The sequence below is a fragment of the Typopeltis vanoorti genome, chromosome 5 (genome assembly GCF_054136105.1).
Source record: "Typopeltis vanoorti isolate ZY-2024b chromosome 5, IOZ_Tvanoo_1.0, whole genome shotgun sequence".
Lineage (NCBI taxonomy): Eukaryota > Metazoa > Arthropoda > Arachnida > Uropygi > Thelyphonidae > Typopeltis > Typopeltis vanoorti.
This window is the reverse complement of record NC_143553.1, coordinates 81,975,379-82,192,467: the sequence shown is the minus strand read 5'-3', so window position 1 is coordinate 82,192,467 and position 217,089 is coordinate 81,975,379. Positions and strand designations below refer to the sequence as shown.

The 217,089-nt window shown below is 36.2% G+C and overlaps 1 protein-coding gene across 1 annotated transcript; it reads left to right on the top strand.

Moving 5' to 3' along the window:
- Positions 1-31,544: 31,544 nt before the first annotated feature.
- LOC150106599 (tyrosine-protein phosphatase non-receptor type 12-like) lies at positions 31,545-216,123 on the top strand. The gene is made up of 6 exons (XM_090393438.1): positions 31,545-31,649; positions 125,763-125,897; positions 169,965-170,170; positions 170,307-170,373; positions 212,348-212,429; positions 216,053-216,123. Exons 1-6 carry the CDS (start codon positions 31,545-31,547, stop codon positions 216,121-216,123), a joined length of 666 nt encoding a protein of 221 aa, XP_090249564.1.
- The last annotated feature ends 966 nt before the right edge of the window (positions 216,124-217,089 follow it).

Sequence of the window (217,089 nt, the reverse complement as noted above, 5' to 3'; positions counted from 1 at the left end):
CTAAACATGAATAAGTGAATTTATGATGGCATAATTTAAAAAAAAAAACTTATGAAGAGAGAGAGAGTATTGCAGGAATAAATATGGTTTGATGGAGCAGCAAATCATCTCGTAAAATTTGTTCCACATGTTATTATGTGTATTTCTCTGCTTTGTGTATATTTCGCTCCGTTTTCCAGGAATTTTATTTACTGAGACTCAGTATACATAACATCCAATCATTATCGGAATTATCCACACTTTCAGGAATCCTAAATTCATTAGGTTTTTTTTTTTTTTTTTTTAGTATCAGTGGTTGTACTGTCTTATCAATCTCACATATGCTGGTATTTTGTTGTAGATCCAAGTCTTATAAAACTATTCATTTTTATTCAGGAATAGATATTTCTTGCTGTCTGTTGTTTCCGAAGGCTAGAATAAAAATGTCTATATACCGTTAAAAAACTTTGCAACTTCAACAGATGCATAAGCAAATGAAAAAACAATTAGCATTTTCTCCTAACATCCACTTTCAAATTTTCAGTTCTAGAAAATATACATAACAACTGTTTGTAATATACATTGGATATGAAAAGCACTCAACTCGTGGCAAGTGACAACGTTCAGTTGGATTGGTTGTGTCAACCAATCACTGGTGCTGAGTGAGCTCAAAATTTTAACTCACCCAGCCCTGCCTTCTCAGCGGTCTAAAAAAAATTAGAAAGCTAAGAATTTGACCCATTGTGTCCTCTTTACATCTTTTTGAAGGGCTGAAAGGTGTATGCATTTCGAAAGCACACCTGGGCTATTAACGCGAATGTGATGCAATGTTTACACGGTGAAAAGTGCCCTCTTCATGAAGCACTAATGCTTTATTACCCTCCTGAAGAGGACATTTGCATTAGTACAGTATATTGTGTTCAGTTTTAAGTCTTCAAACAATTGGGAGAATCTTTAACGGGAATAAATGCAAAAATATAATATCGGTGATACTGATATTTTGTGGATGAGCACCGCACACCTGGAATATTCGCCCCTGATATACACACACACACACAGTTGACCCTTGAGCAATGCAGTGGTTATGAGCACTGTTTCCCACAGGCAAAAATCCGTATATAACTTGACTCCCCAAAAACTTAACTACCAAAAAATGTCGTTGTGATCGGACTTATTCCTTTAGACTGCCGAGAAGCTCGCATTGCACTGGAACTAACACAGTTTGAAACCTACTATCAAACTGTGTTAGTTCCAGTGCAATGCGAGTGAGAGTGTTAGTTCCAGGGAGATAGTAGGTCTCAAACTAACACAGTTTGAGACCTACTATCTCCCCATCTATGAAATATGCAGAGGTTTGATGGCCGGCAGGCTTATGTGAAGCCAGATAATGGACTCTCCTTACGACGAGCTCAACTTCAAGCAGCTATTGGCAATTTTTAAACATGTAGGAGGTCTGCTGCAAAGGAAATGGCCAGGAAAGGTAGCAATCCACCAAATAGAGGAGGTTGAAACAGGACTATCAATCCCCTCCCCAGCACTTTTCAAGATACCACCAGAGAGATTATATCGCCGGTTAACGACCAGTCCCTAGTGGACTCAGATAACTCCACAGACTATCAGCTTGTCAGCAGAAAGAAGCACAAGAAGGGGTCGCCAGCTGCAAAACCCGAAATAATACCCCAACCATTGGAAAGAACAACTCCAATGGATTTAACAGCACAACCTAATGAAAGATTAGAGACAGACTCCAGGGCACAACCTAAAGAGAGGATTCCACCAGTAATATTAAGAACAAAAGAAAAATGGTCTTTAACAACAGAAATGATGAAGAATGCAAACATCAAATTTACATCAGCCAAAATTACAGTTCAAGGAATCCGGATTCAACCAGAAAGAATTTCGGACTACCACGAGCTCACCAAACTTATGGATGAACTGAAAGCCCATATCACACATTTCAGCTTAGAAGTGAAAAAAACTTAAAAGTGATCATCAGAGGTCTGGCTGAAACCATAGCAGCTAAAGAAATAGCTACTGACCTCAGATCACAAAGCCTAGAGCCAATTAAGATATCACGCATGTACTGAGCTGACAAGCGTCCCATGCCTCTGGTCTTTGTCGAGATCAGTAAAGACCGTAGAGAAATTTACGATCTTACAACTGTCTGCAGCTTAATCATTCAGACCGAACCACCCAGCCAATTACAAGGGATTTTCACTCCACCCATCCAACCTTCAGAAAGCTAGAGAGAGAGATTACTCCCGCCCAATCAGAAGCGAACTACACCAGAATTCAGAACGCGGACTGTTACTCCCGAGAAATCATACGCATCTGCGGTCTCTACTAGTAACAAACTGGCATCTAGCACCAAACCTCTGCAGCAATCCGAGCTGCTACTTGAGGAGAGATGTTAACGGCCTTAGTAAAACAAATCCCAATCAGACAGACACCAATAAATTCCTCAAAAACACACAAGTCATCTTCTCCATGATTAATGGATAACACGGTCACCATAACCAACTCGATACAGATTGCTTATTGGAATACTAACGGACTAAACAACAACCTTCTAGAACTAAAAGAATTTGCTGAAAGATATAAGATAGATATCATTTTAGTCAACGAGACGCATCTTCGGCCTTGCGACAACCCCAAAATAAGATACTACACACTACTTAGGATAGATAGACTCAATGCCAGAGGGGGTGGAACGGCTATATTTGTTAAAAATAGCATAAGATACAATGAAATCAAGAAAACAACTATAAACCTGGAAGAAACTGGAATTGAAATACATACTAACAACACAGGTAATCTAAAATTATATTCAGTCTACAACCCTCCAGTTAAACCACTCCTAGCCTGAGACCTCTCCCAGCTCCTTGACACAAATGAAGCAACAATAGTGGCGGTAGACCTTAACGCAAAACATCCTGCATGGAACAGTAGAAACACCAATAATAATGGGAAGAGCTTACACAAATTCGCTGACAAGAAACATCACCATAGCAGGTCCTGTTGAACCAACACGCTACGGACCATTGGGCAAACCTGATGTACTAGATATAGCCATTTTCAGGAACACTCCACATCAGTTCCAGTTACAAGTTATTAATGATCTTAGCTCGGACCACAATCCAGTTCTGCTTAGCCTAGGTGGGGAAGCGGAAATCATCCCCGGACAATCCTATATAAATCTCAAGAAGCCCAACGCAACTCTCTGCAACATCACTGGCCATGTCCCAACCATCTCCTCACCCAAAGAAGTAGACGCAGCAATCAATAAACAGTAAAACACAATCCAAACTGGCCTTGTAACAGCCTCCACCGTTACTGCTCCAGCACAAACTAACCAAATCCCAGAAGAGATTCTAAAGCTTATCCGCAACAAAAACAGGATCAGACGTCGATACCATACAACACTATCACCACAGGATAAACAAGAGCTAAACAGGGAAACAAATCTAGCCCGATATACAATCAAAGGCCATAAGAATCAACTATGGGAGAGGAAACTAAGCTCCTCAAACACTGTAGATAACTCATTATGAAAACGACCAAAGCCCTTCGCAGCAATCACCCCAACATACAACAAATCCATGGAGAAAAAGGCATAGTCTACCGAGACGATGAAAAAGCAGAAGCCTTTGCAGACACTGGAGCTGCAATTTCAACCAAACTACACTCATGCGGACTTGTGCTTTATTGAAAAAATCCACAGGCAAGTATGCCATGCACTCCATCATACCACCAGCCGTGACAACACAAGCTATACTACGCTAAAGGAAATATACTAAATTATCAAGAACCTCAACAACAGAAAAGCACCAGGTCCTGATCAGATTTCAAACAAAATTATAAAAGCACTCCCTCACAAAATAATAATGCATCTAGTGGCTATCATCAATGTGATGCTAAGACTCAACTGCTGCCTCACTCGGTGGAAGCAGGCATATATAATCCTCATCCACAAACCTGGGAAAGCACCTCAGTTCCCCCAGAATTACAGACCTATCAGCCTCTTGTCAGGCCTTGGGAAAATTGCTGAAAAGTAATACTAAACCGCCTTCAAAACGAAACGGACAACCTAGACCTAATCTCAAAAGAGCAATTTGGTTTTCGAACCGGTCACTGCACAACTCAACAAATCCACAGACTTATAGAATACATAACTATAGGATTTAATTGGCGACAACATACAGGTGCAATTTTCTTGGATGTGGCAAAAGCCTTCGATAAAGTGTGGCACAAAGGCCTCATCCACAAACTAATAACTGAAATACTCAATAAACCTCATCCAAATCATAGATTCTTACCTGAAAGATCGAAAATTTCAAGTGAAACTCCATGGGCTCAGATCCACTACAAGACGTATAACAGCAGGTGTCCCACAAGGCTCCCTATTATCACTACTCTTCAACATTTTTATCTCTGATGTCCCAAGCACGCATCAACCACCATGGCTTTCTATGCAGATGATATGGCGATTCTGACCAGATCACTCAGACCATACTTAGCCACACAAAGACTTCAAAACGCAGCAACGAATCTTGAAGAATGGTTACGGAAATGGAGGATTGATGTCAACGCCGACAAGAGCACGGCCATACTCTTTACAAGAAGGAAAGCAACCCACCACGGATCAATCACGATGTTCGACAGTGATATTCCATGGCAAAAAGAAGTAAAATACCTGGGAATCAAACTAGATAATCATCTCAGCTTCAACTCCCACATCTCTCATGCCTGCAACAAAGCAAACTCAGCAATAGCTCAATTCTACCCTCTACTCAACCGTAGAAGCAAAGTCAGTCCAGAAAATAAACTAAGAATATACAAAGCAATCATCAGACCTATACTAACCTACAGTTCACCAGCGTGGAGCCACACCTCCTCTAGCAACATCAAAAGATTACAAATAATCCAAACCAAATGCCTCCGAATGATCTTCGATGTCCCCGTTGTTTGTGAGGAACACTATCCTCCACCAAGACGGATACCTGTCAGATATATACCCACGTTTCTACTCCAGATAGCAACCAAGTACTTTGCTCAAGCATCACTCCACCCCAACCTTCTCATTCATGAGTCATCAGATTACGAATGAGAAGGTTGGGGTGGGGTACAGATGGAAACATAAACGCCCAAAGACAGCCCTGATCACAGATTGAAATATTTCTACTCAGGCCTAATTCGGTCCAGCCAAGTGCTCAATACTTTCTTTCTGTAAACAATTAAAAAACAAAATACCGATTACGGGATAAAAACCCAAGGGGTTGATGTCCATCCAGCCATAGAAGTTAGAAGTTAGAACTTAACTACCAATAGCCTACTGTTGACCGGAATCATTAGCGATAAAATAAACAGGCGATTAATACATATTTTGTATGTTATATCTGTTATGTACTGTATTCTTACAATAAAGTAAGCTAGAGGAAAAGAAAATTTTATTAAGAAAATCATAAGGAAGAGAAAATAATTTACAGTACTGTACTGTACTGTATTTATCGATACCGTAAGTTTACATTGTCTGTATACAAGATGAATTCTGTCTGTCAGTACCTACATCAATATTGTTTTATATGATACGAAATACTGTACATGTTATACGTATTTACTAACACTAGATGTCAAATATTAAAAAATGACATGAAAAAAAATTCATATTTGTTTACAGGTATAACGATTCATCCATTGATAACGAAGAAGCAGCAATATGATTGCTTTATGGTAGCCTAGCCTATATACTAATGAATGAATTGTTATAAATTTTTTTATTTTATGCTAATTAAATTTAAGTAATTAATTAACAATTAATTTTATGCAGTTATGATTTAATACTGCATCTTTACGTTTGTCTATCCTTCCCTCGACTGCAAATCAAATGGCGCCATATACAGTCTGTAAGTGTTTGTGTGCATAAGTTTTGATGATAATAGATTTGTGTATATTTTATGGTAGTAAATGATAAAATAGAACTAGTATAGTTCTACATATATTTTAAGTATTCATGACATATCGGTTTCTTTTTTCTTTTTTTATTTTTTTTTTGATATTTCTAAGCTACGTAGTTCGTCTGCAAGTTTTTCCAAATTATTGCAAAGCTCTAAAACATTTTCCAATATATTTATTGAAAAAAAAAAAAAAACCATGTATAAGTGAACCCGTACTGTTCAAAACCCATGTTATTCAAGGGTAAACTGTGTGTGTGTGTGTGTGTGTGTGTGTGTGTGTGTGTGTGTGTGTGTGTGTGTGTGTGTGTGTGTGTGTGTGTGTGTGTGTGTGTGTATAGTCGGCGACTAGAGGAAATTTTTTTCGACCGGTTCCCGAGTTAGTCGATCTCTGGCACGGGCAAACAGGTTTTTCCTCCCGGAAACTCGGGTTTTTTCCTGTAAACTCAAGAAAATCGACCGTAGAACCCACATTATTTCAGACATTAAATATATTGTGTTAGGGTTAGGGACCACGAGATGGCTGCACATTTGAGCCGTCTCTCTTCACTGAGTACCGCTTAATTAGTGATAGCCTTGGGCCATCTATCTCTGATTGGTACCAGTGGAGATTGAACTGCCCACTCAGTCTCCAAAAGTTAGATAGGGCTAAATGGCCTCGCCTACTCCCCGTATACGGGAATAAAAAGGCGTAAGCTGATTGATATATATATATTATGACTATTCAGGAATTTAAGACTTATGATAGTGAAAAAAATTATACAAAAATATTATTTCTTTATTTATTGTCACTATTAATAAAGAAAACGAATATGGATAATTTAATTTTATTGAAATACAAAATGGAAATAAAAAAGTTTACTTATAGAGAAGGTATATAGGTGGACATTATTTTTTTTATTATTATTATTATTCCTGATACCTCCAAGGAGTCCGAAGACTCATCGCGGGAGGACACCTACAACTGTCTCTACACCTAACCTCTACTACGAATCATCTCCATCAACGCCATCTATCGCCCACCTCCAACACCACCACAACTAGTAATTTTTGTCTGTAAATTGCATGTGTTCTGAAGGGCCGATTTGTATGTATGTGGGATGAAAAACCCGAGTTTCCGGGAGAAAAAACCCTGCTACCGCCGTATGAGATCGGCTAACTCACCTTCGATTGAAATCGACCAGATAAAGATTCCTCCCGTCGCGACGAGAATCGAACTTAGGCCTATTCCAATCGAAGGGCGCAATGTACCGTCGTTCTTCCAATTGCGCTACGGAGGCGCTCATTATTTTCACTCTAAATTTTCACTCTCATTCATCTGAGAGTGAAAATTTTTGCTCCAAACTGGAAAGATTTGCTGAAGCGAAAAAAACTTTTGCTGCCCTGGATTAAATCCTCAAAGATAAATATTCTGTCGTAGAACCTAAATATCAGTTGTTTCAGAAGGAAAGAAATATATTATTCACACACACACACACACACACACACACACACACACACACACACACACACACACACACACACACACACACACACACACACACACACACACACACACACACACACACACACACACAATATATATTTTTTATTAACCAGAGGTTGAAATAAATATCCAAAAAATGAGTCATTTTGATTTTCAGACAGGTCTTCCATAGGAATGAACAACTGGTTTTGAAGGTAGGTAGTGTGAGTTAGAACATGAAAGAATTACCAAAATTAGCAAAATAGAAGAGTGAGAAAGTTAAGATAGTAAGTCTATAGCCATGGTATGACAGAGCTTAGTTGAGAACAGTGGCGGCCAGTGAAAATTTTAAGTGGGGGTGCTGCATATACAAATAAAAAAAAAAATTTTTTTTTCCTAATTAGTAACCAACTTATTAATAAATAATTTACATATTAAAAAATTGCTTTATTAAAATATTTTAATAAAAAAATTTTAAAATAACGAAACGCACCAATAATAAAAGCTTCGTATATCACAAATAACGCGCGCAAGCATGCAATTTATGTTGGCAGAACGTGATAATTCCGACACTGCCTTAGATCGCAGTGCATTTATTTCGTAATCTAAAGCGTTAATCGAACAATTCAATCATTAACTATTCAATCAATGTCGAAACATATGCTGTAACCTTAAACAACTATTGCATTTATATAATGTTGTAAGCATTGTAATTATTTATAAACACAAACAAAATTTAATTTTTTCATTTTTTGCTTAGAGTGCTGCAGTGTCACAGTGCTTATGTACGAGCCCACTGGTTGAGAAGGAGAACTGTAATTGCAAATGGGTCAATGCACAGATTGGTAAATCTGGGTAAATACACAGAAGAAATTATGTAAATGTGTGGAGAGTTCGATGGATGAAAGGACTTATACTGTATAAGGCAGGTAATTTGCACTTGAGTGGATTTGTGTTCAGAATCTGGAATTTGGCTACTGAATGAAGTGAGATTGGAGGTGCAAAATCAGCGAAACCAAAGCTATTAGAGGGGGCACTTGAAGAAGCACTGATGCCAATGAGGCAAGTTAGTTGCAAAAAAAGCCTATGATAGTACTGCTGGTAATAATGAGAATAGGATTGTTAATAACAAAGCATAAGGATAGCTATGGACCTAGAGGGCTATTGTGCTTTATATAGAATAATACCAGAAGTATTGCAACAAGAAGCAGGAGGTGGTTAGCATCAGTTACTTCATCTTGATTAACAGTTATTGGCAAAAGGGAGATGTCGCTGACAGATATTATAGTTAGTGGGATAGAACGCAAAGGGTACAGTATTTTCAGGAAGTAAAGAATGAAGCGGCAGGGATGAAAGGTATTGTTGATGAACTGCAGCTAAAAAAGAAAGGAGATCAGAGGAAATACTGTATTTGAAACATCTGGTGGGACACAAACAAAACAACAAACAGTTGGTTGCTGCTATAGATCAGGGAATGCAAAGGATAATGTGAATGTATGCCTCAGAAAATAAGTTCAGTGAATGGAGGCTGAGTTAATTATTACGGAGGACTTCAGTGATCTGAACAGGAAATGCGATACTTTATAAGAAGCAACATGGTTTTGTAAAGGGTAGGTGTTGCCTTAATAATTTGCTTATTTTTGTAATAAACTGACAATGGAGTCTGATAAGAGAATGGCTACTTTTGCTGGACTTTACAGAGGCATTTGGCCTGATTCCACATGGAAGTGCGTTGCATAAATTGAAGCAAATATAGATGGATGTGAATCTGGTGATTTAGAATAGATGATGACATATCAAAGAGTGATTTATAAATGAGTTGAGTCCAGGAAAAGGCAGCGGTGTACTACAGAGCTCAGTAATTGTCCTCTATTCTGTAATTTGTACAACATTGATATAGGAAATTATTTGATGGGAAATATTTAATTGTTTGCTGTTGATCTAAAACTGGGAAGAGCGATAATAAATGAAGGTGATGATCCTGCAGGATGTCTTAAATAGACTAGCAGTGTGGGCTGCTACCACGGATATGACTACCAGTTTAATACATACTAAGGCAAGTGATATGAAGTCAGTAGCCTCTATATACAAGTAGCTCAGATGCTAATATATTTCACGTGCAAAACATTGTTTTGCTTCCTTGAGGAAAAGTATTAAAACCAAGTATAAAATTTCTTGGTATCTTTAATGTATAATAAGCCCAAGGTAAAAAACTTTCTCCATAATTCGCATAATGTTCTTATGACTTATCATCAGTTTCAGATACCTAATGTAAATACTTTGGTTCTGTAATATTGCATAATTACATCACCCAGTTGGATAAATATGAAGAATGAAATCGTGCAAAATTTAGTCATCCCAGCTGGATAAAAATGAGAGTGGTGTGTTATGGGCTGAGCATGAGGCCATGCCTATTTCCCCACACTTCTGCAGGCCAAACAAATTGTTAATTTGGAAAATAGCTGTTTGTGACATTGCGTAAAGTCTTGAAAATTTTAGCTCAATTGGATTAAAGGGAAGAGTTGAAATGGTGATGACATCCTTCACACACACATTTTGTGTGTCTGTATTATTAAATTTTGGCACATGGAAATAGTTATCCCCTGCTCCTAAAAAGTACTTACACTCATATTTCAGGAGAGGTTGGAGAAATATAACTTGCTATTTCAGATAATAATATACCACGAAATTATATTCTTGGTTTAAGCAAACAAAGTTTGAACCCGAAGTATTCTCAGGACAGGATAACTCATATATGGAGGATAATGACTTCACATCACTTTCCTTACTATCCCATAATGCAAAGTGCATATTCTAATAGTAGATGACAAGTAGTAGAGTGTTAAAATAAATGAAAATGTATTTTTTAATTTCGTTTTTGGTTTGTTAAATAACAAAACTGAGCACAAAATTGTTAACTGCTTACATTTTCTCCCCATCTATTTAGAAATCATTAAGTTCACATGTTGCCATAACTTTTGTCTTTTTGAGGTTAAGTTTAAGACCATAATTAGCACTTTCTTCTTTAACTTTCATAATAAGTTCCTCCAAAACTTTGCATTCTGCTAGCAAGGTGGTATCATCTGCATCCTTCATATTATTAATATTTCTTCCACCAATTTTAATTCAAACTGAAGACTCCTCCAGCCCTGCCATTCTTAAAATGTATTCGCTATACAAGTTAAACAGGTACAAGAGATAAAATACATCCTTGTCCACCGATTTAACTATAGTGAAATATTCTGTTTCTCCAAGATCTGTTTGGACAGTAGCTGCTTGTTCATAATAAAGATTCCTCAGAAGGATAATGAAATGCTCTGGTACTCCCATTGTTCTTAGCACATTCCACAGTTTCACATGATCTACAGAGTCAAACGCCTTGCTATAGTCAAGGAAACGAAGGTACATATTCTTTTGAAATTCCTGTGCTCTTTCTATTATCCATCTCACATTAGCGATTTGATCTCTTGTTCCTTTGCCTTTTCGAAATCCTGCCTATTCATGTGGCATTTCTCTCTTAATGAATGGTTCCAGTCTTTTCTGAATGATCTTAAGTAAGACTTTACTTGCATGAGAAATCAGTGCTATAGTTCTGTAATTTTCACACTCTCTTGCATCGCCTTTCTTCAATAAAGGTATATAAACTCATTTTTTGCATTCTATAGGCCATGTTGTTGTGATCCAAATTCGCTGACAGCTGCTTTTAAAATTTTAACTGCCTCTTCTCCCAAGGCTTTGAGCAGCTCAATAGGTATTCCATCTCCGCCTCGATAGCTGTTGCAGTGTTCACCTTACTTCACTCTCCAGTGGTACTGGCTCCTGTGTATAATCCTGCTCTTCAAATTTCTCAGTAATTTTGGAGTCCTTTCAGTAAAAGGTTTCTCTATACTCTTTCCATCTATCTATGATGTCTGCAGCTTCTGTAAGATATCCTTTGTGTTTACTTTTCAATACTATCACCTTGGCACTAAACTTCTCTGTTAGTTCTCTGATCTTTTTGAAAAGATCTCGTTTTTCCATTCTTGTTTTCATGTATTCCTTATGGTACTCTATGGATGTGAAAGCTTGATCCTGAGAAAGAGTGAAAGAAGGAAGATAGATGCATTTGAATTATGGGTTTGGAGACACTTACTAATAATATCATGGACTGCAAAGCAAACCAATAAATTAGTGATAGACAGAATAAAGCCAGTCTGGAGAAGATGATGATGCTTGCTAAAGTTGATGGAAACAGAAGAAGAGGAAGACCAAGAATGAAATGGGTGGATGGAGTTAAAGAAACGACTGGAATGCGCTTGGAAATTCTGAAAGATATGGCCAGGACAGATCTGAATGAAGAATATATGTTCATAGAATCACCAGGAGTCGAAAACGATTCGATGGAACATAACAACAACAACAACAATGGTGTACAATATAAGGGCCACTACAGACCGATTTTCGACTGTAATGAGTTCTCATCATTGGGAGTCAGATCCAGAGGTGATACCAAGGTTGAAATAATCTGGGTAGTGGCCCTTTCCATAATGCATAGTATTATACATGTCTGCAAGGATATGCGCTTTGCATTATAAGATACTAAGGCAAGGGATGTGAAGCATTAGCCTTTATATACGAATTGCGCCAGTCCTGAAAATACTTCAGATGCAAACTTTGTTTGGTGGGAAGGGGAAGACCTGCTCTGGGCGACACCTTTTGGGGGGTTTTAACATAAGACACAATTTTATTTTTTGACGATTCTTTTATTTATGTAATTTTTTTACTTAATAATTAACTTTTAACAACTAAAATAAACAAAATATAAATATGTAGCAAAACCGATATATTTTCCTGTCATACTATAATTCAAATTCTTAAAAATAAAACATGGGAGGCCTGTGTAGCTTAGTGGAGGTGGTGCTTGTGCCCTCAGCGCTTGGTCGCTCGATGTCAGACTTAAGTTCAAGTCTAGTCGCCGACTGGAGGAGCTTTTCTACGCCTTTCTTCAACCGATTCCCGAGTTAGTAGATCTCTTGCACGGGAAAGCAGGTTTTTCGTCCCAGAAAGTCGGTTTTTTTTATCCCGTAAACTCAACAAAATCGACCATAGTACCCACATTATTTCAGATAGTAACATATCTTCTTAGGCTTAGGTATCAAGAGATGGCAGCACTTGTTATCCAGCATCTTCATCGGTGGCTACTATAATTAGTGATAGACATGAGCCAGCTATCGCTGATTGGCTACTGGTGGAGATTGAACTATCCACTCAGTCTCCAAAAGCTAGATAGGGTATAAAGGCCTCACCTACTTCCTATAAGGGAAGAAATGACGTTAGCTGATTTATTTATTTATTTATTTAAAAAACATTAAAACGCATGGCACGACGATTGCTTTATTGGTTTATTGCTTAAACGCTGGGGCTGCATCTCGGCAGCGGCACGACACTGCACATTCAGTACGCATCTGCAAAACGTTTTTCTTTTCTTCTAAGTTTGCGTATAAATAAGGCCATTGACAGGATGTTAGGGCCTCGGTAATAATAATATTTCTCTGTGCCCCTATTATATTAGGATTTTTGTTTAACCCTTTCAATGCGTTTATGCAGTGTATAAAAATTAATAAAAATGATTTCGTTTTACCGTAAAAAATGTCAAAATGCGTGATTCATCATTAGTTTTTTTAATCTGTTACACATTTATATTCATTGGGTTGTTATCGAAATTTTTACATGAAATTCGAATTGTTTTTGTTTCTCTTCGAAAGAGGATTTGGATTTCTAGAGTAGTGATTAACATTTAATAGTTCTTCAAAGTACTCTTTCCATCTTTGTTGACTTCTTGCTCTTGAGTGAGTAGCTGACCGTTTTTATCTTTAACCCCACATTCATTCATTCATTCTTCTGTTGGTCCCTCCGAGTTGCCTTATACATCTTTTTAGACAATTTTATACACCTCTCCAAGATTTCTGGTATCATTCATTCTCTAATCCTCTCAGCCAACAACTGATAGTTTAATAGTTTCTCTTGTTTTTTTCTGGTAAAGCGTTTTACTTATGTACTTTTTGGTATTGCTTCTAATATTCTCCAATCTTTGTTTAATAATCTTTCTGATTTGCAGTTGTTTAGTTTCTCTTTTATCTTCTTCCTTTCTTCAATTATTATTATTATATAAATATTATTATTATTAATATATAAAGAGGGCGCTTTAGCAGCAAGCAGTCGCAAGCATGCTATTTCGATTCTCCCATATTTTAAGTTGCAAAGTAGATCTTTTCTTGTGAATTAAAATTTAAAGTGCATCAGTGAACTCCGTTCTTCAAGACGAACATATAGATGTAAAAACGGTAAGTATCTGTTAAGTAATAAGTAAAATATATAAAAAAAAAAAAAAAATCAGCTAACGCCTTTTTATTCCCGTATGTACGGGAGTAGGCGAGGCCATTTAGCCCTATCTAACTTTTGGAGACTGAGTGGGCAGTTCAATCTCCACTGGTACCCAATCAGAGACAGATGGCCCAAGGCTATCACTAATTAAGCGGTACGCAGTGAAGAGAGACGGCTCAAATGTGCCGACATCTCGTGGTCTCTAACCCTAACACAATATATTTAATGTCTGAAATAATGTGGGTTCTACGGTCGATTTTCTTGAGTTTACAGGACGAAAAACCCGAGTTTCCGGGAGGAAAAACCTGCTTGCCCGTGCCAGAGATCGACTAACTCGGGAACCGGTCGAAAAAAGGCTTAGAAAAATTTCCTCTAGTCGCCGACTAGACTCGAAACCAAGACTTCCTTCGTGCGGCCTAGCGCGATGGTGTGCAAACGCCACATCCACTGAGCTACACAGGCTAGTAAGTAAAATATAAGTATTCAAATTTCGAAGTATACGTTGGTCAACTACGCGAGAAAAGGACAAAGGAAGACGCCATATTAGAAATTACAGCAAGATCGTCAAACAAGAAATATGAAGTACTACAAAAGCCAAGAAGACCTAACGGGGGAAGAAAACCACGTAACATATAGGAACTGCCAAAGAAACATGCATTTTTTATGTTCAGGATTGTCTCAGACTACTTGGCAGCGAAAATCAAACAAGAATCGTGACGAGTGGAAGTGGCCCCATTGCACAGACAACAAAGGAATGTGGCCTTCGACCCCAGGCGGAAAACAGCCAATGCAGAAAACAACCACAGGCAGTAAACAGCTATCAACAACAGAGGGAATTAAAAACAAAGAAAACAACAACGGAAACCCAGGTGAACCAACTTTAAAGGCATTACTTGAAAATAGATTACAAACCTTAAAAGTCTGTATAATCGATTTTGTTGGAGAACTATTTCAAAAACATACCGCACAAATTACAGAAAAATTCAACCAATATGAGGAATTTATTAAATTTAATAATAACTCTGTAGAAGGTATATTACAGACCGTTAGAGAAATTAAAAACTGCGTCAAAGAGCTAACTGAAAGACAGCATAATTTAATTAAAGAGACAACGGACCTACGGCAAGAACTAAACTCTTTAAAGCAACAGTACGAGTCCTCAAACCAACAGCAGCACAAAAATGACCTCCTCATAAATGGTCTCCCAGAAATAGCTACGGAACATCTAAGAGACACTGTAATACAACTAAGCCAAAAAATCGGCTCTCCCATTCAATCAAGAGACATCCAGTCAGTGCATCGGTTACCACAAAAAAGGAAAAGAGAAAATAATACGCGTCCTCCCGTCGTAGTGCGACTCACCAACAGCCTAACAAAAACTACACTTATAAAAGCTAGCAGGATTAAAAATCCAGTAGTAAAGGATCTGAAAGGAGACCACGACAATACCCCAATATACTTGTCTGAATACCTTACGCCATATTATCAGAAAATATTCTACCAAGCAAGGAAAGTAAAAACAGAAAACAATTACCAGTTTATATGGATAAGAGACAGCAAAATATTCCTTAGAAAGACACAAGACGCAAAACCAATCGAAATGAAATCCGTAGACGACCTCAACAGGCTACCACATTGAAAGGAATACTGACAACTCGTAAAGAACAGCACACCAACCAAAATGGAAGCAGAACATCAAGCAGACGTAATCACCCCGGAACATGATAATTGCCACATTCTGAAATCAATAACAGAATGGAAACAAGTGACAATCCCCAAAAAAGGACTATCTATTCTCCACATCAACATCAGAAGCATTCAAAAATACTGGCTGACCCTGCAAGCTTATCTGAAGGAAGATATAGACGAAATAGACATTTTAATACTGACTGAAGTATCTACGGCAAACGAAGAGGCATTCACCTACCAAATGCCACACTTCCAACAACCCAAACACTGCAGACAAACAAAACGAGGCGGTGGTATAATAATATTTACCAAACAACTAGAAGTAACAGAAATAAACTATAAATTAGAATACGCAGAAAACATATGCATCGAAATTAAAAACATCAAACAAGAAAACTCCTTGATATTAAACGCAATATACAGACCACCCAACTTAAGCACCACAAAATTCCTAGAAGAACTAAACAGATGGCTTTCAGCCACGAAAGTAGACACCTCAGAATACTTGATAATAATAGGAGACATTAATATAAACAACAACACAGAACAATACCTAGACCTATTATCGGCATATAACATAACCCCATCCATACAGTCGTATACACGAGAAGAGACAGTCGGAAACACAACAACCTCATCCTGCATTGATCATATAAATATAGGGGCCCCTCCAAACAGCCACACAGCAGCAGTCATAACGTAAACTGGCAGACCATTATTTCACAGCATTACAGTTACACACTGAACCAGAACCCATAAAAATCACTGAGACTACAAAACAGTATTATAGCATTCTAAACGAAACAATAGTAAACGATGAAATCAGAAAAACAGACTGGATGCAGATAGCATCTTTAGACTCTGCTGAATCTGTATATAATAATTTTAAGCTTGCATTTAACAAAATATATAACAAAGCATTAAAAAAATAAAAATACGCTCTCAAACGAAATAAAATCCGTGGATAACAGACAACATATTAATAGACATACAAAGAAAAGATGCCCTATGGAAACAACTTAAGAAGTCGCCAAACAATATCACTTTAAAAGCTGAATACAAAAGAAAACGGAATCTCCTAGCAACACAGATTAGATATTGTATATCTTTTCGGATTAATTTATTCACAAGCTTCCATTGTTTTCTGGGGTTTCCTTGGCATTTTTGAAATTTATTTGTGTAGTATTCGTTTGTAGCTTCTAATTTATAGTGTATCAGATCTCTTAAGTACTTGAAACTCTGTTCATAATATTGATTAATTTTTATGTCTCTAATTTTTATGTATTGTCTGATCTCCTGTGTAATCCAGGATTTAGTTTCTTTCATTTATTCTATTATTTTAACTTTAATTGAGTCTTGTATTTTATTGCTAGAGCCTGTTTTTTTTGTATTTTTTTGTTTAATATCTCAATAAATTCATGATGTATCACGCTTTGTTCCCGTCGTTGTCTCTTCCCAATATATAGTGCTTAAATTTCGCTTCAATACTCTGGAGTCGGTTGTTGTGTAGAGGATGTATTCGGTTGCACTGTCGCTGCACTATACTTTCAAATGCACTTTAATACCAGTTACAAAGTGATCCGTGAGAGGTTGGCGCAGAACTGCTGTTTAGATTTTGTTTCTACTTCAAGCTCTCTCGAATAGATGATTTAGGTCTATCTACCACCATTGAATTCTCTCGTGGGGACATTAATATATTGTTCGAGTCCATGCATGACAAGTAAATCTAGATAATCTTGAGAGGAGTCGCTATTCTTCAGCAAGTCAATATTCATATTCCCAATTATGAGAACACTGTCACTTCTGATCTCATCTAGACTACGCTCGAGTTATTGTATAAAGTTAGACTCAGTGTAGCAATGCGACCTATATACAGTGTTACACCTGATATCTTAGGAATATAGTATTCTCAGCTATCATGGTGTAACATGAAGAATAAATATCATAAATTAAAACCCTTGCATAAAAAAATGAATTATTTAATGGAAAATTTCTTGCATCCAGTAAAATGTATAAAACGTAAGGGTTGTTGTTAAAGTAGCTGATAAAGGAAGGAATTACAATATTAATACATATTAATGTTGTAATATGACTTAAAATAAGGAATTCTAACTAAATAAGTAGATAACAAAGGAAAGTATAGATTAATATTGTAATACGATTAAAAATGAGAGAGTTAAGTAAATAAGTAGAAAGGGGTGAGTCATAAAATACGTTATGTGAGAGATTAAGTTATTAAGTAGAATTCATAGAAAAAGTTTGAAAGTCAGGCTAGCACAAGAAAAGCAAAGCTATCGCTTAGGGCCGACCCCGGATTGTAACATTGAGATCGAGCTTGCCGATCAAATGACGTTTGGCGGGAAAACGCCACCCTAATTGGTCGATGATTAAGAAAAGGTGCCGTTAGGGAAGCAGCTATAAAAGGGTTTGTAACCCCACAAAAAAAAAAGAAGGACCTTTTTGGATAGTCGCTTTTGGCCTTGGAGTTTGGTTTTGGTTCCGTTGGAGTTCACGGGGTTTTCCTGAGTGGCGACAGAGGTGATATCTCCTCGTCACAACACGGAAACGAAAGTGAGCGGGATTTCGATTCCGGTTTTCCCGAGTAGGAAGCAAAGGAAAAGTTGCCATAGAGTCCTAGAGAAGGAGGGATCTTCTTCGTTTCGACGTCAGTGATAACTATGCAAAGCAGAAAGCTGTAAAGTGATCGATGTCCTCGTTGCTAATAGTAGAGCAAATATATGTGTTAAAGTATTCCAGAGTTACGAGAAGTTATACCAGAGGTTCGTTTGGAAAAGGATGAAGGCCCATACGAAAAGCTCAAGAAAGGTACTGTAAATCATAACCTATGCTAGCTAGAAATTTGTCTGTGAAAAGTATCGTGATTCCAATACAGAACTGTTGAAGTTATACTAGGACTTTAGTATAGGATAGAATGTGTTATGTGTAGATTGACTAGTGTTAAAGATTTGTGAATGATTAAGAGTCCTAAGGTATTTTTGCATGTCTATTATATTGCACAAGATATTTAAATGACATAACTGTGTGTTAGTGCAAATAACGGTATAACGGAATAGTGTGAATTAAGTAATTACGTATCCTAAGAATTGAATGCCTAATGTAATGTATAAAATAATTGAAATGTCACAAGTATGTGTTAGCAGTGAATGATTTGTTAATCCACTTCAGTATGAATAATCAGATAGTGTGAATTGATCTAATTTGTTCACAGCAGGTGAATTTATGAATTAATGTGTATGGCGGCATAATCACAAATATTGCTTGTAATAATTTAATGTTAGTCTATAAGTATTTTAGTTTAGTATTTGAATTGTACCATGTTTAGAAACTTAATAAACCTTTTGTTCAGTGATAAAAGAGTTCTCTGATGTTGCTAATCCAATGCACCGCTTAAAATCATCGTACCTAATCACGCAGGAAAATTTAATGTTGAGGAAAGAGATTAAGAGTCACGACTGCAATAATATTTAAATACTAAGAGATATATTCGAGATTGACTTTCTCCCTATTTATGACAACATAAATGGTGCTGTTGATAACCACTTGAAAATATTGTACTTAGTCACGCGGAAAATTTAAGTTGAGAATCGAGTTAAGTGTCACGACTGCAATAGTTACACTTTCAGATGTATTTGAGTTCTTTCTCCTTGTTTATGTATGTAATATCTTAAACTAAATATCCCAAAAGGCGCAGTATAAATACAAATATTATGGGTACTACGGGGAGCAATAACTTAGATATTGGTATAAGTTTTGGTAAAATCTCGGGCATAGAAGTTAGAAGAATATAGATAAATGGAATTTGTAAGATTAGAGTAGAAATCGTAAATTGGGACACAACAACAGCCATTATACACGTATATATATATATTATGATGATCTATATATAAATTGACATTTTCAGCTGTTTTCATATTTATGTTAGTAATGTTGTTAACAGATATGAAATTTCGAATAAAGATAATTACACCTCCAGATTTCTTATAATTTCTACACTGATAATTTTAAAATCCTCTTATATGTACAAATCAACTTCTTTGTCTTTAAACAAATTTTTTCTTAATATCAGAACATCTAGACTATAGTTTAAATTGTCTAGTAGTAATTCTATGTGTTCTTATTTATCCTGAATACTTTTTATATTTATATGCAAAATATTCACAGTACTTACAGTGTCTGTGGATAAAATTTCTTAATTCTAATGAATCATGACATATTACAAATTTATTAATAGTGACATGACAGCTGTTATAATCATCTGCGATTGTTGTTCTTCAGTCAAGTTTTACTCTCGCTTTCATTTAAGGAAATACAGGAAAAATTGCAATGCGATATCTCCAAAGAGTCTTCTTTATGAGAGGACACTATATACACGTATATTCAAGTTGATAAAAATTAAAATATCCCTCTTTAAGCACCCAGTGATCCAAACGTCGCGAAACTTTGCAGGAATATCTTGTACGTCATGCGAAAGCGATATATGAGAAACAAACAAACAAAGTAGTTTTAAAATTCACCACCGGGCGCTGTATGATATAAGTGAATGTAGATGTAGAAATTTTTTCTCCTTGTCTAAGGAGAAAAGCGACAGAAGCATAAATAACACATTTTTATTCACTTACGTTATGCATTCATGGGCTGTACTGTTCAATGTGCTGCCCCTTCCGGCAGCCATTGAACATCAATTGAATGCAAACTGCATCCTTTGCACAGTGTGTTGAACGATAGAACGCAGAACGCAGAACTACTTCATGCTATCTTTCAGAGTTGACAAGTTATCAGGATGATCCTGATAAACCTTATCTTTGAGAAATCCCCAAAGCCATGAGTCACTGCGAGTCAGATCAGGTGACCATGCAGTGGGAAATTCATGGCTGTTCAATCAGTCTTTCATTACTTATTCTCGAAGAACCTCATGTACAGATCGAACAATGTGTGGAGGAGTCCCATCCTGTATGAAAATGCCTGAATCCATGCACAGGCGCTGCTATAGCTGCTGCAAAACAAAACTGTTTATATTATCGCGATAAGATATACAGGTCACAATACACGACTGGCCTTATATCCTTAAAGAAGAATGGACCAATAATAAACGAAGCGGTATACAAACACAGACAGTAACTTTTGGTGGCTGCAAAAGAATTCGTTGAACTGCATGCAGTTTTGCATAACCCATACTGGGCAATTGTGGGTATTCACATCTCTGTTCATGTAAAAGCGAATCTCCTCTCTTTCATCTGCCCACAATATCATCTACAGCCACGTATTGTTCAACTCTACATGAGCAGGGGAATGTTAAAGAGAATGCCTGTCGACATTCAAATCTACTGTTGCAACTCCTGTGAGGATTATCTAGAATCTCCCTTAGAATTTTCTAGACAGTTGTGTAAGGCACATTCACCTGTTTTGAGGCAGCACGTGCACTGCAGGAACCAATGCTGTTATTCATGGCTTGTTACACAACAGCAACTGCAAATTCATTCACTTGTTGTGAATTGATTGGTCTGCGACCTCTGCCAGGTTAAACTCTTAATGACCTGTTGCTTCAAAACATCTAAACATTCGTCGCAGAGCACATGGCGATAGTGGACCTCGTTCATATTTCACGCAGTGAAATTCGCCGATAGCAGTAAGCGCATTGCAATTGTTTAAGTAAGTTTTAAAAGAGGTATACCGTGAGTAGACATATCGATACAAAATTAATAATGGAAAAAACTCACGTACAAAGATTATTTAATAGTATAATTTTCGCCTGTGTGTCACAGGCATCTTCAGTACATTATGCTCAAATTAAACAATAACTGAATTCCAAAAAGCGCCCCCGAAGTAGCTGGTGTAAGATAACTAAAAAGGTCAATAAATTTCCTAAAAAAAAAAAAAAAAAATCAATACGATAAAAAGTTAGGAAAGATTAGCTGATTTGTAAAGTACTATCTCCCATAAAGGGGATAGACGTAAGCCGTCGGATCTGTTTAAGTTAGGAGAATGAAGTAGAGTGTCACATGTTTCTTTATAAAGGCATTCCATGAGAAACTAAATTTTGTGAAGAAATCTTCTCTTTCTCCAATGAACTCTGTATCTAGTGAAGATGGCATGTTCTGCAAGTCCAGACTTTTCAGGTTTAAAGTATTCAATATAAGATTGGTGTTCTTCTAGCCGAATAGAGGCAGATCTTCCCTTTTGTCCGAAATAAGATAATTTACAAGAGCACGGAATCGGGTAGACACCTGGATGATTAAGATGTGGAAGCTTGTCCTTAGGATAAGTGAGAAAGGTGGAGATTTTTCTAAACGGTCGAAAGGCAACAAAAATATTCAGTGGTTTTAAAACTTTTGCTATACGTTCACTGATGCCTTGTACATAAGGGATGGTAATGTGCGTTATTTCTTCTGTGTTTGAAGAGGAAGACATATTAAAACTACTCAAAGTTCTTTTAATGAAGCAATTCTTATAACCATTAGATGGAATCAAGTTTACCCTAGAAGTAGAATCAAATAAGCAGTTAGCCTTTTTAGATCTTCTAATTCTTCACCAACCAGATGGTAACCTACATTTCTCAGTTTATAGAAAGAAGACTCATACTGGCAATTATATCCATGCGGAATCTCATCACAATCCCAGTCAAAAGGCAGGAACTATTAAAACACTGGTTCATCGGGCCCACTCCTTTTGTTCTTCAGACGATCTTTTACAGAAAGAACTACAATATATAACTTCTTCCTTTCTATCTAATGGTTATAAGAATTGCTTCATTAAAAGAACTTTGAGTAGTTTTGAGACAAGAAAGTCAAGTTTGCGCCTGCAAGTAGTGCACGTCTGGGTGACCCGCAGGTAGTGCAATTCTTAGGCAACTCGTGGTAAAGGTGAAATAAGCTCTGATCACTATTCTTAATATTTACCCTTAATGCAAGCACATCTCCTTGAGATGTATGATGCTATGCATTAAAGGTAAGGGGCCACTACCCATACCGGTTTCGACATTTATTGAGGTCTCATCGGTGGGAGCCAGGCTTAGAAATACCAAGGTTTAAGAAATACAGAGTTTATAAGTATTTTACCAAAACAAGTTACCATAAGGTGCTTTGACCTAAAAAAAAAAATCAGCTAACGCCTTTTTATTCACGTATGTACAGGGAGTAGGCCAGGCAGTTTTTAGCCCAATCTAACTTTTGGAGACTGAATGGGCAGTTCAATCTCCACTGGTACCCAATCAGAGATAGATAGCACAAGGCTATCACTAATTTAGCGCCACGTAGTGAAGAGAACAGGTGCCGCCATCTCGTGGTCCCAACCACTCGTATTTAATGTCTGAAATAATGTGGGGTCTACGGTCGATATTCTTGAGTTTACGGGATAAAAAACCCGAGTTTCCTGGAGAAAAACCCGCTTGCCCGTGCCAGAGATCGATTAACTCGGGAACCGGTCGCAAAAAAGCGTAGAAAAATTTCCTCTAGACACCAACTAGACTCGAAACCAAGTCTTCCTTCGTGCGGCCAAGCGCCGTGGTATGCAAACGCCACATCCACTGAGTTTATTTGTATCAACAACAGCAGCTGTGTACATTTAAAAATAAATATATATACAGCTATTTACAATTTGTACATAGGCTGCTAATTCTATTAGGCATTTTCATTTACTCGTTACAATATACTTATGACACATGTTTTACAATCACTGTTTAAATAAGATACATGTTACATGCTCAATTTCTATTTTCCTTATTGTCCTATTGAATTGTTTGAGCTGTTATTTTTTGGTATATGTTATTTCTTGGTATATGGTTACATAGTGATTTCAGTCTATTTATAAGTTCCATTATCAGATCAGTCTATTCACGTATATATATATATATATATTAGCATTGACATTTTCCATATGTACAATTCGTTATACATATATCTTTGTTCACATATTTTGGATGATTATTTTATTAACTTAATTTAAATGCACATCTTATTCTTAAAATACATACATTGTTTTTATTTACATTTATATATGCATATATTTTGGTAGTATCTCTATATCTCATGCAGATTTTTTTTTTTTTTGTAGGCACTCTTATTTTTACAAAAATGAATTCCGTATTGCTTTAACATTATATTGTTTGCTTTACTTTAGAGGTAAATCTGTAATTTCTTATATACAAAGGTTTTCTGAATGGCAGAATTAGTTATAGGTCTATAAATGGATAACATATCCTATTAGCATTTTGGGTTATTATCATGTTATGAACTTATGTTATCTGCATTTCTTACAATTGACATTTCTACCGTCCTTGTGTCTGTATATACAAGAACATATACATATTTCGGGTAATATATCTTAATCTACATATTTATTACTAGAATAGTATTGACTTATTTTAATGAGTAATTTGCTATTTACATTTCCATTTTTTTTCTTCCCCTTTACACAATTAGATATACATATATATAACATTCTTATCCCTTATATATAGGCGTACCTATATATTATTATTAATATTTTTATTATTATTTTTAAACTTTTATTTATTTATTTTTTTAAAATTATTATTATTTTATTATTATTTTATTTATTTATTTATTTTTAATTTTTAATTAATTAATTTATTTTTATTTTATTTTATTTATTTATTAGATTTGATATCTTGTTGTCATTATTCCTCTCATTGTGGCGAATGGACCTACGTTAACAGCACCTTTGTCTGGGATTATGCTTTTTGTTCAGATAGTGGGTTATCATTATTGTTTACCACTAACTACGTGGGTTCCATTATCGGTATAAGTTTTATTTTTCCTTCTTCTTCTTCTCCTTCTTCAATTAGGCAGAGTTTCCTCCATTGCTGTGTTGTTATGCTTTTGGTTTGTGTAGTGTTTATGATAATTTCCTTTAAATAATTGTTAATTTTTGCTAGTATGTCTGGTCTGGTGTTTCTTCCATGTATTTTGTCACATCTGTGGGACCATATTGCATACATTGTTATTATTATGATTATTAGTTCTGTTTTTTTCATTTTTTGGTCTTCCAACCAAAATAATGTGTTTTCAGAGAATAGTTGTGTCTTATGTAGGAGTTTCTGTATGGTGTTCCATACTGTGGACGTTTTGCTACAGAACATCATAATATGATATATTGTTTCTGGGTTGGGACAGAAATGACACTTCTCTGGGCCTTGTGATGAGATTTTTTTTGCTACACACCACATTTTTGTGGAGAGACAGGCATGATGTACTTTATAGAAGAATGTTTTGTATTTTGATGATATTGGAATTCGGAAAACTTTGCTAAGCACCGGACTTAGCCTAATTTCTCATTTTCTTATTTCCCCGTGTTGGGGGAAGGCGGGAATGTCACTTGACTTAATGTTTTATATAGTTTTCTTGGTTTGATTGTCAGTAAGGTTTCGGTATCTGAGTGTTTCATTATATATGTATACCCTTCGGCTTTGAACATTCTCGGGCTTGGTTTTTTTATATCTGGAAGTGAGCTTATAAACCTATGCGGCAAACACTTTTGTAAGAATGTTGCCGCAGAGGGATGATAGGTTTTTGTGTGCTCGGGCTGCTGTTATTGCCCTGCCGATGAGAGTTTTGAGAGGGATGTTTAGCAATGCTAAACCTCCAGCTTCAACTTCATGGAAGAGTGTTGATCTGCGCATAGGTTCATACTGAGAGCCCCAGATGTATGTAGCGCAGAGCCTGTGTATTTTTTCGGCCCACCTTCCGTGATATGGGGTGTTGTTTATCTTGTACCACAGGCGAGATGTTAGATAGATGTTGCAAACTCGGGCCCTTCTTCTGATGGACAGCTGTCTAGGGCGCATTGCATTAATTTTCTTCTTTATACTGTCATGGAGTTCTTTCCGCTGTTCTTCGTGTGATTCTGAGCTTCCGATGTTGATGCCCAGAACCGGTATGTAATTATTCACATGTATTCCTGAAGGAATCCTTGGTTGGTTTTCCCACTTTCCAATTATTTTGCAGTGGGATTTTGCCAGATTCACATTCAGTGCTGAGGCTTTGCTGAAGTCTTTTATTATTTTGAGTGTTGTGTCCAAGGATTTTTGTGTTCCTAGTGTTAAAGTGACGTCATCAGCATATGCCAAAATTTTGGCGTCACTTTCTCTGTGTATACGTGTTCCTTTGATTTTTGTTGTTTGTGTTAATGGCTATAATGAGTGGTTCTAGGGCTAGAACTAATAGAGCCATGAATAGTGGGGTCTCCTTGCCGGATAGAACATTTTATTGAGAAAGAGGCTGACAGATTTTTATTAATGATCAGCCAACTTTCCGCGTTTTTGTACAAAAGCTTAATCGTTTCTTTCCAGTTTAATCCAACTCCTATTGGTCTAGTGTTTCAAACAGGTATTGGTGGCTAACTGTGTCAAATGCCTTTTGAATATCTAGCCCCATTATAATACATGGATTTTCTGTGAGGCTGTAATAATCGCAAGTGCATTGGATGTGCATTATTGTGTCAAGAATATTTCTTCCTTTCACTGCACATGATTGTGCTGGTGAGATAAGTTTATGGAGGTGCTTTTGTATTCTGTTTGTAAGTATTTTAGATATTATGTTGTAATCAGTATTCAGTAGGGTTATACCTCTCTAGTTTTTTATATCTTGTAACTTCTGTTGATCACCAACCTTTGGTAAAAGTACAATGTGTCCTGTGTTGAATTTTGCTGGCGTTGTCTGTGTTGTAATCATCGTGTTGATCATTTTGATAAAAATATGTTCAAATTTTGGGAAGTATTCTTTATAGAATTCGCCTGTTAGTCCGTCTTCACCTGGTGATTTGTTATCCGGGAGCTGTTTCACTATAAGACGGCATTCTGCTAAGGTGATTAGTGCGTCGATCTCCTTAGCCTCCTTCTGGGTGATTTTGGGGAGGAGTGAAAGGAATCTTTCTCTTTCTTCCTGACTGCTGGGTTTTTCTTGAAATAGTGAAGAAAAATATTTTTGAACACCACGAATTATTTAGGAGTCTTTCTTTAGAGTTTGGCCTTCGTATGTTTTTCGTGGGTTTTATGGGTTTTATTCTCTGTTTTGCGTTCCGTTGTTTCTCAAACAGCCATGTGGTCGAGGTCTTCCCTTCATCATTTTCAATTATTTTGAGACCAGCACGTAGCCACGCTCCTTCAATTTCCTGAAACTGTTTCGCTCTGATGCGGTTTTTAATTTCTTCTATTTCTTTTCTGATGTTTTCATTATTTCTGTCATGGTGGTGATACAATTTTGATAATTTCTTCGTGTCGGCGTTCTGTTTGTTCCTTTGTTGCTGCTTTTTTATTCTACTAATTTTGATTGGTGTTTATTTTGTCATGTGTTTAAATTTCTCCCAGGCTGTTACAGCATTTTCAATGGATTATATTTCCTCAACTATTTTCTCTATGTTATTGTTGAATTCATCGTCATCTTTAAGGTGTTTATTAAATTTCAATAGGGGGAAATTTCTGTTTGTAAACTTATCAGTTGTTTCTGTTTGTTGGCATTGTAGTTCAGCCATCGCCATATGGTGATCGCTGAACATGACAGGTGTGTGTTGTACAATTTAGACCTTTATATTTCTGAATGTTTGGATGTATCTTCGGTCTATTCTAGAGGCCTTTCCGGGTGCAAAATAAGTGAATTCCTTCTTTTGGGGATGCAAGATTCTGAAGGCATCTGATAGGCCACAGTGGGTGAAAACTCTTGTGAATTTTTTCTGTGGAAGTAAGTTTGGGTGTTCTTGATCCTTCTGTGGTTGTTCTGTAAAGTTCATATCACCTGCTATTATTGGGTTATTTTTTTGTTCAATATAGTGTCGCACTTCCTCCCAGAAGGTGGTCTTATGATTATGTGTGGCTGGTCCATGTATGTTAATTATGTTGTGTATTTTTTTTCTGCCAAAGGAGCTTGACCTCCAGAACTCTATGCCTGATAACGACATTATGGGATAATATTTGGAGGTTACCCGATTTTTTTATTAGTGCAGTAACTCCACCTATTCCATTGGTCTGAGCCTCTTAACTTGTATTTGAATCTGTTTGATGAGTCAGTGTTGTTGTGTAGTCCAGTGTCTTGTATCATAAGTATATCGGGTCTGTGTTGAAAGATTAAATTAACTGTTAGTTGAATCGATGTTTTATTATTTAGCCCGTTTACATTTAGTGTAATGATTTTTAGATTGTGAGTCATAGTTAGAAAGTTGAAAGTTTTCTAGAGCCTTTTCTTTCCGGACTCTTAGTTAATTTTTTTTCTTTGGGTTTTGACTTCCAGCTTTTGGTGATGTTAGGCATAAACTTCATTTTTGCTCTCTTTACTGGGGTCTGTTTAGTATTCCATTCTGATTTCTCTACTTCGTTTCCTAAATCCGTTTTACTTTTTTCTGTAATTTGTGTTACCGAGATGGTTTGAATTATTATTTCAGTGTTTGGAGATTCTTCATCTTCAACCGGGCAATTATTATTTAATTCTTCATTTGTGTTATTCGAAGTGATTTTCTTTTTCTCTGTAGTTTCAGGTTTTGTTACTTTTTCTGAATCTGAAACTGACCTTTGGCTGTTAGTCTCCTCGCCCTCCCGGATAATCCCTTCCTTTGCCTTTACCAGAGAGTTATTTTCATTACATTCCTCGTGCCCGTAGGTGTTAAGCCCTGGGGTGCTGTTCTCATTAACCCGATTCTCTGCCTCATATTCAATATTTGAAGATATTTCCTAGAAGTCTTCTGCTTTTTCAAGCTTATCGCATGTGTTCGGTTGACTACCGGAAGGGCGTGCGGCCAACATGGAGGCATATGTCTGCCCTGGACATTGTTTAATATCGTGTCCGATTCTCTTGCATTGCTCACATTTCGATGCTGTGCATTCTCTTCTTAGATGACCTACTTGCCTGCATCTGAAGCACACAGGAGGTCTTCCTGGAATGATCACTAAGCCTGGTATTTTAGAAACTTTTATAATGTACGGAATATTTTCTAGTCTGGCATCGTCATTCAATGTAATATTCAATCTTTTTTTGTTAGATAATACATGCACCTATTCTTTATCTTTTATATTGAATATATTTTCAATACATTCTATTTTACCAAATGATTCAAAGTGCATGCCAACTACTCTATTAGATATTTTTTTTGGGGGGGGCAACCAATGAATTAAAATATCTAATTTTCTAGATCTCACAATGGACATAATTCCACAAGTATGGTTATTAACATTAAGTGATTTTAATTTAGCAAAATTTTCTTTCAAGGAAACATGTTTAAATGAAATTATGAAAATAAAACCGAACTTTAAGGAGCCAAGGTGCCATACATCAGATCCTCTTACCTTGCCTTTCAAACTTTTGATGATATCCAGTTCTTATATGGGGCGCCAGAAGGATCACACTTTAGGATGCAGGCCTTGCTCCAATCTAGCTCATCTGGGAGATTCAACGATGAGAGAACATCTGAATTGAAATCATTCGTTGTACTGGCAGCAGGTGACTGAGAGATGGTCGCTGATGCCTGTTCCATTGTGTTAAGTAGATTTGTTACTGTAGAGAGTGGGGATGTATCCTTCAGAGATCCAGTAGCCTTGGTACTTGAAGAGGTATTACCAGATGAAACATTTCCTTCTGGTAGTTGTTGAAAGCTAGTAGCCTTAATAGGTGAGCTTGTAATATTCTTATTCTTTTTATTCTTATTATCTAACACCTCTAGGGAGTCCAAAGATTCATCGAGGGAGAGTGTGCCAACAGCATCGAACGATTGGTTCTCTTCCAACTACTAACCGCGCTCAAACTTACTTAACTAAGCCATTAGTAGCAGAGGCTCTACCAATCGACCAACCTTTGCCAGCAGTTGAAGATTTTCCCGCGATCGACGACATGCTGTATGAAAGCAGACGGTACGTTAAGGGCTACGTGCCCGCACTGGTAAAGGCTTAAGCCGCACTAATCCTCTTACTCTCGAACTATCGCGAACCATAAGGAGCACACAAAAACACGTCTGCTCTGGTCAGAGTCCAACTTCTACACTGCCACATCTACTGAGCTACACGACCTTATTAACACTTTTATTGCCAAGCTGAAAATTGGAATTTCGTGTGGTGGCCAAATTTTTTTAATTTTTTTATTTAGTTAGCGACGTCCGCGTGATCGGCCGTTTGGTGAGAACTCGCATTGCGCGATATCGGGTGATTGGCAATGAACGTGTTAAATAAAAATCTCAGGATGAGAGATAGATGTAGAAAGTTTTTTACCTTGGGTATAATATACGCATGCGCAAACTTGACTTTCTGGTCTGTTTGCTTACTTGGCAATTGGATTAAAACCAGTTTTAAAATAGCTTGGTATCATAAAGTATATTATACCCAAGGTAAAAAACTTTCTACATCTATCTCTCATCCTGAGATTTTTATTTAATAAGGTCAAAGCACCTTATGGTAACTTGTTTTGGTAAAATACACATAAGCCCTGTATTACTTAAACCTTGGTATTTCTGAGCCTGGCTCCCACTGATGAGACCTCAATAAAGATCGAAACCGGTATGGGTAGTGGCCCCTTGCCTTTAATGCATAGCATCATACATCTCAAGGAGATGTGCTTGCATTAAGGGTAAATATTAAGAATAGTGATCAGAGCTTATTTCACCTTTACCATGAGTTGCCTAAAGCTTGTACTACGTGCGGGTTACCCAGACTTGCACTACTTGCAGGCGCAAACTTGATTTTCTTGTCTGTTTACTTACTTGGAAATTGGATTAAAACCTGGTTTAAAGTAGCTTGGTATCTTTAACACACACACACACACACACACACACACACACACACACACACACACACACACACACACACACACATGTAGAAGGTATTTTACCTTGGGTATAATAAATGTTAAAGATTCCAAGCTATTTTAAACCTGGTTTTACTCCATTTCCCAAGTAAGCAAACAGACAAACAAGTCAACCTGCAAGTGTTGCAAGTCTAGCTGATCCTAGAGGTAGTGCAAGACCAAGGCAACTCATGGTAAAAGTAGAATAAGCTCTGATCACTAATCTTAATATTTACCCTTAATGCAAAGCACATCTCCTAGAGGAGATGTATGATGTTTTGTATTAAAGGCAAGAAATTGGAAATTGGATTAAAACCTGGTTTAAAGTAGCTTGGTATCTTTAACACACACACACACACACACACAGCAACTCTTATTAATAATTGAAAGTATCAATGAGCGGCTATTCAGCAATGATACTAACAATCTTTTGTGTGCATAATACTAATAATTTGTAAAACATTTTCACGCTAAGAAAATGTTTTACAAATTATTTGTATTATGCACACGAAATATATATATATATATATATATATATATATATATATATATATATTTAACAGAAGCAGGCAAATAGCCATAAATATAATATATATATATATTATATTTAGTGGCCCCTTGCCTTTAATACAAAACATCATACATACATCTCCTCTAGGAGATGTGCTTTGCATTAAGGGTAAATATTAAGATTAATGATCAGAGCTTATTCTACTTTTACCATGAGTTGCCTTGATCTTGCACTACCTCTAGGATCAGCTAGACTTGCAACACTTGCAAGCGCAAACTTGACTTGTTTGTCTGTTTGCTTACTTGTGAAATTGAGTAAAACCATATATATATATATATATATATATATATATATATATATATATATATATATATATATATATATATATATATATATATATATATATATATATATATATATATATATATATGGTTACCCTTTCCTTCCAGGCATATTTCTAATCAGTCTGGAATTATCAATTAATAATTGATACTTTCAATTATTAATAAGAGTTGGTTTCATTGCTCGAGAGATGGCGACTGAATTACATAAATAGGTAATAACAATTTTGTAAGCAGAGGAGTTCCGGTTGGATGGGAATTTTACATGTAGTTGCCTAACCAAAGAGAAGGTAAAAAAAAAAAAAAAAAAATGAAAATGCCATGAGTGAGTAATGGTGAGTGGTTACGAAATCGTGACCTTCATTTCCAAGTAAAGCAGTTCTTTAGATGTGACGGTTTCCCTGAAGATAATTTATTCCGAATCATATATATCTAACATGACCTGAAGCCATGAAGACACCACTAAAAACTATCCTACGAAATTTTTTAAACCGTGTAGAGATTTTTGAAGTTAAACGTAGTTTAGGGGAAGACCCCTACGAAATTGAATTCCAGGTAAGCATTGACAAAAGCAGCGAAAAGCAGAAACTGTCGAAACTACATATAAAAAATGTTAACAGCGTCATTATTTCCCAAGTTAAACATGAGTATACTGTTGAATGTCACCACAATATATAATTCCGAATAGCCGTTAATGACTTCGGCAATTCGATTGTATCTTATCTTTATCGATATCGTGTGTAAACGTAGTTTTGACCAATCATTTTTATATCAGACACCAGAAGCATATCTTAAATTTTAATATTCCATAACTAAATAGTACAAAGAGTTCCCCACCCTTTCCTTCCAGACATATTTCTAATCAGAGGTATCTATACCTGTGCTATGCGCCTTTCTGTTGCTCGCCTACTTCCGTACGTAAAGGAAACATATGAGAAATGTCACACGGGATTGGTGTGATGATATGTTTCCTTTACCAAGAAAGACCACTTTGGTAAAGTATTTAGCTGTAAAATTAAATGCTATCTTCCTTGAGATGTATGCTAAAGAATGAAGTGTTAGAAAGCGAATGCCTTATCCACCTTTGTTTCGTAAATAATAATCGTCTCCGATTAGGATCCACTTCCTACATTCTGAAAGGAGCTTGTGTAATTACAAACATTGATTAAAAGACATTGTTAAAAAATTGCATACTTAGCTTTGTGGTCTACAGTTGAAGCCTATATGAACAAAATTAGTTCTTATACGTAACATCTGAACACCACACCTGGAATTGAAGGAAAACATCACAGTAATCAAGGCATGTAGGAAAGTTTCTCAAAATATAAACATGCCCCCCCTCCCCCTTTCATGATATATCAACAGGGGCAAATGTGAATTATAGTCACATTTGTAGGAATATTGGCATGCTAATGATGTAAAGAAAGTAAATCAACAACATTATTAGATATTGGGACTTCTTCATTATCATCATCATCAGTGGTCCTAACAGGCACTCGCAACCTTCCAACTATTCTTGGACTTTACTTTCAACTTCCAACTATTAACTCAAGGATAAGGAGGTTATCCCTATGCCTCCCAGTATGTGTGTTCTATGTCTGTAGATGTGTGTGTGTTTGTGTTCATGGGGCCGGTTTGCCTGTTCTGGTGGATGAAAAACCAGAGTTTCCAGATGGAAAAACCCCTTACCTTCGTATCAGACTGGCTAACTCACCTTTCTACAGTTTCTGTATATAATAACTTTCTTTTAAGTAAGTGAAGCATTTTATTATCTGACCTTTATTTATTTTTCCCTGGATTATATTTCATAATTTGCGTGTTTTTGCACAATAAAGTTCCACTTAATTAATTTTATGATTAAAATAGATGGCCTCCATTAACTAGATCCTGATCATTATTGTTCGACTTTTCTGAAATCAAGGTCAACTCTGAGAACAAGAGAGGTCTCTTCCAACCCTTTCAGTGGATGTTATACTTACTTTAAATTCATTGAATGTTTGGTGTATGTACTATCCGTTCTGACAGCATATTCTATTTGCAAACTATTTTCCATAAAAATAAATAAATAAATAAAAAAAAACCTACTATGCACTCCTTTATTCCTGACTCCTTTGCAAGTATCCCCATGTTACAGTTGAAAGAATGCCTATTGAAGATGAAGGTGTGTTAGGAGTTAGGTAGCCTTATATATGATAGGATCCTTTCTCCATGAAACTTAGGTTTTTACTCTGCAGAATAAACTAGCCAGAGAATACACAATAAATGATATACTCATCTCATATACACTTTTGTTCTAGTATAATCATGAATATTAATGTTTTCTTATAGTCATCCTTTTTTTCTTCACTTCCTTGTCACAAACAATCCAGATAAGCTCCTTTCAGTAACTTATAACTTGTAACCTTAGTACTTGCCCCTGGACTTACTAGTGTTTCCTCATTCTCTTATTCTCACACCAAGTGACCAAGTTTGTGAACTCAGGCACTGACAAATTATGATAAGCTTCATTATTGCAACCTATCAATATCATTCTGAAGCATTATTGAAATCTATTCATTAGGAACACTTTATCCATTCCCATTTTTCCTTCTGCCTGTAAATTAAGAATCATTGTCATTCCTTTCATCAGTATGTAATATACTGATATTGAATGTTTCTTCTTTTGTTGATGTGTCATATTAGCACACTGATCATTGTCATTCTTCTATACCTCTCTCTCTCTACTAGTCACATATATAAAAGAACTTTCTAGCATTTTTTGCTTGTTTTGCTGGTTCTTTTTCATATTCCAGTTTCTCTTTTTTTATTGTGCTTGTTAGTTTATACTCTCCACACAACTGCTGATTATGCATAGTACATTTGAAAGAATATACATTCCTTGATTGAGGTGCCTTGGGTTAGTTTCTGTAAAAATGCAAGAACATTTTTTAGAATTTTTCACTGTTGATGAAACCAGTCTCGCATGTAGGCGAAAGAGTTTATCCTCTTAAAAATCTGTTTCTGGAAGAATCTAAAGGTCTCCAGTCTTATATGGAGAATTCTGGCCTGGTTGGCTGAGTGGTTCTCCAGCTGTAAGGCTGCAGGTTTGAATCCCACTGTGGGCATGGATGTTTGTGATTGTCTGTGAAAATACTAGTATTGGTGGTGGGCAGGAGATGGCTTTGGTGTAGATGATGCATTCGCTGTAGTTGGTAGATTGAGTGGTGGAGACAGAGAGTTGTAGATTAGGTGCCCCCTCTCTTGATGAGTCTTTGGACTCCTTGGAGGTGTCGTGTAATAATACATACATACATACATACAATAAAGTAATATTCTACAGTTCTAATATTCTACATACAATACAGAGCAGCAACATACCTTATTGGTTGGGCTGGCTTGAAAGAAATTCTGAATAATCGAACATAAATTTTTATTCATTTATTTTGCTGCTTATAGCACTTTGAAAACATCTTTTGTAATTCCTGCCTATTATAATTTTACACCATTTATTCTAATCTTTGTCAAATGTAGTATAATTGCATGACGAAGAAATTATATTGTGTACCTTTTAAGGTATTCAAATTGTGTTGAATGGTAGAAAATGTTATTGATGCATTAATTTTTGTCAGTATTGTGCAGAAAAGTAATAACATCAGCAAATGAATCTTTAATAAGATATAAATAGAACAATATAATAGTATATTTAAATTGCTTACACTGTGTGAGTTTACTGTTGTAATAGTTCATCATCTCATTAATAGGCAGTGCTTATTTTTAGTCTTCCCCCCATCCCCCACAAGGTCTTATAGCGAATAGATGCTATTTGTGGGCTGGAAACAGATTATGTTTCTGGAGTCAAGAAACAGATTAGCAAAGAAATCTGTAGATATGATTGGGAGTAGTATGTTTGGTGAGTTAGCAGTTCAGCTGTAAAAGGATGTTGAATAGTTGTTACTTGTGTTATTAGCAAAAATGGAGGAGGGGGGGGCATGATTTATGTCAGTTCTGCAGAACAGTGGCTATTGAAATATCTGTAGAAGCGACACAGTGCAGAAACTTCAGCCACTATCTGAAATGGTGGCTTAGAGAATCTTTGAGCAAGTGGTTGTCAGTGAACTTAACTGTCCCCTTTTGAACAGCATCAAGAATATTTTTAGCTAAACAGGTTTCAAATTTTTTGGAAGTTAAGGATGTTATGGAAGTGATGTGATTTTCTGCAAAGCCAGGAGGTCAAGAGAAAATAGTCAGCGAGAGAAGATCTTGACTATTAAAGCATTATCAAACATAGGGGTAGAAATGCTAAGGTCTCTTTGCAAGGGGGAGGGAGAAAGACAAAACTGTGCTTTGGGATCATTGAAGGTTACTGGATTGCTATTACCCCATTGATGGATGTCATAGTGATCAGAGATGTTGTAGATGTCAGTACAGTAACGAGGGTATGAAGCGCCTGTGGAAGGTGTCTAACTTGTGCCCCTAACCCAAAAATGACAAAAATTTAGAAAAATTTAAATGTAACAAGTTAAATTTCACTGAATGTAATATGTTAAATACTTACTATTAACCACCCCATCAAAATGAATTGCAGTGTGTTGCAGAATTTGTGTGTCTAAAGTGGCATATTGCCGAAATTTAAAAATACAATATATAGAATAGCGGACTTTTATATCTATTTATTTATTTATATTTTTTACGTTTTGCGCCCCAAACCTAGTTGCACCTGTGGTGGGCACCTCTTTCGCCATGCCCTTGTTATGGCACTGGTAGATGTTGATACTTGAAATGTTTTAAGCACTGCAAAGTTTATTGTATGAGTAGAGAGTGACATGAGCAAAACTGTAGATTGGATTTGAGGACAGTGATGGAATGTTTTATGTATTACATGAGGAAGAAGATGGTAGCTAAAATAGCAGTCCTGAGGAATACTTGCATTAGTCAAAAAAATATGAAGAGAGAACATATTTACTTCCACCAATACACACAATGAATGACTCGAGAAAATTGGCAAACCAGTCACAAAGAGAAGGTAGACCATAAGATGTCAATTTTCTGAGCAGTTTTTAAATGCAAAACCCTATCAAATGCCTTGGAAATGTTGGGTGCAACAATACAGGTTTCTCTAAACCTTTCCATGGCATGTGTCCAGAAGTGGATGTTGCAGGCAAGGGGATCAGCTGTGGATCTTGATTGAGAGAATTCACATTGGTCACTGATTAGTTGATATTTCTCTGGATGTTGAAGAAGTTGACTGTTGATGATTTGTCTGATCCTTTAGACTGCACTGAGGTTGATAATTTTGATGGTAGACACCTATAATTTTCTTTTTGGAATTGGAATTGAATTTCTCCAAACTTTTCCATGGCCTGCCTCCAAAGATGGGTGAGGTTGGCTAGAAGATCATCTGTGGAACAGAATGGCAGAATCCATGTTGGTAATCACTACATAATTGTAGTGATTATAGTACAATCAGTATATCAGGAGTGGTGGTTAAGATTTTGGAGAAATTGATAAAAATTAGAATTCAGGACTGGCTGGACAGAAATATGATAATAATAATAATTATTATTATGATTCAGGCCTCCATGGAGTCAAAAGACAAATCATGGGAGGCTCATCTTAGATAACACAAAGTCTATCATACCACTCCTGAACTTATTGACTGTTCATGCTCTCACCACTTTATAAGGCAGTGCATTCCATGGTTCACCCACCTTCCAAGCAAAGAAACCACTCCTCACCCTCTTGCTCACGGCTTTGTTTTGTGATTTCTAGGGAGGAGCCCCCCCCCCCCCTTGTCCTTGCTCCTTCCTGTTCCACCAAATGAAAGAACTCGCCAGTGTCAACCCTGTAACTACCTCTCAACAGTTTAAAAGTCTCAATCATATCATCTCTTCTTCTTCTATTTACCAAACTCTGCAGTCCACATTCCCTCAGCCAATCTTCATAACTAACATTGTACAGTCCTGATACCATCTTTGTTATCTGACTTTGCAACCTTTCCACAGTTAATTTATCTCCTTCAAATCCTGGGGACCAAAATATGAAAACAATAGTCCTAGTGTGGCCTGATCAGGGTTTTACACAATGGAATGATAGCTCTTATCTCTGCAGGTCAGCATCCTTCTTAGTATAGCAGCAATCCTCTGGGTTACCTTTACCGCCTTTTGCAATGTGTTCTCTGAATTTCAGGTTGCTATCGCAGTATCAAAGCAGTGGAACCATATGGCATATCAACCTGTGTTAAAGTTGCAAATAAGTTATATTTTTGTTTAATCCTTTATGCAAGTGTAAGCAAACAAAGTTTGCACCTGCGATCTCTTCACAACTAGGCTACTTGTTTATAGAGACTGTTGACTTCACATCAGTTGCCTTAGTATCCCATAATGCAAAGCACACTTGGATCGGATAAGATTTAATCATATACTTTGAAAGATTGTGCTAGGGAATTAACATTCCTCTTGACTTGGTTTTATAATGATAAGGTAGTGCATTAGGGTGGTGGTGGTAAGAAAGCAGACTTGTCAAATTTCAGACTAGCTAGCCTCTCTGGAGTGGTAATTTAATTTCAGAGAATGTGAGTCCAAGATTAAGTAGATGAGATGTCAGAGAATAGATTGGTGGATTGGTTATGAGACTGGGAGAAAAGAGAGAGAGAGAGAGATGAATATCAGTTATGTCCAGAGAAGCAGTGTTCAGAACCAGAAGGATAATAAGTGAGATGCTACAGCTCTCTCTCTCTCTCTCTCTCTTGTCACCTGCTCCTCTATTTATCTGTAGATGATATTGTAAATAGCTTTGTGAGGAGCAAGTGGAAAGCAGTTCGGTTGTTTGCTGGCTGATCTCAAGTTGGAGAGAGAGTTATCAGAATTGTTGCTGATGTTGGGTGAGGTCCTCCTTTAGGAGGATTTGAATTGACTTGGAGTGTAGATAGATTTAATGGTATACAGCTCAGTATGTAAGGTTTTGTACCTTGGAATTCAGAGATGGCAACTTGCATACTGCATTGATTAATTATACTGCAAGATGTGGAAAGGGCAAAGGATCTTGCTGCAGTAGAGACAATATGGTTATTTCCTTATATAAGACTGATTGCATCACACCACACCACACACCACGCCTGGACTACTATATATAGATTTGGTTTCCTGGTTTTTGTGGTAATATAAGCATTCAAGAAAGGGTGCACCAACATGTAACCCAGGTAATTTTCAAGACTAGAGAATGTAAATGGCAGAACCTACAAAAAGAAGGGACGATATGATTTGGACAGTTTTTGAAGTTATTAAAGCTTATAAGATTCATATCGAGGAATTTTTCACAAAGTGAATGGATTAGAAACCAGAAGTCAGCAAAGGTTTGTTAAGTAAACATGTGAGAATAGGTTTTTTTTGCTTGCAAAATAGTTGGATGATTGAAATGCATTGCCAGGGCTTGTCATGAGTCCACAGACTGCATGAATTTAAAGTGTAATGTGACAGCCATCATGACATTTAGAGTAAGTCACCTCTTTTGAGTCTTTTTCTTTCTCTGGAAGCATGCTGTAATATTTTTCAAAAATTAAGTGTAGATCCATTAGCTTAAAAGCATTTATAGCTAGATCAACTTTAACGATGCCTTTGGTTGGAAAGATTTGTGTTCGAATTCCATCCTAGGATGCATGGAACCTTCATCAAGATTTTTCAAGTGAACATGAGTTATGTGGTTTCCATATGGAGGTGGTAGGGTTTTTTTCCTGGCAAACTGGCCAAGAGAATCAAATATTTACATACAGTATATACACTAGTTTCCATAAATTAAGGAACGAAAAGAAAAATCACGATAACTTGGGAATGCAGGGAAGAAACATATGAAAGTCAGATACATGATGTAAACATGATACTCAGTCTGGTTATTATATACAAATGAGTGGTGCTGTAAGCAGTATGTGGAAATGAGCCGTAGCCTAAGAGTGAGCATTTTAGAGTGTGCTTCCATTTTTTATGTCTTGAGTGAGAACAAGATATTTTATGATAGCAAAATTCTTGGATATGGCTACAAGATGTCATTTAAGTGATGAATTCAGGTGGGAAATCATTGTAAGACTGGAGGCCGGTCAGAGTCACGCAGAGGTAGCCAGTGTTTGCATGCGAGTTGTTCTGTGGTTTACAGACTGTGGAACTAATCCCAAGTCAAAAACAACATCCTGGAAATACAGTGAAGAAGACCACAGGTTGCAACTGCCGTGAGTGACTGACTGATGTCTCTGTTGATCTCCTGGACACCATTATAAACAGCATGAAACATCATTGTAAGCACTGTATTGCTGTGAGAAGTAACCATATTCCTTATTGAGGCACTTTGGCTCATTTGGACCTCTTGTTTTAGATGCATTGTCGTCATGTACCCATTTGTTACTGGATTAAACTATTTATTTACAATTTTTGTTACATCTCATATACTGATTTTCACTGAATTGCATAGTTAATGCAAGTGGTCCAGGAGGTTTGGTACCTTTGGATGCCTTGTTTGAGACATTAGTTTCATGTTACTTGTGCTTCATCTCTGGGGCTTCTTTTGTCTGAAGCACCAGCAATGTACCACAGGGTAACACTACTGGTGGTGGTGGGGGCACACGGGAAGGCTGTCTCAATCTCCCACCAGAAAGATCCGGGTCCATATTGGTGAGGCCCAGATTCCTTCACAACGGCCTCCCACAGTGTTCTGTGTTAGCCCCTTTACACTTTAACATCTACTTTTATGACTTACCACATACCAGCTCAAGCAAGTATATGTACACCGATGACTTAGCAATCCTACATCAATCTACCTCCTTTGCCAACCTGGAATCAACCTTGAACACAGATCCGAACATCCTGGAAGAGTACTTCAAGTAGTGGTACTTGAAGCCAAATCCAACAAAAACTGTGTCCACAGTATTTCACCTGAACAATGCAGAGGCAAATCGACACTCAATCAACCTTTCTTTCTGTGGAACACAAGCCTCACCCGAAATACCTTGGCGTGAGCCTGGACAGAAGCCTAACCTATAAAAGGCACATCACCAACCTGTCGAACAAAATTAAAATGAGATACAATATTATTTCCAGGCTTGCTGGAACAACCTGAGGTTGTGGTGCAGAAGTCCTAAAGTCATCTGCACTAGCCCTTGCATTCTCTGTAGCAGAATACTGTGCTCCTGTCTGGGAAAGAAGTGTGCACATTAACATTATAGACACTCAGCTAAATTCTACCATGTGCACAATTAGTGGGACAGTGAGAAGCATCCCTCTCTCCTGGCTGCCTGTCCTATCTAACATTGCTCCACCAAACATACACGGAGAAGACAAATGTCGATTAAAGAATTTAATAAAGTGATGAACAACCCACTCCTGCCCCTGCACCAGACTCTCATAAATCCACCTAGTCTTCGCTTAAAATCTAGAAAGCCTTTCTGGTCCATGGACGAACTCTCTTCAGCTGCCCTACCATCAACACCTGACATGTGGAGAGAATACTGATCCAACAATCTTCCAACAAACGGCTTCCTGGTAGAAGATCCCTGTGCTCCGTAGCCTGGTTTTACTCTTCCTAGGAAGTTTTGGTCGTCTATCAACAGGATCAGAACTAACCAGGGCAGATGTGGCTACATACTACATAAATGGAGGCTGTTAGACCACCCTTATTGTGATTGTTCTCCCATGGCCCAGATGATTACTCATATTGTGAACGACTGCCCAAGACACCAATTTCATGGTGGTGGCCTTCAAGACATTCATAAGGTGACTGATCAGGTTCTGGATTGGCTTTCCAGATTGGACATTCACCTGTAGATGTTTGTATTCCTTTTGCCATAAGAATAAATAAATCTGAATTGCATAAAAATTCATCATACAGTTTTTGCAATATTGTGATTTTTCTCTTTTTTTCCTTAATTTATTGAAACTAGTGTACTTATAGGCATAGTACTAATCAGCTTGTCCTGGAAGTATACAAACAAAACCCAACAATACTTTGGATGGTTATAAGCATGTAAGGGATCTGACTCATAGAGTGCTCCATGTAATCACATTAGTTCTGTTGTGTTAAATTGCTTTTCTCAATTATGTAGATTAATGCCGTGTGCCTGTCACAGTTATAATTGTGCTCTGATGATGCTGGTTAGAAAACCAATAAAATATTAATAAGTGAGTTTAATAAATATATATATTTTCCTCTCTTAGTGTTGTTTATACCATTAAACATCATTATGAATGGATGTTTCCAGTTATGTATTGCCATCTGTTTCTGCAGTTATGGTTAAGTTATTGGAGAAATTGGTTAGGACTTGAGTTTGTAGTAGTAGTTAACAGGATTCCCTGTGATGTCAGCAGAGATTTATAAAAAGAACATTGTACTTGAATTTTTAGAAAAAAGTGGTGAATGTGCTGGTCAAGGTAGACATCACATATGAGCCTACCTTGTTCAGCACATTCACCACTTTTTTCTAAACTGTATTTTCATAAGGGTTTGTAAAGATATTGCTGCATTAAAAGTTGCTGTGCAAGTTGAAGCAGATAATAGAGATAGAAATATCATTAACAAATAAGTTCAACTACTGTTTAACTTATTTGTTAATGATATTTCATGTAGATTTATGGAGTATGTTTAGTTGTTTGCTTATGATGCAGAGTTGGAGAGAGCTATACAGAGTGATGACATGTTAAGATCAGAAAGAATGAGTTGCATTTAATGTTGATAAGTGCAATATTTTGGAAACTTGACAGAAATGGACCTACTGACAAGTAGAGATAAGGAGATGGTTGTATTTATATGTGAGGCCTTGATTTGCAGAGCTTAGGGTGATAGGTGGATAAGAGGCAATATGATAACAACCATTGTTGAGGGGTTTTATCAAATTAAAGTGTAGGAAATAATACACAGAATGGAGACAAGAGAGTTGGAGGAAAGAACAAGAGGCAGAAATAAGTTGAAGGTATGACATGACAGATGTTGCTGGTTGAGACCACTTGATGGGTATTGATTTCCTTGTTGGTCTGTTGATAATAATAATGATTTCTTTCATTTCAATGCAAAACTTGTTCTTGGAGAATTTAAAATGCAAATTTTTATATTATTTATTTATTTTATTTAACTTATGAAACCAAGCAATGAACATGTTTATTATTTGGTTTTATTATCTTAGAACTGATGAAGAATGATTTTTCTAAGAGATAGTTTAGTATATTAGTGGTGACATCTTGAGGCCTCGCCTAAAATGATACCTTCAACCTTCATACCCAACATTTTGAATCAAAGACAAACTGTATGAATTTGTAGTATGAAAACTGAAGTTGTTCACTTTAGTATAATCTTTTGTATGACCATCATGATATTATCTACAGCTTTTCATTGTATAGAGCTACAGAGAATCTTATTATCATTTCATATTATTATCATATTATCTCCATGGAGATAATATGATTGTAATCTCATATTATCTCCATGGACTCATTGCAGAAAGTCCTCACTGTCACATGCACAGCTTGTTGAACTTTGCCTTAAAATATATATACCCCCTCCTCTTTGTGGCCCACCATTAGTGACTTTCTTCTTCTATGATGCCTCTCATCCCTTTCACACAAACTTGTGATTGTTCACTAATCCATTAGCTAATTCTAATACAGGAACTGATAGATGAAAATGGGATACTGTATGGCGGACAGCATGGTTTTGTGAAGGGTAGATCTTGCCTCAGTAACTTGCTCATGTTTTATAACACGATGACGGCTGAACTGGATAAGGGTAATGGGTTTACAGTTATTCTGCTGGACCTTGCTAAGACCTTTGACAGGATACCACATGGAATTCTAATCAGTAAACTGCAGCATATGGGGATGGATATAGGGTTGGTGAGATGGATAGGAGGGAGGCAGTTGATGGAGAGATAGCAGAGAGTAGTTTATTAAGGAGTAGAGTCCAAAATACGGCCTGCAACTAGTGGTGTGCCGCAGGGTTCTATTCTTCTTGGACCATTACTATTTAATTTGTTCATTAACGATATAGGAAAGGATCTGAGAGGAACTGTTCATTTGTTTGCTGATGATGCAAAGTTGGGTAGAGCAATAGTGAATGCACATGATGTCAAAATTTTGCAGGATGATTTGGATAGATTGGAGGACTGGGCTAAGGAGAATGGATGTCAATTTAATGTGGCAAAATGTATGGTTATGCATTTTGGGGTGAAAAGATTAACAGCAGTATACCACATAGGTGGAACTGTACTCCAGGAGATTGACAAGGCCAGGAATTTGCGAGTGTTAGTGAATAGGGAGTTGAAGTTTAGGGTGCATTGCAAAAGTGGCTAAATCAGCTCATCAAATCACTCTTGGTTACTGAAGAATACTTTGACGAGCAGAGACAAGCAAGTTATTGTTCATCTGTATCGAGCCTTGATAAGACCCCATCTTGACTACTGTGCCCAGATTTGGGTGCCAGGATTTCTTCTTGATGGGGAGGAGGTGGAGAGGCGAGTGACCAAGATGATATCAGGTCTATGGAATGAATCTTATGAGAACAGGTTGAAGATTTGTGGGTTGCAGAAATTGGTTGATAGGTGGAAAAGGGGTGATATGATTGAGACATTCAAATTATGCAAGGGTTTCTATAAGATTAACTCAGAGGATATTTTGACTGGTGGTGGGAGGACTAGGGGCCATCCATGGAAACTGAGCAAGAGTGTGGTTAGCAAGGGTGTTAGAACTAGGTTTTTTACTTGGAGAGTGGTAAATGAGTGGAATAAGCTGCCAGAGTCTGTTGTGGGTGTCATGACTTGAATGAGTTCAAGGCAAAGTATGATAGATACTGTGTGAATGTTGAATAGTTGTTCTTGACATGATGTTTAGGGCCTCCCTCGATGAGTCTAAGGGCTCCTTGGAGTTGCCCGTAATAATAATTCTATCTGTTCTACTTTAGTTACCAGCTTATAATGTGGTATTCTCTTTCTCTCACCATTTGCAAAACCGAAATATACCATATGAACTTGAACTTGCCTCCGCTGCATTTGTCATTTCATTGCAGTATTAAATAGATATTGTTAGAACATGCCTGGGTCAATACCCAGAAAAGTGACCTTTTCCATAATGCATAGCAACATACACATCCATATGAAAGTATGATTTGCATTATGGGATGTTAAGGCAGTTGATATTATTATTATTATTATTATTATTCAGGCCTCCAAGGAGTCAAAAGACTCATCGAGGGAGGTCCTTCCTAAGACATAAAGTCTGGCAAGACTCATCGAGGGCAGGTCCCCCCCTGAGAAACACAAAGTCTATCATACCACTCTTTAAACTCGCTCCCACCACTCCATCAGGTAATGCATTCCACGGCTCAACCACCCTCCACACAAAGAAACCACTCCTTACCCTCTTGCTTACAGTTTCCTTTCGTAACTTCCAGGGATGGCCTCTTGTCATCACTCCTTCCCGCTGTTCAACTAAGCGAAAGAACTCCCCAGTGTCAACCCTGTAACCACCTCTCAACAGTTTAAAAGTCTCAATCATATCACCTCTCCTTCTTCTATCCACCAAACTCTGCAGTCCACATTCTCTCAGCCGCTCCTCATAACTATCCTTGTACAGTCCTGAAACCATCTTTGTCATCCGTCTTTGTATCCTTTCCACAGTTAATTTATCCCCTTCAAATCTTGGGGACCAAATCTGAGAACAATAGTCCAAGTGTGGTCTGATCAGAGACTTATACAATGGAATGATAACCCTCTTATCTCTGCAGGTCAGTGTCCTTCTCATAATAGCAGCAATCCTCTGTGTTACCTTCACCACCTTTGCAATATGTCCCCTAAACTTCAGGTTTCTATCAATCATCAACCCCAGATCTCTTGTCTCCCCTACTTCCTCCAGTATAACTCCTCCCATAGAGTATGCAGCATCCCATCGATGTTTCCCAAACCTCAAGACCTTACATTTCGCTGCATTAAACTGACACCCCCATTCATTTGCCCATCTATCTAGCTTATTTAAATCCTCTTGCAGGGCTACCACATCTGCACTATTACTAATAATCCTTCCCAGCTTCGCATCATCCGCAAACAACTGAATATCCCCCTGCAATCCACTGGCTATGTCATTGATATAACAGTTAAACAATATAGGTCCTAGTACTGAGCCCTGTGGGACCCCCCACTTGTAACCCTCTGTCTCCTGGAAACTGCTCCACCATACACAACTCTCTGATACCTATCAGACAGCCAATCCTGAATCCAGTTGACCACTCTGACATCCAGACCCATGTGCTGCAACTTAAATATCAGCTTATCATGTGGCACCCTGTCAAATGCCTTCGCCAAGTCTAAGAAAATTGCAGTATATGCCTTTCCCTCATCTAATGTTTTTGTAATTTTATTATAAAAGGCTAGCATATTGCTAAAACAAGAGCGTCCTTTCACAAATCCATGTTGATTCTCACAGATAACATTACCCTCATCTGCCCAATGCTGTATACGGTCCCTCACTACTTTCTCCAAGATCTTAACAACTACTGATGACACACAGACTGGCCTATAATTAGACACTTCCAGTCTGTTACCACCCTTATGCAATGGCACTATCTTACCTTCCTTCCATTCCCTGGGCACCTTTGCCAAAGCCAGACTTTCATTGAAAAGCCACGTTAAAGGCACTGTCAATTCCCTAGCACATTCTCTCAAAACTCATGGTGAAATACCATCCAGTCCCACAGCTTTACTGACATCCAGAGTACTCAGTATCTGAAACACACTCTCCTCCTGTACCTCCAGACATCGAACCAGTCCTATCCCTCTAGCATTAAAACTGACTCCTCTAGGATGAAATACTCCAATAAAGTGTTCATTGAACAATTCCACTATGTCCTCTGCATCAGTCACTCTATTCCCATTTTTATCCCACAATATCATTCTTCCACAGTCATTTCTCCTCCTACTGGCCACATAGCTAAAAAATTCCCTAGGATTTTCTTTGGATCTTAGGGCCAATCTCCTCTCATATTCCAGTTTCACTTTCCTTACCACACTAGTCACTCTTCTGGCCTGTGTCTTATATTCCTCATGCATCTCTTCACCTGTCTCCTTATATCTCTTCCATAGCCTCTTTTTCGCATGCAATTCCTGTTTACTATTGTTTGTCATCCACTTTACTCCAAATTGCGTCCTCTTCTTCACTCGTGGTATACAACTTACCATTGCTGATAACAAATATTCTTTCACAATTTCCCACGCACTAGTGATATCCCGGCCTTCCAATTCCTCCCTCCATGAAACTTCCTGAAGTTGACGTCAGTGGCTTCTATAATATACAAGTAACCTAGTTATGAAGATACTTCATGCACTGACTTGGTTTTCTTTCACTTGATAAAGATTAAACAAGAATATTATTTTTGGCAAGTATAATTTACTTTGTAAGCAAGTGAAAAAACTGTCTGCAACTGTCTTGAGAACAGAACTCCTGTATTAGAATAAAATGTTGATGAATGCAAGAATATGATTTCTTGTTTATATGTGTTCATATATATATATATATATATGTATATAAATCTGGAAATTCCACTCAAGTGGTCTAACATGGAATTTTTTTTTCCAATTCACTTTAGACCTCTGATAAAAAAAAAGATGGTGATCTCACATCAGGCAATGAAATTCACCTAACAAATAAACACATTCACAAAATATTCATGCCCACAGTGTGATTTTTATGTTGAGCCCATACATGAGCGGTTGGTTGATCAACCTGTAGTACATTAGTACCATGTATGGGTTGTGGGTTGAGAAACTTGTTTACATTTGATTTAAAAGCCTATAAACACATCAGGGGGAAGAATGTTCCACAATATAGCAGTAGCAGATTTGATTCCATAAACCTGTTGGTTGAAGAGCAGATACACTGAATACTTAACCTACCAGGCCAGGAAATATATGAGTAAAATATGAATGTTTTATACAAACATAAGTCATTTATGTTGTCTTATACTTTTTTTGACTGACATGATTTTATTACTTCTCTGAGCATTCATAAGTTGGCATAAATTTTCATTCTTATGTATTGTCTTGGTTAACTATAGTTCACCCACAAATTAGAGACCTTTCGACACTTCTGCACATGTCACAAAAAAGGAGAATCCATTCCGATAATAGGGTAATCAATCTGTATTGTTGGATGAGTTGTTTATTATTACACATCAGAAAATTAACTTCTGTTTTATGATTATTGTAGTTAACTATGTTGCTTGTATAACAGTTGGAAAATTTTACATATAAAGCACGTGATTTCGCATGTTGGGGACCAATTTGTATGTCCATTTCTTTCTTCCCTTCAGCATGAATCGACTATTCTTGGCAAGTTTCCAAATGGAGATCTCTAAAGCATGGGCATACTATACAACTAACTTTTTTTTTATTGATAATTACCAGGTTTTTAACTTGTAGACAATTATTTTATTTATATTAGGTGTATGTCCTCTACATGTTTAACTGTCTATATGGCTAAAAGCATCATTGGGAAGTTGCTTAACATAAATAAAAAATGACAAAAATTTAACTTATTCCAACAGCAGTTAACATCTATAAGTTGATAAGACTGGAATAATAATTTAATCATGATTATCATTAGGCATGTTATCTCTCCATTGTTGTGTAAACTCTGTATGTGATTGGTGGCATAGGACAGATCTTAAATTTTACACATGTTAATAAATGACTTCCAGTGTCATGAAGGATCATTCTTTGATTTCTATTTGGTGTGCCTTTTGAGCGAATGACCTCGGAGGACTCCTTGAACAACCTGTCAAAGTAATTCTCTTCTAAGTAGGGCATGGAGGACGTGTGCTATGAGTCTGCTTTTTTTTCTTCCCTTTTATTTTCAATATCACTTATATGTCCATTGCTGCCGATTTCAAAACTTCTCCCAGTCTGACCTATATACATCCTTCCAAAGAACATGGAATCTTGTATGCACTAGGATGTTCATAAAGTGGAACTTTGTCTTTAGGCAAGAGTGGAAAGCTTTGTAAAGTGTATAAACTGGTTTGAAGGCTGTTCTGATGTTGACTGCCTTTAATATTTTGGCTATTTTTCTTGATGCTTTGCCAACATATGGTATGGATACCGTGCTTTTGTATTTAATGTCTGGGATATCATGGGATGGTTTGTCAGAAAATAAAAGTTTCTTTAGTACTTTTTTTTTTGAATATCCATTCTGGAGGGAATTAAGTAGGATTTGAAGTTCTTGTTTTTGTTTGATTTCATCATTTTTTAGTATGTTTAAAGCTCTGTTTTTCAAGGTTTTGATTATACTAGATTTTTGTTGAGAGTGATGGAATGAGGTTGCTTGTAGGTACCTGCCTGTGTGAGTTTCTTTCCTATAGACTTCTACTGATCAAATATAAAATATTTTAAAAATAAAAAAATATACAAATATAAAATATAAATATTTTATACAAATATAAGTTAGTTATGTTGTCTTATAATTTTTTCACTGACACTAATTTTATTACTTCTCTAAGTGGTCATGACTTGACATAATACTGGATCTAATATCCACTTAGTTTTTATATTTATATTTTTTTGTCTTGGTTATCTATGACTAATTTTCTTAATTGGACCAATTTGAACACCCTGCTTTAGTTTTAGACCATATATATATATAAACTTAAGAAATTAATAAAAATATTCTCAAAATAGTAAAGTAAAAATAGTAATATAATAATAATATATTAAATTTGCTCGTATTTTTTATTTTTATTATTATTATTTTTTTTTATTGTGGTTCTAAATTAATCATCAAATTTATCATAAGAAAATAAGAGGAGATACAAGGTTCTAGAATGACCTCTCTCTTTCTCTTCTTTTGTAGTACTTCTATTTTTAAGTGTAAAATATCTATTCCTAGTTCTCCATCTGCTACGCCATTGTTATTGTTAGGAAGTTTTTATTGTAGTTTAATAATGTTAAAGAATGTAGACTGTTGTTACTAGCTGGGAAATTTCTGTGATAACATTCTCTCTCACTCTTTCTCTCCCTGTTCTATCTGTGTCAGGGATACTGAAAGAACAGCATTTTATTATGCTAGTGCATTACACTTGTGCCAGTTCCTCTGACATCAGTACTGTTGCTTGCTGTTAGTTTTCTTAAAAAAAAAAGTTTCCATTAAATTCTTTTCATGATTGCTGGAAAAGACCAGTTGTCATTAAGACTATTTTCCTCATGTAAAATTGGAAAATGTATTTTTATAAAATGTAAAAAATGTATCAGAAAAATTATGATTTTTAGATTGGTTTTATCTAAATTCAATAATTAACTATTTTATATGTTTTAAACATGCATCTGCAATACAGCACTAACGATTTTGTTCCCTCTGTAACCAATAAATATTTGAGATTTTATGTTTCACAAAAGCTATTGAAATGAAAACTTTTTTAATTGTAAAGAATTGTAATTATATAATTGCAATACATGTAATTACATTTCAGCATATCTGAGTTAACTCTGATCTATTTACATGGTAACATTGTATGTACACTCAGATATAGTAAATTTTGAAGTAGAAGAAACATTGTATTTCAAATAATAAAGATCATATGTTGAGTTTAACATTTTTTCCCTCTGTAACTAAATTCTGTCTTTTTCTGCATGCATTCATGCTTTCACATTTTAATTTCATTCCATAGTATTAATTAAATGTAATTAAAAATACTGTATTCTGCAATGGTTGGATATAATCTGATTATCCTTAACTGCATTTCATCAGGAGATTAGATCTATGAGATTGTGTTAACTTATATTTGTATTAGTTTATAGATTTAAAAAACAACAACAAATGAACCTTAGGTATATATTTTAGCCTTTTTTTGTTTGTTTGTTTGTTATTGTTACTCAGTTTTACTTATTGTTACTCATTGATACTCATTTTTTTTTGTTTTTAAACCTGGACAAGCAATATTTTACAACAATATTACTGAATTGCAGTGCAACATTTTTTTCTTTTTTGTAGTGCCTGTATACAAGTGTTTATAAACATTGCAGTTGTCATATTTATGAGTAGTTACTATCTTATGTTTTCATTCAGTGAGACTTGTTAATGGTTATTACCACTTCAGGCATCTAAATATTGCAAGGGATGATTAACCCCATTCAAGTAAATTTCAACCAGAAACTGTATACCAATCCAGAAGCATACAGAGAATTTTCATTCATGAATATCTTTACTGTTTACCACATCAAGTGCTTCCTTGTTGTGTATGCAGGATATTGAGTAAATTTATGTTATATATATATATATATATATATATATATATATATATATATATATATATATATATATATATATATATATATATATATATATATATATATATATATATATATAAGTTTATAAATATATATATATATATATATAAGTTTATAAATATATATATATATATATATATAAGTTTATAAATATGTACTTGGAAAAAAAAAAGAATATTTAGAAAAAAATGTATTATGTCCTTTTTAAATAAAAAATTTAAAATAGTAATTTTGATGAGTTTTACTGCCTTTTGTGTGTTTATAATGTACCCTAACTATCCACTCCATGCTATGCTGCACCACACCACAGCCTCTCATAGTCAACAAACTTGGCATCATAGTAACTTAATGCTGTGATAGGGCAGTTAATTTTGTCTTCATAATCTGCTCTGTCTGTTAATTGTGTTCTTTCTTGTTGGTTTGTCATTTGTGGGATGAGAAAAATGTTGGCACCTCTTTGAGACTGGCTAACTCACCACTGAAAGGTTTTAATAAAGCTTCTTTTCATCCTGGGATGATTTGAATGTAGGTCTTTCCAACCAGTAGCATTGTAGTTACTGAATGAGCTGTGGAAGCTCTCCTTGCCATTCTAAGGTTAAATAAAATAACCTTATGTTCATCTGGTGACTTTTGCAGGTAGATCTCTTTTGATTTAATTTGTAATGAGTTTCCCTGCTGAATGGAAAAGTGCAGAAATTGCTTTTGAGAATTTTTGACCTTTATAAGTACAGTATTAATTTCAGAGTGTATTTCAAGGAAGAGTGGTTTTATGGGGAAATCACATATGAATATCATTAATAACTCATTGGAGGAAGTTTACTGAACTGGGCAATTCACAGTACCTTTCTATAATGTATTTCACTTAATTAAGAAAAAAAGGAAACCTGCTCCTCATTTCTTCTTAACTGAGTGAAATACATTATAGAAAGGTATACATTATAGAAAGTATATTTAGATGCACCTGTGATCTTTAGTTGTCTGTTGACCATCATTCCTTGATCAAGAATCTCATCCCCTTCTAGGGCAAAGTACAGTATATTCCCACTTCTCTGTATTCCAGAGTGTAAAACTTTGCACTTATCAATATTAACCACCCCCCTCCTCTATTCATCCATCTAAGCTAAAATTTTTTTTTTCTTCCCAAATTTTCCTGAACACTTGATATGAGCATCACTCCTTACAATTCTTGTCAACTTTCATCAGCAAATAACTGACTATCCCCTATCACTCTGCATGAACTATCATTCTACATGAAATATCATAAATACATTAAGTTGAATACTTGGCTTCAGTAATGGTCTAACTAAAGTTTCACTTGGTTTGGTCATTCCTGTTTGAATTCCACTGCTGCATGGATGTTTATGAAGGTCTTGAGATGATAGATAATTTCAAAAATGATTTCAGTTTATAATGAAGGTTTATTTTCTTGATCCTGAGAATTAGTAATAATATTTTTGGTTTACAGATCAAGTGTTGATCGATTTTATTAACTTAACCAACTAGTTTCGCCAAACTTTAACTGTTGGCGTCTTCAGGGCACTTACATATAGGTTGAAACAATCTCACAATTATGTGTAACTATAAAACTGATAAGAATAACATGAGTTATTCTTGTCAGTTTTATAGTTATTTATACTTATATTTATACCAAAAATATTATTACTAATGATTTCATTTTTTTGTGGTTATGTAAGGATTTTTCACAAACCAGGAAAATATGTGTATTATAAAGTTTTTATTTATTTATTTTTTCTTGAAGTTATTTATTTTAATCTAATGACCATATAATCATTATTTTATAAAAGTATGAATAAAATTGATTGCAAATAAGAAATTGAAAGTATATATATATATATATATATAAAAACAATTTTTATTTCAAATCCTTAATAATTTTTAAAGATATGATTGTTATCTTTAAATGACTGTTTCATGTCTTTTTCTTATGCGATACCCCAATTTAAAACAGGATGGTAATCTGTTATTTAGCTGATGTTCTAGAGTCCATGGTATTTTATTTTATTGCCTCTTTAAAATCCTAGTAAAATCTTTCACTCTGCACATTGCATCAGTATGAAATACTGAAATACTGAATGAAATACCGTAAAAAAGGATGCAAAACTTAAACTTTCATGCTCACATTACTGTCTGTTTTTTCAAATTTCATCAGCATGAAATATGCTCAAGAAATTTTCTTTGGAAATCAGGAACTTTGTTCGCCTTCATACAGTTCATGTATAGTTAATACCTATTTGGCATCACAAAAATATCATCTTTAAGCTTGGCATTTGAAAGATTCGGAAATTTTTATAGTAGATATGTAAAATATTTATCATTCTGATCCAGTGCTCCAGCAAATTGCTTCATTAACTCCAATTTTATATGAAGCTGGTCAGAGAGCTATATTTAGATGCGCTAAACTTTTACGAAGAGTATTTTTTGAACTTGATATGAAGATTATTATTATTATTACGGGTATTTCCATGGAGTCAGTAGACTCATCGTGTGAGACCCAAACTAGCAAAACAATATCTGTCATATCTCTTCTTGAATTCATTTACAGACGAAGAGCTCACAACTAAGTCAGGCAATGAATTCCACTCGTTCACCACCCTCCAGGCAAAAAACCTTGTTCTGACACCTTTTGTTAACCACACTCTTCTTTAATTTCCAGAGATGACCTCTTGTTCTTCCATCATTATCACACAGCTGAAACATTTCCCCTGCATCAATCCTATAAAAACCTTTCAGTAATTTAAATGTTTCTATCATATCCCCTCTTCTTCGCCTATCAACCAATCTCTGCAATCCACAAGCTCTCAATCTATCAATGTAGGGGGCATTTTTTATATCACTCACCAACTTGGTCACTCTTCTCTGAACCCTCTCCACAGCCTCCTCATCTCCAAGGAATCCAGGTGACCAGACCTGAGCACAGTAATCCAAATGTGGAAGTATCAATGCTTTATAAAGGGGAATAATAACCTCTTTATCTCTGGATGTCAGTGTGTTCCTCAACAACCAAGTAATCCTATGTGCAATCACACCTTAGCAATGTGTCCTCTGAACTTCATCTCCCTATCTACCAACATCCCTAAGTCCCTAGCGTCATCAATCTCTTGGAGTACCTTTCCATCGATGTAGTACACAGCTGGTAATCTTTTAATCCCAAAATGCATGACTTTACACTTTTCCACATTGAACTGACATCCATTATCTTTTGCCCATTTTACCAGCTTATTTAAATCATCCTGCAAACTTTCAACATCAGCTTGATTTTTTATTGCGCTACACAACTTTGCATCATCAGCAAACAACTGAATATCTCCCTTTAAGCTATTTCCTATATCATTTATATACAAATTAAACAACATTGGCCGAAGCATAGAGCCCTGAGTCACACCACTGGTCACCTGCCTCATTCTGGACTCCATACACCACCTTATGGTATCTCTCCCTGAGCCATTCTCCTATCCATATCACCAATTTAATATCCATTCCCATCTGCTCCAATTTTCGTAACAGTGTTCTATGGGGTCTCCTGTCAAAAGCCTTAGCAAAATCCAGAAGTACCACTGTGTAGCCTGCTCCGTTGTCCAACTCCGATGTTATTCTATTATGAATAGTTAATAGATTGCTAAGGCAGGATCTACCTTTAACAAAACCATGTTGGCCTCTATAGAGTATCATATCCTGATCCACCCATTCTTGTATTTTGTCTTTAACCAACTTTTCCAATACTTTTACCACTACTCCTGAGATGGTGATTGCTCTGTAATTAACTACCGCAGCTTTAGAGCCACCCTTATGCAAAGGAACCACTTTGCCTAACTTCCACTCCCTAGGGACCATACCAGAGTTCAAACTTAAATTAAATATCCAAGTAAGAGGGGTTGACAATTCATTTGCACATTCACGCAACACCCGAGCTGATATTCCATCTAAGCCTACAGCAGTGTTTGCATTTAAATTTTGCAATATATTTAATACCACTGATTCTTTAGCTTCAATTCTCACATTAGGTATTGCTACAGGTATAGAGATATCCTCGCTTGGGTGATAGACTTTTGAAAAGTGATCACTCAGTAACTCGATTATTACATCTGATTTTGTCACCTCAATACCATCAGCACCCACTAAAGTTATCCTTCCGAAGTCATTCTTCCTCTTACTTGTCACATAGCGGAAGAACTCTTTGGGATTACCCTTGATCTCTTTGGTTCTTTTCATAATCTGATTTAGCTTTTCTTACTATGCTGGTAATCTTCCTAGCTTGAGCCTTGTACTGCTCATGGGTGTACTGATCGCATTTCTCCTTGTAAATTCTCCATAACCTTTTCTTTTTTTGCAGTTCAAGCTTGATACTACTGCTCATCCATTTAACGCCTGCCTTGTTTGACCTCCTGACCATGGGGACACAATCTGATATTGCTTTCCTCAGATACCCGCTGATTTTATCCCATGCACTGCTAACATCTTTCCCTTGCAATATGTTCTGCCATGGGATGGCTGCAAGCTCACTCCGAAGCTTGTTATAATTGCCTAACCTGTAGTTCCATATACACCCCCCTTCTTAACAGAAAAATCCACAGATTTTGCAACCTCCCAAGTCAATACCACATGATCGCTTTCACCAATTGGAGGTAACGAGGACACCTTACTAATGCATATAACCTCTGAACCAATAACCAGGTCCAACACTCTCACACCATGTATCCCTTCAGTTATGTGCTGTTTCAAGTAATTATCTTGTAGAAGATGTATGAACTCGTTTTCCTTTTTGCTACGTGATATTTCCTCCTTCCAATTGATATTACCGTAATTAAAATCCCCCATAATAATCACTAAGCCTTCACTCATTGCACTAATTTGCTGATGCATGAATTCAATATCTCCCCCTGTACTTCCTGGCCTATAGCAGCATCCAGCTGTATATTTGGTTGCATTGGTCACTATTTTGCACCAGACTGCCTCAAATGAACTCTCATTCACATGTCTATCATCTTGATATACTACTTTCTTTGGCTGCAACATATCAGCTATCATCAACAGTACTCCTCCCCCTGTTCTATCTTCTCTATCCTCCCTTAAAATACTGTACCCATCACATTCAATTCCAGTGACCACATCTTCTGCTGACAGCCAAGTTTCACTAATGCCTACAACTTTTGGTGAGATTGCACTGACTAATGCCAAAAATTCTTCTCTCTTATTTCGAATGCTTCTAGCATTGGTATACAAAAATTGCAGATTCCCTCTAGATCTTGTACCGGCTTTAGAACTGATATATAAGTCAGTAACTTCCGTAGTCCCATGCAGATTTTTATCCCCTCTCTTCTGCAATTTATTCTGCATATAAGGATCAATAAATATACAATCAGTACTAAAGTTTCTCTCTCTTACACTCAACCTTTTCAATATTAATTTCCCTGCCCAATAACTTCAACTTGTTCAGAAAACAATAACTTCTTCAATCGCTTATGTCCTTCCATGTTAAGATGCAGTCCATCTCTAGCATACAACTGGCTTTTTCCTTCAAATACACTCCAAACATCAACAAATTCCAGACCTCTTTTTTTTCACATTTTTGCAATCATATCATTCATTATCATTGCTCGTCTACTTAACTCGTAATTGTCAAAACGAGGCAGCACACACACTATCCTCCCATTGACACTTTTCCTCTTCACAATATCTAATAATGTTCTTAAATCTTTTCCTACCCGATTTATACTACCTCTCAGGTCATTCGTACCCACCATAACTATCATCTTGTCTGCTTCATGCCCTCTCTTTATTGCTAAAGCAACTCTTTCTATTTTCCCACCAGCCAAGCACTGCTCATGCATAACACTCTCCATACCCTTAATCATAGAATCACCATATATCTTACAACTCTTAACTTCATTCAAGTCCACACTCATGGACGCATTCTCTACGCTATTCAGCATGACTCTCCCAGCTTCATTCCTCAACGCTCTATCCCCCCCCCCACTCTCATGACATCTCGTTTCTTCTAGGCCACTTGTGGCTTTATTTTGTTGACTCCCAATCACTCCCATACTATTTATTACTGCATCATTCACCAAAGACTCACTCATATGTAATCCTGTTCTAGTTACTTCAGCTAATGTAACCTCTATAGTCCTAATTTCTCTGTTTAACACATTAAACTCAGTTTTAACTTCCAATATCTCCTTACCGAGCACTTCCAATTCCTCATGAAGAAGATGAAGGTCATTTTTCATTTTCATAAACTCCCGCCGAAGTTCTTCCGCTACGGTCACAATGTCAGCTTCCATTCCTAAACGCTCCAGCCTATCCTGACACTTCTCACATACGTCGATATTTTCGTTCTTCTAATTTAGCCAGACCGACCACAGATCCTTCACATTCTTCGGCGCATACATGTAGCAGTTTCCGCAACGCATCCATTGCGAAAAATCTAACGCTGAGCCAGCCTTTCGTGTAGAAGTAGTTTCTTCTTGGATGCCATCTTTACACGTTGAAATAGTGAAACAAACGGCAGTGAAAACACAATATATACAACACAATTCCAAACAATAACACCACTGAACGACACTTGTATCTAACTGATGCACAACTGCATGATTTTTCTTTGGCTACAGCTTGTTTTACCATTGATGATTAATGAGTTCTGCTGCCCCATGCATCATGTTAATTCTACCCCTCCCCCCACCCATTTAAAATTCCACCCAGTATCTTAGCCATAATTTCCAAGAAAGTGTGCTAAGGCATTCCAAGGGGTGGGGAGAGGGATCATAAATGACTTGAGATAAAAGCTCCAACTTCATACACAGCTTTCTACTCTGAAACCCACATCATTTGTACAGTCATCATTAATTAACAGGACTAATTAAGTTTGTCTTTGAAAGGGATAAATGTAGAAAACCTGCTATTTGTTTCACTGGCAGTCATGCCTTCTGGTCCATTGCAGAAGCTTCTTGTTTTGATGGTAATCCCACTAATTATGCTGAAGAGCACAATTGGTGTGATTACCATCTCTTTAATTAACGCTAATTCTTTATCATCTCTGTACTATATTCTACTCAGCTGGCATCTATCCTACAGTATGGAAGCAAGCTCATCACCAGTTCCAAAACAAAAAAAGTGATTACCATCAAAACATTAACACATATTTCCCTCACCGTAGTACATTCTAAAGTAGTGAAGGTCATCAACAATCAACTTCTTTGACACTCAGAGAAATGTCAACTAATCAGGCATCACCAATTTGGATTCCACTAATCCACAGTAGATCTGATCTACAACACCTATCTCTGAATGCAAGCATGGCAAGATTTAAGAGAAATGTGTGCTGTGCTATTGCACTCAACATTTCAAGGCATATAGAAAGGCTTAGGTGTTAGCAACTATTCATAATAGTGCTTCATGGCATAAGCACCAAGAGAAAAAATATATAATTTGAGCATACTAATGTTTTGCTGTTGTACTGTATACTTGCCACAGTTGTAATTGTGTTTTGATGATGCAGGGTAGAAAACCAGCCAAATATTAGTGTATTCAATAAATTAATTATATATATTTTATTTTTTGGTGTTGTTTATACAGTGAAGCATTATGAATTTCCAAGGCATTTGATATGGTTTGTGTATAAGACTTATCAAAAAATTGACATCTTATAGTCTACCTTCTTCCCTTTGTAATTGGATTACCAGTTTTTTCTGAGGTTTTCACTGTGTGTAATGATGGAGGGAGTCTCCGTACCTCAGTCGGTATAGACTGAGCTCTTGGTGTTCAGAAAGATCTAGGTTTGTTTCCCGTTCATGATGTGAGGAACCTTTATCTGGTCTCTTTTGACTGAAGATGAGTTAGCTGATCTCATATGGATGTAGAGAGTTTTTTCATCCAAAAACTTCCTTTTTTTTTTTTTTTTTTTTTTTTTTTTTTTTTTTTTTTTGTGTCCCTAAGAACAGGCAAACTGACCCTGTCAACACACACACATGGATCGACAGCCATGAATACTGACAAACAAAGTGGAAGAGATAGGGTCCTTATGCATGTAGTCAGCCATGAGTCACATCATGGTAGTCAACCTCCTAGTTGACTCTCTTCATATTTTTCAACTAATTCAGGTATTTTTCAGGGTTCATCTTATTTCACCCACACTCTGCCTCATGTATATATGTAAAGAATCTTCTGTCACTGACCTCAAACCCCCATCTGTGGTTTTGTAGATTATAGCATACTCTCCAACTCATTCTGCTCATATGACAAACAAACCTTGTAGCACCCAAATATCTCAAGCATGAAGATTATATCATATACAATGGCCCTAAATTCCTTCAATGGCTTGGTAACAATCTAGTTGCCTATTGTTGTAGAGGATTGAATAAGCTATGCAGGAGGATGAATGACAGTTGTTTTTTACTGCATGCACTTTGGCCAGTGATGCCAAAGAGGGATGAGATTCTGGGGTGATAGTGGATAGGGAGATGAAGTTTGGTGCATCTATTGCAGAAGTTTTGAAATTTACTACTTAGAATATTTATTCAGTAAAGACCCACATAATGTTTTGTAACTCCATGGAAATCTGGAGTAATAAGAGTAATACTCATTGGTTTGCTTTTTTCCCCATTCCTTCTCACATCACAGTTCATCCTATTATTCATCCTTAGCCCAATGTGTACTTCTCATTTTCATGCCTGGTCCATGTGCTCCTCATGTCATTAGCAGTCGCTACAATTTCATACTTTCACTCAGATTCTGTCTATATCAAGCAGACAACTTGAACCTTTTCTCATAAGTTCATATGGCAAGATTTCTCTTCTTATGTCCTCTGTCTCCTAGCTATCATGTTATTTATAAATATTCTTTTTTTTTTCCTAATTTCTCCACTATTTTATCTTATAGCACATTTTAACATTCCCAAATCTTGAACTATGCCATTTAATCTCTTTTGTAGATCATCTCATTTGCATATCCTCATTGCAAACATGTTTTCAATCTCTCTCTCTCTCTATCCCTCCTTAATTATCTCATGTGACTTCTTTATCTTGTTTCATTCTGTGCACCTTATTTCATTCCTCAGTATCTTTTAGCATCCCCTCTTGTTATGTTAGTTTTTCTATTATAGCTTCTCTGTCACCACTGATTCACTATTCTTTACTCTGTTCACATTGCTTTCTTGTTATTTACATTCTGACTTAAAATCTTTTATATTATGTACTGTAATCATACCATATTCATTTTTACACTCTTGTCCCTTCTCTCTTACAAATGCATTTTTTCTTGCTTTATGTTATCGCTTTTTGTTCTACTCTTGCTTGATTCTTTTGCAAACAAAGTCATTTGCTTTCTGTTCATTCCTTTCTTCTTCTATTTTTTTTTTTTTTAATCCTCTTTGTACTGTTTTATATGCTTAAGCTCTGGTAAATTCCAGGAAGATGGCATGTTTCATTTCACTTATCCAATTCATTTGTCACTTTCTTCCAAATTCATCACTTTAAAATTAAAAATTTGAAACTTAAAGGATTCATGGAAGGAGAGTGAAACTGGACAATGATTTTGTATTAAGTGTTTCGACTGCGAGTGCCAGTTAGGTGGCAAGAACGAAGCAAATGATGGTAGAATGGAAAGTGTTAATATCAGAATTAATATTGAACGTGCTGCAGTGGAAATATAGGATAACGAAATAGGCCTACTAAATAAGGAAATAGCTTGATTGCATGTTTTTCTTCACAGGACAAAGTATGAAATTGAGACGTTGCAGAAGCAGGTGGTCCGAGTTAAATATCAAGATCATGTGAACAAATGAGAAAAACAAGGTAAGGAAGAATATTATGTACAGAGGCTCTGTGATCAGAGGAGTACTTAACAAAAGTTTAATAAAATCATGTTTTCCTGGTGCAGAAATTTATATTAGTTATGCCATCCAGATGCAAAATGGTAAGTAGAAAGATCTAGTTGTCATGGTTGGCACAAATGATCTGAGAGGTGAGAAGTATTCTATGAGGAAAGATGTGAAGGAGTTGTTGAAAAGAAGTAAAAATGAAGAGCAAGAAGGTGAAGATTGTATGTCTCCTGCCACATTATGATGAGGCAAATTGAGGAGGAGGACATTGATAGCAAACGAATCAATATGTGAAGGTTGTACTGAATGAATGATGTAGAATTTGTGGACCTAAGGTCTGAGTTTGAGAGAAAGAAGGATTTGTATAATGCTGATGGAGTGCACCTAAATGGTTTGGGTGTTAGGTGTCTATAGAGAGTTTTGTTCAATTAGTATGCTGAAGTGCAAATTCACTTAAGCATTTAGAGTGGATGCAAATGAATGTATGTGAAGACTCCCATGAGATGAGTGAATATGAAATTATGTATCATTTGCAACAAGTACAGAATCTATTCTCTCAAGCAAAAATATTGAATAGAATAATCAATCCAGGCAGTAAAGGTGGTTGGGAGCATAAAGGTATGCTGCAGTGTCTATACAACTGATGCCAAGTATCAGGAACGAGAGGAAGGAGTTTTAGTCATTGGTTAGTGATAGGCAAATATCACTAATCAATAGAAATTAAGGGGATAAAAATCCCTTGTTGTTTTATAGCCAGCAAGCGCTTACTGGCTATAAAACAACAAGGGATTTTTATCCCCTTAATTTCTATTAAGGTTGCCAGAAAACTAGCCGTTTGGCTTTTTATCTTAACAATCACTAATCAATGATAGGCATTAAGTGAGACTTGGCTAACAGCAGATGATGTAGTTACAGGAATTATTATTATAACATGACACCTCCAGGGAGGCCAAAGACTCATCGAGGAAGGGCACCTACCTCTACAACTCTATCTCCACCAACTACAACTACACCAACTCCATCTATTGCCCACCACCACTAGCATTTCCACAGACAATCACAAACATCCATGCCCACGGTGGGATTCAAACTATAGCCTTTTGGCTGGAGAGCAGATATGCTAACCACTCGGCAACCAGACCGGGATGAAATGTGAAATTTTAGTATTTTCAGGGAAGATAAGATGGAGGGAGGGGGGGGGGGGGTACTGCTGATGACAGCAGTTGAATTACAATAAAAAGAACAGGAGATAGATGGGAGGGTAGTTGTTCATTTGAGACAGTCTGGTGTGAGATGAAGGCCAATAAGAAAAATTATACAGTTAGTTGCTGCTATCAGCTAGAGGGTTCCAGGGATTATCTGGAAGATGTTCATCAGCAAATTAGTACAATGGCAGGTTGGATTATTATGGAGATATAGATTGCAAAGAAGAGAGCGGATATGGAAATAGAAATTATACAACTACTGAGAGAGAATTATTTGAAGCAGCATGTGATAGAGGGGACTTGGGATGTAAGAGTATTGGACCTGATCATAGGATCTGAAGAGCCATCTGTAACTCTGTAACTAAGGTGGCTACATTGCCTCTGATTGGGGAAAGTGACCATGCAGTCTTGACTTGGGAAAATCATGGGAATTTTTTGTCAAGAGGGATATATGTGGAACTACAAGGCAGGTGATCCTTACCTGCAAAGGAAGGATGTTAGTAGAGCATGGGAGATAATTAAGGGGCATCCAGAGGATTCAGTATTAAATTGTATACCTAAAGTAAAGAGGGTTAATCAGGTAGGAGCTAAATGAATGAGTAATGGTAGTAAGCATGAGATTCAGTAAATAATAAGCTGTGGAGTTATATAAGGAGAAAGGTGACCGGCAAGCTCATGAACTGTATAAGAGTGAAGCAAAAAAAAAAAGGGATCAGTATTGTAAAGAAGGCAAAATCAGATTATGTGAAGAAATTAGCTGAGCAGGCCAAAGGAAATCCTAGAGTTCTTTTGTTATGTGGCAAGTAAGAGGAAGAATGACTATGGAAGAATAACCTTAATGAGTACTGCTGATCACAAGGTGATAGAAGCAGATAAAATAGTTGAGTTACTACTTTGCAACAGTATATTATCTATATTATCCAAGTGAAGTTATTGAATTTCCAGGAATGGTCATTTCCCCCCCCCCCTCTTTCCTGCATATTACATTCTAAAAGGCCTCTTTATCTATCTGAGATCCTTTTATCACCTTATATACAGTGTATGTAATCGTCCTTTTCTTTTTTAACTGTATTTACCCAGGGTAGAAAAAAGAAATGTTCAACTATCAGAAAATATTGGGGGAAATGTAATTTTAGAAATTACATTCACTCAGTCATAACTGATGTTTCATAAGTCTGATATTATTTTGGTTATTGGTTGCCTCTGTGTTTTCTTCTTCACTCTTGAAATACAGGCAGCCAGATCATATGTATAGTACAGGTATAACTAACACATATGAAAACACGTGGAAATAATGTAAACTTTAAACAGATTTTTGAACATAGTTTTATAATGATGACTATATCTTATTTTTAGTCATTTGCAAATGAGATCATCCAGAATATTTTAAGTCTTACTAATACAATTGATATAATTTCAGAAAATTTATGTCAGAAATACAAAGCTATCTTTATATTTTAATGTGATTAGTTTGCATAACTATCAGCTCTGGAAATTAATGATAGCTAGCCTGAATGTAATCATTAATGATTAAAGTATTAACTTTCTCATTTGTTGAACATATATATATTGTCATATTTTGATGATGCGCATTTGATAACATACAGGGTTCACATGAGGCTATTTAAAGTAAGCAAATAAAGAAGATAATGCCAGAATTATGTTGGCTGCTAACCAATTTGGAAGTTAAAGAATGAGAATCAGAATAGAAAAGAAATTATTTTGTGCTTATATTGTTGCCTGCAACGCATTGTATTTTTTATTTTATAATCATTATTAAATTTGCATCAACATACTCATATAATTTTGAGATATGCATATTGGTAGTAGTACCGTTAAAGGTGTTTTTAAAAATAGGTTCACTATATATTCTGAAGAAAAAAGATAGTAGGCTTCTCAAATATTGCTAGTGTCCTTGGTGAATGTGGCGGTCGTGTTTAGTTAGTCTAGAAAACGTGTTTTTAAATTTAAATATAGTGTGGCTTTTTGTCTTAAATTGTGCTGCAGTTGTGCATCGGTTAGGTACAGGTGTCCTTCAGTGGTGTTATTGTTTGGAACTGTGTTGTATATATTGTGTTTTCACTGCCATTTGTTTCACTACTTCAACGTGTAAAGATGGCGTTCAACAAGAAACGTACGTCAGCGGCACGCAGGACTTCTACACGAAAGGCTGGCTCAGCGTTAGCTTTTTTGCAATGGATGCGTTGCGGAAACTGCTACATGTATGTGCCGAAGAATGTGAAGGATCCGTGGTCGGTCTGGCTAAATGAGAAGAACGAAAATGTCGACGTATGTGAGAAGTGTCGGGATAGGCTGGAGTATTTAGGAATGGAAGCTGACATTGGGACTGTAGCGGAAGAACTTTGGCGGGAGTTCATGAAAATAAAAAATGACCTTCATCTTCTGCATGAGGAATTGGAAGTGCTCAGTAAGGAGATACTGGAAGTTAAAACTGAGTTTAATGTGTTAAACAGAGAAATTAAGACTATAGAGATTACTTTAACTGAAGTAACTAGAACAGGATTACGTATGGATGAGTCTTTGGTGAATGATGCAGTAATAAATAGTATGGGAGTGATTGGGAGTCAACAAAATAAAACCACAAGTGGCCTAGAAGAAACGAGATGTTGTGAGAGTGGGGGGGGGTAAGTAATAGAGCGTTGAGTAATGATACTGGGAGAGTCATGCTGCATAGCATAAAAAATGAGTCCACGAGTGATGCTTGTGTGGACTTGAATGAAGTTAAGAGTGGTAAGATATATGGTGATTCTATGATGAAGGGTATGGAGAGTGTTATGCATGAGGAGTGCTTGGCTGGTGGGAAAATAGAAAGAGTGGCTTTAGCAATAAAGAGAGGGCATAAAGTAGACAAGATGATAGCTATGGTGGGTACAAATGACCTGAGTGGTGGTATAAATCAGGTAGGAAAAGATTTAAGAACATTGTTAGATATTGTGAAGAGGAAAAGTGTCAATGGGAGGATAGTGTGTGTGTGTGTGCTGCCTCGTTTTGACAATTACGAGTTAAGTAGACGAGCGATGATAATGAATGATATGATTGCAATAATGTGCCAATAAAGAGGTCTGGAATTTGTTGATGTTTGGAGTGTGTTTGAAGGAAAAAGACAGTTGTATGCTAGAGATGGACTGCATCTGAACATGGAAGGACATAAGTGATTGAAGACGTTACTGTTTTCTGAACAAGTTGAAGTAATTCCTACATTTGAAGTAATGCTTCCTACAGTGATAGATTGAGAGCTTGTGGATTGCAGAGGGGTAAGTGGTTGATAGGCAGAAAAGAGGGGATATGATAGAAACATTTAAATTACTGAAAGGTTGTTATAAGATTGATGCAGGGGAAATATTTTAGCTGCGTGATAGTGATGGAAGAACAAGAGGTCATCCCTGGAAATTAAGGAAAAGTGTGGTTAACAAGCATGTGAGAACTAGATTTTTTGCCTGGAGGGTGGTGAATGAGTGGAATTCATTGCCTGACTTAGTTGTGAGCTCTTCGTCTGTAAATGAATTCAAGAAGAGATACGACAGATATTGTTTTGCTAGTTTGGGTCTCCTGCAATGAGTCTACTGACTCCATGGAGGTACCCTAATAATAATAATAAAATATTTGAAATGAATGAATGAATCAGTATGCATTATTATGATTATATAGATTTAATACTTAAACGAATAAAAGTTGAGCAGCTCTCAGATGCGAAGTGTAGACTAAAATACACAAAGATTATTGAAGAAAAAATGAAAGAGTTTGAGAAGAAGAACCAAACCTTGGAGATTCAGTGGCAAGCAAGCCTGGAAGAAAACCCTGATTGATTCAGCCAGAGAGACATGTGGTAAGGTTATCTGCAAGGATAGAAAAATCAGAACTCCATGGTGAACACAGGAAGTTAAAGAGGCAGTGAAAGAAAAGAAGAAAGCATATCAAAAGTTCCTGGCAAATAAGTCAGCTTGTGCTCTTAGATAATACAGAGACAAATGTAAGAAAGCGAATAACTGTGTAAAACTAGCTAAACAAAAGCCATGGGAGGACTTTGGCAAGAACATAGAAAATAAATATCAAGAAGGTGGTAAGATATTCTGGAGGTTGTTGAAGAAGCTTAGAAATGGAGGAAAGAGTGCTGTAAAAGGAATTAGAGATGATAAAGGTGACATGAAAACTGGAGAAAAAGATATCCTTGAAGTATGGAGTAATTGCTTCGAAAAATTGCTAAATAAAACAAGCAGTGATAGCACAGTGGTAAAAAAAACATTCAACAGGCATATAGTCGGGAATCCATATCCATACTTGAAGTAGAAAAAGTCATCAAAGGCAAGGCTTGAAATGTGGAAAGGCAGCAGGAGTATATGATATTCGACCAGAAATGCTGAAGTATGGTGGTATAAAAGTGTTACAGTGGCTGCACTGCATCGTTCAGAAAGCCTGGACAGAGGGGCGAATTCCCGATGATTGGAGTAGAGCTCTAATAGTACCCATATATAAAAAGGGAAATAAAATTGAATGTGAGAATTACAGAAGTATTTCCCTACTGAGTGTTCCTGGCAAGATCTATGCAAGTATACTTGAGAAACGGTTGAGAAGAATTGTGGAAGAAAAGCTTGGTGAAGAACAAACTGGATTCAGGCCAAATAAAGGCTGTCAGGATCAGATCTTCACTTTACGACAAATAGTTGAGAAAGCATGGGAGTATAACAAAGATCTGTATTTAAGTTTTGTCGATCTGGAAAAGGCATATGACAAGGTGCCAAGAGAGAAGCTATTCAATACGCACAGTTATATGGTGTCCATGGGAGGACATTATATCAAGCAATACTTAGTCTTTATTTGAGCTGTAAGTCAGCAGTTAGAATTGAAGGACGTATATGAAGATGGTTTAATGTTAAATCTATTGTGAGACAAGGATGTACATTATCCCCTTTGTTATTCATTATCTATATGGATCATGTTATGAAGGAAAGTGGTATTAAACATGATATCAGAATTGGAGATGTTAATGTCAGCTCTTTGCTTTATGCAGATGATGTTATACTTCTAAATAAATCCACTACAAGTCAGCAAGATTCCCTGACTAAATTGAATAACTGTTGTAATAGATTTGGTATGAAGGTCAGCATTAAAAAGACAAAGACAATGGAAATAGGTAGAATTGTTGAAAATGTCAACGGGGAACTTGTGGAGCAAGTAAAACATTTCAGCTACTTAAGCACGATTTTTACTGAAGATGTTAAATTAAATATGGAAATAGACAACAGAATCAACAAAGCTGGTATGGTAGGAAGTCAATTGAATAAATTCATATGGAATAAGAGAGAAATTAGTTGGAACACTAAATTAGCTGTATACAAGACAGTGTTCAAACCAGTTTTAACTTATGGATCTGAGAGCTGGGTCAGAAGTAAAACACTTGACCAACGACTAGAGACTGCAGATATGAGAGTCCTGAGAAAGATTAGAGGTGTGAACAGATGGCATCAATGGCAATGTCATATTAAAAACAAGGATATTAGGAAAGAACTAGACATTGTCAGCATCCAGGAATTTCGTTAGCAGAGCTAATCTCAGGTGGTATGGTCACTTAAACCCAATCGGCGAGTAAAGATTAGCAAAACAAGTGTTCTCTGCCAGGTTGGCAGGAAAACGACTCAGAGGAAGACCAAGATATAGGTGGATTGATATGGTACAGTGTGACTTGGACAATAGAAATATAAGATCTGATAATGATAATATTGGAGTCTTGACAAGTAACAGACCGATTTGGAGGAAAATTATAGATAGGAAGTTAGTAATGATGTAAATTTTTCATGTAGTACTATCATATCCTGTACACCCCCCTTGAGGGTACACGTCAGGAATTTGATGATGATGATGATGAATACTCAAGTTTCTGAAATGGAAGGGCTATCTTTTTCTTCTTTGGAATAAAGAATACAATATATTTTTTTCTCTTCCTGTTACAGTTTGAATACAAGTTACATACAGTATATTAGAACTTCTAATATACTGTATGTAAATTTTCCATTTCTATAACAGGATCATAAAGTGCTGGAGACAATGGAAAAGTTTGAATATATTAAGTGTTACAATCTGCTAATGTTCATATTATAGACAATATTGAATCTTCCATCGAATTATATCCTTAAGCATTCAGATATCTTATTCAAATTCAGAAATCAACTGTTATGAATCAAAAGGTTTACAGGAATCCACAGTTAACAAAATAGCTAACATGGTGCAAGAAATCAACTTAGAAGTTTGTTTGGATAGTTATAAAGTCATTACCAGAAGTGATAATGGAAGCTTATGTTAAATGGGTTGAAAACAGCACAGCACTTCAAAAGAATTAAACTAATGTTCACTGCTCCCAATATTTTGTTTCTAGTTAAATATGCCAAGAAATTATATTGTTTAATCCTTTATCCAAGTGTAAACAAAGATACTTTATGTGCAAAATGTTTGCACGTAAAGTATCTTCACTACTAGGCTATTTGTATATAGAAGCTATATACATGAATTGCCTTAGTATCTTATAATGCAAAGCACATATCCTTTCAGGTGTATATAATGCTATGTATTATGAGAGGTGCCCTCTAGATTGTAAGACACATACACATAAGCAACAGAAAATAAAGTGAAAGTACATAGTCTGGGTCAAAACTGTATTACTGGGAGGAGACCTCCATGTAGCCTTTTAATGAATGCAGAGAACTGACTGGAGCTTCTGACTTAATGCCCAATCCTCACCTTCTTGTGGTACACCCTGTTATATATCTACCTGGATATTGAATGAATGAAGATGGGTTGACAATTTGGGATTTAGCTGACCAAATTGTTTTCTTAAACTATGATGCAAAATGAGGGTACAACATAACAATTTCATGCTGGCTGGGGTATCATCCAATTAAACAAAGCCCTTATTGTTTCTGTCAAGGCAAACAGCACAAAGTCAGTGACTGGAATAAATTGACTGGAATATTCAACACAAAATACTAGGATAATCTTCTTGAATGTTGGTATATTTAGGCAATATCAATTACAGTGATGTGGGCAAATATCAGAATGGGGAACTGGACAATGAGATTTATTTGTGCCTGTGGACCTGTAGAAGGTTCTACTATGGGAAAAAATGGAGGAAATTTTTTGAGGCATTAGAGAAGGCAGCTGAAACAATGAAAAAGTCCTTATTGAAGGTTAAACAGCAGAGTAGGAAATTATTACCAGACATATAGAAACTATTTAGTTTTGAGCAGGATAAAATTGAATTGCATATTGAAAAGAAGAGTGTGTAAAAAAAGCTTTAAAATGAATCAAAGTTGAGCAACTTTGAGAGGTGAATTGCATACTCAAATATACCAACATTATTTAAGAAAAAATGAAAGAGGTTGAACTCAAAAACCAAACTTTGGAAATTCACTGAATTTCCAAGGTTTGGTTGGAAAACCCTGAATAAAACATTGATTGATTCAGCTGGAGAAGCATGTGGTGAGGTTGTTTGTAAGGATAGAAAAATCTAGACTCCATTAGTGACCTCAGAAAGTTAAAGAGACAGTCAAGAAAAAGAAGAAAGCATATTGAAAGTTCCTGGCAAGTAACTAATCAGCTTGTCCTTTTAGAGAATACACAGAAAAATGTAAGAACACAAAGCACTGTGAAAACTAGCTAAACAAAATCATGGGAAAAACTGGTAAGAACATAGAAAATAAATATCAGGAAAGGGACAAAGTATTCTTTGTCCCTTTCCTGATATTTAGATGGTGGTAGAAAACTCAACAGAAATGTAATTAGGAACACATCGATACTTGAAGTGGAGAAAGCTATCAAAAACTTGAAATATGGAACAGCAGCTAGAGTAGATTAAATTTGATTAAAAATGCTCATATATGGAAGTATAAAAGTTTTGCAATGGCTGCATTGCATAATTCAGATCTGGTCAGAAAGTCGAATTCCAAATGATTGGAGCAGAGCTCTCATAGTACCAATCTATACCAGTCTATAAAAAAGAAATTAAAACTGAATGTGAGAATTACAGAGGAATTTCCCCTATTGAGTGTTTCTGGTAAGGAAACACTCAATAGGGGAAATTCCTCTATTGAGTGTTTGTAGAATGAAAGCTTGGTGAAGAACACACTGGATTCGGGTCAAATGAAGGTTGTCATTTTAAGGGCAAACAGTTGAGAAATCTTGGGAATATAACAAGAAATTGTATTTAAGTTTTGTAGATCTGGAAAAGACGTGACAAAGTGCCAAGAGAAAATGTTGTTTATTATTTTAACGGTATAATAGAACACAGAAACTAAGTAAATAATTAATTTATTAACTTGATGCTGATATTTCGCTGGTGTTATAACCAGCATCTTCAGAGCACAAAAACACTGTTTGTCACAATACGCGAGACTAAAACAACATGGTGTACTTAAACAAAATTGTAGCAGCAACACAAAGACTAGAGTCCTGATTTTGGCGCCCTCTATCTGGGAAAAAAAAAAAAAAAAAGCTTTCATATATTACTAGAGTCCTAGAAAAGAGCTATTTTTTTCTTAATATGACTGTCTCCCAGATCTTCGGCAAGTTAATACAGTCATATTTGTTGAGATTTGGAGTGTGTTTTAGGGCTTCTGTCGCCTCTAAGAACAATCTCTCTGATTTATACGGGTTTCTGTGTAGTACTTTTGTGTTTTTCCAGTTGATCCTGTGTGCAGGGGTGTCCAGAGCATGGTCTGCCAGGCCCGACTTCCCATAATGATAATTCCGGACGTATCTTTTATGATCCTTATGTTCACAGTTCTTCCTGTTTGACCGTAGTAGGCTTGATTGCATGAGCAGGGTACTTGGTAGACTCCTGGATGTGATAAAGGAGGAATGCTGACCTTGGGTGAGTGGATGAGGGTGGCTAATTTGCTACATGGTCTGAATGTAGTGCATAGTTTATGTTTATTGAGAATTCTTGAGATCTTTTCGGATGTGCCTTTAATGTAAGGGATGGTGACTGTTTTGTTGTAGTTCTCTGTGGTGGATGATGGGAGGGTTTTTTTAGGAGTGTTTAGTATTTTGTTTATTTTATGTGGATTGTAGCCGTTGGCCAAGAAGGTGTGGCGTAAGTGAGTCAGTTCAGCAGTAAGAGCCTTGTCATTGGAACAGATTGCTCTCGCTCTGTGGGTTAGCGTTTTTAATATGCCATATTGTTGAGAAGGATGATGGTGTGATTGTTTGTGTAAGTATCTGCCTGTATGTGTGGGTTTTCTAAAAACTGAAAATGATAAGGAACCATCTGGGAGACGTGTGATGAGTGTATCCAGGAAGGGCAGACAGTTGTTGGTTTCCAGTTCCATCGTAAAGTGGATTTTTGGATGTTGGCTATTTAAATGTGCTAAGAATGTTTTCAATGTCTCAGGGCCATGTGGCCAAATAGCAAGCACATCATCAACATAGCGTAGCCAAAGTGTTGGTTTTAGAGTGGTTGTATTGATTGCTTGTTTTTCCAGGTGTTCTATGTAAAAGTTGGCTAGGGGGGGAAAGGGGGGAGCCCATGGCTGTCCCATCAATTTGTTTGTATATTTTCCCTTTCCATATGAAATATTCTGCATGTATTGTGAATTTTAATAGTTCAAATATATCAGGGGGGAAGTGTGACTTCAGTAGATTGAGGGTTTCTGTTAGTGGTACATTTGTGAATAGTGAAGTGATGTCAAAGCTTACTATTAAGTCTGAGCTTTTTAGGGTAAGGTGTTGTAAGATGCTTTATAGGTGTGCTGAATTTTTGACAAAGGAGGGAGAATTGTTTGTGAGAGTGGCTAGTAGCTTAGCTAAATGTCTAGCCAGTTTGTATGTGGGACTATTTATACTGTCCACAGTTGGGCGTAGGGGTGTGCCTTGTTTGTGAATTTTTGGTGCTCCATAGATCCTCGGTGTTTTAACATGGAAGGGAAGTCTGTCCACACGTGCCAAGAGAAAAGCTTTTCAAAACGCTACAGTTATATTGCTGGCCTGGTTGGCCGAGTGGTTAGCAAATTTGCTCTCTATCCAAAAGGCTGTGGATTTGAATCCTGCCATGGGCATGGATATCTGTGAAAATACTAGTATTTTCACAGATGGCATTAGTGTAGATCAGTGGTTCCCAACCTTTTTTCACTTGCTTACCCCTTTTAAACCCATTTCTGTAAATTGTACCCCTTGTTTTTAAAATAGCTGTTTTTAAATACTGACACTTTTCTTCAGTGCCTATCTTAATGTAAAATAGTTTACTTGTTTTTCCTCAATTACTGATTATTTTTCATGTACCCCTGAACAGCCCAGCATGTACTCCCGGTTGGGAACCAGTGGTGTAGATAATGATGGTAGTTGCAGTTCGTTGTATAGTTGATGGATTGAGTGGTAGAGACAGAAAGTTGTAGAGTAGGTTCCCTCCCTCGATGAGTCTTTGGACTCCCTGGAGGTGCCACGTAATAATAATAAAATAATAATATATGGTGTAAATGGGACATTATATTGAGCATCTCTATTTGAGTTGTAATTCACCTGTTAGAATTGAAGGAGTTACAGGAAGTTGGTTTGATATTAAATCAGGTGTGCAACAAGGGTGCATATTATCTCCACTATTTTTCATTATCTACATGGATCACATTATGAGGGCAAGTGATATTAAACCTGATATCAAAATTGGTGATATTAATCCCGGTTCTCTACTCTATGCAGATGATGTTATACTTCTAAATAAATTTTGTACAGGTCTGCAAGATTCCCTTGGCTAAATTAATTAACTGTTATAAATTTAGTAAGAAACTCAGCAATAAAAAGACACACATTGAAAACATCAACTGTATCCTGAATGGTGAACCTATAGACCAAGTAAAACATTTCAGCTATTTAGGCACAAATTTTAGTGAAGATGTCAAATTAAATATGGAAATAGACAACAGAATTAGTAACACTGGTATGGTAGGAGCTTTACATATTCTGTAATGCTCCTACCAATTCTGTTACTATTTCAGTTGTCTATTCCCATATTTAATTTGCCTATTTAATCAGCTGAATAAATTTATATGGAATAAGAAAGAAATTAGTTAAAACACTAAATTAGCTGTATGCAACCCCATGTTCAAACCATTCTTACTTTTGGATCTGAGAGATGGACTAGAAATAAAGCACTTAATCAAAGACTGGATGCCACAGATATGAAAGTTCTGAGAAAGATTAGATGAGCAAACATATGGCATCAATGGCAGTATTTTATTTAAAATGAGGATATTAGGAAAGAACTTGCCATTATTAGCATTTAAGAATGTTAGCAGAGGTGGTATGGTGACTTAAACAGAATGGCTGAGGAAAGATTAGCAAAACAAGTGTTCTTTGCCAGAATGATTGGAAAAAGATCCAAAAGAAGACCAAGATTTTGGAGAACTGATACAATAAAAAGTGCCATAGAAAAGAGAGATATGAGATCTGATAATATCAGTCTTGACATATAGCAGATTAATTTAGATGAAAATTGTTGATCAGAAGTTAAGTTAGTAATGGTGTAAGTTATTCATGTAGTACTATCTCAATATTCTGTAACCCCCCCCCCCACGTGGGTATATATATATATATCAGGAATTTGATGATGACAACTATCTAGTTTACCAGGAAGGCACTGTATGAGTGCTAGTTGGAAGCCTAATTTGTAACAGTTGGTGTCCCTAAGAATTAATGTTTCCCATATTTTGTAAAACACGTTTATTTATTTAAATTTGATTGGTTTTTAACAGCAGCAGCAGATTCTATAAAAGTCTTTTCTGAACTTACCTCTGTAGAGTTTTTTTTTTTAAAGATGATTCTGTGTGTGGTGTCCTTGGCATGGTCCACTAGACCTGACTGACCATAGTCATGATTACAAATTATTTTCTATGTTATTCCATGTGGATAGTGGTTGATCTTCCAGTCTGTCCACAGTAGACCAACTTTCATAAACAAGGAACTTGATATCTGCCAGAAACTGAGAGGAATTGGTCCATAGGGGACTGCCAGTTTTGAGGTGGACTTGAAGGCAGTGCATAGATTATAGATATATATTATTTAGGAGTGTCAGAAATAAAAGGGTAGAGTTTGTTGCCTTGGTCTGTATGTTGGGGATCTCAGATTGTAGGCATTAGTGAGACCTGGCTATCAGAATCAGATATAGAGTGTAAAGGAGACAGTATTTTTTAGGAAGAATAAACAGACTAGGAGAGGAGAGAGCACATACTGTTAATGATATCGGATGACTAGAATCCAGTTGGTGTTGAGACCCATGATTGTAATACTAGTAAGTTTTTTATATGGCAGTGAGTTTGAAGCCATTTAATGTGAGGTGAATCTAACATGATCAAATACATAGTGCGGGTTTTGTTACAGACCTGGTGGATTGGTTGCTAGTGAAGAAGAAATGCATCACCAAATAAAGACAATGGGTGCAAAAAGAGTAATCATAATGGGGACTTTAATTATCTAAACATTGATTTGGGTAGCAGTAAAATCTCATATGAAGAATGAAACTGTCAATAAATTCAGAAGGAACTCGAGGTCAAAGAGTGTTAGATTTGATTATAGTGTCAGAGGATGTTTCAGTTAAAGACATAACTATTCTGCCTCTGGTTGATTAGAATGATCATGCATTACTCACTTGGGAAGTGGCTAAGTTTATGTATTTCTATTCAGAAAAGGTTACATGCTGAACTACTAAAATTAGGTCCAACTGAGGAGTATATGAGTTCAACACAATGGTATCAGTTGCTGAATAGGAAGAATATCAACAGTGTATGGGAAACATTTAAAAAAATACTTGAGTTATTCTATATCAGAATGTGTCCTGAGAGTTCTAAGAATAAATGGGTAGGAGTCAAATAAATGTGTAATCTTATCAAGCAAGAGATTCATAAGAAAAGGATGATGTGGAAGGAATACTGTGTACATAAGGATGATGTCCTTTATGAAAATTATAAGCAGCAGGCCAGAAGAGTCGCATATATTGTACGGAAAGCTGTCTGAGTATGAAAAGAAACCGGCTCTTCAAACTAAACACCACTCGAAAGAATTCTATCGGTAGCAAGTAAAAGAAAGAATGAATGTGGAAGAATATCTGTTGCATGCAGATGGTGTTGAGGGTGACAGATGCAGAAGAGGTTGTTCAACTAATGAATGAATACCTATTTTGTTAAAAGCTATCATCCTGGTGTATGCAACACTGAGCTCACTGCGACCTCTTCACTGGATGAAGAAACTCAGGTGTATGAGGAACTGAATAAGAATTCAGCAATAGAGACTGATAGGATATCAGCATGGATGTTAAAAGAGGGTTCAGCTGAACTGGCTATTCCTTTGACTAGGCTATATATATAATTTGCATCTCAGAACAGTGAAGATTCTGCAGGAGTGGAAATAATGTATGGTAATTCCATTGCACAAGGGTGGTACAAAGACCAGTGTATCCAACTATCAGCCAATCGGTATCTCAGGAGTGAAGATTTTGGAAAAGTTTGTTAGGGGCTTGCATTCAGAAATGGGTTGGCAGAGAATGTCTATTTTGCGATGAACAGAATGGATTTACTAAGGGATGGTCATGTTTTAGCAGATTGCTCATATTCTATAATCATGTTACCATTAAGCTAGACAAGGGGGGGTTGGATAAATCATGATACTTTTGGATTTTGCTTGCATGGCTTTTGACAGAATACAGCATGGAAAACTGTTGCATGAATTGGAGAATATGAGATTTGATTATAAAATATTGATGTGGATAAAAGGATGGATGGCTGACTGACAGACATCAAAAAGTGGTATATGGCAGATGTTAAGTCTGCAAGATTTAAAACTAGTGGCATACCACAAGGATCAGTCGTTAGTCCACTGTTATTCAATCTGTATATTAATGGCATTGGAAAAGATTTGATAGCCCACATACAGCTATTTACTGATGATGCAAAGATAGGTAGGGTAATCAGAAATGCAGCTGATATGCAGTAGTTGCAGAATGATTTGAATAGGCTGGAGTTGTGGGCACAGGAAAATGGATGTCAGTTCAATGTCAGTAAATGTAAAGGCATGCATTTTGGTATAATAAGATTCCAGTGTTGTATTATATTGGTGGGATTATTATTATTATTATCTGAGACCTCCAGAGAGTCAAGGACTCATCAAGGGAGGCTCTAAATCACCCAAATCAGCTGTCAAACCTTCCCTTAAATTCATTCACAGTAGATGCACTCACTACCCCTAAAGGCAAACTGTTCCACTCAATGCTCTGTGCGAGGAAAAACCTAGCTCTTACCCCTTTCTTGACTGCAAACACACTTAACTTCCATGGATGCCTCAGTATTCTCTCCCATCTTCCATATAATAAAAAATTTCATCAGACAATATTCTATAACACCCATTCAAACGTTTATTGACCTCTATCATATCACACTTTTCTCTTGTTAACCAGAATCTGTATTCCACATACAATCTGCCTCATAATCTAAATCCCATGATTTGGATAAAATCTTTGTAAATCTTCTTTGCACCGTTTCCACAGCTTCTTCTTTATCGATACCCTTGGAATCCGGGAAACCAAATCTGCACACAGTAATCCAGGTGTGATCTTATCAAAGCCTTATAAAGAGGCAAAATGACTTCCTTATCCTTACATGTCAAGGTGGTTTGTTTCAACATTGCAATCATCCTCTGAGTTACATTTGCTACTTTGCTATGAGACCTTTGAACTTCAAATTCCTATCCACCAATATGCCAAGACTCCTTGTCGCCTCAGTTTCTTGTAGCATAACCCTGCTAATGTAATATGCTGCTAGAAATCTAATCTTGCCAAAGTGCACAACTTTACACTTACTAACATTAAACTGACAGCCATTTTCATTTGCCCAAATTTCTAGCCTATTCAAATAATTTTGTAAGTGCTGAATATCAATAGTATCCCTGATTGACCTGCGTATCTTCACATCATTGGCAAACAGTTGCACATCTGATGTTATTAGTGTATAAATTGAACAATAATGGCCCTAGGACTTGAACCCTGAGGAACATCACTGGTCACCTTAAATCTGGCAGATTCACACCTACTGTATACCACTTTATGATATCTGTCTGTCAACCATCCCTTTGGTATCTATTTATATAATTACTATGATAGATTCACACCCACTGTATACCACTTTTTGATTTGATATCTGTCTGTCAACCCATACAATATTCTCCAGTTTATGCAACACCTTGTTGTGTGGTATCCTATCAGTGCCTTAGGAAAATCCAACATTATCATAGTGTATCCATTCCCTTTATCCAACTTGGCTGTAATATTTTTATAAAATATGAGCAAATTGTTAAAACAATACCTTCCTTTAGTAAACCCATGCTGCTCCTTAAAGAGTATAGCTTATTTGTCTACCCACTTCTGTATGTGAGTTCTTACCAACTTCTCTAAAATCTTCACTACCACACCAGAGATACTAATAGGTCGGTAGTTAGACATATCAGTTTTTTGCATTTTTTGCACCACCCTTATACAATGAAACTATCATACATTCCTTCCATTTCTGTGGTATATATAATTCCTGAGCTGAGACTCGAGTTATACAAACATTTGAAAGGCCTAGCCATTTCAGCTGAACATTCCTTTAGCAAACTGGCTGATATTCCATCTGTTCCTGTTGATAAATTCATTCTTATCTAGGTTTTGCAACTGCCCTTGAACCTCATTTTCATTAACCTCTAAGAACCCAATGTAGCAGTAGCACTGTGCACCATGTTACATACACCTGGTTGATATATCTTAGCAAAGTGAGTGCTCATTAATTGAACAATCTCATTAGCATTTGACACTAGAGTACTGTCAGTTCAATGTCAGTAAATGTAAAGTTGTGCACTTGGTATAATTAGATTCCAATGTTGTATTATATTGGTAGGATTATGCTAGAAGAAACTCATCAGGCTAGGGATCTTGAAGTGTTAGTAGATAGGAAATTAAAGTTCAAGGACCATATAGCAAAAATTGCAAATACATTTCATATGATAGTTTCAATCCTGAAACAGACATTGGCATATAAAGATAAGGATGTCATTTTGCTTCTTTACAAGGCCTTGATAGGACCTCACTTGAACTAATATGTGCAGGTCTGGTCTTCTGATTTCCATGGTGATTCTGAGAGAGTGCAAAGGAGAATATTAAAAATAATATTAGGATTGTGGAATACTGATTATGAAGACAGATTGAATATTTGGAGATTGTAGACACTAGTAAACAGGAAAAAGAGGGGTGGTGTTGGTGGATAGGCAGATGAAGTTTAGGGGGCACATTGTGAAAGTAGCTAAATCAGCTCATCAACTCACTTGGTTGTTGAAAAATACCTTAACGAGCAGAGACAAGCAAGTTATTGTACCTCTGTACTGAGCCTTAATAGGACCTCATCTTGACTACTGTGCCCAGATTTGGTCACCTCGGTTCCTTCTTGAAGGGGAGGAGGTGGAGAGGATCCAGAGGCGAGTGACTAAGATGATAGCAGGTCTATGGAATGAACCATATGAGAACAGGTTGAAGATTTGTGGGTTGCAGAAACTGGTTGACAGGTGGAAAAGGGGAGATATGATTGAGACATTCAAATTGCTAAAAGGATTCTATAAGATTAATTCAGAGGATATTTTTGAAATCAGGACTGTTGGTGGGAGAACTAGGGGACACCTATGGAAGCTGGGCAAGAGTGTGGTTAGCAGTGGTGTTAGAGCTGGGTTCTTTACTTGGAGAGTGGTAAATGAGTGGAATAAGCTGCCAGAGTCTGTTGTGGGTGCTATGACAGTGAGCGAGTTCAAGGCAAGGTATGATAGATACTGTGAGGATGTCGTATAGTTGTGTGGACATGATGTTTAGGGCCTCCCCTCGATGAGTCTAAGGACTCCCTGGAGTAGCCCGAAAATAATAATAATAATGTCATTGAGACTTACAAAACTTCTGAAAGAGTCGCACGGGATTTCAGTTGATGAAATTTTTCATTTTATGGAGGGTGGAGAAAGGACAAGAGGGTATCCTTGGAAGCTGCCAAGAAGGGGATGATGAGATCTAGATTTTTCTCTTAGAGTGGTGCATGATTGGAATGTATTGCCATTGGTTGTTGTGTGTGCAAGCAGTGTGAATGAATTCAAAAACAAGTAGTATGTAGTATATGGCCTCACTCGATGAGTCCCTGCCTCCCTGGAGGGGAGTCAGGGACTCATTGTTAATTATATATAATATATAATAATAATTTAAAATTCTTGCAATTTTTCTGATATACCCTGAATATAAGGAATTCTAATGGCATTAGTATAGTCTTTCTGAAGATAAGGTTGAGGATTAAGTGAAGGATTTAGTATTTTGTTGATTCTGTTGGAATTGTGGGCATTAGATAGGAAGGTGTGGGATGTATTGTTAAGTTCAGTAGTAAGGGAAGCTTCACTGGAATAAAGATTATTGACTCTGTTGGGTAAATTTTTTATAATACTATACTGTTGGGGGAGGGGATGAGGGGAAAGTTTGGAAATATGTCTGCCTGTGCAAATAGATTTTCTATATACTGCAAAAGTCAAGTTAACATTAGGGAAGCATGTAACTAAGGTGTTTAGAAAGGTGAGACGTTAGTTTCTTTTTCTGTAGTAAAGCAGATTTCTTGAAGGAGGAATGACTTGAAATGAAGGCAGAATTGAGTCTAATCTATCTAGCTCATGAAACCAAATAGAGAATACATGTCTGTGTATTCTTAGGGATCCCACGTTACTACAGTCCTAATTATAATTTAATAATGACCTCTTAGAACAAAAGGTTATATGGGTAGAATATGTCATCCATATTCTTGAGATTTTTAGACTATCATTTGAAATTAAGTGGTTGATTAGAATTTCACAGGCCTTAAATTTGTGCCAATACCAAATTTTGGTGTAATGTAATAAATAGGTGCCTTTTCAGTCAATTCTGTGTAGAGTATCCAAGGTATGTTTATTTTATCTGATATCCCTTTGATGTATGCAGCTAAAGTTTTATTGTAATCTAGTTCATTTTGATTATTAGGTGAGTCTTGTAAAGAATTTTGTTTATAGTATTTTTTCCCTATACAGTAAAAATACTATGAACAAATTATGCTGTGCAAGGGATAATAATCTCCCCACCTATGAAGGAAAATAAAGTGTTAGCATATCAGATGATGGATGGCACTTTGAAGAATAATGATTCAATGTGCATCTTTTTTGTATTTTGAAAAAATTCAGCAAAGTCAGTGGACTAACTTTCAATGATGACAAGACAAAATTAAAAGTTTTTGGGAGATAGGATCTCAGAAGCATTCCCTTTAGACTAGTCCTAAGAGAGAGAGAGAGAGAGAATCTTTCAATATACTTCAACTTCCCTTCTTCTGTCCACTACTACCAGTTCAAGAACTTATACACAAAAGCTGAACCTCAGATGACTGGAAAATTTGGGCACCTTCCTTTTCTTTTAAAGCCATAGTTTAAAACCATAATCTTCCCTGCTCAGCTGTATATAATAAATATTACAGACATAACAGAAGCTGAAGAAAAACATATATTAAATCTATGCAATTTTTTTGATTCAGCCAATATCAGAAAGTTAAAAAAATTTCTTCAACATGGAATCTTTGGATGTTCAGTATTAAAATTCTGCGATTTAAGCAATATAGCCTCAAAAATCCATGAAATATTACAAACCAATTACACGTGTGGAAACCTTCTCTGGTACTACATGGGTTTTCCCTTCCCTCTGTTTGGAATACATGATTACAATGACCAAGAGCTGAGATTTTTCTTGAATACTACAGAATTTTGTGTTTAACTCTAAAAACTGCTACATCATTCTGGCATTGATATTCTTTCCATTAATAGCAGCAGAACTTGGTATAAGGAAATATTTAATGTCTTTCATGACAAATAATATCCACAGTTGGGTACTAACAATGACATTGTTTAACAAATTATTGAAGTTCAAGGATATCCTAATGGGGTGAATCTTATTTTTGAAATTATGGATTCTACAACCGTCGGGATAATAAAAAGAGTTATTTTAACTCTTTTTATTATCCCGATGTTTCGATCCTCATATCAAGATCATCATATGGAGCATACATAAATGTACAAGACAAGCTGCGTTACATTTCAAACCGTAAGCTAGAGAAACAATGATTTGATCACATGCTACTCACTGGCATGACCTCTAGTGAAAAAAAAAAAAAAAAAAAACATCAAGCTAGATTTAATTTATGATTACATTCATTTTTGAAATCACGGATTCTACAACCATGTTAAAATAACTCTTTATTATCCCAATTTCAATCTTCATATCAAGATCATCATCTGGAGCCTGCATAAATATATTTTTGTAATCATAATTGTAATCATAAATTAAATCTAGGTTGATGTATTTTATTTTATTTTATTTTATTTTATTTTATTTTATTTTATTTTATTTTATTTTATTTTTTTTTTCACTAGAGGTCATGCCAGTGAGTAGCATGTGATCAAATCATTGTTTCTCTAGCTTATGGTTTGAAATGTAACGCAGCTTGTCTTGTATATTTATGTATGCTCCAGATGATGATCTTGATATGAAGATCAAAACGTTGGGATAATAAAAAGAGTTATTTTAACACAGTTCTAGAATCCATAATTTCAAAAATGAATGCTGATCACCGTGTAACACTAAAAGAAAGGGTGAATCTTGCTTGGAAAATTGCATATTGTTCACCTTCCAGTAAATACCATCAAATGGAGATATTCTAACATTGGAGATCTAATCTTTATGTTGCAGATTGGAAACAGTAAATATGTATTCTTTTGTATGCTATCCACTACGAGTAGATTTGCTTCAATAATAGATAATTTATGCTAGGTGTATTTCATCAAGGGAATGTCTATACAGCTAACATCATCTTTAGGAGGTTACTTAACATAAGTAAAAAAAAAAAATTGGCAAAAAATAAACTTTTTCCAATAGTGGCTAATATTTATAATTAAAAAGACTGGAATGATATTTCAGTCATGAGTATCATTAAGCATGCTGCATGCAGTCTCCACATTGTTGTATAAACTCTGTATATGATTGCTGACATAAGACAGGTCTTCAATGCTACACATAGTATCTATTGATTTCCAAATGTCGTGAAGGATTAATTTTGGTTGTCACATGTAAAAACTAATGATTTGATCTCCAATACTTTTAAATTTACAGAAGACCTTAAAAAAACACCTCCTCAAGCCTCATATTGGCCATACTAACTCCTACTTGAAAAACTTGATGCATTTAATAGATAAACTTTCAAACATTCAAATTTTCCCATCATATGTATTAGCTAGTTTAGATGTAGTTTTGTTATTTGCTTACATTTCTGTTGAAGAATCAATAGATATTCTTGAAAAACCTATTTCTTCCAGACATCATGCATCTCCAACATTGCCTAAAATCTTCATTCTTCAATTGGAAAGGAAAATTTTACTATGAAATATATATGGTCTTGCTGTGGGCTCACCTCTAACATTTCTGATCACCAACTTATACAAGGAAAAATTTAAAGAATTCGCTATATCTTAAGCAACATGAAAACCACATCTGGTGGAGATATGACGATGACATTATCATCTGGAAACATACCCACAAAAACCTTGAAGAATTTGTATATATATTTTCTTTTTATTTATTTATGTATTTTGTATGATGATACAATGACGGTGAGCTCCTTTTATAGGGAGGTATGGCACTATCTCAATCCCCCCAAATATTTATCTGGGCCTGGGACCGGCATAGCTGATGAATCAGGCCTATGGCTGGGTCTTAAGTATTCCTGTCTGTAATCCATGTGTGTTCATGGGGGACAAAAAAAAAAAAAAAAAAAAACTTCCAGGTTAAAAAAAAAAAAAAAACCTACCTCCATATGAGACTAGCTAATTCACTAAAAAAAGACCAGATAAAGGTTTCTTGCATCATGGATGGGAATCGAACCCAGCTCTTTCCGAACAAAGGGCTTTGTCTATACTGACTGAGCTATAGAGGCTCAGTGTATGTTTTCCGAATAATCGACATCCAAAAATAAATACTATGTAATATTATCATTCCTAGACATTTTTGTCAACAAAAACATTGCTCGAGGATTAGCATCAGAAGTCTAAAAGAAATCTACACAGGCAGGTATCTACAAGCAAGCTAATTCCATCACCCTCAACAAAAATTAGGTATAATCAAATCCTTGAAAAATAGAGCTTTAACAGACTAAAAAATAATGAAAATTAATGAAAACAAGAACTTCAAATCCTACTTAATCAGTTCCTCCAAAATGGCTACTCGAAAAAAAAAAAAAAAGAAAAAAGTACTGAAGAAACTTTTATTTTCTGACAAACCACCCCATGATAAACCCATATATTAATTACAAAGTCACTGTATCCATACCATACGTTGGCAATGTATCAAGAAAAATAGCTAATATATTAAAGGTAGTCTACATCAGAACAGCCTTTAAACCAGTTTTACACACAGTACGAAGCTGTCTACTCTCACCTAAAGACAAATTTCTATTTTATGAACATCCTGGTGTATACGAGATTCCTTGTTCTTGTGGATAGGTCAAACTGGGAGAAGTTTTGAAGTTAGCAACAAAGAACATATAGATGATATTGAAAACAAAAGGGAAGAAAAAAGCAGACTTGTTGCACTTGGCAAAAATAATGTGGCAAAAACTTGAAACTGAAGAAGCAGATTATCGGTAAGCTCAATATGTTTATGTAATAAAACTTTTTTATCGTCTTACTTTTTCATGAATACAGAATATTACGTAACCCCCATCCCATTTTTGCCATCCCAATGTCCCGTTTTCGTCTCAAGGAAATATGGTCAGCCTACCACTACTCAATCCACCAACTACACTGCACCACATCATCAACACCAATACCATCTACTGCCCACCACCACTAGTTTTTTCACAGACAATCACAAACATCCATGCCCACAGCAGGATTCGAACCCACAACCTTTTAGCTAGAAAGTAGATGCTCTAACCAGACCAGCATATACAAGTTAAAACCTAGTTATCTATTATTAAAACATGCATTCTACAGTTGGCCTCTTGTCATGTGTAATGTAATTCATTACTTACAGCAGAACAGGTTTTCTTGCAACACCGTCCACCTGTCAGTAATGGGAAGAGAATTTTTATATTTATAATTAATGAATTATTATTATTATTATTTATGAGCACTTCCATGAAGTCTGAAGACTCATCGTGAGAGACCCAAACTATCCACATAATCTATCATACCTCACCCTGAACCCATTAACAGATAATGCACTCCCAACTGACTCTGGTAATCCATTCCATTCCTGTAAATCAATCAATATCGTTCAGCATCAATGGCCTTGGCAAAGTACCAGATGTGCACAGCAATTTGTTTAGGATGTAGGTTTGTGCATTTGGTCCTTACAAAGTTAATTTAAATTAGTTGATGTATTTTTACAGCTGTTCAGAGCAGTGTATACTGAGAGTGAAGTTGCAATCATATCACAATCAATTTAGCTCAAACTGATTGTAATATGATTTTGTTTGAACTGTCATAACATACTCTTGTTTGAAACCAAGGATTGGTGGTGGAGATTTTGAATGAGTTTCTGTTTCAAGAACGTCTTCATTTCAGGAATTGTTTTAGTAATTAAATCAGATGCTAGTATTTGGATCAAGAGAAGGAGGAGGGGAACAGTAATATCATTGAAACAGAAAGGTAGAAATTATATAGGTTATCCCATACTTGGCAGTATTATAGTGCCAAGAGATATGAAGCATATAGGAAAGAAAACTTAAATGAGGTTATGGTCTTGAGTATTATTATTCCAACACCCCCATGGAGTCAGACTCATCACAGGAGGTCCCTTTGTCATACACACAGCCCATCATACTGTGCCTTAAATACATTCAAATTTTCTGAAGACCCACACTTTCAGGCAATGCATTACAATCCTTCATGTCTCATGCAAAAAAAACTGTTTCTTACTCCCTTTATCACATCTTCCTTTTACAGCTTCCAGGGATGACCTTTGGTTCTCCCCTTATTTCCCACAATTTTATGAAACACCTCTTCAACGTTAATCCTATAATAATTCCTTACTAACTTGTCTCTATCATATCATCCCTCTTCCTCCACTAGACTGCAAATTGTATCTTCTCAACCTTTCTTCGTACTCAATGTTCCAGAGACCAGAAACAGCCAATGAATGTGACATAATGATGTAAGAATTTTGAACCAGGGAAGTTTGAAAAGCAGAGATTTTTTTACTTATGGCATTCTCTTGTATGAGAGTTGTGTTATAAATCATTATTTATACAGGGTGGCCCATAAGTCATGGAACATGTAGAAGTCATGTTCCATGACTTATTGCTCTAGATCTAGACAAGGTATTGACTATTTCAAGCATCTGATATCCAAGACAGTGCCAATTTCACTATACAGTGAAGATCATCTACCACCAAAATGTTTAGTTGGCATTTCCTTAGATAAAATATGCATTTATATAAGGCAGCAGCAGCAGCAGTGCATGTCAGGGGTACCAAAGCTTGTTTGCAAAAGTAAGCTGCACTACCAAGTCAGTTTCTAGATTGACAGGTGGCAGTAGAATTGAGGCATTAAACTAAATCAGTTTATATTTCTTCTATAGTTAGATTATATTAGATTTTGGAGAAATTGTTGAGCACCTTGCATACAAAATTGGACAAATGAGGGTAGTATTATCTAAGATGGTCAGCATGAATTTGTTAAGGGATACTCTTGTTTCAGTAATTCATTTGCATTTTATAATAAAGTGATAAGATAGAGGGAAATGCATATATATATATATATATATATATATATACACATACACACACACAGTATATACATTACCATTTTTTATTTTTATTTTTTTTTACAAATAGATATTAGAGATATCTATAGATATCAGATTGGTGAATTAAATTGGAAATTGGCTGTCTGATAGATATCAGAGAGGAAGCAGTATCAAGGAAAAGGAAGACCACAAGTGAGGCTCCACAGGGTCAGTACTGGGACTTTTGTTTTTTTAACCTTCATGTCACTGAGTTGTAGGGAGATATTCAGTTATTTGCTGATAATGTGAAACTTGGAAAAGTTATTAGTAATGGTGCTTATGCGATAACACTTGGGGAAAATTTGAATAAGTGGATAGATGGTCAGATGAATAAGGATGTAATTTTAGTGTAATTAAATGTAAGGTCTCGAAATTTGGGATCCACTAATGCAGAGCTTCATACTCTGTTGTTGGATCTATAATAGCAGCAGTGGAGAAGGAAAGGGAGCTTAGGATGGTAGTTGATAAAAATTTGAAGTTTAGGAACATATTATGAAGGTAACCCAGAGTATCGCTGCAATACTAAGGACTTTGACCAGTAGAGTTAGAGTAGTGATTCCATCATAAAGCCTTGATCAGACTACATCTGGATTATTGTGGTCAGATCTGGTCACTGAGATTTGAAGTAGATTAAATTAACCTTGTAGAGGGTACAGAGGCAGATGACAAAATTGATATCAGGACTGCAAGATGTTAGCTATGGGGATAGACTGAAGGCAGGCAAGCTGTGAGTTTGGCAGATAGAAAACAATGGAGTGATGTGATTGAGATAATATTTGAACTGCTGAGAAGTACTTACAGGATTGACACTGAGGAGATTTTTCATATAGTAGAACAAGGACAAAGGTGAGAAGCGGCTTTTTTTTTTTTTTTTGAATGGAGGGTGTTTGGTCCATGGAATTCATTGCCTAATAGAGTGCTGAAATTGCATATGGTGAATAGGTTTAAGGAGCATTATGATAGACTTTGCATTAAAATGGACCTCCTGCAATGAGTCTTGTGAATCCATGGAAGTTCCAAATAGTAATAATTATTATTAGGAACCAACTTACTTCTTACTCCCCCCCCCATGCTATTAGAGCAATTTGATGGCAAAGGGGGGGGTTGACTGTTTCCTCTCAAACTATATTTTCCACTACCTACTAAGTAAGGCAAGCATAGTTGCCTCAAGGTGGCAGTGCTACCATTAGGGACACCTTGTGCTTTGGCAAGTAAATAATTCACAAGTATTCTAATTACTTTCAAGTCTCAAAGGAAGAATTCCAGGACCACTCAAAATGGAAATGACCCTAGACCAGCTAAGGTACCTATCAGAAAAAGTTTATCACTCATTTTGTTACCTGGAATATAAGACGTTTATCTCACAAAGAAAGCCAAATAGATGAAATTCTATATCAAAAGAAAATGAAAATTGAGTACTGAAACAAAGAAAAATCAGAGAACCAAAGAAACCAATAACTTACATATCTATAGTGGAGTACAAGAGGATCAGAGAGCAAGAGCTGGAGTATGTCACGATTCACAAATCCCTTAAAGACAACATCAATAACTATAAATACTGGAATGAAAGAATATTACAACTCAGGCTGAGACTTAATAGAGGATATCTCACAGTTCTCGTATTATATGTTCCAGAGGAGGGGAAAGAAGAAGAAAATTTGGACTTCTGTAACCAACTCTAAAATATAACAGAGAAAAAAGGATTCTTCAAAAAAGGAAATATTAATTAATGTCAAAATAGCCTTTTAAACACCGGATATAAAATATATTCAATTCTCTTAAAGACAGAATTAACCAAATATGAAAATATTTTTGGAGAGGAACAAAATGGTTTCTGTAAAGGCAGATCCTGTACTAACGCCTTTTTCACTCTCAAGCTCCTGATAGAAAAAAAGAGAATTCAATTTATAGATCCATTCATTGGTTATAAAAAGCTTTTGATAAAGTCAATCGTAATAAGCTACTGGAAATTTTAAGAGATGACAACATTCCTAACCAGTTAAAGCAATTTTCAGTATATATATTTATAATGAGATAAACTGAACAACTTCAAACCTTCATATATGAGGTGGAGCGCCGCATAGTCGAGTCTAAGGAAATTGTTATGGATCCTCATCATATAAATAATAACCTTAGTTATAATCTACTGGACTCTTTCAGCTCTGCTATCCGATATTGGCACACTCATGAAATCAGATGCACACAGATGCCCAACAATAGAACTTCAACACGGACTGTAGCTACACTTCAATGCTAACTGAATTTTATAATATTCGTTTTTATAGTGATACGATGTTTCTTATAGTGTTTTTTATTTGCTTTCTATGTTCCCATGCCTGAAGAAGTCGGACAATCCCATGAAACATGTTGCATTTTGAATAAATTTAATTGTTATTTCTAGTTCTCAGTCCTAAGTCAGTACAGTAAAACCCCAAAGTTACGCAGTAGGTGGGACCAACAAAAAATGCGTAAGTCCAATTTGCATAACTCGCGGTATAATTTTGCATGTAATTTATATATACAAACATACAATTGGGACCAAAGGTTTACAAAAACACCTATATTTTTTAAAAAATATAATCATAATTGTAGTTTTTCGTACATAAAAAAAAGAAAGTTATTTCGATGTCGATGGTTTCATAAAATCTAATAGATTTGTCTGACAGCATAATGTCTTTTTCTTGTCACGCAAAATTTCTTCATAGCAAGCTAATGATTTTTTTATTCCTTGCCTTGTGGCTACAATTTGTTCCTCATTAGAATCTATGTCCTCCAAAATCTGTAAACCTTTCATTTATGATTGTTCTTACTGTGGATTTCTGTAGATCGAACTTCTTTGCTAGCTCACAAATTTTCATTCTGCCTTCAAAATACTTAATAATTGAGTTTTGTTTCCAAAGTCAATGTTTTTCTTTTCTTGCTAGCTGTAGAAGAATTGGACTTGCTTCTTTTGGATGACATTATTATTTATTATCTGATAAAATTTTTTATCAAGAACATAACATTAAACAATCGCAAGGTTTGTAGACTATAAAAATCGTGTATGAATGGAGACCGTGCGAAACATGTCAGTGCTTGTTCACAGTATGTGCGACACTGGCAAATGCAGCTTGCGCCTGAAAGATACGACTAGTGGTGAGGCGTGAAGCGGGACGGGAATACATACATATAAGAAACCGCGTAACTCCGGATTTGCGTAAGTCGGGGTATGGCTGTATATATAACAATAACTAAATTAAAATAAATATAGCCACATGAAAATCTTAATCACAAAACCTAAATGCAGATGTCCCACAAGGATGTAGTCTATCGCCACTCCTGTTTAATATCTATATTAATAATAGAAGGGAGTGGAGGGAAACAACCAGTTTTGGCATTTACATAAAGGATTACATCAACATCAATACAATTTTTTGCTGACAATCAGGGTTCTAATTGAAGATAATGAAGATTCACTACTACAGCAACCGGCTTTTCATTAACTAAAATAGCAAAAACATACAATATGGAAATCTTCACTTCCAAAACCAAAATAATGGCATTCAAAGACTGAGACCAAATTATAAAACATTTTAAAATTCAAAATATATTAAAAGACTAAAAATCCAGAGCTTAAAAACTGTGAAGGGTGAAAAAGGATTAATGTAAAGGCCTTAGAAGTAAAAATATGTGGTGAAAGATGAAATTCATTAATGGGGTGAAGTAAGGTTGTTTTGGGAAAGCTGTCATCAGAATAAAACACCTATATTTTGTCAGAATTTTGTAGTGTGCGTTATGTTGCAAGCTGTGTCAGTGCTGTAAATGCTTTCATTTTTCTGAAAGTTAAAAATGGTCATATTTTGTCTTTGTGGAATGTGATTGTATTCAATTGAATGCTGCTATTTCTGTGGTTGTAGCTTTCTGTTTAGTCTTTTTTTGATAATGTTTGTACAAGCTGGAATGAAATAAACTGATCATAGACCCAATATTGAAGTCAATACATTGCAATTTAGTTGATATGGAAGTGAAAAACAACATTGCAACACTGTATTACACTTTATATTTGTATGGAAGCTGAATATATCTATAAACTTGGGCTGCAAAAAATAAAATTATGGTTTGCATAAAATTATAAATTATAAAGTGGAATTTCTTGGATTGCTGAGATTTGAGAAGCACTGCTTTTTTGCTTATTCACCTGAATATGGTATTTGAAGATTTTTGTTAATTTGTCTTTGGAATCATATTTTTTAAAAATTTTATTTTATTATTATTTTTTTTATATATATATCTGATCCACACAAGAAAGGCCACATGCACTATAGCACATTAGTGCCATGTGTGGGCAAGAGGAATAGAAGAGAGGAGGGGAGTCTGTTCACATTTTGCTTGAACTGCTGAGCAATGTAATCTTTGGGGAAGACAGTTCCAAAAAAAATAGGCAGTGAAGTTGGTTCAGTATATAATGAGATACTGCAAAAACATTTACTTTTTTTAACAATATTATTTTTAACATTGCTTTCTAATATATATATAGACACAAATTTGCTTCTCTCTCTCTCTCTCCAGAAATTGAAGCAGTTAACAGAATGGCTGAAACTTGAACCTCAGTATTCTTGTTCTCATGGTCAGATAGAAGTTAATCGTCCAAAGAATCGCTATAAGGATATCCTTCCATGTAAGTATGTTTTTAGTATAATATACTTTTGAATAATCAAGGGGCAGAGAATATTTAAATGCAAGTACTTATTTGTTCTGTAATTATAATAACAAACCAAGATAACTGCTATTGTTTGGTTATATGTTCTGACACTGCTGTGGTTTGCAAGTTATGATGTTGGAAGTTTTTTCCACTTGGTTAGACTATAATAAATTTAGTTTAATCCTTTATCCAAGTGTAATCAAACAAGGTTTGTGCCTGAAGTATCTTCAGGACTGAGGCAACTCAAGGCTATGCTTTGCTATACGGTAGCTCTGGGTAGTGTCCCTTCCTTTAATGCATAGTATTATACATGTCTGCAAGGAGATGTGCTTTGCATTATGGGAGATACTAGGACAAGTGATGAAAGCTTGGTCCACCTTTACCACAAGTTGCCTCAGTCCTGAAGATACTTCAGGTGCAAACATTGTTTAATAATACAGTTTAATAATAATAATTTAATAATACAGTAAGACACTTTTTGGCTACTTGTGTAGGTAAATATGACTTCTCCATTATTTCCATCTTAGTATCACCACCTCTGGGTCTGGCTCCCACTGACCTCAGTAAATTTCGAAACCGGTCTGAGTAGTGGCCCTTCCTTTAATGCATAGCATTATTATTATTATTATTTTTATTATTATTATTAAACAAGACCTGATGGAGTCAAAGACTCATCTAGGAGGTCCTTTTATCTCACACACATCTCATCATACCGTGTCTTAAACACATTCAAACTCCTTGCAGACACCACACTCTCAGGCAAGGCATTCCAATCACTCACAACTCTCCACGAAAAAAATCTGCCTCTCACTCTCCCTACTCACACCCTCTTTATACGGTTTCCAGGGATGACCTCTGGTTCTCCCCTGATCTCCCACTATTCTCTGTAGAACTTCTCCACCATTGATCTTATAACAACCCCTTACCAACTTGTAGGTCTCTATCATATCTCCCCTCTTCCTTCTCTCCACTAGACTCTGCAAATTACATCTTTTCAATCTTTCCTCATACTCGACATTCCAGAGGTCAGAAACTACCTTAGTCATTCACCTTTGGACCCTTTCCAACATCTTTTCATCCTTCTGAAAACCAGGTGACCAAATCTGGGCACAATAGTCCATGTGTGGCCTAATCAAAGCCTTATACAATGGAACAAGAATCTCCCTACTTCTACACGTCAGTGTCCTCCGCATCATTCCCAGAAGTCTTTGTGTTGTCTTCACAATTTTGGCAATGTGTCCCCTAAATTTTAGATCCTTATCCACTATCACCCCCAGATCTCTTATTTCCTCTACTTCCAACAATATATTCTCACCAAACATAAATTCTGCATCCCATCTTTGTTTTCCAAATTTTAAAACCTTACATTTTGCAACATTGAACTCACATCCCCATTTGCTTGCCCAATCACTCAATTTATTCAAGTCTTCTTGCAAGGCCACATCTTCACTACTCTTTATGGTTTGTCCCAACTTTGCATCATCTGCAAACAACTGAATATCTCCATCCAAATCTTCGCCAATATCATTAATATACAAGTTAAATAGTAATGGCCCTGAAACAGACCCCTGAGGCACTCCACTAGTGACTTTCCTTTTCCTGGATATTGCACCCCCATACACAACTTGTTGATACCTATCAGATAGCCAGTCTCCAATCCAATGCACTAATCTAATATCCAACCCCATCTGCTCTAGTTTGACTATCAACTTATCATGAGGTACTCTATCAAAAGCTTTTGTGAAATCCAAGTATATTACTGTGTATCCTTCTCCTCTGTCCAAGGAAGCAGTCACTTTATTGTAATAAGTAAGTAGATTACTAAAACATGACCTCCCTTTAGCAACATGCTGTCCATCAAAGATTATACCATTGTTGTCAACCCAACTCTGGATCCTAGTTCTCACAAGCTTCTCCAACAACTTAACCACAACACCTGACACACAGATAGGCCTATAGTTTGATGCTTGAGTTCGATCACCTCCTTTATGAAGTGGCACAATCTTGCCCTCCTTCCACTCTTTAGGGACTTGACCAAGTGCAAGACTCGTATTAAAAAAATATGTCAAGGCAGGTGTCAACTCTCTGGCACATTCCTTCAGAATACACGGTGATATATTATCAAGTCCCACAGCCTTATTTACATCTAGTTTACTCAACTCCCCAAACACCTCTTGCTCACTTACAGTCAGTCTCTCCTCCCCATCATCAACTGCCCTTAATCTCTCCATGAAGTCACATTCACAAGATTGAAAGATCTTTATGAACTGCTCATTAAGTATCTCCACCACACATTCTGCAACAGCTGTCTTTATACCATTTCCTCCAATCAATGTCATCCTTCCATAATCATTCTTTCTTTTGCTGGCTACATATCAAAATAACTCCCTAGGATTCTTTTTGGCTTCATTAGCTAACTGCTGTTCATACCTCTCTTTAGCTACTCTCACCAACCAAGTCACCCTCCTTGCCTGGTCTTTGTAGACCTCATGAAATTGGTTACTTCCACTTCTCTTATGCTGCCTTCACAATGCCCTTTTTCTCTGTATTGCATGCTTAATCTCTTTATTCATCCATCTCACACCTACCTTATTTAACCTTCTCACCCATGGTATACATTTAGACATTGCATCTACTAAGTAGTATTTGAAAATCCCCCAAGCTGCATCGATCTGTTTTCCAGCTAACTCCTCATTCCATGCTACACCTGCAAGCTGTCTCCTGAGCTCTTCATAATCACCCCCCTTGTAGTTCCACATATACCCTTTTTTCACAGGAGTCCTTGCACTTCTGGCAACCATCCAGGTAATCACCTCATGGTCACTTTCACCAACTGGTGGATGATTTGACACCTCATTGATAATTACATCCTCCGATGAGATGACCAAATCCAAGACCCTTAATCCTCGTGTGCCCTCTGTTACATACTGTCTGAGGTAGTTATCCCTCAAAAACTCAAGAAACTCATTTTCTTTACTTCTAGTTGCTATCTCTTCATTCCAGTCTATATTGCCATAATTAAAATCACCCATAATGATCACCCTTTTCTTATTTGCTTGGCTTATTTGACTATACATTTCACTATCACCACCATCCACATTACCAGGTCTATAACAACATCCCACCAAGTATTTGATTCTATTCACCTCTATCTCACACCATACTGCCTCAAAACCACTGGCCCTATTTCCCTCTTGCATCTCTACCTTGTATGGAAATAACTCTTTCTCTATCATCAACAGCACTCCCCCTCCCTTTTTACCCCTTCTATCCTCCCGAAACACATCATACCTTTCCATCTCTATTCCTGTCAGGATGTCGTCCTCATCTAACCATGTCTCACTTATTCCAACCATCTCTGGGTGCACAGACGCAATTAGTGCAACCATTTCATCCGCCTTGTTTCTTATACTTCTAGCATTGGTATACAAACACAACAACTCATTTCTGGATCTACAGCTAGTTCCACTGATACCACTCACTCGATGTGATCTCTCCATGCTGGACTGGGGCCGTTTCCCTTTCTGCTTCTTCATTTTAGAACCCTTTGCAATTCCATCTGTTTCCTCTTAATCCCTGATCATCCCATTACTTTCCTGCCTACACATGCTCTCACCTCCTCTTGGAGCATCCACCTTTCTCACGCTGTGTACCCCTGTCCACCCTGAGCCTCCCCGTTTCCCTGCTCCTCTTGCACACCCATTCTCTCATTTTCTATACTCATACCACTCACTTCCCCATTCATTTCCACTTCTTCAATCTCTCCTGTCTTACTCTCCTGCTCTTCCACATCACTCCCCTCTCGATCTGATTCATTCTCTCTATTCACTTCTCTACTTTCCAGCAGCAGTCTCTCCAAGCAACTCACACCATAACCACTCAAATGTAGTCCATCACTCCCATACAGCTCACTTTGTCCCTCAAACTCATTCCACACATTAACAAACTGTACTCCCATCTCCTCACACATTTCAGCCAGAATATCATTCATAATCCTTGCTCTCCGCCTCATTTCACCACAGTCATACCATTGGCTAGTGGGCCAAGCGGTACGGATGCGATTTGATGAGCTCCTGATTCAGATAAGTTTTACTAGGAATAATTAAGTATAAATGCGTAATTGTTTAAGTAAGAGCGGCTGTAAACGTTGTACGCTACTGATATTATTAGTGTGGGGGTTTTTTTCTTGCCTAAACTAAATACAAAATCATTATTATTAGACCTAGTAACCTGCAGAGAAAAAAAAAAAAAAAAAATATGACGATGGCATTGTCATTCCATGATTTTTATTTAGATTTCAGTTGTTTCGTTAAGTGTGAGGTCTGTTATATGTATTCCTTCGATTACATAAATGATTTGTGGATGTTTAGTGCGGATGGAAGAAGGGTGTGTGTGTGCGAAGTGTGACCTGAACGAGGAATTGATGAATGCGAATATGAAATTGATGACAGAAAGTTCTAGTACCGATTGTGTCGCGAGTGCACGTTTGAAAAAGGATGGTGAGAAAGAGAGACGAAAAAATGTTAAAAAATCAGGAAAAAAGAAAGAGCGATTTGACAACCGTAACGGATGTTAAAAGGGACGAAAGTGAGGCGGAAAGAAACGAAATTGAGAGAACGAATGAAAGTAGAAATGGCGTGATGCAGAAATCGCAAGTAAAAAAAATTGAAAGAATGAATGATAGCGAAAAAAGAATGAATGATGGCGAAAGTTGGACGCATGTTGGAACGAAAGTACTGAACCAAAGAAAGATGAATGACAGTAAAAGTGAGAAGAATGATAGCGAAAGTTGGACGCATGTTAGTTCGAAAGTACGGAAACAAAGAAAGATAAATGAGAGTGAAAGTGAGAAGAATGATAGTGAAAGTTGGACGTATGTTGGACCGAAAGTACGGAAACAAAGAAGGATGAATGAGAGGGAAAGTGAGAAGAGGGGATTGAGAGTTAGAAAGATTTAATGATAGAGAGAATGTGTCGCGAAGTTCGGAAGGTGAATTGGATTGGATGAAGCAAGAAATGAAATGGATGCGGAATGAAATTAAGAGAATTCAGGTCAAAACTATTAAAATAAATCATGATGGCATGAAAGAGTTAACGAAAGATGAGCGAGTGGCGTTGTATGGCGACTCCATTATTAAAGGTGTGCTAGAGGATAAAATGCACAAGGTATGTTTTCCAGGCGGTAAAATGAGTAGAGTGATTGAGGCATTGAATATGAGGCGGGAGCGAGCAAAAGAGTTAATTGTATTAATTGGTACAAATGATTTGAGAGAGAACAAAGAGCATGTCAAAATGAATGTCAGGAGACTGCTTGGAAAGATAAAAGAGAATAGTGTGACAGGAAGGGTAGTCAGTGTGTTGCCTATACATTGCCATTATACATGTCTGCAAGGAGATATGCTTTGCATTATGGAAGATACTACTAAGACAAGTGATAGCTTGGTCCACCTTTACCACGAGTTGCTCCAGTCCTGAAGATACTTCAGGTGCAAACTTTGTTTGCTTACACTTGGATAAAGGATTAAACTAAATTTATTATATTGCAAGTTATGATATTTCTAGATTTCCATTTGTAGTTAGTACTTAGGATATATAAGTCCAAAGACAAGTTTAACATTGGTTTCTAACATGCATATACAGGGTGTTCGGGATAAATTTGACAGTTTCGTAAGGAAAAAGAAAATCTTCTTTGTATCTATTAAATTTAATGAATTGACAAAAAAACATTACAGGCAGAGTTAATTACAATACTATCAACAAGATTTACTCAAAATAACCACCATTAGCATCGATCACAGCTTCAATTCTGCTTCGGAACCTCGAACAAGCTGATGCTACAGTCTCCCTGGGAAGGGCTGCAAAAACTGTTTTAATTTTATCCATTAACTGGGCTTTTGTATTACTGGAAGTGCGATTGGTGTCTTTTTCAACTGCGCCCCATACAAAATAATCCATGGGGTTAAGGTCTGGGGAGTTTGGAGGCCAAACATTTGGACTGGTGAAGTCGTAGAAATTTTCAGACAACCATTTTTGACTTTTCCCAGAGGTGTGGCAAGGGGCCGAATCCTGCTGCCATACATACGGCCTACCATTGGCTACCCTTGTTATCCAGGGCTTGACTACAGTTAGCAACTCCACGAACAAAGCCCGAATTCCAATGCCAGGGTTCTTCAACACCTGTTCCTGCAGATTTGCGAGGAATTCTGCTGTACGAACGCAATCAGATCGTCTGCTAGGGATCTTTCTTCTTGCTACATCCTCGTAGTCACCATTGCAAGTCTCTAGTTCATGCCTGATTGTTTTTACTGTATTCAGGGAGCATTGGGCAGCAGTCGTAATATCCTTATTTTGATGGCGGGCACGAATCATCATGATACAAGTTATTCTCTTCCATGATTCAGGTGGGTTCCAGCTATCCATCCTTTCTGACATCTTGTATATGAATGAAGAAGGGTCCAAACTTTTAAATGAAGAGAAGTGTGTGTTAATACATGTAACTTACGGAAAAATATAATTAATTATAAATATGTCAAATTTATCCCGAACACCCTGTATATGTATATATATACACACACATATACACATACAAATTTGCTTCTCTCTCTCGCTCACACACACACACACACACACACACATACACACACACACAAAATTTATGGTGATCATACTTCTGTTTAAACTCATTCACCAATGATATTCACTGCCTCTGGCAACCTGTTCTGCTGATTTACCAATCTCCAAGCAAAAAAAACTAGTCCTTATAGCATCTTCCAGGGACAACCCCCCCCCCTTGTTTCTCCAATGGGGAAAAAAAATCTAATCCTTACACCCTTGCTAACCACATTCGTACACAACTTTCAGGAGTGACCTATTGTTCTCTCTGATCATTAAGAAATTACTTTATCATCTATTCAATAAAATCCCATTAGTAACTTATACAATAGGCATTTCCCATCAAAACGCTAGGGACTAAAGACATATTTTTTGATATAGTACAATGTTCATACAGTAATGTTACACTATAAACAAAATTTTGAGAAATAATGGAAATGGGAAATTAGTGAATTAATCTAGGAAAAAAATACTGACTCCCTCACTCCATTCCCATGAAACAAAGGAAATTGTGAGAAACTGAACAGAATAAATTGCTGGGGAACCCAAAAAAAGAGATCTTGGGGAAACAACATATGAAATTTCAGGAAAAATATACAAATGAAATCTTGTGAAAGAACACTGGAAATTGTCCACTGATAACAGAGCACAAAGGATTAGAGAATTATCTTTAAAACACACAAAATGACAACATGGAAAAGTACAAATGCAAACAGTAATGAGAAATACAAGAAAGAACTAAAAGAATGTGAAATTATAAAAATGAAAATCAGAATTAACATTTAAATTTTGTAATGTTACTAACCTGAAATTTTCATAGTAAATTAAATATGTGCAGTCTGTATACCATTAAAATCAAAAATTATTCAAAAACTTCAGCAGTCAGTCAGTTTTATAATTGGTTACTTCCATTACAAAAAGGAAGGAGACACAAATGATGGATAGCAGTCTGTACAAGTCATTTTACATTAGGCAGCAGTCTGAGCAGCAAAAAAAGTGATTGACATAGGTGATGTAAACATCAGCTTCCTATAGGAGAAACCCAATGATTTACTATATTACACTATATTTACTTATATATTTATGTACATATTTACTATTTGTACACTATATTACAGAGCCAGTTGGAGCATGAGGGGGGGGGGGAGTAATAATGGCTATAAGAATACTGGCAATGCACTGGTTTTTCTGATGCTAGAAACATTCAAATGCTAAGAGGATTAGGAATAAAGGGAATGAGTTTGTGGCATTGATCAACTCAGACTCTCCAAAGGTTGTTGGCATCAGTGAAATTTGGTCAACTGAGGAGGATGTTCTAACAGGGATAGAAATTGAAGGGTATAGCATTTTTTGGCAGGATGGGAAGGTAAGTGTGGTGATGGAGTGTTACTCGTGATAAGAAATGAATCGTGCACTCTCAGGGTGGAGTCTCAGTGGAAATAGCACTAATGACCCATTTTTGAAGCAGATGATTACGGGAGATGAAAAATGGGTCGTGTACAATAACGTGGTATGTAAAAGATCATGGGGGCACAAGAGCGAACCGTCGCAAACAACCTCGAAAGTGGGATTGCACCCAAAGAAGATCATGCTCTCTATGTGGTGGGATTATAAAGATCTTGTCCACTACGAGGTGTTACCCTCAGGCAGAATGATCGATTCAACTGTCTATTGAAAGTTTATTTTTCACTAGGTTAGAATATAATAAATTTAGTTTAATCCTTTATCCCAGTGAGAGCAAGCAAAGTTTGTGCCTGAAAATATCTTCAGGACTGAATATAGCGTTGTACTATCTTACCTGGGTAAGTAGTACAATACCAGGCAACTCATAGCAAAGGTGGAGCAAGCTACCAACACTCCTAACCCAGTATCTCCCAAAATGCAAAACACATCTCCTTGCGGATATGTATACTGTTATGCATTAAGGGATTGGCCACTACCCAGAAAACTAGTCTGAGTGTTGGTAGCTTGCTCCACCTTTGCTATGAGTTGCCTGGTGTTGTACTACTTACCCAGGTAAGATAGTACAACACTATATTCAGTCCTGAAGATATTTTCAGGTGCAAACTTCGTTTGCTCTCACCTGGAATAAAGGATTAAACTAAATTTATTATATTCTAACCTAGTGAAAAATAAACTTTTAACATCTTTCTCTAAATCCAGAGTAATTTAATAAAAAAAAAGGTGGCAAACCTTTTGCCAACTCCTATAGGTAAAGATGACCTTGCTACTGCTTCTGCTTGGTATCTCCAACTGTGGGGCCTGGCTCCCACTGAAGAGACCTCAATAAAGATCGAAACTAGTCTGGGTAGTGGCCAATTCCTTAATGTATAACCGTATACATATCTGCAAGGAGATGTGTTTTGCATTTTGGGAGATACTAGGTTAGGAGTGTTGGTAGCTTGCTCCACCTTTGCTACGAGTTGCCTGGTGTTGTACTACTTACCCAGGTAAGATAGTACAACACTATATTCAGTCCTGAAGATATTTTCAGGCGCAAACTTCGTTTGCTCTCACCTGGAATAAAGGATTAAACTAAATTTATTATATTCTAACCTAGTGAAAAATAAACTTTTAACATCTTTCTCTAAATCCAGAGTAATTTAATAAAAAAAAAGGTGGCAAACCTTTTGCCAACTCCTATAGGTAAAGATGACCTTGCTACTGCTTCTGCTTGGTATCTCCAACTGTGGGGCCTGGCTCCCACTGAAGAGACCTCAATAAAGATCGAAACTAGTCTGGGTAGTGGCCAATTCCTTAATGTATAACCGTATACATATCTGCAAGGAGATGTGTTTTGCATTTTGGGAGATACTAGGTTAGGAGTGTTGGTAGCTTGCTCCACCTTTGCTACAAGTTGCCTGGTGTTGTACTACTTACCCAGGTAAGATAGTACAACACTATATTCAGTCCTGAAGATATTTTCAGGCGCAAACTTTGTTTGCTCTCACTGGGATAAAGGATTAAACTAAATTTATTATCAACTGTCTATTGCTCACAGTTAATGCAACTGGCCTGTGCAGTTAGCACAAAATGTCCTGAATTGGCAAATCGGAAAGGAGTTGTCTTTCACCACGACAACGCCAGACCCCACACATCGTTAACAACCTGGAGTAAATTGTTACGTCTTGGCTGGGATGTTTTGTCACATCCTCCGTATTCACCAGATCTGGCACCTTCCGATACCACTTATTCCGATCATTGCAGAATTCTCTGAACAGGAAAACTTCCGCTAATGAGGAGGCTGTCAAAAGACACCTGGATCAGTTTTTCCCCAGTAAACCTCAGGAGTTTTATGAATGCGGCATAATGAAGTTGGTGGACAGATGGCAAGAGGTCATTGATAAAGAGGGTCAATATATAACTGACTAGTATGTATTATATATATTAAATAAAATGTGTTTCATTCCACTCTGAAAAAACCGAACGAACTTATTTGCCAACCCAATACTTTGTGTCGACCTCCCACTACGAGTCTTGGGACTCCATGAAGGTCAGGAAAATAATAATAATAATTTAGAACTGGCTCAAGTTGGTACAATCCTCTTAGAACTGTAACTTCAATAAAAATTGTAAAATTTGCAGTATTTCTTTAATTCAAAGTTTCAGTAAAAAGTTGTGAAATTTTTGGGTAACAGCTTATTTTGTCTTTGAAAGATTCTTTATCGATAAGGTAAAAAATTCTAACATCGTAGTTTAGAATTTTTGATTTTTGATCTAAATTAAACTAACGTGACTTTTCAAAATGTAAATGTTAATCTCAATTTTCATAATCTTCTAGCTCTATTTTATGTCTCCCATTACTGTTTGCATTTGTACTCTTTTTTTTGTGTGTGTTGTTTTGTGTTCTTTGTTTGATTTATTATTGTTATTATTATTATTAAGAGTGACCTCCAGGGAGTCAGAGACTCATTGAGGGAGGCCACACATTACACATACCAGCTATCATACTTATTATTGAATTCATTCACGCTGTTTGCACTCACAACATCCAATGGCAATCCATTCCAATCACGCATCACCCTCTGAGAGAAAAATCTAGCCCTCGCACCCTTCTTGGCGGCCTTCATTCTCAGCTTCCAAGGATGCCCTCTCATCCTTCCCCACCCTCCATAAATTGAAAAATTCCATCAATTGAAATCCTGTATGAATGACCCTTTCAGAAGTTTGTAAGTCTCAATCATATCACCCCTCTTTCTCCTGTTTGCTAGTGTCTGCAGTCTACAAATTCTCAATCTGTCTTCATAATCAGTATTCCACAATCCTGATATCATTTTTAACACTCTCCTTTGTAGTACTCTTTCCAATATATCAGAATCACAATGGAAACGAGGAGACCAGACCTGCGCACAATAGTCCAAGTGAGGTCTCATCAAGGCCTTGTAAAGAGGCAAAATAACATCCTTATCTTTACATGCGAATGTTCGTTTCAGCATTGCAGAGGTCGTATCTTTTGATTTCTATTTGCAATCTTTGCCACATGGCCCCTGAACTTCAACTGTCTATCTATTAACACTCCAAGATCCCTAGTCTCATCAGTTTTTTTCTAGCCTGATCCCACTATAATATGACATTGGATATCTAATCATGCTGAAGTGAATGACTTTACATTTACTGACACCTGTTTTCCCATGCCCACAATTCCAGCATATTCAAATCATTCTGCAAAGACTACATATTAACAGCATTCCTGATTACCCTGCCTTTTTATGCAGTCCTTTTCATCTGCTTTGTTTTGTTTCAAACAATTTCTTGTGTTTATATATGGTTCCTGACATTCATAAACATTGCTTTATGCTGTCATTTGTACATATGATTTCCCACCATTTCCTTTGTTTAGTAATTATGATATAATTTATTGAGAAATTCTGTTTACATTCATGCAGGTTTTGAGTTTTTGCTGTTTGTAACAGTGACCTTAAAATAGCAATAGTTCTATGGGACTTAGGGTTTTCTGTAGTTTGTTATGGTGGCACTTTCAGTATGGTGAACATCTACTGTATAACCATTTTCTTCAAAACGATCTGGTCTTGCAGAATATGGAGTTTCTAGCCATAGGATCCTTTGAAAGAATGAAAAAATCCATTGCGCAAGGTCTTTTAAATTTGAGAGGCTGTTCATAGAAAGTTATCATTCTCTCTCTTGAATAAACCTAATTTGAATCACGATTGCTAAAACTTTTGAAATATTGGAAAATGGTGATTTTTAACTGCTGCTAATAATCTGGTACATAAGTGTTTTTTTCATGTAAATGTATATTTTTTATGCATATAGTATTTATATATGTATACAAATCTGACTCACTGGTTAGCAAATATCTCCCTTGCCGCCTAGGTGTAGTCTACCATGTTCGTCTAAGTAAATAATTTTTACTATGGTACATGTGTAATTTATAGTTAGGCTGATTTTAACCCTGGATAACTACCAGTTTTGAAGCAAATATGTTAAATACTTAGTATATTTATCAGTCTGTGAATAAAAAAATTCATGCATTGTGTGTGATACTAGGCCATTTATTATTTCTTTTCTTTATTGATAATACCATTTTTTGCTAAGTTTTCACTTTGAATGCTTATGTCTTGAATTGCTTTTATGGAATAAAAGAAAACAAGTTTGTTCTTTGCCATTATAACAGACATTGAAACATTCAGTATTATAAAAACTCTCAATGAAATAAACCCCTTAGGTCTACACATATAAAACTACATTTGCGTATTTCTGTATCTGATTGGCTCTGAAACATTGTCAGATGGATAGGGCCAGTGCTCTTATACAAGTTGACAGCAACTCAAAAAGCAATGTACAGTAATGAAATATTTGGAGAAAATAAATACTTCTTTCTCGACCTTTCCAGGTTTTGATATCCACTATTAGCAGTTCATATTCTGTACATTTTATCAGTTTGTAAGAAATAAGTTAATTACTTCTAGCTGCTGCTTATATATTTTAGGTTACTGTGTTGTGATTAGCTGATTACCCCATGGTATGACTGAGTGCTCTCAAGATAAAATGATACATACACATCCTATCCCTTCATTGATCGTATTCTCTTATGATGAAATCAGTAATAATTAGGGTGACCAACTGTCCTGGATTCTAATGCATTGTACCACATTAGTAACCTTTCCCAGAAAAAAAACATTCCAGATTTTAAAAATAGTTATGTTTTTAAGATGCTAGTTATGTTTTTTTTTTTTTTTTTTTCCCCATACAAAAATTGCAACACTGTTTGTATGCTTGTCATTTCTAGGTTGTCATGACTTATTATAGGCAGCAATATTACTTCAAAAAAGGTGAATAGTGTTACGACAGTATTACATATAATGTTTTTCTTATATCCATGTTGTTAATAGAACAGTTAATCAGCTAAGCAATGATCTGATCAAATTTAAGCATAAGGAAAGAATTTCTTGTGAATTTGTTCCATCAACCTTAAATTCTTTACTAAATCAAATTGTATACAATAGCAATATTCAAAAGGAATGATTTGTTCAATTTTGAATGTATACTATATTTGAAACTCTGGAGAAAGTAGTTTCATGAGTTGAAGTACTTCAAATGGGTTATATTTAAAGATTTGGGTGACTGGAAAGATGTAGAGATGTTAATTTTTGCAAGAAAATATTTTGATGAGAGAGAGAGAGAGAGAGAGAGTGTATTGTTAGACAATGAGTTATTTGATGAAATTTCATATTCGAAAAGATATCAGTCATTCCCAAAAAGTGATGTCATTTTTAGCATTAAGTTTTAAAAGAATATAAAAGATAAATCACTTGCTAATTTAATCAATTATATATTCTCCATTTGAATCAGTAAAGCTCTTCCAACATTGTGAAAGCTTCATAATGCCATTTCTATACAATTAAGGAGGTTTGGAAGCAAAAAGTTGCATATGCTCAATTTCAGTGCCTCTAATGTATTATATTGTTTTTCATTAATGAAAGTGCAAACTTTGAAATAAGTGGTAATCTGAAGATGCAAGATCAGGAGAATACAGAGGATGTGGAAGCTTTTCCCACCAAGTTCCTCAATCTTGGTGATTCTTGCACTATGAAAGCATCATGGTGAAAAACAATACCCTTTCGATTGACCAGAGAACATCTCATTTCTTTCAGTTTTTCATTCGGCCAGTCGAGTTATTCACAGTATGCTTCAACTGTAATTGTTTGCTTTTGCGGCAAGAGTTCAAAGTGTATAATACCAGCCATATCCCACCAAACACTAAACAAAACCTTCTAAGGGTGAAGGTCTCTTGTTTTGGCTAAGTTTAGCCTGTTCCCCTGAATGAACTCACTGCCTTTGATGCTTAACATTCTTGTAAAGTATCCACTTTTCATCACCGATGACTATACAACTCAAAAACGGAGATTGAACCTCTTGAGAATGAAGGGCACTTCAGATGTTGACATGCTCTCTTTGATTGTTATTTGTCAGTTCATGAGGAACCCACTTGCTGAGCTTACACTATTCCAAGTTCTTGCAAATGGTGATAGATGTTGATGACAATGAATTAAGATCTTTTTCTAAATCTTCAACAGTTGCATTGGCATTTCATACAGTAGTGGCTTCCAGCATATCATTATCGAGAGAGACAGGGCACTCAAGCTAAAAATTTTGTCAAAATTTTTGGAGCCATTGCTGGCACTTTTGCACACTCAAAACATTATCCCCATACACTTCTTGCACATTTTTTACAGTATTAGTAACATTTTGCCTTTATTGAACTCATAAAGCATGATGTGCTTAATGTACTCTTCAGTGACCTCCATAGTAATAAAAGGTTATTTAAACAATAACCTATGTGTGACGTTCTTGTAAGGTGGAATTCCTTAGATTAGAACAGTGGTTCTCAACCTTTTATGCCCCCCCCCCTTTTCTGGAAATGTGTAAGTAACTAGTCTATCCCTTATTTAGATAGATAAAACTATAGTTATAGTATAACAATGGGAATAAAATAAAACATATATATATATATATATATATATATATATACACACACACACACACACACACATTAAATTTTGTATTCATAAATTACATATATTGATAAACACAATGAGTAACATAAACAATTTAAATCTTATAAAATGATAAACATTTTACTGGGTAATCAGTGGGATGGTTGCACTTGTTTATGCTTGCACAGTTCATCAATGGTTGGGGTCATCTTGCTAAGGTAGTCACATGATCTTCAACATCCAGCCTGTTCCTATATTTATTTTTTAAAGCAGTTAAAGATGAAAAACCAGTTTCACATAAACAAGTTGTTGTGAAAGGTAACAAGTGTTTGGCTGAAATTTTTGACAAAGTTGGATATTCCTTCTCCATTCCAATCCGAAAACTAATCAATGGCATTTTGATGAATGCTTTTTAAACTATTGTCACAAAATATCCCAATAAACTCTACTTTATGCTTACATTTTTCCAAATTAAATGTGAAGGAGTCTCGAATCCATTCTTGTGTTTCATCAGGGAGTTGAAAATACGACCTTATAAGAGCATTTATTTTTTAAATGGTCATGCTTTGTTTCAAAGTGTCGCCATAAAAGAGACGGTTTCGTAGAATTTTGTTACAGGACTTCAGAGCAAACAACGCACTGTGGATTTGTTTCTACTAAATCTGCCCATATAAAGCCAGATTGTAAATATGATTCATGATATTTATATTTTTAAATTTTTTTATCACTTGATTGTTTAACATTTAATGTTCTTTTAGTTACTACTGAATCCATCTCTTTGCTCACATGGAATGATGATGTAGTTGTAGATGTAGAAGCAATTGGCTCCAGCACCACATTATTTTTCTTCTTAATTATCCATGTTTCACTTTAGAAACACATTCATTTAACTTCACCTAAACTGAAGCTAAACATAACTTTAAATACAGCAAGTGAAATAAATCACAAGTACATAGAGCAGTAAGAAGGCAGATTCACTCTCACTTAGAATGGATTTTTTGACTGGGCGATCAGCTGTTCTGGTAGGTTTGGCTCTCAGGGAAGGGGAGGGAGGATTGACAAACGTGTATTGACATGAGCTACAGCACCATGCTTCGTCACTCAGTTCTCAGAAATTAATCAGTATCAGTGTTGCCAACTTAGCAGTTTTGTTACCAGATCTAGCGACTTTTGGGCTCTCATGGCATACCCCGCCCCAAAGGGGACGTGTACCACAGGTTGAGGCTGCCTCAGCTTAACACCACTTATAAAGCTTTAAAAATTTTGCAATGATCTGATATGTGTCAGGTGAAAAAATTTGGGATTAAATGAAAACAAAATGGAATTGACATGAAATGGGTTGAATTTTTTTTTTTTTTTTTTTTTGGCAGAAATTTGTGTCTTGGATTGGTGCAAGTAAAAAATTGTCATCCTAGTGATAATTGACAATATTATTTGTAATGACTAGCATTTGTAATGCAATAGGTAACAAGCGTACAAAAAAAATTTACAAAATAGAACATGAAACAGAGTCAGCATTATGTAAATAAAACTATTAAACCAATAGTCTTCTGATTTATTTTTATTTTATTTTTTTTTCAACTAAAAATTCTCATTCATTACAGACGAGCACATTTTTCAAGCCATATCTATGTGTAAATACAGGGCATGAAAAATGATGCAAAAATGATATCCCAATAAATCAGTAGGAGTTCCATAAAGTGGTATCTAGTATCGTTGTTAGGAGAACATTTTCATTGTGTGAGAAATATTCTAAGTTAGTAATAATGTGAATAGGAAGAACAGACTGTTTTTTTTTTTTTTGATCACATAATTTGTTACATTAATTTTTTTTTTTTTTTATGAGAATGGCCCTTTAGATTATGCATATTATTCTGTGTTTTCTTAAAGTTAAAAAATACAAATACAAAATTAATGACGGAAAATCTCATGTAAAAAGATTTTTTTAATAGTATAATTTTCGCCTGTGTGTCACAGGCATCTTCAGTACAAGTTAAGCTGAAATTAAATAATAACTGACAATTCCAAAAAGCACCACATAAGTAGCTAGTGTAAGATAACTGAAAAGGTCAATAAAATTTCCTAACAAAAAAAAAACAAAAAAAAAAAACTATATATATATATATATATACAATAAAAAGTTAGGAAAGATTAGCTGATTTGTACTATCTTCTATAAAAGGGATATACATAAACCATCAAATCTGTTTAAGTTAGGAGAGTGGAGTAAAGTTTCACATGTTTCTTTATAAAGCTGTTCTATGAGGAACCGACTTTTGTGAAGGACTCTTGTCTTTTTCCAATGAACACTATGTCTGGTTAAGATGGCATGTTCTGCAATTCCAGACTGTTCAGGTTTAAGGTACTGAATATAAGACTGGTGTTCTTCTAGTCGAATAGAGGCAGATCTTCCTGTTTGTCCGAAATAAGACAATCATACAAGAGCAAGGAATCTGGTAGACACTTGGATAATTAAGATGTGGAAGCTTGTCCTTAGGAGAAGTAAGAAAGTTGGAGATCTTTCTCACTGGTCGAAAGGCAACAAAAATATTCAGTGGTTTTAAAACTTTTGCTATATGTTCACTAATGCCGTGTACATAAGGGATAGGAATGCGTGTTATTTCTTCTGTATTTGAAGAGGAAGACATATTAAAACTACTCAAAGCTCTTTTGATGAAGGAATTTTTGTATCCATTAGATAGAAAGGAAGAAGTAATTTATTGCAATTCTTTCTGTAAGAGATCGTCTGAAGAACAAAAGGAGTTGGCCCAATGAACCAGTGTTTTAATAGTTCCTGCCTTTTGACTGGGATGGTGATGAGATTCAACATGGATATAATTGCCACTATGAGTCTTCTTTCTATAGACTGAGAAATGTTGGTTACCATCTGGTTGGCGAAGAATTAGAAGATTTAAAAAGGCTAACTGCTTATTTGATTCTATTTCAAGGGTATACTGGATTCTTGGATGAAGTGCATTTAACTTAGTGAGAAACTGTTGAAGTTCATCAGAAGAGCCATTCCAAATAGCAAAAATGTCATCGACATATCTGAACCAATGAGTAGGTCTGGGAGAAATGTCAAAGATATGGTTTTTGAAATTCCATAAAGAAGTTGGAGATAGCAGGAGAAAGAGGATTGCCTATTACTATTCCTCCAGTTTGTTGATACAACTTATTTTTAAAGGAAAAATAGCCAGAATCTATTACAAAATCAAATATTTTTACAATGTCTGAAGGAAATTCCTGTTGCAGTAATTCAATACTTTCAGATAAAGGAACATTTGTAAATAAAGAAACAACATCTAAACTGATCATGATATCAGAAACGTCCAAATGAAGATCTGAAAATTTATTTTTGAAATCTAAAGTATTTTTTTATATAAGTATCAGTTCTTCTAGTTGAGGAAGTGAGTAAATTTGATAAAAATTTTGAAATAAGTGGAACAACCTATACAATCTACAACTGGCCTCAATGGAATGCCTGGTTTATGAACTTTCGGAAGACCATACAATCTAGGTGGACAACCGAAGAAGGTTCTAAGTTTTTTCTTTTGATCTTCATTCCAAGTCGATACATTATCTATAAGAGAATTAAGTCTATTCAATTGACTCCCAGTAGGATCCGATGTAAGAGGCCTATAAGTTGAATAGTCGCAGAGTAATAGGGACATTTTTCTCTCATATTCCTTCCTATCTTCAATAACTACAGCCTTCGCTTTATCAGATTTCATAATAATTAAATTATTGTTATTCTTCAGTGTGAATAACACTGAAGAATAACAATATCAATGAAAAAAATTTCAATGCTTTAAATTCAGAGTAAGAAAGATTAGGACGAGGAGGCGTGGCATTAAAGAGAATTTTCGCACATTCAAAACGTAACCTGTTGGCTGTTTTTTGGGATAAGGATTGAATACCTCTGTCTATGTTGCGAAAAAAATCCATAAGGGGAACCTTATTAGGAGCAATGGCGAAATCATAACCTTTTGATAAAACAAAATGTTAATTTTATATTTATATGTCTACTCATGGTATTCCCTTACTAAGAGTTAAAAAAATACATTGTTTAGAAAGTCGTTTATGAAGTTAAAAACTATTCTATTTTGTTTAGTCTGCAGCTACTTGCCTCTGGCGAGTAGAAGCAGTAAATGAAGGGATTTTTTTATATGTTTATTTTGCATATATATATATATATATGAATCCAATGAATCTCATGCTTCACATTCAGAGTGGTAGAGCGAATTTATTTTGTAATGTATATTATTCCTTGTCATTCTTGTTTTATATTATGGTCCATTTATTGTGTATGTTCACTCTGTGATATGATGGGGTATCCATTACAAAATGTGCTTTGTATTACTTATTTTATATTTGTTTTTACCTATAGTTATTACAGTAGGGTAAATAACTCCCATTGATGTGGTGTCTAAAGATTGAAAGCTGCTTAGAAGTAATTATCATTCGTGGCATAATACGTCTTGAGAAAGGAGTGTGCTATGCATTATGGAACACCAGATAATTTGATGTGAAGTTAACTATTCTCTGTATACAAGAAACTTTGTTACAAAGATACTTCTTGTTGAAATTTTTGTTTGCTCATCAGTTTCCTCAAGGAGTGTTCAGGCTACTATGACAGTACTACATGATTAAGTTTACATTATTATTAATCTTGTTTCAACAGTTATCCTCCAAATTAGTCTATTACTTGTCAGCACTCCATTATTGTCATTTTGTTCTTCTAAATCACTTCTGGCTGAATCAATCCATTTAGATCTTAGTCTTCCTCTAGGTCTTTTGACCTGCCATCTAGGCATCAAACACCTGTTTTGCTACTCTTCCTTCTTCCATTCTCATAATAATGCTTATGAGAATGGGAGAAGAGGAAAAAGACATGTTTGTTAAACTCACTAATATTTTGCTGGCTTTCTACCCAGCTTCATCAAAGCATAATGATTACTGTCACAGGCACACAGCACTAAACCAAGTAATTGTAGTAATGAACACCACCTACATCTTTTTTTTTTTACATTTTCTTTTATTCTGTTTAAGTAAGAAATACCACATTAGTTTAGCTCTGCTCACAAATTCTGCTCACAAATGCAAATAATGTCAAGTTCCTTCCAAATTATTTTTTTCAAATTTCTTTTTCAAATTATTTTTTTGTAAAAAAACAATTAGAAAAAATGAAAGAGTTTGAGAATAGGAACCAAACCTTGGAGCTTCACTGGCAAGCCCCGAAGAAAACATTCATTGATTCAGCCAGCGAGGCATGTGGTGAGGTTGTCTGCAAGGATAAAAAAAAATATCAGAATTCCATGATGGATACAAGAAGTTAAAGAAGCAGTGAAGGAAAAGAAGAAAGCATATTGAAAGTTCCTGGCAAATTAGTCAGCTTGTGCTCTTAGAGAATGCAGAGAAATGTAAGAAAGCTAAACACTGTTTAAAACTGGCTAAACAAAAGTCATGGGAAGACTTTAGTAAGAACATAGAAAATAAATATCAAGAAGGTGACAAAATATTCTGGAGGTTGTTGAAGAAGTTCGGAAATGGAGGAAAGAGTGCTGTAAAAGGAATTAGATGATAAAAGTGACATGAAAACTGGAGAAAAAGACATCCTTGAAGTATGAAGTAATTATGCAAAAATGAAGAAAACATAATTTTTTTTGGCACAAACATTTTTTATTTTTCAACATATTCTCCTTTAAGGTCTATACACTTTGTCCAATGATGCTTGAGTTTTTTGATCCCATCCATATAGTATGATTTGTCTAACTCTTCAAAATAAGTTGTTTCGGCAATCACCTCCACCTCATCGTTTGACGAAAATCTCTTTCCTGTCAGCCATTTTTTCATGTTTGGAAACAGTTCGTAGTCCGAGAGAGCCAAATCTGGAGAGTAAGGGGGGATGTGAAAGGACTTTGTAGCATAAATCAAACAATTTTGCACAGCTCACATGTTGATCCTTTTGATTCCAGTGTGAGCAAACGCAGCACCCATCTTGCGGATAGTTTTCTCATATGTAAATGTTCATATAAAATATTATGTACGCAGTCATTTGAGATTCCCACAGCCTTAGGAACGTTCAGCGTCACTTGTGCTCATATGGCTGCTTCGAAAGTTACTAAACCACTTATAAACTGTTCTAATCAAGGGTGCAGACTCACCATAATGTTAATCAAGCTTAGCTTTGGTTTCCTGAGCCATTTTGCCTTTTAAAAACTAATGTTTAATCACTACACAAGATTCTTTCTCATCTATTTTTCACAAATCACAGTACTCGATTGATTCAGATGAATGCCAAACACAGAATAATAGATCTATCTGACTGAAACTGAGTGTGTGATCCTCCAACAGTTGCCAGCAACTAAAAATAACTTCGATACGTACTGGTGGCACCAGTATGTATCTCTTAGACTTTGCATGGACTTATCAAACAGTTCTCATACTTCAAAAAATTGTTAAATAAAATGATCAGTGATATCACAGTAGTAAAAAATCACTGACCAAGCAATCAGGAATATATATCCATACTTGAAGTAGAAAAAGCCATCAAAAGCCTGAAATGTGGAAAGACAGCCGGAGTAGGTATTTGACCAGAAATGCTCCAGTATGGAGGTATAAAACTCTTACAGTGGCTGCACTGCATAGTTCAGAAGGCCTTGACAGATGGATGAATTCCAGATGATTGATGGAGAGTTCTCATAGTACTCATATATAAAAAGGAAATAAAACTGAATGAAGTACCTCTGAGAATTACAGAGGTATTTCTCTACTGAGTGTTCCTGGTAAGATATATGCAAGTATACTTGAGAAACGGTCGAGAAGGATTGTGGAAGAGAAGCTTGGTGAAGAACGAGCTGGATTCAGGCCAAATAGAGGCTGTCAGAATCAGATTTTCACTTTACGACAAATAGTTGAGAAATCATGGGAATATAACAAAGATTTGTATTTAAGCTTTGTTGATCTGGAAAAGGCATATGGCAAGGTGCCAAGAGAGATGCTATTCAAAAGCTACAGTTATATGGTGTCAATGGGAGAACATTATATCAAGCAATACTTAGTCTTTATTTGAGCTGTAAGTCAGCAGTTAGAATTGAAGGAAGTACAGGAAGATGGTTTAATGTTAAATCTGGTGTCAGACAAGGATGTACATCATTCCCTCTGTTATTCATTATCTATATGGATCACAATATGAAGGAAAGTGGTATTAAACCTCATTGGAGATGTTATGCAGATGATGTTATTCTTTTAAATAAATTTGCTACAAGTCTGCAAGATTCTCTGACTAAATTGAATAACTATTGTAATAGATATGGTATGAAGGTCAGCAATAACAAGACAAAGACAATGAAAATAGGCAGAAGCATTGAAAATATCAACTGCATTGTGAATGGTGATAAAAGGCGATTTTTAGTGAAGATGGTAAATTAAATATGGAAATAAACAACAGAATCAACAAAGCTGGTATGGTAGGAAGTCAACTAAATAAATTTATATGGAATAAGAGAGAAATTAGTCAAAACAGTAAATTAACTGTATAAAAGATAGTGTTCAAACCAATTTTAACTTATGGATCTGAGAAATAAAACACTACACCAAAGACTAGAGACTGCAGATATGAGAGTCCTGAGAAAGATTATAAGTGTGAACAGATGGCAATATCATATTAAAAATGAGGATATTAGGAAAGAACTTGACATTCTTAGCATCCAGGAGGAATTTGTTAGTAGAGCTAATGTCAGGTTGTATGGTCACTTAAACAGAATGGGAGAGGAAAGATTAGCAAAAGGAATGTTCATAATCAATTGGCAGGAAAAAGACCCAGTGGAAGACCAAGATATAGGTGGATTGATACAGTAAAAAGTGCCTTAGAAGATAGAAATATAAGATCTGATAATGTTGGAGTATTAACAGGTAACATTGATTTGCAGGAAAATTGTAGAAAAGAAGTTACTAATGATGTAAATTTTTCATGTAGTACTATCATATCCTGTACACCCCTTGAGGGAGGGTACGTGTCAAGAATTTGATGATGATAAATATAATATCACAACCAAATAACTTCCAAACTTCACCAAAGAAAAGCGCCAAAAAATATAATCTGGTAAAATAAAATAAAAAAATGCATAACAGTTCCTTTTATTTCACAAGGTGGTGCATTATGGCTTTTAATCTTCCACTTGGTGGCATGTAGGTCTGTACAATGACATCGCATCTGATAATGTTCAGTCGTACTGCCCAACTAGGTTACATGACTTTGCTTACATAATGAGCATTGGAGAGAGGGCTATTGTCATATAGTCAGACTTCACATTAATTCCTAATAACTAATTTTAATATATTCACATGTAAGCAAGAATTCGGTAACTAAAGACAAATGCAATATGTCAAAACACCTTGCTCGCAACATTAAAAAGTAAACAATCATTTAACTAACAACAAGTACTACATTACTGATTTCTTAACTTTAATTAATTTTTATTTTTTAACTTCTGGGATATCTGAATTTTAATACACCTATCCTGTAAGATAAGGTGAAAAACTGTAGATGGTAGTTTGGCAAGGAAGCCTGATTGCCAGACTCATTCAGTTGCCTTGGAAATATCAAGGGCCAACATCTGAATGTTATCCAGATAGTATGACAGTTTGTATAGGTGATAAAGGATGGATGTTAATTTTGAAGCACAAGTTTTTTTAATACAATTGAAGTGATGCTGTCTAAACCATTACTCTTGAGAGTATTGAGGTGAGGATAATGGGATGATCGATTGATGGCCCATCAAACTATCATCCCTTTTTTGGGATAGGCTAGATACAAGCTTGCTATTCATATTTTTGGATAGTTGTCATATAGTATGACGGTTTGTATAGGTTATAAAGGATGGGCATTAATCTTGAAGCACAAGTTTTTTTAACATAGTTGAAGTGATACTGTCTGAACCAGAGATTCTTGTTAATCTTTTGAGACTGTCTTATAAGACACAGCATTATAAGTTGGGATCTTTTTGATGCCTTTCTAGCAAAAGATCAGAGGAGGCATACTTTGAGCAGTTGTGATATTAGTGGGAGAACATTTATATTGGTTATCTATACAGAAGTTGCCAAGAGGTCTACTCTTGGCAACTTTATCTTTTGGTGATATTACCATAGTACCCCATCAGGTTTGTGAAAGGTGGAAATGAGGAAGACTAGAAGTTATACTCAACAGCCTAAGCAAGAGACCAGAAAGACGTCAGTTTTGCATTTGACCTTTATAAAGTCACTTTGTCTGATTTGGAAAGTTAAGTTTCCAGGAGGGACAAAATTCTGCCAGTCTCATCTGCATGAGACTGACTAACTCATCTTCAGTTGAAACTATCTTATAAAGGTTCATCTATCACAGGTGGGATTTGAACCTACGTCTTTTCTGCTCAAAGAGCATTATTGTTATTAGTGCTTTTTTATGACTAGTTAATTAAAGGGTAATAGATAATTCTAGTGATTATTATGTATTCTCCATAATCAATCCTTTATCTCTAACTCTAAACTATAAAACTATAGAGATTATCGAAATTTATAATCTTCAACTCTTGACTCTTTCTAAAATTAAATATCATTAGGTGCGATGATCAATGGACCCTCGACACCGCAAGGTAAAAGAGGGTATAAGGAAGATGACATGATGACAGAGGTTTGCATCTCCTATTAGATGAATATTAGCATATCATCTGGAAGCATGAATAGTTTGCATTGACCTTATAATGCTTAAATTGATGTGCACATTTCTCTTTCAGCTGTAACCATGAATAGTTTGCTATGTGACCTTATAACAATTAAATGGATCTGCACATTTCTCTTTAATGTGTAATTATTTCCATACTGTTATGCATTATTTCTGTTTTGCTTTGATGTCTTTAATAATAAAGATGAAATATCAGCATACCTAGCCCTAATAACTAACTAATATTTTCTGTTGAATACAGTCTTTTCCATTTTAATTCAAAATGAATAATTATTTTATAAACTACATATACTTAAATATGATCATGAAATTTAACCATATGGTTTAAATCTGGAAAATTTAGTATATTGATTGAATTGTTTTAGCTTTTTAAGTATAAACGAAATCATATTACTTATATATCCTTTTTTATTAAAACCCAGATGATTACTCAAGAGTAGTGCTTTCAGAGTACCCAGAGATTAATGGATCTGATTATATCAATGCTAACTGTATTAAAGTAAGTAATGTATTAATGTCATATAGTGATTTGATTACATAAAAGGATTCTTTATAAAATAAGAATATAAAGTGCAAAAGGAATACAGCATCTAAAATGAACTTTTGTTGATGTTATTACATTTAACTTCACTTCTATAGTTTTTTTCATGTATTATCCTGTCATTTATTGTAACATGATATTAGGTTTCTCATTTTAGTGAGATAATAATGAAAACACTAATTCTTTAGCCATAGCCATGAATAAAATACTAGCCACCTGAAAGTTTTTTAGAAGGCCCAATCATAATGATTATCACTACATTGAATCATAAGTTGGATGTTGTTGAGCTTCATAATTTCCAGGAGCATATGTACTAGGCACATAAAGATATTATGGCAGCTTGAAAAAATTAAATTCATTTCCATTTTTTTCAATGCTTGCTTTCAAATTGTTCATTCCTGTTTTGTTTTGATAGTATTCCTAAGCATGATGAAAATTGGTTGTACACCAGCACCATTGATACTTAATCTGCTCTGAGTATACTTAATAGGAAGTATTCCTCCTTCCCCTGTCCAAGGCATTCTTCCAGTTGTTCTAGGAGACATTAACACCTTCTTAGTGCAATTGGAAGAACAAATTACCTTTTGATAGGAAAAGACATGAGTTCAATTCTTGTTATAACAAGAGTAACCTAACCTTTTTTAATTGAATGTGAGTTAGCCAATATCATACAGAAATAGCAGGGTTTTTATCCTGAAAACTTGGAGTTTTTAGTTCTGAACACAGGCAAATCAGTCAGGAACACATGCAATTAACAGACAAGATACAATTAGTGAGTAGTAGGTATGTTGGTGTAGATTGAAGATTAAGTAGTGGAGTGAATGGATTGCCCTCTAGCAATGAGTCCCTGCACGTTTTGAAGGTAACATGTAATAAGAATAATCTAAAGCTTGAAAAAACTTTAGAGTATTGAAAAGTTTTAGATTGATTTTTGATCTTTAGATTGATTGATTTAGATTGAAAAAGCTTGATACTAAGGCAGTTGATGTGAAATCATTAGCCTTTATATACAGCAACTCAGCTGTGAAGATACTTCATGTGCAAACTTTGTTTGCTTACACTTGGATAAAGGATTAAACCAATAATATAACTTTTTGGTATGTTAATTTATAATAATCTTAAGCATTATTCTCTTTGGGGGATTATCCTGGAACCTTGCTTTCTTTTAGTGATCCCGTTTGATATTTTTTCTTGTGACCTTTGATTACTCATTCTGTTAAACTATATTTACAGTTTCTGCCTTATATCTCTCTTTTTTTTTTTTGATTGGTACTTTCATAGGCATTGCTCCATTGAACTAGCTGCCACCATTCTTCTCCTTTCCTCTAATCATGTAAGAATATGAACAGTTCATTGGTCAACATCCATATATATAGGTCAAATCCAAACATATTGAACCAGCTTCTTATCTTCATTCCATCTGCCTCTGTTCTTTGGAGCAGCCTCCGTCATACTATATTTACCAATCAGTATAATCCTGAGCTCTTCAAGAAGGGCATTAACTGATTCCTTCCTTCTTCCTAACTACCTGACCACTCATGACATTGTTTTATTATAAATTTTATGGCCTCTTGTGTATGTGGAATTCATATGAGTGAAAAAAAAAAACAATACAGGTATCCCTTGCTTAATGCGGTTTTGCTTAACACGGAATTTGATTAACGCAGTGAAATTAATTGCTGCAATCCCTTGATATACGCAGCAAGAGTTTTGATTAACGCGCCTTTAACCCTGCGGAGCTCGCAGCTGATCTGACAGATACATGCAAAATGTTTAATATAAATATTCTTATACAATTCAGTGTATAGCTTGGAGGTCATGAATAGCTGTGCATTCATATGTTACGAGTGATATTCCGCACTGTTTTTTGCTGTCAGCTTGGTTTAACACGTCATGTAAAGGTTTGTGATATTTGACAGTAAATTGTATCTGAGGGATACCGCGACCTCCGATGTCAGTATAGTATGGTTTAGGGTTTTTTTTTTTTATTCTTTGTTCAATAATTTCTAGATTGTAACTGAAAATAAATAAACCATCATGTATTACTGAAATAGAGACCAAAGGCTTATTTATCGTACGTCCTCTAGGAGATGTGCTTTACATTATGGAAAATACTAAGGAAAGCGATCTGGAGCTTACTACGAGTTGCCCATAAGGTTGCTTATGCTTGCATCCTCCGAAACTTTTAGTTTCTATATATTCGGCATGAAACTCTTGTAGTTTCTATATTTGGCTATGAAATAACGTTGGATTCAAGTTTCTACTCTATATTTTGTCTTTATCCTTATTCTTTATATTTATTTCTATATCTTATATATCTCTCTATCTCTTTCTTATACCTTATATCTTTATCTTCTTATATCTTATCGTTACTACCCACTTCTTATATGTTAATTCACTTTCTTTAATCTTTGCCTCTGTTCTTTTATACAATTCTTTTAACTTTATTCTTATATCCTCCTATTCCTTATCTTTACCTCCAGTATTCCTATTTCTACTATACCAAGGATCTCTAGATATTTATTTGAATTAGTGACTATGCCTCCGGAAATCCTTTTATGGCATTAAATATTACTACTTTCAGTAGATATCATTCCTTACTCTTATATACAGTCGTGGCTATCCCTTTATGTAATTCTCGTATTAATTAACTATCCTCCCCGCTCACAAGTTCAGTTGTTTTTTTTAGAACAGTGCATCAAAGAATTAAATTATCAGGCAACACTCTATTAATATTTAAACAACAAAAATTTAATTCACATAAGACACATTTTTACACAGCATTTTCAATAATAAAAGGAAACATCACAATTTAAAATCTGCATAAATAGACTAATTAAGTTCCTGCATTATCTCACGCACACTCATGTCACACACATAACTAATTTTCTTAATGCAACATAAGTCATTTATACTGAGCAATGGTACTTGTTACTAAATTATTAAATCTTACTCATTGAACACATAAACAATATTTTTTACACTCAATTACTCTTTCCTTTCTATGCAGGGAATATTCTATAGGCAAGTTTCAGCATACAGTTACACTAAGACTTATTTCAAACTAAAAATTCCTGACACTTAATTGCTTTATAATCTTTAACTGTTAAATATGCCTATTTAGATCAGCTTCTATTTACAGTCCACTAATAAGAGTTCTCATAAAAGCTCAAGGAAATTTAACAAACGGGTCAACTCATTTTATAAGCTGCTACCCACTATGTACTTGGCTGGACTTCTTTTCCCTCTTTCTTCCGTGTCAGGTTTTTCAATTCTTCTTTATGGCGGCATTAGGTCTACTGATGTTCCTAGGATACTCTGTCCTGCCGCACTTCGGGTGAAGATTATCGGCTTGTGGAATGCTTGCATGCGCATTGGATCAACGGAGCAATTTCTTCCTTCTGACAACAGCTCCCGGCGAAGACTCGTCAATTCGTCTCAACTATCAGTTTTGCCTGGCGGATCGGTTCCTCTCATCTTTCTTTCAGATCACTGGCATGATTTCTCCGGACGTTGCGTACTCGATGGCCTACATCTGCCGGACAACCTTCGGCAACTTTTTCAGTCACGACCTCTGGATCTCTGACGAAATTTTCTCGAACCGATGTCGTGTCCTCAACGGCTTACATCAGTCGGACAACCGTTGGCGACTTCTCGATCCTGACCTCTGGACCCTCTGAAGAAAATTTCTCGAACCGATGATGCGATCCTTTCACCTACGCCTTTTATTTGGTCACTTCCGAATCCTTGTGCGGAGATATGTGAACCCCGAACATTTCGGCAAAATGCCTTGATTCTTTTCTTTGACTGACTCTTCCTTTGTTTTTCTCCTACACTCCCTAAATCCTATTAGTTCTGCAGCGGACATTCGTTTGAAGCTTTTGTCGGTCCACCTAGCACTGACCTTGAGCTTCCCATGTAGAACACGCACAAAGTTTGACATCTTTACAACAATCTAAAAATATACTGCTTTACTATTGGCAAGGTATTGCCTTAATACTATACCTTCTAGAATATTCCCTCATCTGGCATAGAGCACATACAAATTCCCATTGGGATTACTTACATATAACATACAACTATTTACAAGTTACAGGTCTTACTGGGCTCGACCTTGGTAAACCTTATGTAAAAATATTTAGACTTGTTATAGCTACATAAATATTTTTACAGTGCTTTACATTATGGAAAATACTAAGGAAAGTGATCTGGAGCTTACTCCACCTTTACTACGAGTTGCCCATAAGGTTGCTTATGCTTACATCCCCCGAAACTTTTAGTTTTTATATATTCGGCACGAAACTCTTGTAGTTTCTATATTTGACTATGAAATAATGTTGGATTCAATATCCACTTAATTTGTACCATCATGTATTATATTTGCAGTGTTTTTTCTTTGTTTTATTGCTTGTTTGCCGAGGTCTGGAGAGTCATTTTGCTTGTTATCGTAGAATTTATGCCGATAAGAAAAAAACGAAAACTGTTCAAACAACTCTTCATAACTTCTTTTGATAAAAAAATTGCAGTAAATAATGTAGATACAAGTATTTATTAAACATTTATTTTGCATTCATTTTTTTATCTTTCCTAAAAATACCATATAAAACAAATTGTTAATAAGTAATCGATCATGGACGAATTGTAATTTTTACCATTGATTATTAGATTTGATTAACGCGATTTTGATATATATGGTAACATTGAGGGATTAATAAACCGCGTTAATCGAGGGATATAAACACACACGTGCGAGTGGGGGTTGCAGTTTTAATATTAATAAATAGGCTTCCATACATCCTGGTTTGACCAGGACTGTCCCTGTTTGAAGGTATGGTCCTGGCCAGTTTGTTATTTTGTCCCGGTTATTTGGTAAAAATTTAAAAATGCAGAATATACTACACGCAGTACAAAACGTGCAGCCTCGGAAAATGGTGATTAGGCAACACGAATACCCCACTTTACCTCTGGCCTGTACGCTACGTCACAAGTCATTGTTGAGCATGCGCAATCTTAGTTGAGTTTGGATCGAGTCAGTGTTTCTTTTCGGCATGTTGTTTGTGATTTTTTTTTACTTCATTAAATTAATTTAACCCCAAAATGCCAAAAAGAAACTGTGTTTACAGATGAATTAAAAAAGGATTATCCGTTTTTGAAAAACGTTTGTGGTCATATTGACAAAGTAAAATGTGAACGGTGCTCTTCAGAATTTTCTGTGGTGGGCGTTCGGACATAAAAAATCACTTGACATGTGCGAAACATAAGGCTAGTCTAGCAGCGGCAGGAACTTCCTCAAAGATATTGTCATATTTTAAAGGTGCCGATCCAAGTGACGAAGAATTTCTAATAGCTGCTAAAGAAGCAACTTTTGCATTTCATGTTGCTATTCACAATCTCAGCTTTAAGTCTACTGATTGTTCATCTAAATTGATATCAAAGCTTTTTGAAACAAAGTTTAGACTGGGTAGAACAAAATGTGAAGCTGTCATTGTTAATGTGACTGAGCGACTGTTGTTTCAGCAACTTTGTGAAGATTTAAACAAAACAAATTTTGTGAAGATATCAATTGATTCTTCCAACAGGAAAGAAATTAAGACTGTGCCATGTGTTGTGCAGTATTTTGCACCAGATTGTGGAGTAAAAGTTCAACTTTTAGACTTTCAATCAGTTCCCGGTGAAACTGCAGAAATACTGACAAACCATTTAATGTCAGTTATGAAAACTCGTCATATAACAAAAAAAATTATTGGATTTTGTGGAGTGCAATACCAATTTTGGGGGTGTAAAACAGAGAGGAAGAAAACAATATTTACAGTCGATTGAAGAAGGAACTAGGAAGAAATAGTGTGGGCATTGGTTGCGGTGCTCACATCGTTCACAACTCTCTTCAAACTGCAGTTGATGTTCTACCTATTGAAATAGAAGCTTTAGTAGTCAAAATTTATAAATATATCCACATTTATAATGTTCGAGTCACTCAACTAAAAGCGTTCTGTGAATTTGTAGATGTAGAGTATAAGAAGGTTCTTCAACATGGCAACACCTGTTTTCTTTCGCTACTTCCAGCTATTGACGGAATACTTGAAATCTATGAGGGACTGAAATCATATTTTATTTCACAAGAACACTTTCCGGTGATGATAAAACAGTTCTTTGATAATGATTGTGGTGCAATGTATTTGTGGTTTGTGCACGGGCAACTCAAATTATTTAACAAATCTATCTTGATTATGGAAAATACAAAAGCGAGTGCAACAGATATTGTCATTGAACTTAGAAAATTAAAAACAAATCTTGAGGAAAGGCGTGATAATAAATTTATACCTCAAGAAGCAAAAAAGCTTTTTAGAATACTGGAAAATAATATGGGAGTATTCATACAATACTACAAGAATTTACAAAATTTTATGACTGATGTCTTTCTTACATTGAGCTTTGGGAAAACAGTTTTGGTGGAGCAGAATCTTTTACTTGGATAAACAACAATGAATTAACTTGGTCGGAAATTGAAACTTCAGGTGAAAAAATTAATGAAACTCTTGCAAATAATGCAATAAACATGGATGAACTGTTCGATGAAGTGGTGATTGCAAAAGCTTTTTGGTCAGCAAACTATGAAGTTTTGAAAAATACAAGTTGCGAAGAAAAATGGATACAACTATTCAATCATTTCAAAGAAAAGAACATTTCATTGCCTAATCTTGTCCAAATTATAGAATACATTTTCAGCCTGCCAGGCACATCTTCACCTGTTGAAAGGATATTCTCAATAATGAATAACATGTGGTCTGAAGAAAGAGGTAGAATGGCTGAATCAACAGTAAAAGCTGTATTGCGCTGCAAGCTTAATAGTGAACTAAATTCTAGTGAATTTTTCAATGCGATTAAAAATAACAAAGAATTTTTAAAGAAGGTTCATGCTAGTGATAAATATTAATAACTTTTTAATAAGTTATGTTCAGTTAAGAGTAATTAAAAATTATTACTACGAAATGTTGTTTTTTGTTAACCACTCCGCTATTTAGCCTTTTGAATCATAAGTACATAACGTAGAAGGCGTTACTTTCTGTTTTGAGGAAACTCTCAAAAATGTCCCGGTTTGATAAAAAAAAATTTTATAGTAAGTCTATTAATAAATGAAAGGTGTTACACTTTAGGATACGGCGATATAAGGCTACGCACTGTATTGGTGGAGTTGTACTTCAGGAAGTGGATGAGATTTGGGATTGTGGAGTGACGGTAGACAGTGGACTGAAGTTCTGAGGGCACATCGCAAGTGTTGCAAATACTGCACATCGTATAGCTGCTATAATAAAAAGTACATTAACATGTAGAGATAAGGAGATGGTGGTGCCTCTATATAAGGTATTGGTCAGACCACATATGGATTGTTGTGCTCATATTTGGTCTCCTAGTTTTCATTGTGATGTGGAAGCACAAGAGAGGGTTCAAAGATTAATGACCAAAGTGATATCAAGATTCTGGAGTGTTTGTTATGAAGAGTATTTGAGGGAATGTGGATTACAGAAGTTGGTGGATAGGAAGAAAAGAAGAAATATGATAGAGACCTTGAAATTAGTTAAGAGATTTTATGAGTAACACAGACATGGTTATGTCTAATGTTCTTAAAATATTTCTAATTGTTGAGCACATTGTGCATGTTTACGTATTTGTGTACATGCATTTGACTAATGATGGCTAGAATGTATTCAGACAAGTTGATAATTAGGCTTTTATTTAGATGTTTTGGAATCCAATGCCATTTCTAAGAATTCCCAAATTCTTCTCTTATAGCAGCAGTGTAATAGTTCAGATTTGTCCCATAATACTTGATGTCTCATTGCTGAAGTGTCTTGTGGGTTCAGCTGAAGAGATATATGTGATGATATAGCTCACACCCCCACTTCTTTGGTATTCAGTATCCTGGATGTGGTCTTGAATGAGTTGCTTGATAGATTTTCTGATGTCATCTTGATAAAGGGAGTGAATACTGTTTTGATTTTATGTTCTCAGTTTTATGGAAATAGAGCTAATATGTATGAAATAGTGATGAAGCCTCTGATTTCCTCACCAGTAGAAATATCTCTAATCTTGTGTTAAATAGTCTAGAGATATTGAGGTCATTATAGCTATTTTGATTGGAGTTCATTATAGCCATAAATATTAGAGTTCTTTAGCTAGTTCATCCTTGTCAGTAATGAGCTGGTGGGCTCTTGCTCCTAGTGTAGAAATAATACCTAATTTTTGAGGTCTATAATGATGCAAAGAGGCATGTAGATATCTGTAACTGTGTGTAGGCTTTTGAAATATACGCACTTTTAATTTAGCAGATTTCTTAGTTAGTTGAAGAACCAGAAATGGAAGTGAACCATTAGATTCTAATTCATAGGTGAATTTTATATATGTGGATAATATATGCTGCTGGAATTATTAAGGGATATTTATTTGCATTGCATAGTGGCATGCCCTTTGAACTGAGTTTTGAATCTGTAAACAAATTGTTCATCAGGATCATGTTTCCCCCAAGTGTTTATTAATATCTTAATCTCCTAATCTCATTATTACAAAACACACAGTCAACATTTTTTGTAGGAAAATATAATTCTAAGTTTTGCTGACACTTTCAAATGTAAGTGGTTTTCGTATACTTTTCAACGAGGTTTTGACCTCACGGTTTTGATCCTAAGATTTCAGCTTGTGTTTTGGTCAAATGCACAGAATCAAAGATCATAAAATTCATCTTTTACAAGCTCACTCAGCTTTGCTTGAGTTATCAAATGAAGTGCTTACAATAACCAAAAATCTGGATCTGGTCTACGTGAACATGATGCTGCTCTTTCATTAATTAAGTTGTCCATAGTCTTGTGTAGTTTATGAATTCATGAGATAATTGATCTCAAGATGGATAGTTAGGGTATTTTTATTATGTTTTGAATCAGCAAAAAAAAAAAGAAAAAAAAAGCTGAACATGTTTTGTTAAAAAATAGTAGCAATGATTTGAATGATTTCTAGGCTGTATTCCATCAGGATGTCAAATGGCATCAATGGATGTGTACGCATCCTCTTTAATACTATGCACACTGCAAAAAAATGTGCAAATCCCAGGTTTGACTCTGATCTTGTATCCTTCAAACATATAACTCTTAAGCCTTCTTGATCAGAAGAATGAGTTTGTTGCAGATATTTTAATGTCATTTTCTCAAACACATAGCAAAATTTTGTCTTACTTATAAGATAAATGCTAATGCAGCTTCAGATGGTGATCAGTATCATGCGATTTGTTGTACAAATGAGCAAATACAAAAGTGTGCAGATGTTAAATATAATAATTGCAAAATTGTAATAATCTGTAAAAATCGTAATCTACTGTGCTTATTCTCACTCTTCATGGTAGTTGTTTGATCATGGTATCTGAATAGAGTTATCTCATTCATCACAGTGGCATGTGTTGTGTGTGTGTGTCACATAATATGATGATGTAATCCTTGTGCATTTGCCTATGCTAGAGATTGTCAACCTTGAACTGAATTGACTCGTGTAACTGAATGCTGGTAACTTTTACCACAGGAGAAGAAACATTATGTGTATTCATTTTTGCATTCGGCACATGATAGTTCTTTTAAAATCACCTTTGCATAAAGGCAGATTTCATTGTATTTCATCATTGGACAGTGTCACTATGTTTGGAATATTGGATCCTAACTTCACCCCCCCCCCCACACACAGAATATTGGGTAATTTTTATATTTTCATTTATATTATATGTTTGTAAGACCTGAAGTAAATTTACCAGTAGTGTAGTAGTTAATCATGTAACTTTAGTTGTTTGTATAAAATCAGAAGTTTCATTCAATCCATATAAATATAAATATATGCAAAAACAATGTCTAGTACAATTTTGGAAAATGTGTTTTAAAATTTACAATAATTATCACTAACATAATTTAGTGATAATTTTGGTATTTATGGTATTTCTTGAAGGATCTCAATGTATGAGAGATGGCATAGGCTAATAACTGAATCAGCAGATGTGATTCAGACTAATGTTTTATTATTATTATTATTATTTTACAATATCTCCATGGAGTCCAGAGCCTCATTGAGAGACCCAAATCAACCACCATACACACAAATCCTATCATACATCTCCTTGAATCCATTCACTATCAAGGAATTCACAACCAATTCTGGCAGTCCATTCCACTCACTCAACAGTCTCCATGCAAAAATTCTGGTCTGCATACCCCTGCTAACCACACACTCACAACTTCCACAGATGGCTCTAGTTCTCTGACAAATTTTGGTAGTGCAGTGGAGTTGATTCCAAATTCTTGTACTTTTATCTACTGAAGATAATGTTTTTTAAATATCAGTGCCACACCAGAGGTTGCAGTTGCAAAATGCTATAGCACATCAGTGCCATTTGTAAGTTATAGAACTCACGTGTAGAACTGTATAGAACCAAATCAGTGAAAAAAAAAAAGAATAAAATTCTGTTTCCCTAAACAAAACAGAAATAGGCATAGAGACAATAACATGTTTGAAATAAAATCAAATTTTATATTTATAATGTTCTGTACATTTGACTGTCACTAAAGCAAACACCTTAAAATCAACTTGCTAAAACTATCAAAATGTCTCAAACAAATTCTCAAAAGTACATTTTTTATTCTAAAGAAATTTATTGCAGAAAGTGGTCCCTACCAGTACTGTATTGCTATAGTGAAAGTTGTTGGGACCATATGAAAAGTTTATGGCAGATAGCTTACTATAATGAATTTCTTTAGAACAAAAATTTACACATTATGGATAATCACTATTTAGAAAATGAGTTAATAACTGATGCTTAGTTACTAAACTTCTTCCTATGAATTTACTTATTTTACTTTATTGCTAATCATAAAACTTCTGTGATATGAAGTAATTAAATTTTATTGGTCTGTACTTTCATAGGGGGCTAGTGGATCACTTGCCTATATAGCTGCTCAAGGTCCTCTTCCAAATACTGTGATAGATTTCTGGAGAATGATCTGGGAATGTGAGGTTCAAGTGGTGGTAATGGCATGCAATGAAAGAGAAGCTGGCAAGGTGAAAAAAGCTTTTTGTTATTCCTCTTCCTCAATTCATAAATGTATTTAGATGGATCTTTCATATGTACTTACATACACATGTTTGACAATAACTAGATTAATTCTGAGAAAAGCACTTTCCTTCTAATTTTATATACACATTTCAATGCTTTTGCCATGCCTCAGAATGTTTTTGAAAATAAATTTTTAAAGCCGTTTCATTTCAGCAATATCATATTGTTCTGAATGGCAGAACAATATGATTGTTGTGAGACAACTTTCTCAAGCAGCATGTGAAAGAAGGAACTTGAGGTCAAAGAGTATTGGATTTGCTCATACCGTCAGAAGGGGTCTCTGTTAAGAATATGGCTATTTTACCATCAGTTGGGAACAGTGAGCATGCCGTACATTCTTGAGAAGTATCTAATTGTATTGATGCTCCAATTAGAATAGGTTACACGCTGAACTACAAAGCTGGAAAATATGATCAACTTAATAGAACATTTATCTTTGGTCCCATGATATCAGTTACTGAATGGGGAAAATGTCAGTAATCTAGGGAAATCTTTGAAAAAGTGTTTAAATGAGGCTGGATGCTACTGATATTCAGCACTTACAAAATTATTTGAATAGGCTGGAAATTTGGGCAAACAAAAATGACTGTCGTTTTAATGTTAGTAAGTGTAAAGTTATGCACTTCAGCGTGATTAGATTTCCAATGGCATATTATATTAGCAGGGTTATGCTACAAGAAACTGAGGAGGGAATGTGTATTTGTGGATAGGAATTTGAAGTAAGGTACATATCAGGAGGTCTCAGGTAATTATAATAATAATTCTTCATATCTTGTTTTTCATCATAAAACTATCATCATCAAATTCTTGATATGTACCCTCAGTGGGTGTACAGGATAATTATGATAGTGCTACATGAAAACGTTACTGCATTACTAACTTCCGATCAACAATTTTCCTTCAAATTAATCTGTTGCTGTCAAGATTCCAACATTATCGGATCTTATATTTCTGTCTTTTAAGGCAATTTTTTACTGTATCAATTCATCTGCATCTTGGTCTTCTTCTTGGTCTATTTCCTGCCAACCTGGTAATGAACCTGTTTTGCTAATCTTTCCTCTCCCATGCTATTTAAGTGATCCTACCACCTGAGATTAGCTCTACTAACACATTCCTGAATGCTAACAATGTCATGTTCTTTCTTAATATCCACATTTTTAATGTGATATTGCCATTGATTTATTTCTAATGTTTTATTTCTAACCTAGCTCTCAGATCCATAAGTTGAAATTGGTTTGAACTCTGTCTTGTATACAGCTAGTTTAGTAGTTTGACTAATTTCTTTCTTATAACCATATAAATTTATTCAGCTGACTTCCTACCATACCAGCTTTACTAATTCTGTTGTCTATTGCTATATATAATTTACCATCTTTACTAAAAATTTATCCTAAATAGCTAAAATGTTTTACTTTTTCCTTTAGGTTCGTTATTCTGGATATAGTTGATGTTTTCAGTGTTTCTGCCTATTTTCATTGTCTTTGTCTTTTTATTGCTAATTTTCATACCATATTTATTACAACAGTTAACCAATTTTGCCAGGGAATCTTTGCAGACTTGAGCTAGATTTAATCAGAAGTATAATATCATTGCATAAAGTGAGCTAAGATTAACATCGCCAATTCTGATATCAGATTTAATTCTACTTTCCTTCATAATGTGATTCATATAGATAATGAATAACAGTGGAGATAACGTGCACCCTTGTGGCACACCTAATTTAACATCAAACCATCTTCCTATACCTCCTTCAAGTCTAACCGCTGACTTAGCTTAAATAGAGACTATGTATTGCTTGATATAATGTCCCATTTACACCACATAACTGTAATATTTTGAAGAGCATTCCTCTTGGCACCATGCCTTTTCAGATCTACAAAATTCAAATTTAGATCATAAGAGTGAATTATAATGGTTTACTGTTAAATGGTTTACTTTTGGTCCTGTTGTCTGCATTTAAATTTTTAGATGTCATAGCAAAGTTGTATGAAGTGTGATAGAATTATATTCCCATTATGCACACTTAAAAACTATATTTGCTTACCTGTAGACTAGTGGCTACTGTCACCTTTAAAGTAATCCTCTTGTGCAGCAGTAAATAAACATTGACAATTAAATAAACAATTAAATAAACAATGCTGCCATTGTTCCAAGCATTTCTGTAACTCATCTTCTGGAATGTTTTTTTTATTACTGTTGTCATATGAAGTTGGACGTCAGGAATTCTACATCCTTTCAAAGCATTCTTCAGTTTTGGAAACCCAAAAAGTTTCAAGAAGCTAGTATGGTGAATACAGAGGATTTATGATTAATTTGTTTTTAGCCAGAAATTTGTGGATAGCGCAAAATTTGCAGCATAAATCTTTGCAGAAATTTTTCTACTTCCCAAATTGTCCATCAAAATCTTCCCCACTGTTTCTCTGTCTGATTCTTCTGTCATTAACTGCTCACTTAATCAGGAGACCAAACTACTTGCATTTTTTCAACATTTTCACACTTGAAGTTGTGATTGCTCAGTTCTTTTGTTGTCTCTCACGTTTTCACATCCCTTGTTAAACTACTTATGCCACACAAATATACTAAACGTTTTCATGGCATCATCACCATAAGCCAATTTTAACATGCCTAGAGTTTCACTTGTGTTTTTGTTTAACTTAGACATAAGAATTTTGATGGGAGAGATGTTGGTGGTGCATGGAAGCTGGTCAAGGGGTTTTGAAGAAGCAGTATCGGACTTTATACCCAGAGTCAGGGGATAAATCTGATCAGAGTTAGAATGGATGAATAGCATCATTAAGCAAGAGTTGCAGAAAAATTTGTGAATAGTGTATAAAGAAAAAGGTCATCAGCATACCCACGATCAAGTACAAGGTACATGTTAGAAGGATCATCCATGTGGAAGGCCAAAGCTAATTATTAGAGAAAGCTAGCTGATCGGACCAAAAGAAATCCTAAAGTGTTCTATCTCTATGTGGCAAGTAAAAGGAGGAATAATTATGGAATAACTTCCAGGTAACAGAAGCAGACCAAATATTTGAGTTACTGAGTGATCATTTTGACATCTGGCATTATTGCAATGCCTGATGTCACAATGACTGATGGAAGAATAGAGGTTGAGGAAATAGAGGTGCTTAGGATATTATTATTATTATTAATATTACATAACACCTCCACGGAATCCAAAGACTCATCGAGGGGAGGGCACCTACTTTACAACCCTCATCTCCACCACTCTACTAGCTGCAGCTACCTTCATCATCTACACCAACAACATCTACCGCCAACCACCATCACTATTTTCACAGACAATCACAAACATCCATGCCCACGGCAGGATTCGAACCCGCAGCCTTTTGGGTGGAGAGTGGATATGCTATCTACTCAGCCAACCAGGCCAGCAGAACCTTAATGCAACCACCACTACCATGGGATTAAATGGGATATTGGCCCATATATTCCGAGAATGTACAAGGGAATATCTGATTCTCTGACTAGGTTGTTTAATTGAAACCTTGGTACTGGGATGGTGCCAGTCGATTAGAAAGAAGGCAAAATAGTACCACTGCATCAAGGAGACTCCAGGACAATAATTGCAAATTATAGCTGACCAAATTGTATTCTTATTGGCTTAAACCAGTATAGAAAATGATGGTACAACATGACAAAATTTCATGCCGGCTGGGGCGTTGCCCAATTAAACAAGGCCCCCATTGTTTTCACCAGGGAACCAGGGCAAACAGCAAAAAGTCAACAACTGGAACAAATCCTAAAACCCACCCCAACTCAACATCACCAGAGTTAAAGATCGGTACTATCAACATAAGAAGCCTGAATGGCAAAGAAATGGAGCTAGATGAGGATTAGATAAGTACCAGATCGACATAATAGCAAACAAAAAAGACAAAAACTGGTGAGATCTTTCTAAGCAATAAATACAAAATGTTATATTCAGGCAATGACAATCAAGGAAAAGAAGGAGTAGCCATTGTTTTCAACACTAAATACGAGGCTAATCTTCTTGAATGGCAGGCAGTCTCAAGTAGAGTGATGTGGGCAAATATCAGAATGGGGGAACTGGACAATATTTGTGCCTATGGTCCCACAGAAGGTTCTACCAACGTAGAAATGGAGGAATTTTTTGATGCTTTAGAAAATGCAACTGACACAATTAAAAAGGAAAAATTGGTCCTTGTTGAGGATCTAAATAACAGAGTAGGAAATGATTACCAGACTTACAAAAATATTTTGGAAAATTTGGAGAAAAGAGCAAAGCTGATAATTTCAAATACCTGTTGAATTTCTGCTCAGGACATGGACTGGTTATTAATAACACCATGTTCCAACATAAAAATGTGCACAAATTCACATGGAGAGAAGAGGCAAGGAATAAGAAACGTCTCATTGACTATGTTATTGTTGATAGTGATGTTTTCTCCCTGGTGCAGAACACCAGAGTGTACAGAGGATTTGAAATTGGAAGCGATCACTATTTAGTCTTGAGCAGAATAAAATTGAATTTCATATTGAAAAGAATAACACATAAGAATATTTTAAAGCAAATAAAAGTTGAGCAGCTCTCAGATGTGAACTGTAGACTAAAATACACAAAGATTATTGAAGAAAAAATGAAAGAGTTTGAGAACAGGAACCAAGCCTTGAAGAAAACCCTCATTGATTCAGCCAGACAGGCATGTGGTGAGGTTGTCTTCAAGAATAGAAAAATCAGAACTCCATGGTTGACACAGGAAGTTAATGAGGCAGTGAAGGAAAAGAAGAAAGCATATCAAAAGTTCCTGGCAAATAAGTCAGCTTGTGCTCTTAGAGAATACAGAGACAAATATAAGAAAACTAAACCCTCTGTAAAACTAGCTAAACAAAAGTCATGGGAGGACTTTGGCAAGAACATAGAAAATAAATATCTAGGTGGCAAAATATTCTGGAGGTTGTTGAAGAAGCTTAGAAATGCTGTAAAAAGAGTTAGAGATGATAAAGGTTACATGAAAACAGGAGAAAAAGATATCCTTGAAGGTTGGAGTAATTCAAAAAATTGCTAAACGAAACAAGCAGTGATAGCACAGTGGTAAAAAAACACTCAACAGGCATACAGTCAGGAACGCATATCCATACTTGAAGTAGAAAAAGCCATCAAAGGCTTGAAATGTGGAAAGGCAGCAGGAGTAGATGATATTTGACCAGAAATGCTGAAGTATGGTGGTATAAAAGTGTTACAGTGGCTGCACTGCATCATTCAGAAAGCCTGGACAGAGGGACGAATTCCTGATGATTGGAGTAGAGCTCTAATAGTACCCATATATATAAAAGGGAAACAAAACTGAATTTGAGAATTACAGTGGTATTTCCCTACTAAGTGTTCCTGGCAAGATCTATGCAAGTATACTTGAGAAGTGGTTGAGAAGAATTGTGGAAGAAAAGCTGGTGAAGAACAAGCTGGATTCAGGCCAAATAGAGGCTGTCAGGATCAGATCTTCACTTTACAACAAATAGTTGGGAAAGCATGGGAATATAACAGAGATCTGTATTTAAGTTTTGTCGATCTGAAAAAGGCATATGACAAGGTGCCAAGAGAGAAGCTATGCAATACATTACAGTTATATGTTGTCAATGGGACATTATATCAAGCAGTACTTAGTCTTTATTTGAGTTGTAAGTCAGCAGTTAGAATTGAAGGAAGTTCAGGAAGATGGTTTAATGTTAAATCTGGTGTGAGACAAGGATGTACATTATCCCCTCTGTTATTCATTATCTATATGGATCACATTATGAAGGAAAGTGGTATTAAACATGATATCAGAATTGGAGATGTTAATGTCAACCCTTTGCTTTATGCGGATGATGTTATATTTCTAAATAAATCCGCTACAAGTCAGCAAGATTCCCTGACTAAATTGAATAACTGTTGTAATAGATTTGGTATGAAGGTCAGCATTAAAAAGACAAAGACAATAAAAATAGGTAGAATTGTTGAAAATCTCAACTGTGTTGTGAACGGGGAACTTGTGGAGCAAGTAAAACATTTCAGCTACTTAGGCACGATTTTTACTGAAGATGGTAAATTAAATATGGAAATAGACAACAGAATCAACAAAGCTGGTATGGTAGGAAGTCAATTGAATAAATTCATATGGAATAAGAGAGACATTAGTCAGAACACTAAATTATCTGTATACAAGATAGTGTTCAAACCAGTTTTAACTTATGGATCTGAGAACTGGGCAGAAGTAAAACACTTGACCAAAGACTAGAGATAGCAGATACGAGAGTCCTGTGAAAGATTAGAGGCATGAAGAGATGGCATCAATGGCAATATCATATTAAAAATGAGGATATTAGGAAAGAACTTGACATTGTCAGCATCCAGGAATGCGTTAGCAGAGCTAATCTTAGGTGGTATGGTCACTTAAACAGAATGGGCGAGGAAAGATTAGCAAAACAAGTGTTCTTTGCCATTTTGGCAGGAAAACAACCCAGAGGAAGACCAAGATATATGTGGATTGATATGGTACAAAGTGCCTTAGACGATAGAAATATAAGATCTGATAATGTTGGAATCTTGACAAGTAATGGATTGATTTGCAGGAAAATTGTAGATAGGAAGTTAGTGATGATGTAAATTTTTCATCTAGTAATATCATATCCTGTATACCCCTTGAGGGTACATGTCATGAATTTGATGATGAAAAAATGATGAAAATTTTATAAGGTGGAAAAAATGATTTTGTAAGGGGATTACTTGAAATTATAATAACGGAATTAACTCACTTAAAATATTATTTATTAGTAGAATTTTTACCTGAGTATCACAGGCATCTTCAGTACATGTAAAAAGGCTAATTAAACAATAACTGAAAGTTCCAAAGGATGCCACCTTAGTAGCTCATATAAGATAACTAAAAAAGGTCATTAAGTTTCCTACCTTATTTAAAAAAAACAAACAAACATATATATATATATACTGTATATATATATATATATACAATTAAAATGTTAGGAAAAATTAGCTGATTTAAAGAGTACTATCTCCCATAAAGGGGATAGACGTAGACCATCGGATCTGTTTAAGTTGGGAGAGTGAAGTAAAGTTTCACATGTTTCTTTATAAAGCCATTCCATGAGGAACTGACTTTTGTGAAGGACTCTTGTCTTGTTCCAATGAACTCTATGTCTTTGTAAGGGGTTGTAAAGGTTACTTTTTATAACAAAGTGATAATGGAGTTTGATAAGGGAAATGGCTTCTCAGTGATACTGCTGGTATTTGCAGTGGCATTTGAAAGGATTTCCATATAGAACTCTGTTGCATAAATTAGCACAAATGGAATTGGATATGAATGATGATTTGGATTTGAGGGTGGCTGATGGACAGATATCAAAGAATTGTTTATGGAAGATTTGAGTCCAGGCCAAACCAGATTACTATTGGTATTAGTACTTGGCTCTCTGTTGTTTAATTTTAACATCAGTGATATAGGAAATTATTTGACAGGAAATATTAATTTGTTTTCTGATGATGCAAAACCAGAAGAGTAAGCTCTGAGGAGGTAAATGAAGGCGATGTAGAGATCCTGCAGGAAGACTTAAATAAGACTAGCAGTATGGACAAAAATAAATGGCTGCAAGTTTAATGTGGCCAAGTGAAAGGTAAACACTATGGGATGAAGAGATCACAAGCCGTGTACTGTATTGATGGAACTGAATTGTAAGAAACTTATAAGGCCATGGACTTGTGATGATTGTATAGAGCATGCTGAATTTTAGAAGGCCTATTGCAAAGGTAGCCAAAACAACACATCATACACAGATTAGATTACATTACACAGTTGTTGAAAAAGTCACTGACAAGTAGAGATAGAGAAGTTATTATTTTTCTATATAAAGCTTTCATAAGGCAACATTTTGGACTAATATGCTCAGACCTGGACATTAGATTCCATGGGGATGAAGAAGTAGAGGAGGGGGATCCAGAGGCAAGTGACAAATATTTGGCAGGTCAATGGAATTTCCTATGAGAATAAATTGACAGTCTATAATTTTATAAGATTGACATTGAAGACTTTTTCAGTACATGGCAGGAAGGAAGAGAACGAGACCCATGAAAAATTTTTAAGAGTGTGGTTAGTAAGGGTTTTAAGACTAGGGTTTTTTTTTTTTTTTTTTTTGCTTGTGGATGATGAATGGGTTGCCATAGGTGGTTGCATGCTTTGTCCATGAATGAGTTTAAGGAGAGGTATGATGGGTATTGTGTGAATAATGGATCTCCCACGATGAGCATTCTGACTCCATGGAGATACTATAATAATAATAACAACAACTTTGCACAAAATTTGATGTTATTGCACTGTTTCAAATTCTGTGTGCCTGTTTTTCTGCCAAAAGCAATGAACTCTATCCCAACTTGTCAACTGTTGGGTTGATTGTTTTGATACAGTTCAAGGCAATACTAATACAGACATGTCTAAACATACACAGACATGGTTCTGCCTAATTTGCCATATGTGTGATAGTATGAAGCCATTCTTGAAATTTTTTCAACTCTTACGTATGGCCAGTGTTGCCTCATTAAATCAGTACTGTTTGTTTTATAGATGCAATAAAACCTTATGGGGAGTCACTTAAGAGGTAATTAAATTAAACTTGCCAAGAAATGATATTCTTGTTTAATCTTTTATCCAAGTGTAAGCAAACAAATTTTGAGCATGAAGCATCTTCACAACTAGCTTACTTGTATATAATGGCTTCAAATTAATTGGCTTAGTATCTCATAATACAAAGCACACATCCTTTTGGATGTGTATAATGCTATGCATTATAGGAAGGGCCACTACCCAGAGTGGTTTTCACCTTCATTGAGGTGCTGTCAAAGTGTGGCGGATACCTCTCCAAAACCTGAGTAATCTACAAGATTGCTCTAAATATCACTGAGTGACCTTAAAGGTTCACTACTGAACTCATCACTCCTGATCTGAATCATTCCAGGACAGGAAACTCTGCAGTGGCTCCACTCAGTGACAGCAAAAACCTGCCACCAAGCATCACTGCTCAACTCCCAAGGTAGCTGGCAAGCCCAAGGACAAACATTATTAAATCATCATCAGTGGGAGTCAGATCAGAGATGCCAAGGGTAAATCTAATCTTTAAAGGTACCTGTGGCATAATTATAAAGAATAAAATTACAAGATAACTACAGTAATAAGCTTTAATGAAAGTACAGATATTTCATACTGAATATAAACAGTACATCATCAGTGTGTAGAAACAAACAAATCAAAGAACAGGAATACAAAGCACATACAACAATCAGTTTACCAATTAAAAATGGTAAACTGATTGATGGGAGCCAGAAATGAATATTAATAAATAATATTAAAACTATTTTTGATGTTTACATAAAATGAGAATCTCTCAAACATTTTGAGAGAGAAACAATCGTTCCAATTTAGGATAGGCTGATGTAAAAGGCCTTTGCAACTTTCATTGAAAAGGCATTCATATTTAAACCTCTTCTATGGAGAAGCTGAACTTCATTCCACTGGATACCGTGTTTAGTGTTTCTTATTATAACAGTGTAGGACTTTAATTTTCTTTCCTGTGTGATGAGATGTCCAAGGTATGGTCTGCCATTTCAGTAGTGAATGTATTTTTTGGTGTTCTATGAAGCAGATAGTAATGGATCTTTCTCTGACTATCCATGGAAACCATATAGGTACCGTGAACATTATTTAATTTGACCCTCCCCTCAGCTAGATGCATTACATTAGTTTTAATTCATTGAAATAGCTAAATACACATCATAATAGAAAAATAATCAAATAATTGTTTGACCTTTCTAGACATATTAGTTATGCGGCTTTCAAATGGTTCGTTATCTTTTTCTGTTTATTTTTAAATAGCCAACACACTAAATGATGGCATGTAAATAAGATGCTTATTAAGAAGTTGAATGATGGCATGTATCTTCTAGTCACTGTTTTCATTACATATTTTTAGGCACTGCCTCTATATGAAAATACTATATGACTTTCCTTTCCCCCCTCCTCTCCAAACACACAAAACCAACTATTCCCCTCCCTACTATCTGAGGTGCATTTGAAAAGATATCTAAAGTGCTAAATTAAGAGCTAATACATACACACACCATGTTCAAGCTACACTTACCAAACTAGCAACCCTCATCTGCTTACTGGAGAACAAACTCCATCCTCTTTCACATCCAGGAGTGTATGAAGTGCTTGTTCTTGTAACTTGGCCTACCACGAATAGTCAAGAATATATGTTAATATCTGCCTTAGAGAATACAAGAAGTAAATTTGCTATTATCATTATAGAAAGTCAGAACTTGAAGATTATGCTTTGGACATCTCTTTATACAGGATTAGATGGAAGAAAATTAATGTGATCTGTTGACATTACTACAAATCAGAGAGACTTTTTTGGAATTAGTGGCAGTAATGAAACATTCCCTATTTCAACAAGTAGGAGTGAATTTAGAAGCAGTCATAAGACCAATTCCAATCAAAAAACTGTAAACTGTTTTTTATTTACTCTTACAGGTCATCAAGTTAAGACTAGTTCCTTTATTATTATTATCATTCTAAGACCCCCCCCCATGGGGTCACTCACACACACACACACGCGCGCACACACACACACACACACACACACACACACACACACACACACACACACACACACACACACACACACACACACACACACACACACACACACACACAGCTCATCATACCTTGTCTTAAACATATTCAAATTCTTTGCAGACACAACACTCTCAGGCAGTGCATTCCAATCATTCATAACTCTCCATGCAAAAAAATCTGCTTCTCACTCCCTTGCTCACACCTTCCTTATACAGCTTCCAGGGATGACCTCTTATTCTCCCCAATCTTCCATCAGTTTATGAAAAACCTCATCAATGTTAATCCTGTGACAACCCCTTACTAACTTGTACGTCCCTATCATATTATCCCCTCTTCCTCCTATCCACTAGACTCTGCATATTGCATTGTTTCAACCTTTCTTTATATTCAACATTCCAGAGATCAGAAACTATTTTGGTCAATTGCCTCTGGACCATTTCCAACATCTCTTCATCCTTTTGAGAACCAAGTGACCAAATCTGTGTACAGTAGTCCATTTGTGGCTTAATCAAGGCCTTATAAAATGGAACCAGAATCTCCTTACGTCTACCAGTCAGTATCCTCTGTGTCATTTCTGTCATTTCCAAAATTCCTTGTGTTGTCCTCTCAATTTTAGATCCTTATCCACCATCACCTCAAGATCTCTTATTTCCTCCACCTCCAATAGTATATCCCCACCAATCATAAATTCTGCATCCCATTTTTGTTTCCCAAATTTTAAAACCTTACATTTTGGAACATTGAGCTGGCATCCCTACTCCCATGTCCATTCACTCAGGCTATTCAAGTCTTCTTCTAAGACCACAACATTTGCTCTACTCCTCATAGTTTGTCCCAGCTTTGCATCATCTGAAAACAGCTGTATACACGCATTCAAATTTTCCCCAATATCATTAACATACAGGTTAAATACCAATGGCCCTAAAACAGACCCCTAGGTCTGTTTTAGGGCCATTGGGATATTGTTCCCTCATACACAACTTGTTGATACCTATCAGACAACAATCTCCAATCCAATGCACTAGTCTAATATCCAACCCCATCCAGTCTAGTTTGACTATCAACATATCATGCATAATCTATCAAAAGCCTTTGCAAAATCTAAGTATACTACTTTGTATCCATCTCCTTTGTCCAGTGAAGCCATCACCTTATTGTAATAAGTATTTTACAAAATGACCTCCCTTTAGCAAATCCATGCTGTCCAAAGAATAATACCACTGTTGTCAACTCCATTCTGGATCCTGGTTCTCACCAGCCTCTCTAACACTTTAACCACAACAACTGACATATAGATAGGCATATAAATTGATGTTCGAGTTCTGTCACCACCTCCCTTATGAAGTGGCACAATCTTGCCTTTCATCCGCTCATTTGGAACTTGACTCAGTGTAAGACCCATATTGCACAAATATATCAAAGTAGATGTTAACTCCCTGGCATATTCCTTCAAAATACATGATGATATATCATCAAGTCCCACAGTCTTATTAATATCAAGGTTACTCAATTCCTCATGTATTTCATGCTCACTTACAGTCAGTCTCTCCTCTTCATCATCCAATGCTCTCACAATCTCCACGATGTCACATTCACAAGGATTCATCTTTCAAAATACATGGTGATATATCATCAAATCCCACAGCCTTATTAATATCAAGCTTACTCAATTCCTCATGTATTTCTTGCTCAATGATATTCTACGATAATCATTTTTTTTTTTTTTTTTTTTTTTTTTTTTGCTGGCTACATATTGAAAGAACTCCCCAGGATTTTTTTATTTTTATTTTTTATTTTTGGCTTCATTAGCCAACTGCTGCTCTTACTAAACTTTTGCTACCCTTACTAATCGAGTTATCCTCCTTTAAAAATTCAAAGGAATTCTTTCATTATGTGGCCAGTACGAGAACAAATGATTGTGGAAGAATGATGTTGTTAGGTGAAAATGGGAGCAGAGTGACTGATTATATTTATTTATTTGTGTGGAGTTCCTCCCACCCTGGTTTTTTCATCCATCCCTTAGGACTGGTTGAGTCCTAATGACGGATTAAGTATGTATTTGTGACTGTAAATCTGTGTCTTCATGGACCGGTTTGCCTGTTCTGTGGGGCAAAAAAACAGTTTCCACGTTAAAAAACCACCCTCTATCTCTGTTTGAGACATGATAGTACTACATAAAAAATTTACATCATTACTAATTTCCTATCTACAATTTTCCTCCAAATCAGTCTGTTACCTGTCAAGACTCCAACATTATCAGATCTTATATTTCTATCTTCTAAGGTACTTTTTTATTGTATCGATCAAACTATATCTTGGTTATCCTCTGGGTCTTTTTCCTGCCATGGCAGAGAACACTTGTTTTGCTAATCTTTCCTCTCCCATTCTGTTCAAGTGACCATATCACCTGAGATTAGCTCTGCTAACACATTCCTGGATGCTGACAGTGGCAAGTTCTTTTCTAATATCCTTGTTTTTAATATGATATTGCTATTGATACCATATGTTCATGCCCCTAATCTTTCTCAGGACTCTCATATCTGCGGTCTCTAGTCTTTAGTCAAGTGTTTTACTTCTAATGCAGCTCTCAGATCAATAAGTTAAAATTGACTTGAATACTGTCTTGTATGCAGCTAATTTAGTGTTTTGGCTAATTTCTCTCTTATTCCATATAAATTTATTTAGTTAACTGCCTACCATACCAGCTTTGTTGATTCTGTTGTCTATTTCCATACTTAATTTACCATCTTCAATAAAAATCATGCCTAAGTAGCCAAAATGTTGTACTTGTTCTATAGGTTCTCCATTCACAATGCAGTTGATATTTTTAATATTTCTGCCTATTTTCATTGTCGTCGTCTTTTTAACGCTGACCCTCATACCATATCTACTACAAGTTATTCAATTTAGTCTGGGAATCTTGCAGACTTGTAGCGGATTTATTTAGAAGTATAACATAAAGATGATTTATGCAATGACCTGAGCTGTTAATCATTTATGCAAAGAGCTGAGCTGTTAATCATTTATGCAAAGAGCTGAGATTAACATCTCCAATTTTGATATCAGGTTTAATACCACTTTCCTTTGGAATGCATATAGATGATGAATAACAGAGGGAATAATGTACATACTTGTGACATCAGATTTAACATTAAACCACCTTCTTGTACTTCCTTCAATTCTAACTGCTGACTTACAACTCAAATAAAGACTAAGTATTGCTTGATATAATGCCCCATCGACACCATATAACTGTAGCGTTTTGAATAGCTTCTCTCTCTCTCTCTCTCTCTCAGCATCTTGTCGTATGCCTTTTCCAGATATACAAAACTTAAATACAGATCTTTGTTATATTCCCATGACTGTGCTGTCAGCACTGCTTGTTTCATTTAGTAATTTTTCAAAGTATTACTCCATACTTCAAGGATATCTTTTTTCATGTTTTCATGTCACCTTTATCTTCTCTAATTCCTTTTACAGCACTCTTTCTTCCATTTCTGAGCTTCTTCAACAACTTCCAGAATATCTTGCCACCTTCTTGATATTTATTTTCTATGTTATTACCAAAGTTCTCCCATGACTTTTCTCAACTATATGTTGTTAAGTGAAAATCTGATCCTGACAACCTCTATTTGTCCTGAATCAAGCTTGTTCCTCACCAAGCTTCTCTTCCACAATCCTCGACCGTTTCTCAAGTATACTTGGATATATCTTATCAGGAACACTCAGTAGAGAAATACCTCTGTAATTCTCGCATTCAGTTTTATTTCCCTTTTTATATATAGGTACTATGAGAGCTCTACTCCAATCATATAGAATTTTTCCCTCTGTCCAGGCCTTCTGAACTGTGCAGTGCAGCCACTGTAAGACTTTTATACTTCCATACTTGAGCATTTATACTGGTTGAATATCATCCACTCCTGCTGCCTTTCCACATTTCAGGCTTTTGATGGCTTTTTCTACTTCAAGTATGGATATGTATTCCAGACTGCATGCCTGGGCAGTGTTTTTTTGTCACTGTGCTGTCATCACTGCTTGTTTCATTTAGCAATTTTTTGAAGTAATTACTTCATACTTCAAGGATATTGTTTTCTCCTGTTTTCATGTCACCTTTATCATCTCTAATTCCTTTTACCGCACTCTTTTCTCCATTTCTGAGCTTCTTCAACAACCTCCAGAATATTTTGCCACCTAGATATTTATTTTCTATGTTCTTACCAAAGTCCTCCCATAACTTTTGTTTAGCTAGTTTTACAGAGGGTTTAGTTTTCTTACATTTGTCTCTGTATTCTCTAAGAGCACAAGCTGACTTATTTGCCAGGAACTTTTGATATGCTTTCATTCACTACCTCTTTAACTTCCTGTGTTCATGATGGAGTTCTGATTTTTCTATCCTTGCAGACCTCACCACATGCCTCTCTGGCTGAATCATACAGTGTTTTCTTCAGGGCTTGCCACTGAATCCTCAAGGTTTGGTTCCTGTTTTCAAACTCTTTCATTTTTTCTTCAATCAAGTTTTTGTATTTTAATCTACAGTTCACATCTGAGAGCTGCTCAACTTTTATTCGCTTTAAAATTTCTTGCATCTTATTCTTTTCAATATGAAATTCAATTTTATCCTTCTAAAGACTAAATAGTGATGATTTAGTCTTCAGAAGACTTCCAATTTCAAATCCTCTGTACACTCTGGTGTCCTGCACCATGGCGAAACATCACTATTAACAATAACATAGTCAACGAGACTTTTCTTATTCCTAGCCTCTTCTCTCCGTGTGAATTTGTGCAATTAGCTTTGCTCTTTTCTCCAAACTTTCCCAAAATATTTTTGTATGTCTGACAACCATTTCCTAATCTACTCTTTAGATCCCCAACAAGGACAAGCTTTTCCTTTTTCATTGTGTCAGTTGCTTTCTCTAAAGCCCCAAAAAATTCCTCCACTTCTTCCTCAGTAGAACCTTCTGTGGGACCATAGGCAGAAATAAGTCTCATTGTCCAGTTCCCCATTCTGGTATTTGCCCATATCACTCTAATTGAGACTGCCTGCCATTCATGAAGGTTAGACTTGTATTTAGCATTGAATACTATGGCTACTCCTTCTTTCCTTGATTGTCATTGCCTGAATATTACATTTTGTATTTATTACTCAGAAAGATCTCACCAATTTTTGCCTTTTTTGTTTCAGTCACCCCTATTATGTCGATCTGGTACTTATCCAATTCCTCAGCTAGCTCCATTTCTTTGCCATTCAGGCTTCTTATGTTGATAGTACCGATCTTGAACTCTTGTGACATTGAGTTGGAGTGGGTTTTAGGATTTGTTCCAGTTGTTGACTTTTTGCTGTTTGCCCTGGTTCCCTGGCAAAAACAACGGGGGCTTTGTTTAACTGGGTAACCGCCAGCCGGCATGAAATTTTGTCATGTTGTACCATCATTTTTTATTTTGGTTTAAGCCAATAAGAATAAAATTTGGTCAGCTAAATTCCAAATTGCCAGCCCATCCTCGTTTGTTCAGTATCCAGATAGATACCTAACAGGGTGCACCATGAGAAGGTGAGGATTGGACCTTAGGTCAGAAGCCCTGATTGGTTCTCCACATGCCTTTTAAAGGCTATGTGGAGGTCTCCTCTCAGTTTTGACCCTTAAGCACCCTGAGAGTTCAAAGGTAGATAACAAAAATGATATGAGTACATAATGTTAGTTATGAGGATAGACTGAGGGTTATGCTGACTATAGTTTGAGATAGGAGAATTGATATGATTGAGAGATTTAAACTTTTATGAGGTAGTTACAGGATTGACAGGAAGGAGCAAGTGGGTGAGGAGTGGATTTTTTTGCATGGAGGGTGGTTGGACCATGAAATGCATTGCCTGATAGGGTAGTGATAGCACTAATGGGGAATGAGTTTAAGCAGTGGTATGATAGACTTTGTTTTGTGTAAGATGGATTCTCTACAGTGATTCTTGTGACTCCACAGAGATCCTGAATAATAATAATAATGTCAAACTGTGAAAGTCACAAGCAATGCATACAACTATCCAGAGCCATCAATTTTATGTACAGTAACTTTTTACTGCAGCATAACATTATAACAAACAATATCAGTCATGCCATAGTCACAGTACTTAAGGAAATTCACAATAACAAACTATTCCTGTGATCTCTATCAGTTTGCTGTAGTGAGAGTCCTTTGCAATTTTATTTATAGTTTTTTACATTGTTTACATATTAGCAAAGCATAGTGTCTTGTATCAAACTCATGTAGGCATCTTTTAATAAAATATTTTAATGAATTCAAACATGTTCTATTTTCTATATTCATGTGCATTTTATTACTAGTTTTCTTTGTCTAGATCAGCATTTCTCAACATTTTTTTAATAATTGTTCCCTAAAGGACTTTTTTTTGTTTCTTTTTCTGTTTACACCCTAACAAAATTTAAAAGAATAACATACTTTATACAGATTATTTTTATTCAGTGAGTATGTGTGTCTGGGGGGAAATTTTTAGCTAAATACTCAATACTGTGTATTATTTTCATAAAGGATTACTGTGTTTTTTTCACCATTTATGAAATCAAATAGGAATGAGAAATTGCTGTACATCTGTTGAAGGAAGATTGTGCAAGGCTAGCAGTATTCTTGTTCCTAATAATTGATGAGGTATATGAAACACTCTGATAAAAAAAAAAAAAAAAAAAAAAATAGCACTATATCTTTATGCAGTGAATATATTGCCTATGAATCATACTCTATACAGTGCATGCCTGAAAAGGATATTCAGTTATTTATTCACAATTTTAAAATTTTGGTGTATAGTTCCTCATTTGTTATATATATCCATTATCTATTGTCTGATAGTGCTACATTGCTGGTTGGCATTGTTCCTAATTTTTATTTATTTTTTATTTTATTTTTACATGGCTCCCATCCACGAATGGTTATGGGAACATTTCATGCAACTTATAGTGCATTTGTAGGATTTTTTAATATATTTTTTATTCATTTTCTATATTTTTTTGCATTTTTAAATTTATTTTTTACCTGGTCCAGGAATTCTGCTCTAGAGACCAAATGGAACTTTTTTCACGCCACTTTTGGCGTCCTATAAGCGGGGAGGTGATCTCACACCAGTCAATGAAATTCATCTCCTACCTAAAATTTTTTAAAAAATTATGAAAGTCAAACAGAAAGGTTTATTATATTCATTTGTCTTTTCTATAATTTGCCTAGGAGTATGGATATGATTAATAGAACTGTAAATGCATCTTAACCTTGCCTGTTCCTGTGAGTGCATGTGTGCTCATGAGCCAAAACATGACTACACAGCCTGTTTCTGGTCAATCTGATTGCAGTTGGCTGGAAATAGGCCAGTTGTGGTGGTGGTGATATTCTGGTATAGGGATGGTTCTCATGGATGTCACTGAATCCTCTCATCTCCAATGAACACACCTTGACTGTAAATTCTTATCTAGGGATTGTTTCAAACCTGATGTTGCTCTGCAGGGTGACAGTGTGACCCGATGAATCTAGACTCTCCCCTGAAGATAATGCTCTGTGTCACAAGGCTTGTATTGTGCATGCATGGTTCAAAGAATATATCCAGTTATTCTATGTGTTCCCCTGGCTGCCTAATTCTCCTGCTTTGAATCCCACTGAACATTTGTGGGATCATGCAGAATGCAGCATCTGACAGTCAGTGAGTGTGTGCCTCACTCAACCACTGACCTCTGTGACATTATTCTGACTAGTTTGATCAGAATACCTTCCATGATCTTGTGTATCATTGCCAAGATGGGTTCAATCCATTATTTTGGAAGTCAACATGCATCTAGGTAGGTGGTCATAATGTATTCACTGATGATGGTATTTGAGCTGAGGCATTATTCTGTTATTTATTACTTTTGTAAACGTTCCGAGTACAGCTGATAATAAACTAATGGATCTGTAATTTTTGTTATTTTCTTTTCATCTTTTTTTTTTTTTTTTAAATAATTAACATTAATGCAATGGTCCATGCTTCTGGAATTTTTCTCTTTTTTTGAACAGATGTGTAGCAAAAATTGCTATATGTATGCACTGAAAAATGTGAAAGATTTGTGGACTGTTGGGTAAATGAGAAGAAGGAAAAGCATTAACATATGTGAAAAGTGTCTTGATAGATTTGAGCAATTAGAAATGGGAGCAAGTGTCAGAACTGTAGTAGAAGAGCTTAGGCCATAAAATGATATACGACTATCCTTTGACTCTTTCTTCGTAATACGAACTTTTCCTTCTTGTTCTCATTGTATGGGACTCGATCATTAAAGGTGTGATGACTAATAAAGTACACAAAACCTGCTTTCCTGGCGGAACAATGAAGCAAATAACTGATGCGTTGCAGAAAAGGAAAGACCAGGCATCAAAATTAGTGGTAGTCATGGGCACAAATAGCTTAGTTGGGGGGGAAAAAGAGTGTTGATAGAGACTTGAGGAAGTTATTGCAGCAGGTAAAGAAGAATAATGTTGTTGGAAAAGTCATAGGCGTATTGCCCATATTGAATTGAGAAAGAGGACAGAGATAATGAATAGTAAGATGGCCGAGTTGCAAAGGAGATTCAATTTGTCCGATGAGAAGGAGGAAGTTAGTATTACAAAGAAATAGCCAAAGGATAGTTGTATATCATTGTATGGAACTCGATCATTCCTACTTGTCTCTGTGGAGTGAAAATGAAGGAAAGTTGGAATAGTTTAAAGTTGATTGATTGCATTTGAATGAGTTTGGTATTGGGCATTTAGAAAGGCTATTGTTTTCTGAGAAGGCACAGAGTCAAGAAATTAATACAGTAAATGATCAGAGTCTACTTGTGAAACAGGATGGCACACAACTAAACAGTTTGTATGACAGAAGAAAGATTGATATGAGGTTGAAGATGTGGTTGCAGCAGCACAAGATGATGGAATGCATAAAGGTGAGGATGAGACAGGTAGGAATGGAAATTGGGATTAGGATCAGGGAAATGGGAGTGGGCAGACCGAAAAGAGAGAGAGAGAGAGAGAGAGAGAGATGGCCTCAGAGACACATAATTTATGTTTGTACACAAATGTAAGGAGTATTCGTAACAAGACAGTTGAGTTTGTTGCATTGATTGAGTCAGTATGTCCAAAGATAATTGGAATAAGTGAAACTTGGTTTCTGAGGAGGATGTGATGGCAGGAATAGAAATAGAAGGATAAAAATGTAAAAAGAGGAGGAGGGTGTTTAATGATTGCAGCAGAATTGTGTCCAAGTTGATAGTGCATGCACAGATTTTGAATCTGTATGGTGTGAAGTTGAAACAGACTATATCTGATAGAATGCTGTTATAGGCCAGGGAATGCAGAGAATACTGATTGTAAAATATTTAGTCAAATTAATTGGGCATAAAAAAGCAGGTGATCCTGTTGGAAGACTTTAATTACAGGAATATAGAATGGAAGGAGGAGATAGTGTATGGGAACAAGGAGAGTGAGTTTGATGAATTTCTGAGAGATAAATATCTTAAGCAGCATGTGACTGAAGCAACTAGAGGCTTTAATGTTTTAGATTTGGTGATAACTTCACAAGATGTAGTGTTATTGAGGTGCTGCCAGTTGGTGAGAGTGATCATGAGGTACTTGTTTAGGAAGTGATGAATCAAGAAAATGTTAATTTAAAAAATGGATATATGTGGAAGCATAAAGCAGGTGATTATAGGAAGCTCTGTAGTCAGTAAGCATCAGTATGTTGGGTTGATGAGTTGAGCGGAAAAGGTGTTGACAATGCATGGAAACTCACAAGACATTATCTGACAAAAGCAATGCATACATACCAAGGGTTAAGCGAGTAAATAGAGTAAAAGTGAAATAGATGAACAATGAAATCAAGCAAGCTGTACTGGAAAAGAAAATATTATGGAGGAGGTACAAGACAGTTGGTGGTGATCAGATCCATGAAGAGTATAAAGTGCAGACTAGAAAGGTGACGAGCATGGTAAAGAAAGAAAAGGTGAATATTGAAAGTTTATTTTTCACTTGGTTAGATTATAATAAATTTAGTTTAATCCTTTATCCAAGTGTGAAAAAACAAAGTTTGCGCCTGAAAATATCTTCAGGACTGGGGTAAGGTAGTTCAACACCGGGCAACTCGTAGCAAAGGTGGACCAAAGGTGGACCAGGCCCAGAAGTGGAGATACCACTTCTGAGCCTGGCTCCCACTGAAGAGACCTCAATAAAGGTCGAAACTAGTCTGGGTAGTGGCCCTTCCCTTAATGTATAACATTATACATATCCGCAAGGAGATGTGTTTTGCATTATGGGAGATACTGAGATAAGAGTGATGTTAGCTTGGTCCACCTTTGCTACGAGTTGCCCAGTATCGTATTACCTTACCCCAGTCCTGAAGATATTTCAGGCGCAAACTTTGTTTGCTCACACTTGGATAAAGGATTAAACTAAATTTATAAAAGGTGAATACGAGAGAAGATTGGCTGGTCAGGCCGAGGTTAACCCAAGAGAATTTTTTTGCTATATGGCAAGCAAGAAAAAAATAATTATTGCAGGTTGACACTGGTGGATAATGATGGTAGCAGAATAACAGTTGCAAAGGATATAGTAGAATTATTGAATGAGCACTTTATCAGTGTATATCATACCGGTGTAAATGATACGTTGCAATATATAGAAGGGGAGGCAAGTATTAGGAGAATTGAAAGTAAAAAATCAGAGTGTTGGTTGGGTTAGATGTTAATAAGGCTTTGGGAATGGATGACATATCACCATGTATTCTTAAGGAATGTGCATCACAACTGCAAGACTTTCATTAAATAACCAGGTCAATGGCATAGCCAACTGGTTATATAATGAAAGTGTTGCAGTGGGTAGGGTTACTATGGAGTGGAAAGAAGGCAAAATAGTATCACTCCACAAGCATGGTTCTTAGGATAGAAGTTTCCAATTACAGACCAGTCTATATAACTGCAGTTGTAGTCATGGTGTTGGAAAGATTGGTTAGGTATAGAATACAGAATTGGGTTGATGGACATAGCATTCTTTATGATGGTCAGAATGGATTTGTAAAGAGTATCTTGTTTTAGCAATTTACTAACATTTTATGATAAGATAATTAGTGTGTTAGATAAGGGAGAATCATATGCAGTGATATTCTTGGACTTTGCAAAATAATTTATTATTATTATTACATAACACCTCCAGGGAGTCCAAAGACTCATTGAGGGAGGGCACATGCTCTACAACTCTCCACCACTCCATGAACCACAATTACCTTCATCATCTACTGCCAACCACCACCACTAGTATTTTTCACAGACAATCACAAACATCCATGCCCATGGTGGGATTCAAACCTGAAGCCTTTTGTGTGGAAAGCGGATACGCTAACAAATCGGCCAGCCATGGCAGCAAAAATAATCATAATGAACCGATTCCAGGGCGGAAACCCTCACAATGAAAAGACAACTCTCCCTGGGTCTCCTGTCGACTTCTCCAAGTTCAGTTGCGTTACTGCACTTGGTCCCAGAGGGGATGATCTCTGTGTCCGGGTTTGGGAATATTAACCCGATTCCGTTTCGGTCTATCGACGGGACGAGCTTTTAATTTCTTGCCTTTCGGAATGGACTTCTCCTATCCCTTAGGACCAACTGACCCATGTTCAACTGCTGTTCATATGGACCCCTTATCCACCTCATTCCTCAAGGTTCTCACTTAAATATTTGCTACTACCACCAAGATCTGCCTCAATGGCTGCTCCAGGTAGGCTTACGCCTGGCACCTTCCACATGCTGCTGTGACCCTCCTACTCACTGCTGCATAAGAGTTAGGCTGATTCTGCGGCAGCGGCCAAATATGGGCTTGACGCTGTAGTGCCATCTATTTTCAGGTGAGTTGTTACACACTCCTTAGTGGATTCTGTCGTCCATGGCCACTGTCCTGCTGTCTATAGCAACCAACACCTTTCATGGGATCTCATGAAATGTGGATTGCAGAGTTTGGTGGATAGGAGGAAAAGAGGTGATATGATAGAGACATTTAAGTTAGTAAGAGGAGTAGATTTTTTACATGGAGAATTGTCAGTGAATGGAACGTATTACCAGAATGTGTTGTTAATGCAATTAGTGTTAAGGATTTTAAGATTTGGTATGATAAATATGTTGTCAGTTGAACAAACCTCCCACAATGATTTTGTGGACTCAGTGGAGGGTGCAATAATAATAATAAAACACAAAGAGTTTTAAAAGCTATATTTTGGTGATTACACCACTTTTTTTATAATTCAGTAATACAAAATACTGAAATAATAGTTCCCGACAAGTTTCGTAAATCGTAGGATTTTCATCTTCGGGGGGTAAATAGTATAACTAAAGTTTAAACAAGAGAATTAATAAATACAAATCATAACCGTCTGGCTATTCATAAACTCAAATAACAGAATGCAGATATAAAACGTTATTGATGTTGAACAATACTGGACGATGTCACGTGTTCTTGTTCTCGTTCATAGAGTCTGAGCTCAGATTGAGGTAGATTTTTTATTAGCGCTGACCACACTTGATGGAGAATTAAACCTTGGTTTTTATTGCATTGGGTTGGGTTTTTCAGCATATTAGCAGCTTCTTTAAATTTTCTTATATAACTGTTGTTTTCTATGTATGACATTGTCATTTTTTGCCAGAGTACATTGTGTCCAGTGGAAGTGGTATGGAAAGTAAGACCCATTTTTTGTTCTCTTTTGTATTGTACGTCTCTTTGGTGTTCAGCCATGCATATTTCTCCAGATCTTCCTGTCTGTCTTACGTAGGAAATCCTGCAAGAGCAATGGATTTTGTAGACTCCTGGTTTTTTAAGAGGATGATGAGGTGGTTTTGGTGGATGTAGGAATCTTGAGATTTTTTCCATAGGAAGGAAGGCTACTTTTATGTTGTGTTTGTTCATTAATTTGGCTAGCTTATCTGTAACATTTTTGATATAAGGAAGCGAGATTGCGTTTTTGTAATCCTGTTTTATTGTGTTGTTAGTTGGAGGCATTTTAAGGATTCTCTTGATGGTTTTTGTTTCATACCCATTCTGTTGGAGGATTTGTGTTAAGTATTTTAGTTCTTCATTACATCTTTCTTGTGTGCTGGAGATATTGTATGCTCTGTCTCGAAGAGTTTTAATTAAGCTTATTTTTTGTGAAGGATGGTGGTGTGAGGTTGCATTTAGAAATCTTCCAGTGTTTGTCGACTTCCTATATACTGAGAAAGAGAGTTTACTTTCTTCATTAACTTCTAATAGAATATCCAGAAAAGGAAGTTTTTTATTTTCTTCTTGTTCTAAAGTGAATTTTATGGTGCTGTGCAAATTGTTGAGATAATCTTTGAAATTGATAAGTTCATCTGTTGTTCCATTGAATATGATGAAAATATCGTCCACATAGCATAGCCATATTTTTGGTTTTTATGGTAATTCTTAAGAGCATTGTTTTCAAATTTTTTCATAAATAGGTTTGCTAATACCGGTGATAATGATGAACCCATGGCCAGTCCTTCTTTTTGTTCCCAGATTCTGTCTTGATAGGTGAAAAAAAGTATTGTTCATACAATGTTTAAAGAGATTTAAGATGTCTGGAGGGAAGAAGTCTTCTAGGAGATTCAAAATTTCTTGTCTCGGGACGTTTGTAAACAAGCTAATAATGTCTAGACTTCCTAAGATGTCTGTTGGACCAATATGTATATCTTTCACTTTTTCTATGAAATGTTTACTATTTTTTATGAAGGAAGATGTTTTTCCTATATGTTGTGAAATCATGTTGGTGAGGTATTTCGCCAAGTTGGAAGTCGGTGAATCTCTTCCACCTACTATTGGTCTTAAAGGTATATCTGTCTTATGGATTTTTGGAACACCATATATTCTTGGTATCAAAGGATGTTTTGATTGTAAGAATTTTTTAAGTTCTTCTGTCCAGAGAAGCACTTTTTTTATTAGATGCCAAGTCGGGTCTCTGTCTAAGAGTTTGTAGGTGTTTGTATCTTCCAGGAGGCTTTTCATTTTGTTATCAACTTCATTAACCATCTAATTTTCCTCATTCGATGCAGAGATAACGAAGTCATCCCGAAATTCATCAAAATCAAATGCATATTCCATACAAACAAGGCCTCCAGAATTTATCATAAAATGGAACTAGCTTTTCTAAGAGAGAGAATTACAGTCACTAGAGCTGAATTAGCATTAATTAGTAATAACACTTTTTCTCTTCATAATGAACTGGCTACATCTCTTCCATCCTGCCTATGGAACAACATTGATAGTGTTACATTCAACATAGCAATAGCGATCTCAGAACAGAAGAAACATACATTAATTCATAAGTTCAACATACTCCTTCAGAAGAAGGAAATACATAAAAAACAATTAGATCATTCAAAAGTAGTTATTAATCTTTCTTCGAGAGTCCTAACAAAAGAGGAGAATAACCTTTTACTTAAGGGTTTTAACTTCGCCTTAACCTCACATTTCCTACCAAAAATTGATATCATAGCACAAAAGGAATTAGAAATCTACCGGACAATACAGCAGATCTTATCCACATAGAAAGTACAGCTTTACTATTAAAAAGCAGATTACCTCATAGTAGGAATCTACCTTGCAATGAATACGCTTGCCTTAAAAAGTTAAAGGATGACAAAAATATTGTCATAATCAAAGCAGATAAAGGCAACGCAGCTGTCGTTTTAAATGCTACAGAATATGATAACAAAATGAAAAGTCTCCTGGAAGATACATTGTTGAAATTCTTTCTGAATTTCAACAATTCTATTTGAATCCCATCTTCTCCAGAGCTCTTCCCAGCTTCATTATTTTCAAGACCACCTCTCTTAACTTTTGTCATATTCAGTTCACAACTCTTCAAGTTAATTGCCTCAAAATTTCTTTCTTTGTCACTAAAGTTCTTCATAATATTCTTTAATTATATTAGCTACTTCTTTTTTATCTTTGATTATTTTATCATTGGCTTAAAATGTAAAATTGTGTTTTTGTTTTCCTCTTGCAAAGCTCAGCTTGTGAGCTGCATATTTTTTATTATTTCCATAGCTCAGTCGGTTTAGACCAGCGGTTCTCAACCTTTTTGACTCACCAAGCCCTTTTTAGAATCAATTTCTATGGCTGAGCCCCTTAAGTCCATTCAATAAATTCACTTCCTCCAATTTAATCATTACATTCAATTCAAAAACATATTCGTTCCTTACTTATTATTTGAAATTTTTATTATTCATCATAGAAGATGATTCCTATTTAATTTTACTAACTACAGTGCAACTAGAGTGCATTGTAGTGCAGCAGTAGGCTTAAATTAAGACATAACTTAAAATAACATATAAACGTTGAGGCACCTGTGGTTGCATGTTTTTGCACAGTTTTCTTATTTTAGGTTCAATTGATGATAATTGCAAGCGAATGTCTGGTTCTGCATTTAAGCAGCTTCTGTATTTTGTTTTCATACCTGTATAGGTGGAGAATCCCGCTTTACAGAGATATGTAGTTGAGAAAGGCAGCAATACTAATTTTGCTTTCTCAGACAAGATTTTGAATTCTTGTAAATGCAGCCAAAACTCTGGTAGACTCTGGTTTTGAAACGCAATTTTTAGTTCGCTGTGAGATGTGAAATCTATGAGGACCTTGTATTCCACTGAGTTTAAGCAAGGTGGTTTTTGTTCATGCTGAACACATTCAGTACCCATTTAAAGTCATCAAGCACCTTCTCTTCTTGGAAAATAATGTTTAAATGAGTTTCAAAGCTTCCAGATGCACCTGAATATTTTTCTGTATTTTTTCTTGAATCTTGATGTTATTTTCATTCAAGAAGCTTTTTGTAAGAGGGAAGCAATCGATATCTTCCCTTTCCACACACTCCAACCAATACATAAGTTTCCTCTTAAAAGAAGACACTTTGGCTTTTGCATAAAAAACTGTGGCAGTTTTTCCTTGCAAGATAGATTCATTTCGTTCATTTTGCTAAAAATGTTGACTAAATACGTCAGTTTGCACACCCAGTCTTCATCATTTAAAACCGTCACCAATAGAGCATTATGGTCCATCAAAAATGCTGTTACCTCTGAATGCAGTTCCATCAAACGTGTCAACACTTTTCCTTGAGACAACCATCTTACTTCAATGTGCAGCAGGAGGGACTCATGGTGGCTTCCCATATCTTCACACATTAGTTTGAAGAGCCTGCTTTTAAGAGGTCACGATTTTATATAGTTTATTATTTTTATGGCATGATTCAACACTATCATAAGTCCAAAAGGCATTTTTCTCAAGGCTAGCACGTGTCTATGAAGAACGCAATGGCTTTTTGGCAATGGCTCCAACATTGTGACCCATCATTGCCTTTGCACCATCAGTACATATATCTGCACAGTTTTCCCAAGGTATTTCATTTGATGAGAAGAATTCATCCAAAAGATTAAATATTTTACCCCCTGATGTGTCGGTTGGTAGTGATCTGCAAAGAAGGTTCTCCTGATTGCTTTGTAAGTAAACATAACGAAAAAGTACCATGTTTTAAGCTTATGTCAGTTGTATAAGATGACTCCCCAATTTCTTCCTTCTTGTATTAATGCAACATTAGGTATTGTTGCTATATCCGTTATTTTTATATCTATGGATATCCGTTATATTTTTGCATAGTATTTAATATTTATGCAAATTACCCTAATTAAAAGTGATTAGCCCCAATTTTAATTAATTGTTAATTTTGCATTTTTTTTTAATTTTAGGATTATTAAAATTGTTATGATTTAAAATCATGGCACCAGCAACAAAACAAAGAAAGTATGAAACTCAATTTAAAATAAGGGTAATTGAAATGGCAAAGCAAACTAATAACTGTGCTGCTGCAAGAAAGTTCGACATAACCAAGACGATGGTAAGAGAATGGAGAAAGAAAGAAGATATTTTAAAAAAAATTCCCAAAGAAAAAATGTGCGATGAGAATGGGGATCATCCGATGGCTGCAACTAGAAAATCACTTTGCAGAATGGGTATTCGAACAAAGGCAGAGTGTGATTTTCTTTCTTGACTACTTGTATAATAACATTCTTTCTTGCCTACTTGTATAATAAACACTCCAGTTGTGGAAGTCATCAACATCTTAGACAACTTGTTCCCAAGAAACATCACTACTTTGTTCAATCATTGTTTAACTTCGAACTATTTCATTTGGCAAAAAACAGTCTACAAACAACTTACTGGATTAGCCATGGGTAGCCCCCTCTCTCCTTCTTGTGCTGACTTATTCATGGAAGACCTAGAGGATAAAATCTTATCTCAAATTACCCCAAAACCAAAAACTTGGTACAGATATGTTGATGACATCTTTATCATTTGGAATCACACAAAAGAAGAATTAATGGATTATCTCAACCAAATCAATAGTTTCTACCATACCATCAGATTCACATTAGAAATTGAAAAAGAAAAAACTTCCATTCCTAGACATCTTAATAAAGAAACAAACCAATAGCAGTATTAACCTGTCTGTGTATAGAAAACTACAAATACTGGACGTTACCTCTATTTCAACTCGTCACATCATATATCCCAGAAACTTAGCATTATCCATATGCTTAAGAAAAGAGCTATGCATTACACAACAGACTAAGATGACTTACAAAAAGAATTAACTACAATATCCAGAGAGCTATCCTTAATGGTTATCCAAAAAGACTCTGCAACAAGATTCTCTTTTCGGATATACCACAAAGACAACGTGATGAATCCCAATACATCAGTACTATAACTATTCCGTTTGTCAGCAGCATTTCCAAAAAATTGGCTATCCTTCAAAAACCATACACTATTAGAGTAGCATTCAAGCCGGTCAATACTATTCGGAAATTTTTAAGATCACCGAAAGATCCTCATCCATTCTGCAAGTACTGTGGAGTATATAATATACCTTGCTCCTGTGGTGTTAGTTACGTTGGTCAGACCTCTAGAAGCTTCGAAACGAGACAGAAGAAACACATAGGATATGTCAGAAACAACAGACAAGATATTTCAGGCCTTTCTTGCCGCTTTGCCTCTACCAACCATCTTATTGAGTGGGATAAGAGTCATATACCTTATATAGAAGAGAATTACCATTCCAGAACCTTCAAGGAGGCTGCTACGGTAGCCCGTTCAACAGGAAACCTAAATAAGAATCAAGGTCTAATCCTACCGGAATTTTGGAAAGCTTTAATCTGATCACTAAACATCAAAGAAATGAACTTTCACGCCAATTACATTATGTCGCAACAAATAAATCATGTTCCCAAGACACGTACATTGTCTCACACAATACTAATTTTGTATGAATTAGAACTGTCAGTTAAAAACCTAGTCTGTTACCTTCATATAGCTTACCAATTGTATTCCCTGAAGATGCCGATAGCAAAAATCGGTGAAACATGTAGGAAGATAAATTAAAACTCACTTGACTAACCTTCAAAAAAAGGGTTATAGTTAAAGGCAGAATGGTTATCTTGTTACAAGAAATATGATTAGAGCATATGCACTAAAATAGTCAAGATTGAATCCGGATGAAAGTATGGAATTTCAAGTTACTTCAGTCAGGATGGTGTAATCGTTTTTTGAACAGACAAAATCTGATAATACAACGAAAAAACAAAAATTGCTCAAAAACCCAGCAGATCTTGACACAAACTTACCAGTTTCCATAAATTTAGTATTCAGTTGAGACAAGAACATAATTTCTCTGTCAAATATTGGAAATGTGGATGAAACTCCTATGAGTTTTGATATGATAAGCAATAAAACAGTGGAGTCTAAAGGTAGTAAGAGTATGCTAGTTCAAAGTACAGGTCATGAAAAAACAAGGTTTATGGTTGTGTTTGTCATGCTTGGCTGATGGAACCAAGTTAAAACCAATGATCATCTTCAAATGTAAAACTAAACCTAAGATAAAATGGTCAAGGTGTTTTTCCTTCAGGTTTTTTTGTGCATTTTGACGAAAAAGGATGGATGGACGAAAGTGGTGTGAAATTATGGATCAATAATGTGTGGAACACGCAACCAGCAGTATATTGAAGAAACACAGTTTCTTAGTATGGGATATGTTTTGTAGTCATTTAACTGAGAATACTAAAAGTCTTCTAGAAAAAAAAACAACACAAAAATTGCTGTTATACCAGGTGGTTTAACTTTTATATTGCAACTACTAGATGTCTGCTTGAACAAACCATTTAAAGATCACATGCGAGAAGAGTGGAATAATTGGATATTGACTGGTGAAAAATCATTTACAAATGGTGGATTTATGTGCACTGCATCACTTGATATGTTGTACAATTTTGTGATCAAAGCATGGAATAAAGTAAAAGTAGAGACTGTAATAAAATCATTTTAAAAGTGCGGTATCTCTAATCTTATGGATGGTACAGAAGATGATCTGTTGACACTGATGATGATGAAAACGAAATCAATCAATTCACTGGATTCGAATTGGAATCCATATGACGATCATTTAAACAATGAATCTGAAAAACTATTTTCAACAGATGATGAAGAAAATTAACATGAAAATTGAGGTTAATAATTATTATTATTTGTTTTTAAAGACTTACATGTATTGTAATATTTTAAATAAATTTATGTAACAAAAAATTAACCTGATTTGTTTATAAACACTGCCTGTTTTCTTATATAATGATGTATTATAACTACCTAAATGTTCATCCAAGAAATTAAGCTTCCCTTTTTATACTCACCGTATAAGACAACCCATGATTTTGAGAGGTTTTCTGTAGTATTTGAGAGTCGTCTTATATGCTGACATATACGATATTTCAAAATGTTAATGTTTATCTGATTGGAACATGCGTCTGTTCATGCGATAATACTTCTGATGATTATTACAAAACATTGAGCTGTGAATTTTATTTCAGTAAAAGTTTTTTGTTTCATATTTCATTCAGATTGTGTGAACTATTTTCCATTTACCATTGAAGTAAGAATAATACGTTTTGGTTTAATTTACTAGCATAAATGTGAGATTTATTGGCCTCAAGAGGGAGAAATCAAGCAATTTGGGAACATTATAGTTGAACTGGTAAGTATGAAAGTATCATTTTAGAAGGTTATGAATGTTATATGAAATAGTTTATAATGCTAATTGAAAAAAATGAAATATAACTACATTTCATTGCATGAAATAGTTTCATTTTAAAATTGTCCACTGCTGTTGATTTATTTTCACTCAAAATTAAAAAATATTTCTTTATCTTAATTATTCATTCTGCTATAGGATTTACACTATTATCAAATGTCATGGGAATATCCTTTCAATTGAAGAAAAAATTGCATATTGCATAATCATGGGGAACATGATGATGCAGTATGTAAATCTTGTACCCTATAAAGAAGATTATTGCTACTATTGGAACTCATTTGGTTTTTTGAAATTATGACTACACAGAAATAAGGAAAAATTAAGTATATAGAAAATAACATTTTAGATTGAGAATGATAAATGTGAAAATTTTGCCTAAATATCACTTTCCTTAATGGTCTGATCCTTGTAGATTATAAACAATCATCATTATCATCATCAAATTCCTGATATGTATCCTCAAGGGGTGTACAGGTTATGATAGTACTACATGAAAAACTTACATAATTACTAACTTCCTACCTACAATTTTCCTCCAAGTTAATCTGTTACCTGTCAAGACTCCAACATTATCAGATCTTATATTTTTATCTTCTAAGGCACTTTTTACAGATTATAAACAATATGTATAGAAATGACTGTATACAATCATAATGAGCTGGGTTTTGCTATAGCGATGCCATTCATTGTCACAACAGTTGAACCTAGTCTTTTTAACCTATGCATTATAGATATAAATATGTTATGCCATTAAAATGGTCCAAATGCAATGATCACTATATTTTAATAATGATCCTCAATACCAGATCCATACAAATCCATCAAGCTAGTGAAAAGTTATTTTTTTCATGGCAAAAGAGAGGACATGAAAGGGTTAATGGAAGAGGCAAGAGTGAAAAGTGAGAATAGTGAAAAATGAATTAAGGACTGATGGCAAATGATTTTGTGCATTGGCTGTGTAGAAGGAATGGATGCAATTTTATGGATGTGTGGAGTGAGATTGGGGGGAAGATTGGATTTGTATAAGAGGGACGGCCAACACTTGAATGTGTTTATTATTATTATTACAGGCAACTCCAAGGAGTCCTTAGACTCATCGAGGGAGGCCCTAACATCATGTCAAGAACAACTATTCAACATTCACAACGTATCTATCATACTTCGCCTTGAACTCATTCACAGTCATGGCACCCACAACAGACTCTAGTAGCTTATTCCACTCATTCACCACTCTCCAAGTAAAAAACCTAGCTCTAACATCTTTGCTAACCACACTCTTTCCCAGTTTCCATGGTTAGCATCTAGTCCTCCCACCACCAGTCCTGTTCTCAAAAATATCCTCTGAGTTAATCTTATAGAAACCCTTGAGTAATTTGAATGTCTCAATCATTTGAATTTGAAGTAATTTGAATGTCTCAATCATATCACCCCTTTTCCACCTATCAACCAATTTCTGCAACCCACAAATCTTCAACCTGTTCTCATAAGGTTCATTCCATAGACCTGATATCATCTTGGTCACTCGCCACTGGATCCTCTCCACCTCCTCCTCATCAGGAAGAAACCCTGGCACCCAAATCTGGGCACAGTAGATACAGATACAGAGGAACAATAACTGGCTTGTCTCTGCTCGTCAAAGTATTCTTCAGTAACCAAGTGATTTGATGAGCTGATTTAGCCACTTTTGCAATGTTCCCCTAAACTTCAACTCCCTATCCACCAACACTTCCAAATCCCTGGCCTTGTCAATCTCCTGGAGTACAGTTCCACCAATGTGGTATACTGCTGTTAATCTTTTCACCCCAAAATGCATAACCTTACATTTTGCCACATTAAATTGACATCCATTCTCCTTACCCCCAGTCCTTCAAACTATCCAAATCATCCTGCAAAATTTTGACAGCATGTGCATTCACTATTGCTCTACCCAACTTTGCATCATCAGCAAACAAATGAACAGTTCCTCTCAGATCCTTTCCTATATCGTTAATGAACAAATTAAACAGTAGTGGTCCAAGAACAGAACCCTGCGGCACACCACTAGTCATAGTCCATCTTTTGGACTCTACTCTTGAATAAACTACTCTCTGATATCTCTCCATCAACCACCTTCCTATCCATCTCACCAACCCTATATCCATTCCCATATGCTGCATTTTACTGATTAGAATTCCTTGTGTTATCCTGTCAAAGGCCTTAGCAAGGTCCAGCAGAAACACTGTAAACCCATTATCCTTATCCGCTTCAGCTGTCACTGTATTATAAAACATGAATAAATTACTGAGGCATAATCTACCCTTTACAAAACCATGCTGTTCCCCATACAGTATCCCATTTTCATCTATCCATTCCTGTATTTTCCTCTTGACTACTTTCTCGAAGACCTTGACAATGACTCCTGATATGCTGATCGGTTAATTTTCAACAGCAGTCTTGGAACCTCCTTTATGCAGTGGAACTATTATCCCCCTCTTTCCACTCCCTCGGGATTAACCCAGACCCGAGACTCAAATTAAACAAAATGGTCAAAGGCACTGACAATTCTTTAGCCACATCACGTACGACATGAGCTGGTACATCCAATCGCACAGATGTATTCACATTGAGGTTTTGTAATAGACTATTCGCCTCCCTTCATTCACCACAATTCCCATATAAGCTGTTGGTTCCTTCATTCCTGCAATATCACCACCTGGATGATATATAATTCCACTATATCAACTGATTTGGTTACCTCCCTACCATCGGCATTCTTTAAAATCATTCTGCCATATACATTTTTTCTTTTACTTGCAACATATCGAAAAACCTGTTTGGGATTCTCTTTAGCCTGCATGGCTAATTTTCTTTCATAATCCGTTTTTGCTTTTCTTACCACACTCGTTACCCTTCTAACCTGCGCTTTATACCATTCATGTGCCTGCAGGTCACCTTTCTCCTTAAATTACCTCCACAGTTGTTTCTTTTTTTGCAGCTCAAGATTAATGGTGTTATTCATTTAACCCCTACTTGATTTACTATTCAGACTCTAGGTGTATACAGTCAGCCATTGCCTCCTGCTCTTGCAGTTTTACATGCCATGGCACTGAACCAAGCAATCTCTTATGCTTGTCATACTTACCAGCCCAGTAATTCCACATGTAGCCTGTCTTAATTGAAAATTCCACACATTTATTCACCTTCCAGGTCAAGACCCCTATGATCACCCTATGATGCAAATACTAGGTCAAGCACTCTCTGATCCCTAGTATTTTCCATTACATGCTGTCGCAGATAGTTATCCCTTAATAACTGCATAAAATCCAATGCCTTCCTTTCCATGTGTCCTCTCCTCCTTCCAATCAATGTTACCATAGTTGAAATCCCCCATAATAATTACCCTCCTTTCACTCATTACTTCTATTTGCTTATGCATACTATCTCCACTATCTATTCCATCACCTGGTCTATAGCAGCACCCAACTGTATATTTTGTTCTGCTAGTCACAATCTCACACCAAATAGCCTCAAATGTGCTCTTTTCTCTATCCTGCAGTTCTACTTTTATTCTACTTGGCTGCAGTTCATCAGCTATTATCAATAACACTCCTCCTCTCATTCTATTCTCTCTGTCCCTCCTGTACACACTATACCCCTCACATTCTATCCCACTAGCTATATCATCTTCCATCAGCCATGTTTCACTAATGCCAATAACCTGTGCCCTGGAAGAGCCAACCAAGGCCAAAAATTCTTCCTTCTTGTTCCTAATACTCCTGGCATCAGTATACATGAAATGCAGAAGCCCGTTAGTCCCACCCCTATGCTGCAGTTTAACAGGGAAACTGAATTCTGATGCATTTTACTAACTATCCCATTCTGATTTATTGTCCTTCGTACTTGCTTGGGCATATTATACATATTCATAAACTCAACTGCCTCCCTAAAGTCCGCATATCCCCCCCCCCCTTAATAACTCTAGTTTCCCTGATTCTGCACATCCACTTCATTCAACAACACTTTTTCCAGTCTCCGCACACCAAATCCATTCAGATGCAAACCATCCATCTTATATAAATCCTTTCGCCAATCAAACTCACTCCACATGTCCACAAACTCCACACAACTCCTCCTGCATAACCTGCACATAGAGACATTTTCAATTATGGCCCTCTTCAACTCTTCTCTGTCATATCATGGCAACAGACTCACTATCTTGACTATCTCACTCTTTTCTTTTGCTACTTCTAGTAATTCCTTCAGGTCCTCTCTCTCTCATAGCAAATTTATCACCTTTTAAATCATTTGTTCCTGCCACTACTATCATTTCTTTCACCCTCTGCTTTTATGCTCTATTTGGCATCAGGAGTCTTGAAAAATTATTAATTGAGATAAGACCTAACACAGAATCAGGGAAACTGAATTCTGATGGAGGAATCATGAGATTCTATAAAAGCGACAATGTTAGGTAATTGTGTTACTGTTGGGAATCATTATTATTATTATGGAAATGATTATGAAGAGAGATGATTATGTATGCAAAAGAGCATGCAGGGAATTTATTATGTTTATACACGAATGCTAGTAGTATCAGAAACAAAGTTTGTTGCCTTGGTTAATATATTGGGACCTCATATTGTAGCCATTAGTTAAACTTGACTATCAGAAGCAGACATACTAACTGGTATTGAATGCAAAGAGTACAGTATTTTTAGGAAGGATAGACAGGATAGTAGAGGAGGGGGGGTGCTGCTAATGATATTGATTGTCTTGCATCCAGTTAGAGTTGAGATCTATGACTGCAATACTAGTAACAATTTTTCATGTGGCAGTGAGTTTGAAGCCATCTGGTGTGAGGTGGAGTCTGACAAGATTAAATACACACTGGGGTGTTGTCACAGATCTGATGGATCAGTTGCTAGTAACGAAGAAATGCATTAACAAATAAATATGATGGATGCGAAAAGAGTAATCATAATGATAGAATTTAATTACCTGAACATTGATTGGATAGCTATGAAATCACTATTGAACTGTTGTGAGACAAGCAGCATATGATAGAAGGAACTCGAGGTCAAAGAGTGTTCAATCTGATTATGGTGTCGGGGGGGGGGGGTTCGTTTAAAGACGTAACTATTCTGCCTCTGGTTGGTGACTGATAATGCGGTAATCACTTGGGAAGTGGCTAAGTTTACGAATGTTCCGTTCAGAAAAGGTTACATGTTGAACTACAAAGCAGGAAATTATGACCACCTGAGAGGTATACTGGGTTCTGTACTATGGTATCCGTTAGGATATCAACAGTGTGGGGGGAAGTGTTTCAAATATACTTAAATTATGCGATATGAGAATGTGTCACTAGAGTTCAAAGAATAAATAGAGTAGGAGTGAAGTAGGTGTGTAATCTAAATTAAACAAGAGATTCATAAGAAAGAGTGATGTGGAAGGAATATTGTGTGAATAAGGATGATGTCAATTACAATAATTATAAGTAACAGGCCAGAAGAGTTACAAATGTTGTACGGAAAGCTAAATTCGAGTATGAAACAAAATTGGCTTTGCAAGTTAAAGATAACTCACAATAATTCTATCATTATGCTGCAAGTAAAAGAAAGAATGCATACGAAAGAATATATACTGCATGCAGATGCAAGTAATATTCTTTCTGTGAACAAATTAACTTCCAATGGATGCCTGTGTGCTCTCTATCCACCTTCCACATAACAAAAAATTGCATCAGACGATATCCTATAACAACTATTCAGAAATTTATAGACCTCTATCATATCACCCCCCTCTTTCTCCTGTTGACCAGAATCTGTAATCCACCTACTTGCAGTCTGTCCCCATAGTCTGGATATAATCTCTGGGACTCTTCTTTGCACCTTTCCACAGCTTATTATTTCCTTGAAACTCAGCAGACTAAATCTGTGCACAGTAATTCAGGTGTAATCTTATCAAGGACTTATAAAGAGGCAAAATTACTTCCTTATCATTACACACCAAGGTTCGTTTCAACATTGCAATTTTCCTCTGAGTTGTATTTGCAACTTTTGCTATGTGACCTTCGAAGTTCAAATTCCTATCCACTAATTATGCCAAGATTCCTTGCCTCCAAAGTTTCTTGTAGCATAACCCTGCTAATGTAATATGCTGTTGAAAATCTAATCATGCCAAAGTTAACTTTACACTTACTAACATTAAACTGATAGCCATTTTCTTTTGCCTAAATTTCCAGCCTGTTTAAAATCATTTTGTAAGTGCTGGATATCAGCATCCCTGATTGCCCTGCTTATCTTTATATCATTGGCAAAGAATTGCACATCTCCTGTTAGACCCTTCCTAATGCCATTAATGTGTAGATTAACAATAGTGGCCCCAGGACTGAATCCTGAAGTACACCACTGGTCACCTTAAATCTGACAGATTTACACCCACTGTATACCACTTTTGATATCTGTCTGTCAACCATCTATCGATCCAAGTCAAGAGTTTATATTCCAGCACCATGTTCTTCTGTTTATGCAACAGCCTTTCATGTAGTATCCTATCAAAGCCTTAGCGAAATCCTAGTGTACCCAGATAACAATTTTACACATTCAAGTAGACAAGCATGGTCTTTGTTGCAGAGGTTGGATCCTAGTGCAACAACACTGCCATTTTGTCATCATTCACTTATTTCACTTCATTTGATTCTGTTCTACCTGTATAGCTGTCTAACTACTAAGTTGTACAGAATGCTCAACTGCATTAGTTCAAAACATAGATGCAATATCATCATCATTAATTAGCTTTTTTGATTGGCTGTAATAACTAATTTTATTGCATTTTGAACTAGAGATTTTGCTATATTCTCTAAATCCACTTTCTCATCTCTGTTTATCGCTTCAATTTAAAGAATTTCTGATGACAAACAAGAATTTCAGTCTTGTTTGTCATCAGAAACTTTATATGTTTAAATCTTGTATCTTGCAAACAGATTGTTAATTAAAACTGCACACCAGTCCACAAAGAGAAATAGTACCACCCAAGAAATTACAAGCAAACCGCCTCTTTAGGAAATCAATTATTGCTATTATACGGTGATTATGAACACTCATCGTGGGAGACACACACACTTTTATATACAAAAATCCTATCATACTTCTCCTTAAACTCATTCACTGTCCGGGCACTTGCAACTAATTCTTGGAATGCATTCCGCTCATTCACCACTCTCCACACAAAAAATCTAGTTCTCTTCCCCCCCCCCCCAACTAACCACACTTAATTGCTTATCTCTGAATCCTCTCTGCCACCTTTTGATCCCCAATAAACCCAAGCGACCAAATCTGTGCTTAGCAGTGAAGATGCAGCCGAATCATAGCATTATAAAGAGAGAGACAATAACTTCCCTATCTTTACTTATCATTTTTTTGAAATATCCAAATAATCCTTTAAGCTGTTTTACCAACTTTTGCAATACAACCTCCGAACTTCAAATCTCTGTCCACCATTATCCCCAGGTTCCTAGCCTCATCAATTTCCTGCAATCCAGTATTATTAATGTGATACACAATACGTAACCTTATCAACTCCCATAACTTTACATTTTGCAACATTAAATTGACAATCATTATCCTTTGATCAGATCACAGAAATCTAGATGTGGTCTGATCAAAGCTTTATACAATGGGATCATCATATTTATCTGTCTTGGTCAGTGTCATCAGTATTGAAGCAATTCTCTGAGATGTCTTCACAGCCTTATGATATGTCCTCTGAACTTCAAATTTCTATCTATAATCACTCCAAGATCCCTTGCTTCCTCCACTTCTTTCAGTCTAATTCCAAGTATGATTAATAGTTTTAATAGGAAAGGATAAATATAAACCTTAATATAACATATAGATGTTAAAGTCAAAATCTGTCCATTAAATAGACTGTCCCAATTATGTTACCCCACTCCCACCCACCCACTTTTCTCAATATCCAACTTATTATATAAATAGTCAGTCACTTCTTCTTCTGCAGCTTTTCCCACTTAAGTAGGGTCGCTGTTTGTAGTGAGTCTCCTCCACAACCTCCTTTTTTAAAATTAAAAACATTTTTTTTAAATTTATTGCTTGGTTAAAACGTTTCAGATCTGCAATATTTCAGAACATTTCCGAAGAATGAAACTCAAGTATAAAAAAGTTAAAATATTTACTATAAATATAATGGAGCCTGTGTAGGTCATTGGAAGTGGTGTTTACACTCTTCAGCACTAAACTGCCCAAAGGAAGAGCATCATGAGCTCAATTCTACTCGTCGACTAGAGGAACTTTTTCTACGCCTTGTTTTCACCAGTTCCCCAGTCAGTCGATCTCTGGCATGGGCAAGCGGGTTTTTTCTCCTGAAAACTTGGGTTTTTCATCCCATAAACTCAAGAGAATTGACCATAGAACTCACATTATTTTCAGACATTAAAAATATTGTGTTAGGTTTAGGTAGTGCGAGATGGCTGCACTTATTAGCCATCTCTTCACCATGACACTTAATTAGTGATAGCCTTGGGCCAGCTATCTCTGATTGGCTACCAGTGGAGATTGAACTGTCCATTCAGTCTCTAAAAGTTAGGGCTAAAATGGCCTTGCCTACTCCACTTAGGGGAATAAAAAAGCATTAGCTAATTTTTTTTTTACTGTAAATATATACTTGTGCAGTAAATGCAATTCAGTATATTAAGTCATTACCCTTCTAAAGCAGTGTTTCTCAAAGTGTGGTATGTATACCCCCAAGGGAGGGGACGTGGCAGTTTTCGGTTATGCATCATTAACGCATGGAATCATTATTAAGAAAAAAATTATTATTTTAAACATATATTTTTTCAATAAATTATATATTATGTATGAATTCTCCTACTCAGATTGTGATAACTGCTTCATTTGAATAGTTTCCAAATTTGCGGGCGGGTGTTCACTTGTGAATCTTCATTCAACTTTGTATATGAACTTACATTGCGAGCCTGCAACAATGAGAAGAGCGTACGTTAGTGACTGATAAAAAAAAGTAATTATATGAATCAATTTTGTTCTATTGAAAATAAAACATATTTTTTGTTTACATGTACATCTAAATTCAAATGAAATAGACATTTACAGTGAAATATACTTTTTTATTTATTATTATTTTTATCATTATTTTGATAATGGGGTACTTGGTAATAATGAAAATTTAGGAAGGGGTACACAGATATCTGAAGTTTGAGAAACACTGCTCTAAAGAAACGTGAGAAAAGTGATATTCTGTGCAGAATTTCTAGTAGTGAAAATGAATTTCTTACATTTTATATATCTGACTTAAATTCTTTTCAAATGAAAGTAATTTTATAGCCTTTCTAGAATTTACATGACATGAGCTCAGAGAAAACATAATCTTCCACCTGACTCACAGTTAACTTCATTTCTGAGGATCAAATGCTGTACAAAGATTGAACATAGCATTCAGCTAAAACTTCCTTTGCAACATTTATTTCTTGACCTCTTTATTTTATGTATTTATTTTTTTATTGTTTCTACTTTTTCATTCTTTCATTTAGTCTGTCCTACCTCTCAAAGTCCTTATATCTCAATAAAGGAAGTTATAAAAAAAACAACAAATGCTTTTTATTCCTTTATATGGAGTAGGCGAGACCTTTTAACCATATAGCTTTTGGAGACTTAGTGGGCAGTTCAGTCTTCACTGGTAGCCAGTCAGCCCAAGACTATCACTAATTATAAGTGGCAGCTGATGAAGAGATGGGCAAACAACTGCTGCCATCTCTTGATACCTAACTCTAATAGAATATGTTATTGTCTGAAATAATGTGGGTTCTGTGGTAGATTTTCTTAAGTTTACGGGACAAAAAATCCTAATTCCTGGGAGAAAAAATCCAATGGTCTGTGCCGGAGATTGACTAAATTGAGAACCGGTTGAAGAAAGACTTAGAAAAAGTTCCTCCATTTGGCGACTAGACATGAACTTAAGTCTATCTTCGGTGGCCTAGCACAGAGGATGCAAATGCCATTTCCACTGAGCTACACAGGCCTTTATATAGAGACCTGTGTAGCTTGGTAGAAATGTCGCTGTCTGGCAAATAGTCGATCGCTGGTGTAAGCCTATGGGTTTTTTCATTCCAGAAACTCAGGTTTTTCGTCCTGGAAACTCAAGAAAATCAACTGTAGAACCCATATTATTTCAGATAATAACATAGCTTGTTAGGGACCAAGAGATGTCAGCAGTTCATCCTGTCTCTTTGTCAGTTACCGCTTATAATTAGTGATAGTCTTGGGCCAGCTATCTCTGATTGACTACTGGTGGAGATTGAGCTGTCCACTCAGTCTCCAGAAGCTAGATAGTTAAAAGGCCCTACCCACTCCCTATAAGGGAATAAAAAGCATTAACTGTTTTTTTTTTTTTTTTTAAATAAATTATTATGATATAAGGCCTTTGAGAGGAAAGACAGACTGAATGAATGAATGAATGAATGAAAGAGTATAAACAAGGAAGTTAACATTACTTAACTATTATGGTTGCATATACAGGGAGCTTTCTGAAAAGTACTCTATTCAGAGCAATCTGTAGAGAACCAGTAGACAAAATACTTGCCAACTTGGTGGGAATACCCTAACCAGATCACGGGGGAAGAGATTTTGACAGTAAAAAAATAGATAAAAAAATTACTGAAAGGGGAAATATGGCATTATGAGCAAAGAAAGATAGAGAATTTGCATACCACATCAGCTGTAAGGTGGTATAAATGCAGGAGCAAGACTGATTCTATAGTCATTCGACTTGAGTGATGAGTCTCACTTTGCCTGAACTTGCCTTGCTTGTGAAGTGTTTCTATAGAAATAGAGAAAATGCTGCAGCAGCATTTTCCCCATTTAGATATCTTCCAAATGGTAGATATCTAAAGACCTTGCAAAAAACCTCAGTGACACCAAATGCAGTGCAAAGCATGGTTGTCGATTTGAAGAGACATTCAGTTTCACAATCAAACCAGGAAGAAGGCATAAATTTGAAATTCTGCTAATGATTGGAGACGTTGCAACTGCAGTTGTTGAGCAGTCAAATGAGAATGCTATGAATGTTTATGCTATAGCAAGACAATTAGATTTGCAATACATGATTTGCTTTATGTAAAGTTCACAAAGTGTGAACTTTGCATAGAGCATTGCAGTACTACCATATAAACTCCAGCACAGCCAAGAATTGCATATTGGAGATACCAGCATTCAAGAAATGTTTGCATTTACATTTTTGGCATGCATGGAGGTGGGTGAGGATTGGGTTTGGAACATCCTATGGAGTAATGAAACACATTTTCATATTTGTTGAACAGCAAACACTCAAAACTTTACCATCTAGGCTATAGAGAATTCCTATGCATTTCAACAAGTTTCCTTACATTTGCCTAAAGGTATGGATAGGATTTATGGCCAAGATCATTATCAGGCTGTTTTTCTTTGAAGAAATTCAATGAACCGGACCTACGACCTGCACAGCCACAACTGTGCATTATCGGGACAGATTGAGCAGTTTCATTATTCCACAACTGCAGCAAAGAGGATGCATGAACATAACAGTGGTGATACAAGATGAAACATCTTCCCAAATAGGAAGTGAAGTTCAACATTATTGTGTCAACATTTCACAGAGGATAGAGTAATCATTCACTCATTTTCAATGAAATGGCCACTGATCTTGTTAGAGTACCCACCATTTTATCTACTGTTTCTTTCTAAAGATTACTCTGAATGTAGGGCACTTTAATTTGAAACACCTTTTATATGTATTACTGTTTCATTTGCTTTTTAGTAGTAAAATACGAGGGTGGTCTGAAAAGTTCTCGGTCTAACAATGAAAAAACAAATTTATAATTTCAAAATTATTTTTATTTTTCTACATAATCTTCCTTAAGACTAATATATTTATTCCAGCGATGCTCCAGTGCCATTACCCCGTCCTTCCTTGTAGTGGTTCTCAGTAAGATCTGCAAAATACCCCTCTACAGCTGCAATCACCTATTGATTCAAAGAAAAAATGCTGACCAGCGAGGAAGAGTTTTAGTTTTGGGAAGAGATAGAAGTCAGAGGGAGCCAAATCTGGGGAATAATGTGGATGTTCCAACAATTCATAGTGCAGATCTCTTAATTTTCTCATTGTCAAAACACCTTTGTGGGCAGGTGCATTGTCCTGATGAAAGATGATTTTTTTCTTCTGTAAACTGGGTCTTTTCTCATGAATTTTTTCATCTAGTCTGGTTAAAAGATCGGAAGAATATTCCCCGGTTATTGTTTTACCCTTTTCAAGATAATTAATAAACAAAGTGCCTTTAGCATTCCAAAACACCGATGCCATGACCTTTCCTGCTGATGGAACAGACTTTGTCTTCTTCTTTGGCACTGAATAACCGGCTTCTGTCCATGTTTTGACTGCTGTTTGGATTCGGGTGAATAATGGTGAATTCAAGTCTCATCCATAGTAATAAATCGATGCACAAAATCAGTTTTATTCTTGTTAAAACACTCCAAGCACTGTTCAGAGATTTTCATGCGAGTAAGTTTTTTGATCTGCTGTGAGCAAGCGCTGCACCAATCTTGCACAAAGCTTTTTCATTTGCAATTCTTCATGCAAAATTTACCCTACACATTCTTTTGAAATGCCTATAGTCTCAGCAATTTCACACACGTTCACTCGCCGGTCATCCAATACCATATCGTGCACTTGATGAATGATTTCTGGTGTTGTTACAATTTTTGGATAGTCCTTCATGTGGATCATCTTCTTCAAGGCTGGTATGGCCACGTTTAAACTCAGTCACATTTCTTAATTGTGGAAAATGAAGGAGAAAAGTGCTCATAAACTTTTAAGAACTTCGAATGAATTTCGTTTGACTTTAAACCTTCTTTTACAAAGAATTTTATAACCGCACGATACTCATTTTTATCCATTTCAAGGATACAGGCAACACTTTTGCTTCAGACAGCTGTATAAAACAAACTACTTGATAGGATGACTTGCAATTTCACATCGATGCTTATGACAGATGTACTAATTTAGAAAAAAAATCTTGCTGATAGTGTTGCCATCTATGTTTGAGGCCGAAAACTTTTCAGACCACCCTCGTATATGAATAGCTAGCATTATCTGCCATGTTTTCTTTGTGTTGTAAAATATTTCAATTTAATTTTAAGGTTAAATGGTCCCAGGTTTGTCCAGATTTCATAGTTCGTACCTTGAAAACTCATTATCAGAATGAAGAAAGGATAATCTGTCAATTTCATTATACTACTTGGCCAGATCACGGGGTTCCTGTGTCAGTTTTACCTATCCTAGAGTTAATTCGATTGGTTCGTGACTGTCACTCTTCAGAAGCACTTCCAGTATTGATTCACTGTAGGTATGTTTAAAATGATTTTACTGTTTTGTATAATTTTTTTAAAGAATTTTGAGTTTTAGAATGAAATTTTATGCATTATCATTGTTATTTATGTATTTACTTATATTTAAATTCATGAAATTATATTTTGTTTCAGTGCAGGGTGTGGAAGAACTGGTACTATCTGTGCTATAGATTACGTCTGGGGACTGATGCGGGCAGGGGTAAATATTGTAGTATATTTTTAGCAGAAAGATCACTTTATATTTAATTAAACAAAGTATAGTTTTTAGAATGAATGTATTAATGAGTAGTTTTTTCTGTAGTCTTTCTAAATTTTATATATGAATTTTCTGATACAATGCAATCTCTTGGTCAGAAAATTCAGGTCCAGTTCATGAGATTTGTGTGTGTGTGGGGGGGGGGGGGGGATGCACACTGTAGGTCTCCACAAGAAAAAATTTGCAAAGAATAATCAGAAGCAATAAAATGTAAATCTGAAATAGCCTATAAATCCAAAGAGAGATAGTACTAAAATGGTACAGAGTCCAAGTTACATTCCATCCTGAATGCACACTTGCATAAATTTTGAAATGTTCTTTCCTTAAAAATAGTGTTTTTTATTTCTGAAGATATAAATATTGCATTAAAATACAGAAAGTTAACCTCAAGGGCTCACTTTAATGAGACGGGCATGGCAAACCCAAGGTACCAGATGCTGGACCATGCTTTACTTCATGTAATATACATCTGTTATATTATTCTGTAGACTGGTCCCTCCCCTTCTTTCTTTGCTTCTTTCTCCTCTCCTTGCTCCTTCCCCCCTGATGCTATTAGAGTATTTGAGGGCTAGGGTTGAATCTTTCCTATCTTGCTAAGTCATTTCGTCTTATACAGCCACCAAAGGAGGCAAGCTCGCCTCAATAGGTGCCGGTCCCAAGCCCGGATAAATGGCGAGGGTTGATGTCAGGAATGGCATCCAGTCATAAAACTTCACTGCCAGCTCTAGCTATGATATGAGTCAAAGAGAAAATGATATAAGGGCTAGGGCGTACCCCTTAAGCGACGCGCAGCCACATCGCCCTACAGCTGCGAGAAGTGGACGAGGGCTACCTCATCAAGGGCGGGTGCGGTTAAAGAAGCGAGCCCAGCAGGTGGAGAGGATGCTGTGAGTGGGAACACTGAATGTTGGAAGCATGACTGGAAGGGGAAGAGAGGTGGCAGACATGATGAGGAAGAGGAAGTTGGACATTTTATGTATTCAGGAGACAAGGTGGAAGGGGGAAAGGCAAAGGAACTGGGAGATGGATATAAATTGTTCTACTCTGGAGCAAATAACGAGGGAAGAAATGGTGTAGGAATTGTGGTGTGTGGCAGAATGAAGGACGAAGTACTGGAAGTGGGTAGAAGGAACGACAGGATCATGCGAATAAAATTGGGTCTTGGAGAAGAGCAGGTGGTCGTATTATGTGTATATGCCCCGCAAGTTGGCTGTACAGCAGAGGAGAAAGATGAGTTCTGGAATGTGTTAGATGAAGAAATGAGGGAACTGGAAGAAAACGAGATGGTGTTTGCCTGAGGAGACTTGGACAGACACATAGGGAGTCAGAATAGAGACTGTGAAAGGGTGCATGGTGGCCACAGAGTGGGAATGATGAACCAGGAAGGAGAGAGGGTTGTGAACTTTGCAGTAGCGTTTGATCTGGCAATTGTGAACTCATTTTTCTACAAGATGGAAGAACATTTGATAACATTTAGGAGTGGTAACAACAGTTCACAAATTGACTACATTTTGACTAGAAGAAAACATCTTAAGGTTGTGACAAATTGTAAAGTAATTCCAACAGATCAAGTGGCACAGCAATACTGACTGCTGTGTGCAGACTTTAAAATAAGATTGAAGATAAGAACCTCTGGAAGCCATGGGATGAAGACAATTAACTGGTTTCGCTTAAAAGAAGAGAGTGTGAAGAATCGTTTTAGGGAGAGGGTGTTAGAGAGGATTTCGGATGGACTGGAAAGTGTACAAGATTGGTGGAAACATAATTCAAAAGTAATCCTGAGCTGTGCAATCGAGGTGCTTGGTGAGACATCTGGAAAGATTAGAGAGCAGAAGGAAGGTTGGTGGTGGAATAATAATGTACAAGTGGCAGTGACAGCTAAGAGGAAGGCAAAGCAGAAGTGGGATGAGTCAAGAGTGGAAGAGGACAGAGAGATGTACAGAGAGAGAGAGAGCAAGAAACCAAGAGAGTTGTGGCACAGGCGAAGGCCATGGCATATCAAGATCTGTATGATCAATTAGAAACAAAGGAAGAACAGAGAAAAATTTACCAACTAGTGAAATGTAGAAATAAAGCCGCAAAGGACATCTTACATGTGAGGCCAATCAAAGACGCTGAAGGAAGAGTATTATGGAGGGATGTGGACATAAGAAACAGATGGAGAATATACTTTGAGAGACTTTTGAATGAGGAAAATGCAAGGACTCACAGAGAAGATGGGCAGCCTTCTGAGGGGATGGTGCAGAACATCAGTAGAGTGGAAGTGACGAAGGCCATGAAAAAGATGAGGAATGGAAAATCGGTGGGCCCCTCCAGGATTCCAGTGGAGGCATGGAAGGCACTGGGGAAAGAGGGAATTGACCTGCTGTGGGACCTGTTCATGAAAGTTTGCCAACAGGAAAATATACCTGAGGAATGGAGGGAGAGTACTCTTGTCCCCCTCTACAAGGGTAAAGGGAATGCACAAGACTGTAAAAATTACAGAGGAATAAAGTTGATGTCCCACACAGTGAAAGTCCTAGAAAAGGTTCTTGATAGAAGATTGAGGAAGGAGGTGGAGATTGCAAAGGAACAATTTAGCTTCATGCCTGGTAGATCAACAACAGATGCTATCTGGGTTACGGCAGATGATGGAAAAGTTTCGAGAGAAACAACGGGAGCTACATCTGGCATTTATTGATCTGGAGAAAGCATACGATAGAGTGCCAAGGCAAGAAGTCTGGAGGTGTCTGAGGGAGAAGAAGGTTCCAGAGAAATATGTCAGGTTGGTGTGGGAGATGTACAGAAATGTGAAGACAAGTGTTGGACCTGTCTGGGACAGACAGAAAGTTTTCAAGTAACAGTTGGCTTGCATCAAAGGGCAGCATTAAGTCCGTTTCTGTTTAACATTGTGATGGAGGTGGTGACGGAGGAGGTGAGAGAAGATGCACCTTGGACAATGTTGTATGCAGATGACATCTTGCTGTGTGCAGATTCAAGAGAAGAAGTGGGAACTAAACTGGAAAGATGGAGAAAAGTACTGGAAGAGAGAAGTATGAGACTGAGCAGAAGTAAGACAGAGTATATGTGTTGCACAGTGGGCAGCGGCCAGGAGACAGACCTGGAGCTGGAAGGAAATGTCATCAGGAAGGTGAGGGACTTTAGATACTTAGGTTCAACAGTGGAAGAAGATGGAGGAGCTGAGAAGGAAGTGGGATGCAGGATACAAGCAGGTTGGAGGAACTGGAGGGAGATGGCGGATTGTTATGCGATAAGAGGGTTCCGATCAATCTGAAAACAAAATCTATAGGACAGTAGTGAGGTCAGCTATGACGTATGCTATAGAAACTGTGGCCCTGGGGAAAAATAACATCAGCAGGATGGAAGTAGCAGAGATGAGAATGCTTAGGTGGATGTGCAGTGTGACCAGAAAGGATCATCTGAGAAATGACTATGTGAGGGGAACAGTGAAAGTTACGAACTTAGGAGCGAAGATACAGGAGGCAAGGTTGAGATGGTTTGGTCATGTGATGAGGAGGGAGGACGAATATGTAGGAAGAATGGTCATGCAGATGGATGTGCAAGGAAGGAGGAAGTGTGGGCAGCCAAAGAAGAGATGGAGGGAGCTGGTAGAAGAGGACTTGAGGATGAAGAACTTAGATATGGTGACAGCCCAAGACAGGAGGATGTGGAGGAGACTCATCATCAACAGTGACCCCACTTAAGTGGGAGAAGCTGCAGAAGAAGAAAGAAGAAGATTAAAATACAGAAAGTTAGTTTGGACATTTTCTTCTATATCTGTTATTCTCTAAATTTTCTACTGTGCTTTATTCCCTTCAATTAAGTTTAGCATAAGGGATTATACTGCATGCTATACAATAAAAACATGATTTACGAGAGCTTATGAGAATGACCTTCTGCATGAATATCTCGTTGGTATTCCACTACTTACAAAATGAACTTTTCTCAGGAAAACCTGCATATTTGCCTGTTATTACTTTTTTGATTAAGGTTAATATTGGCTATGGGCTCCTTTTCAGGGTTAGAAGTGTAACACCAGTGCAACTCTCATGGAAGAAGGTTGTATTCTAGTAAGTTGTTGTCCTTTGAAATTTAAGTCTAAAAGGACACAATTTCAAAAGAAATTGTGTCCTTTTAGGCTCTTCTTTTCCAATGCATAATATGTAAATTTGGTAATAATAATATTGTACACACTTATACAGCAAGCAACATTTTATTAAAAAACTTGTGCAACTAGCATTATTCCTTCCCCTCACCCACCCACCCACCCACACAGTAATACAATAATTCAACTCACAGATAATATTTTAGACCGAACTGTCTTGTGTTTTAAAGGAAAAATTCTGTGGAGAATGTCAAACCTGGTCATGGATGATGTGCTTCACTATCTAATGTTCAGAAAAAAAAAGAAAGAAAGAATCAAATGGTTTAATATTGAGCTTTGTGTAGTTTAATAGTCTAATAAACTGACTAAATGCATAAATTATGCAAGGAAAAAATAAAGCATTTAAGATAAAAACATGCCAGAACATTTAGTTTTATATCAATTGTCTCATCACATCATCAGAGTGAGCACACAGCTAGTAGATAATTACACGAAGGATCAGAATAATAAACGTTATAAAGTGCAAAATAGCCACAATACAATATATATATATTGTATTGTGGCTATTTGTTTTTGTTTATTTTTGATAACTGGTGATGGAATACTGCTATTATCAATCTGTAAATTTTTAATGTTTATCTGTTTTTTATTATGTATCTATACATATTTTTATGCATATAGATGGCTATTATACAGCTTTTGAAGTTTCTTTTTATATTACATATACTCATACTTTGCAAACTCCATGTTCCACAGGGTATATTTAAATAATTTTCTTTCATCCTAATAGTATCACATTCTGAGGTCTAGTAATGTGATACTATTAGGATGCAAGAAAATTATTTAAATATACCCTGTGGAACATTGAGTTTGCAAAGTATGAGTATATATAATATAAAAAGAAACTTCAAAAGCTGTATAATAGCCATCTATATGCATAAAAATATGTATAGGTACATAATAAAAAAACAGATAAACATTAAAAATTTACAGATTGATAATAGCAGTAGTCCATCACCAGTTATCAAAAACAAATGAAAAAAAATAGCCACAATACAATATATATATTGTATTGTGACTATTTTGTATATATAGTGTTATGAAGCACTATATATATATATATATATATATATAGTGCTTCATAACATTCTTAAGAATATATTTTAAAAAAGTAACCTGAATGATTCTTTTATTATTCTGAATTATCCTGAGGTAGTAAAAATTCCATTTCAAGACCAGAGTCCACATATCAAAGAAAAATGGATAAATTCCACGTGTTCTGAATGAAATATGTCTTTATTAATGATAGTCTATATCTAAAATATATGTAAGATCCCAGATTGGATATTATAAGATATTATGGTAAGAGAATCATCTTTAGTAATAGGAAGAATTCTGTCCGAAGGCTTCTGAAATTATGCTGTCTTTGTACAAGTTTGTTAAACTTTGAATAAATTTCCGAGTGAATCTGAGAAATGCTCTCCTATTAGATTCCTTTAGATATATAGATGTTGGCCTGGTTTGTTAAGTGGTTAGTGTATCCACTCTCCTCCAGCCAGCAGGCTACGGGTTTGAATCCTGCCATGGATGTGGATGTTTGTAATTGCTTTTAAGTGAGAGATGAATTTCATTGCCTGGTGTGAGACTGCCACCTCATGTATTGGAGGCCTGAAGTTGCTTGAAAAATTTCATGTTTGGTTTCTGTAACAAAGTCTCTGGATTATGTAAAAAAATTAATAAAAACAAATAAAAAATATCCGTAGTCTATCCATGCTGCTAATGTATACCATGGAGATTATAATGTTTCATGGGTGGGAGTTGCATAAATATATATATGCAACTCCCACCCATGTATAACATTACCATTGATATATATACTGTGTATATCAATGGTAAGTTAACTGTATTTTTAAAATCTTTCTGAAAACAATGTTTAAATTACTAATGGCATAATTAACTTTGCACAAACTAAGTTCTGCACAAAGGAACTGCTAGTAAATCTTTGCTTATTAACAAAGCTTTAGTAGCAGTTAAATACATCAGATATCAACCTGCTCCCAGAAATTTGTTGGTTTCTTTAATTTTGGCTATATTCAGATTAAGGATCAGAGTCAAGGCAAAGTTTAATAACAGAATCTTGTCTGTAAGTTGCTAGCTTCAAATATAACATACTATAGTGATCAGTCAACCTCTGGATCTATTCAGGATGATATTATTATTATTATATAGACATTTCCATGAAGTCCGAAGACTCATTATGGAAGACCCAATCTATCATATCTCTCCTTAAACCCATTAACAGACAAAGAACTGACTCTGGCAACCCATTCCACTCATTCACAACTTTCCAAGCAAAAAATCTAGTCCTCACACTCCTACTAAACACACCTTTATTCAACTTACAGGGATGACCCCATGTTCTCTCTCTCTCCAGCCAAGTGCTGAAACATTTCCCCTGCATCTATCCTTGAACAGAGTAATCTAGATGTGGATGTTTCAAGGCCTTATAAAGAGGAATAACAACTTCCTTATCTCTTCTTGTTAATGTGTTCTTCAATAGCCAAGTAATCTTATGGGCGCTACCTTAGCAATATGTCCTCTAAACTTTAACTCTAACACCACCCTTAAATCTCTAGCTTCATCCGTTTCCTGGAGTACAGTGCCATCAATGTGGTACATGGCTTTTAATCTATTTATTTATCCCAAAATGCATAACTTTACATTTCTCCACATTAAACTGACACCCATTAACTTTTTGCCCATACTGACAGCCTATTTAAATTGTTCTGCAAGCTCTATACATCACCTTGATTAACTATTATTCTACCTAATTTCACATCATCAGTAAACAACTGAATATTTCCTTTCAGGTTATTTCCACTTTTGTTTGCTTATACTTTGGTAAAGTTTCTAAAAATAATATAATTACTTGTGAAGTATAATTTAATTCACAATTCACTATGGACTAATCCATAAATTTACATGATTTTGTTTCCAAATGTTTGAACACATGCCCCACTGTCACACATAACTAACTCCTTATGAAATCATTTAATAAATTGATTAATCCTTGAATTTTTTAAAATAATTTTTGCTTATGTAATATACAATTAAATATATATATATAATAATATATATATATATACAGGGTGTTCGGGATAAATTTGACATATTTATAATTAATTATATTTTTCCATAAGTTACATGTATTAACACACACTTCTCTTCATTTAAAAGTTTGGACCCTTCTTCATTCACATACAAGATGTCAGAAAGGATGGATAGCTGGAACCCACCTGAATCATGGAAGAGAATAACTTGTATCATGATGATTCGTGCCCACCATCAAAATAAGGATATTACGACTGCTGCCCAATGCTCCCTGAATACAGTAAAACAATCAGGCATGAACTAGAGACTTGCAATGGTGACTACGAGGATGTAGCAAGAAGAAAGATCCCTAGCAGACGATCTAATTGCGTTCGTGCAGCAGAATTCCTCGCAAATCTGCAGGAACAGGTGTTGAAGAACCCTGGCATTGGAATTCGGGCTTTGTTCGTGGAGTTGCTAACTGTAGTCAAGCCCTGGATAACAAGGGTAGGCAATGGTAGGCCGTATGTATGGCAGCAGGATTCGGCCCCTTGCCACACCTCTGGGAAAAGTCAAAAATGGTTGTCTGAAAATTTCTACGACTTCGCCAGTCCAAATGTTTGGCCTCCAAACTCCCCAGACCTTAACCCCATGGATTATTTTGTATGGGGCGCAGTTGAAAAAGACACCAATCGCACTTCCAGTAATACAAAAGCCCAGTTAATGGATAAAATTAAAACAGTTTTTGCGGCCCTTCCCAGGGAGACTGTAGCATCAGCTTGTTCGAGGTTCCGAACCAGAATTGAAGCTGTGATCGATGCTAATGGTGGTTATTTTGAGTAAATCTTGTTGATAGTATTGTAATTAACTCTGCCTGTAATGTTTTTTTGTCAATTCATTAAATTTAATAGATACAAAGAAGATTTTCTTTTTCCTTACGAAACTGTCAAATTTATCCCGAACACCCTGTATATATATATATATATATATATATATATATATATATATATATATATATATATATAAATTAATTTTATATAAAATAAAAATAATATCTCCTGATGTGTGTCTTGCTCCCCTCAATTATCAATTGAGGGGAGTGAGATGTGCAGGATACCATGATACAATTCAGTTTTTGTTGTTATTTCCATTGCATAGCTTCTTTCTAGATTAAGCTATAATTTCTTTTTGTTAATTTCATGTATTGACTGAGATCTTGGTCTTTCAATCAGTTTGTCCCCCCATCCCACCCTTTCATGCATCAGGTATCTGTCTGTTAACCTTTTTTCTCACACTCTATTGAAGTGACTATATCAGCTATTCACTATGCCAACTAGGGTCTCCTTGGTGCTGAGTGGATAGCATCTCAGTTCTCCATCCAAGTTACAGAAAGGAGTGCATTTTTGAAACTTATGGAGACAACTACCGTGTCTGAATAAAAACTTTAGTTTAAGATAACTAAAATCTACATTCGACGTTTCGACCTTTATGTCAAGGTAATCGGTGAATAGTCCGTTTTTTTCCCCGTTTTTCTACGTTTTTGAGTGCTAAATTGTTTCTCTGAATACGAGTGTACTTCAGTGGTTGTTTTTTGAAGTTAGTTGCTGTCGCGATATAATATATTTTGGTACCGTCGGAATCGAACGCATAACGGTGGAAGACAAAACGAAGCTAAGTTACTGTATTTAGTTATATTTCATTTTATTTAATTATATTTAGTACTTAAATGTTCTGATGTTTGTACTTTTTTTCCTCTTATTTATTAATTGAATAATTATTAAAGATTAGGGTATAATTTGACAAAACACGTCACAGATAAGTATGGCACCTGTGCGAAGGAAAATGGCGGCCAGTAATCAAGGTTCGCCATCGTTATCAAAGAACGGTAGCATAAAAGAAATGAGTCAGTGTACTAGCTGTGAAATGTACGCTTTGCGGAGTGCGGTCGGAGTGTGGTTAGATGATAATAAAGGATTGAATGTGTGTAGAAAATGCAGGGAGAATGCGGAATTGAAGTGTATTTCGGATCGTGAGTGTGATATTTTTGTCAACCTTCAGAATGAAGGAAACAGGGATATGACAAGAAACGGCAAGGTTGTACATGAAAATTGTGAGAGTGTGAATGTAGAAAGTGTGAATGATAGTATAAATGGTTTCTCAGAGAACAAAAAAGATGAGATAGATGCTTTGAGTGAGATCGCGTTGTTGAATAGTGCGATAGAAAGAGCAAAACAGCAGCTAGAGTGCATGAACAAAAGTAGACTTAATGAACCAACCAATAATAAAAGGTATGACAGGAAAAATAGACGTATGAATGTGAACATGAACAAAATGAAGGATAGAGTGCTGTATGGAGACTCGTTAGTACGAGGTGTGTTAGTAGAGGATTTGACAAAATCGTACCAACCTGGTGCGACCATAAAGGACGTAACTGCGTCTATTAGAGAGCAAAAGGAAAGGGTGAAAGAAATGATTGTTGTGGCAGGTACGAATGATTTGAAAGGAGATAAAATGGAAATGATAGAAGACCTGAATGAATTGTTTGAGGTAGCAAAAGAAAAGAGTGAGAGAGTTAGAATGATTAGTCTTTTGCCACGGTATGACAGTGAAATGTTTAAAAGGAGGGCTATAATTGCAAATGACTTTATGCGTGGGTTATGTATGACGAGTGGTGTGGAATTTGTGGATATGTGGAGTGAGTTTGATGGGCGAAAGGATCTATATAAGATGGATGGCTTGCATTTGAATGGTTACGGTGTAAGAAGACTTGAGAAAGTGTTGCTGAATGTAGTGGATGTGCAAATTCAGGGAAACTAGATTTGTTAGGGGGGGGGGAGTAGAGATACAGTCCTTATGGAGGCAGTTGAATGTAAGAATGAATATAATATGCCAGAGCAAATAAGGACAACAAATCTGAGTGGGATAGTTAATATAAGGCATCAAGGTAGGGTTGGGGCTAATGGGGGTCTTAAATTCATGTACACTAATACTAGGAGTATTAGGAACAAGAAGGAAGAGTTTTTGGCCATGGTTGGCACTTCCAGACCACAGGTTATAGGTATTTGTGAAACATGGCTGACTGTAGATGATATAACTAGTGGGATTGAATGTGATGGGTATAGTGTGTTCAGGAATGACAGAGAGAATAAAATGGGGGGAGGAGTATTGTTGATGATAGCTGATGAGCTCCAGCCAAGGAGAATAGAAGTTGAATTGCAGGATAGAGAAAAGAGCACATTTGAGGCCATTTGGTGTGAGATTGTGGCTAGCAGAACTAAATATACAATTGGGTGCTGCTATAGACCAGGTGATGGAAAAGATGGTGGTGACAGTATGCACAAGCAAATAGAAGAAATGGGTGGAAGGAGGGTGATTATTATGGGAGATTTCAACTATGGTCGCATTGATTGGAGTGAGGAGAGGACACACGGGAGGAAGGAACTGGATTTTATGCGGTTATTAAGGGATAACTATCTGCGACAGCATGTAATGGAAAATACTAGGGGTCAGAGAGTGCTTGACCTAGTAATTACATCTGAGGATTTGGCTGTAACAAATATGACCACATTGCCACCAATCGGTGAGAGTGATCATAGGGTCTTAACTTGGGAGGTGGCTAAAGGTGTAGAATTTTCAATTAAGACAGGCTACATGTGGAATTATCGGGCTGGAAAGTATGACAAGCTTAGGAGTTTGATTGGTTCAGTGCCATGGCATGTACAACTGCAAGGACTAGAAGTTGATAGTGCATGGGAGGTAGTTAAGAAGTGCTTGCATGAAGCAATGGCTAACTATATACCTAGAGTCTGAATAATAAATCAAGTAGGGGTTAAATGGATGAATAACACCAATAAGCTTGAGTTGCAAAAAAAGAAACAACTATGGAGGGAATTTAAGGAGAAGGGTGACCGGCAGGCACATGAACGGTATAAAGCACATTCCAGAAGGGTGACGAGTGTGGTAAGAAAAGCAAAAAAGGATTACGAAAGAACATTGGCCATGCAGGCTAAAGAGAATCCTAAACAGTTTTTTAGATATGTAGCAAGTAAAAGGAAAAATGTACATGGCAGATTGATTTTAAAGAATGCCGATGGTAGGGAGGTAACTGAATCAGTTGAGATAGTTGAGTTACTGAGTGAGCACTTTGCAAAAGTATATCATCCAGGTGGTGACATTGCAGAAACGAATAAACCAGTAGATTATATGGGAATTGTGGTTAATGAAGTGGAGGTGAGTAGTCTATTGCATAACCTCAATGTCAATACATCTGTGGGATTGGATGGTATACCAGCTCGTGTTGTACGAGAAGCAGCTAAAGAATTGTCAGTACCCTTGACCATTTTGTTTAATTTGAGTCTCGGGTCTGGGTTAGTCCCGAGCGGGTGGAAAGAGGGGAAAATAGTTCCACTGCATAAAGGTGGTTCCAAGACTGCTGTAGTAAATTACCGACCGATTAGCATATCAGGAATCATTGTCAAGGTCTTAGAGAAAATAGTCAAGAGGAAAATACAAGATTGGATAGAAGAAAATGGGATACTGTATCGGGGACAGCATGGTTTTGTGAAGGGTAGGTCATGCCTCAGTAACTTGCTCACGTATTATAACACAGTGACGGCTGAACTGGATAAGGGTAATGGGTTTACGGTGATTCTACTGGACCTTGCCAAGGCCTTTGACAGGATTCCACATGGAATTCTAATCAGTAAATTGCAGCATATGGGAATGGACATAGGGTTGGTGAGATGGATAGGAGGGTGGTTGACGGAGAGATATCAGAGAGTGGTTTACTCGGGAGTAGAGTCCACAAGACGGCCTGTGACTAGTGGTGTGCCACAAGGATCTGTTCTTGGACCACTGCTGTTTAATTTGTTCATAAATGATATAGGAAATGATCTGAGAGGAACAGTTCATTTGTTTGCGGATGATGCGAAGTTGGGTAGGGCAATAGTGAATGCAGATGACGTCAAAATTTTGCAGGATGATTTGGATAGATTGGAGGTCTGGGCTAAGGAGAATGGATGTCAGTTTAATGTGGCAAAATGTAAGGTTATGCATTTTGGGGTGAAAAGATTGGCGGCAGTTTACTGCATTGGTGGAACCGTGCTCCAGGAAATTGATGAGGCACGAGATTTAGGAGTGTTGGTAGATAAGGAATTGAAATTTAGGGGACACATTGCAAAAGTGACCAAAACAGCTCATCAAATCACTTGGTTGCTGAAGAATACGATGACAAGCAGAGACAAGCAGGTTATTGTTCCTCTGTATCGAGCCTTGATAAGACCCCATCTAGACTACTGTGCTCAGATTTGGTCACCTAGGTTTCTTCTTGATGGGGAGGAGGTGGAGAGGATCCAGAGGCGAGTGACCAAGATGATAGCAGGTCTGTGGAATGAACCGTATGAGAACAGGTTGAGGATTTGTGGGTTGCAAAAATTGGTTGATAGGCAGAGAAGGGGAGATATGATTGAGACATTCAAATTACTGAAGGGTTTCTATAAAATTAATTCAGAAGATATTTTTGAGAACAGGGCTGGTTGTGGCAGGACTAGGGGACATCCATGGAAACTGGGCAAAAGTGTGGTTAGTAAAGGTGTTAGAGCTGGGTTCTTTACTTTTAGAGTAGTGAATGAGTGGAATGCGCTCCCTGAGTCTATGGTGGATGCTGTGACAGTGAATGAGTTTAAGGCGAGGTATGATAGATACTGTATGAATGTCAAATAGTTGTGATGAATATGATTTGGGGCCTCCCTCGATGAGTCCAGTGACTCCCTGGAGTTGCCCGTAATAATAATAATAATAATAATAATAGGAGTCAGTTCTGGTGCACAGACCTTCAGGACAATTGGAGGAATGCCATCAGGGCCAGGAGAGTTCTTTGTGTCTAATTTACACAACACGTTTATGATCTCTTTTTTTGGCAAAAGGATATGAGGGCATTGTATGTTTGCAGTTGGAATGACTGAGCAGCAGTCATTCCAAGTTATGGGTTATGAGTGCATTGGAGGCAAAGTGTGAAGTCAGGAGGTTAGTTTATTCTGTGGGTGATGTTGCAGTTGAGCCTTGGCAAAAGACCAAAAGGCATGGCTGCCATTTGGACAGGCTGCAAGTTTCCAGCTTTTTGACCGTTTGAATTCTGTTTTAGAAGCATTGATAATTTTCTTGCATCTGTTTTGGGCTTCAGTATAGGCATTGAAGGAGGGTGGGTTCTTGATTTGAGCCAGTGTTGTGTGCCTGATTTTTTCATTTGTACAGCCTTGGCACATCTTTTGGAGAACCAGGGTTTAGATGGGGAATGTATGTTTTCATGCCAGTGAGGATTATTTTGGTGATATGTTCAGTTCATATGTTTGGACTGGAAGACGAAACAATAATCCAACCATGAGAATGAAGCATAATAGTCTTGGAGATGGTCCCATTTGGCACTGTTATAATGCCAAACTACTCTTGTGTGGGAGTGACTGTGTATGCATTGTTGCATTGGGGAGGAAATGAGTACTATGTTGTGGTCAGAATTGCCCAGAGGACTCACTGCATTCACTGCATATTTGGAGGGGTCATTGGTAAGGAAGAGATGTAGTATTTGGGGAGTGGCTCGGGTTATCTGGTATTCCGGTCGGCTTTTGAACAATTTGTGTGAGGTTGTTAATGATGGCAAATGTTTCAGTATCTCTGTCTGCAGGATCTGTACAACTGGAAGAAGAAAGCCAGTTGGTGTTATGGACATTAAAATCACCCAGGTGAATGATTTCACTGCTGGAGAGTGGGAAAATCAACTTTTAAGCTGAGGAAATGAAAGAGCTCAGAGTGGTTGGTGGTATTAGGAAAGCGATAGAGACAGCAGATGAATTTGACTGCGTTGGGGAGGGATATTTTCAGCCAAAGAAGGTCGAAGTTGGACGATTCTAGGATAGCTGCTCTCTGGCAGGGTATGTCAGAGCAGATATATGCACAGATGCCACCCTTGGGTGGCATCTATGTGTATATCCACTGTGGGAATGTGAGATTGTGCTGGATAGTGCTGGGGGAATGTGAGATTTGAGTCTCTGCTAAAAAGAGTAGGTGGGGTTTGGTAGACTGCAGATGGTAGTGGACACTATTAAGATTGGAGTTGATGCCACAGATGTTGGTGAAGTGGATATGCAAAGTTCTGCCAGGCATGGATTTGACCACAAGAGTCTTGCATGTTTCCTATACAGTGCCTGCATACTGGTCTCCTTGGTGGCTACTAGTGGCGCCACTTGGTTTTTGCACTAGTTTGGTTTGCTTGTAGTCTATCATCCAACTGTCTCCATTTTGGCATTTTTCTTCAAGTTGTCTTCGGAGTTGTCGGCTTTGTCCTCTCTGGGAAAAAGTTAAATCAGATTGAGCATGTATGCGTGACTGGGGGAAAGTGTCCTTTAGCTTGTTGTTTATCACTGTTATAAATTTGGATGTGGATGTCAGTGTGTCGCAGGTCACTTTCACGAGACGTGAAAAGTTCGTTCCGTCCTTTCTTTTGTTTATGGGTCCAAAACAATGACTATATTTCTGGGATCAAAGTTGCATTCTCTTGCCAGTTTGCCGACATCTTCTTTTAATGATTTACTGTTTTCTGTCGGAAAGTTTAGGATAACACCGTTGGGTCTCCTATTTTTGGCCTCGAGCGACTTGTGTACTGTTGATGCGATTAGTTCACAAAGTTCATTAGTGGGCACGGGTGTACTTGTGATCAAGTGCTGGTGGTCAAGTATCTCAAGCTTAGTTTCTAACTTTCGGAGGAGAAGGTATCAGTCATAGTATTAAGGTGTTGTTTGAGGTTTTCAACTCATTTACCTAGGTTTAGCAGCTGTTTTACGGAGGGGAGGTACATCATACAGAAGAAAGGCTGGTTGAGATTGGTAAAAAGCTTGTGTGCCAATTCATCTATTTTCACGCAGGAAGTATGTAGCCAGTGGCAAAAGAAATCGCACAATATACCTTTTTTTCTTTCAGTAATTTTGGTTTCACAGCTACGGCACTTTGTATTGTCATTCGGTTTATTGGTGATCGGCAGCTCTGCGCTGATGGGACTAGAGGTAATCTTTCATTGTTGGCCTTTGTTGCAGCCATCTTTACTTCACACAGTATGCATAGCGGACGCTTTCATGTGGCTGTTTTTTAATTGTAAAAAAATAACTGTTTTGATAGCCTATGGGTACTTACGAGTTGTGCGGAAGTAATCGGTTCTTAGTACCCTTTGTTAATTTTTTGTTTACTCCTTATTTTGCACCAAAAACACTTGCAGTTATGTTAAACTTGTGGCTCCCACATTTGTGGGGGCCACAGGTTTAATGTAACTTATTCACAGATTCCACCTATGACTTTTGTGGGCTGAGCTCTTATACATGTAGTGACTTCTATGCAGCATGGCTGTTTTTTCCATTTAAATCTGTGTGATAGAGTATCCTGAAAGGTTTGCCTTGACTTACCATACAGATGATGGCAAACGTTACGTTGATGTTAACAGCTCCTCTATCAATCTCTCCAAAGTGCAGGAAGTTGCAGACATAAGGTACCTTAGAAACTTTATATATTCCAAAATATTCAAGAGAATGAAGGTAATCCTTCAAAGAATGGATGAATGTCAGCTGGTGTGGTTTGAAAGTGGCATGGAGATTATATTTATAAAGAACTTTAGCTATCTTTACAGTTGTACCCTGGATATAGAGGATGAGAATAGTGTTTGATATTGTCTGTTTTATGAGGGTTGTAGTCAAAAAAAAGTGGCTAAAGAGAGTGTTGTGAAGATTATGATTATTATCAAGGTTCAACAAAGATTACTTAAAGGAGTATTTATTGTATGTAATTTGTGATGGTGCAGCCGTGTTGTTTGGTGTGCATAATGGTGTAAGGAGGCTAATGCAAGAGAAGTTTCCTAGTGTTATTTTCTGGCATTGTGCTAGCCATCGCCTTGAATTGTCTGTTAGTGACACAGTGAACAATGTGGCAGGACTGAATCGCTTTAAGAGTTTCATGGACAAATTTTATATGACTTATCATGCTTCACCTAAGAATGCTAGGGAACTACAGGAATGTGCAGTGACTCTAGAACTTCAACTTCTTAAAATTGGCAGAATTTTAAACACTCGCTGGGTTGCATCTAGCTTTTGCACTGTTTCTGCAGTGTGGCAAGACTTTGAAGCCCTTGTCCATCACTTTCTGGAGGCAAAAGAAACAGCAGAAGAAGCAAAACAGAATGCTTTCTTTATGAGGGCCTTTTAAGAAAAAATAACGTCATGCAAGTTTGTTCTTGATTTGGGCCTTATGTGTGATGCTCTCCAAGAACTTAGTGAACTAAATCTAGATTTACAAGAGAGAAATATTGACTTGTACAAAGCAAACAGCAAGATAAAGAATACAGTTCAACTTTTTGAAGAAAGAATTGAAAATCCTGGTCCATACTACAATATTTCTCTTCAAAGTCAGAAGAACATGAAGTTCAAAGGGATTGAGCTCCACAAAAATGAAAGACACAGTCCTGCAATAAGTTCATCTGCTTTCTATAAAAGTTGGAAAGCGTCTGCTTGAAGGAGATGATGCTGATTTGCCTGAATGTGCTAAGATTTTAGATTCCAAGTATTGGCCAGAAAATCCTAGGAAGCATCTGACATTTGGTGAAGCTGAAATTAAAAAGTTAGCATGCAAATTTTGCTTAAATGAAAGAGAAGCAGTTCATGGTTTCCGTGAATATCTTCAAGAAAATAAAGTCCTGGACATACTACTTCCTCTGAAGCACACTTTGGGCACAGTTATCTTCCAGTGAATGTGAAAGTAGTTTATCTCGGATGAATCCTATAGTAACTTCATGTAGGTCATCTCTGCTTGTACAGACAACTTCTGCACTGATGTTCATAAAGATAGTAGAACCTCCTCTCACTCAGTTCAATCCTAGCAAATATGTGGACTCATGGCTGCTCCGAGATCGTCATTCTGCAGTTGATACCAAAAGCGAGAAGCGATCTAGAGACGATGAGGGTATATCAGAGGATATGTTAAAAGTGTGGAAGTTGCTGTAATAACATCTTCGTGGTGAGTAATGCCACCTTTTTTTCCAGAAAAAAAAGCACTGGTGATAACACACTTCCATGGTGAAGGCTGTTTTTTTTTTTAGGGGTGGGGGGAGGGTTTGCCAATGACTCTTTCCCCCCAGGTCTGCAAAAAACGCATCTGTTTTCAAAGAGTATTTATTAAAGAGTCTCTAGTTATTCCATATATTTTATTTCTGAATGTGAGAAGGTTTATGGCATCGTATACCACAGTTAGGTCTACAAAGACTGCCCCTGTGGCTAGTTTTTGCTCATAATCATTTTCTATATGTTGAGTGAGGTTGAGAATTTGTGATGTACAGGATTTGCCTGGTCTAAAACCAGCCTGCTCAACAATAAGATGGGGTTTGATTAGGGGTTGAAGCCTATTCAAAATTAATTGTCCATAGAGTTTAAAGAGGTTGCTGAGTAGAGAGTTATAGGTCTGTAATTTTTTGCTTCAGTTGTGTTTTCCCTGATTTCAGAAAGGCTACCACTCTAGCATGCTTCCAGATGGTTGGTATCCATAGTGTTCTGAGGCAATAAAAGTTTAGTAGCCACTCTTTAGCCCTGGATCCAAAATGTTTAATATGTTCATTACGGATATCATTGAGGCCTGCAGATTTTCTAGTTTTTAATAGGTTTATTGCAGCATTCAGTTCAGTAATTATGAAATCTGAGTTTATCAAATTTTGTTCCTCACTTGGGGGTCATCATTATCATCAAATTCCTGATAACCCTCAAGGGGTGTACAGGATATGATAGTACTACATGAAAAGTTTACATCATTACTAACTTCCTAACTACAATTTTCCTCCAAATCAGTCTGTTACCTGTCAAGACTCCAACATTATCAGATCTTATATTTCTATCATTTAAAGCACTTTGTACCATATCAATTCACCTATATCTTGGTTTTCCTCTGGGTTGTTTTCCTGCCAACCTGGCAGAGAACACTTGTTTTGGTAATCTTTCCTCGTCCATTCTGTTTAAGTGACCATACCACCTGAGCTCTGTAATGCATTTCTGGATGCTGACAACGTCATGTTCTTTCCTAATATCCTTGTTTTTAATATGATATTGCCATTGATGCCATCTGTTCATGCCTATAATCTTTCTGAGGACTCATATTTGCGGTCTCTAGTCTTTGGTCAAGTGTTTTACTTCTGACCCAGCTCTCAGATCCATAAGTTAAAAATTGGTTTGAACACTGTCTTGTATACAGCTAATTTAGTGTTTTGGCTAATTTCTCTCTTATTCCATATAAATTAATTCACTTGACTTCTTACCATACTAGATTTGTTGATTCTGTTGTCTATTTCCATATTTAATTTAACATCATCATCATCAAATTCCTGCCATGTACCCTCAAGGGGTGTACAGGATATGATAGTACTACATGAAAAATTTACATCATTACTAGCTTCCTATCTACAGTTTTCCTCCAAATCAGTCTGTTACTAGTCAAGAATCCAACTTTATTAGATCTTATATTTCTAAGTCACTTTTTACTGGATCAATCCACCTGTATCTTGGTCTTCCTCTGGATCGTTTTCCTGCCAACCTGGCAGAGAACGCTTGTTTTGGTAATCTTTACTCGTCCATTCTGTTTAAGTGACCATACCACCTGAGATTAGCTCTGCTAATGCTTTCTTGGATGCTGACAATGTCATGTTCTTTTCTAATATCCTCGTTTTTAATATGATATTGCCATTGATGCCATCTGTTCACACCTCTAATCTTTCTCAGGATTCTCATATCTGCAGTCTCTAGTCTTTGGTCAAGTGTTTTACTTCTGACCCAGCTCTCAGATCCATTAGTTAAAATTGGTTGAACACTGTCTTGTATACAGTTAATTTAATGTTTTGGCTTTGACTTCCTATCATTCCAGCTTTGTTGATTCTGTTGTCTATTTTCATGTTTAATTTACCATCTTCACTAAAAATCGTGCCTAAGTAGCTGAAATGTTTTACTTGTTCTATAGGTTCTCCATTCACAGTGCAGTTAATATTTTGAATGTTTCTGTCTTTTTTCATTATCTTTGTCTTTTTAATGCTGACCTTCATACCATATCTATTACAACAGTTATCCAATTTAGTCAGGGAATCTTGCAGACTTGTAACGGATTTATTTAGAAGTATAACATCGTCCGCATGAAGCAAAGTGCTGACATTAACATATCCAATTTTGATATCACGTTTTATACCACTTTCCTTCATAATGTGATCCATATATATATATAATAAATAACATAGGGGATAATGTACATCCTTGTCTGACACCAGATTTAACATCAAACCATTTTACCTGTAATTCCTTCAATTCTAACTGCTGACTCACAACTAAAATAAACACTAAGTGTTACATGATATAATGCCCCATTGACACCATATAACTGTACTGTTTTGAATAGCTTCTTTCTTGGCACCCTGTCATATGCCTTTTGCAGATCTACAAAACTTATTTACAGATCTTTGTTATATTCCCATGATTTCTCAACTATTTGTCATAAAATGAAGATCTGATCCTGACAGCCTGTATTTGGCTTGAATCCAGCTTGTTCTTCACCAAGCTTTTCTTCCACAATTCTTCTGAACCGTTTCTCAAGTATACTTGCATAAATCTTACCGGGAACACTCAGCAGGGAAATATCTCTGTAATTTTCACATTCAGTTTTGGTGCTATGAGGGCTCTACTCCAATCATCAGGAATTTGTCCCTCTGTCCAGGCCTTTTGAACTATGCAGTGCAGCCACTGTAAGACTTTTACTTCATACTTGAGCAGTTATACTGGTCGAATATCATCTACTCCTGCTGTCTTTCCATATTTCAAGCATTTGATGGCTTTTTCTACTTCAAGTATGGGTATGTGTTCCTGGCTGTATGCCTGTTGAGTATTTTTTACCACTGTGCTATCACTGCTTGTTTCGTTTAGCAATTTTTTGAAGTAATTACTCCATACTTCAAGGATATCTTTTTCTCCTGTTTTCATGTAACCTTTGTCATCTCTAACTCCTTTTACATGACTCTTTCCTCCATTTCTTCTTCAACAACCTCCAGAATATCTTATCACCTTCTTGATATTTATTTTCTATGTTCTTGCCAAAGACCTTCCTCCCATGACTTTTGTTTAGCTAGTTTTACAGAGGGTTTAGTTTTCTTACATTTGTCTCTGTATTCTCTAAGAGCACTAGCTGACTTATTTGCCATGAACGTTTGATATGCTTTCTTCTTTTCCTTCACTGCCTCTTTAACTTCCTGTGTTCACCATGGAGTCCTGTTTTTTCTATCCTTGCAAACAACCTTACCACATGCCTCTCTGGCTGAATCAATCAGAGTTTTCTTCAAGGTTTGCCACTGAATCTCCAAGGTTTGGTTCCTGTTCTCAAACTCTTTCATTTTTTCTTCAATCATGTTTTCGTATTTTTTAATCTACAGTTCACATCTAAGAACTGCTCAACTTTTATTCGCTTTAAAACTTTCTTACACGTTCTTCTTTTCAAAATGAAATTCAATTTTGTCCTGCTCAAGACTAAACAGTGATCACTTCCAGTTTCAAATCCTCTGTACACTGTGGTGTCCTGCACCAGGCATAAAACATCACTGTTGACAATAACATAGTCAATGAGACTTTTCTTATTCCTTGCCTCTTCTCTCCACGTGAATTTGTGCACATTTTTATGTTGGAACATAGTGTTAATAAAAACCAGTCCATGTCCTGAGCAGAAATCCAACAGGTATTTGCCATTATTATTAGCTTTGCTCTTTTCTCCAAATTTTCCCAAAATATTTTTGTATGTCTGACAATCATTTCCTACTCTGCTATTTAGATCCCCAACAAGGACCAACTTTTGTTTTTTCATTGTGTCAGTTGCTTTCTCTAAAGCCTCAAAAAATTTGTCCACTTCTACCTTAGTAGAACCTTCTGTGGGACCATAGGCAGAAATAAGTCTCATTGTCCAGTTCCCCATTCTGATATTTGCCCACATCACTCTACTGGAGACTGCCTGCCATTCAAGAAGATTAGCCTCGTATTTAGTGTTGAAAACAATGGCTACTCCTTCTTTTCCTTGTTTGTCCTTGCCTGAATATAACATTTTGTATTTATTGCTCAGAATGATCTCACCAGTTTTTGTCTTTTTTGTTTCATTCACCCGTATTATGTCGATCTGGTACTTATCTTATTCCATATCTAGTCACTTGGGGTTCTTAATATCTTATTTTTTGGGTACTTTTTAGGGAATTTTGTATTCATGTTGAATGCAAAATTCACTAATTCAATAGATCACCTGTGGATGATCTATTGACTTAGTGAAATCATTCCTAATTCTGTTGATAAAGTTCCATGCCTTCCTACTGCTGTGAATCATGTCAAGGGCTTCTATTTCTTTTTTTCATGAGGAATGCCTTTCCTCTGCCATCTTAGAGCATAATAGTCTTCTCTTAGAAGGGGTTGGTGTTATAAAGCGCAAGGAGTTAAGAAGAGAAGCAGTGTTTAGAAGGAAAAAATAATATCAAACTTTTTGAAAGCTAAATAAGCTATGGATGTGGTGATTTTATGCTAAACTGGGATATGGTACTCAGTTTTACTCACCAACTATTTTAATGAATGTTAAGAAAATCAAAGATATTCAGAGGATTTTGACACTTAGTCAAAATCCTCTGAATATATGAATTCACCTTATGCATAGATGATAATTATGAAAATCAGTTCATTAGTTGCTGAATTTGTCTCACAGGAGATGGAGGGGAATTACCTTATAAACTTTAATTTAATTGATGTTCAGGGTTTGTATAGGATAGATAGATAGCAAGAATTTGGTGCATTTGACCAAGCCAGACTCTATTAGAGGACATAATAAAAACATAATGAAGAGGACAGAACAAACACATGAAGTACATTTTTACTGTTCAGGTATAAAATGTGGAAATAGCCTTTATCAAAGAGGTTATACGAGGGTGGTCTGAAAAGTTCTCGGCCTAACAATGAGAAAACAAATTTATAATTTCAAAATTATTTTTATTTTTTCAACATAATCTCCCTTAAGATTAATACATTTATTCCAGGCGATGCTCCAGCGCCATTATCCTGTCCCTGTAGTGGTTTTCAGTAAGATCTGCAAAATACCCCTCTACAGCTGCAATTGCCTCTTGATTCGAAGAAAAACGCTCACCAGAGATCTGATCCCGAGCAGCACACCGATTCCATGACCTTTCCTGTTGATCGAACAGACTTTTGTCTTCTCTGCCACTGAACAAACAGCTTCTTCACTGTTTTGACTGCTGTTTGGATTCTGGTGTGTAATAGTGAATCCAAGTCTCATCCATAGTAATAAATCAATGCATAAGATCAGTTTTATTCTTGTTAAAACGCTCTAAGCACTGTTCAGAGATTTTCATGCAAATGCTTATTTGATCTGCTGTGGGGAAGCGTGGCACCCATCTTGTGCAAAGCTTTTTCATTTGCATATTTCATCAGGTCATATTTTTTAAGGATTTTGCATTTCTTGCAATCCCCCCCCCACTTCACAATAAAGATTATTGTGAAGGGGGAGGGGAGGTTGTGGTTTGATGGTTTTAATATTTTTTGGATTTTTTGGGGATTGTAGCCATTGGCTAAGAAAAGATTAATTTTGCCCTGTTATATAGTGTTTTAATAACCCCATATTGTTGTGTGTGGGGGGATTGCTGGTGAATGTATCTGCCTGTATGGGTGGATTTTCTATAAACAGAGAAAACCAAGGATCCATCAGGCTGGCGAATGATTAGAGTGTCTAGAAAAGGGAGGATATTGTTTTCTTCTTTTTCCAAGGTGAACAGGATTCTGGAGTGTTGGTTGTTTAAGTGTGTTAAGAAGGAGTATAGTGTATCTGAGTCATGTGGCCAAATAGCAAACATATCATCCACGTAACGAAGCCAAATAGTGGGGTTTTATGGGGCAGAGTTTAAGGCTTTCTCTTCGAAAGTCTCCATAAAGAAGTTGGCCAAGGGTGGGGGAAAGGGGTGAACCCATGGCTGGTTCCTCTAGCTGTTTGTAGAATTTTTCTTGCCAAACGAAATAACCCAAGTTCATTGTGAACTGAAATAGGGCTGAGATATCGGGAGGAAATTTGGCTTGGATGAGCTCTAAGGTTTCCTTGATTGGGACATTTGTGAATAGGGAGAAGACATCAAAACTGACTATTATGTTAGTATGTTGGAGTGAGAGGTTTTCTATACTAGCTTTTAAGTGGACTGAGTTTTTTTATGTGTGATGGTGTGTTGCCAGTACAGTGTAAATTAGCCAAACATTTAGCTTTGGCTAAATGTTTGGCTAATTTATATGTGGGGGAATCAGTGCCATCCACTATGGGACGTAATGGCACATTTAGTTTATGTATTTTTGGAAGTCCATATAAACGGTAGATCTAGAGTTATAAGGTTTTAATTTGTTGGTAACTTCCACAGGCCAAGAAGTGACCTTAAGGAGCCTATGGAGTGTTCTAATTTGGGAGCTGGTAGGATTATATTCAATATGGAGGTAGGTAGCCTGATCTAATAATAAAGCATTAAGCTTACCTGTGTATTCCTTTTGGTTGAGAACCACAGTGGCGTTACCCTTATCTGCTTTGGTGATTATTATTTCCTTGTTTTTCTTCATCTGTAGTAGAGCTGTATATTCATCTTTGGATATGTTGGCTTTTGGCGGTCTTGCTTTGGTGAGAACACCGGCTACATCCAGTCTTAAATTGTTAGCGATATGGTTTGGAAGGTTGTGGATACGTTTTATTTGGATCATTATTTCCTCGGCAGGTATTTTTTTTAGGCATAAGGCAAAAGTGTGGCCACGTGCGAGAATGGTGAGTGCTTTAGGCTTCAAAACAATGGAAGAGAGGTTGACTACAGTGTTGAGTGGTTGCTGTGGTATGGAGGTAGAGTTCTCTTTCAGTTTATCATATTTCTTGATGTGCTGACTATGTATTTTTTCAAATTCTTTTGTTGCCGAAGCACACGAGATCTCATAAAGAATCGTCTAAAGATCATGGTTCAGCGTGCTTGAAAGCTCCTCCTGTAGCGCCCATAAAACTTTGTTTTCGTTGGCTAGGAGAACATGTGTCGCGGTAATTTGTTCTCATTGAAGAGCAAAGCTAGCGTGGTTATAAATCCGGAGAGCTTCTGTGAAGAGAAACAGTTCTTAAATTTAACACAATTTGGGATTACCTTATTATCCCAGCAACGTTTTAGGAAGGTCAAACGATTTAGTTGTCTAGATATCCTCAACTTCAGTTTGCCATATTGACGGGCCTTGCGTGTGATGGAATCTCAGTGGATGATAGTAATTCTTGTAGAAAGGCTTATTATTATTATTATTATTATTATTATTTTTATTTTCGGGCTACTCCAGGGAGTCCTTAGACTCATCTAGGGAGGCCCTAAACATCATGTCCACACAACTATACGACATTCTCACAGTATCTATCATACCTTGCCTTGAACTCGCTCACTGTCATAGCACCCACAACAGACTCTGGCAGCTTATTCCACTCATTTACCACTCTAAAAGTAAAGAACCCAGCTCTAACACCACTGCTAACCACACTCTTGCCCAGCTTCCATAAGTGTCCCCTAGTTCTCCCACCACCAGTCCTGATCTCAAAAATATCCTCTGAATTAATCTTATAGAATCCTTTTAGCATTTAGCAATTTGAATGTCTCAATCATATCTCCCCTTTTCTGCCTATCAACCAGTTTCTGCAACCCAAAAATCTTCAACCTGTTCTCATAAGGTTCATTCCATAGACCTGCTATCATCTTAGTCACTCGCCTCTGGATCCTTTCCACCTCCTCCCCATCAAGAAGGAACCGAGGTGACCAAATCTGGGCACAGTAGTCAAGATGAGGTCTTATCAAGGCTCGGTACAGAGGTACAATAACTTGCTTGTCTCTGCTCGTTAAGGTATTTTTCAACAACCAAGTGAGTTGATGAGCTGATTTAGCTACTTTCGCAATGTGCCCCCTAAACTTCATCTCCCTATCCACCAACACTCCCATGTCCCTGGCCTCATCAATCTCTTGGAGTACAGTTCCACCCATGTGGTATATTGCTGCTAATCTTTTCACCCCAAAATGCATAACCTTACATTTTGTCACATTAAATTGACATCCATTCTCCTTAGCCCAGAACTCCAATCTATCTAAGTCATCCTGCATGACTTTGACATCTTCTGCATTCACTATCGCCCTCCCCAACTTTGCATCATCAGCGAGCAAATGAACTGTTCCACTTAGATCCTTCCCTATATCGTTAATGAACAGATTAAACAGCAGTGGTCCAAGAACCCTGTGGCACCCCACTAGTCACAGGCCGTCTTTTGGACTCCACTCCTGAATAAACCACTCTTTGATATCTCTCCATCAACCACCCACCTATCCATCTCACCAACCCTATATACATTCCCATATGTTGTAGTTTACGGATTAGAATTCCATGTGGTATCCTGTCAAACGCCTTTGCCAGGTCCAGCAGTATCACTGTAAACCCATTTCCCTTATCCAGTTCAGCCGTCACCTTGTTATAAAACTTGAGCAAGTTACTGAAGCATGATCTACCCTTTACAAAGCCATGCTCTCCCCTGTACAGTATCTCATTTTCATCAATCCATTCCTGTATTTTTCTCTTGACTACTTTCTCCAAGACCTTGACAACAACTCCTGATATGCTGATCGGTCGGTAATTTGCAACCATACTCTTGGATCCTCCTTTATGCAGTGAAACTATTTTCCCCTCTTTCGGGTCTGGTTTAGTCCTCTTCGGGACTAAACCAGACCCGACACTCAGATTAAACAACATGGTCAAGGGCACTGATAATTCCTTAGCTACTTCACGCAAGACCCGTGCTGGTATACCATCCAATCCCACAGATGTATTCATATTAAGGTTCTGTAATAGACTATTCACCTCCACTTCATTCATCACAATTCCCTTATAAACTAATGGCTCATTCATTTTTTCAATGTCACCACCTGGATGATATACTTTTGTAAAGTGCGCGCTCAGTAACCCCACTATATCGACTGGTTCAGTGACCTCCTTACCATCGTCATTCCTTAAAATCATTTTGCCGTGTACAGTTTTTTTCTTGCTTGCAGCATATTGAAAGAACTGTTTGGGATTCTCTTTAGCTTGCATAGCTAGTTTCCTTTCATAATCGGCTTTTGCTGTTTTTACCACACTCGTTACCCTTCTGGCCTGCACTTTATACCATTCGTGTGCCTGCAGATCACCCCTTTCTTTAAATTCCCTCCACAATTGTTTCTTTTTTTGCAGCTCAAGCTTAATGGTGTTATTCATCCATTTAATCCTTACTTATTTTACTATTCGGACCCTAGGTATACAATCAGCCATAACCTCCTGTAAATGCTCCTTGACCACTTCCCATGCTCTATCGACATCCAGCCCTCGCAGTTGTACATGCCGTGGCACTGATCCAAGCAATCTCCTAAGCTTGTCATACTTGCCAGCACGGTAATTCCACATATACCCTGTCTTAATCAAAAATTCCACACCTTTAGCCATCTCCCAGGTCAAGATCTTATGATCACTCTCACCAATTGGTGGCAACATGGTCATATTCATTACAGTCAAATTGTGAGATGCTATTACCAGGTCAAGCACTCTCACACCCCTAGTATTTTCAATTACATGCTGTCTCAGAAAGTTATCCCTTAATAATTGAATAAAATCCATTTCCTTCCTCACATGTGTCCTTTCCTCCTTCCAATCAATGTTACCATAATTAAAATCTCCCATAATAATTACCCTCCTTCCACTCATTTCATCAATTTGTTTATGCATACTATCTCCACCATCTATTCCATCACCTGGTCTATAGCAGCACCCAACTGTATATTTTATTCTGCCAGTCTCAATCTCACACCAAATAGCCTCAAATGAGCTCCTTTCACTATCCTGCAATACAACTTCAATTCTCCTTGGCTGCAGTTCATCAGCTATCATCAATAACACCCCTCCCCCCATTTTATTCTCTCTGTCCCTCCTAAACACACTATAACCTACACATTCTATCCCACTAACTATATCATCTTTCGTCAGCCATGTTTCACTAATGCCAATAACCTGTGGCCAGGAAGAGCCAATCAAGGCCAAAAATTCTTCCTTCTTGTTCCTAATACTCCTGGCATTAGTATACATGAAATGCAGTGATCCCTTTGTCCCACCCCTATCTTGATGCATTATTCTAGATGTCCCATTCCCATTTTTTGTCCTTAGTGCTGGCTCAGGTACAGTATATACATTTTTACACTCAACTGTCTCACTGACGTCTGCATATCCACTCCCCCCTATCCTTGGTAGTGTTGGATCCTACTTGTTCTTAATCTATACCTTGGATCCGACATGTTAGTCACTATGATGTTCCTAAACAAAATTATAAGTTGCTAGTTGATTTCTAATTCAATATAGAGAAAATGTATATTTATAGACTGTGCCACTCTATATCTGAATTAGTTCAAGAATTGAAGAAAAACCAACTCACAACTATCCTCTTTTATATGATGTTATTATATATACTGGCCGAGTATATTTAACTTACTTAATTTTCCCACTTTGGTTCGAATATTTTATGAATGGTGCAGTAAAAGAGATTCAGGCAAAATACAACTTTTCATTAACAAAAACAAACATTTAATTTTAAAATCATAAATTTTACACTTAACTTCAAATCAGTAATTAAGATATCACAATCACTTCAGCTTTTCCGATAAGTACAATCAAACTCTGACAAGATAAATCTGTTATCTCTATATCACAGTCTTTTCATAGTTCCTTAAGTTCCAAGTACAATAAAAATTGCAGTAATACCTCTTCATAAACAGACACTTTTAATTTTACACTTCTTTTAATTCTCTGCGATAATTACTGTTAACATCTGGGAATTCTAAGATGAAACTCACACACTTCTCTGAACAGAAATATTAAAGTTGGAATAATCTTACTGTTAATCTTCTTCCTTCATCAACATACACACAAACACTTTTTATAACTGTAAACACTTTTAACAATAAACATCACTCATTAAAATAAATCTTCTAGCATTAACTGAATTAATTTACGGGCACAATACATATAATCAGATGTTCTTGTATGAAGCACTACTGATTACTCTTGAATTAGGGCAATACACAATAATTCTTTAACTTGGGGTTTTATATGTACTGATGTTCATTCCTCTGGCATTCAAATAATTCTTTAGGCACTATAATTCTAAACACTGCTATCATTAAACACAACCCTGTTGCCTCTGTTTATTCTCTAGTTACTTTTTACTATGCTTCACGTTTCAGTGTGTCCTTGAAAGGTCGGCCCTGAAAATAAATCTCAACTAAAATATCGCTAGTCATTCAGTAGTCACTCAGCTATCTTCCGTTGCTTTATTTGTTATTCAGAAACTTATTAGCTAACTGCTTCTCAACTTGTAGACTTTATTTAGTTGCTTGAGTGACTTGCCGACTCGCTATTATCGCACTGTGATTGCCGAATGCCCGATTCCAACCTAATGCCAAACCTTCTCTAATAAATCTCTAATGCTCTCTATCTCCTAATTAATTAATAATTCCAGCGTTCGTCGCTTATATATCTGTTTTTCCCGCCTAAATTCTTCTCGTGATCTCTTTAACTAATTCCTTTTTAGTAAACTTTCAGCTTTCTCCCCACTTTCTGTTCCAAAAACGTGCTCGTTCACTTACATACGTTTCCATGACAACAAAACAAAATATAATAAAATTGAGCTATTACATAATGTTAAACTTTATAAACAGGAATAAATAAGGAATATTTACATTTCAAATAATACGCAGTTAATTTATCAAATACAAATTCTTATAATATTAACATAGTAATAAATAAAATAGCTTAATAATATTTTATCACAGAGTTTTTCTACTATTAATACATACATTCTTGATTAAATAATTAAATATTAGATAAAATTAAAGGTAGTTATATGAATATTAAATTATAAACAAGTGATTTACATTAAATAATATTTACAAATGTAGCCTTTGCCATGGTGGATTATGTTGGATTCTGAGGAGAGTATTAATAATTTAAATTTCTCTTCATTCAGAATCCAACAGTAGTTCTAGTTTCCCTGGTTCTGCACATCCATTTTCACTTCATTCAGCAAAACTTTTTCCAGTCTTCGCACACCAAGTCCATTCAAATGCAGGCCATCCATCTTGTATAAGTCCTTTCGCCCATCAAACTCATTCCACACCACACCGTCTGCATAACCTGCACATAATGTCATTTGCAATTATGGCCCCCCTTCTAAACTCCTCTCTGTCATACCGCAGCAACAAACTCACCATTCTAACTCTGTCACTCTTTTCTTTCGCTACCTTTAACAATACTTTCAAGTCCTCTCTCATAAAAAATTTATCACCTTTCAATTCATTCGTACCCGCCACAATTATTAATTCTTTCACCCTCTGTTTTTGCACTCTAATACTCTCACTTACATCCTTAAATTTCGCACCCGGTAAGTACGATTTAGTTACACTCCCATCTATCACTCCTCTTAATAACGAGTCACCATACAACACTCTTTCCTTCATTTCAGAAACTCGCCCACTCTTACGCTGGTTATTTACGTTAGCCGAATCACTCTGGAAAGAGTTTTGCAGGTGCTCTAATTGCCGCTGCGCATTTTGTATCACTACGTGCAACCTAGCAATCTCACTTCCTACAAATAATTCCTCATTTTTTTTATCATTCAAACCATTTTCTCTCTCTGTATAGTTGCTCTCACTCTTTCTTAGATCACCGTTCTCATCGCCATCTTGTACATCGCAATTCACTATTGAGCCACTATTTTCACTCATATTCTGGCTTTCTTCAACCATAGCTGTCTCACAACCTGACACATAATTCAACTCCTCACTTTGCTTACACTTTCTGCACACACTGCCACCACTATCACTTTCAATCCAAACTCCAGCCTCATTCGGGAATGCATACATTCCACACACATCACATTGGACAAATTCTCTCACATTATAGTTTTTGAACAATGGCGTCGTATTTTTGGACGCCATTATCTTACGTCGCATTGGCGCCATATTCAAATCTATGAAACGTATCGTTAAATACTAAATTAAATAACGGAATTTACACCAAAATCACACAGACACCACAAGCTACCAAAATTAGACAATATTACGTTATGATTTTAACCTATATTCTAATTTTCATTCAAAATTATACTTAGCTTTCGGGAGCTCCCTGAAAACACTTATACGTTGGTAACACATGACTATTAAATTATTTAAGGAATTTGCAACGTATACTGGAATATTAATTGAAAGAAACTTTAATGAATACTTCCTATGTTTCGGCAATGTCACATTGCCATCTTCATGGGAACATACAAATATGACATGTGCATGCAAGAACTACAAAAAGCAAAATAGGCAGAAGATAAAAAACTACTCTTGTTCCTAAATATTGGATTGTTGCCATTGGGCTGATGTTCTCATAATGTACCATATTTTCTGGTGTATAAGACGCACCCAAGAAATTTAATACAATTTTCTGGAAAAAAACCTCACAGGCTACTTTGACTGCATGTGTACAAATCGTTTTTGTTGAAATGGCAATGCCATTTTGCCGATTTTCTTGCACCCATTTCAAAACTTTGGTCTCTAGTTCTGGCCACTTCGCAATTTTTCCATGTTCCGCGTGCTTTTCATTACGCAAATTGTACAAAATCTCCTTCTGACCACGCCAAGTTCTAATCATTTTTTCTGTAGGCGGAGGTCCAAAATGTCTTTCAGCTTCCCTATTCCCATGTTCTTCCGCATATTTTATAACCTGCAATTTGTAACTTGAAGTATATGAATGTCGCCTGTTTTTTTTTCCATCACTAAAATCTACGGGGAAATATCAAACCGAACACAAAATATCTCAACACGTCAACTCAATACTGATAAACATCGGTAACTGATTACTCGGATAAGATATTATGAAACTTCTTGAATAGGGACTCCCCATTCTTAGCCAATGACGCGCTAGAAGTCACGTGAAGGTCACGCATCAATTTGATTGCACCATTAACCACCTACAAAGATAAAAAGGAGTGCATATGACTTTGAAAAGAGGAAACAATCTATCTTTACTTTCATTATATAAGATGCACCCCAATTTTTAAAGTAAAAAAGTGTGTCTTATACATCGGAAAATACGGTAAGTCTCCCAAATTTGAGGCAGTCTCATGCACCCAAATTTGTTGAGGTTTGGAACGTTTTTTAGAGCTGAGGCTGATTCTCTGAATTTTAATTAATATTCCAGTATACGTTGCAAATTCCTTAAATAATTTAATGGTCATGTGTTACCAATGTATAAGCCTTTCTACAAGAAGTATAATATCTCATTTATGCCCTAGAATTATTATCCAGGTATCTTCAGTGAATCAGAGGACTCAATACAGGAGAGCCATTATTCCCATTAGCTATTATTCTCATACCTATCATACCTGTCCTTAAAGTGAATGATGAAGCACTCATAACCATTTCTAGCAACTCGTTCATCACCCTCCAAGCAAAAAATCTAGTCCTAAAACCCTTGCTTACACTACTCTTACACAATTTCCATAGGTGATCCCTCATTCTCTCCTTTCCTGCCATGTACTGAAAAAAGTCTTCAGTGTTAATCTTATAAAACTCCTTTAATAACTTATATTCTTCTATTATGTCATTCGTTTTTTTTTTTTTTTTTTTGCCTATCAGCTAGCTTTTTGAAGCCCATAGACCTTCAATCTGTTCTCATAGGGAGCATTCCATAGACCCACTATAATGTTTGTTACGTGCCTCAGGATCCTCTCCACCACTTCTTCATCTTCATAGAATCCAAGTGACCAGATCTATGTCATAGTATGTCAGTGTATAATATCAGTGGTATTATAGTTTTAAATATGCACTTTGCATCCATGGCAACTTTGACATAATACATGTGAAGGCCAGCCAGATGAGTGGTTTAAGCCTTATAAACGGGAATAATATCCCTGCTTGTCTATCGCTGCTTGTTAATGTGTTCTTCAACAACCACATAATGTGATATGCTGTTTTGGCTACTTTTTCAGTATGCCCTCTAAACTTCAACCTCCTGTCCACAATAACCCTCAAATTTCTTGCTTCTTCAGATTCCTTCTGTTTAGTTCCATCAGTATAGTACACAGCTTGTAATCTCATCTTCCCAAAGTGCATTACATTACACTTGGTCACATTAAACTGGCAGCCATTTTGAACAGCTTTTCCTGGTCACTTTATATGCCTTTTCCCATTCTACTAAACCTAAATACAAATCTTCCTATTTCTCTTAAAGTAAAATTATAGCCCTGGCAATTATCTGTTCAGCCAAAACCCACTTTTTTATGAATCTTTTTCATGAAAGGTTTCATCCTTTCATGGGATTCACTCAGAGTACTAATGTATTGTGAGTGACTAAGGTTCAGTAAGCTAGAAACCTTATTCTAGAGATCATTATGAAACTTTTTTAAAGTCACTTGAGGGCTGTGATGAGCAGAGTGGTGGTCTCATGCCAATAATGAAATTCATCTGCCACTTTAAGTCATTCACAAGCATCCATGTCCTGAATGAGATTAAAACTCACAGCCTGTTGGCTCAAGAGAAGAACACTATCAGATTAGGCAACCAGCATGGCTTGTTACCCCTCAAGTTTCTATTCAGTAGTTTTTCTTAGCCTCTTAAATCTGTTTTTGCATATATCTTCCCTGAAACACTCAATTGAGAAATTAGTCAATAATTCTTATATTGTTTTTTTTTATTTCACTTTTTATTATAGATGTGTACAATGAGAGCTCTGTTGTAATCATTTGAAATTTAATCTTCTGAATTATGCAGCGTAACCACTGTAAAATTTACACACGCACACACACACACACACACACACACACACACACACACACACACACACACACACACACACACACACACACACACACACACACACACACACACACACACACACACACACACACACAATAAATTTGATGACTAGAAGCTGAGAAATACCAAAATAGAAAAATACTATTTATTATTTGAGTGCACAACTAGTTTCATCTTCTTACAAGACTTCATTGGATGCATAACATGAAAAGAGAAATACAAAAATGTACATTAAAGAGAGCAACAGTATAAATTAACTTGCAAACATTTGAAGACATTCTGGATGCCCAATAATACCATGCCATCCAAAACATCTTCAAATGTTAGCAAGTTAATTTATAGCTGTTGTTTTCTTGTAATGTATGCTTTTGTATTTCTCTTTTCATGTTATTCCCCAAATGAAGTCTTCTAAGAAGATGAAACTAGTTGTATGTTCAAATAATAAATAGTATTTTTCTGTTTTTGTATCTCTCAGCTTCTAGTCATTAAATTTACTTAATTATATCATATAGCTGAGTAAATCTGTTGCTTCAAATATATATATATATGAGATCTAACTGGATATCTTATCTATTTCAGGTTTCTAATAGCTTTTTCTACTGCTGCTGAAATGTACTTTATTATTATTATTATTATTATGAGTATCTCCATGGAGTCAGTAGCCTCATTGTGGGAGACCCAAACTATCAAAACAATATATACCATATCTGTTCTTGAATTCATTTACAGATGAAGAACTCGTAACTGGGTCAGGCAATGCATTCCACTCATTCACCACCCTTCGGGCAAAAACCTCATTCACACAATTTTTCTTAATTTCCAGGGATGACCTCTTATTCTTCCATTACTATCACACAGCTGAAAAATTTTCCCTGCATCAATCTTATAAAAACCTTTTAGTAATTTAAATGTTTCTATCATATCCCCCTCTTCTCCACCTATTAACCAACCTCTGCGATCCACAAGCTCTCAATCTATCAATGTAGGGAGCATTTTTTACATCACTCATCAACTTAGTCACTCTCCTCTGAACCCTTTCCACAACCTCCTCATCTCCAAAGAATCCAGGTGACCAGACTTGAGCACAGTAATCCAAATGTGAAAGTATCAGCGCTTTATAAAGGGGAATAATAACCTCTTTATCTCTGGATGTTAGTGTGTTCCTCAATAACCAAGTAAGCATATGTGCAATCTTGGACACCTTAGCAATGTGTCCTCTGAATTTCATCTCCCTATCTACCAACACCCCTAAGTTCCTAGCCTCATCAATCTCTTGGAATACCTTTCCATCAATATAGTACATAGCTGGTAATCTTTTAATCCCAAAATGCATAACTTTACACTTTTCCACATTGCACTGACATCCATTTCCTTTTGCCCATTTTACCAGCTTATTTGAATCATCCTGCAAACTCTCAACATCAGCTTGATTTTTTATTGCACTACCCAACTTTGCATCATTAGCAAACAACTGAATATTTCCCTTTAAGCCATTTATGTACAAATTTAACAACAATGGCCCAAGCACAGAGCCCTGAGGCACACCACTGGTCACCTGCCTCATCCTGGACTCTGCTCCTCCATACACTGCCTTCTGGTATCTCTCCTTGAGCCATTCTCCTATCCATATCACCAATTTTGTATCCATCCCCATCTGCTCCAATTTGCGCAACAGTATTCCATTGGTTATCCTGTCAAAAGCCATATCAAAATCCAGAAGTACAACTGTGTAGCCATTTCCTTTGTCCAACTCAAATGTCATTCTACTATAAAAAGCTAATAAATTGATAAGGCAGGATCGACCTTTAACAACACCATGTTGGCCTCTATAGAGTATCATATCCTGATCCACCCATTCTTGAATTTTGTCTTTAACCAACTTTTCCAATACTTTTACCACCATTCCCAAGATGGTGATTGGTCTGTAATTAACTACCGCAGTTTTAGAGTCACCTTTATGCAAATGAACTACTTTGCCTTCCTTCCGCTCCCTAGAGACCATACCAGAGTTCAAACTTAAGTTAAATAACCAAGTAAGAACCATTGACAATTCCTTTGCACGCACACGCAACACCCGAGCTGATATTCCATCTAAACCTACAGCAGTGTTCGCATTTAATTGCAATATACTAAGTACCTCTGATTTCTTAACTTTAATTCTCACATTAGTTATTGCTACAGTTACCGAGATATTCTCACTTGGGTGATAGACTTTTGAAAAGTGATCACTCAGTAACTCTACTATTACATCTGAATTGGTCATCTCGATATTTATGACTGCATATCTTTTCAATATTCTGCTAAAAACTGAAGAGGCTTCAATCTATAGCAAATTACTACCATGGAAGGAGAAATAGGTTAAGAGGTGTTTATTGATATTCTTTTTTACCTAGTACTTACAAGGCCTACTTACAGTAGGCCTTGTAAGTACTTCACAGGGAAGATTGTTCCAGAGAACAATGGCAGATGGTATAAAGAGGCAGGTTCGATGGTTCATTAGCATTTGAACCATTAATGGATGGAGCCGCTTGTATTATTTAGTGTTAGCAGAAATGAAAAGAATGACGAATAGCAGATTAGTGGTACCACACAAGTGGAAGTATTTGTAAAAAAGATATAATACTGAAATATTGAATAGAGTAGTCAATTTAGAAAGTAAAAGTGGCGGGAGACTAAAGAGATGCTGCAGTTTCTATATGCTAATGCCAGAAATATCAGGAACAAGAGGTAGGAGTTTTTAGCATTGGTTAGTACGACCTTGCTAAAAGTTATAGGCATTAACGAGACTTGACTAACAGCAGATGATGTAGTTACAGGGATTGAATGTGAAGGATTTAGTATTTTCAGGGAAGATAGGATGGAGGGAGGAGTACTGCTGATGGTAGCAAATGAATTGCAACCAAAAAGAATAGGAGACAGGCAGGAAGGTGACTGTTCATTTAAGCAATCTGGTGTGAGATTAAGGCCGGTAAGACAAAATATACAGTTGGTTGTTGCTATAGGCCAGGAAGTTCCACAGGTGATCTGGAAGACATACATCACCAAATTAGTACAATGGGTACAGGTCGAGTGATTAATATGAGGGACTTCAACTATGAAGATATAGACTGGAAGGAAGAAAAATCACATGGCAGAAAAGGAACAGAAATTATACATCTGCTGAGAGATAATTACTTAAGGCTGCATGTGATGGAGCAGACTAGGGGTGGGAGAGTATTGGACCTTGTCATAGGATCAGAAGAGTTATCCCTAACCATGGTGACAACATTGCTTCCAATTAGTGAAAGTGACCATGCTGTCTTGATTTGGGAAATTGTAAAACATGAGGAATATTCTATCAAGAAGGAGTATTTGTGGAACTACAAGGCAGGTGATTATGACATTTTTAGGAAGAAGCTTAAATCTATACCATGACATAAAACATTGCAGAGTAAGGATGTTAGTAGTGCATGGGATATTAAGGGTCATTTAGAGGAAGTAGTATTAAATTGTATACCTAGGTTAAGAAGAATTAATCGGCTAGAAGTTAGATGTGTGAGTAATATCATTAAGCATGAGCTGCAGAAGAAGAAAAGGCTGTAGGGTATTTATACAGACAAAGGTGACCAGCATGGCAAGGAAGGCAAAATCAGACTATGCAAAGAATCTAGTCAAGCAGGCCAAAGGAAATCCCAAAGAGTTCTTTCGTTATGTGGTGAGTAAGAGGAAGAATGACTATGGAAGATTAACCTTGATGAGGAGACAGAAGTGGATAAAATAGTTGAGTTACTGAGTGACTACTTTGCAAGGATATATCACCCTAGTGAGGTTACTGCATTAACCTATTTGACACACTAATGTGAGAACAAAGGTGGATGAATTGGAGGTTCTTAGGATATTGCAGCATCTCAATGTAAATTCAGCTGTGGGATTAGATGGGATATCAGCTAGGATTTTGCAAGAATGTGCAAGAGAACTGGCAATGCCTTAAATTAAACAGCTAAGCTGTTTAATTTAAGTCTCAGCTCTGGTGGAGTTCCAATGGAGTGGAAAGAGGGCAAAATAATTCCTTTGCATAATGGAGGTTATAAAACTAGTAGATAGACCAATCAGTACCTCAGGTGTGGTAAAAGTACTAGAAAAATTGGAAATATAGAGAATTCAAGAATGGATAGATAAAAATATGATACTGTATGAGGGTCAACATGCCTTAGTAATTTACTAACTTTTTATAATAGAATAACAGCAGAGTTGGATAAAGGAAATGACTACACAATGATTTTGCTGGATTTTGCAAAGGCATTTGACAGAATACCACATGGAACACTGTTACACAAATTAGAACAAATGGGGATGAATATGACACTGGTTAAGTGGATAAGAGAGTGGCTGCTGGACAGATATCAAAAAGTGGTATATGGAGGGGAAAAATCAAGGTGAAAACAGGTGACTAATGATGTACCGTGTTTGTAGCTGGGACCAGTACTGTTTAATTTGTACATAAATAATATAGGAAATAACCTGAAAGGAAATATTCAGCAGTTTGCTGATGATGCAAAATTAGGTAGAGTAATAGTTAATCAAGGCAGTGTGGAGAGCTTGCAGGATGATTTAAATAGGCTGTTAGTATGGGCAAAAGTTAATGGGTGTCAGTTTAATGTGGAGAAATGTAAAGTTATGTATTTTGGGATAAATAGATTACAAGCTGTGTATCACATTGATGGCACTGTACTCCAGGAAATAGATGAAGCAAGATATTTAGGGGTGGTGGTAGATGGAGATTTTAATTTTAGAGGACATATTGCTAAGGTAGCCCATAAGATTACTTGGTTATTGAAGAACACATTGACAAATAGAGATAAGGAAGTTGTCATTCCTCTTTATAAGGCCTTGATATGCCCACATCTGGATTACTATGCTCAAGTCTGGTCTCCTGGGTTTCTTAAGAGATTTATTTCGTATCCAAACATAAATGGTACAGTAGTAAGTAAGTGGTACAACATTATTTACAACATATTAGGATACATTATAAATGAGAACGGCTTAAATTAGACGTGGTTAGGGGTTTAGATTTACCTAGGATGAATTATACAGGGAATGATAATTAAATATGAAAAAAAGGAAACTATACATAACTTATATACAATAAATATGGTCAGGTGTTCCTCCAGTATCTTGCACAATCAACTGGTCTTTCTTGGGGGATGAGGAAGCAGTGAAGAGGATTAAGAGGTGAGTGACCAAGATGGTGAGCAGCCTGTGGAATGTTCCCTGTGGGGATAGATTGAGGATGTATGGATTGTAGAAGTTGTTTGATAGGAGAAAAAGAGGGGATATGATAGAAACATTTATAAGATAGATGCAGGGGGAAATGTTTCAGCACTTGGCTAGGGGGACCAGAACAAATGGTCATCCCTGGAAGTTAAATCAAGATGTGGTTAGTGGAGGTGTGAGAACAAGATTTTTTGCTTGGAGAGTTGTGAATGAGTGGAATGGGTTGCCAGAGTCAGTTGTGAGTGCTTTGTCTTTTAATGGGTTCAAGTTGAGGTATGATAGATTGTTTGGATAGATTAGGTATCCTGCGACAAGTCTTCAGACTCCATGGAGGTGCCCATATAATAATAATAATAATAATAATCTTATGTGAGGTAGTGGTTTGAGTGAGCCTGTGAGAGTAGAATCTCTAATTAGCCAAACTGCTTTCTTCTGAACAAAATAATTTTTTTTTGTATCATCCCAAACTTGAGAGAATGAGCAGATGTTAGATTTGTATGGCATTCATTTGAACATTTTAGATCCAGTAAATAACTAATAAAATTCACCATTATTATCATTAAATTCATGATATCTACTTTCATGGGGTGGGAATGCAGGCTCCTTGAGCACAGTTTGATAACATTTCTTTCATTACACTTTGAATTGTTTCTGCAATACAACGGTTTGATTCAACAAAATGTTAGTAACTCAATAAATGTATTTATTGATTTTGTTCTGCTGGTGTTGTTTATACTGTGAAGCAGTGTTAGATATATTATTTCTAATTCTCCCAGATCCCAAAGTTAAAATTGGTTGGGGCACTGGTATACTGCTAGTTGGGTGTTTTGGCTAATTATTCCTTAGATCAGCTTACTTTCAATATGGTATTGAGACCAAACATAGTATCCTTTGGAATGAGGCTTTCTTCCCCCAAATAAATAAAAGTTTGAGAGATTCTCACACTATGTAAATATCAGAAATCATTTATTATATATTTTATGTGATCCTTCTAGGGTGCAGCACTTGCTGTTATTGATTAATGTGCTGTTGTATTTGCCTTGCATTCTGTCTCTTTGAAGTGCATGTTTGTTCTACTCTAATGATGTACGGTTAGTTTCAATATGAAATATTTCTGTTAATTTCATGGAAGTTATTTACTGAATCTAACGTGGGTCACTCGATTGCTATACCACAGGCTTCTTTAAAACACTGCACAGCATTAGTATTAGTGAAAGGTAGTCTCGAATGGAAAAGGCTGCTCGTATTTTTAGAGTTTGAAGTTTAAACTTGATGTGATGCATTTGTGCCTGGAAGGTTTGGTGGTTAATTTTAGTGCAAGAAGAGAATTCTGATCTTGTTTCCAAGATAGGTATTATCAAATGTAAGGAGAAGTTAATTCAGATCTCCTAATCCTGAATGGGAAATTGAGAGAGAGAGAGAGAGAGAGAGAAAATGCCATCTGACATTGCATCCAATAAAAGGGTGGAAGACAAAACATAATATTGCATTTTGCTCATTAACTCTCTATGCCTGACTCTATCAGATGTTCTTGGAAATGTCAAGTACAACACACCAGTATGATATTTTCCATGCCTTTCAATAGTTGTTTCATTTAATGTTTTCAGAGTGATTACTACAGACATCCAGAATATCCTTACATAAAAATATGCCACCTTAATCATCAATTACTTTGTAGTATCCTCTCCTCTAAGGTTTTCAGTAGCCTCCAGAGCATTCTTCTTCCTTTGTGATATTGAATCTTGTAAATTCTTCTCAAAGTCTTCCCATGATTTATATTACACCTAACTTTCTCACATTTTTTTCTGTATTATCTTAAAGGTTATAAACAGGCATATGAACAGTAGACCTCACACCACACTGGAATGCAGTGAGATTTTTTTTAGAATACCACAGATAAATGTGATATAAGAGTATTATTATTATTATGTGACACCTCCAGGGAGTTCAAAGACTCATTGAGGGAGAGTGTGCCAACAGCAGCATCGAACTATTGATCCTCTTCCATTAACGGCGCTCAAACTTGCTTAACTTTTGCCAGCCATTAGTAGCAGAGGCTCTACCAATCGACCAACCTTTATGTAATCACTATGCTCTCTGTGCAAGGTATATTTTCTATAGGATTATTGATTGATCAAGATTTGAAATAAAATCTGGACTTCACCAAGAAGAGAGAGATGCTCTTTTGTTTCATTTAATGGTTTCATAAATCAGAAAAAAAAAAAAAAAAGTCATTAGAGACCTAAATGAACAAAGAAAAATGAAAATGAATGGAAAGAATATCCTATTGGTATACACAGATGACATTGTTATCCTTGTTGTCTTCTCATTATTGTTATACCAACTATATATCCGCGCGGTTAGCCTAGTGGCTATGTGCTTTGCAACCATATACCTGGAGAAGGAGTGTCCTAGGTTCAGTTCCCATTGGCGACGTGAGGAGCTTAAGGATCTTCCTCAGCCATAGTGAAGTTAGCCGGTCTTAGGCATGGTTAGCAGGGTTTCATCCCGCAAGTAGGTAAACCGGCCCTGTGAACACACATGGATACAATCAGGAATACTTAAGACAATCCCTCCAGCCATAGGTCTGAATTGTCAGCTATGCCGGTCCCAATCCCGGATAAAAATAGGGGGAGATTGAGGTTGTGCCATACCTCCCCGTAAAAGGGGCTCACGACTGTTGAATCACCATATGAAATGAATGAATGAACCAACTATATTTAATTTAATTAAGGCAAGTAAGTCTATGGGTCTTGATATTAACCAGGAAAAGACTGTATATATGTGCATTTCAAGGACCTATCAGTACTCTTTTTGATAGACTCAGTTGTTGGACATTATTCATAACTCATTTTAGCAGCATTATAACACTCAGAATAAAACAACTTGTTAAGTTTACATGCAACAAAAAATAATAAAAAAATAAAATAAATATAAATAATATTTATTTTATTTATTTTAAGTCCGTGCGGTTAGCCTAGTGGCTATGCGCTTCGCAACCATATGCCTGGGGAAGGAGTGTCCTAGGTTCGATTCCCGTCAGTGACGTGAGGAGCTGAAGGATCTTCCTCAGCCATAGCCAAGTTAGCCAGTCTTGGGCGTGGACAGCAGAGTTTTTTCCCCAGTTTATTCTGGGGTTTTTCATCCCGCAAAGCAGGCAAACTGGCCTTGAGAACTTAACACTACAGGCCATAGGATACACAGGGGCATAGGGCTGACCACCTTATCCTGTAAACGGAGTGAGGTCGGATGATCAATGGACCCTTGACACTGCAAGGTAAAAGAGGGTATAAAGAAGATGAATGATGAATGAATATAAATAATATTGATGTTAATTTTTATTTTAAATTTGGTTTGCATGGCAAATATGTAAAACTTAATAATTACATCATAATCTTTGTGTCTGGTAGTATTTTATCTGCAACATTTCTTATAGTAATGCTCTATTTAAATTTTATTTTCAGAGATTGGCTGATTCATTTAGCCTGTTTGAAATAATAGCACTGATGAGGCAACAGAGGATAGCAATGGTACAGACCAAGGCAAGTAAGAGCAGTTATAATAATTCTGGAAGCATTTACTGCATTATCTCTACATGTGCACATCAAAAAAAAATATTTTCAAATATTTAAATAGAAGAATATACAACCTTATTTCAAACCGAACTAGAGAAAAAAATAAATTATAATGAAACACATTATTGAAGTAAAATCCCATGCTATTTTTTGCATCGACAATTAAACTTCATTAAAGTCAAATGCTTATGATAAACAAATGTTAACCTAAAAAAAAAAGGGTGGAAATAAAAATCACATATATAGTAATATGAATAATATTAGGTGTTTTAGATATATTAGCCAGAAGAACACCTTATGTGGCACATGGATCTGTCTGTTCTTATAGGGCCTGAACTGTTGAAGGGAGTTGTACATAATTTGCAAGGTGGAGGATAATCCCATACTTTACTAAACTTCATTTTCAAAATGATGTTGAAGTTATGAAAAAATACTTCCACTTTGCTTTGGAAGTGGCTAGTGTCATCATTGGTCTTCAGACCAGTGTTTATGCCTTCTTTTCCTCCACTTCTCTTACATTCAGAGTGAGTGTTACCCTTCAAGAAATGCTAGACACATTATGAAGATCCAGAGCTATCTGCATTTGAAGATCTACATAACATTGTTTTGCATCCTGGCTGCTAGGTAGTACATAGGACAACTGTGCTACTTCTGTACTTACATGTCCTTATGTTTTATTTTACTCTTTCTATAACACCAGTCTGTGAAAAGAAAAACAAATAATTATATTATTACTGCAGCTCTAAAAAAACTGCAATAAAAAGTATAAAAAAACATTTTAAAAAATCCATCTAAAAATAGAAGTCTGGTGTATACTCCAGCAACATTTTTACCATAACACAAGCATGAATGACGTACACTGCAACTTACAGATGTCCAGACCTACTTTTTACTTTGAACTAAACCACAGACTGCAGCAACAACTGCCACTGTATATCTTAACTAATCAAATTACACTCTGTATGGTTCCACAAGGATGGTATTCATGTAATCCATCCTTGTGGAAGGTATATTTTCATGTATTTCATGGTGGAGAATGCCAAATATAAAATGCTCAAGATTTCCTTTTCCCATTTTGTAACATTCACTTGCTACCTCTTCCAGTCTCCAATTTCGGAAATTTGCCATTTTCAAAATTTTCATTTCATTCCTAATGTATGGTTTTTCTGCAGTCCAGCTATCAAAAGAGTAAAATCATTATCCTCAGTGACTTGCATGTCTGTCTGACTAGCTTCCCTTCCCCTGTCCATGTACTAAGAAATGCTGAAGTATTTTAGTGTCTGCTCTAAGCAGTGAACTACTGCAAATTGTCCTTTTTAATCACAAGAATACCAGATAATTCTCTCAATGCTCTTGATCTTTTCTTAGTAAGCTCTTCAGTGAATATACCTTTTGGTAACTCAGACCATACCTGTGTATAGCCTCTCTCTCTCTCTTTCTCTCTCTCTCTCTCTCTCTCTCCCAGCCTCGTGTTTTATAGCACTGCATCAGTGGATTGGGGGAAGGACAACCACTTAGACTTATTTTCTTTTTATTGGATAAACTATGGTTTATATTTTACTGATTCAAATAGTTGTTCTGTATAGATATTATTCTCGCTAGAATGCATAACCTACTCCATTAAGAATTACTATCTGCTGTTCAAACCTTGGTTTTCAGATAGATGTGCAAAGACAATACCAAGAAAAAATTCAAGATATTGCAGATTTATTTTCTGAATAATCAATATCCAAAAATAAAATTCACATTAGAAATAGAAAATAATTGAAAATTACCATTCCCTAGACATCCTTGTTAGCAAAAACATTGCTGGAGGATTATCATTAGACATCTCTACGAAAGAAATCCACATAGGCAGGTGTGGTTTTGTACCTACAAGCAAGCTTGTTTTTCATCACCTTCATCAAAAATTAGGTATAATGAAAACCTTGAAAAAAAAAGAGCTTTAAACATACTAATAAATTGATGAAATCAAAGAAAACAAGAACTTCAATTCAATTCATATTTAATCAGTTCAATTAAAATGGTTACTCAAAAAACATACTAAAGAAATGTTTGGTAGTGCATCAAGATAAATAACCTGAATATTAAAGACAGTCAACATCAGAATAGCCTTCAAACCTGTCAACACCTTACAAATCTTTCTATATTTCGCTAAAGAAAAAGTTCCATTTCTGTTTTCTTGTGGAAGGATGTATATTGGTTAAACTGGGAGAAGTTTCAAAATCTGTGACAAAGAACATATAGACAATATTGAAAACAAAAGGGAAGAACAAAGCAGACTCATTGCACCTATCTTCAGAGAACATCACACAGTAAATTTGCAAGCATCCTCCATGCCCTACTTAGAAGTGAATTACTTTGATAGGTTGTTCAAGATGTCCTCTGAGGTGATTCATTCAAAAGGCACACCAAATAGAAACCAAGGAATGATCCTTAACAACATTTGGAAGTCATTAATTAATGTGTATAACATTCAAGCCAACAGTCATATACAGAGTTTACACAACAGTGTTGAGAATGCATGTATGATGTCTAATGATACTCATGATTAAATTATCGGTTTGGTCTTTTCAATTTATCAATATTATTATTATTGATAAATAATAATAATTTATCACTCAAAATTTATCACTCTTGACTTATGTCAAGAGTGATAAATTTTGAGTGATAAACCAAAATGTGTTTATCACTCAAAATGAGTGATAATCACTCAAAATGAGTGATTATCCACACAATCTATCATACCTCTCCTTGAACCCATTAACAGACAAATCACTGACAACTGACTCTGTCAACCTATTCCACTCATTCACAACTCTCTAAGCAAAAAATCTAGTCCTCACATCCCTTCTAACCATACCTTTATTTAACTTCCAGGGATGACCCCTTGTTCTCTCTCTCTCCAGCCAAGTGCTGAAACATTTCCCCTGCATCAATCCTATAAAACCCTTTAAGCAACTTAAATGTTTCTATCTTATCCCCTCTTTTTCTCCTATCAATTAACTTCTGCACTCCACATACCCTCAATCTATCTTCATAGGGAACATTCCAAAGACCACTCACCATCCTGGACCCTTGGCTCTGAATCTTCTCTACTGCTTCCTCATCCCTTAAGAAACCCAGGAAACTAGACTTGAGCACAGTAATACAGATGTGGATATATCAGGGCCTTACATCTAGTATAAACAGAAAATGTATATGAGTTAAAACCTGGTATTTATTATTCAAAATATTTTCAGTATGATTCGATTGTACAAAGATACTACCCAGTTTTCTTCAGAATGCTTTCATTAGTTAGTTTGAAAATCTTGAGCATTTTATTTCACTCTAGTTCATGTTGCTTGTATATATTTTTGCATTGTTATTTTCTTATGTACTATATTAAAATGATTTTATTTTTAAGATTTTGTGTGTGGTTCATATTTTAAATTTCTGACACGTGAATCTGAGTTATTTTGAATACTTGCTTAAATTGCAAGTTATAGAAGTCTTCATCATTATCAGATTTTTGATATGTACCTACATTTGGGTATACAGGAGACTTTGATAGTATTATATGATTAACAACTATTTTCAATTATTTTCTTCCAGATTCATTTATTTCCAGGTCTACAGAATGGTCACAACCAACATTCCATTCTTTTAAGGTAGTAAATGCATAAATTTATGTAATCTTCATCATCCTTTGGGTCTTTTTTCTGGCATTCCTCACTGTTTTTCTAGCCTTTCTACTGCCTATTTCTTTATGACATCAATAGCAGACCATACTATCTCAAATAGCTCTGTTAATTTGAGGTGTTTTGGTCTACTATTGATGCCATCTGTAGTAGGATGCCATCTGCTCACTCCCCTATTTTTTCCCAGAACACTCATATTTCTGGCTTCTAGTGTTTAATCAACTATTTATTCTGTTATCTACTGGGTGATTATAAAATAATATCAAGTGTTCAGAGCCCTCTAGTGAGTAATGTATTGGACGAAACACACCAATATTTGGTAGACGTACACAGTGGAACATGGGGATTCGATTTAACGAAGAAAAAAAAAACAAGTCGCCAACAGAGGAAATTTTAGTGCTGCCAAATTAATTTTAGTAGGTGTGACTAATGAATGACTAAATGGCAAATGAGACAGCACACATCAATTTCATGATGTTTATTGTTAATTACAAATGAGGTTCAATATGACCACCATTCTGTTGTTCCAGGAACTGCATACGGTGCACGACATTTTCCATGGTGGCTCGCAGCATATCGGAATTGATTTGTCCCACGTGTAACGTTATTCGATCTTTCAAAGTTGGAATATCGGGTACATGTCCTTGATACACAATGCTTTTAAGAAATCCCCACAGCCAAAGGTCACAAGGATTGAGATCAGGCGATCTCAGTGGCCATGGCATGGGAAATGCACAACTAATGATTCTTCTGTCAGAGAAATGTTGTCGCAAAACACGCTGTACCTGAAGTCTGATATGGGGTGGTGCACCATCCTGCATGAAGATGGTCAAATCGAGACTCCTCTTTGCTGCAGTTGTGGAACCACAAAGTTCTGTAGCATATTGGCATACCTGTTAGCATTGACGGAACAGGTCACTGGTCCATTTTGGCGATTTTCTTCGTAAAAGT

Coding starts and splice junctions, on each gene's coding strand:
- LOC150106599 (XM_090393438.1), top strand. CDS start 31,545: ATGAAGACACCACTAAAAACTATCCTACGAAATTTTTTAAACCGTGTA. Junction 170,171..170,306: donor CCAGTATTGATTCACTGTAG/GTATGTTTAAAA, acceptor ATTTTGTTTCAG/TGCAGGGTGTGGAAGAACTG. Junction 170,374..212,347: donor GGGGACTGATGCGGGCAGGG/GTAAATATTGTA, acceptor TTTTATTTTCAG/AGATTGGCTGATTCATTTAG.